This window comes from Cetorhinus maximus, chromosome 6 (assembly GCF_964194155.1).
Source record: "Cetorhinus maximus chromosome 6, sCetMax3.hap1.1, whole genome shotgun sequence".
Classification (NCBI taxonomy): domain Eukaryota; kingdom Metazoa; phylum Chordata; class Chondrichthyes; order Lamniformes; family Cetorhinidae; genus Cetorhinus; species Cetorhinus maximus.
In genome coordinates, this window is record NC_135884.1 from 126,173,486 (window position 1) to 126,461,843 (window position 288,358).

At 45.1% G+C, this 288,358-nt stretch overlaps 1 protein-coding gene across 1 annotated transcript; it reads right to left on the reverse strand.

The window, feature by feature from the left end:
• Positions 1-22,216: 22,216 nt before the first annotated feature.
• On the reverse strand, positions 22,217-213,211 carry cpne7 (copine VII). Its single transcript, XM_078544786.1, has 15 exons — positions 213,038-213,211; positions 156,056-156,238; positions 142,889-142,963; positions 111,890-111,964; positions 110,407-110,490; positions 106,697-106,786; positions 85,817-85,915; positions 79,878-79,964; positions 69,746-69,805; positions 64,418-64,551; positions 40,134-40,188; positions 26,589-26,640; positions 25,496-25,629; positions 24,481-24,717; positions 22,217-22,354 (listed from the first exon to the last, which is right to left on the reverse strand). Exons 1-15 carry the CDS (start codon positions 213,209-213,211, stop codon positions 22,217-22,219), a joined length of 1,677 nt encoding a protein of 558 aa, XP_078400912.1.
• Between the last annotated feature and the right edge of the window lie 75,147 nt (positions 213,212-288,358).

Sequence of the window (288,358 nt, forward strand, 5' to 3'; positions counted from 1 at the left end):
ATGATTTCCCTCCCTGGCCCTGGGTGCAGCCTTTTCCATCAGTCCTTTGGTGAGTACCTCAGGATGGGAAGAGGAAGAGGAAGAGTGGAGGCATCCAGGACGGGCTGTACATTAGCACTAATCAGACTCCAGTTCTGAGGAAAACTTCCCCAGATCATCACTGCTGCAGAATTCACCATCTTTCCATCGCAGTGTCCTCTTGGCCAAAATCCTGAAATAAGGGACACCAAAGAAACATTCTATGACCATTTTATCTAATACCATTTCCAAAAATACATACAAAGTCAACTATTTACCCATGTGATTTCCCTTAGTACCCATCTTGCAGTTGCCTTTGCCTGTCCTGGTGCTTCTACGCAGTGCTACGCCAGTGATTGCAGTATGGCTAATGGAAGACATTCCACTGGAGGAGACTGCAGATGACCTTACGGGACAACTACAAGTAGCTGTGGGCCTTGAGGGCCCAGCTTTGGACTGCAACTTTGAGTGTCAGCAGTGATGGGCTGGCTGGCTGAGAGGCACTTGGCAGGGTGGCAGTGTTGGGTGCATTAATGCTGTCATCCTGAGTGAAACCACTGCCATTCCCCAGTGCGGTGCATCAGCAAACCTAGTAGTCCCCTGGAACACAGATTGCTAGACTGCTTTGAGAGCCTGGAAGCCCCCCTGAACACTGGTATCCACAGTCATAATGACAGCAGACTGTATCTGCATGACACTGGGCTGGGCTTGCATGACACTAGGAATTGATTTCATGGCATGAGTCTGAACTTCCACTGCATCACTTGAATGTTGCACGTCACCTACCTGTGCTGTAGTAAAAGCTGAGGCATCAGCCAGCAGGTATTGCATCATGACTGGGTCCACAAATGCTATCATGGAGTTGGCCACCGCTTCTGCATTGGAAAGGGTGAGCTCCACGCTCTGCACAAGACCTGTGTCAGTTGGAGCTGAACTCCTCCATACTCCATAACAGTGCTAATGAGCTCAATGAAAGGTCTGCCAATGCACCAAGCATTTCATGTGAATGCCCGTCTGCTTTTTCCTGTATGCCATTCTATTAAAGTTCTCACCCGATTCCTCTGCAGCAAAACCAATCTGCAAGCTCACCTTCCCGGGAGCTGGCACACAAGCTATCCTTTCCCCTGGCATGGCTGAAGCCCACTCATGTCTGATGAATCACCAGTTGCTGACCCTCCCTCTATACTACCCTCTATAATACAAGCAGAGACCGTATCTGCGCTGCTGGCTGCAAATGTCAGATCTAGTGATGGTGCTTATTCATCAGACTCATCTCCTCACCCTTTATCATCAGGTACCACGGCTGGTCAAGTGGCAGGTCGTGGGTTTCTAAAAGTGTAATTGCAGAAGGAGAGGTTTGGGTGAGAGGGGGAGGATTGGGTGGGAAATATGAGGCATATGATCACACCATCTGCTGCTGGTAATTCATACCAGATTGTGGGATGAAATTGAAATGGGATTTGGGAGAGTGTTTATTGCTAGGAGCGTACCAGCATCCTGGATGGCTTCAGCCACTGCTGGCCAATAATTTGGGACACCCTCCCCTCCAAGAGTGTCAGGACGTATCTGCTCCCCTGGTGGTTCTTTGGTTGTGCCTCCTATTCTATGCCAAATTGTCCTGCACGAGAGAGGAAGGAGCATCAGTGATTGTGTAGCAGTGTGCCTGGGTGATGTGCCTGTCATAGCTGAATAGCTGGCAGTTTGTGGAAGCTGTAAGATGTGACTGTGAGGCATGCAGCAGTCAAGTGCAAGTGCGTGAGGTTGAGTTTGAGCGTATGAATGTTGGATACGAGTCCTAATTACGAGAGATTGATGATCAGTGAATGATGGGGATTAGCACTGTGCATTGAGGTGTGAGGTTGTGGTGCACTAAGTGACAGATGGCATTTGACAACGCATTTAATTACCTTGACCACTCATAGAAACATAGAAAAATAGAAGCAGGAGTAGATCATTCGTCTCTTCGAACCTGCTCCACCATTCAATATGACCATGGCTGATCTTCTATTTCAATGCCATAGTCCCACTCTCTCGCCATACCCCTTGACGCCTTTAGAGTCTAGAAATCGATCTATTTCCTTCTTAAATATATTCAATGACTTGGCCTCCACAGCCTTCTGTGGTAGGTAGAGAATTCCATAGGTTCACCACCCTCTGAGTGAAGAAGTTTCTGCTCATCTCAGTCCTAAATGGTCTACCCCGTATCCTGAGACTGTGACCCCATGTTCTAGACCCCCCAGCCAGAAGAAATATCATCCCTGCATCCAGTTTGTTTATCCCTGTCAGAACTTCATACGTTTCAATGAGATCCCCTCTCATTCTTCTAAACTCCAGTGAATACAGGCCTAGTCAGCCCAATCTCTCCTCATACGACAATCCTGCCATCCTAAGAATCAGTCTGGTGAACATTGGTTGCACTGCCTCTATGGCAAGTATATCCTTTCTTAGGTAAGGAGACCAAAACTGCACACAATACTCCAGGTGTGGTCTCACCAAGGCCCTTATAGCAACATTAAGACATCCTTGTTCCTGTACTCAAATCCTCTCACAATGAAGGCCAACATACCATTTGCCTTCTTAACTGCTTGTTGCAACTGCATGCATGCTTTCAGTGATTGGTGTACGAGGACACCCCAGTCCCTTTGTGCATCAACATTTCCCAATCTATCACCATTTAAATAATACTCTGCCATTCTGTTTTTCCTACCAAAGTGGATAACTTTGCACTTATCCACATTAAACTGCATCTGCCATGTATTTGCCCACTCACTCAACTTGTCTAAACTGCCTTGAAGCCTCTTAACATCCTCCTCACCACACACATTCCCGCCTAGTTTTGTGTCGTCAGCAAACTTGAAATATTATATTTGGTTCCTTCATCCAAATCATTGATATATGTTGTGAATAGCTGGGGCTTAAGCACTGATCCCTGCGGTATCCCACTAATCACTACCTGCCATTCTGAAAAAGACCCATTTATTCCTACACTCTGTTTCCTGTCTGCTAACCAATTCTCAATCCATGCCAATATATTACCCTCAATCTCATGTGCTTTAAGATTGCACACTAACTTCTCATGTGGGACTTTATCAAAAGCTTTCTGAAAATCCAAATACACCACATCCACTGGTTCTCCCTTATCCATTCTGCTAGTTACATTCTCAAAAAACTCCAGTAGGTTTATCAAACATGACTTCCCTTTCATAAATCTATGTTGACTTTGTCTAAGGCTGTTGATATTTCCTAAGGGCGGAATTTTTCGTCCAATAGGCGGGCATGCGAGTGCACGACCCAAACGAGAGTAAAATAGTGCACGGTGACATCGGGTGAGCGTCCCGACGTCATCATGCACTCCTGTGATATTTCGCTCGGTGGGTCCGCATGGAGCGGCGCCAGCCATCAATTAACAGGCCACTTAAGGCCCTTAATCCAATCGACTGTGATTTTTCCTTGTCTGTACAATTTTCTTGTTTGTCGCATGGGCAAAATGGGCAGGCGGCCAGCTGACATTTTCACAAACCTCATCCAAGGGTAGGATAAAAAGGGTCAGCAGCATTGCCAGTGGGAGTGGTGAGCAGTTTTGGAGATAGTTCACTGCTGGTTGCTTATTGGTACTTGGCAGCTTCATTTCTGTTCGGGGCTTCATTCTTAGCATTTCCAGGCCTCATTTCAGGACTCATTGGTGTCTGCCAGGCCCCCGGAGGATTCAGACCATGTGGACGCTTCCAGGTATCAGACAGCGTTCTCTTACCCTGGTAATGGGGATTGTGATCTACACTGGAGGTACCTCCTCTGAGGAGGAAGAGGGGAGCAGAAGGGAAAGGAGGCCAGGTGTCCCAATGCAGCGTCCAGGGGAGGGACTTGTGGGGGGGTGGAGATGCAAGCACAAGGGGCGCAGGGCCAACAGGAAGTCCAAGGCAGAAGGGGCTGCAGAAGACACCACTACTCTGCTGCCAGGGTTCATAGGCGGCGATGCAGCTACCTCAATATGTCTGAGGTGCTATACTGAAGAAGGCTCTGCCTCTCAAGGGAGACCATGACCTCCATTTGTCAGATGATTGGGCCTGAGATCAGCTCCAACTGTGTGGGTGGGCACCCCATGCCAGTGGCTCTGAAGGTCATAGTGGCCCTCAATATCTATGCCTCCAGCTCTTTCAAAGGCTCAGTGGGGGACCTTTGTGGAGTCTCCTAATCAGCTGTCCACAGTTGCGTCAAGCTGGTGACAGAAGCTCTGTTTAGGTGGTCACTAACCTTTATTCTCTACCATACGGACGAGGCCAGCCAGGCAGAGCAAGCCAGAGGCTTCGCAGTGATTGCTGGGTTCCCCCACATCCAGGGTGCAATCGACTGCACACATGTGGCCATCAAGGTGTTAGAGGGTCAGCTGAGTGCCTTCGTCAACAGGAAGGGCTTCCACCCCATGAACTTGCAGATAGCATGAGACCACAGGATGCAGATTCTGCAAGTCTGTGCAAGGTACCCTGGCAGCTCCCATGACGCATACATCCTGAGACACTCCCAGGTGCCGAGGCTCTTCAGTGCTCCAGCCCAACTGGATGAATGGCTGCTGGGTGACAAGGGCTAACCATTGAGGAGGTGGCTCATGACGCCTCTCTGCCACCCAAGAACAGAGGCAGAGAAGCGTTACAATAGGTGTCATGCCCCCACAAGGGCAGTGGTAGAATTCCCATCCAGCTGACATTCTAGTTTAATCCCTCCCCCACAGTACCAGCGAATATACCTGTGAGGATATTGGCCCCAGTCCTGCTGGGGTGCAACCTGTCAAGCATGTACTGGTCCCATCTTCCCCAGAATTGTTCCCAATTCCTCAGGAATCGAAATCCCTCCCTCCTACACCATCTCTCCAGCCACACAGTCATCAGGTCTATTCTCCTATTCCCGATCTCACTAGCAGGTGGCACTGGGAATAATCCTGAGATTACTACCTTTGAGGTCCTGCTTTTTAATTTTTTTCCTAGCACCCTATATTCTGCTTTCAGGACCTCATCCCTCTTTTTACCTATGTTGTTGGTAACGATATGGACATATGGACCACGACCTCTGGCTGTTCGCCCTCCCCCTTCAGAATGTCCTGCAGCCACTCAGTGACATCCTTTACCCTGGCACCAGGGAGGCAACGTCTGCAGCTGCAGGAACCTCTATCTGTTCCCCTTACAATAGAATCCCCTAACACTATTGCTCTCCCACTCCTTTTTTGCCCCCCATCGCACCCCCCGCTCCCGCCCACCCCCAGTGCAGCTGAGCCACTCGTGGTGCCACGGAGTTGGCTATTGCTGCATTCCCCTGAGAAACCATCTCCCCCAGCAGCATCCAAAACGGAAAATGTGTTGGAGAGGTAGATGGACCCAGGGGAGTCCTGCACCACCTGCCTAGCGCTTTTACTCTACCTGATGGTCACCCATTCCCTTTCTGCCTGTGCACTCTTTAACTGCAGTGTGACCACCTCACTGTACGTGCTATCCATGAAGGTCTCAGCCCTGCAGATGCTCCACATTGACTCTAGCCGCTGTTCCAGATCCAAAATGTGGATTTCAAGTAGCTGCAGCTGGAGTCACTTCCTGCACACATGTGGTCACCTTGGACATTGGAAGTGTCCCTGACTTCAGACGTTGCACAGTAAGAGCAGTCCACATGTTCGAGCTGCCCTATCATGACTTACCCTTAAATTACTCCCTTTACTTTTACTTCCTCTAGTTTAGAGAATATTAAGGACAGTACAAATATTCACCAAGTCCTACTTACCAAGGCCGCTGCTCTTCTTTCTGAGGAAAGATAGAAAATGAAAGGATCATCTTCCCTTTTCAGGGAACTCCCTCACTCACCAAGCTCCAACTGAAGCATTCAAATGCAGCCCAAAGCAGCACTCCAGCGCAAACAGAAGCAGCACTGTAGATGGATTGCTTTTATGCTGCCTGAATCTAGTTTCTGAAAACCTAATTAAGATAGTTAACTAATTAACTAGTTGCCAGCAGAGCCTGAAGGAGACCTATTTTAAAGCTGGACTAAAGCTCACCTTCTCCCAATCCAAAGAGCAAGTTTTAGTTAATTGATTAATTAAAGAAAAACTAGATTGTAGATAGAAATTAGCCCTTAAAACTCCCTCACTCACCAAACTCCAACGGAAGCACTCAAATGCAGCCCAAAGCAGCACTCCACTGCAGATCATGTGAGATCACTGAACTTTTTTCTGGCATTGCAGCCAGGTCATTAGAACCAGATCCCTTGCTTTGACATTTATGGCTATCTGTTCCCACGCCCTTTGAACTGTATGATTGGAGGGTCTCCCAGCCCCCTACTGGAACATGGTCTCTCTCCTCCTTTCCACTTCAATCAATAAGGCCTGCAGACCTGGACCAGGAAGCTTGGGAGCCCTCTCTCCAGACTGCCGCTACATTGTCCCTCTTTCTTCCCTTGTGAGAAGTACTTTCACAAACAGTTCCAATACATATTACAGCCAGAACGCACCTGCCTTTACAGAAGTGCAGGCTGGCTCTAAGAAATGCAGGTTGGCTTTAACACATGCTAGCCACACATGAACTTGGGACCATTGCTGAGAGGGCAGCCAGTCAGCAGCACATTTGGCTCTGGGGTCCATGATTCATTCATGGAGCTGAGCGGGCAGCACAAAGTTTGAATGCAGCCTGTGCCATCTCAATTGAGTGCAGGGTGATCGCACATCGTGATTCTCCCCGCCACAAACAGACCATATCCAATTTTCAGTCTGTGGAGCCTTTAATAATCATAGCTTCCCATAAATCAAAACAATTCTTCACAAAATGCTCATTGTTTTTTCTGCTTCCCAGTTTTTAACTTAGAAAAACCCCCTTAACTTCAAAATGTCATTCAGAAGAGAAAGGTTTTTGACTAAATTTTTGACGTGTCAGTCGAAAGGGAAAAAGGTCCCGTGTCGACAAACAGGTTTTGCTAATATTTAGAAAGGAAAACAAAGAAACTGCAGCCATTGTTAACAGTAGTCTTGCCCAACTGAATATATTGTAATAAAACAAAAAAGTGCCTGAAAAAATTCGTTGGGAATTCAAATTCCAGTTTGCTTCAAAGTCTTTAGAAAAATGTAAAAAATAACTCACAATTCATCCCAGGATGAGGTGATATATCCTGCTTCGAACGCATGTTAGGAAATTCTGCAACTGTACATGCTCAAAATGCACAGATGGAAGAACTAAGCATTTTTTTCTTAAGGCAATAATTTATATTCAAAGCCTTATCTTTTCAGACAGGCAGAGGCCTTGACGTAAAAACTTAAAGAAGGCATTAAAGGACATAAAAGACAATTCAGTGGGTAAGCTTGATCGTGTTATTGTGAAATGTGTACTTTTTTGATTTTATTTAAAATCTTATTTTGAACATCATGGGCTGTATTTTACAGACTACCCGCAAGTTGGAAAATAGCCAGGTGGACCGGTAAATTAGGACAGCATGTCATCGTGCCTGCTGCCAGCCTGCCCACCCCCGGTACACCAAATTTTATGGGTGGTGGGCGAGGCGTTAATTGGGCTGCCCGCCGATAGCCCCAATTGGAGCTCTTAAGTGGGCAATTAATGCCCAATTGAGGGCCTTATCCCGTTGCCACTCCCATATAACAGGTGGCAGAAGAGGCCTGCGCCCAGCGTGTAGCCCAGCTGACATAACTCTGCGGGCTGCTGGCCAGTGAAAAGAAGGGGGGGATGCCTCCTTCCCAGATCCTCACACCAATCAGATCCCCCCCCACACCCCCGTGTTGTTGTGGCTTTATCTCGAGATTCGTTAGCTTCTTACTCTAGGAGAGATCTTGCTGGAAGCAATGGTATTTTTTTGAAAACACATTTATTTACATATTAACTATATACAAAGATTAAGTAAGACCAAGACATAGCTGGGGCTACTCTCTAAGATGCTTCTCAGTCATTTTCTCTCAGTGACAGCACTGTGACATAGCTCCTTCCAGATATGCTCAGCAGCTTTCATTAGAGTTAACCCTTAACCCTACATGTCCCCCCCATAGTTTTGCCTTTCTGCATTCACCTCCCCCTCCCCGCCCTGTCCAACATGCCCCCTCAAGCCTCTCACAGAGGCCTGCCAACTTGGCCCCAACTAGATCTCGGACTTACCCAGGTTTCGGGGAAAATATGGAATACATGCCTCTTGCGATGCCGGCAGTGGCCACCAATCAGGGTGAGGCACAGAACTGCTGGCCTCTGATTGGTCGGCAGCTTTATGAGGCAGATCTTCCTCTTGGAGATGGCTGGAGCTCCCACCTCATACTAATTAAAGGGCCGTCGCCAAAAATATTAAGATGCCAAGCAGAGCCGAGCTCACCCCAATATCTACGCTGAAGTGCGGGGATCCCGCCCCCAGCGAATACTCCAGCTCTATAAGGAAATAATATCAGATGATTAAAAATATGTAACTTGCACTGATTCAATTGGTTCATCAACACACCACGTCAGGAAGCTGCTTACACCGAAATTTGCCATTCTAAATGTTTAAATGGGCAGTTCCATTTGTAAAATGTTGACACAAGAGGATGATTGAAAATTATAACAACCAGGCATAAGGGTTACGGATTGGAGCTGTGTGCACGTGCAGGATTTTTCATCATCTGTACATCAATGGCCACATGGGACTGCAAGAGCCTCTGTAGATTGGCACTGTATGTGCCAATCCTATTCAGGCATTGCCTAGACGTGTGCAATATTGAAATGATTTCACTTTGTTAGGCAAAGTCAACTGATTTGAATATTTTTCTGCAACCTCTGCGGCACATTGATCATCACGTGCCGGGGGTGTCAAGGACATAGGAGCTGGACTTACAGGTGCCAACGTGTCAGTCAAGACTTCTGGTTTCCCATAGAACGCAGGGAGGATTTTCCAGTTTTGGGAGAAGAGTGTAGTCAAGAGCACCAGGTTAAAGGTTTTCTAATTTAATAAATCAGCAACTCTCCTTCAGAGCTTTCCCTAAATGAACAGTGTGTGCCTGGAGACACAAATCAGACACCCCAAACAGATTATGGGGAGGCTCCCAAGTTTAATTTTCTTTCCAGGCTCTAAATCAGCTTTCTGCAATGTTTATGTTACAAGCTCCAAATGCCTTCTACACAGGCCAACCATATTGTAGTTTGCATGTCGCAGAGTTTAGGCTTCCACAACTGCTACTACAAATGCACTCATCATTATGCTGTCAGCCCTTATTCCTGCTTCAGCATATTCATTAGTGCTTGAAGAAGCTGAGAGATATTACTGGACACCACGATAAATGTGAATAAATTAGAGTTGAAATGGAAATTGTACATTTTCCATTATGAATGCTGGAAATAATTTATTTACAGGTCCTATTTTGATTGACTGCATTTTAGTGTCAATGTTAAATTTACTAATTTCTCATAGATAGCAAACAGTATCAGTTTAATTGCTGGGAATAATTGTAAAACTTCCACAAAGGTTTACATGAAGACCTGTCATTTGAAGGTTTGTAAAGTTTGAAGTTATTATAAGCTCAATATTAGCCCTCCCATGATGGCTGGGAGAAAGGCGAAGTGGGGTTAAAAAATGAAGTCCATGTAACATGACCCCAACACACCATGTAGGAGCATTTTTTAAGCAGTTATTGCCTATTTCTAATTGCCCTTGAGAAGGTGGTGGTGAGACAACTTCTAAAACCACTGCAGTCTCTGTGGTGTAGGTACACAGTGCTGTTAGGAAAGAAGTTCCAGGATTTTGACCCAGTGACGGTAAAGGAACAGCGATATAGTTCCAAGTCAGAATGGTGTGTGGCTTGGAGGGGAACTTGCTGGTGATGGTGTTCCCATGCACCTGCTAGGTGGTAGAGGTCGCAGGTTTGGAAGGTGCTGTCGAAGGAGCTATGGTGAGTTGCTGCAGTGCATCTTGTAGATGGTACACACTGCTGCCACTGTGCATCAGTGGTGGAGTGAATGTTTAAGGTGGTAGATGGGATGCCAATCAAGTGGGCTCCTTTGTCTTGGATGGTGTCAAGATTCTTGATGTCTTAGCATGCTGCCATTTTTACTGGTGGATATTCGGGTATCAGAAGTGAGATCCTTGTTAACATATTTAAATCAGGTTCCTACAGTGCAATTCAATGCTTCATTTGAAATTAACTCTACAGGTTTCCTGAAGGTGGGGAAACTTGGCAGTGAAACTGGAGCTACTGGCTTCCCAAGGTAAGTGTAAGTGACTGTTTTAACCCTCCTTGTGGGCTGGGAACAGCAAGAATTCTCATTCCAGCCCCTCAAACAAGCCTTCAACAGCAGCAAGCTCCAATCTCCCACCTCTTCACTCTCCTCCCCTACCTCTCCGATCTCAGGGAGTCACCCAGTCTCCTCATTACTGACCAGAGCTTCCTTACCAAGGTTGTGACCTCCCACCTGGTCTCATTTGCCGAGCTCCCCACGTCCCTAATTCCCACATCCAGGGGACTATGCCAAGAGTCCCAGGCTGTAGCCTCCTGCCTTAAATGTCCTCTCCTGCCTGTCAGCCAGGCTGTCCATTTAACCGGCTGCAAGGCTGGAGGCAGAGCTACAGTGTGGCATATGCAACCCTGTTGTTAAGGCGGGCAGGAGCTTCCCGTCCCTGGCTATACCAGGTTCTTCAGCCACTTTCAGCCTCACTCGTACCCTCCCTATAAATATCAGGGCTTATTAACATGTAAATAGAAAAGTTAATGTACCAATCAAGAGGAAGGGACAAAGAAGATAAACACATGGATGTAGTTTACGGCACTTAAATTTAATGGATATCTGTCAAATATCAAAACATAAGAGAACAGCATACTGCCATCATTAACTCTTTCACCTCCATAGATCAATATTTCAGCTTTTATTAAGTTAAAAACACAATGTTAAATTCAGGTTATATAACCTGAGATTGAGCATTCAGTTCGCTTACACAGAGACTATACATTTTCATGCAGTCTTTATAATAGATGTTGTAAAACAGCCACTAAGTTCATACGCATTGATAGAGAATTCAGAAAATGCAGCAGGTTAAAAACATTCATTTGGAAGCAAACAAATGCAGAATAAGTTGTTGGGCTTGGTGGGCATGCATTTCAGCAAAAAGCAATCACAGATGTATGCAAAATATTTTAAAGCATTTTATATCTACTACAAAACCATTGGTGAATTAATCCTTTTAAAATGTAGTATTTGACTCTTATAATTTCCAGGATCAGAATTATATGGCCCTGTCATGGTGGGGCCATAAGATGCGGCGAGCCGTTCGAAAGTCCAGTGACTTGGGCGGGACCGTAAAATTGCGCCGGCACGAGTGGAAGATTTGAAGAGAGTGCAACCTCTTTTATATTCAACATGCCTGCCCTCACTCCCTTTACTATCTCCTTAGCAGGCCAACAAAATTATTTTGGAGCATTCCATTTATTTCCATCGTCTGCTTTAAATCACACTGCCTTATCAAACTGCCAGTCCAAACAGTTCCATTGCCAGCCTTACTCCCACATTATCAGTTACATTGATTTCCTTGAGTGCCTGTTACTAAGTGACATAGATATTATAAGTTATTTTCTATGTATATCATCCCGAATGTAGTGATGCCACTTAAGTAATCTGATATATCTAAATGTGTAGCTGTCCAAATCACTTTCTGATAAAACTCATACAAAATATTAAAGCTGCACAATTGCTTGTTCAGTGATCAGATGATTCAATGGTCTGTGGTTAATGAGATCGACATAAGGCTGGAACATCAGGGGCTGCATCTTCGGGTCGGTGAGCAGAGGGCGGGGCCCACTCGCCGAAGCGTAAAATGACGCGGGGTTGATGTCGGGCGTGTGCCCTGACGTCACCCCTGCATCATTTAGATTTTCAGTTTGGCGGGTCCAGCTGCGCACCCGCCGAACTGTCAATGGCCACTTAAAGCCTTTTAAAAAGTAATTAAGCTAATTGAAGGACTTGCCCATCCAACCTTAAGGTTGGCGGGCAGGTGAGGAAGCCAGGCGGCCTTTAGAAAAAACACGAAACCTCATCCACGGGCGGGATGAGGTTTCATGAGGGATTTAAAATGTTTACAAAATGTTGAAATAAGAGAAATTGACAGGTCCCAGCTCATGTGACAGTCTCGCGAGAGGGGGGCACCTCAGGAATTTTTTTTCCACACTTCCACAAAATTTTAAAACTTCCAGTGATCTCCCTGAGGCGGCACTTTCCCTCAGGGAGATGTGTGCGCTCTTTCAGGCGCATCTGCGAAAGACTGCACTCCCGGATCAGGGAATCCGCCCCCCCCCACTCCCCCCCCGGCCTGCACAGGGAGCGCACAGCGCTTCCGAGCGGACGTCACGCTGGGCGGGCCTTAATTGGCCCGCCCACGTAAAATGGCGGCACGCCCTTCCGATCGGGAACCTGCCCACCCGCGCCCACTCCCACAAATGGCCCCTCAACAGGGGGAAAATGTTGCCCTTAGTAAACTTATTATACAGAAGGGCCCTTCAACATGGGTTGAGCCCCTAATTCGCATATACAAGATGCATTAGGTGGCAGACAGGAACACCTACAAAGCTGCCTATTGGGCCCTGGAAGTTAGCCCCCCAAAGTTTTGTCCTTTTTGCCTTTTTTTCTACCCGGGAAACAGAAACAATGAAGATCAATTTCTACACAACACAGAAGCGAAACACGGTGGAAATCTAAAATAAAAACAGAAAATTATGCAAATAGTCAGCAGATCGGGCAGCATCTGTGGAGAGAGAAGCAAAGTTAAGGTTTCAGGTTTGTGACCTTTCATCAGATCTGGGAGAAGTTGGAAATTTAGTAGGTCTTGAGCAAGTGAAAGGGCAGGGGAGGGTGGGAAGAAGAACAAAAGGGAAGGTGTGGCAAAGAGTCAAGGTCAGGAGGTTTCATATTTCAAGACCAAAGGGAGTGGTAATGGGACAAGAAAAGAAACAAGAGATGTGCCTCGAGGAGGTGTGAATGGCAGAATGGTGAACAGCTGCCCCCTCAAAAGCAAAAACAAGAGAAAATGAGTGTAAAACCTAAACCTGCAAAGACAAAGGAAAGAAAATGGGGGCAGAGAATACAGACGGAAATTGTTGAGCTCAATGTTGAATTTGGAAAGCTATAAAGTGCCTAATCGAAAGATGAGGTGCATAACTTCAATTTCTAGGTCAATTTCTACTTTATTATCTGGTGGTGGCGTGTGACAGTTCACTCAGGGAGTCCGAGTTGCTGTGGCAACATGCACTTTTGACATGCGTGTTGTGGTCTGAAACTATGGATACTGATGATAGAGGCTCCAAATCTCCATCACTTGGCTGGCCAGGAGCCTCTCCCACTCTTACTGCCCGCCATTGGCTTATATTGGGCTGATTTGCAGGATGATACTCAGTCTGTTTGGCTGCATTATGAACTCACCTTCCTTGGGGCCATTAAGCCTCGGGTTGGGATTTGAACCCAGAGCTTCTGGCTCAGAGGCAAGGCCTCTGCAAGACCTCCTACTTTATTATTTAGGCATGAGCAAAATTAAACTGCGGATAATAACTTCATGTTCTTCCAGTGAAGTAACATATCAATGAGGCCAATTTTCAGCATTGGGGTACTAAGCTTGACTTGATCACCATTGTTGAACTCACTCGACTTTCGTTTCCATTGAAGTCAATTGGGGGCGTTGGCACATGAGGTCCACACCTCCAGCATACTACCTTAGTGCTGAAGGGGAAAATTACCTTCAGGCGAGAAGCACAGTGTCATCTGGGACTCTCAGAAACAAAGAATAATTAGAGTTTGGAGGGAGGAGAAGTGATGCTTTTATGTTAACTGATGGTATACAAAATGATTATTTATCAAAGGTGCAACAACCCCCTAAATCATTGGTTGCTACTAGAGATTGCCAAAAACTAGGAAATAATATTTAGAAATCAAGAGATTTGGAGCCAATAGGAAATCTGAACAGAGCTATTCAAACATGTGGTGAGAAAATGGACATGGTTGAGATTAATTCAAAAGGGCCTTTTTTTTATTTTTGTTCACCTCTGTTCCTGAAGAAACTTATTGTTTTTCAACATTTTTACCTACTCAAGAAGTCAATTGGTGTATGCACCTCGAAATCCAGGAGAGTTGTATCACTAAATGCAGCATATATTGCGGTATGCAAGTCAGAATTCACCATAAACTGGAAGAGGACATGTTGCTATATGATCTTATTGACATGCACTGCTTCCTTAGTCACTCTTCCGGTGTATTCTTGAGAATTTTAATTAAGATTGATCAAATGAAGGGAAAAATGGGGAAAACAAATCTGCAACTGACTGATGTTGCCATGACATCAGCAGATAATTGATGTGCCCATTGTCATAACATGTTGTGTCAAAAATTTGATTGGCTTATGGTAACAGCTAGGGAGCACTGTGTGGTTTGCATAACTGATTCTTCATTGTAATTAGATAACAATTATATTCTTTAGTAATATACCAGTTAAATTACAACAATAAATCATACATAACACAAAACAATAGCGGTAAAATTGGTGGGAGAGTGAAATTGCAATGAGTTAAACTCAGATGACACATAATTCCAGTTATGTCAAAGTCATTAACCATTCCCGTCGGGAGAATAGCAAATCGCATAGAATGATGCCCATGATAAACTGAAATTCTGCACTGGTAGTTCCAGATTAGTTGAACTGGTTGAAGCTTGTCATATGACCGCGCTGACCAAGCAGAGTGGAGTTAGACTACACGAGAGTGTAAAATCATGGAGCACTGGGTGAACCACCACTTGATTTGAGAACGGACTTGCAAAACCCGCAAGTATGGCTAAACCTGTGAGAAAGTTAAAAGTGTTGTCGATCAGAGAGAAAGTGAAGTTTCTACAGCGTGGAAAAAGATGGTGCAAAGTGGAAAGCAGGCATCGCAAAGAAGTGGGAGATTCCACCATCGAGTTTGTCCACCATTATGCACAAGGCAAGCATCTTGGAACAGCTTTACAAGCAGGCATTCTCTCCAATAGTGAAGAGGGAGAGAACCTATCCCAATATTGAAGAAGCTTTGCTAACATGGTTCAAGGTAGCCCAAGCAGAGAACGTTCCCATCTGTGGTCCAATCTGGCAGGAAAGGGGAGTCGCCCTGGCAAAGAAGCTGGGCCACATGGAGTTCACTTGCAGTGATAGATGGCAGGACTGATTCAAGACGAGGCACGGCATTGTCTTCTGCGTGGTAAGCGGTGAGGGTGCAGTGGTTACGGCAGCAGTGACAGATGATTGGCTCCAAAATGACCTCACCCATGCCTTGAAGGAATATGCACCATGAGACATTTTTAACGTGGATGAACCTGGACTGTTTTAGTGTCTTTTGCCAGACAGCTGTTTGATGTTTAAAGGTGAAACAAGTGGAAAGAGGAGCAAGGAATGCTTCACAGCTATGGTCTGTGCCAACATGGATGGCACTGAAAAGCTACCTCCCAATAACACTGCCAAGCTCCAACCAATGGATCAGGGAGTGATTAGGAACCTGAAAACCCATTACTAATGGCAGTTTATCTCTTAGTTTATCGAGGCTATCAGTAAAAACCAGGAGTACAATCCAACTCTACTAGAGGCCGTGTTCACAATGAAGAAGGCGTGGTAGATGGTGATGGAAGCCACAGTTGCCAACTGCTTCCACCATGCTGGGTTCAAACAGGCTATGACTGCACAAGACGTCGAGATTGAAGACAAGCAGGGTGAGGCCAACCAACCCGATGACGAGGCACTTTTCACTCGCCTGCACAAGGCCAACATGAAAATTCCAGCAGAGACACCCATAGAAACTTACACAAAGGTGGATGATGTCGTACGTGCATGATGGAACTGCCGGATGATGCCATCATAGATGCAGTATGTTCTTCAACCGAGGAGCTGAAGGAGGCCGATGACCCTGAAGAGTCTGATAAATACTCGCCCGCTCACTCGCCTGTTTCCCTAGCCAATACCACAAAGGCTGTAGAGTTGCTCCTGGATTTCACACTGCAGCATGAAAACACTAAAAACAGGTTTGACTGCATTGGCAACATGGTGGACTGCATGTCCAAAAATAACACGCTAAACAGAAAAAGATTATGGAATTTTCCGGAGCTAACTCCTGACATTTTTCAATGCAAAACTCTGGCCTTTTACAAGATCAAGCCATTGTAAGATGTGAACAAATTGAATAAAGACTTTTTCGCACATTTACCGCTTTACTGTATTTTCGTTTGGCAATTGAATCTGTTGTTTTTGACATAGACTGTGTTCTTAGGCATATCAGGTTACATCGAGATGCATTCATGTGGGAATGGAGCCTCCTAGGCTACCACGAAGCTCCGCTTAACACAAACTTGTGGGCCGATCCCCTGGGATTCAACTCATCCGGATTTTACTGTGGTGGTATCACTATGGCAAACATTGGTAATTGGGATTTTTATTTCGTAAATTTTCATTTTGCAACAGAAAATGCCAATTAAAAATTGTCACTAAAATAAAATGAACATTATCATTTTTAAAGCTTTCCCATGAACTTTGGGACAATTAGTTTTGTATAAACAAATAATACAAAAAGCTACAGAGCATCAATAATGATATGATTTACATTTAGTTATGGTGAATATAATCTTAGGGAAAACCTAATTTCCATTTTCTTCAGTCCAACTAGTGAAATTTTAAAGGATTTAATATTTTCACCTCGTGAAGTTGAAACGAGGCATGAACTTCTTTATAGATCCAATGAATTGACTACACATGTTATTCTGACATGTTTCATTCTGATAGAGTTTTGAAGCACGCTGATGAGATTGCACATCACAAGAAAGATCTTTTTTCTTTGGAAAAACTCAGCAGGTCTGGCAGCATCGGTGGAGAAGAAATCAGTTAACGTTTCGAGTCTTCATGACCCTTCGGCAGAACTGAGTATTTTCCAGGTAATTCTGTTTTTGTTTTGGATTTCCAGCATCCGCAGTAGCTTTCAGCTTTTTGTTTTTATCTTTTTTCTTTATTCATTCATGGAATGTGGGTATCACTGGCTAGGCCAGCATTTATTGTCCATCCTTAATTGCCCTTGTTCAGAGGGCATTTAAGAGTCAGCCACATTGCTGTGGGTCTGGAGTCACATATAGGCCAGATCAGGTAAGGACAGCAGATTTCCTTCCCTAAAGGACATTCTGTACATATCATGCTACATAACATTTGCCCTTATTAATACAGTCACTGACTCAGTACTGCGTTGTTTTAGGCAGGTTTAGTATAATTGCTGAATAGTATTTCTGCAGTGATATTGTATTCCAGCGAATCTCAGATTGTAAACTGGCTAGCGCAAAAAGACTTATTTTGCAGCTTGCATAAAAGCAGGGCTAACCTCAATGCTGAAAAGGTGTAAGACACTGTAGGGGCAGGGCTGGAAATGTGTTCAGATTATTCAACGTATTTGTGGCCCTTGAAAGTCTTCATAATCCTTGTTATGATCCATGGTCTCTGTTGAGACTCTAACCCATTATTCGAAGCTGTTAAAAGACCAGTGATAAAATTAAAGATCCCTGGTGGAGAATGAAGGTAGCTCATGAACATTAGTATTCCATTTGAAAGGCAAAAACACCTACGGCTGAATTTTCCCACCGTTGGGGGCGGTTGTGTGGGGGCGGGCAGGAGCAAGCGCGAACCCGATCGGCGCCCTCGATCTGGTGCGCGTTGCCAATTTTACGCGGGCGGGCCTTAATTGGCCCACCCAGCGTGACGCTCGCCTGGAAGCACTGAGCACTCGCTGTGCGGGCGGGGGGATTCCCTGAGTCCTGGCCTGCGCTATGCGCACAAAAGGGGAAAAACATCTCCCTGAGGCACCTCTAAATAAAGAATGGAAAATATTTTAAGACATGTCCCCTCATGTGACAGTGTCACATGAGCTGGGACATGTCAAGGAACGTTAATTTAAAAATTTATTTAATTTATAAATGCTTTATGAAGCCTCATCCCGCCTGTGGATGAGGTTCCATGAAAAATGTGAAGGCCGCCTGGGCACTTCACCTGCCCGCCAACCTTAAGGTTGGACAGGCAGCTCATTTAATTGATCTAATTAGTTTTAAACAGGCCTTAATAGGCCTTTGACAGTTCGGTGGGCACGCAGCTAACTCCCGCCGAACTGGAAATCTAAATGACGCGCGGTGACGTTGGGACGCCCGCCGTCACCGCGTGTCATTTTATGCGTCAGCGAGCGGGCCCCGCCCCTGCTTGCCAACCCAAAAATTCTCCCCCTACGGTCTAGTCTAAGTAAAACTCATTGGCTGGGATTTTCAGTGCCCGCTGGCGAACGGTGTGTTTGGTGGCATGAGCGGACAATATGGCGAGCAGGCCAAAAATCGGTTTCACGACGTTGTGAAACCAGTTTGCGATCGTCCACTCAGCCTGTTGATGGCGGGCCGCGTTCCCCGCCATCGGACATTGAGAACCTCGTTGTAATACATCAGCATACCATTATAAGGCCAGCCCGCCGGACTCATTCCCCTGACCTGCTGGATCGTCCACCCACGTTGGCAGGAAAACACACCAACATTTTTCAAAACAGCATATATAAGGTGTGGACTTGGCGGGCTGCACTTTGCTTGGGAAATCAAGGTTTGTTTAACTACCTTATTTCAGTCAGCACTCGCAGTCATCAGTGCCAGGCTTCACAGACAGCACCACATCACTTTTAGGCTCTACCTACCAGATCAGCCATATGTGGATGGTTTTGCAATGGCTGTAGGGCTAGGGCTTGCTTGGGGAATGGGGAGAAGTGGGCTCAGGAAAGGGAAGAGGCTGCAGGACAAGGGCTGTACTAGGGAAGGAGGGTAACCCAGGGTCTGTGGGGGGGGCATATTTTGATCTGTGCAAGTGGCCTCAAGATGGTGAGGGCTGAGGAGGCAGTCTCCATAGGAGATGAGGCCAGATGGACATGTGAGGGAAGTGTGTGAGAATGGGTGGTGATGTCTCTTGAGCTGGCAGTGAGTGAGAGGCCAGTGAATGAGTGGTGGGCTTGAGTGTGTGAGTTTAGAGTGATGAGATGGTTACCATACTCTGGCTGCATGGATGAGTTCATTCATCCTCTACCTGCATTGGGTGGCCAACCTCTTCTGTGCAGAATTGGCACTGTTCCCCACTGCCATCGCCCACCAAGCCGGAGTGGTAATGTTGCTGCCCCTCCTGCAGCCAGAGCGGGGGTAGAGAACATCATAGCGGGCCTTCACAGTGTCCAAAAGGTGCTTGAGGGTTGCAGTCTTCTTGCTTTTCGGGGCTATGTCTTCTTTGCTGCAGTCCTGGGCTGGAAGCACTGAGCGCGGCTGTGCTTTAAATGTGGTGCCTGGCATGATGAAGCGGTGAGGTGACGGTGTGGAAGGCGAATTGGAGCCCATCCACCATGGAAACAGTGTGTAGCCCAGGAATGCATAATTAATGCGGCGAGTTTGGGATATGGCGTGAAAATCCGCCATTGCGGCCGGAGGGTAAAATGTTGTTTTCCCGCCCACAACCACACTTAGTGCAAATCCAGGACGATTCTGCCCATTGCTTCATTACAAACCATTATAAATTAGATACAATTTCCTGGAGGGCTATTTCATAAGTTAGAATTGCAAAGACTACTGAAAAATGTAGAAATATTTAAGACTAATCTTTAAAATCAAGCTAATGACTAGGATATCATTCTTAATCATATCTATTTTCATTTTATTACTGTATTGAGCTGTAAATGGGAATTTATTTTTTAGATCCTTAAATTAGTCAAATCCCACAAATGTATGATGGTAGAGTGTTCAACATCATTTAGCAATGGCCCAAGCTATGATATGGGGCATAATTCTAACCTAACTCACCCAGAAGAAACTGACGCGATTATATGGCTGCTTGTTTTATATCTATTTCAATTCTATTTCCCATTGGAAGTCATGGATAATAAAATTAGGCAAAGTATAAAACACATGACCAGTCCCATCCCATCAGTTTTCCTTGTGAAGGGTTGGGTTAAGATTCCATCCATCAACTAAGACACATTCTGAAGAAAGATTCTTCACCCAAAATTTCAACTGACTTCAGTTCTTTCAACCGCATTTGCCTACGTATCTCCAGCAGTTTATGTTTTTGTTTCGGATTTCCAGCATTTTGTTTTTTGAGACATCTACCGAGCCTCCATTTACACTGCAGGTTTAGTATCAGTGAGAAGTGGTTTCCATTTCCTACCAATTCTGTTGTGTATTGCAGATCCGGCCCTTAGCCCCGATTTTACTGTGAAGCAAAGTATTGAAACCCTAAAAATCTCACTCTGTTTGGTTTGGGGTCAAGCTGGGCCCTGATTTATGATTTAATGTGTCACTTACACTTTAATTGCAATGTCAACGCAAAGTAAACCACTTCATGCTAACACTATGGTTGTGGTACAATTGCACTATAAGATATAAAACAGAAACTGGCAAAAACCCAGAAACGATTTTTTACATTATTCAGCACTTGACAATGTAGGTTAAACAGTGTGAATTAAATGCTGTCCGTCAGGAATTCTGCAGCAAAAGCATCTTAACAGGCAAAGGGAATTTGACTCAGTGGTGCATATGTTTCACTTTCCATTTGTTGATGTGCCTCACTTCTCTTCTGCACTGATAGCCAACCCCATCTCAACAGTTTGCCACATTGTGTCTACTCAATCTCTTTCACTGTTTTCATACGTTTCCTGTTTTGTATCCTTTCTTTCTTTCCACCATCAGAAATGATCTATGCTCTGCTTTGGCCCAGCTTCATTCACTTTTTTGTTACGCAGGCCTAACTACCCAAATACTGTATCATTCTTTATTTTCAGTTAATACCAGAGAAATCCTTGTGGCACTAGACACAGCAGTCAAGCCCAACACTCCATTCTATTTTCACATCTATCTGAAAACTGGATGAAGCTCCAAGTCAGGGACTTTTAATCACGAGTGTTATTTCACTTGAAGCGTTACTGATATTAAGGGTGCTTCATTGAACTTATGCACTTAAAGAATGTTATTCCCAGGAAGGGATGTCTCAAACAGATTCTTTTTTGCAAATATGCAGCAATCAGGAGAAATGTTTTTAAAAAGTACCAAGACATCACTTGAACAGGACTTAATATCATTAAAAATCGAAGTTATTCTGGCTCTTCTTACTCTGTCTGCCAAAAAATAAAAGGGTTTGCCAAGAGCTTTTTCATGAAGACAGTGCCTTTTTAATTTTGTCTTCTTTCTGATATATTTCATACCTTCCTTTCCATATGTTCCCAGCATGCACTGTCCCCCAACATGTAGGTGACCAAATCCCTGCCTCTATTATTATTGTGTTGGTTGCTATGGAATTTTTGAGAGCATCCACCAATCATTCCCTCCCTGTGATGTTTCCGTGTACACCCTGACACAGCTAACATCAGGAACTTCCTTGTGTTACAAATGTCAACCAACTTTCAGCTACTTCATTTCACTCCAGGTGGTAGAACAAATTCATTGTATCACTGAGCCATTCACTAATATTATTACATAGTTTTTGTTATAGCATCCCTGGACCAAAATGGCTGTTTTCCATTTTCTCCCATCATGATTGCAGTCCAAAGCAGTAATTTTCCTCCAGTTTTAGCATTTGCATACTAATTGATTCATGCATATTAAAAAGTAACAAGCAAAAAAAATTTTGAAAAATTATTCAAAAATCATTTCCCCAGTATAACCACATGTTATATGAAGAAGTGTCTTAAGTATGGGGTTTTAAATCAAAATCTTCAGATTAACTATGAAGCCAAGAATGCAGGAACCATGCAGCATGTGCCACATGTAGTTTGCTTTCTGCGGTGGTTTTAATTGTTTTTTGAGGAAATTCTTCTTGACATGTGCTATAGAAGGTAAAGCATCCTGTTCCTACATCCATTTTCCATTTACATCTCTATTCACTCCTGACGATATATATGTGCCATTAACTCAGAAAAGCACTGGAGCAATATGATGTGTCTGAGTATTGGCAGATTATTACCCAGTTCCATCTTTCAACCTTGACATTTTGCTGTGGTTGATCATTGCCATGGACCTTGCGATTTGTTTACTAGAACTATGGAAATTGTTGAATGACTTTTTTTTTATCTTAAAATATATGTAGAAAACCAGTTACATTACATGAATATTATTTTCACAGGCTGCCATATCATTCTCTTTTCGGAGACCTCCACATATAATGGTCAGTCCATTTATTCAGGCGTTGTACATGCTGACTCAGAGGAGTCCACAATTGGACATTTTGGTGCAATTGCCTTGTAACTGTAATATTCCACAACTTGCTTCGGAACTTCTGCTAAGACACATTTGGCCAAAGCTGCTGGAGAGGCCTGGAACACAGATCAAGACATCAATGAAGAAACCAACTTCTCTCTTGTTTCAGCTCATTGTACTTCTGTATCTAGCAACTTACAAAAGCTATGAAAATAAAACAAAATAAATTAATTCAAGCTTTAATGAGCATTATCCCCACAATAAAGTTGATCTCAAATGTTTACGCTTCTTCACAAACAGCAACTTTGCATTTACATTGTGTCTTTAACATAATTCAACATCCCAAGGTGCTTTGCAGCAGCATTATAAGATAAGATTTGACACAGAGCCAAATAAGAAGATTTGGGCTTGGATTTTGCAGTCCGTGGCGAAGCAATGGCCCACACCACTGACTGCGAGAAAGCAATCTTTGTGGTGAGGATCTCGCCTTTCCTGATGTCAGTTTAAATCTGGTGTCAAGTTAAGGGGATCTCCAGGAGTCCAGCAACAGTGATGAAGCTGTTTACTTCCTTTTGAATGATTCCTCTGGGTCACTGGGCTGGAGTTTCAATCAAGGAGGCAGGTATCAAGAGGTGGGGAATTTTCCCAACTCTGAAACCCTACCTCCATACTGGAGGAGTCTGGCCATCATATTTTCTTGCCCGGAAGGCGGACTTAGGCTAGAGAGGGGCCTGCTGCCTCCAGAGGCAGGCCCAAGATGGCAATGGAGGTGAGCCAATGGTGAGGCTGGAGGTAAGAAGGCCTGTCTCTGTTTGTTGGACTATTGGCCCAGTTGTTATCATTGTTGTTAGAGCCTCTAGCCCTCATCACCCTCACCCATATCCATCCCTCTCCTCCTCCATGCTCCTCATATCTCCACACCCTCCAATATTTCCCATGCTCCCTCTGTCTCCATGCCCTCAATGCTCTCTCATATCTCTCATGTTCCCTCCATATCCTTCCTGTGCCCCCATGCCTCTCCATACCCTCTCACCCAGTGCATGCATGAGGTACACAACCAATGAGCCATATAATCACATTAGCAAGTTTCTGCAATGCTCACAAGAAAAAAAAATCAACATTCCCTTTGAAATACATTGCCCCCCCCTTACCTTCTCATAAAGCTGTCAAACACAGGCAGTGGAAATCCCACTGAGGAAAGCTTTAATCCACTTATCACCTCTTAATCTTGTTCAAATAAACACATACATTGAAAAACCTCTTCAAAGAAAGATCAGGTTATTACAAGGTAGTAAAGATGTCAATCACACAAAGCTAGAAGTTCCTTTTGACAAACAGACTTCTATTGAGCTGAGTCCATTATTCAATCTTGGAGCCTGGCCAAGCATTCATAATGAGACCATCTGGTAACTATATCAATAAAGGCAGGTTGAGTAGATGGCCAGACATCAGTTTTTCCAACTGGCCTTATTATGAATGCTTGGCTGAGATCTAAGAATGGCTAATGGACTCAACTCAGCAGGAGTCTGTTTACTCAGTTGTAAAGGGGAGTGCTAGCTATGTGTGACTGACACCTTTATTATCTTGTAATTACCCAATCTTTCTTTGAAGAGATTTTTCAATGCATGTGTGCTTATTTGGACAAGATTAAGAGGTGTGAAGTGCAATAAAGCTTTCCTCAATGGGGCTTTCAATGCCTGTATTTGATTGATAGCCTAATGAGAAGGTGAAAGGAGCAATGTTTTTTCAAAGGGAATGGCAAAAGCATAATTGTTTCTTTTTGTTCCAGACTTGAGGCTAGGATTCTCCAATGGTTAACAACTCCTCTGAGGTGCCATGAATCATGTCTAACAAAGTGGGCCTGACTCCAACAAAAAATGAAATGCCCAACCCCTCAATGGAACTAGCAAGGACAGGAGTGCTGCATGTGGGCTCGTTACCCACACCCTTACTCGTGATGGCAAAAATTTCTGGAAATGGGAATGGGGCAGGAATCCTGGAATCAGGTGCCACCCTCATTTTTAAACGTGGCTCAACATGGCCCAACTCCACAAAAATCCAGGCCACCATTTACTCTGAAGATTGTGATCTCTGTAATAGACCAAAAACTGTGAATGAATAGCTTATTCCTTAGGTTAAACTGCCTTATTTAGTTTAAAATCACGATCTCTCCTATCATGATTTTAAATAAAATACCTCTCTACAATAAGAAGCATAACTCAAAAAATACTTTAGACCTTACATTTTTAAATTCACGGAAGGGGACAAATTGAACAATGTCTCGTAGTGCAGGTTCCCCCTTTGGAGATCGTAAAACCCCATCATCACCATCCAGTATCTGCATATCTGTAAAATCTGCATTGCCGACACCAACAATGATGATGGACATTGGTAGGTATGATGCTCGGACTATTGCCTCCCTTGTATCTGCCATGTCAGTGACAACACCATCGGTTAGGATCAGCAGGATAAAGTATTGCTGCAAAGATAAAAATAAGGTACGATCAGAACAGAAAGATCCCCATATAAAATCCTTGAAGCAAGTAGAATTTATTCACTGTTATATTATTTTTCTGGTTTTACGGCAACAGTGTCATTTTATGCAAAATTACTGAACTGCCTAATTGTTACTATTGCCTCAAACACTACTGAAGATGTCAACTTCTGATGTGGAATGGCTGTATCAGCTGCCATTCAGTCCCTGTTCAGCTTTAAAGCCTTTTAGGAAATCCTGGGATTATCAAAGGTGCTATATAAATGCAACACACTTCCTTTTCTTTGTATGTGAGCTGAGACATTGAGCACCATTCATTCATGGGGGCTTCACAGCCAACCTCAATCCTTTTGTTTACCTTACAGGGGCATTTTTCAGCTGAAGTCATGGTGGGGATGGCTATTAACTGCAGGAATCCTAGCAGATTTTTTTTCATTGCAAGCCCAGGGGTGTTAAAATTAATTCATCCTATTAAAGCTGAGATCAGCAATGTAGCCCAGGCCAAGAATCAAAGCTGGGACCCCATAATCAATATGGTTCCTTAGCTTATGACATGGCGCATTTACTCATGAATCCAGTTAAATAGCCTGAAATAACACATCGGTCTGCTCAACATTCCTAGCAACCCCAGGTAGGGAGAGGAGCGACTAAAAGATCAACTAGTGTGTGTAAAGATTTCAAATGGCTACCTACGTCAGATTGCAAGCTGTGTCCTCTGTGCGTTTCTGAGATCTATGTGTTTTGTTAAGTAAGATATACATACAGATGCTTCTTTTGTCTTCTCCTCCTCAGCAGCCACCTTAGCCACTTTCCCTATGATAGGGGACACATTGGTTGGGCCATAGAGCTGGATTTTGGGTAGGCAGCTCTGATACGATTCAACAACTCCCTGTATTCCTTTAACAAAAAAAAAGAAAGAATTCAGTTAGAAGTTGCTGTCGTATATATATATATACAGTGATATAAAACATCACAAACCTTGAGCATAATATACGAAAGCAAGAGATTTATACCATCCATGCCTGCACACCCAGTCCTCCAGCAGCCAAAGCTAGTGCATCACATATATTGAAACAGGTTATATATTATTTGTGCTAATGCTGAATGTTTTTTGTGACTGCTCTAGCCAGTTAGCATTCATTTGCTTCTAAAACAAACGGCATTTTCAGCACTTTGGGGTTTGATTTGGGAAATCATTGGGCTTCTTTGAGAAAATAACACACCCAGTGACAAGGAAACCCTGAGGATATCATAGATTTAGGTTTCAGCAAAGCTTTTGACAGTGTGCAGCACAGGAGATTGACCAAAGACATGGATGAGGCTCGCAGCATTAGATGGACTGAAGTAGGGATGGCAGTGGGAAATAATAGGAACTAGGTGATGGACATTGTAAAAATGAGAATGGCTGTTACAAGTCACTTGGCCATTATAGGCCTTTTCCACTTCATGAAATAAAAACAGAAAATGCTGAAAAAACTCAGCAGGTCTGGTAGCATCTGTGGAGAAAGAAACAGAGTTAATGTTTCGAGTCTGTATGACTCTTCTTCAAGAAGGATGATACAGGCTCAAAACATTAACTCTGTTTCTCTCTCCATAGATGCTACCAGACCTGCTGAGTTTTTCCATCGTTTTCTGTATTTATTAGCACAAATTGGAGTTGTGCTCCACAGTGTAAAGTGGTGCGAGAGGGCCTCCTTAAGGGGTCTCACACTACAGGTCTCTAAAGCTATTTTGGGATCTAACCCCATAGTCATACTGCCACATCTGCATTGTTCTGAAACGTAAACTATATCACAGCGACACATAAGTGACAGGAAAACCACATCTTCAATTGAGTGAAACTGGTTTTGGCTTACCTTCACATTCGTCATTTTCCGAATTGAAGTTAATGGCAAAATTATGTGAAACCTGTAAAAGGAAGTAATCCAGTGAAATAAAATGACTTACATTCTTCCATTCACAAGGAGACCATATTCTATTATTTTGGCTGATCTAAGCCACACTTGACATGACCTGTTCATTCTCCATTGGAAAAGGAGCTATGAAGATGATTCACACTGAATTTGCAATTATACCATGTAATGTCTCATGTGTGAAGTATCCCTTTTACATTCACAGCAGTGAAAATCACATTGACTGACAGCATAAGCAGGCAGCATCTGGCTGATATTAAATTTAATTTTGATTCTAATTTTGAGGCACATCTATCCATCGTTAGTGCTAGTGCACTGTTATTGTTTACAAAACCACTACAGATAATGTCTTCCAATACTGTACTGACAAAAATGCTATTTGAAGGAAAAAAAGGATTAACAACACTTATATCACACCGTCCTCAGAAAAACTGAGATTTCCCAAAGTAATTTTACAAGGAATTCATCAAGTGAACATGGAAAGTACATTTGTCATAATGCCTGTGACTCAATTCAGACCTGGTCTCAGGGGTGAAAGATGGGTATTAATCCAATCTGTTCTTCAGTCTGCTTATAATTCCATTCATTTCAGTGGAAAATTTTATAAAACCATAAGTAACAAACAATAAGCAAGCTTAAAAATCACAGAGTTTGTTCTTCCATCAGGCCCGTCATCAAAAGAATGAGTCATGATTGGAAATAAAAATCAGGTCTGGCACATTCGGGAGTATGATTATCTTTCAGTATCAATTTTATGTTTTTATACACTTAATTTTTCTTTGTACATTTTGTGCTAGGTAAAGGTGAAGGATATCAGTTCTGGTGATCTGAACATTTTTCCATTTTCTTGCACCTTGTTTCACGATCCAATATTGCCAAATGAAATGCAGAATAAGAGGTTGATTCCTCTAGCCTAGCCATCCTCAGCCACAAAAATAGGAAAACATCCTGTACAATAGCAGCATTTCTTATAGAAGCCACTGATAGTGTCAGACTGAGGTATCAATTTTGTACCAAGTCATGTCAAGTTATGGACAATTCTGTATTGCAGATTTGTGGCCACTAAAAACTGAGATTTCCCAAAGTAATTTTACAAGGGATTCATCAAGTGAACATGGAAAGTACATTTGTCATAATGCCTGTGACTCAATTCAGACCTGGTCTCAGGGGTGAAAGATGGGTATTAATCCAATCTGTTCTTCAGTCTGCTTATAATTCCATTCATTTCAGTGGAAAATTTTATAAAACCAGAAGTAACAAGCAATAAGCAAGCTTAAAAATCATAATTACTTAGGATTTTAGCAAATTTTAAGATCCTCAATTAGAATTGCCTATTAGCCTTGCTCCAACCCAACTCTGCAACCTCCTCCATATATCAACATTTATATATTAAACCACTGGACCTCAAGAGAAGTGGCCACAAACGCTGCTGGAAGAGTATTTTTTTCCTTCCTGAATCTAATTTCAAATCAGTTGGCTGTATTCAGAGAAAAGAAAATAATTGTGTAATCAGACAACTTTATGCCTGTGCTTGAGAAACTCACATTGTGAGGGATGTGGAGATCGGGACAAAATACCCCAGTGGTCTTAGAATGCACCATTTTTTTAAAAATGGACAACTTGAGACCACTCACAATTAATACCATTTCTCATTTCTCATTGACAAGCCAAGCTGTACCTGCCCAGCACTCTATGGCCTGAATTTTACCCTTGGCAGGCGCGCGCGATTGGCGGTCCCATGACCGGTCAGGAAAAAGGCCACCCGCCCGCGATCAGCCCCCGACCGCGATTTCACACTGGCTGGCCATTTAAGGCCCACCCAGCGTGAAACATGTCTTCCCAATGGTCAGGAAGGGCTGGGCAGGGGCAGGGGCCTGTTGGCCGCCTGCCCAATGGTGACCCAGTGGGCGGTTAAAAACGGCACAGGCAGCTCCTTGAAGGCTGCCAGGGAAGAACATATCTTCTGCTTTCTGAAGGCTGAAGCCATGACCTCAAATGCGGCTGGAGATGCCAGGCAGGAGGCCAGGTCAAGTGGGAACTCGGCCCCACGGTTTTCGGACAAGTGCTTCGCGGTCCTCGCGGTAAGAGTGCAGTGCACAGAGGTGAGAGTTTCAGATGCTGCAAACATTCCTGTGTAGTCTCTTCATTGATGGGAGCCTCAAACCTGGAGTCCCCATTGATCACTGAAAGATGATGGTACCATGGCGCAGATCTCCATTGGCTCACCAGGGTGCCTGGGATGCACAGTGCCAGTGTGATGACTTTAACTAATGACATGTCCTTTTTCTTCCTTAGATTCGCCAGCAGCCACTCAATCGCATGATCCCGAAGAGCCACACCTTACACCAGAGAACCACTGGGCTCACACCCACTCTTTGAACCAGGCACCAGTGCAGATACCAGCACCTTGGTGGGCAGTAGATCTTCAGCTAGAATGTCGAAGCACAGGGGTAAGGGCACTTCACACTCATTTGAAGAGCAGGCAGAGGTAGAGAGTGCCCAGGGTGCCAGCAGTCGGAGGGCTGCTAGAGACCAGGATAATGCTCAGTCGAAGGCAGGTGGTGAGCCTCTGGAGTCATCCATTAGGTGGCAGATGCTGGACGTCCAGCGGGATATGTGGGAGGATCCGGCGGAGATCCATGAGGGTATGCGTGCCATAGTCTTTGTTGTGGAGGAGTCCATGTGGAGCATGCTCACTGCGTTGACCCTGTTGGCTGAGCGCACTGCCTCCTCCATTGAGAGTGGCGACTCTCATGGAGAGGCAACTCTAGGGTTAGAATCAGGGATTTCTGGGTTTGCGCTTGGATCTGCAAGCCCTCGCCCAGGTGGTCAGTGCCAGTGTGGGAGATGGATGAGGGACTTAGTATCCCAGATAGGTTCCATAAGACCATAAGACATAGGAGCAGAAATTAGGCCACTCGGCCCATTGAGTCTGCTCTGCCATTCAATCATGGCTGATAAGTTTCTCAACCCCATTCTCCCGCCTTCTCCCTGTCCATCAATGGTGAGCGGGGAAGTCAAGAGCAACCTCACGTTGGCGCTTGTTGCCTCTGCAGGCTCCTCTCAGGGCACTCTGGTTGGCGGGAGCAGCTCCTCCGCCCCTCTGCCAGTAACAGTGACACCTGATGAGGATCGATAACCTGGAAGAGGCCAGCCATGGCACTAGCTGCTCCCTCCCAGGCGGGGGCAGCACAGGCTCTGGCCAGATGACAACCGCCAAGGTCATCAAGGCCAACAAGACAGCAGAGTCAGCAGGCTGTCTCCAATGCCACTGCCAGAGAAGGCGGGGCGGGGGCGGGGCGGGGGCGGGGGGGGGGCGCGCTGCAGCACCAAGACGTAGCACTCGCAAACATAAGTTTAAGGCACCATGAGCACAAGAGGATCTGGTCACGGGTGATCTTCTGTTCTGTATTGTTTTGTTTATGTTTTCTGGTCTGGGAATGAAAGTTATGTTAATTTTTTTGGATTGTCAAAATGACATAAATTTTGTTTTGTCGTATAGGCCTGAGTATGCTTCACCTTTTTACATTTTTGGTGCAGGGTATGCCAGTATGTAATGCTGGATGTGAGTGGCTCTAAACTTTATTGAACAGGCACCTAATGAACCTTGGGTTCAAATGAAAGGGTCATTTCAGACGTCCGGGTTGGAGGCAGCAGCACTGGCATGAGGTGGAAGCAGATTTTTCGCAGCCTAGCTGAAGGAGCATTGGATCAAGGCGTCCCTGCCTCCTTGAAGGATACAGAGGTCTGCCTCCACGCCCAGAGTGTTCTCCTCAACGAGCTCCTCTTCTGACTCACTACTGGATTCATCCACTGTGACCTGTGGAGCTGCGTCAACATCCTCTTCCTCCAGTGGCTCCCCCCTTGCCAGTGCCAGGTTGTGGAGAGCGCAGCATGCAGTCACTATCAGTGATGCCCACTCTGCGGGTTATTGTAGTGCTCCCCCTGAACGGTCCAGGCCTCAGAAGCGCATCTTCAGAAGACCCAGGTCCTCTCTATCACCGCCCTTGTGGAGGCTTGACTCCTATTATAACATTGCTCTGCCTCCCTTCATGGGTGGTGGAGAGGCATCATGACCCACCTTTTCAACGGACAGCCTTGTCACCCAGCAGTCATCCACCCAATTGGGCTGGAGCACTGAAGAGCCTCAGCACCTGGGAGTGTCTGAAGATATAAGCAGCATGGGAGCTGCCAGGGTACCTTGCACAGACTTGCAGAATCTGCATCCTGTGGCTGCACACTGTCTGGAAGTTCATGGAGTGGAATCCTTCCTGATGTCCACATGTGTGCAGTCAATTGCACCCTGGATGTGAGGGAAGCCAGCAATCACTGCAAACCCTCTGGCTCGCTCAGCCTGGCTGGCCTCTTCCATACAGAAATGAATAAATGTCATTACCCGCCTGAACAGAGCTTCTGTCACCAGCTTAATGCAACTGTGGACAGCTGATTGGGACACTCCACACAGATCCCCCACTGACCCCTGGATAGAGCCAGAGGCATAGAAGTTGAGGGCCACTGTGACCTTCAGAGCCACTGGCATGGGGTGTCCACCCAGTTAGAGTTGATCTCAGGCCTAATCATCTGACAAATGGAGATCACAGTCTCCCTGGAGAGGCAGAGCCTCCTTCGGCATTGCACTTCAGACATATTGAGGTAGCTGCATGTCCGCCTGTAATCCCTGGCAGCAGGATAGTGGCATCTTCTGGGGCACCTTCCACCTTGAACTTCCTGCTGGCCATGCCCCCCTGTGCCTGCATCTCCCCTCCCACAGGTCCTGGAAGCCACATTGGGACACCTGGCCTCCTCTCCCTTCTGCTCCTCTCTTCCTCCTCAGAGGAGGTGCCTCTGTTGGACAGCACAATCCCCATTACCAGGGTCACGGACGGTTGTCTGATACCTGGGAGGGTCCACATGGTCAGAATCCTCTGGGGGACCTTGGAGACACCAATGATTCCTGGAATAAAGCCTCGAAATGCTAAGAATGAAGCTCAGAACTGAGATGAAGCTGTCAAGTTCAAATAATCAACCAGCAGCAAACAATCTAAACTCCTCACTACTCACACTGGCAATGCTGCTGACCCTTTTTATCCCACCCTTGGATGAGGTTTTGCAAAATGTGGGCTGCCCGTTTTGCCCATGCAACAAGCGCGAAATCGCACGGGCAACGTAAAATCGATTTTTTAATGGCCTTAAGTGGCCTTTTAATTAATGGCGGGCGCAGCTCCAAACCAGCGCGATCTGAAGATTGCACGCATGTGGGATGACATCGGGACGCTTGCCTGATGTTTTCTCATGCTATTTTATGCAAGGCGTAAAATTCTGCCCGATAAGTCTCAGGTAAAAGTGAATGGAATTCTGGGATTTGGTGTCTATCAGAGTGACGTGTATTGGTAATATGATAGTCCACCAGTCTGACATGTTTGCTGCATTTTCACCCTACTCTCATTTGTATGGTCAACTCATTTGCATGTGCTTCTGAAATTTATTAACACAAATCCTGTGTAACATGAAAATATTAAGCTAAGAGATCTTGGAATTTAACAGTACAGCCTTTATAAAACCAGGAATGGCTGCAGATTATACCAATAGACTAAGGAACAGCATGTACATTGGGAACTTTTTGCTAGACTGAGCTCACTGTCAGGAGCTTACAGCATGCTGTATGTTTTTGTGTCACTTTTTGAACAAGGAGGAGGTCTGTCAGTGGCATCCAAAGAAGGGACCAGGACATTGGAAGGAAGCAAAGAGAGGCTCAAAATTTTACAGAAAATGATCTACAAAACTTTCTGAATGCGAAGCAGCAGAGAGAGACAGACTGTTGTATGCCCACAGGAGGAAAGCATAAAAATTTATTTCACATGCCATGTGGAGGGAGCTGGCAGTGAAACTAAGTGCCAACTCTTTCACAACAGAACTGCAGACACACAATCTGGATACTGAGTGAAAGGCTACTTCTGCTCAGGGCTGTTAAGGGAATATGCTGTGGGAGCTCGCAAAGCTTCAGTGGTGCCAACAATGCCCACCTGCGTCTTGGGAAAAATGGCTGGATGGCCCTATCTTGCTGTTGGCCTGTTGCTTTGCCAAATTGGATGAATTCCCCAGCTTTGAAGAAAGATATGTTAATTATCTGATGAATACATACACAAACTGCGCCCTCAATCATGTTATACAGATTTTGCAGCTGCCTGAATTAAGACAGTGTGATAAAATTGTGTGGCCATGGCCATCATAGGCACAGGAAAGGGCAGCAGTGGCAGCAGGTCGCATGCATGGCTGGTAAGGGTCCTTTATTGCCTCCTTGATCAATTCCACTCTTTTGCTGTACAGTTCCCCACTAACTCTTCATAGGGCCTGGTTTACACATTTTTTTCGGGAGGATGAATATCTTGGAGGGAACAATCTTCTCATATGCTGCCTCATTATCCTTATGTCCATGCTATCCTCCTCCTCCTCTTCCATGATAATAGCCAGAATTATCCGGCCCCATTGGCATCAGGCACCATGGCGGGTGGTGGAGGGGGTGGTGGGTAACAATATGGCGAGAAGCCCAACAATCAGTTTCATGCCGTCGTGATACCAGTTTGCGATCGTCCACTCCACCTGTAAATGGCAGGCCGTGTTTCCCGCCACCGCATGTCAGGGACCTAATTTCAATACTTCAGCATCTCATTTTAACGCCTGCTCACCCCCCCATGCTGGATCATCTGGATCACACCGTGTTTCACAACTGTACATAAGCGACGAGCACCTAGTGAGTTGCACTTCGCTCAGGACTTTGAGGTTTGTTTGCCTACCTTTCTTCGGGCAGCACTTGAGGTCATCAATGCCAGGCTTCGCAGACACCACAAAGCTTTAAGGGGGGTTCACAGGCAGATCTCTACCTACCAGGTCAGCCGTAGGGCAGGGGTGGCTTTTTAATGGCTGCAGGGCTAGGGCTTGCTTGGGTATGGGGGAGAAGTGGCCTCAGGGAGGTGAAGAGGCTTCAGGGCAAGGGCCGTGCTGGGGATGGGGGGTATCCCAGGGCGTGTGTGTGGGGGCACATGTTGATCTGTGCAAATGGCTGTTAAGATAGTGAGGGCTGAGGAGGCAGTCTCCAGAGGAGATGAGGCCAGGTGGAGATGTGGTGGTGTGTGTGAGAGAAGGTGCCACTATCTTGCTGGGACCAATGTTTTGGTGAAATATATAACTAGGACTGTGGAAAGGGTTTTAAGCTAAAATAGGGGGTGAAGGTTAGGTGAATAGGGATTTAGAAAACTAAAGAGAAAAGTCAAGATAATAGAACAGTGCAGTGATTTGGGTAAAGACAAGCAGAGTGAGAAAGGAAGGGAAAGAGAGTTCAATGGTAATAGTGCATCAGCAAATAAGGTCTATGCAAATAATAGTAGTAAAAAATAAAATTAAAGGCTCATTAACTGAATGCACAAAGCATTTGCAATAAGATAGGTGAACGAGTGCTACAAATAGAGATAAATAGTTCAGATCTGATCACCAAATACAGAGTCATGGTTACAAGATGATCAAGGTAGGGAGATAAATATTCCAGGGTACACATTTTAAAAAGACAGGCAGAAAGAATAAGGAGGAGGAGCAGCCCTGATAGTCAGGCATGGCATAAGGATTGTAGTGAGAAAGGACCTTGGCTTTGAACATCACAAAGTAGAATCAGCATTGGGTAGAGATTAAGAATAACAAAGGTCAGAAAACACTGCGGGAGTAGTTTATAGGCCCCCTAACAGTGGTCATACCATTGGACAGAGCATTAAACAAAAAATTATTGGAGCTTGTAACAAAAGCAATGTAATAATTGTGGGGGACTTTAATCCTCATAAAGACTGGACCAATCAAATTAGGAAAGGTGGTCTGGAAGATGAGTTTATAGAATGCTTTCTTGACATTTGCCTGGAATAATATGTTGTGGAACCAATTAGGGATAAAGCTATTTCGCATTGTAAAAGCTACTTTGAGCAAAGGTGATCATAGTACAATATAATTCTACATTAATTTTGAAAGTGACATACTCCAGTCCTAAACAAGACTCTTAAACTTAAACAAAGTCAATTAAAAAGGTAAGAGGGGGAAGCTGATGGGGTAAATAGATTTAAACGTTTGGCGATAAATAAACATTGAAAGAAACAATTCAAAAAGTTCAACACAAATACATTCCATTAAAAAGAAAAACTCAGCAAGGAAGATCATCCCTGGCTTACTAGAGAAGTTAAGGATAATACTAGATTAAAAGAAGGGGTTCAAAGAAAAGTAGTAAACCTGAGGATTGGCAGTGTTTTAGGAACCAGCAAAGGGCTACCAAAAGGTTGATAAGAAGGGAAATATTGAATATGAAGGTAAACTAGCCAGGAATATGAAAACAGATTGTTGAAGCTTTTGCAAGTATATAAAAAGGAGGAGAGTAGCTAAAGTAAACATTGGTCCCTTGGAGGCATAGGTAGGAGAAATTATCATGTGGAATGAGGAAATGGGAAAACTATTTAACAAATATTTTGTGTGTCTTCACAGTAGAAGACACAGATTACATGCTAGAAATAGAGGGCAAGGGACTAATACGAGTAAGGAACTTAAGGTAATTAATATCAGCAGAGAAAACATATTGGAGAAACTTAAGAGACTAGAATCCATCAAATCCCCAGAAGCGGATGGCCTACATCCCAGGGATCTAAAAAAGGTAACTGCAGAGACAGTGGATATGTTAGTTATGATTTTACAAAACTCACTAGATTCTCGAATGGTCCCAGCAGATTGGAAGTTAGCAAATATGACATCATTATTCAGAAAGGAGGGAGAGAGAAAACAAAGAATTACAGGCCAGTTAACCTGACATCAGTTGTGGGGAAAATGGTGGAATCTATTATTAAGGAGGCCTTACCTGTGCACTTAGAAAATCATAGGAAGATCAGGCAAAATCAACATGCTCTTACAAAAGGGAAATTGTGTTTGACAAATTTCTTAGAGTTTTTTGAAGATGTAACTAATGGGGGAGATAGAGGGAACAAGTAGATGTAATATACTCAGATTTCCAAAATGCATTGGCCAGAATTTTCCAGCCCAATTAACATCGGGGGTTGTGGCGGGCATGATTGGACAATATGGCAAGAAGGCCAAAAATCATTTTCACACCGTTGTGAAACCAGTTTGCGATCATCCGTTCCACCTGTTAACGGTGGGCCACCTTTCCCACCGCCAGCTGTCGCGAACCTCATTTCAATGCATTTGCATCTCATCATCTTGCCTGCTCGTCAGAATCATCCCCCCAACATCAAATTACCCACCCACATCGGCGGGAAAACATGCTGGCCCAGAACACGTCTTGACAAGTGTGACGTGCAGAAGTCAGAACTTACCGTTAGGGCCTTGATCAGATCGCAGGCATCTGAAAAGCAGAAGAGGCTGGAGCGAGCAAATCCTGGATGAACATGTGCATCACATGCTGGGTGGATTTTCATGGTCAGGGCTCCGTTGCGAAGCAGCTCACAGGAGGTGGGAGTTCTCAGCTCATGTCTCGGGTCTGCTTCGGGACATCACAGTGTTGGCCATGGGCTGCTTTGAGTAATCATCAAGGTGGGGGAGAGGAAAGTCCAGCTGTGAGTGGGAGAGGGAGGTGTAATGAATGTGGGGTGGTGGTGGAAGAGGAAGGTCTAGGTTTGACTGGGAGAGGAAGGTGTAACAAGGGGTGGGGTGATGTTGGGAGGGGGGGAACAAAGGTGTCGGGGGGTTCAGATTGGGAGGCGGGGGAGGGAGAATGGTGGAAGGGGGTGTAATGCGGAGAATGCGAAAACTGGGGAGGTAGGTGAAAGGGAGAAGGAATGTGTATGGGAAGGAGTTCAGGTTGGAAGGAGTTCAGAAGGAAGAAGGCCTTCGGGGGGAGAAAGTAGTGCGGGGGGAGGAAGGAGTTCGGAGGGGCAGGACTTCGTGGGGAGGAAGGAGTTCAGAAGGGGAAAGGGCTTCAGGGATAGAAAGGAACTTGGAGGGGGGGAAGGGCATGGAAGGAGATCAAAGGGGGGAAGGAGTACAGAGGGGGAAGGAGTCCAGGGGAAGGAAGGAGTCAGGAGGGAGTAAGGGTGGAAGAGGGAGTAAGGGGAGGGGGGCGGAGTATCCAGGTGAAAGTGCAAGGGAGGGTTCTGTGGAGTCAATGAATTCCTCCTGGGGAGCGAACTGAGGGTGAGCATGGTAGGAGGGAATGGTGAATATGGGAGGGGGCAGGGAGAGCCAGAAGGGTGTGAGGGTGAGGGTGCGATGGTAGCGATAGAATGGACCATGGGAGTGGTTGATGGGGACTCGGAGGCAGATGCGGACCCTGAGGGTGGGTAGGAGGAGGTCAGGGGGGTTCAATGCGGATGGGGCAGGATTCTCAGAAGCGTAGGGAATGTGCACATTCACCTGGACATCTTGGAAGGAAAAGGGTTCTGGTTGGTAGATGATGGTGGGGACATGGAAGGCGATGCCAGGGGGGTGAAGAGTGATAGCAGAAAGGACATGGGTGACTTGCAGAGGCGAAAGGACGGGAGAGCTGAGAAGAAATCTTACTACGACCATGTTTTTGAAATAAAAAGTGAGAGGAGCCTTGTGTTTGGCAGGCACAAGTGCTACATGGGAGTGTGATCAGTGGATGGGCGCAGATCCAGGTCAGCTCAGATGGACAACTGAAAGAGATCCCTAGCAGGCAGCATTGAAAATGCTCGGGACATTGAGATAAGTGTGGTGGGGGAAGGCTCCACATATGCAATGATTGGCCCTGTTGCCTCTGATGACTTTGGCGTGGGTCCTCTGGAGAGCCAAGGACTTGAGGGCCCCGGTTGCTTTGTCTGTCCTCCTGTGGGCCAGCTGCTTCCTCTGTGGTGACAGAGGACGAGGTTGAGGGGGTCACAGGCGAGGGGGACTCAGAGGAAGAGGACAGCCTCTGAGATTTCTGAATGGATGACCCTGGGTGTCCAGCTGCTGCTCCTCCTCCCTTCGGGTGTCCAAGGGCCCCGGCCTGACTCCTTGAGGGGAAGGAGCACCTGGAGGGACAGCGAGGTGCCCCATTTCCCTTTCGCGTTGCCATGGCAGGAACTCTCCCATGGCTACCGCGATGGACTGCAGGCCTGTGTGCATCTCCGCATTCTGCTGGACCGCGGTCTCTGTGGCATCCACCATCCTTCCCAAGGAGACCTCAATGCATGCACAAAGTGGTGCAATGGGCACCACTTCATCAGAGAGCAGGCGGACGCACTCCTCCAACTCGTGTGCCACTCTGTTGAGGGCTGTCAGCAGATATAGACAGATTAAATGAGTGGGCAGCAAGGTGGCAGATGGAATGTGGGGAACTGTGAGGTTATTCATTTGGGTAGTAAGGACAGCTCAGCAGAATATTTTTTAAAAGGCATGAAACTTATAAATGTTGATGTTCAGAGGGACTTGTGTGTACTTGTACAAGGAGCAGGGAAATTTAGCATGCAGGTATAGCAAGATATTAGGAAGGCAAATGGCATGTTGGCCTTAATTGCAAAAGGATTGGAGCACAAGAATGAGGACATCTTCTACAATTGTATAAAGCTTTGGTGAGACCATGCCTGGAATACTGTACAGTTTTGGTCTCCATATCTACAGGACGATATACTTACCTTGGAGGTGGTACAGCAAGGGTTCAATGGATTGGTCCTTGGAATGAAAGGATTGTCCTATGATGAGAGGCTAAATTGGACCTATATTCTCTGGAGTTTAGAAGAATGAGAGGTGGTCCCATTGAAACATACAAGATTCTGAAAGGGCTTGACAGAGTAAACACTGAGGAGTTGTTTCCACTGGCTCCAGAATCTAGAACATCAGAGCACTGTCCCAGGATAAGAGCAAATCATTTAAGACTGAGATAAGGAGAGATTTCTTCATTCAAAGGGTTATGAATCTTTGGAATTCTCAATGACAGAGAGTTGTGGATTCTCCATCGTTGAGTATATTTAAGACTGAGATAAACAGATTTTTGATCTCTCAGCCAATCAATGAACATAGGAAGCAGGCAGGAAAGTGGAGTTGAGACAGAAGATCAGCCATGATTATACAAGATAGCAAAGTAGGCTCAAAGGGCCATCTTCTTTAGTCCTGTTCCTATTTCTTATGTTCTTATCTTCTTATTGTAGTTTAATGGTTTGAGCAAACTTTGCTTCATCTAGTGTTAACTTGTTCATCTGGAGAGACTGAAGGAAAACATGTGTGAAAAGCACAGAGAACTGGTCCACATCACAAGCGATTTCATTGTTATAACAAGTAGATGTAGTGCATTGCGACCTAACTTCTATAAAGGAAAGTTGTTCAGACTCCTTACAGGTGCAGTGGACATCAGTGAACCCAATGACATATCTATGACAGACATAAATTAATACAAATCATTTATTCCCTACTGAGCCCTATTAACAATACATCTATTTAAATAAATGTACATGCAGGAATGAAATGTAAAATAGGCTAATTCAAAAGATTCTGCCCAATCTACACTCATGAAATTAATATCAGGCTATGATTCAGCATTGGGTCTTCAGTGGTAGCAGAAGTTTCCTTTTCTATTCACATTACCAGTCCATCCATATGTCATCATAACACATAAACATAGAGAAATTAAAGTTATGAGAATTAAATACAGAAATTGAATTCTGGGCACTCACATGGGTTATGTATACAGTCCGGCAGAAAGAATCAAATTAAAGTGAAGTTTCTCACAAACAAGAAGTGGGAATGTAAAAGATACAAACACATAATTTTCATTTGCCATAGTGTAAGCTGATATTTTTAAAAAATAAACAATAATAGATTTAACTTTTCACAAGCCTGCTTGGATGATGAGTCTACACATTTACTTTACTGGTTAGATAGAAATCAAGATGAAAAATGTAAAGGGTGAAGGCAGTTGTGAACAAATACTATATTAAATGCATTTTCCTGGAACATAAATAACAAATGATCAGAATGCAAAGCGCATACATAAATAAATTACCTAAGACATGCAACATATCGAAATTTGATCTCCTTCATTCATAGCAGTGGGAGAGAGTTTCGTCCAAAATGTATTAATAAAATTAAACGTAAAATATTACATAACCCAGTAGAGAGAGCCAAATTTCCCCAAAGTATTTTAATAAGATCATTGCCAACAGTAGATTTGGAAAGAGAAAAGGGGGAAAGATGCAGACAGAGCAGATTGTTAGTTAGCTAAGGACAAGAGATTTGAATCTTAAGAATGCATGTAAATCAGCAGTGGGTATGAGCAGAGAGCAGAGAGGAGGCGCCATGAATGGAAAGGCATTGAACAGGGGCAAGTTGTCTTTCACGAAGGACTTGGTACAAAACTCGGATGAAAGAAAAACAGAGATGTATATAGAACAAAGAGGAACATATATACAAAAGACAAAAGTGAAATAAAAGGAAAGAAACTGGGACAGCAAAAGCACACTAAACAACACAACTCAATGAACCTGTTTCTGAAAGACAGCAAATATTACTTACCACATAATTAGGAGGAATTCTTGCTCCGAATCCTAAGGCAGAGAACTTCTTGTCACTAAAGGATTTAAATTTGAACATTGATCAAAAGAAAAGATAATGTTATCGAATTAAATACAATTTCACCAAAGATCTTGGCAATTTGAAAAGTTGCTGCTTTAACATCAGGAGAGGATGGGCAAGTCTTTACATTTGTGTTCTCTTTCAGATGAACATCATTTTAATTGCAAGTTTCTGGTGAGAATACACTGGTTTCATTTAGATTCCCACCCACTTTCATTGAATGAGAATGTTGTAATATGCCTTTAAGGGATTGCAGCATGACATCATAAAAGGAAGTGTGTCATGTGATCCAGTTTTAGTTTCACTTTTGTGTTCGAGATGAGTAGGTACACACGCACACACACACACACACGCATATGCACACAGCTCTGCAGCTCTGATGTCTTCAAGATTTATGCCTCTGTATAAATGTTCTCATGTGCCTAGTCTCAATAAATGAACCCACAGCGTGTTTACCAAACTCCTTATGAGTGATTGCTGTCTTTATATCATTGTAAAAACATGACAGAGGTCACAGCAACTTTAAATGCCTGGTCTCATTAACGTATTATCAGTTGGTGGGAAGCAGCTATGGAAATTCAGGCCCTCAGCTGCCTGTCTCTGCTCTTCCTGGCCTCACAAAGGAAAGTCAAAAGTTAACAATAATCACATGGTAGGACAGGGTTTCAAAGAAGAAATAGTGGGAGCTTGTCAGAAAAGTACGAAGATTATCATGGGGGGATTTTAATCTACATATTGAATGGGGCAACCAAATGGACAAAGGTAGCATAGATGACAAATTCATAGAATGTTATCGGGATAATTTCTTAGATCAGCACATTCTGGAGCCGGCCAAGGAGCAGGCTATACTGGACCTGGTATTGTGCAGTGAGATAGGGTTAATTAATGACCTCACAGTGAAGTTGCCCCGAGGCAGCAGTGATCATAATATGATTGAACTTTACATTCAGTTTGAGGGAGAGAAGACTGGGTCTAACACTAGTATTTTAAACTGAAATAAGGGCAGTTACAAGGGCATGAAAGCAGAACTAATGAGGATAGAACAATAGAGGTCCAGTGGCAGATATTTAAGGGGATATTTCAGAATACACAAAATAGATACATTCCAACAAGAAAGAAATATTCCAAGGGGAGGATCCACCATCCGTGGTTAACTAAAAAAGTTAAAGATAATATCAAACTTAAACAAAAAGCATATAATTGTGCAAAAATGGGTGGCAGGTCAGAAGATTGAATAGAATGTAAAAAACAGCAAAGGATGACTAAAAGATTAATAAGGAGGGAAAAATTAAAGTACGAGAGAAAGCTAGCTAGAAATATAAAGACAGGCAGTAAAAGTTTCTATAGATATTTTAAAAAGAAAAGAGTTAAGAAAGTGAGCATTGGTCCTACAGAAAGTAAGTCTGAGGAATTAATAATGGAAAATAAGGAGACGGCAGATGAATTGAATATCTAATAGAATGTTATTGTTTATTGCAAGGGAATTGAATACAAGAGTAGGGAGGTTATCCTTCAGTTATACAGGGCATTGGTGAGGCCACATCTGGAGTACCTGTATGCAGTACTGGTCTCCTTATTTAAGGAAAGATGTAAATACACTAGAAACAGTTCAGAGAAGGCTTACTAGATTAATATCTGGGATGGGCGGGTTATCTTATGAGGGAAGACTGGACAGGCGAGACTTGTATCCACTGGAGCTTAGAAGTGTAAGAAGCAACTTGATTGAAACATATAAGATCCTGAAGTGACTTGACAGGGTGAATGTGGAGAAGATGTTTCCTCTTATGGGAGAATCTATAACTCGGGGTCACTGTTTCACAATAAGGAGTCGCTCATTTAGATCAGAGATGAGGAAAAAATTTTTCTCTCAGAGGGTTGTGAGGCTTTTGAATTCTCTTCCTCAAAAGGTGGTTGAGGTAGAGTCCTTGAATATCTTTAAGGCAGAGCTAGATATATCCTAGATAAGCAAAGGGGTGAAAGGTTATCGGGGGAAGGCAGGAATATGCAGTTAAAATCAGGTCAGCCATGATCTTATTGAATGGCTGAGCAGGCTTGAGGGGCCGAATGGCCTACTCCTCTTCCTAATTTGTATGCTCGTAAAAAAATTTTATTGAATGATCTCTTCTGTTTTCAATCCTCTCCTGACTAGAATTCACCTGGCAAGAAAGCCACATTGACTTGCCTGCTCAGCAATTTCACAATGGGGGCTTGGGTTTAGATGATCCCACCAGACTTTGATATACACATTTAAAAATGAACCACATTGGAAGAACAGATTAAAATTGAAGATGTTAGGTACCTGTGAGTAGGCAAGTTGCCTGGTCAGTTTTAGCTGCCTAACCATCAGACAGAAAGGGTTAAAATTGAGCCCATTGATTTTAGTCTTGAACATGTCAATTGAATAAGCGTGTGATATAAAATAGTGAAGTACCTTTTCTTTTGTTTGCTACCTGTTTTAATTATTTATTTATAGGTCTTTAAATGATAAATGATAAATCAGTGGCAATCCCTTGTCACGTTCTTGAATAACAAAAGAAATTCTAACTGGCATTTTTTCATTTGCTATTTTCTTCTTCATTTTTGATCTCTCCAATCTACACATCTCCTACCGCTGAGAGCATGTTCAGAGAACCTGTTCACAGGCCTCCAACGATGTTTTCTCTGAACTAGCTGCCAAGAGGAATGCAAGAACACCCCAGAGATGCAGTTGCCTTCAGGTTCCCTTCCTTCCTGCAGGGAGGTATTTGACATCTGCTAATTGCTTCCACACAGCAATGCGGTCGAAATCAAGAGCTTCCAGTGGAGCTGGGAATTAAACTATTGGCCTCCAACTATTCTACAGCATCACTCATTGTTCCAATCATTACCTCACTTTTGCTTGTGGTAAGCCTCATCTTGTCTGTTGGTCCATTGTAGCAAACAATGGAAAGGTAGCAGTGTTAGTACTAACCCTTTATAGTATTATTCCCACACCTATCAGCTTGCTCCAGCCCAGAGCCCTGCCAGTAACTTTCTGTTGGTATTCAAAATCGAGGGAATATTGCAGACCTGGCAGTGACATTAGCTAACCATTAATGCATAACTTATAGATAGTTATACAAAGGAGCTGGCCAATTGTTATCACGTGGGTTAGCATATGTGTCCTAATGACCTCTCTTGGTTAAGTCTCTGGCTCTGGCTGTGTCTCAAGGCCCCTTCACGGATGCAGGAGAGTACTGGCCACCACTTGGATGGCCACTATATAGTGCGCTTCATGGCTATCCTAAACCCCAACCACCTCCGTCCCATTCCACTTGACCAATTGGCAACAGCTTCGGCCAATCAGCTCAGGCGCAGGCATTATCCTAATCTGCACTGCAAGGCTGCACTTAGCTTGGACCATTGGGGAGACTAGTCCAAACCTTAATAAAGACATTGCAAGGGGCTCTGAGTACCACCACCAGTGACTGCGCCATGGCCATCTTTCACAAAGGGATTGTGCAACTTGCCCAGTTGGCTAATTGCTGTGCTGCCCCTTAAACCTCACATTAATTTGCAGGCAGCACCTGAGAGGTGAAAAATTCTGGAGCATTTGGTGGCACATTCATGCTTTTGCATTGTTTGAGTGGGCAGAAAAGCTTCAGAGGCTCAACTCCAAACATCTCAATGGAGCTGCAGTTGAACGGTCTCAGTTGCGGAAGAATGCTCACTTTTGACAAGCTTTTCAAACCCACCACCCCCGCTGCACCCCGGCATGTGCTCGTGTACTTCTGTCAGTCAGTGCTATCTTGGCCCCCCCCACCCCCCCCGCCCTACTCGCACTGGAGCCCTTGCCCCGGCACCGCACTGAAAGCCAGCTGGGAAAAAGCAACTTGCCTGTGCCCCTCGCCGAATGTGTGGCGCATCCTCCTTGATGTCCCACAGCAATCCTCACGAGCGCTGAGCAAAGTTGTGCACACTCACCCCTTGAAGTTCAGCTCGCCAGGTGCAGGCCTTTTAAAGGCAGTTCTAAATCATGCCATTCCAAAGTCACTCCGACGTGGGAGATAAATTTGACGTGGGGGGTATGATTCCGGCATGGAGGCACAATGATGAGATGCAAATGCATTAAAATGAAGTTCTCGACATTGGACGGTGGGAAACGCAGCCCGCCATTGACAGGTGGAGTGGACGGTCGCAAACTGGTTTCACGATGGCGTAAAACTGATTTTTGGCCCTCTCATCATATTGTCCGCACGCGCCGCCAAACACGTCTGTTTCCAACGGGAGTGGAAAATTCTGGCCAGAGTGTTAGCTGGATTGTTGAACTCCAAAGTGGCACTGCTGGCATCAATTCAGCATTGCAGGCTGATTGCTGCTATTATTTGCCTGCTTTGAATACTTCCCATGGACCACAACTTTCAGAATAGCAGTATCAAAGCTTCACACTTAACTGTGAAAATCTATTTTTGAAAATACCGTTTCATTACCCATGAAGACTACCTGACATCAATAGCTAATCAAATGGGTTGGAGCTAAAAACATGTTTTAGGACTCAAAATACGTTCCCAGCACAAGAGCTAATGTCCTCACCAAATTGCAAACAATATGATTCACCTCACAGCTGTGGATGCCATTTTGGAGCTCTAATGGCACTTATAACACACAAAATTAGACACCATCGAACCCAATTTCTTACCCCTCATCTCATCAGTTGGAGCTAAAACCTAAAATCAGGTGTCATAGGTCAGCTTTCTAACCAGATAATGTAATTGCTTCCATCTAGAGGCTTCAAATTTCCAAAGACTTGGCTAATGGAAGATAAACATTGGATCTCATTGCTGTGCTGGTGCAATTTTGCTATATAATAGTTTGCTGGTGAATAAAGGCAATCATCAGGCATGGAAAAAGGCTGAATGAATTGACAAAAATATCAGCACAGATGGTTGAAGGCAGTAATTCTGAGCTTTGTTTAGCAGCAGCAGAAAATGGAAAATAACAAATCTGGTTTTTTTTAATTAGCATAGAAGAAAATCAGAACGGCTGTTCTTGAAGCCCTTAAATCATCACAAGATTTGTCTCGAATGGTCCATGCCAGGAGCACTATTTGTGGCATTCATACACAATGGACTTGAATAAAACTCACTTAAAACCCATCCACTTACACTTGAAATCGGCCCCTACATATGCCGACACTGGCCAATTTATAGTAGCATTGCCTTACCACAACTTCTGGAATACTGGCAGCAAAACTTTACACTTAACTGTGAAAATCTTTTTTTTTTACTGAGAATTTCATTACTTATGAAGAGTACCTGCCAACAATAGCCAATCAAATGAGTTGGAGGTAAAAACGAGTTATAGGACTCAGAATTCCCCTTCCATTCAGCAAACATTCTTTCCGTGCATCAAGGTGATGAGGCAAACACATCAGCAATCCAATAAAACATAGCTATTAGCCAGGGAAATCAAAATTCATGGTCAGTGTGAGTCTTCTGCACTTGTGACATGTGTGTCAGTCTATCAAGGAGAAAAGTCAGGTCTTAATATTGTCATGAAGACAGGAAATTGTGTTGAGTGAGATCTACCTATAACTTCTCCAGCTAATCAAAAATATATTGACTGTTTAAAGAGGGCCTGCTTTTCTAAAAAAAAAATATAAGAAAAAACACTGACCAAAGACATCTACCATCAGTCATCTGATGTCTGATACTGTACATTGACTACTTTTCCGGAAAGCTCCTATATGGATTGCATTGCAGACCTACCCTGACATGTTGCATGGAATTTCACACCTTGGAGGGGGTGTCAAGATCCACTTCAAAAAGGGACTCTTGAAAAGAAGACAAAGTGCTAGACTTTAATCAACTGTAATTCTGTCAAGACAATGGGAACTGCTAACCACCCAGATAACCAATGACATTCAAACCTTCCTGTGGAGGATGAAAGAACCCCATATCATGTTGGTTTCTACTATCTTGAAATGTGTCAAAAGTTTCTGAGATGAAAGGTCAAAAATGCGATTACTTGCTCGACAACAATAACTACAAGACAAATTAATCGAATTCCTTCTTAGAATGTATAGACAGGAGATTTAAGAATTGGTTTTGCCAGGCCAGAAAAAGAGAGAGAAGTGATCTGGAAAAGTGTTGAAGGGAGGAGTAAGGAATCTCTCTCTCTCTCTCTCTAAAGCTAATATTATCTCCAGCAAAGTGCAGTTACCTGAACTTCAATTCAACTCCAGATTTTAAAGGAAACCAGCTAACTTCAAACAACTGCAACGTTCAACAATCTACACCTTAAGAACAACAAAGGATTTAATTTTTATTCTTTTAAATTTTGTATTGCTGAGAAAAGAGACATGCAGAAGCTTTTTGTCTTGCACTCATCAGGACATTTTGCAAGAATGCCAATATAAGGGGAAAACAACAATTTATGCTGTATGAGAAGAGAGCGCTGATTGGTTGGCAAGTGCACCCTGATTGGTAGAGATGTTTCCATGGAGAATGCACCAGTGATAGTGACTGACAGTTTTCAGCAATACCCAATTTCTTTACTACCAAACAACTACTCAACTTTTATTTGGAATCTAGCTTCCCCTACTACTGAGATCTGTATGTGTGTGTCTCCGCGTCTGTTATTATTTTTTTCTCGGGTCTAGTAACTAATAAACGTACTCTTTCTTTGTCTAGAGAAAACCTGGCTTGATTGGCTCCTTATTAAAAAGTAAATACATTTGGATTGGAAAAGGTGCTTACGGGGAAAATAAATTTAAAAAAAACTTTTGTTGCAACCAGCCTAGGGGGGTTCGGTCCTCCTCACCCAGTCATAACAAAATTTGAGAATATACATAAGCAAGCACAGCTTGGATACAATCAAGTGCTGATATCATGATTAAAATCTAAATTTGCGATTCGTGCAGTTGGGATAAAATCTTAATGGGCAGAGTTTTTCCGTTGGCGTGCGGGGGCGGGCACCGCACACCTGCATACAAAATGACGTGCAGTGATGTCGGGCGAGCAACCCAAAGTCACCACACGCCATCGCAATATTTCGTTGGGTGGGTGCGCGTTGATCTTTGATGCGTGTCCGCCATTAACTAACCAGCCACGTAAGGCCCTTAAGGTGCCAATCAACAGCGATTTTTTTGGCACCCGTGCAACCTTCGGGTTGGCACTTGGGCGCAACGGGCAGGCGGGTAGGACACACTTGTATAAACCTCATCCACGGGCGGGATAAGAGGGCTCAGTGGGGTCGCAAGTGTGCTCTATCAAATATTGATTTTTCGAAGTTACTGGTACTTGCCTGTGTAGCCTCATGCATCTCCCGCACATCCGGCCGTATTTCCTGTACCTGCTGTGTCACGGACAACTCCAGAGGCACATCATCAGGCACCAACTGAGCATGTGCCTGGTCCCCTGCAGTCCTCCGGCTGCTGGCGCCATAGGCATTCTCTGTCTCTGCCAGCTCCTCCAGCGACTGTGAAGTGCGCTCACCGCTGTGCCCCAGGACACTAGCCGATGTTCTAATTCCCACTGAGGTGCTAGTATCTGTGCTGGTGCCTGCCTGGCAGAGATGATGTGACGCTGGTGAGACTTCAGGACCCTCAGGTGTGAGAAGGGGCCTCTGCTGATCCCCCTCCTGGCCCTGCTCCACTGATGCTGAAAGGAAGAACAAGGATATTGGATCAGTCAATGTAGAGACAATGTCAATGTGCATCCCTGTCCCCCGGATCATTATGCGCTCATCCTTCCTTAAGCAATGGTCAAGCCATGTTGTAAACTTCAATCACTGAACATTCAGCACTGCCTTGGCTGTTGGGAGAACAATGGTGACCTCACTGCTGGGCAAACATACCTGCCCGTGGCACCCCAGCCTCACCGACACTGGTGGACCTGGGCGCATAGAGCCTCTCCAAATCTAGGGCCTCCTGCTCGAAGCAGCTGAGAATCATCAACTGTGCCAGCCCTCCACCAGTCCTCACCCTCTCGGCTGCATTATGTGCATTCTTCTCCTGTAAAGGAGAGAAGAGCATTGATTAGTGTTACTTGTACCTAGATTCTCTTCGTGGATGGCCCACCCCAACCAGAGTGGGACATTGCAGGGCTCCAGTGCCTCCTCACCCCGCCGCTGCTGAACACTCACACAAAGATGTTAGGCCTGTTCCCTGCCGCCCCCCGCATCACCTCAACCCCCCCCACCCCCCCACCCACCCCCAGACACATGCTCCCTACATCACATTAGGCACCACACGGTCTAACCTTCCACAGCAAGGAGGTGCAAGCACGTGGAGCGCAGAGGACAGCAGATCAATTGGTGCCACACCACAATGAAGCTCCTCTCCCAGCCTGTCATCACCCTGACTTTGACACGTCCTGGAGTTCCAGCTCAGGCTTTGTGGGGGGGGGGGGGGGTTGTGTGGTGTGGTGGGTGGGTATGTGCCAAGGGGGAAAGCCTACCTGCTGAGTTTAAGTGACCAATGCCAACATGGTACTCACCCTTCCCGAGCGCAACAGGCGTTGAAGCACATGCAACACTGGATCCACGTGCACTGCACCACGTCGCGGGAGCTCACCACCTCCGCCACCTCCTCCCAGGCACGTTTGGTCATGTGGGGGGCCTCTTCTTCCCTTCCCTGGGAAGAAGGACCTCCTGCCGTGCTGCCACCTCCTCAAGGCAATCATCCAAAAAATGGGGGCACAGTACCCCCCTGTCCTGCCCTCCTGCCTGGCCTGCTCACCAGCAGCACTCTGGGGAGCCCTTCCATTGGCCATGATTCGCAGCCTTTGAAAGGCTGCAGCAAATTTTTAAAACAGGCCACCGGGTCACCATTGGACCCGGCGGTCATTGCTGTCCCGCCGCTACGTGCCCACTTCTGCTGTCCTCAGGAGCCGCGATTCACACTGGGTGGGCCTTAATTGGCCTGCCCGCGTAAAATGGCGGCACAGACCCGATTGCGGGCAGCGATCGGGTCCATGCCCGCTCCCATTCTGCCTGCCTGACAGGCAGAAACTTCTGCCCACTAATTTCTTAATCCTGTTCCCAATAAACTAAAAGGAGTGCACTTCTGTGTCTTATATGCTGTATGAAAAGTTTCTCATGTGAGTAGCTAAATCACATAGAGCAGAATGATCCCACATTGGTTCCCAAATCCACATTCAGTTATCTGATTTCTGCTGGAGTAGTGATAGTACAGTTTAGCTGTTGTTTTATTCATTCACGGGATGTGAGATTTGCTGGCTGGGCCAACATTTATTGCCCATCCCTAGTTGCCCTTGAGACGGTGGTGGTGAGCTTTTATGTTTCTATAGGGATCAAAGGGTATGGGGAGAAAGCGGGAGCAGGCTATTGAGTTGGATGATCAGCCATGATCATAATGAATGGCAGAGCAAGCTTGAAGGGCTGAATGGCCTACTCCTGCTCCTAGTTTCTATGTTTCTATGTTTCTTGAACCACTGCAGTCCATGTGGTGTCGGTACACCCACAGTCCTATTAGGGAGGGAGTTCCAGGATTTTGACCCAGCGACAGTGAAGGAACAGCAATACATTTCCAAGTCAGGATGGTGACAGGCTTGGAGGGGAGCTTCCAAGTGGTGGTGTTCCCATCTATCTGCTGCCCTTGTCCTTCTAAATGGTAGTGGTCATGGGTTTGGAAGGTGCTGTCGAAGAAGCCTTGGTGAATTCCTGCAGTGCATCTTGTAAATGGTACACACAGCTGCTACAATGCGTCGATGGTGGGGGGAGTGAATGTTTGTGGATGTGATGCCAATCAAGTGGGCTGCTTTGTCCTGGATGGTGTCCAGCTTCTTGTGCTGCACTCATCCAGACAAGTGAGGAGTATTCCATTACACTCCTGACTTGTGCCTTGTGGATGGTGGACAGGCTTTGGGGAGTCAGGAAGTGTGTTACTCATCGTAGGATTCCTAGCCTCTGACCTGTTCTTATAGCCACTGTATTTATATAGCTAGTCCAGTTAAGTTTCTGATCAATGGTAACCCCCAGGATGTTGATAGTGGGGGATTCAGTGATGGTAATGCCATTAAACATCAAGGGGCGATGGTTGGATTCTCTCTTGTTAGAGATGGTCATTGCCTGACACTTGTGTGGCACGAATGTTACTTGCCACTTGTCAGCCGAAGCCTGGATATTGTCCAGGTCTTGCTGCATTTGAACATTGACTGCTGCAGTATCTGAGGAGTCGCGAATGGTGCTGAATATTGTGCAATCATCAGCGAACATCCCCACTTCTGACCTTATAATAGAAGGAAGGTCATTGATGAAGCAGCTGAAGATGGTTGGGCCAAGGAAACTACCCTGAAGAACTCTGCACTGATGTCCTGGAGCTGAGATGACTGACCTCCAACAACCACAACCATCTTCCTTTGTGCTAGGTATGACTCCAACCAGCAGAGAGTTTTCTCCTGATTCCCATTGACTCCAGCTTTGCTAGGGCTCCTTGATGCCACACTCGGTCAAAAGCTGCCTTGATGTCAAGGGCAGTCATTCTCACCTGACCCTGGGAGTTCAGTTCTTTTGCCCATGCTTGAATCAAGGCTGTAATGATGTCAGGAGCTGAGTGGCCCTGGCAGGGCCCAAACTGGGTGTCAGTGAGCAGGTTATTGCTAAGCAAGTGCCACTTGATAGCACTGTTGGTGACCCACTGATGATCAAGACTAGACTGATGGGGCAGTAATTGGCCGGGTTGGATTTGTCCTGCTTTTTGTGTACAGGACATACCTGGGCAATTTTCCACATAGCCGGGTAGATGCCAGTGTTGTAGCTGAACTGGAACAGCTTGGCTAGGGATGCAGCAAGTTCTGGAGCACAAGTCTTCAGTACTATTGCCAGGATATTGTCAGGGCCCATAGCCTTTGCACTATACAGTGCCTTCAGCCGTTTCTTGAAATCATGTGGAGTAAATTGTATTGGCTGAAGACTGGTGTCTGTGATGCTGGGGACCTCCGGAGGAGGCCGAGGTGGATCATCCACTCGGCACTTCTGGCTGAAGATTGTAGTAAATGCTTCAGCCTTGTCTTTCACATTGATGTGCTGGGTTCCCATTGGAAGCCTCCTCACCCAGTGAGTTGTTAAATTGTCCACCATCATTCATGACTGGAGGTGGCAGGACTGCAGAACTTGGACCTGATCCATTGGTTGTGGGATCGCTTAGCTCTTCTATCATTTTCTGCTTACGCTGTTTGGTACGCAAGTAGTCCTGTATTATAGCTTCACCAAGTTGACACCTCATTTTTAGGTATGCCTGGTGATGCTCCTGGCATGCCCTCCTGCACTCTTCATTAAACCAGGGTTGATCCCCTGGCTTGGTGGTAATGGTAGAATGGAGAATATGCTGGGCCATGAGGTTACAGATTGTATTCGAGTACAATTCTGCTGCTGGTGATGGCCCACAGCACCTTATGGATGCCCAGTATTGAGTTACCAGTTCTGTTCAAAATCTATCCCATTTAGCAAGGTGGCAGTGCCACACAACACGACAGAGGGTACCCTCAATGCGAAGGTGGGACTTAGTCTCCACAACAACTGTGCAGTAGTCACTCCTACCAATATGGTCGTGGACGAGTGCATCTGCAGCGGGCAGGTTGGTGAGGCCTCTTGTTGGTTCCCTCACCATCTGCTTCAGACCCAGTCTAGCAGCTATGTAATTTAGGACTCGGTTATCTCGGTCAGTAGTTGTGCTACCGAGCCACTGCTTGGTGATGGACATTGAAGCCCCCACTCTGAGTAATTCTGCCCCTTTGCCACATCAGTGCTTCCTCCAAGTGATGTTCAACATGGAGGAGTACTGATTCATCAGCTGAGGGAGGGCAGTACGTGGTAATCAGTAAGATGTCTCCTGGTCCAGAGTCGATGTTGAGGACTCCCAGGTCAACTCCCTCCCAACTGTATACCACTGTGCTCCCACCTCTGCTGGTGGGACAGGACATACCCAGGGATGGTGATAAGATATGATTCCATGAGGGTGACTATGTCAGGCTGTTGCTTGACTAGAAGGTTTAATTCCTTTTTGTAGCAGTTTGATACAACTGATCATTGCTATGGATCTGGAGTCAAATGTAGGCCAGACTAGATAAGAACGGCAGATTTCCTTCCCTAAAGGGCATTTTTACAATGGTTTCATGGTCACCCTTCGACTTTAATTCCAGGTTTTTACTGAATCTGGTATGGCAGGATTCAAACCCAGGTCCCCAGAGGATTACCCTGGGTCTCTGGATTACGAGTCCAGCGACAATACCACTACGCCATTTCCTCCCCTGCCCAGTGTCTTTGGCTTGTGGAGGAGGATCCTGCCCCTCGCAACTATTGAAAGTTAATGCACATGGACATATATTTGAGGACAAGATAGACCCTGCGCGTGAATTCACAGTGAAGATTCACAAATGAATATTGCCCACTTATGACCACTAATCCATGTCCCTGCATGACTAAGTGGATGCCCCACAAGGGGAGTAAAGGGGTGTGAAGGTGCCTGAAAATAAAAATTAAAACAATCAATTAAAAACCTCAGAGTTGCTAATTCTGCATCGGAAGTTCATCCCTGCGAGTACAGTTTGTAAAGAATAACATGGGTGGCAGTTTGCATCTTCACATCTAAAACTTTGCTGAAATACATTCAGACACAGACTACCAAGAAGACTCACACAAAATCTGATTGATTAATTTTATGTAGCCTCACATCCTAAGTTACAGTCCTACTGAATTATGAATGGACTTCCTAGCAAACCTATCACTATCCATTTATCTGTATCTATATTTAAATGCTTTCTTCCGATGTTTAATGGATGATAGTTGTCCTATATGTCTGGGTAACTTGCCCACATGTCTGTCCTTGGCTTGCTGCATTGTTCCAGTGAAGCCCAACGCAAACTGGAGGAACAGCACCTCATCTTCCGACTAGGCACTTTACAGCCTTCCGGGCTGAATATTGAATTCAACAACTTTAGGTCTTAAACTCCCTCCCCCCATCCCCACCCCGTTTCTTCCCCCTCCCTTTTGTTTTTTTCAATAATTTATATAGATTTTTCTTTTCCCACCTATTTCCATTATTTTTAAATCTACAACTAATACCTTGTCAGTCTTTCCACCCCACCCCCACTAGAGCTGTACCTTGAGTGTCCTGCCATCCATTCTTAATTAGCACATTCTCTTAGATAATATCACCACCTTCAACACCTCTTTGATCCTTTTGTCTGTGACATCTTTTGATTATCTGCTCCTATCACTGCTTGCTTGTCCCTACAACCACACCCCCCCCACCAACTTCTCTCCCCCCCGCCTCGAAACGTCAACTCTTTTCTTCTCCGCCGATGCTGCCAGACCTGCTGAGTTTTTCCAGGTAATTCTGTTTTTGTTTTACTCTTACAATATCGCTTACCAAACTGAGCTAGAAACCTTCCATAATAGGGCCAACATAGAGAGAAAGATAATTGGCCTAGGCTTTGTGGTGGTAATAATGGTGAAACTATCAGTGTTCGCTGTCATTCTTCCACTGAAACAGACAGCAACTTTTGGATTCTGCATGTGCACAAAGTAACACCAAAATCCAGAAACTGGTTCCATATTCCTCCAGAGTGTGCATTGTAGAGGCTCCCTGCAGACTGTCATTAATGGAAATCAATGGAATTGACAAGAACTTCCACTCTTATATTGTTAATCTGGCCGTAAAAATGCTTGAAACTATTATACCTTGTTGAATGAGGTGTACCTGGATTTCTAACTTTGTACTAACCTCATAATTACTGACAAACAAACACCCCCACTGGCCTTGAAAAGCTAATTTTGTGGTTGTGGAGTGTCACATTTTTCTATAATGTTAAAGAAAATTCCATGGCCTGAATTTTGAGGAAGCAGACGCGAAGTGGGCTTCGCCCCCAACTTACGCTGGCTGGCCAATTAACGGTCAGCCAATGTGAAACGCGCCCGGAAAAAGGCTCAGCACTACTGCTGGGGGGCAGGAAAAGGGCGGGCGCTAATGTCATCGCAGGCACGGGTGAGCGCTTCGAGAGAGCTCCCTGAAGGCAGACAGCTGCCTCAGGGAGCTGCGATCCTGCTAATAAGAAAATAAAGCCCAAAATTGCTGCAAAAAATGCCCATGCATCACGATCATGCACCAGAAAGCATACCCCATTAAAAAAATCAGCCCCCAGATATTTCTTTTTAATTTAAATCCCAATGGAAATTTCATCCCGCCCTTGGATGTGGTTTCATCAAGAATGTAAAGCCCACCTGGCCGATTGGCCCATCCGCCAACCGTAAGGTTGGACTGGCCATGAAGAATTGCTGATAATTGGGGCGTTAATGGGCTTAATTGCCTGCTTAATTGTCGGCGGGTGCTCTTCTGACTTTACCGCGCGCCTGCCAAGTGAAACATCGCGTGGGTGCGTGATGATGTCGGGACGCTCGCCTGGCATCATCTTGCGCAATTTCACACCCAATTGGGTTGGGTGCGCGTCCACTCACAGGACATGAAATTCTGGCCCATATTTTAAATTTTTTTTCCCTTTTTCAAAAGTCTGTTCCTTTATCTTGCTTCTATCTTAATCAAATCATAATCATTTACTTCACCACCTTAAAATTTAAATGAAAAGTAAGGGATATTAAATGCTTTTAAATTTCTGGTTTGCTGCATGTGAACACTTCAATGTGTTTGGCCGCTTGTTGACATCACTGCTGGTGTACAACAAGGGCTGGGTTTTCCAGCCCCGGTAGACAAAGTGGAGGCAGGAACAAGAAGAAAATGGTTGCCGAACTGTGCAGCCGCAAATCCTGCCTCCATTTCTGCCCTCTCTCATTTTACTGAGGGCGGGGGAAGAAGCGGGCCTTAGAACAGGCCCATTCCTATTAAGGACCTAATTTACATTGTTGTGGGCTCAGTAAGAACTTATCTCAAGAAAGTTTTTAATTTTCACCGAGGCAGCTAGAATTCAGCAGCTGTCTGGTGTCAAACCAGTCTCATGGAGGCAAGGGTGTGTCATGGAGGCGAGGGCAACTAACATGGAGGCAGGAAGAGTTTTAAAAGATAAGTAAAAATGGTATTTAGAATTTAACGGGCTTACTCCTTTGAAGTTAAAGTTCCATTACTGATCAGGGGAAGAGACAGAATTAAGAACTTTTCCAGTTCAGGAGGTCGTCACCCACCTGGCATTATTTGGGCATTGGAACAGTGGGCACGGCTGTTTGGACTTCACCTGGACACCCGGAAGACTGCAGATGGAAATGGGTGCTGTACCCTCAGAAATCGAGACTATTGGAGGTGATGAGCAGCAGCCTGCACCGGAAGGACAGGGTACTGGACATCTGGAGGCCTGAGGAGAGGGACAAGGGCCATAAAGGTGAAGGAGGCATTACCCTGAGCACAGGATCTACAGGCAAAGGTGAAGAGACCTCTAGATGTTTGTGGACCAGTGACAAAGGAGACTGCAACTCTCTAGGCAGATGGTCGCAACATCTGAGCCCTCAACAGTGGGGACCTCTGCGGCATCTCACAGGTGGCTGCACACTGGTGCATCACCCAGGTGACAGAGGCCCTCTTTACCATTGCTGGACAACACATCAGAATCACAATTGATGGAGCATCACAGGCAGTGAGGGCACTGAGTCTCTCACCTAGAGCGGTCAGGTGGTGCCCTGCAATATGGTCAGGCAGCGGGAGATGACGCTGAAGAAAGAGGCCACCCTGCTGCAAAAGTATGAGCAGGGTGGCCTCCTCCTTCCAGCTTCTGGAAAGAGGTTCTCCCCATTCTCCCTCATGGGTGCCAGGTCTCCAGCTGCCCTGTGCCATCTGGGGTCCCTGTGGTGCAGTGGCAGGCTTTGGCACAAACCCTCTCCCTCAGGGCAAGCAGCAGCCTCAATGAGGTTGCCGGACGTCCGACATCTGTCGCCATTTCTGCCCCCGGGAAACTCATCTCCATCCCAAGTTTAAGGGCTTGCCCCCAAGAAAATTCGAAACTCAGTCAGGATCCCGCCAGAGTTGGGTTCCTGACACAAAAACAGACACTACTTCTGTTTCCTTGACCCCTAGACAGCCCCTTGACTTGACCCAGATTTAAACTGCAGTCAGGAAAAGGGAAAAATCAGAGCTATTTCCAGATCTTTGTGGGCAGCTTTCTTTAAGGTCAGGGATGAGTCCAATGGCAGTGATTTGCCTTAGGGCAGGCCCTCTCCCCGTTTCTCGACACCTCGCGCTCTTACACTTTCCCCTTCAGTTGCTCGTAGGACCCTCCCATGTACAATTTCAATTTTCCCAAGGAAAAATGCATGAGGTGGTTTCTCATTGCCTTCAATGTGTACTTAAAGGAAATACAAGCCCTCTTCCCTAAAGATCCTCTGCCTATAAGAGGCCGTGATCCTTCAAGGTTCCAGCTCTCTGACATCACCACCAAAATTACATTGGTTCTACCGTTGGCCATGGCCGTAACCCTGACCCTGTGGCCCTTACCTGGGCCTGTGTGACTCACAAAAGGACAGGGGCAACCATCATCTGAGCTCTCAAATAACCCTGCTACCCTCCAATTGCTTTACTGCTCACCATAAAGTTGAATTTTAATCCAGGACAAATATCAGTACAGGCTTTACTATAATGGAGGCTAGTTCAGCTCATGGCTTTCTTTCATGCTCCATTAGATATCTTGGAAAACAGAAAATATTAAGCTATTTAATTTTTGTTTACTTTTAACATAGGCTGGGATTTTCCACCCCCGTTTGTGTCGGGCGTCATGGCGGGTGTGAGCGGACAATATGGCGAGAAAGCCAAAAATCGGTTTTACGCCATCATGAAACCAGTTTGCGATCGTCCGCTCCGCCCGTGAATGGTGGGCTGCATTTCCCACCACCGCATGTCAGGAATGTCATTTTAATACACCTGTTCGCTAGAATCATCCCCCCACACTGGATCATTCGGGCATGTCAGTGTATTTCACAACTGTACTTGGGACTTTGAGGTTTGTTTACCTACCTAGCTTTGGGCAGCACTCGTGGTCATTAGTGCCAGGCTTCGCAGGCAGCACCACATCACTCTTAGGAGGTTCACAGACACCTACCTACCAGACCAGCCATAAGGCAGGGGTGCAGGGCCAGGGCTTGCTTGGGGGAAGGGGAGAAGTGGCCTCATGCGAGGGAAGAGGCTGCAGGGTGAGGGCTGTACTGGGGAAGGGGGAGTACCCCAGGGTGTGTGTTGGGGCACATGTTGATCTGTGCAAGTGGCCTCAAGATGGTGAGGGCTGAGGAAGCAGTCTCCAGAAGAGGTGAGGCCAGATGGAGGTGTGAGGGTGTGTGTGAGAGAGTGAGTGGTGAGCTGGCTGTGAGTGAGATGCTAATGAATGTGTGTTGGCCTTGTGAGTGTGTGAGTTTAGAGTGATGAGATAGTTGCCGTACCTTGGCGGCACGAATGAGGCCATTCATCCGTTTTCTGCACTGGATGGCCAACCTCTTGTGTGCAGCATTGGCACTGACCACCTCTGCCACCACCTCCCAAGCCAGAGTGATGAGACTGATGGGCCTCCTGAGGCCAGAGTGGGGGCTGGGGACACCATGGCTGCTTTCACGGCATCCAGAAGGCATTCCAGAGGTGCGACACTGAATCGAGACGCTGCACTCTTCCTGGCTTTTTGGCCGTGTCTTCACCAGAGCAGTCCTGGGCTGCAAGCATTGAGAAACATGCATGCGGCTGCAGTTTAAATATGGCACCCTGTGTGAGGAAGCAGCGAGGTAACGGCATGACGGGAAAATCGGACGCCGCCCGCCAGTGAGATGGCGTGTTTCCTGTGGCTGTATGATTAATGAGGCGGGAACGGGATGGTTTGGCGGGAAAACCCACCTTTGCTGCCAGCAGGTGAAACGATTCTTTTCCCAACTGCTACCGCCTTTGTGCAAATCTGGGACGATTCCGCCCATAATGTGGTGGAAATGTTCTTTGCAGGGGACATTTTTGGAAGCAGTAGGTTACATTTTGTCAAGGGCTAACTGTTCAATTCATCATGATGTTTTACAACTGTCAATGTGCTCAACTAATATCTTTTCTTACACCTTTGTGGTAACTGTTCTGGAACTGGTGCAGAAACCATGGGCAGAATTTTCAGTTCGGTTGGCGGGCAGGGTCGGTGGGTCCGGGATCGGCTGGGGAACAAACCGCCAACCGCAATTGGCCCCCCCACTGCAAATTCAGGCTGGCTGACCAATTAACAGCCAGCCAGCAGGGAGCGTGTGCTGAAAGGCCTGGCATTGCTGCGGTGGGGGTGGGAGGAGGGCGAGCGCTGAAGTCAGCGCGGGTGTGGCTGAGCGCTCACAGGAAGCTCCCTGAAGGAAGACAGCTGCCTCTGGGAGCTGAAGACCTGAACAACCTAAAATAAAAGTGACAGAAACCAGGAAGAAAGTGTCCAAGCTTCATAATCAGTCACCCGAAAATGTAGGCAATGAAAATGCTGTCCACCGAAAATTATTTTTATTTTAATTTATCATGGGAACCTCATCCCGCCTGTGAACGAGGCTTCCTGAAAAACGCAAAGGCCTCCTGGCCTATTCGCCCACCCGACAACCATAGTGTTGGACTGGCAACGAGAAATCTCTGTTAATTTCGCCATTAATAGGCTTAATTGTCCTCTTCATTGTTGGCAGGTGCACTTCCAAGTTTATCGTGCGCCCGCGGACCCGAAATATCGCGCGAGAGTGTGATGACATTGGGACGCTCGCCTGACGTCATTAGGCGCTAGTTCATGCTCAAGCGGGTCGGTTGTGCGCCGGCCCACTCAGCAAAAAACTCTGCCCCACATTTCCAGTGAAGTTATAGCTATGAAGTAGGATTAGCTCTGAGGAAATGATCTGAAGTCCAGGAATGTTGGAATCATCAGGAAATTTGAAAGTCATTCTGGAAGTGCCTTAAAGAGGGACATGTCTAATGTAGCACACAAAGCCAATTATCCCCTTTTATCCTGTCTGCCCTAGTCTTGTTTGAGTTTTCATTTGGTTAGGTATCTTGTACTTTCATCAGCTAGTACGAACTTGACCTGCTGCAGGCAAAAATTTCTTTTCTACTTCATTTTATTGCTGTGAGCACTGATTTAATTTCAGCTTGTTAACAGTTTGCTCCAAGGTTTTTGCTATGCGTGCTGCATGGTGCTATCAGTGAGGCATGGTACACTGTTCATTCATTGAAACTACTATCGGTGTATTATAGGTGGAATTAAGGCTTTGAGAGCTCGATGAAGAGCAGCAGACAGGATTTGTTCTCCATTTCCTTAGTTTTATAAACAAACAGTGATGTTATTTTAAACTTCTGTACAGTTTAATACTAGGCAGTGACAATGAGCCGATTAACCCATTCTTGCCCTAAAAATATCTATGATATATTTCTATAACCTATTTTTTTAAATTCTTTCATGGGATGCCATTTCAGAGGGCAGTTAAGAGTCAACCACAATTGCTATGAGTCTGGGGTCATATGTAGGCCAGACCTAGTAAGGATGGCAGATTTCCTTCCTTAAATTAGTGAACCAGATGGGCTTTTACAACAATCAATGTTAGTTGTCATGCTCACCATTACTCTGATGAGCTTTATATTCCAGATTTATTAATTGAATTTAAATTCCACCAGCTGCTGTGGTGGGATTTGAATCCATGTCCTCAGGGCATTAGCCAAGGCCTCTGGATTACTAGTCCAGTGAGATTACCACTATGCCCCCATCTCCCCCACCTACTATGGTTATTAGAATAATGAATAAAACACCATCTGAGTATTAAAAATATTTTTTTTTTCTTTTGTTACATGGAGCACCGAATCTTGAAATGTATTTGTTTAATGGAGCTCATTGACCTGAAGAACACATTTACAATGTGATTCTGCCCAGGAGGGTCACCATATGTAACAAACATAGCACAACTGTTTGTTGTGGTACATTTAGCTCGTTTCTATTTTTTTGGGTTACTTAAGGTTTTGAGCAACTATATTTGAAAATATTGTCCAACCATACAATCTTAACTCAACTGGGGCTGTTCTACAACCCTCATAATGGAATAAAGTTCCATGTTGATGCTGAGATATTGGAATGGATTTAATGTTCCCGATGCGGGTTCCGCCCTCTGGTTTGAGAGCTGGTGGGAAGCCTGCACCGCTTCAGTTGGGGGAGGCCTGACCAAATCCTTCGCACCTTCCCCAGAACTTAGGACTCTGGCAACAGGAACGCCCCCGCTGAGAGCTGTCGGCCAATCAGAAGTCGGTAGCTCTCCATTCCTGGAGCAGTGGCTGCTGCCGGTAATCCTGGAGGGACTTCACCAGCGATCATCGTGGGATCCCCAAACTCCAGTGAGTGAGGGCGGGATGGGGATCATGGGGTGTGAGTCATGGGAGTGGGGCAGAGTGTTTGGAGGCAAGAGTAGAGGGGTGACTTTCAGTGGCCCCTCTCCTTCCTATTGTTGGGTCCCTCATCAGGCACTGAGTGCCTGACAATGAGGGTCCACCCCCAACCCCCGCCCAGTAGGCTGCTGGCAAACTCAATAGGGTTTGCTTGGAAGCCTTCGGGTGGCACAGGAAAGCCATGAGATTCTCATTTAATCTCTGAGCCACTAATAAATTCTGGTGGGCTCAATTATAATTGGTGTTAATTGGCTCATTAATGAGTCTAACTGACATCCCACCACAATGGGTGAGTTTCCAACATAGGCCGCTTCCTGTCTCCAACTTAATAGCGGGAGGTTTTCCTGCCAATGGGAGAGTGACATGCGGCTTTTCCCGTGATTAAGTGGGCCCAGCCACCGTGTTTCCCGCCACAATGGGCTGGATTAAATTCCGCTCAATGTCTCTCACTTATTTAGAGGGTGGGTATTGCTAATTGCCATTTTGCTAAATTTCTTAATTCAACTGTTTTTACTTCACTTCTGAAATGTTGCACGGTTATTAAATATTATTGCCTAAAAAGAACAAATCTAGGTTAGTGTCAACCTGAGACCATTTAGTCCAACATAAGACTGATATAGGCTACATGATAGAATTCGTGGAATTATATCTTAAATAGAAGAGCGACTATACTCAGCAACATGAATGACAATTTGTAAAAGGCAAGTGTCTCACACTGTGTTCATCATACTTGTAATATCCGTAGCACAGAAATCAAACAACTTGCATTAGTATGTGAGTTTTTATATAGCCAAATGTCTGCAGGCATGCACAAGGGATTGGCACTTAATAGAAACCATGGGAACAAATTATCATATTTAAGTAAGCAATGAAAGCAGTGCCACTGTCAGCTGTGGCTCAGTTCATAGCACCCTCGCCTTTGAACCAGAGGGTTGTGGGTTCATGTCCCACTCCCGGAAACCAAGAACTGTGATTGTACTCGAAAGAGTTGCAATCTGTGACTGTTGATAACTCGAAAGAGTTTCCTATGAAGAACCCCGTGGCTAAAATGCACCGAGGGTTGGCATGGTATGCAACTGTAGTGCAGCTGCAGCCTTAAGCCTGTCTCCTACAATGAGAACTTCTGGGGATGGTAATGTGGAGTGGCGCAGAGGACAATCCTCTTCAGAACCTCCGCATGCAGCACTACCCCCACTTTATCTGCAGAATCATCTCCGCGTCTTTAGTTTCCTTTCCCTTCACTTTGCCGGTTACTTCTTAATCTCCCGCTTCCCCAGTGCTGGCTACAGCAGAATCGTAATGTCAAAATTTTTTGGTCGGATATGGTTTGAGTGCTTTCATCATTTCGCTCACCTAATTTGATGCCTATTTTTAATTGTCCCCACTCTTATAAGTTTCACTTGTACACAATCTTCCACTCTCACTACTGTGCTGTCCACATTTGCCCAATACTGCACCTCGAACTTTGAAAAATATTTGCTGTTTCTTCAGAACGTCTCTATTCAACATTTGACGGTCAGTTTGAATCGTTTTCTCACATCAGCCATAAAACATTTGTGAAGCCGCTGTTCCAGCATGTTCACCTATGCACAGAATGAATAGATGGCAGGAAGGGCACTGTGAAAAAGGCACCGATTATACCAGTTGTAACTCACCAGCATGTGAGTTGCGCAGTTCTAACACTCACTCCTGTCACTGAGCTGTGCCCTGTTAATAATTCGTTTTACTTAAGCTGTGATTCCTCATCCTGTATTTTCCATTGTACCTCCCTGTGACAGAATGGCCAAAGTCTTTAGGAGAAAGTATTGCCATAAAAGGTAAACAGGTCCTGAGCAATTAACTGTGCTTTACCAGATTAACAAGAAGTATAATTGGTCCAATTTAGCTGTAACTGCACTGGAAGATATAGTGCAGAATGTTCAACTTCAGCAGGGGCTAAAACTTCAGTGGAATTGAAACTTGGGTGAGGTGTATAACTGGTCAACCCACCACCACCTATTTTACACCTCCAATGAAGGATGCATCCATGAAATAGTAGAAATTATGCCAGGTTAATTTTTCCCTCAAAATCTTAGCCACATCCAACCTGAAAGTTTTACTAATTTATGGTTCATTAATTCTAATGCATCTTTTCATCTTAAATATGGATTTTGCACTGTGTGTGCCATAGCTGGAGGCTATTAGTGAGGTGCACTGGGAACTTAATGGATGCCATTAGCTATGTTTGAAACTTAAAATGGCAGTAGTCTAACATCCCAAGGGGGGGCCAGTTAGCTCACATGGCCAGCATGTGGTTCTGAATAACACCAACAGCGTAGGTTCAATTCCCAGCCCGGCTGAGGTAGACTTGGGACCTGCCTCCACACCTGCCCCATGCTTGATGCAAAGTGGTGCCCCTCAGACTCTACAACCAATTGTTTCTCTCCAATGGAGACAGATGCCTATGGTCCCTCATGCACTATGGCTAATTACTTATCAACCTAACATCCCTTGGAGGAACTCATAAAGGGACATTGTCGTCCTTTAAGATGAGCAATTATTGGGTAACAATGTACATGGCCAGCCGTGGGAAAAACAATTATCCATCATGGCGGTAAATGAGTGCCTTGAAAGGGAACTCTTCTAATTGTATCTTATGCAAAATTCCTTTGTCCTATATTTTAATGGAGGTGTCACCCCATTAAAATAAACAACCTCTGTTAAGCTAGCAAAAAAATGAATTCACAAGCATGTGAACATATGGACAAGGAGCAAGACTAGGCCATTCAGCCCCTCGAGCCTGCTCTACCATTTAATAAAACATGGCTGATCTGATAGTAACCTGAAATCTGCATTCCGCCTACCCCCGATAACCTATCACCCCCTTGCTTACCAAGAAACTATCCACCTCTGCCTTAAAAATATTCAAAGACTCTGCTTCCACCACCTTTTCAGGAAGAGAGTTCCAAAGACACACAACCTTCTGGATGAAAACATTTCTCCTCATCTCTATTTTAAATAGGCAACCCCTTATTTTTAAACAGTGACCCCTAGTTCTAGATTCTCCCACAAGAGAAAACATCCTCTCCACATTAACCCTGTCAAGGTCCCCTGAGGATCTTACATGTTTCAATCAAGTCGCCTCTTACTCTTCTAAACTCCAGCAGATACAAGCCTAGTCCATCCAACCTTTCCTCATAAGACAACCCACCCATTCCAGGTATTAGTCTGGTAAACCTTCTCTGAACTGCTTCCAATGCATTTACATCTTTCCTTAAATAAGGTGACCAATACTGTACACAGTACTCCAAATGTAGTCTCCCTAGTGCCCTGCACAACTGAAGCATAACCTCTCTACTTTTGTATTTAATTCCCCTTGCAATAAATGATAACATTCTATTAGCTTTCCTATTTACTTGCTGAATTTCATGCAAATATGTTAAGCACACTTAAGCAAATATTTTGAAAAATCTAATTTCATAGGATCTAGATTAAATATTAATCTTCCAGAATTTATACATGGTTTCAAACTATTGTCTATAAATAGCTAAAATACAGTCCAATTGTGGAAAAATTCAGGAGAAGTTCCAATAATTTCCATTTTTTTCTGTAAATCACGGGGATTTTGCAGATTTTTCCTCAATTGAAAATTTACTATTCTATCTTGTTAAGCGGCCAAGCTGCTTTGTTAATAATTCTAACCCCAACAATGCAAAATTGGGACAAAAAATATAATGGGAGGAAGTAGCACAAAAATTCAAACCAGGTGCAATATAAGTGTTCATTATTTCTGTACAGCTCAAATGAAAGATAGTTGCTTCTCTTTATTAAAAATGTCAACACAGCTTAATGAACACCGTTACAACTATTAGGCTGCCAGCATGTGAAGTGAGGTTGTTTTCTAGCGGATGGTTAACTGTACCTGTCATAGTCTTGACATATTTCACCGACAGAGATCAGCGCTTTCAGATACTCATTGGGCTGGTAGGGATTGATGTAATGCAAGGAGCAGCTGTTTCGTGGGTCTCCATTTGAAGCTGTGAAGTCAATGGCTACCTGAAATAGAAGGTGGCAATTCATAATTAACAGCACCATGCTCTGGATGCTACATTTCTTCCAAAGCTCATAGTGATGCACAATGTTCTAAAAAAAGCACACAAAATATGTCAGCACCATTACAAGTCTATTGCAGCCACAATATTTGGTATGAACCACTTGTTAAAAGAAAAGAGAACATTGAAGTCAATATCTACAAAATACATAAATATAGAGATCCACAAACAGATTACACAGAGTTAATCAACTCTCTTGACAACTCTTTCTCCGGTACATCGATGATTACTTCGGTGCTGCTTCATGCTCTCGTCGGGACCTAGAAAAATTGATTAATTTTGCTTCCAATCTCCACCCTTCCATCATTTTCACATGGCCCATCTCTGACACTTCCCTTCCCTTCCTTGACCTCTCTGTCTCAATTTCTGATGATAGACTGTCCACCAATATCCATTACAAGCCTACCGACTCCCACAGCTACCTCAACTTCAGCTCCTCACACCCCACTTCCTGTAAGGAATCCATCCCATTCTCTCAGTTCCTTCGCCTCCGTCGCATCTGTTCTGATGATGCTACCTTCAAAATCAGTTCTTCTGACATGTCATCCTTCTTCCTTAACCGAGGTTTTCCACCCACGGTCATTGACAGGGCCCTCAACCGTGCCCGGCCCATCTCCCGTGCATCCGCCCTCACGCTTTCTCCTCCCTCCCAGAAACATGATAAGGTCCCCCTTGTCCTCACTTATCACCCCGCCAGCCTCCGCATTCAAAGGATCATCCTCCGCCATTTCCGCCAATTCCAGCATGATGCCACCACCAAACACATCTTCCCTTCACCCCCCCTGGCGGCATTCCGTAGGAATCGTTCCCTCCGGGACACCCTGTTCCACTCCTCCATCACCCCCTACTCCTCAACCCCCACCTATGGCACCTCCCCCTGCCCCTTCACTTCCTCTCTCCTCACCGTCCAAGGGCCCAAACACTCCTTTCAAGTGAAGCAGCATTTTACTTGCATTTCCCCTAACTTAGTCTACTGCATTCGTTGCTCCCAGTGCGGTCTCCTCTACATTGGAGAGACCAAACGTAAACTAGGCGACCGCTTTGCAGAACACCTGCGGTCTGTCCGCAAGAAAGACCCAAACCTCCCTGTCGCTTGCCATTTTAACACTCCACCCTGCTCTCTTGCCCACATGTCTGTCCTTGGCTTGCTGCATTGTTCCAGTGAAGCCCAACGCAAACTGGAGAAACAGCACCTCATCTTCCGACTAGGCACTTTACAGCCTTCCAGACTGAATATTGAATTCAACAACTTTAGATCTTGAACTCCCTCCTCCATCTCCACCCCCTTTCCGTTTCTTCCCCCTCCCTTTTGTTTTTTCCAATAATTTATATAGATTTTTCTTTTCCCACCTATTTCCATTATTTTTAAATCTATACCTGTAATGCCCTGTCAGTCTTTCCACCCCACCCCTACTAGAGCTGTACCTTGAGTGTCCTGCCATCCATTCTTAATTAGCACATTCTCTTAGATAATATCACCACCTTTAACACCTCTTTGTTCCTTTGTCTGTGACATCTTTTGATTATCTGCTCCTATCACTGCTTGCTTGACCCTACAACCACACCGCCCCCAACTTCTCTCCTCCCACACACCCCCCCCCCACTTTAAACCAGCTTATATTTCACCCCTCTCCTAATTTTACTCAGTTCTGTTGAAGGGTCATGAGGACTCGAAACGTCAACTCTTTTCTTCTCCGCCGATGCTGCCAGACCTGCTGAGTTTTTCCAGGTAATTCTGTTTTTGTTTTCGATTTCCAGCATCCGCAGTAGCTTTTTGTTTTTATCTCTTGATTACAATTTCATACAATTCAATCTCTTTATTGGTGCATAATTGGTCAGAAAAATCTGTTGATTTCTGGTTTCTTTTTCAGTTTGACATTATGAGGATGTTTTTTATTATCTGCAGATTAGGCAAATGGGTGGTGGCCAGCATGCACCAAGCACACAATGGCAGCGCAAGCTCGAACCAGTTTCAGCTGCCAATGCTGTTCAAGCACTTGATTGGCAATTGGTCAATCCGAAAAGGGTGGCAAAGGTAGGCCTGTAAAATTGTGGTTGAGGGGGTGGGGGGCCAAAAACTGGACACGGATGGACTTGCAGTAGTTGGGAAGATCTGTATGGCTGCACTCTTTCATTGTTGGTATCACAGGGTGATCACCAGACTCTATGAGATCATTAAAGGAGTAGCAAGTGCAATGGGTTGGCAAAGAGTTTTTCTGCGCTGCTAGATACCAGCAGGAAACTTGTGACTTTAGTAAAAGACTGCTTTTTTGAGAAAGGTGTTGCTCTGTGATTTGCTATAGTGTAGCAGGAACAATGAGGGCACTTCAATTGAGCGTCCTTGGCAATTCGCTTGCTGTTTTTGTTTGTGCTCCTGGTGCTTTGTCTTCCTGTGTCTGATCTTCTGCTTCAAGGTTGTCAACAGCTGCCTCTCCTTCCTCTCCTGGGATCTTTACCTCTAAGACTTTCTGGAGGCTGTAGAGGACAAATCAGGCTACCACAATTCTTGAAACAGTGATAGATTTTCTTGCATATGCAAGCATTCCTTCAGCATTCCCACAGTTCTGGCTCTGACGTGGCATCACTGAAATGGTGCAGCAGTGGGGGGTCATAGGTCAGGGGAGGAATAAGATAGCCTTCATTTCCCATGGACTCTCATTTGTCCCTGATTTTGAAATCAAGCTAAAGTGTTCAAGTACATAAGTACATACATGGTGGCAGCTCCAATCACTTTTAAGTGTTCATATGAAAGAATTGGTAACTGTAAATATACATCACTTGAATGTTTGGGGAGTGAAATTTCTTCCTGTTGATGTAATGTTGAACATTGTCAGATGGGGCATTATCAGCCATATGAACAAAGCTGATCGTCCCAGCTACCCTAGAAAAATCCTGCAATTCTGTAGCCACTTACAGTACATTCATTCAGTTCTTGGGACCACTTTCACCATAATTAGGTAGCCTTGGCAAATTGAGTATTAGTGACTTGCTTGATGCAAGTGTTAAAGCATGTAGTGGGAATCCTCAGTAAGTTCTCAGAATGTGCAGATCACATAAATGTTTAGTGCTGCAACATCTCTGTGCCTGATGCATGGTCCTCTGGTGCTCTGACTGCAGCAGAGGACAGAGTCCTATTCTAGGTAGAATTGCATCCCCCAGATACAGCTCTATAGAAATGTTTTAAAAGGGTTGACAGAGCAAGACTTGCAGGCTCTGACCCTTCTCAGATGTTACATGATTAAACAGGATGGATGTGGAAAGGATGTTTCCTCTTGTGGGAGAATCTAGAACTGGGGGTCACTGTTTAAAAATAAAGGGTTGCCCATTTAAGACAAGGATGAGCAGAAATTATTTCTCTCAAAGGGTCAAGCGTCCTTGGAATTCTCTTTGTCAAAGGGCCATGGAAGCAGTCTTTGAATATTTTTAAGGCAGAGCTAGATATATTTTTGATAAGCAAAAGTGTGAAAGGTTATCAGGGGTAGGTTGGAATGTGGAGCTGAGGTTACAATCAGACCAGCCATGATCATATTAAATGGTGGAGCAGGCTCAAGGGCCTGCTCAAGTGGCTCTAATTCGGATGTTCATATGTATTTCCCTGTACAGCTTCTTGTGTCATCTCCCCTTCCTCCAAGAGATGGATAAATTCCCATTGGGAACCCCCATATTATAAACTATGGAGCATGGTACTCAACATCTCCCAGAGACAGAATCCTCTCCAGAGGATTAAAATTTCCAGCTGAAGGTTTCCGATGAACAGGGAAAACAAAGGGTGAAGATGATTCGGCCAAAGCAGAGTTATTGCCATAAGATTATTTCTTCAAAAAAACTATCAGCAGTTTGTCTCCAAGACACCACAACATCCACCTCTATCAGCTGATCCTGGCAACAGCGCTAGCTTTCAACGTGTACTGATTAGAAGAATAGAATCAAGGATTAGCCGAGGGATGTCATCCAATCCCAATCCGTCATTTGGATGTTTGCACCATTCATTGAATAGATGTTTCATCCAATGACAGAATTTGGATGTAAGTTAAGTGGGGCGGAAGCCTTGCAGATCCAAATCCTACCCTAAATTTCCCTTTTTTTGTTCCAGCAAAAAATTGCCAGCATTATGCCCTCACTCGCCTGTGGAATTTTAGGGCCTATGTACACATATTGGAATTATCAAATGAGGGAACTTGTAATGGTGTAGGTACAGAAAAGGTTCCAGATTTGCAATACTCTCTAAGTTAAATTTCTTTCGCAGCACCCTGGTCAAACTTGATGTCATCAATATGAAGCAATTGTGCAAAGGGATGCAACTAACCACTTAATATTCACTCATTACTGTAAATTGGAATTACACAACCTAAAATGGAGCAGCCATTTAGAGTTGGCAAACATCTTATGGCAAAAAGATTTCAAGGTAGATTTGTGAAGAAACTCAGAATTCGGCCTGGTCAATATAAGATAAAGACAACTTCAAAGAAGGTTCATGGCTGCTTGAATCTACAAGTTTAGATCTGATAGCATTGTTGCCAATATGGAAAACCCTTACAGCATTAGTGATCTTACTCTACAGCTGTCAAAGGCATCAAAATACTTTGCAAAATGCTTTTGCTAGATGCTCCCACCATTGTATTAGACTGACAAAGTCACAGCTTTGTGCTGACTGAGCAGGTGCACTTACAGCCCCATTCCACAGTGTAAACATGGCCAATTCAGCAACAACAGAAGTCTTTCTATAGCTAAGTAATGCCCTTGGTTCTGAATGAAATTAATGTCCGTTTAGTTAAAGCTGGGCTGCAAATCAACAGCTGCTCCTTTATGTTTTGACATGTCAAGAACCAGAATTATTTTTACCTTGCAATTCTTTTCAACTTTTTTTCTTCTTCACACAACAATAATTTCAACAAAAATAAATTAAAATGCAAATATTCTACCTTTTTTATAACTAGAAAACACTTGGTTTGGAAACCAGGGATTGCCGGAAATGTTACACTTCTGGAGGAATAGTTAGTGTCAAAGGAAAACCTTTGGCAAACCCACACTAGATGCCCACTTTCTACAATATAAAGGTTATCAGTCATTCATCTTCGAGAGATAAGAAACATCATCACTGGGAAGTGGTTTTAAAAGCATGATAGCTATTCACCTACCGTAAAGTGAATCTGACATCCGCCCATTATGTAATCCAAAAAGGAATAGATCCTGTGCAACTTCAAAACACAAAAATGCATAGTTAGTCCATGGGAGCTGAAGCCAACCATTTTAAAACCATGATTAATAACTTGGCATCTCCCCTGAACAAAAAGCTATCATCCTGTGCACAAGATTGATAAATGTCATTTATGCACGTTAGATCATGTGCGGCTCACTGATAGCTTTTAATTTATCACTGAAGAGAACGTGAGGAAGCTCATTTCATGATGAAACTGAGCAAAAGTTTCCTTAAGAATTTATCTTTAAGTATGAAAATAGGTTTCGATTCAGTACCAGTCCGCAGAGAGGCCTGAGGAAGTTCTACATCATTATAATCATCAGTTCAAATATTATCACAGTTGTAACCTCCATACTTGTTTGAATCCAACTCTGTCCAACAAAAAGTTGTGATATAGCTAAGGTAGTCTATGTTAAACGGGATTTGCAGCTCTTATTACTGATTTTCTGATAACTGTAGAGCCTGAGTAAAGTAAAATAAATTAACTAGGAAGATCACAGAATTTTTACAGTGTAGAAAGAGGCCAATCGGCCCATCGAGTCTGCACTGGCTCACTGAAAGAGCATTCCATCTAATCCCACTCCCCCGCCTTATCCCCATAGCCTTGCACATCCTCTTTTCAGATAGCAATCCTTTTGAATATCTCGATCGAACCTGCCTCCGCCATCCTTTCAGGAGGTTCGTTCCAGACTCCAACCACCCTCTGGGTAAAGAAATCTTTCCTCGCATCACTTCTACTCCTTTTGACCATTATTTTGAATCTGTGCTCTTTAGTTCTTAATGTACTCTTGAGTGCAAACAGTTTCTTATCCTGTCCTTCCACTCAGGATCTTGAATACCTCTGTCAAGCCTCCTCTCAGCTTTCTTTTCTCCAAGGAAAACAGACCCAACCTTTCCAATCTATCCTCATAGCTACAGTTGTTGATACTAGGAATCATTCTTGTGAATCTCCTCTGTACTCTCTAATACCTTCACATCCATCCTGAAGTATGGCGCCCAGAACTGGACGCAGGACTCCAGATGAAGCCTATCTAGTGTGACCTCCTTACTCTTGTGCTCAATGACCCTAGTAATAAAACCTAGGATACCATATGTTTTATTAATTGCTCTCTCAACATGCCCTGCCACCTTCAATGACTTATGTACATATAAACCGAGGTCCCTTTGTGCCTGCACCTCCTTTAGAGTTTCTCCCTTTATTTTATACTGTCTCTCCATATTCTTCCTGCCAAAAAGAATCACCTCACGCTTCTCTGCATTGAACTTCATCTGCCATTTTTCTGCCCAATCCACCAATACATCTATGTCCTTTTGAAGTTCAAGGCCTGAATGTTATCCTTGGCGGGCGCACACGATTGGCGGGCTAGGGAGCGGTCGGGAACTGGCCCCCATCCACGATTGGCCCACATCTGCGATTTCACGCTGGCTGGCCAGTTAAGGCCCGCCCAGCGTGAAATGTGTCTTCCCAATGGTCGGGAAGGGCCGGGCGGGGACGGGGGCCTGTTGGGCACCGGGTCCAATGGTGGCCTGGCGGCCAGTTTAAAAATGGCACAGGCAGCAACTTGAAGGCTGCCAGGGAAGAACATATCTTCTGCGTTCTGGAGACCGAAGCTATGGCCTCAACAATGGCTGGAGATGTCAGGTGGGAGGGCAGGTCGGGTGGGCACTCCCCCCCCCCCCCCCCCCCCCCCCAGTTTTCGGATGAGTATCTCACGGTGCTATTGGAGGAGGTGGTTGCCAGGAGGGACACCCTCGTCCCCAAAAATTGAAGGAGGAGGCCACTGCAACAGGCAAAAAAGCTTGGGAAGAGGTGGCAGCTCAGGTCAGCAGCCATGACGTTGTGCAGCACACATGGGTGCAGTGCCACAAAAGGTTCAACAACCTACTGCACGCAGCAGGGGTGAGTACCATGTTGGCATGGATCAGTGTGGTGAAGTGTAATGTCTGGCTGTCCCCCTGTGGAGCTCAGGGGTGTTAGAGCCTGAGTGCCAACTATCAATGACATCAGAGCTGGCCAAAGGGGTGAGCTCTGGCTGCTTGGACTGAGTGCCTTGCGGCTCAAGGGCCATAACTCAGATGTGCCCTGCAAAGTGTTCCTCAGGTGGGGTTGGCCAGACTGCAATGGCACTGCAGGTAGAGAGTGGATTAATCAATGCTCCTCTGTCATTTCAGGAGAAGATGAGCCATAACAACATTGAGAGGTCACGGACCAATGGAGGCCCCCCCAAACCTCCTAATCCTAACCAGATTTGAGCAGGACAGCTTCGAGCTGGAGAGGCACCATGCATCGCATTCAGCTGGTCGCAGAGAGGCTTGGGGTGTTAGATAAAGGTAAGAGTGCAGTGCACAGAGGTGAGAGTTTTAGATGGTGTAAACATTCTTGTGCAGTCCCATCACTGATGGGAGCCTCAAAACTGGAGTCCCCATTAATCATTGAAAGACAATGGCACCATGATGCAGATCTCTATTGTCTTACCAGGGTTCCTGGCATGCACAGGGACAGGTGATGACTTAAACTAATGACATGTCCTTGTTTCCCTTAGGTTCATCAGCAGCCACTCAATCGCAGGACCCCGAAGAGCCACCTCTGATGACAGAGGACTGGCGGGCTTCAGCTGCGCCTGTCACACCTGCTCTCTGAACCAGGCACCAGTGCACATACCAGCACCTCGGTGGGCGTTAGATCTTTGGCTATAATGTTGGAGCATAGTGGTGAGGGCACTTCATTCTCACTTGAGGTGCAGGCAGAGACAGGGTGTCCAGGGTGCCAGCAGTTGGAGGACTGCTAGAGACCAGGACGATACTGAGTTGAAGGCAGATGATGAGCCTCTGGAGTCATCCATTAGGAGACAGATGCTGGATGTCCAGCGGGATATGCAAGAGGATCTGGCAGAGATCCATTGAGGGTCTGCGTGCCATGGTCTCTGTTATGGAAGGGTCCATGCAGAGCATAAGCACAGCGTTGACCCTTATCACTGAGCGCACTGCCCCCCCCATTGAGACAGTGGTGACTCTTATGGAGAGGCAGCTCCAGGGACAGAATCAAGGGTTTCCTGGAGTTGCGCTCGGACCTGCAAGCCCTCACACAGGCAATGATCTCAGGTGGTCAATGTCAGTGTGGGAGATGGGTGAGGCACCCAGTATCCCAGCTAGGTGCCTGTCCATCAATGGCGAGCAGGGAGGTCCAGAGCGACATTGGTGCACAAACTGCCTATTGTTTCTGCAGGCTCCTCTCAGGGTGCACTGGATGACGGCAGCAGCTCCTCCGCTCCTCTGCCAGTGACTGTGGCATCTGATGAGGCTGAGATGAATGGGAAAATGCCAGCCTTGGCATTGGCTGCTCCCTCCCAGGCAGGGCCAGCACAGGCTCCATTGGTCAGATGACAACCACCAAGGTTATCAAGGCCAACAGGACAGCAGAGTCAGCAGACTATCTCCAATGCCACTGCAAGCGAGGCGGGAGCACCAAGACACAGCACTCATAAAGGCACCATGAGCACAAGAGGGACAGGTCACAAGTGACCTTCTGTTCTGTAATGTTTTGTTTATGGTTTACTGGTGTGAAAATGAATGTCAGAAATGGTAATGTTAACTTGTTTTGATTGTGAAAATTACATGAATTTTGTTTTTGTCATAATGGCCTGAGTAAGCTTCATCTTTTTTTTGGTGCAGGGTATGTCAGTATGTAATGCTGGATGTGAGTGGCTCTAAATGTTATTGCACAGGCACTGAGTGGACTTTGGATTCAAATGGAAGTATCATTTCAGACATCCTGGATAGAGGTGGCAGCCCTGCCATAAGGTGGAAGCAGATCATTGGCAGCCTAGCTGAAGGAGCATTGGATCAATATGTCCCTGGTGTCCCTGCCTCCCTGAAGGATACAAAGGTCTACCTCCACGCCCTCAGCATTCTCCTCACCCTGCTCCTCTTCTGACTCACTACTGGATTCATCCTGTAGTGGCCTGTGGAGCTGTGTCAAGATCCTCTTGCTCCAGTGGGTCCCCCCTTGCCAGTGCCAGATTGTGGAGAGTGCAGCATGCAACCACTATCAGTGACACTCTCTCTGGGGGGTATTGTAGTGCTCCCCCTGAACGGTCCAGGCATCGGAAGCACATCTTCAGAAGACCTATGGTCCTCTCTATCACCGCCCTTGTGGAAGCATGACTCCTATTATAACGCTGCTCTACCTCTGTTCTTGGGTGGTGGAGAGGTGTCAGAAGACACCTTTGCAATGGATAGCCCTTGTTACCCAGCAGTCGTCCATCCAGTTGGGCTCTTCAGTAGCCTCAGCACCTGGAAGTGTCTGAGGATATAAGCATCATGGGAGATGCCAGGGTACCTTGCACAGGCTTGAAGAATCTACTTCCAATGGTCACAAACTATCTGGATGTTCATCAAGTGGAATCCCCTCCTGTTGACAAAGGCACCCGGCTGACCCGCTGGCGCCTTCATGCCCATATGTGTGCAGTCGATTGCACCCCAGATGCGGGGGAAGCCAGCAATCATTGCGAAGCCTCTGGCTCGCTCAACCTGGCTGGCCTCATCCATACGGAAATGAATAAATGTCATTACCCGCCTGAACAGAGCTTCTGTCACCAGTTTGATGCAACTGTTGACAGCTGATTGGGAGACTCCACACAGCTCCCCAACTGACCGTTGAAAGAGCCAGAGGCATAGAAGTTGAGGGCCACTGTAACCTTCAGAGCCACTGACATGGGGTGTCCACCCACACAGTCGGAGCTGATCTCAGCTTCAATCATATGACAATTGGAGGCCACGGTCTCCCTAGAGAGGCGGAGCCTCCTTTGGCATTGCACCTCGGACATATTGAGGTAGCTGCATCAGTGCCTTTAAACCCTGGCAGCAGGACAGTGGCGTCTTCTGTGGCTCTTTCCGCCTTGAAATACCTGCTGGCCCTGTGCCCCTTGTGCCTGCGCCTCTCCTCCCACAGGTCGCTCCCCTGGAAGCTGCGTTGGCCTCCTCTCCCTTCTGCCCCTCTCATCCTCCTCAGAGGAGGTACCACCAGCAGAGACCACAATCCCCATTACTAGGGTCACAGAAGGCTGTCTGATACTTGGAAGGGTCCACATGGTCAAAATCCTCTAGGGGGGCCTTGGAGACACCAATGAGTCCTGAAATGAAGCCTAGAAATGCTAAGAATGAAGCTCAGAACTAAGATGAAGCTGTCAAGTTCAAATAAGCAATCAGCAGCAAACTATCTAAACTCTTCACTATTCACAATGGCAATGCCGCTGACCCTTTTTGTCCCGCCCTTGGATGAGGTTTTGCAAAATGTGGGCTGCCCGCTTGCCCATTTTGCCCTTGCGACAAGCGCAAAATCACATGGGCAACGTAAAATTGGGTTCAATTGGGTTTTTAATGGCCTTAAGTGGCCTTTTACTTGATGGCTGGTGCGGCTCCGACACCTGCAGGCGCCCACCGACCTGAAGATTGCGCACATGCGGGATGATGGTGGGACACTCGCTTGACGACTTCTCGTGTTATTTTATGCCCGATTGGGTTGGGTGCATGCCTGCCCGTGAGGTGTAAAATTCTGTCCCAAGACTTTCCTCATCACAGTGGACAATGCTTCCAATGTGCATATCAAACGCAAATTTTGAAATCATGCCTTGCACACCACAGTCTAGGTCATTTACATGTATCAAGAAGAGCAGGGTCCCAATACTGACCCCTGGGGAACTCCACTACAGACCTTCCTCCAATCTGAAGAACAATCAATTATCACTATTTTCTGCTTCCTGTCACTCAGCCAATTTCTTATCCAAGTGCCCACTTTCCCTTTTTTTAAAATTCATTCACGGGATGTGGGTGGGCCAGCTGGCTGGGCCAGCATTTATTGCCCATCCCTAGTTGGCCTTTAGAAGGTGGCGGTAAGCTGCATTCTTGAACTGCTGCGGTCCATGTGGTGTAGGTACACCCACAATGCTGTTAGGAAGTGAGTTCCAGGATTTTGACCCAGCGTCAGTGAAGGAATGGCCATATATTTCCAAGTCAGGATGGTGAGTGACTTAGAGGGAAACTTCCAGGTGCTGGTGTTCCCATCTATCTGCTGCCCTTGTCCTTCTAGATTGTAGCGGTCGTGGGTTTAGAAGGTGCTGTCGAAGGAGCCTTGGTGAATTCCTGCAATGCATCTTGTAGATTGACTCACTGCTGCTCCTGTGTGTCAGTGATGGATGGAGTGAATGTTTGTGGATGTGGAGCCAATCTAGCGGGCACCATTCCATGAGCTAGGATTTTGCTCACAAGTCTACTGTGTGGCACTGTATCAAATGCCTTTTGAAAATCCATATGCACCACATGAACAGCATTGCCCTTATCAGCCTTCTCTGTTACTTCCTCAAAAAACTCCAGCAAGTTAGTTAAACCTTAATGAATCCATGGTGGCTTTCATTAATTATCCTGAAGCTGTCTAAGTGACTATTAATTTTGCCCCAAACTATAGTTAGCAGGGCCAGAATTTTTCCTTCATCAAGCGGCCCCGCGCCCGACCTGAACAGGAGAAAAATAGTGCGCGATGACTTCAGGCGAGCGTCCTGATGTCATCACTCACTCGCACGATATTTTGGTCAGTGGGTGCTTGCAGGAGTCAGCAGTGCGCCCACCGACAATAAAGGGGGCTGTAATGCCCATTAATTAATTAAAATTAATTTTTCCCTGCCCATCCAACCTTACAGTTTGCCGGCAGGCGAATAGACCAAGCGGCCTTCGCATTTTTTGTGAAACCTCACCCATGGGCGGGATGAGGTTTCGAGCAGTGATTTAAAAAAATCTAAAATCTTTTAATTTTTAACATGTTCCTGCTTATGGAGTCACATGAGGGGACATGTTATCCTTATTTTTCCATTCTTTATTTTCCATGTTAAAAATCTTCAGCTCCCTGACGCAACTCTGTGCCTTCAGGGAGCTTTCACTGAGCACACCTGCACGCATGCGCTGACTTCCGCACTTGCCCTTCTCCCTCCCCGCCCTGACAGCGTCTGGCCGTTAATTGGCCAGCCAGCGTTAAATTGCGGTCGGGGCCCGATCACGGGTGGCGGTCAGTTTTGAGGCCGCTCCCGGGTCTGCCCGCCCGACGAGGTAAAAATCCTGCCCTAGGAGTTTCCCTACCACTGAAATCAAACTGACTGGTTTGTAGTTGCCAACATCATCCTTGCATCCCTTTTTGAACAAGGGTGTAACATTCGCAATTTTCTAGTCCTCGGTCATCACTCCTTTGCCTAAGGAAGACTGGAAGATTATCACCAGTGCCTCGCACCTCCCTCAGTATCCTCAGATGCATTTCATCTGGTCTTGGTACCGTATCAATTTTAAGTAAAGATAGCCTTTCTAATATCTCCTCCTTCGGAATTGTAAATTCCTCCAGTGTACCAGTTACCTCCTCTCTCACCTCAGCCTGGGTAGCATCCTCATCCTTTGTAAAGACAGATGCAAAGTACTCATTTAATACCTCCACCACTTCTCCTGCCTCCACATGCAAGTCTCCTCTTTTATCCCTAATTGGCCCTTCCCTTTCTTTTACCACCCTTTTATTATTTACATGCTTATAGAAGACCTTGGGATTCCCTTTTATGTTCGCTGCTAGTCTCTTTTCATGCTCCCTTCTTGCTTTTCTGATTAGCTTTTTCACTTCCCCTCTGGTCCTTCTATATTTAGCCTGATTCTCCATTATATTTTCTACATATCTGTCATATGCTTATTTCTTCCTTTTCCCCTTCACCTCTACCTCTCTCGACATCCAGGGTGTTCTAGATTTATTTGTGCTACCTTTCCCCTTAAAGGGAATATACCTTGACATTGCCTGCAATACTATCTCTTTGAAGGCTTTTCCGCCAACATTTGATTCCAACTTATCCGACTCAGATGGATTCTCATCCTAACAAAGCCAACAAGTTGGCTTTCCCCCAAGTAATTATCCCAGCTCTGGATTGCTCCTTGTCCTTCTCCATGGCCAACCTAAACCTTATGATACAATGGTCACTGTCCCCTAAATGTCCCCACTGTTTTTTAATCCACTTGGGCCAACTCATTCCCCAGAACTAGGTCCAACAGTGCCTGCCTCTCGTTATACTGGAAACATACTGCTCCAGAAATTTTTCTTGAACACACTCTAGGAACTCTTCATGTCCCTTTGCACTATTCCTATTCCAGTCTATATTTGGATAATTGAAGTCACCCATTATAATTGTTCTCTAATTTTGGCAGCTCTCTGTAATTTCTTTGCAAATTTGTTTCTCTACATCCCTTCCACAAGTTGGTGGTATATGTACTACATCGATCAATGTTATTGCACCTTTTTCATTCCTTTCCTCTAACCAGAGGGATTCTGTCCCTGACCCATCTGGAACATCCTCTCTCTCCAGTACTGTAATATCATCCTTAATCAATACTGCCACTCCCCCTCCCATTTTCTTCCTTTCCTGTCTCTCCTAAATACCTTGTACCTATTTAACGCCCAGTCCTGCCCTTCTTTGAGCCAGGACTCTGTTACAGCAATAATAGTTCCAATTGTCAACCCGTGCCTGTAGTTCACCAATCTTATTAACCACACTCCATGCATTCACATACATGCACATTAATCCCAGTTTTTAACTATTCCCCCTTGCTCTGACTCCATCTAATGACTTACTATAGCCATCTCTAGTTCTATCAAACTCTCCAAGTATTCAATTTACCTTGATACTACTCTCTGATATATCCTCCTTATTAGTGAAAACTTCTCTACTTCCCACTGTCAGATTTTCTCCTCTCCTCTCTGAATTTCCCCTCAGGTTCCCATCCCCCTGTCAATCTAGTTTAAACTCTCCCCAACTGCACTAACAAACCTCCCTACAAGAACATTACTCCCAGTCCCGTTAAGGTGTAACCCATCCTTCTTGTACAGGTCCCAGTTGCCCCAGAACTGGTCCCAATGCCTCAGAAATCTAAAGCCCTCCCTCTTACGCCATTTCTCCAGCCATGTATTGAACTGCCCAATCTTCCTATTCTTATGTTCACTAGCACGTGGCATTGGGGGTAATCCTGGGGTTACTGTTTTTGAGGTCCTGCTTTTCAATTTCCTTCCTAACTCCCTAAAATCTGCTTTCAGGACCTCATCCCTTTTCCTGCCTATGTCATTGGTCCCAGTGTGGACCACGACCTCTGGCTACTCACCCTCCCTCAAAAGAATGTCCTGCAGCCGCTCTGTGACATCCTTGACCTTGGCACCAGGGAGGCAACATACCATCCTGGAGTCATGTCTATGGCCACAGAAACGCCTGTCTGCTGATCTAACTATGGAATCCCCTACCACTATAGCACTTCCACTCTTCCACCTCCCCTGCTGTGCAGCTGAGCCACCCTTGGTGCCACTAACATAGCTCTTACTACAGACCTCTGAGGAATCATCTCCCTCATCAGCATGCAAAATGGAAAAACAGTAATAGAGCAAGATAGCCTCAAGGGATTCCTGCACTACCTGCCTGTTTCCCTTAGATACTCAGGCCGTCACCCATTCCCTCTCTGCCTGTGTACTTCTTAGCTGTGGTGTGACCGCCTCTCTAAACATGCTATCCACGTAATCCTCAGCCTTTCGATTACATTTAGTAGAAACTCAACTTTGCTGTCTGTTCAAATGACATCTTACTCTCTGCATAATTTTAAAAGCTGCTTGTATAAAATACATAACAGTCATGGCAAAAATCACAGACTGTTGAATAAATATGTTTCATAGTCTTTTCTCAGTCTTTCACTCTTTAATTCAGTGTTTTATTCTTAATTAATTAATATTTGAAGACACATTGGAAATTTCACACACGAGACAAATTAAGCATTCTGGTTTTCAGGTTTCACTTTTTTCCTGAATTCAGATCAAACAATTGAGTGAAATCAGCTGCAAGCAAATGCAAGCTTTTATTATAACACCTGCAGCCTATTATACACTCCACAGTTTTTATTTCCTATAAGTCACTTTTGAACTGTAGTCAATGTTTCGTTGGGAAAGGCCAATTTCTAGACTTTTCCCTGCATAGATCAAGGTTACTCCAGGGTTATACTATCCCAGTGTACCTTACCTTACAATCTTTCAGTATGACAGTTCCGGAGTTCTTATAATGCCTCTTTTTTGCCTTATATTTTGGATTAACACAATCCCAATGGATCTGGTTAAAAGAGAGAAGATCCTAGCCAGGTTACTACATGATAATACAAACCAATGAAACACTCATAATACATCCTCTGTAATTCTAAGTAAATGTATTTTGAATTGTCTTGTGATGTACCTTTGAGTTTAGAAACGTATGCTGACAAAATGGTTGCCATGCACACAAAAAACAGGCAATGTGTTACTTGAAGTGGGAAGAAAAACAAATTTAAATATTCACTGTGCATGTCATCAAGTCGAACAAAGCAACCAACAGTGGGGAATACCATTAACAGTTTAGATCATAACATGGAGCAGCTGATGTGTCAGGTGGAATACAAATTCAGCTGTTGATCACTGCTAGAACAGATGAGCAATAATTAAATGCTCAATGCCAACACCAACTCTCACAAATTCAGCGCATTATCTGTTACTTGCATTATCCACAGGAGCCTGGGTGACAGTGGATACTGATTTCACAAATTATGGCCCAGATTTTCCTGTCAAAATAGTGGTGAAACTACTCTCGCTATTATTTATGAGCAAATGGTACAGCAGCTTCAAGCAAATGCCAGATGGGTGGCTTAACTCAAAAATCCAAAGGTTATTGTCCAAGTCACGTCACTCCATCATCAGCTTCATAAATTTGGCATCTTACCATCATTTTTACTACTAAAATGAATTGAATGGCATGAAGATATTATGTTTATGCCTTAGATACAAACTAAACTCATCACAGAAAGTTATCTTGTTTATTTCAGTCTAAGTACCCTTTTAATGATGTGATGACTGTTAGTAAGTTATTTTTTATCTTTTCTTCTCTGTCTCTCTTTCTCTAATCCAATCTTCCTTTCCCTCTCTTTATTTCTCTTTCTGCACCTGATTTGACATTGAATTCACTCACTCTAATTAACACTTCCTCTCTGTCCTTGTACTGTTTATTTCACAATCCTTCAATCTGATTGGCATAGGACAAAAAAAGATTAGAGAGACAAATGCATGGCTCAAAGACTGATGTGCAAGAAGTGGGTTCCGGTTTGTGGGGCACTGGTATCAGTATTGGGGAAAGTGGGGGATGTACCGTTGAGACGGTTTACACCTGAACCATGCGGGGAAAAGTGTTCTTGCGGATTGCATAACTAAGTAGAGAGGGCTTTAAACTAAACAAGAGGGGTGAGGGATCAAGCTTGGGTAGAGGTAGCAATTCAAGGGGTAGAGTCAAGACAGGACAGCAAAATAGAAATATGTGAAATGAGGGTCAGAGAATGCAAGAAGGGACAGAGAGAAAAACCTAAGAAGAATACACCAACAGTCAAGGCTAGGTGTTTACAAGAATAACAAAAAGACAAAACTGAAGACTCTGCATCTGAATACACGTTAGCATTCATAACAAAGTAAGTGAATTGATAGTGCACATTGAAGTAAATAAATATAATTTGATAGCAATTATGGAGATGTGGCTGCAGGACAACAAGGATTTGGTCCTGAATATTGAAGAGTACATAACATTCAAGAAGAATAGGAAGCTAGGTAAAGGTGAAAGGGTAGCACTGTTAATCAAAGGTGGCATTGGTGTAATAGTTAGAGATGACCTTTGTTCAGGAGATCAGGATGTAGAATCAGATGAGGAATAGTAGGGCAAAATAGTCACTAGTGGGAGCGGCCTACAAGCCCACTAACAGTGACCACAAGGTAGGACAGTGTATTCAAGAAGAAATATTGGATGCTTGTGATAAAGGGACGGCAATAATGATGGGTGATTGTAATCTACGCATAAATTGAAAAAATCAGATTGGGCAGTAGTAGTCTGGATGAGGAGTTCTTAGAATGCTTTTGAGATAGTTTCTTAGAGCAGCATGTTCTGGAACCAAACCAAGAGCAGGTTATATTAGTATTGTGTAATGTGACAGGATTAATTAATGACCTCAGAGTGAAGGCACCCCTAGGTAGCAGTGACCACAATATGATTGAATTTTACATCTAGTTTGAAAGGAAGAGTGGGCCAAAGACGAATATTTTAAACTTAAATAAGGGCAACTATGTGGGCATGAAAGCTGAGCTAGCTGAAGTGAACTGGGATACTAGGCTAGAGGATAGATCAATAAGAGAAGCAGTGGCAGCAATTTAAGGGGATATTTCAGAATATTCAAAATAAGTATATTCCTACTATAAAGAAAAATTCTAAGTGGAGGACCCACCATCCGTGGTTAACTTAAGCAGTTAAGGAAAGCATCAAACTTAAGGAAAAAGCATCAAACTTAAGGAAAAAGCATATAACTGTACAAAGATGAGTGGCATTACAGATAATTGGTCAGAATATAAAGAATGGCAGGGAATGACTGAAAGATTAATTGGGAGAAAGAAATTAAGTCTGAGCGGAAGCTGGCTAGAAATATAAAAACAGATAGCAAGGGATTCTATAGGTATTTAAAAAGGAAAAGAGTAAGTAAAGTGAGTGTTGGTCCTCTAGAGAGTAACAGTGGAGAGTTAATAGTAGGTTATAAGGAAATGGCAGATGAAATGAACAAATATTTTGCTTCTGTGTTCTCTATAAACGATATAAAAAACATTCCAGTAATAGCTATGAATCAGGAGGTGGAAGGGAGAGAAGAATTTGGTGAAATTGCAATTACTAGGGAAGCGGTTCTGAGCAAACTGATGGATCTACAGGCTGACACGTCTCCGGGTCCAGGTGGGCTTCATCCTAGGGTCTTAAAAGAGGTGGCTAATGATGTAGTAGATGCGCTGGTGTTAATTTTACAAAATTCGCTAGATTCTAGAAATGGTCTATCAGACAGGAAAGTAGCAAATATAACCGCTTTATTCAAGAGGGAGCGAGGCAGAAAACAGGAAACTATAGGCCAGTTAGCTTGACACCTGTCGTGAGAAAGTTATTAGAATTGATCATTAAGTAAGTTATAGCTGGGCACTTAGAAAATCTCAAGGTAACTGGGAAGAGTCAGCATGGTTTTGTGAAAGGGAAATCATGTTTAGCCAATTTATTGGAGTTTTTTGAAGGAGTAACATGTGCCGTGGATAAAGGGGAACCGGTGGATGTACTGTACTTAGATTTCCAGAAGGCATTTGATAAGGTGCCACATCAAAGGTTATTGCAGAAAATAAAAGCTCATGGTGTAGGAGGTAAAATAATAGCATGGATAGAAGATTGGCTGGCTGGCAGAAAACGAGACTATGCATAAATGGGTCTTTTACTGATTGACAGGATGTGACGAGTGGATTCCCACAGGGATCTGTGCTGGGGCCTCAACTTTTTACAATTTATATCAATGGCTTAGATGAGGGGAGCAATGGCATGGAAGGTAAATTTGCAGATGATACAAAGATAGGTAGGAAAGTATTTTTGAAGAGGGCATGAGGAGATTGCAGATGGATATAGATAGGCTGAGTGAGTGGGTAAAGGTCTGGCAAATGGAGTATAATGTGGGAAAATGTGAAGTTGTTCACTTTGACAGGAAGAATAAAAAAGCAGAGTATTACTTAAATGGAGAACGATTGCAGAATTCCAAGGTGCGGAGGGATCTAGGTGTTCTAGTACATGAGTCACAAAAAGTTAGTATGCATGTACAGCAAGTAATTAAGAAGGCTAATGGAATGCTATCCTTTATTATGAGATGAATTGAACATAAAAGTAAGGATGTTATGCTTCAGTTATATAGGGCATCGGTGAGACTGCATCTTGAATATTGTATGCAGCTTTGGTCTCCTTATTTAAGGAAAAATGTAAATGCATTGGAGGCAGTTCAGAAGAGGTTTACTCGATTGATTGGAATGAGTGGATTGTCTTATGAGGAATGGTTGGACGGACTGGGCTTGTTTCCACTGGAGTTTAGAAGAGTGGGGGGTGATTTGGTTGAAGTATATAAGATCCTGGACAATCTTGACAAGGTGGACGTGGAAACGATGTTTTTGCTTGTGGGTGAGTCCAGAACTAGGAGGCAGTGTTTTAAAATTAGGGATCATCCTTTTAGGACAGAGATGAGGAGAAATTTTTTCTCTCAGAGGGCTCTGCGACTTTGGAACTCTCTGCCTCAGAAGGTGGTGGAGGCGGGGTCATTGAATATTTTTAAGGCGGAGATAGATAGATTCATATTAGGCAAAGGAATCAAAGGTTTTTGGGGGTAGATGGGAATGTGGAATTCGAAACACAAACAGATCAGCCATGATTTATTGAATAGTGGAGCAGGCTCGAGGGGTCGAATGGCCTACCCCTGCACCTATTTATTATGATTGGTTAAGGAGAGTTGCTTGCTCTGTTCATTCAGGTCCCAGAGGCCAAGTTTCTCTCACTGTGCTGGAATCAGCTCATACTTTCAGCAACTTGTCACACAAAATATTTAAAAACCCAAACACGCAAGGGCAAGTATAACTAATGGCAGACACTGTTAGGTGCCCCGCTACAGAAAAATACGGGCCATGGCATGATCCTGCATGGCAGTGGAGTCAATCCACAGCGCAATACTGCATAAATAAAAAGACAGGAGTTTAGGAATCAGAAAGAAAATATTGCGGTGGTCGATATTTTATACCAGGAAAATTGCATGGCCATAAACTCAGTTGAGAAATTCCATTATTTAGAAGGAAAGACTATAATTAAAAAGAACGAAAGTGTTCAATCCCTGAATAGCAAGAACTACCATGCCATTGTTCTGGCTGAATATTGAATGGGAGCCTCGTGACTCTTATATAAACAGAACTGCAGGTTCACTACAACACAGCTGGGGCTCAGCTCCACTACACCATTTCAACAGTGGAGCTTTGCCTATTGCACAAAGCAACAAAGGAAACTGAATACCTTTGAATGCTATTGCTTGGCACAAATCCTATACTGAAACTGGAGGCAATGTGACATAAGACTATCAGGAAAAGGTCAAAACAACAACAGCTTGCATTTATATAGAGCCTTTAACATAATAAACTATCCCAAAGCATTTCACAGGACCGTTAACAAAAAATATTTAATACTAAACCCCATAAGGAGATATTAGGCAGGTGAGAAGCAGTTTTAAGGGGTATTTCAAAGGAGGGGAGAGAAGTAAAGAGGCAAAGAGGTTTAGGGAGGGATTTTCAGAAATTAGATCAGCTGAAGTCATGGCTTCCAATGGTGTAGCGATTAAGATCAGGGGTGTGCAAGAGACCAGAACTGGAGGAGTGCAGAGATCTCGTTGGATAGTAGGCTGGGGGAGATAACAGAGATAGGAGTCATGGCTGATCAGCCAACATTATCCTTGCACAGGAGCAATTTTTATGGGTTGATGATATTTAATAGCTAAATAATAAAAACTATTTAGTAAAAGTGATGATTCACTTGGATCCATGGTTCCATGAAATTTCTGGGCTGAGTCTCTCTGATTCACCGTGAAACTAACTCTTTTATTTTTTTTGTTTCTTGGATTGTGGGGTCATTACACACCATCGGCAAGATACAGGCATTGCCGCAGTGGAGCCACCACTACAGAAGGTGCAAAATAAAATAAAGTCATGCACTAAAGATCCCATCTGAATTTTAGGTGTTTGGCCGGTGAGGCATTGTGAAAGCAGGGGGGAATTGTGACACGTCTCTCTGCCTCCATTTGGAGCATTTGGAGTGAATTTTAATATCCGATTTTATCGGGCACAAAATCATGGGGAGTGCATCAGCTGTCAAGGCTGGGAGAGCACAATCATAAGTGCAGATCTTAAATATTTGTATGCTAACATTCAACACAACAGAATTACAAGGCCCAGTTTTACATAAAGTATTGGTAAATACAATTACATTGCAGCCCAGTCATGAAATCTAACTCTTTTTCTGATTAACCATCTATCGTTGTTTAGCTTGTTCGCAAAACTTCATGATTCAATATTGTTTACCTTGTTTTCTCCCATTGCTTTCCGCATTTGCTCAAATGTTGTGTAAAACTCTCCAATAAAATCATGTTTTCCTCGAGTATCATAATCCCAGACTAAACACTGGAGAAAAAACAGAATGTATATTGAATATACAGTGCTGTTTTGGATGCACATCTGCTCATTTATCTCAACATCTTAAAAATGGACAGTGAAATGAGATAGTGAAACTCTAGCTGGGGACCAGTACGTGATTAGCAGAATTCAGTGTACCCACTGTTCATGTTATTCATGGACAAGGATTACTATCAAATGTATTGCCAACATTCAACTATATGACCCACTGATGGAGCTGAAGGGGATTGATAGCATCCAAAATAATCCGGACAAATAATTAAGTAGGAATGAGACAAAAAGGGAAATATTGAACTTAGAATATAGAATGGATTGTTAGTTAACTTATGTTTCTATTTACTGCTAATTGTACTAATGATATTAAATCTGGTATACTCATGGATTACACCACAACATACTAAGAAGGCATGGAAATCAAGATATCGCACGTAACAGGAGTTTCCACTGATCTTACACCAAAGTTACAGCAGCCGATCACAAAAATCCTGAAGAAATTCACAATGGTGAACTTCTAGAAAATCATTTTCTGTAATACTCTCTGAAGTTTGAACTATGGGGCAGAATCTTCCGTTCAGCGTATGGGAGGCGGACCCCGCACGCCGACATGTAAAATGACGCGCGGTGATGCCGGGCGTGCGTCCCAACGTCACCGTGCGTCATTCTGATCTTCCGTTCGGCGGGCGCGCAACGGAGTCGGCTGTGCGCCAGCCAAACTGTCAAAGACCTGTTAAGGCCATTAATAAAGTAATTAAAGTAATTGTCAGGGCTGCCCATCCAACCTTAAGATTGGCGGGCAGGCAAAGAGCCCAGGCAGCCTTCGCATTTTTCATCAAGAGTTTATTAATTAAATAAAATTTTTCATGTGAATTCATAAACATGTCCAAGCTCATGTAACACTGTCACATGAGGGGACATGTGTCTGAGTAATTTTTTTTTTCAATCTTTATAACTGAACTTAATCTCCCTGAGGCAGCCTCATGCCTCGGAGATTTCTGGCCCCGCCTCTCCCTCCTCCCCCCTCCCCCACCGCCCGCAGAGGTAGCGCTGAGTGCTTCCGACGAACGTCAAGCTGGGCGGGCCTTAATTTGCCCGCCCACGTAAAATGGCGGTGCGCAGCCGATTGCGGGAGGCGATCAGCTCCGCGCCCAGCCTACCCGACAGGGAGAAAATTCCCCCCGTGATGTTGTACCAACAAATACATTTTTCAAAAAGAAATTCACTTTTAGAAAGAGTAACACTGTTCATTCTGCTCCTATTGATAAAAACTTTTCTTTTCTTGTAGTTCCATATATTTTGGGCTGGATTTTCATTGAGTCTGGATGGCTTAGTGCCCTTTAAAAATGGCGACCAGAACCTGATTCTGGGATTCCTGACCCCAGTCCTGGGGTTTCCAATTTTTGGGAGTGTCTTTTAAGGGTGTGGGCTGGTTTGGGTCAAAAGCTTGCACTCTGCACTGGTGACCAACTCCAATGCGGGGGTTAAGCATGTCCTTGTCCTTTGCAATTTTCATCGAGACAGGCCAGGTTTTCAATGAGTTGTGGTTCACCAACTCTCAGAGATGTCCTGAACCTCCACCCTCGTGCCGCCATGCAAAGGTATGTCCCCAAACAACCCCTATGGTTCCTCATGCCTCCCATGCCAAAGTATGCCCCTTCACCCATCCCATGAAACCTCATGCCCTCTATGCCAAGCTGTGGCACTTCCAAGCCAATTGACCCACTATACACTGCATAGAACCAATGAACCTATGTTGACAATAGGATATGTAAAAAAGCTTTAAGAAAATCAATCATTCATTCATAACTTAACTGATGATTTTTGTGATCATCACAATATTTAAAACACTTTACTACAGGGCAATAAAAGTGTCAATCATCCAGACCATTCAAAGTTTCAATAGCTGAAATTGCAAGCACTTGAAACCTTTTAACCTTGTTGAAATAAACATTGTGCAACTGACAGTAGAGATTAGAGAGCTAGGGCTATCAATCAAGCAATGTTTCCCCTGGGGCTCAGGTGTTTTAGTAGTCTAATGGATATCTGGGCTCCCAGCCAAGAATACATAATGGGGTAAAAGCAAAATAATGCCGATGCTGGGAATCTGAAATAAAAACAGAAAATTCTGGAAAAACTCAGCAGGTCTGACAGCATCAGCGGATGCTGTCAAACCTGGTGAGTTTTTCCAGCGTTTTCTGTTTTCAATACATAGTGAGACATGGCTAAGAGCCCAGAAATCTATTAGTCTGTTGAAACACATGAGACCCAGAGAAAACATTGCTTGATTGACATCTCTGGGTTTTTGGTTTCTGCTGCCAATTATACAATGTTTATTAGACAAGGTTAAGAGGTTTCAAGTGCTTGCAGTTCAGTTTTGAAATTTTAAAGGGACTGGATGATTACCCCTGTAGTAAAAAGGAGTTTTTATCTAACTAGTGGAAAGTTATGAATGGATGACTGTTTCTTAAAGTTCTTTTTAACACATCCTATCGTCACTGTAGGGTCCATTGGTTCTATGCAGTGTATAGTGGGGTCAGTGAGCAAGGAAGTACCACAGCTTCTCAGACGGAGCATAAAGAGCCATAGGGGTGGGGGGGGCATGAGGTGGCATAGATGGGGCATGAGGAATGTGTGGGGTTGAGGGGGTGTGACGGATAAGGGTTGGAGGGTCTTTCTGTTTTTATTCTAAATGGGACAAAGCCCCACAGTACTGAAGTGGGCCTTTTAAACAGCCCGCCTTGACAATCAGCAGCCCCTGTAGGCACTTTCTACCGAGGCAGGCAGGCCAAGCCGGGAATTTTCCCAACTGCCACTGCCCGCCTCGAGGATGAAAATCCAAGCCTTAGGCCAGAATTTTCTCATTGGCATGCAGGGGCGGGCCGTCGTGTAAAATGATGCGCGGTGACGTCGGGCGAGTGTCCTGATGTCACCGCGCACCATCGCGATATTCAAGTGGGAGGGCGCGTGCGCAATGTTCTCGGATGCGCGCCCATTATTAATTAACCAGGTACTTAAGGCCCTTGAAGCAGCAATTGTCTGAAATTTTTCGGGGCCCATGCGATCTTCAGGGCGTCACATGGGCGCAACGGGCAGGCAGGTAGGAAACATTTATATAAACCTCATCCACGGGCAGGATAAGAGGGGTGAGTGGGGTCACGAATGGCCTCTGTTGGATATGTAATTGTGAAAGTTACTGCTCCTTGTCTGTGTGAGCAGAAATACTTCAAAACTCATACCAGCTGCTTGGACAGGAATAACATCCTTCAGGTCAGGACTCTACAGTAAAGATCATTTCAGGAAGCCTACCCTTAGCCTGGGAATGGGAGTTGTGCTCTCCACTGGAGGCACCTCCTCTGAGGTGGAAGGGAGGGTGAGAAGGGGGAGGAGGCCAGGGGTCCACATTCAGCCTCCAGGGGAGCCACCTTTGGGAGGGGAGGCGCAGGCACAAGGGGCACAGAGCCAACAGGAAGTCCAAGGCGGAAGGGGCTGCAGAAGATGCCACTATCCTGCTGCCAGGGTATACAGCGGAGAAGCAGCTGCCTCAATATGTGTGAGGCGCAGTGCCGAAGGAGGATCCATCTCTCAAGGGATACAATGACCTCCATCTGTCAGATGGTAGGCCCTGAGATCTGCGCCAACTGTGTGGGTGGGCACCTCATGCCAGTGGCGCTAAAGGTCGCAGCTGCCCTCAGCTTCCATGCCTCCGGCTCCTTCCAGGGGTTGGTGGGTGCTCTTTGTGGAGTCTCTCAGTCAGCTGTCCACACTTGTGTCAAGCAGGTAACAGACACTCTGTTCAGGTGTGCATTAACTTTCATCCACTACCGCTGGGACGATGCCAGCCAGACACAGCGAACCAGAGGCTTCGCAGCGATTGCTGGCTTCCCCCGTGTCCAGGGTGCAATCGACTGCACACATGTGGCCATCAAGGCGCCAGTGGGTGAGGCCGGTGCCTTTGTCAACAGGAAGGGATTCCACTCCATGAACATGCAGATAGTGTGTGATCACAGGACGCTGATTCTACAAGTCTGTGCAAGGTACCCAGGCAGCTCCCACGACGCTTAAATACTCAGACACTCCCAGGTGCCGGGGCTCTTCAGTGCTCCAACCTGGCTGGATGGATGGCTGCTGGGTGACAAGGGCTATCCCCTCAGAAGGTGGCTCATGACATTTCTCCACCATCCAAGAACAGAGGCTGAACAGCGGTACAATAGGAGCCACGCCTCCACAAGGGCTGTGGTGGAGAGAACCATTGGTCTTCTCAAGATGCGCTTCCGATGCCTGGACTGCTCAGCTTAGCCCCGCACTCCAATACCCCCCAGATCGTGTGTCTCTGATAGTGGTTGCATGCTGCACTCTCCAGAATCTGGCGCTGTAAAGGGTCGATGGAGTGGACGAGGAAGATGTGGATGCAGTTGTTCCGGATGCACATGATGAGTCCAGCAGTGAGTCCAAGGATGAGCACGCACAGGAGAACGCCGAGGGGGTAGACGCTAACCCGGACATACTCCAGGGAGGCAGGGACACCTAGGAGGCTTTAATCCAAAGAACCTTTAGCTAGCCCCCCACAGATGGACCTTCAACACATGCCAGGGCTGCAGGCTCCACACTCGATACCTGAGTGCTAAATCAGCCTGGATACTAACATTAACTAAGGCCCTTGTCAATAAAGCTCAATGTCAAACAACTCACTCATAACATCATGGCTTCCCGTCTACTTGCAGAAGGAAGGAATCACCCTGAGGCATGGCAACATGTCAAAATTTATTGAGGGAACAAATATAACTTCATAAAACAAAAAAAAACGGTGTTGGACATCACACCAAGTCTTCCAGAAACTACTATGGGCCAACATAAAAGCACCAGTGAGAAACCCGTGGTGTGCCTAAGGTGCCTTAAATTTATGCTTATGGGTGCTATATCTAGGTGCTGTCCCCTCACTGGCACTGGCATCTGAGACAGCCTGCTCACTGTGCTGTCCTGTTGGCCTTGATGACCTTGGCGGATGTCCTCTGGTCCGTGGAGCCTTTGATGGCCCCGCCTGGGAGGGAGCAGCCAGTTCCACAGCTGGCATCTCCCCAGTTGCCGCAGCCTTATTGGATCCCACAGTCACTGGCAGAGGGGCGGAAGAGCTGCTGCCCTCTTCTGGAGCACCCTGAGAGGAGCCTGCAGAGACGACAGGCAGCTGCTGTGCAAACGTGAGATCACTTCGGACCTCCGTGCTCACCGTAGATGGATGGGCACCGAGCTAGGATACTTGGTGCCCAAACCATCTCCCACACTGGCGCTGACCAGCTGAGGCCAATGCCGCTGCGAGGGCTTGCAGGTCCGAGCGCAACCCCCGGAGGCCCTGATTGTTCTCCTGGAGAAGCCTCTCCACGAGAGTCGCCACTCTCTCCATGGAGGAAGCATGGCGCTCAGCCATGAGGCTCATTGCATCGATGATGCTCCGCGTGGACTCCTCAAGTATGGGCACCATGCCACGCATAGCCTCATGTATCTCCGCTAGATCATCCCGCACACCCTACTGCACTTCCAGCGTTCGCTGCCTCATGGACAACTCTAGAGGCACATCATCAGCCACCGACCGAGCAAGTACCTGGTCCCCAGGAGTCCCCCGACTGCCGGCGCCCTGGGCACTCTCTTGTCTCCGCCTGCACCTCAACCGAGTGTGGTGCCCTCACCGCTGTGCCCCGGGACACAAGCCGAAGATCTAATTCCCATCAAGGTGCTAATATCTGGGCTGGTGCCGGCCTGGCTGAGATGGTGTGACGCTGGTGAGGCAATATGTTCTGGGCCCTCAGGTGTGAGAGGTGGACCCTCTGCCTCCTCCTCCTGGCCCTGCTCTGGTGATGCTGAAAGGAAGAACAAGGACATTTGATTAGTTAAAGTGGAGACAATGTCAATGTGCATGCCTGTTCCCCGGATCAGTATGCACTCATCCTTCCATTATCAATGGTCAACCCATGTTGCAAACTTCAAATATTGAGCATTCAGCAGTGCCACGGCTGCTGGGACACACATGGTGACCTCAGTGCTCGGCAAACGTACCTCCCCGTGGCACCCCAGCCTCACCACCACTGGTGGATCTGGGCGCATGGTGCCTCTCCAGATCCATGGCCTGCAGTTCAAAAGGAGTCAAGATGACCAACTGGGCCTGGCCTCCACCAGTCCACTTCCGCCTGGTGGAATTGTGTGCAGTCTTCTCCTGAAAAGGAGAGAAGAGCATTGATTAGTCCAGCCTGTACCTGGATTCCCACTGCATCCCTGCCAACCCAACCAGAGTGGGACATTGCAGGGCTCTAGTTCTTCATTACCCCACAGCTGCCGCACACTCACGCAAAGAAGCCAGGGCTGATCCCCCCCTTGCCCACATGCTACCTCCATCACATTTGGCAGCACAAGGTGTAACTTTGCAAAGCAAGGAGGCACAAGCACGTGGAACACAAAGACCAGCAGATGGATGGGTACCCCTCCACCTGGAAGCTCCCCTCCCAGCTTGTTAGCACACTGACTTTGACACGCTTTGCAGTTCCAGCACTCTGCCTAGGTGCAGATCCTTGAGTTTCCCCCCCATTCTATACTCTGGGTGTCAGTGTCACACATGCTGCGGGTGCAGAACCCAGCTCAGCATAACCCTCTCAGGGTAAACTGGGCATGGGCAATATCTACTGGCCCACCCAGCAAAGGATACATGGTGTGAAGGATTCAATACTGTAACTGCACTCAGAGATGCTGGGGGGTGTGGGGTGGGGGAGGGGGTGCAGGTTGGGGGGAAAGGGTGACGGCTGCATTAAGTGACCTCAGCCAACATGGTACTCAACCTTCCCGAGCGCAGGAGGTCATTGAGTCTTTTTTGGCATTGGACCCATGTGCGTCACACCACATCATGGGAGCTCACACTCTCGGCCACCTCCTCCCACGCATGTTTGGTCCTCTGGTGAGCCTTCATTTAAACAGGCCGCCATTGGACCTGGCGGTCTGAGCGCACCCACCGCCTCCCGCTATCCTCAGGAGTCGAGAAATACGCTGGGCAGGTCTTAATTGGCCCGCCCCCGGAAAATGGCGGCGCGGACCCGATCACGGGCAGCGATCGGATCCACGCCTGCTCCCGCTCGGCCCGCCCAACATGGGGAAAATTCTCCCCTTAATGCCTGATTTTACTCACAGATATATCAAGGCAAAACTAGAAATACAACAAAACTCTTTCCATTGCCCCTTCTCATGTTTCACTTGAGCATGTATGAATACATATATATTATGTATATATATATATATGTACATTTAATACCCCAAGGCTTCAGGTTCAATTTTTACTTCTGTTTTTTTTTCCAGTTTTAGTTTCTCTGTGTGCTTCTTTGCGTTTCACCTTCTCTTCACTTGCTCTTTTATTTCTTTCTTGTTTTGATGAATACAAAAGGTTCTTTGTAGCAATATCAGAATGTATTAATAAAAAATGCCACTAATGTTTCGTATATGAATTTTCAAAATGTGTTTGATAAAGTGCTGCATAGGAGGTTTGTTGATAAATTTAAGATATGCATCATCAAAGTACTGTGCTAGCTTGGATAGGAAGCTGTTTAAAGGACAGAACACAGTGATTTATGGATATTTTCAGACTGGAGTGATGTTCCCCCGGAGTTAGGGTTGGGATCATTGGTTGGAATTTTCCAGCCGTTCACGCCAACGGGATCTTCAGGTCCGGCCAATGTGAACGGGGATTTCAATGGCTCGCTGACCCCGCTGAGGGAGGGGGGGGGTGGCGGCGGGGAGAGGGCTGGAAAATTCCAGCCATTCGTTCTGTCAGTATTAATGTTTGGGTACACAGGGCACAATATCAAAATCTGCAGATGATCCCAAAATAGGGCGTGTTGTTAATTATGAAGAGTACTGTAGATGTCTACAGAAGGACAGACTGATGTCAGATGAAATTTAATGCAGAGAAATGTGAAGTGATACATTTTGAGAGGCAAAAAAAGATTTGGATGAAGAAAATCAAACGTGGGCGGAATGACTAATCTGCACGCTTGTAATGTCGGCAAGAGACCAAAACAGCTGAGAAATTGGCAGAATCGGCTGCCTGACAGGCAAAAACAGCCGGCAGGAGACTGCCACTAGGGAACCAGAGATGCCCTCCCTGACACAATTCAAGTGGGATTCGGCAGAGGAATCACAGTCCAGGGAGGTTTTTGGAATGCCTGATATCAGGGTCGAATGCCCAAGACACAGTGGTATAGGCCTGCTCCTCCTGACCAAAAGCAACCAAATATAAATGTTTTTAGGTTATTCTGTTAGACTTCTTCTGGCTGCTGTTTCTTACAGATTTGGCCTGGAATGGAAGCCGTTACTGTTCCCCGCTTAAGCTTCAAGTTAAAATAGCAGATCAAGGCCCAGTGATGTAATTGCAGCACAATCTGCACATTTAATAAGGACCCACTGGCTTGAGGCAAATGCCCTTGCCACCTATAACTAAAGATTTTCAGGTAGACAGATCAGGCAGCAAAAGTGCTCTGAGTGCTTTATGCATTGTTAAACAAAGAGGAAGTTTAGCTCGGTGCCAAATAAGATTTAGCTGTTATATCTGGCTTGGTAAAAAGTCAATGTGACACTGGGGTGTTTAGGTGGCAGCTGTTCAGTTTAATGAATATAGACCAAAGGAAATTTGGGAATTTGCACAAATGATCATTACTCAGAAATTCAGTTTTTCAAATTTTCAGATACAATTACAGTGGGACATGCATGATGATTAAAGAAAATTATGAGGACTCCAAGAGATACAACAAATACAGAACAAATCTCACTCTATTCGGTAGTCCCATTTCACCAAATATTTTTCCTCCAAAATGCCAGGGAAATACTGAAAAGAGTTAAAGGAATAATACTAATCAATGGGCGGAATTTTTCATTGTGGAGGCTAAGTCCGGGCAGGATAGTTGGCCTGATTCCCACTGGGCAGCAGGGCCGACGAACACATGCGATGTTCTGCTTTTGGGCTCATTAATTATGTATCCACGAGAAACTCAGCGAGCCTGACCCACCGTTACCTCATATGATCGATGGTCCTGCCCACACCTGGACAGGCATTCACTGACTGCAAGCCGGGAGCTCTGCACTACTCCTCCAGAGTCCTTGCAGTCGCAGCTCATACTGGAGAAGCTGGAAGACATGAGCAGCCATATCCCAGGATATACGATGGCATTGCCTTTCGCTCATCTATGCCTAGCACAAAGGAAGATGGTTGTGGTTGTTGGAGGTCAACCACCTCAGTTCCAGGACATCACTGCAGAAGATCCTTGGCCCAACCATCTTCAGCTGCTTCACCAATGACCTTCCTTCCATCATATGGTCAGAAGTGCTGATGTTCACTGATGATTGCAAAATGTTCAGCACCATTTGCAACTCCTCAGATACTGAAGCTGTCCATGTCCAAATGCAGCAAGACCTGGACAATATCCAGGCTTGGGCTGACAAGTGGCAAGCAACATTTGCACTACACAAGTGCCAGGCAATGACCATCTCCAACAAGAGAGAATCTAACTATCACCCCTTGACGTTCAATGGCATTACCATCACTGAATCCCCCACTATCAACATCATGGGGGTTACCATTGACCAGGAACTGAACTGGCCTAGCCATATAAACACTGTGGCTACAAGTTAGAGGCTAGGAATTCTGTGGTGGGTAACTCACCTCCTGACCCCTCCCCAAAAGCCTGTCCACCATCTTCAAGGCCCAAGTCAGGAGTATGATGGAATACCCTCCACTTGCCTGGATGAGTGCAACTCCAACAATGCTCAAGAAGCTCAGCATGATCCAGGTCAAAGCAGCTCACTTGATTGGCATCCCAAACACAAACATTCACTCCCTCCACCACCGACAAACAGTGGCAGCAGTGTGTACCATCTACAATGCGCACTGCAGGAACTCACCAAGTCTCCTTACACAGCACCTTCCAAACCCACGACTACTACCATCTATAAGAACAAGGGCAGCAGATGCATAGGAACACCACCACATGGAAGATCCCCTCCAAGCCACTCACCATCCTGACTTGGAAATATATCGCCATTTCTTCACTGTTGCTTGGTCAAAATCCTGGAACTTCCTCCCTAACAGCAGTGTGGATATAGTTACACCACATGGACTGCAGTGGCTCAAGAAGGCAGCTCACCACCACCTTCTCAAGGGCAATTAAAGATGGGCAATAAATGCTGGCCTGGCCAGCGATGCCCACATCCCATGAATGAATTTTTTTCAAAGTGGCCGACTAAAAGGACACCCTAATAATTATCAGCCAACTGGATGTCAAAGAAGATTGTAAGGATAAACCCAGCAATTACAGACTAGTCAGTTTAACTTCAGTGGTGGGCAAGAGGTCTTAGTCCACATTGGGACCAATGATTTAGATCGGAAAGGAGATGTGGTACTGCAATCAGAATTTAGGGAGCTAGTTAGAAAATTATCAAGCAGGACCTCAAATGTAGTAATCTCTGGATTACTCCAAGTGCCACGTGCCAGTGAGTACAGAAATAGGAGGATAAGGCAGGTGAATACATGGCTAGAAAGATAGCACAGGAGGGAGGGCTTTAGATTCCTGGAACACTGGGAGTGGCTCTGGGGGAGATAGCACCTGTACAAGCCAGACAGGTTGCACCTGAGCAGAGCTGGGACTGAGCTCCTTGCAGGGGGTTTTCCTAGTGCCGTTAGGAGGGCTTGAAACTAACTTGGCAGGGGTGTAGGAACCAAGGAAAAATATTAGAGAGGAATACCAGGGTGCACAAAATACTGGGAGGGATAGATAGCACTAGAATAGAGAATAGTAATTTAATAAGTGAAGGCTGGGAAGAGTGTCCTCTGCAGTCGCCGTCGCCATGAAGCAGTCTGGGAAGAGTGTCCTCTGCAGTCGCCATCGCTGTGAAGCAGTCTGGGAAGTGTCCTCTGCAGTCGCCGTCGCCGTGAAGCAGTCTGGGAAGAGTGTCCTCTGCAGTCGCCATCGGCGTGAAGCAGTCTGGGAAGAGTGTCCTCTGCAGTCACTGTCGCCGTGAAGCAGTCTGGGAAGAATGTCCTCTGCAGTCACCATCAGCGTGAAGCAGTCTGGGAAGAGTGTCCTCTGCAGTCACCATCGCCGTGAAGCAGTCTGGAAAAAGTGTCCTCTGCAGTCGCAGTCGCCAATTGAAAAAAACAAAGAGTGACATCACAGGAAAACTGTAAGTTCATTGGTTGGTAAGTAACTGCTAGTTTGAACTACCTATTCTAAGTTGATTTCAGACTAAAGATGACTACTGGGGCCCAGGATCGGAGGCCTAACACTTCAGCTTCAACTCAGCAGAGAGAGCGAGTTCTAGTTGATTTTAAAAAGTGTATTTTAAATCTCTATTCTAAGTTGCTTTCAGATTAAATGGTAAATAGGAGAAATATTTCACAGATTGATAAACTGAAGGCCAATAGGAAATTTAAAAACAAATTGAAAAACTAATTAAATAAAATACAGATGCAGGGCCAGGCAGTGTTGTAGCTGCATGATGTGGGAGCTGGTAGACCCCATTGTGGTTCTTAGTGACCACATCTGTAGCAAATGCTGGTTGCTCGAAGAACTCCGGCTCAGAGTTGATGAGCTGAAGTCTGAGCTTCGGACACTGCGACACATCAGGGAGGGGGAAAGTTACCTGGATGCTGTGTTTCAGGAGACAATCACACCCATTAGATTAACTACCTTAAATTCGGCCAGTGGTCAGGGACAGGAGGGTGTGACTATGAGTGAGGCAGGTAGAGGGACCCAGGAAGTAGCACTGCAGGAGTCTCAGCCCTTGCCCTTACCAACAGGTTCGAGATTCTTGCTCCCTGTGTGGACGAGAGCGGGGACTGTAGGGAGGATGAGCAAACTGACCACAGCACCGTGGTACAGGGAGCCATTCAAGAGGGGGGAGAAAAGAGAAATGTAGTTGTAATCGGGGATGTTATAGTTAGGGGAATAGATACTGTTCTCTGTAGCCAGGATTGAGAGTCCCAAAGGCTGTGTTGCCTACCTGGTGCCAGGGTTAAGGATATCTCATCTGGGCTGCAGAGGAACTTGGAGTGGGAGGGGAAAGATCCAGTTGTCGTGGTCCACGTAGGTACCAACAATATGGGTAGAATAAGGAAAGAAGTTCTACTGAGGGAATACGAGCAGCTAGGGGCTAAATTAAAAAGCAGAACCAAAAAGGTAATAATCTCCGGATTACTACCTGAGCCACGAGCTAATTGGCACAGGGTCAGTAAGATTAAAGAGGTAAATGCGTGGCTCAAAGATTGGAGTGGGAGCAATGGGCTTGAATTCGTGGGACATTGGCACTGGGGAAAGAGGGAGCTATTCCATTTGGACGGACTCCACTTGAATCATGCTGGGACCAGTGTCCTGGCGAATTGCATAACTAGGGTTGTAGATAGGGCTTTAAACTAAATAGTGGGGGGGAGGGTTCAGTTGCATGGAAATATAAAAAATCAAAGTTTAAGGAGAGGGTAAGAGTGCAGGTTAGTGATGAGGCTGATTGTTACCAAAAAGTGAAAGGAAGGGAAAGAGTGTGTGAACGCATATTGCACCAAAGAATCATACAAGAGTAGGGAAAATTGACAATAGGGCAAACTTAAAGGCTTTGTATCTGAATGTGTGTAACATTCGGAATAAAACTAATGAGTTAACAGTGTAAATAGAGATAAGTAGGTATGATTTGGTGGCGATTTCTGAGACGTGGTTATAGGGAGAACAGGTTTGGGAGTTGAATATCCAAGGGTACGCAGTGTTTTGGAAGGATAGGCAGGAAGGAAAAGGAGGTGGTGTAGCTTCGTTAGTAAAGGAAGAGATCAGTTCTATAGTGAGGAATGATAAAGGCACTATAGAGCAAGACATAGAGTCAGTCTGGGTAGAAATAAGAAATAGCAAGGGAAAGAAGTCCCTGGTGGGAGTAATCTATAGGTCCCCAAACAGTAGTTCAGCAGTAGAACACAGTATAAACCAGGAAATACTGGGAGCATGTAAGAAAGGCACGGCAATAATCACGAGTGATTTTAATATGCATATAGGCTGGACTAATCAAATTTGCAAGGTTAGCCTCGAGGGAGAGTTCATAGAGTGTATTAGAGATTGTTTCTTGGAGCAATATGTTGTGGAACCAACTAGGGAGCAGGCTATTCTGGATTTGGTTTTGTGTAATGAGATGGGATTAATTAATGATTTCATAGTAAAGGATCCTCTAGGGAAGAGTGATTAGCATGCTAGAATTTCAAGTTCAGTTTGAGAGCGAGAAACTTGAGTCCCACACTAGTGTTCTGGAGTTAAACAAAGATAACTACATAGGCATGAGGGCAGATTTGGCCCTAGTGGACTGGACAGGAAGACTATAACGTAGGACAGTTGATGAACAGTGGAAGATATTTAAGGAGTAAAATATATTCCAAAGAGGAAGAAAGATGGGAAGAGGGGGAAAAAGCATCCATGGCTAAGCAAGGAAGTTAAAGATAACATAAAGGCAAAAACTAAGGCATACCAAATTGCAAAGGTTAGTGGCAGGCTGGGAGATTGGGAAACTTATAAAGATCAACAAAGGGTTACTAAAAACATAATAAAAATAGCAAAGGTAAATTATGAAAGAAAACTAACGCAAAATGTAAAAACTGATAGCAAAAGCTTCTACAAGTGTATAAAAGGAAATAGAGTAGCTAAAGTGAATGTTGGTCCCTTGGAGGATTAACTGGGGAGTTAATAGTGGGGAATGCAGAAATGGCAGAAATGCTTAATCAATATTTTGCCTCAGTTTTCACGGTGGAGGACACTAGTACCACCCCAATAGTAACAGGTAGTGCAGAGGGTATAGAGAAGGAGGAACTTAGAACAATCACCATCACTAGGGAAAAAGTACTGAGAAAACTATTGGGATTAAAGGGTGACAAGTCCCCAGGACCTGATGGCCTACATCCCAGTGTCTTAAAGGAAGTGGCAGTGGAGATAGTGGATGCATTGGCTATAATACTCCAAAAGGTTCCAGTGGATTGGAAAAATGCTAATATAATGCCCTTATTCAAAAAGGGGGAAGGCAGAAAGTAGGAAACTATAGACCAGTTAGTTTAACATCTGCCATTGGGAAATTGTTGGAATCCATTATTAAGTAAGTAGTAATGGGGCATTTGGAAAGTCAAAATGCAATCCATCAGAGTCTGCATGGTTTTATGACGAGTAAATCGTGTTTGACTAACTTGCTAGAGCTCTTTGAAGATGTGACAAGCAAAGTGGATAATGGGGATCCTGTAGATGTAGTATATCTGGACTACCAGAAGGCCTTTGACAAGGTGTCGCACAAAAGATTAATACACAAGATAAGATCACACGGAGCTAGGGGTAATATATTAGCTGGGATAAAAGATTGGCTAACCAACAGAAAGTAGAGAGTCGGGATAAATGGGTCTTTTTCTGGATGGCAAGCTGTAACTAGTATAGTGCCACAGGGTTTGGTCCTTGGGTCCCAACTACTTACAATCTATATTAATGTCCTGGATTCAGGGATAGAAGATACTATAGCTCAATTTGCAGATGACGCCAAAATAGGTGGGAAAGTAAGTTGCAATGAAGAAATAAGAATATATGGATATGGACAGGTTAGGTGAATGGGCCAAAATTTGGCAGATGGAGTTTAACGTGGATAAGAGTGAGGTTATCCATTTTGGTCGGAAGAATAAAAAGGTGGCTTATTATTTAAATGGAGAGAAACTTCAGAATGCTTCAGTGCAGAGGGATTTGGGTGTCCTCATGCATGAATCGCTGAAAGCTAGTATGCAGGTAGAGCAGGTAATAAGGAAGGCAAATGGAATTTTGGCATTTATTACTAAAGGAATAGAGTATAAAAATAAGGAAATGTTGTTGCAACTGTACAGGGCATTGGTGAGTTCGCACCTGAGTACTGTGCACAGTTTTGGTCTTCTTACTTGAGGAAAGATGTAGTTGCATTGGAGGCGGTTCAGAGGAAGTTCACTAGATTGATTCCAGAGATGTGGGGCTTGTCTGATGAGGAGAGATTGAGCAGTTTAGGCCTATATTCGCTGGAGTTTAGAAGGATGAGAGGAGATCTAATTGAGGTATATAAGATACTAAAGGGGAAAGGCAAAGTAGACATGGAGCAGATGTTTCCCCTTGTGCGGCATTCTACAACGAGAGGCCATAGTTTTAGACTAAGGGGTGGTAGATTTAAATCAGAGATGAGGAGGAATTACTTTTCTCAAAGGGTCGTGAATCTATGGAATTCACTACCTCAGAGTGCAGTGAATGCCGGGACGCTGAATAAATTTAAGGAGGAGATAGACAGATTTTTAATTAGTAATGGGTTGAAAGGTTATGGGAAGAGGGAGGGAAATTGGAGTTAAGGCCGAAATGAGATCAGCCATGATCGTATTGAATGGCGGGGCAGACTTGAGGGACTGAATTGCCTACTCCTGCTCCTAGTTCTTACGTTCTTATGTCGGGGTGAGGGAGAAAGTAACAAAATCTAAATCAGGGTTACTGTGCATGTATGTGAATGCATGGAGTATAGTAATTAAGATTGCGGGGGTGGGGGGGTTACAGGTGCAGATTGCCATGTGGAAATATGATGTTGAGGCAATAACAGAGACCTGGCTCAAGGAAGGGCAGAACTGGGTGTTAAATATTCCTGGGCACAAGATGTTCAGAAAAGATAGGAAAGGAAGAGGGGTGCCATATTGGTTAAGGAGAGCATTGCAGTGCTGGAGAAAGAGGACGTCCCAGAGGGTTCAAGGACAGAATCAATTTGGCTAGAGCTAAGGAGCAAAAAGGGTGCAATTACATTGCTCGGTGTAGTTTATAGACCTCCAAATAGTGAGAAGGACATAGTAGAACAAACTTGCAGGGAAATTGCAGAGAGATGCAGGAATTATAGAATAGTTATAATGGTGGACTTTAATTACCTACATGTATACTGGGACAGTGGTAGTGTAAAGAGCAGAGAGGGGCAAAAGTTCCTAGATTGTATTCAGGAAAATTTTCTACAGCAGCATGTGTCCAATCCAACAAGAAAAGACTCACTGGTTCTTGGAAATGATTAAGTATCAGTGGGGGAACATTTAAGAGACAGTGATTATTGTATTCTACATTTTAGGATGATGATAGAAAAGGATGACAGGCAATCCAGTGTAAGAATAATTAACCAGATGAGAGCCAACTTTAATGGGGCAAGAACGGAGCTGGGCCAGATCGATTGGAATGAAAGATTGGCAGGAAAAACTGTAGCTTAACAATGGGCTACCTTCAAAAAATAAATGGTTCAGGTGCAGTCAAGGTATATCCCATCAAAAGGGCAAACAAATCCAGAGTTCCCTGGATGAAAAAGGAGATTGAAATTAAGACAAAGGAGAAAAAAATATCCTTCTGACAGGTGTCAGGTAGAAAACACAATTGAGAATCAAGAGGAATACAGAAGGTTCAGAGGGGAGGTGAAAAAGCATATTAGAGAAGCGAAGAGGGATTATGAGAAAAGACTGGCAGCCAACATAAAGGGGAATCCCAAAGTCTTCTATAGGCATATAAATAGCAAAGCAATGGTAAAAGGAGGATTAGGGCCAATTAGGGACTTAAAAGAGTTTTTACACATGAATGAAGGGGCCGTAGCTAAGGGATTAAATGAATACTTTGCATCCATCATTACTAAGGAGGTAAATGCTACTCAGGCCATAGTGACACGAGGAAATTCTGTCATTAGAAGGGTTCAAAATTGAGAAGGAGGAAGTTTGAATAGACTGTCGGCACTTAAAGTTGACACGGCACTGGGACCAGACGAAACGCATCCAAGGATATTGAAGGTGAGTGGAAATTACAGGGGCACTGGCCATAATTTTTCAGTCTTCCCTAGACTCAGGGAAGGTGCCAGAGGCATGGAAAATTGCAAACATTACATCCTTGTTCAAGAAAGTTTGTAAGGATAAGCCCAGCAATTACAGGCCAGTCAGTTTAAATTCAGTGGTGGGCAAGATTCTAGAAACAAGTATTTGGGATAGAATTAGCAGTCACATGAAAAAATATGGGCTGATAAGGAAGAGCCAGCATGGATTTCTAAAGGGAAAATTGTGTTTAACTAACTTGCTGGAGTTTTTTTGAAGAGGTAACAGAAAAGGTCGATGAGGGTAATGCTGTTGATGTGGTGTACATGGACTTTCAAAAGGCATTTGATACACTGCCACACATCAGAATTGTGAGAAAAGTTATTGCTCATGGAATAAAAGGGACAGTAGCAACGTGGATACAAAATTGGCTGAAAAATAGGAAGCAGAGAGTAATGGTCAATGGATATTTTTCAGGCTGGAGGAAGGTTTGTAGTTGAGTTCCCCAGGGGTCAGTATTGGGTCCCTTGCTTTTCCTGATATATATTAATGATCTAAATCTTGGTGTGTAGAGGACAATTTCAAAGTTTGCAGATGAAACAAAGCTTGGGAGTGCTGTGAACTGTGAGGGGGACGGTGTGGAACTTCAAGAGGATATAGACAAGTTGGTGGAGTGCGCAGATAGGTGGCAGATGAAGTTCAATGCAGAAAAGTGTGAGATGTTGCATTTTGGTAGGGAGAACATGGACAAACAATATAAAATAAGGGGTGAAATTTTGAAGGGGGTGCAGGAGCAGAAAGACTTAGGTGTAAATGTGCATAGATCATTGAAGATGGCAAGACAGGTGGAGAGAGCAGTTAATAAAGCATATAGTATCCTGGGCTTTACTAATAGGGGCATAGAGTACAAGAGCAAGGAGGTTATGCTGATTTTATATAAAACCCTCGTTAGCCCTCAGCTGGAATATTGTGTGCAGTTCTGGGCGCCACATTATAGGAAGGACGTGAACACATTAGAGAGGGTGCAGAGGAGGTTTACAAGAATGGTCCCAGGGATGAGAAACTTCAGCTATGAGGATAGATTGGAGAGATTGGGACTGTTCTCCTTGGAGAGAAGAAGGCTAAGAGGAGATTTGATAGAGACATTCAAAATAATGAGGGGGCTCGGCAGAGTACATAGAGAGAAGCTGTTAACACTCGTAAAAGGATCAAGAATCAAGAGGGGGCACAGATTTAAAATGATTTGCAAAAGAAGCAAATGTGATGTGAGAAAAAACATTTTCACACAATGAGTGGTTCAGGTCTGGAATGCACTGTCTGAGAGTGTGGTGGAGGCAGGTTCAATCGAGGCATTCAAGAGGGCATTGGATGATTATTTGAATAGAAACAATGTGCAGGGGTATGGAGAAAAGGCAGGGCAATGGCACAAGGTTATAATGTTCATTTGGAGAGCCGGTGCAGACACAAAAGGCTAAATGGCTTCCTTCCGTGCTGTTAAAATTCTGTGATGCTCAGTTGTGTTCTACTCTCTATGGTAAAGCCCACATTGCAGCAGGTTTGTCCCCGATTCATGGGTCTCATCACATAAGATCCCAGCAAAGTGTGGAGCTGCCATTCATTCTGTGCCATTTGCAATCGGCTGCAGTCAGAGGCAGAGATGAAAGGTGGGAGGGAGGTGGATGCCTCCAATGGCTGTTGGACAGCAGCCAGCTCGCCACTCCAAACCTTCATCCTCCCAGATGAATGGTCATGGCTGACAAGGGCTCATGCGGTTAGCCTTTCTATGCTGCCAAGGCAATGGTCTCTCTGCAGAGTCTCGAAGGTGGTGGAAACAAGTGGAAAAGTGTACAAGTGAGGATTCTTGCACATGGCTCTCATCACCCTGGTCAAAGAGCAATGTCACCATTCACATTCATGTTTAAAGGGAGGAACACCCATTTTCGTTAGGGAGAGAGTTCCAGGATTTTGACCCAGCGATGGTAGTGGTCGAAAGTTTGGAAAGTGATGTCTAAGGAGGCTTGGGGAGTTCCTGTAGTGCATCTAGATGCTACACACTTCTGCTAACCATGAACTCCACCTGCCCGAAAAGATCCTCCTCCCACTTTGAGGGATCTCACTGACTGACTAACTGTGTTTTTAAGGTCAGATTTGAATAATGATGCACGTCACCTTTCAAACTCATTCCACCACCTTCTAACCACCCCACCCTTCATCCACCGATTTCCCCCATCACCATTGACCGCCCAATATCACCACTCCTCTCCCCTGTGTCAACCTTGAATCTCCCCCGATTACCCTGAACCCTATCACGATCCATCTCCACAGGGCTTCCCTCCACTCAGAGCTGACACCCATTGCCCGCCCTGACCCTGCCCGCTCCTATTATCAAAACTACCTGCCGAGTTCCCTCCTATCACCAGTACCCTGGGTTTACCCCCTAGCACCCCACCATCAACACCACCGACCCTGTCCTCAGATATTTGCCCCCCTTCCCTGGACATTCCCCCTCTTTCCGAGACACTCTATCCCACCTCCCCCAAACAATCACCCTTTCCCGGTAAGCCTACCTCCTCTGTCCTGCCTTCACTCCACCCTTCCACCATCCCCCCCTTCCAGCCTTTGCTTGCCTCCCTTGTCCAGCCTTGGCGCAGTGTTTGCTAATGGCACTCAAGTGAAGATATGCAAGGTACCCAAGAAGGAGAAAGCAACATCTATGGGCGTAAAAGCCGTGGAAGAGTTGAAGCTCGCTAGGTGCACATCACTTATATACAGTTGTAAAACTGAACATTCTAAATTCTCACGGGCAGGAAGTTAATTTGGAGGGTGAACTGAATTCCGGTGAGGTGGCCTTCTAATTAGCATGCATGAGATGCTAACGAATGCAAATGGGGTTCCCAACATTGTTCATCGAGAAACTCGACCCACCTTTAGGTCACCTTGAAAGTCAAGAGAACAAAATTTGCACAGTTAATCCCACCATCAGGAAACAGATTTTTGCCTCCCACCGAATTAAGTGCATCCACCCGCCACGATTCCCACCACTGGCAGGAGAATTCTGCCCATTGTTGAATCATCACCTGATATAAACTAAAGGAATAATACTAATAATCATTACCTAATATAAACTAAAGCCATTAAAACGTTAGAACAAACAAACACAATTGTGTTTATGTAGCATTCCACTAACTCTTGTTTTAGTAAACAATTGGATGAATGCCCACACCAAAATATTAAACAACATGACACAGAAATGTAGTGTTTACCCATTGATGACACTAATTGTAATTTCTAAACTGATATCTATGACTGTCGTATCAAGTCTCAAATCTGAAGGTAAAGGGATAGCAAGTGGCAACATTTTATGGAAGTCATACAATTTACGTATGTTCTATAGAAATTAATTTCTTGTCAAGAATAGACAGGTCATGTGAGGGTTGATGGATTTAAAAAGAAAAATCAAATATTATTTGCTCCAAAATTCAGCATTTTGGTCAACAAAATTAGCTGTGCCCATTGCTGATGGCTGACAACAGTGCACCTAACTTATTCGCCTTTGTGTAGAGGTAGATTTTTAGCTTGCTACTGATTTCAATGGGCAATACCAAAAAAGAGGGTATTTTTAATAATGGCCGGTTGATTTGCAATGTTGGCTTCACATCTGGGCAACAAGTTGAAAATCCGGTTCAAAATGCTGCTAGCTATTGTTGATTCCACTCCAATGATGCAGGTTGCCAGCGAGAGAAAGAAGTTGCAAGGAAATAATTAGAATCAACTGAACTTTTGTCCATATATAGTAATGGTGATTTTACAATAACAAACAGTAAGAATACATTCTGTTCTGACAGTCTTCAAGCGTTACATGTTATGTGTTAATTTGGCTCATCATGTAGAAGTGAGTATTCTACATCAATCTGTACCTTTAGCTGTCTCTTTTCATCACAACTACAAAGTGAGCTCAAGGAAACTTTGAAGGACTCCCACACAGGATTCAAGTTGTTCTTGATCATCTGGAGGAACAAAAAAAGAAACACTCATAATGTCAGACTGAGTACTAATCAAACTTATACAAACCAAAGGCAATGGCCTCGATCCTTACAATGACAGACAGCCTATCATTTTCATAGGGCTGGGAATGGCCCCACATCGAGATTGACATATGCAGGTTTCACAGAGGCAGCTGCCCATATAAATCAGCAGTTGCCTCCACTTATACCTAATTTTGGTGGCTCAGGTGTGTGAAACACGATGTGTGCAGATTAGACCTGGTAGGAGCAGATGTGAACTTTGTGAAGTCCTTTGGAGATGTGGGGTACCCTTTTGAATATGGTCCCACAACACCCCTGGGGAAGTCAGCTGCCCTGTGAGAGAGGTCAGGTGTCCCTTGGGAGAGGTGAGGTGCACCTTGGGATTGTTAAAATTAGGCATGAATGTGCATAAAAAATGCATAAACTCATTAACTGTCAAACTCATTGGAACTATCAATGTGTCAAAGGCAGCTGTCAGAAGCAATTGTCAAAGGTATCAAAATGAATTGTCAAAGGCAATTGTCAAGCTGTCAAAGTATTTAAAATTTCTGCCCTTTAATTCTTTGGAAAAAAATGTCTGGGGTGTTTAAAAACAGGTTATTTCACTCTGCCTGTTGATATAAGTCTGAGGTTTACCATTACTGGACTAGTGCTGCATGTCTGATTTGACAACCTTCCATTATCACGGTAGGGTGCCTTCCATTTCACAGTTTGATTGACAAGTGGTTATAGACTTTTTGAAGTGGGGCTATGAATTCCAATATTTATTTATATGAGAAATTAACCACATGAATGAAATTTATAATGATGTAGCTGAAGGAATGTAAATATAGCGAATGAATTTTAATGAATGAGTGTTTTTTTTTAACAAAAGCGAAATCTGCAATAGACACTTAGAAATTTATTTTATGTTATCTCAGCATGGGTCTAGAGGTCTGCCAATGGTGGATACTGGGTGAGTTGGCATGGTAGGTGTAAGGGCAAAGGGTGATGGCTGGGGGACATAGGTTGACATGAGTTGGCGCTAAGTTGGCATGGAGAGTATGAGGGGCCATTGGGGGTGGGTAGAGGGACATAGTTTGGCATCGAGGGTATGAGAGGGTACCATTGGAGGGTAGATAGAGGGACATAAGTTGGCATGGAGGGTATGAGGGCCAAGGGGGACAGGTAGAGGGGCATAGGTTAACATAGGGCTATAAAGGGTCCTGGGGAGTGGTTAGAGGGGCATATGTTGGCATGAGGGTGTGGAGGTATTAGGTGGCATTGGTTGGCATGGATGGGGCATGGGGAGTATATGATGTGGGAGTGGGGGGTCATGAGGGGTGAGGGCTGGAGGGCTGTTTTTTGTTTTATTGTTTTTTTTAAAATCTTGGACACAGTGCCAGAGCATAGAGGCAGGCCTTCCGCCCAGCCCACCTCCGCACCTAGCAGCCTCTGCACTCATTCCAAGGGTAGCGGGCCAACTCCCAGAGAACGCCCTACCCCGGAACAAAAATCCGACCTTCCGGGGCACTTTCTTCCAGGGGAAATGTCCTGACTCTGTGCTCCTAACCCCGGAAGCAAACGCCCAAGTCAATGCTTATATATTTCATGTGCTTCCGATGGGTTCATTGTAACACTGACAATCTAGATATAGAAATTAAATGAACGTGTGAACCAACTGGTTAAAAACCGGACCCAGAGTTACTTCTACCCTTGCTCTAGAAAACTAGTCAATTCATGTTCAATAGATAATCTGCTGGCCACATAATTAAATTAATTTGTCACTACTATTCATGCTCCACAATGTTCAACTGAATTATTGGGAGATTATTTTAAAAACTGTGACAAATGGTTTTCCAATTTGTAGCTGGTCATGCTACTTACTATAATTTTTAATATGTTGGCTAATATGCTCATATAAAATTGCTACACATCCTATTACCCAGATTATTTTAAAGAGGTTATTAATACTTAAATAATACACAAAATTTTACATGAAGACAAGAGGTTAGAAATCTGTCTGCAGATTTAAATGAAAATACAGAGAGGTATATTATGGAATCATAGAATGGTAGAGCACAATAGGAGGACATTCTGTCCATCATGCTTGGAAAGGGCTTTCTAATCAGTTTCATTCATGTGCCTTTACCCCATAATCCTGCAAAGCTTTCCCCTTCAGGTATTTACTAAATTCCATTTCGAAAGTTAATACCGAATCGACCTCCATCACCCTTGCAGGCAGTACATTTCAGGTCATAACAAGTCACAGTGTAAAAAAGAGTCACGTAGTCTCAACATTTTAATTGCCACCCTTGCCATATTGAGCTGGCATAAATTCTAAAAATCCACCTTTTTGCATTTTTCTTTAAATCCAAAGATACCATTGCACATTTTAACATAATTTGAAAAAAATACTCCAACATTGATGTAAATGCATTTCTTAAGCAGACACAAATTGCAGACTGAATTACTTTCTATGACAAAAACATAATAATAAGCAATTTTGAAAATGATTTAGTTCGGTTGTTGGCAGCTGTAATGAGAACTGTCATATATAATCATTTTAAATGGAGTCTTTTTAGACTAGTAAGAGAATTTGTTCATTAGTTTTTGCAGGTCTCCGCTTCATAAATGAGGAATTAAAGAAATTGAATTATTATTCTAGTGACAAAGGTGGTGCATATTACAACACCCTGCTGGGTTTGAGTGACAGGAACACTAAAAATTCTTTGCTAGTGTCATTATTTTGCAGCCTTCTCAAAAAAGTGGTCTAGACGATGGACTACAAAGTATTTCTATCACAATAGAATTGTTCAATGCGTAAAATGTAATGCATGTTTTATTATATGTTCTGTCCAACATCTTTAATTGTAGCAAGTTCGTTAGTTCCTGTCATGTTAGAGATTTTGAAGAGTGAATTTCAATAAGTGTCCCAGACCGCAACAAAATATATTAGCTCACTAATAATGACTACTTTGAAGGAGCCAACATCATTTTGTTGCACAGCGTTGTGCAAGGAAAGCACCAACGAAACACCTGATCACACTGTGGATGCTTAGTTTTGTATAGACCACAATATTCAACTTAAATGATGTGAATATTTAAAAATCATAAAAGTGTAATTTTTTTTCTGAGTTTTAAATTAGTCCCCATGCCATCTTCCTTGTGTAGAGGTACTGAATGTTCTAGCCAATTTCTTCATATTGCTCTTTGATTGAGCGAGCAAGGAGCACAACCCAGCTTCACTTTTTGGGCAGTTTCCCCTCCTCCATCCAGTCAACTCCAGTACGGTTTGCAGCCTTTTTTGTTTGTCAAGACTCAAGCAAAATTATCAGCCAAGATTAAAAGTAGAATTTAAGATTAGGAACTAAGAACTCAATAGTTCAATAATATTTTATTTAAAAAACTATAAAACACTGTAGTTTTATGAAATCAGTATTTTTAAATGAATATTTTCTATATGTTTTTATCTGAATGTATTATATGGCTTTGTTATTATCACTTTATCCATTGTCTTGAAATTACACATTCCATATTAATTTCATATAATTGAGAGAAAAATTTTACTCTTTTTCCTTGGTACAGTCATCCTAGATATTCCTCTAGAGCACTCCACACACCTCTGTCCTGTAGACGAGTTGCTCAGACTCATCATCATTAATCCTGTATATCTCCAAAAAAGGGTCTGATTTGCTGAAAAGATCCTGGAATGATATGAATGAAAAATCCACTGTTACCAAGCTATGTTGATCATACCATAAGTTTCAAGGCTGTCTTGAAGTGGTAAATAGGACAGGTGAGCCAACCAATTTTACAGAGAAAAAAAATTAGTAAAAGAATTAGGGATGGACGAGCAAAAGAAAATGCAAACTCCTCCTGAGATCCTCCAATATCACAAACGCCAGACTTCAGCCAATTCGATTCACTCCATGTGATATCAAGAAAACGGCTGAAGGCACTGGATACAGCAGAGACTATTATCTCTGACAACATCCTGTTGTAATGGTGAAGATCTGTGCTCCAGAACTAGCCAGGCCTCTAGCCAAACTGTTTCAGTACAGCTACAACACTGACATCTACCAGACAAAGTAGAAAACTGCCCCAATTATTTCCTGTCCACAAAAAGCAGGAGAAATCCAATCCAGCCAATTACCGCCTCACCAGATAACTCAATCGTCAGCAAAGTGATGGAAGCTGTCATCGACAGTGCTGTGAAGCAGCACCTACTCACCAATAACTTGCTTGCCGATGCTCAGTTTGGGTTCAACCAGGAACAGTCAGTTCCAGATCAGAAGTGCTGAATTTCAGAGGCAAAGTCAGAGTGACTGCCCTTGACATCAAAGCAGGAATCAACTGAGTGTGGCATCCTGGAGCCCTAGTAAAATTAAAGTCAGTGGGAATCAGGTGGAAAGCTTTCCACCGGCTGGACTTATCCGAGCACAAAAATTGTGAGGATTGGAGACCAATCAACTCAGACCCAGGACTTCAATGCAGGGGTTCCTCAGGTTAGTGTTCTGTGCTGAACCACTTTTAGCTGCTTCATCAATGACCTTCCCTCCATTATAAAGCTAGAAGTGGGGACGGCAAAGTGTTCAGTTCCATTCGAGACTCCTCAGATACTGAAGCAGTCAGTGCCCACATGCAGCAAAAGTTGGACAACATGCAGGCCTGGGCTGCTAACTGACAAGTAATACTCGCATCACACAGTTGCCAGGCAACGACCATCTCAAGCAAGTGAGAACAACTACCCCCCCTTGACATACAACAGAATTACCATTGCTGAATTCCTCCACTAGCAAGGTGATTGGTGGAAAACACTATTGCACATAATGTTACTCAGAATCAACAAACCATCAAAGTTTAATTATCATGTCTCTTGAGCACAGTGGATGCTTTGTTGAGATCTGATAGTCATATTCTCCTTTATTAGGTTTACAAAAATATAACAATAACTTAAAAGTGAACCTTTCCTTTTAAAAATTCGGAGTTATGCAACTAGATTGTACAGTCAAATGAACTGCTTCACACAATTGAGAATTTCTATTTTATAAGGTGCTTGTTTTATATATTCTGTTAAACCCACTATCAGATATTCTATAGTACCTTATCATCCAGTTTCTTAGCACAGAAGGCCAATTCTACATAGCCATTGTTTCCACTTATTTCCTCTGCAATAACCTGTGAACAAAGACAGGAATAAATAAAGCCTAGTTGTTGCTATGCACCATCCTTATGAATTAGATGAATCCTGCTGTTTACAATGGATTTTTTAGTGGTACAGCTTATGTTAAAGAGTGGCTGGGGAATCTGTGAAACTTCTTATGCAGGGAGAATAGGATCATAAGCATGTGTCATTATAATTATATATGTAATTTAAGGAAGTATTTCAAAGCAATTCTGTCATCTAATTGATTTTGCAGTGGAAATAATGTTAAGGCTAAAAGTGCCATTATTAAAGAATTAATCAAACTCAATTTCCTGTGACTGCTCATGTGCAGTTAAACACTGAAATCAGAAAGTTGCTGCCTGAGTTACTTTGCCCCTCCAGAAGTTTCATTATAATGTTGTCTCTTCCAAAGACTTGGTATGAAAGCACATGTAATGATGTGAAGTTGTAATACTTACATACCCAATAAACTTGCCAGAAAAAAATTAGGGCTTGTCCATTCAAGTGTAAGTTCACAATGCATTGAGTCTTAATTACTGCCAAACTATCCCTTTGGCATTGAAAATTGATTTCTACAGGCATAGCGTCTCATTCCTTCAGATTTTAAAAATTAAAAAATTTGTGTTTTTATACATTTTCTTTCTGTCTCTTTTACCTCTCTCATAATGCCGTCTTTCTTTGTTTCGCTTTCTGTACCTGATTTAGCATTTAATTAACTATTCCAACTGAGAACTTCATGAGTCAGACACTACAGGGTAAATTTTAACCCCCAAAAATGGGTGGTTTGGGGTGGGATGAGATGTCAAAATTTTAAAAATCTCAAACCTGACGCCAACCCCCTTCCAACTCGCCTAGTTCTGGGTTTAACAGCAATGGGATGAAGAGGTAGCCAGCCAACCTGCTCCCAGGAGGCAGGTTTGCTAGTTAAATATTGCAATGAAGCTGGTAGCTTCAAATTTAACCTACTTTACAGGGCTAACCCTTGCCAGTCAGGATTTCCAGGCTATAGGAAACACAGCAGTTCAAGGGAAGTAAAGACAACTTTGCAGAGAAGTTACAGCCATGTGAGGAACGGTGAAAAAATTCCCCTATTCTTCCACTCCAAGTTTGACCGTAAGTGGGTTTTTTGTGAATTTAGAGATGATGTGCTTTTCCAATTCTGTAAGAGTCCCTCTATTTATACTTTGAGGTTGTAAAGAATTATTCAGTCAGGTTTGATGAGGTTAAACAAAGAACGAGAAAAGTTTATTGAAACCATTTCCCGGGATAAAAAAAAAAACTAGGGTCAGGATTTTCCATGCCTGTCGGTGTCGGGCATGTTCGATGGCATGAGCGGACAATATGGTGTGATCGGTTTCACGATGGCATAAAACCAGTTTGTGACTGTCTGCTCAGCCCACTGATGGCGGGCCGCGTTTCCCGCCATCGGCCATCAGGAACCTTATTGTAATGCACCAGCATATCACTATAAGGCCAGCCCACCGCACTCATCCCACCCTGCTGAATCGTCCGCCCATGTCGGTGGGAAAACACGGCAACGTGTTTCACAACCGCACATAAGTGACATGCACCTGGCGGGCTACACTCCGCTCAGGACTTCAAGGTTTGTTTGCCTATCTTGCTTCGGTCAACACTCGCAATCATCAGAGCCAGGCTTCACAGACAGCACCACATCACTTTTAGGGGGCTCACGGGTAGGTCTCAACCTACCAGATCAGCCATATGTGGGTAGTTGCAGGGCAAGGTATTGCTTGGGGAAGGGGGAGAAGTGACATCAGGCAAGGGAAGAGGCTGCAGGGTGAGAGCTGTACTGGGGAAGGAGGGTATCCCAAGTTGATTGTGGGGGCACATGTTGATCTGTGCAATTGGCCTCAAGATGGTGAGGAATGAGTAGGCAGTCTCCAGTGGAGATGAGGCCAGATGGACACATGAGGGTATGTGTGTGAGAATGGGTGATGATGTCCCTTGAGCTGGTAGTGAGTGAGATGCCAGTGAGTGTGATGGGTTTGAGTGTGTGAGTTTAGAGTGATGAGATGGTTGCCATACCCTGGCTGCACAGATGAAATCATTCATCATCAATCTTTATTGGATAGCTAACCTCGTCTGTGAAGCATTGGCACTGATCATCACTGCCATCACCTACCAAGCCTGAGTGGTAATGTAGCTGCCCCTCCTGTGGCCAGAGCGGGGATAGAGGACATCACAGTCTCCAAAAGGCACTCGAGGGCTGCAGTCTTCTTGTCTTTAGAGGCCATGTCTTCTTTGCTGCAGTCCTGGGCTGGAAGCACTGAGTGTGGCTGTACTTTAAATGCGGTACCTGGCATGATGAAGCAGTGAGGTGACAGCATGGTGGGTGAATGAGAGCCCGCCTACCATGGAAACCGTGTGTTCCCAGGAATGCATAAGTAATGCGGTGGGTTTGGGACGACACGGTGCCATCGTGGCCGGCGGGTAAAACATCTGCTACCGTACTTAGTGCAAATCTGGGACCATTATGTCCTAGGTCAAACACAGGCAGCATTCATACAGTCACATCCATTCATCCACACACACACCAGTATAGGTGACAGGGTAAGAAAATAAGCTTATAGGATTTTTTACAGTTCATGAGAAATAAAACAAAGGAGTATATGGTTAGTAGTTCCTTGGCAGTGGTTCCAAGTTACAGCCATATTGTTCAGCTGTCTTCCTGGGTGTAGTTATATGGAGCAGATTTCCACATTTTTTTTTAAAAGATCTCAGTTCAGAGTTGGTTTCTCTTCTCAGGATGGTTACTTTGCAAACCAGCTACAGCACTTCCGAGAGAGAGAGAGAGAGAGAGAGAGACAGAGAGGCACCCAGCTTCAGCATCCTGTGTTCAGTACAGAATTGTCTTTTGTTCTCTCTCCTGCTCGGTAAGGGGGCCCTTGAAATACTTCACTGGGTGTATATTCCAGAGATATTCTATTAGTTCATGTGTGCTGCAGTTATTGTTTCAGAACAGGTAATTGCGTTTTGATGTCTTATCTCGGAAACTTTTGAAAAGTCTCAGGATGGTGTGAATCAACAGGGGATGAGGTCTTTCACATTTCCCACAGGGGGTTGAGTCACTGTCTTCAACCCACATGGTGGAATTCCACAATTGTCTATATTGCAGCAGTCTGGGCAGTTTTCCCATTGTCTGTAGAGGGGTCCCAGTTTTTTAAAAGTCCAGCCAGGAAAAGAAAAAATTAGAAACTGTATCTTCGAAAGCACATCCTCATAACAGTAAATGCCTTTACAGCACTGCTTGGGGCCAGGAGGACTGCTCCTCCCCAGAGCCTACGTTAGCCCTCTTCCCTTGAATTGGTCCTTATTGTCAATCAGACTTTCTCCACCACCCCCATACAAAAACCTCCCAATCAGGGATCGTACCCATCACCCCAGGGTCAAACCCCTCCACCAGGATCAAGGATTGGACTGCTCCAAGATCCCAATATCAATTTCTGGCAGTTTTCCCAGGGCAGAGGCCTGCCCCAGGTGCTGCTCACCCAACTGGAAAACAAGCCTGTCAAACAGGTTAACCTCTGGGCGAGAATTTTACTATAATTTTGAATTTTGTGCATTCTGGAGTCAAAAAGCATACAGGAAAACCTGAATATTGGAACTTCTGGGACAAATTTACACCTCCCACATTTCCCCACCACCCGCCCCCCCACCCCCCCCCCACCCCAAACCACTTTACAAAACCCTTCCCTGTCAATATTAGTGCCTGCATGTCTCAGTAAGGCATCTTCAATCTGTTTGGTTAAGGAGATCCACATTTGACTTCCCTGTTCATACACATTCCAGATTCCCTGTAGAGGGTTCTGTGCTGATTGGGATTTCTAATCACAAGTTGCAATGTGAAATTCCATAGGAAGTGTAATGAACAAGTAGCTCTTCTCCTTCGCCCCTGACCACACATGGCTTCAATTCCCACATTCTTCTTGAAGTATCTTTGAATTCCCCTCACACCCATTCAATATCCTTCATCCCTGTTGCCTTGACTAATGTACTTCCAAATTGTCCATCCTGCCTGCCAATTTGAATCCCTTCCTGGTCATCTTAATGTCTGCATTATACAGTGCCATCTGCTCCAGTTCTCCTGCGTAAAGATACTGGGTTATAAATGTGACTATGCCCATTAGGGGAATCTGAGATCACGCTTTGCAATTATTGCATGCCTAGTCGAGGCGATAGTGCCAGCCAATGCAGCCTCACCATGAAGGACACAAGCAAGAGCAGACAGCTGGTGGAGAAACATCATCACTTGATCAGGTACTCACAGCCACCAGCTTGGATACTGGCCCTGCTTGTACTTTGGAGGGTAGTGCAGAGGTGGGATGAGCATGTCATTGGGCATGAGTGGGCATCTGTCAGGCACAGGAAAGAATAGTGTTTTTGCCAGCACATTGAAGGTCGAGAATGCAAATGATTCTGCTGCTTGGGACCTAGATGAAGGCTTTGGTGGGACAGCGTGCAGGAGAATGTTGATGAACATTGTCACGAAATGAAAACGATGATGGAGTGAGAGCCACCTACAGCTTCACCGACTAATTACAAGCATATTGAACTGTTTAAAGAAGACCTGTTTTTTAAAAAAAATACAACTAAAGACACTGATCAAAAGATGGCTGATACTGTAAAGTGACCATATTCTGGAAAATTCCTGTGTGGATTATATTGACAGACCTGTCCTGAGAAAACATGGAATTTCGCACCTGAAAAGGTGTCAAGGCAAATGCAAAAGGCTGGACTTTAATCTCCTGTCTTTGTGAAGACAATGGAAACTGTTTCCTACACCTCACAGACATACAAAAAACCATCTCCTGTTGATTTATATTTCAGAATGTGTAAAAAAATTTCTGAGATGAAAGAGAATGGACTATGGATGCAAGACATGCCTATTTCCACCTCCCGGGAATACACAGATAAAATAGGTTAAAACTGGCTGAAGACCAGTGTTTGGCAGTGACAGAAACAAGAAGCAATACTAGTCCAAGTCACCCCTGCAGAGACAAGCAGGCTATCAGGCAATCTCTTTCTCTCCCTCTCTCTCACTGGAGTCAAATGTGTTTTAGTAGAGAGATAACAAGCAGGAAGAAACAGGGCAGCCTCCTCAGTCACCCCTGCAGAGACAAGCAGGTCATCACTCCCTCTGGAGACAAGCCAACAAGTATCTCCAACAGACTGCAAAACTGACAAAGCCAGCTCCAAAGTTCTAACAGAATCATCTAACTTAACGGCTGCAAAGTACCACTATCTACACCTCAGAGATAAGCCAAGAACTGATTTGTATATTCCTATACGTAGTCTCCCCGTAGAATGCCTGCAGCCTTTCACCAGCTGGATGCAGCAGACAACCACAAATTTGGAGACACTATCCAATGAGTACTGGAGGGTGTCCACCAACTGACCTAGGCAGCAGAAGTTGTTTCGGAATACTGATGGTTTGTATTCCAATCATGTGGCAGCATGGCATTCACCACCATGATGTTCTATGCGTGGTTGCACACCAACTAAACATTAAGCAAGTGATAGCCCCTGCAGTTGCAGTACATTTCCCTGTTCATCTTCCAGAATCTGGAAGAGGGTGATCAGCTACAGGTTGGGAATCTCTCTGGTTCACCACACAGGAGTGCAGGTGGGGGCTCACACTTGGATTGAGAAGACCAAATTTGTGAGGATTTGAAACATGACTGGAGGATTCACCTAACTTGCTCGAGAGGGAGAGTCACCGGAAAAGCCCTCATCGTGAAAGACAGTTCTGGGGTTAAAAGTTACCAGGTGGTAAAGGAAAGGGACAGAGCTTTGGACTGGGTCTGGGAAAATCAAATGATTACTTAAGGGACAATGTAAAGTGTATGTGTGAAGTAAGTTATTCAGTTATGTTAAAAGTGAAAGGGAAACGTTCTGTTCTGGGGTTTAAAGTATAAGTTGCCAAAACAATAGTCATTAGTCAATGGTGCTTTTAGTCTGTTTGCTACAATTAAAGTCTTAAAACGTGAAATCTTGTTGTGATGTCCTGTCAGCTATCAAATGGAAGTTTGAATTTCTTTATTTAAAGCTATCAGTCTCCACGGGGATTGTTAGTGAAAGGCTCCTTGTGCAGCTGAATGCATGTTCAGCTGGGAGTCCTTAAGAGGGGATGTTAACAGGGCATTTCTGGTCCAAAATAGATGGGCGGGCACAAAATCAGCATTAAATTGATAGCTGAAATCCAGAATGAAAGGGCATAATTTTAAAATTAGTGATAGGCCAATTATCAGTAAAATTAGGAAGCATTTTTTTCCACGCAAAGGAGAATGGAACTTTGGAACTCGCTACCTCAAAATTAATACTGTGGGCACTGGGTCAATTAAAGTTTCAAGATTAAAAGAAAGAAAGACTTGCATTTTATCAGTTTACAACCAATGAAGTAATATGAGGTGTAGTCATCGTAGCAATGTAGGAAACACAGCAGCTAATTTGCACACAGCAAACTCTCATTAAGAGCAATGTGATGATGGCCAGATAATCTGTTTTAAAGATGTTGGTTAAGGGTAAAAAATAGCTGGTAACCAAGGAGAAAAGCCTTGCTCTTCATCAAAATGGTGTCACAGGATCCTTTACATCCGCCTTGAGAGCGCTCATAACCTTAGTTTAACATTTCATCTGAAAGGCGGAACTATACTCCCTCTGTATTGCCTTGAAGTGTCAGCCTAGGCTTTTGTACTAAAGTTGCTGGGGCAGAACTTAAATCTACAAGCTTCTGACTCAGAGGTGAGTGTGCTACCCACTGAGTCATGACTATCTGGAGATGAATAGATTGTTTTGTTAGAAGGGCATCAAATGATATAGAATACAGGAAGGTAAATGGAGTTGAGGTACAGATCAACCAAGGTCTGACTGAATGTCAAAAGAGGCTGAAGAGGCTAAATGGCCTTTACCTGTTCCTATGGTCACATAGCTGCATATCATGGAGCCTCAGGAGACCACATATTAAGTTTAAGCTATGCTTCCATTTACTTCAAGTTGCTGATATTAACATATCTTGACGATCTGATTAAGAATTTATTCATCAACGGAGCAACAACATTAAAAGCAAACCTTTCCAAACTCCAGGCCCAGAAAATACAAACAGCATAAACTAGTTAATTATAAATATAAAGGTAAATAGGTTCAAATTGGACTTTGAGGACCAGAGTGCATAGCTTGGAAGCTGCAACTAGCCATTGGGGAGCAGGTTAAACACCAGTCTTGGGATGCCAGAGTGAGCCAACTGGCAGGTCTAGCCTTGGCGGCATGAATGATCCCTAAGGAGTCTCAAGTGGGCTGACCATTTTTGGGAGGAGTAGTTTGAGCACTTCCCAGTGATCCCCTTACGGATTACTGATTAGGCCATTCATTACCAAGTACAATTGCACAGGGTGTGCATGATGCATGCTCCACCCACTTGTGCCTCAAAATTGCAATTAAGGTCCTAGAACAACAACAACTTATACTTATAAAGCACTTTTAACATAATGAAAGGCCCCAAGGCACTTCACAGGAGTATTATGAAACAAAGTATGACACCAAGCCTCATAAGGAGATATTAGGTTAGGTGGCCAAAAGCTTGGTCAAAGAGTTAGGTCTTAAGAAGTGTATTAAAGGAAGAAAGTGAGGTCAAGAGGCAAAGAGGTGCAGGGAGAGGATTCCAGATCTTGGGGCCTAAGCAACTAATGGTACCGACACCAATGGTGGAGCAATTATGGTCGGGATTTTCGATTCCAGGCCTAAGTCCTGTGGCAGGGATGGGAACCGGGAGTGTTTCCCGCCATGCAGCCAGGTGGGAATTCGTGCCGAATCGCGCGATGCTGGACTCATTAATTATGCAGTTGGGGGTTGGGTGGGGCAGGATAGATAATACGTGCCCCGCTGTCATATCCAGGCACCATGTTTAAAAGACACCCGGACATCAACTTCTTTGTCACGGACCCACTGCTGAAGGAGGAGATGACCTCCCAGATTCAGCAATGCTTCCCTCTTAATGCAGCGGAGGCCAGCAGAGGCATCCTGTACCCTGATGATGGAAGGAGGAGGCTGAACCATGTTACAAACCCTGCTGGGAGGAAGCCACCAGGGTGGTCAGTGCCCACAGCCTCCACCAGAGGATTGCCCTGTCCTCACTCACTCCATCAGGGTAAGTGAACCCTCAACTGCTCACACTCACCTCACTAAATGGTCGAGGGGACATGGGCCTCAGTGGCAAAGGCACCATCCATGCAGCCCATGGGTAAAAGAGCTACTCAACATGATAAGGTGATACCTCATAGCCCCACTGCAGTCCATCTAATGTGCAGGTGGAGAGGCCACTGTGGGTCCCCAACTCTCTCCCACATAGAGAGCTCAGATGCGGTATAGGGGGTTGGGGCAGGAGGAGGAAAGGGGTTGGCATTGAGAGCACCAGCAAGCACTGCTAACGACATGCCTTTGTCAGCCTTATCCTTCTATCTGCATGGGCTCACTGCTCCGGAGGGTGCTGCCCCAGAACCCTTATGGACAACCTGTAGTGCATCAGTCAGATGGTACACAATCCAGGGGGTTATTTGGAGGACGGGAAGATACATGAAATCGAATTGCTCTCAACCCCATCTCTCTTTACGCAGGAAGAGTTGAGGCACAACAGGAGAGAGAGAAGATAGGAGGAGGCCGGCCTGACCTCAAAAGCCTCACTGAATTTGAGGAGCGGACAGCCCAATTGGCAAGGGAGGAACTGGACTGAGCCTGTGCGGGTGGAAAGGTTGGCGGGTGGCCTCTGTCCAGTAAGGATCCAGCCATCATGTAGTCACATAGAAACCTAAAGGACCATGTGTTCCTCCATGTTGGAGGCAGCTCGGGCAGTCACTCGCTCTCTCCTCTCTCACTTACAGGTGCCAGCAGGAAGAGGGAAAGGGAAGAAGGGCAAGCCCTGTCCGGCAGTTCCTCCAGTCCACAGAGGACTGAGGACATTGGGGCGAGGAAGAAAGTGCACCTGTAGAGGCATCACAACAGCCACCTGCACCCTCCACCAGCGCAGAGACAAACACCTCGGAGGGTACTAGATGTAGTTCAGGCAGGGTCTTACAATCTGGTGGTCATTGCACAGACATGTGTCTGCTGCAGGAGGAGGCAGGGTCAGCCAAGCTCACAGGCACTCAGAGGACTGCTGGAAAAGAGGCATCTGTGATGCGATGTCCAAGTTGAATGACGAGCCTCTGGGATCAGTCCTGCCTGAGATGCTGGAGATGCTGCGAGAGGCGGGAGAACATCTGGCAGAGGTGGCGGAAGCCCTCAACAGAGTGGCATGTGAGGCAGAGGAGTCTGTCTGCCTGCTGGCTGATGAAATCTGGTGCTGACCTGTTCATGCATTGAGGTCTCCATGGGGAGGGTGGTCGATGCCATGGAGAACCTGGTCCATGTTTCTGTCAGAGATGCGCGCAAAACTGCACTCTATCACTGTAGCCATGGTGAGATCTTGCTGTGGCTAAGCGAGAATGGGGCACCTTGAGCTCCCTCCAGATACTTCTTTCCCTCAAGGAGTCAGACAGGGGAGGAGTGGTTGTTGGACACCACTGGGACCTCCACTCAGAATGCTGAGGGTGTCCAGCCCTTTGGAATCCCCCTTGCCTGTGGCCCCTTCAGCTTTGTCCTCTGTGATCGCAGAAGGAACATGTGACCCAAAGCACAACAGCCAAATTAAGCCAGGGCCCTCCAGGCCTTGAGTTTCCAGAGGACGCCCACCAAGGTCATCCAAGACGACAGGGCAAACTGTTCAGCAGGCTGCCCCCACCCCTGCTACGGATGTCGGGGGAGCACCTAGAAGAAGTGGTAGGGAACGGAAGATTAAGAAGTTATGATTTCACATGTGGTTGCACAGGTGCGCTATGATTGTTGATGTTCTTACATCTTTGTAAATAGACTACACTTTCACTTTAATGAGGTCTGATACAGTTTAGTTGCAACTCATAGTCATTAATCCTATGCGCCCCCTCTTCTCCTCACATCTTCAGAGGTCTACGTGCCCAGGGAGGCAAGGATCTTTGCCCAGGCCCTTGCGAACAAGAAGCCTCTCGTGCACGCTGAGCCTTTCCCTTCAAACGCTCATCTGTTGAAACATCTTAGCATTGTCAGTACTACGTGCTGGGGTTCCCCTTCAGTTGTCCAGTTGAGCTGACCTGCCGCTCCGCCCACCCCCGCTGAGCCAACTCCCAGTCAGCATCGTGAGATCTCCACCTCGAGGCTTTGGATAGTTGCAAGTGGCCATGGTGTGTGTGACTTTTCAGGTTGAGCCCAATACCTTCCAACCTTCCCCCCGTGACCCACAGCCTCCCCCCATAAACCATTGACCCTCCTGATGTGACTTTTGACCTCCCCACAGTCACCCTACAACTCTCCCCAATCACCCCCCGTCCCATGCAGGTGAATGTCCATCTCCCTACCTTCCCAAGGAGCCCACCCCCGTGACAATAGACCTGCTCCCCTCATCCTGCTTACCCCCAGAATCTGGTTTTACTTCTGTGTCCCCTCCAACAACCCTCAGCGTCCCTTCAGCCATCATCGCAGAACCCTCACCCTCTCACCCTACCGGCTCCCACTGACCCCTTTAACTCCCACCATCCCTTCCTATCAACAATTACCACAGTTTTCCCCCCAGGACTCATCAGTTGACACCACGGACCCCTCCCTCTGAACACCTTTCCCTCTCCCCCGTCCCCCATGCCCATTCACACCTGCACGTCCCGCCTCCCCCCCACCTTCACTCCACCACAGCCTTTCCCACCCTCCTGCTTCATACCACCTTACCTATTCAGCAAACCTCACAGCATCTCTCTCTTTCCCCTACCATCCCCAACCTACCCTCCCCCCTCTAGGCCTCCACATCCACCCCACGTCTTCATTCCTCTCCAGCTAGTCAACCACACCCCACCACAGTACAGACCATCACTGCCCAACAGTACCTCATGCAGCCAACCACCTGCAGTGTGAAAACCCATGTCCTGGAAGCTCCTGCAGCGCAAGATCTGCATCCTGGAAGCTGCTGCTGCGAGAGGATCCACGTTGATGCTCCAGCACCCACTGCTGCACGTGGTGCTCCAGGTTGACGGTCACTGGAGGCCTCCATCTTCCAGACCTTCTTCCAGGTAAGTCCCAACATGTGTACACCACTTTGGTCTGGACATGTTACGAACCATCGTGATATCCCGCTGGCAGCGTGGATAATTGGACGGTGGGGGCAATTCCGGTTGGGGCTTTACCTGAATCCCACTGACGTGATGCAAAGCGGCTTCACACTAGCCTCTGGTGGGAATGACAATCCGCCATGATGGGCGGGCGTGCACGTTCCCACCGGCATGAAATGCTGGTGGGAAACCAATTTTTCAGCTCCCTCAACATTGCTCCCATCTGCCATTACACCTGCCACTGTTGGGACTGGAAAATCCTGGCCTATGTTTGGGAATGCACCAGAATTAAAGGAGCACAGATATTTGGAGGGTTGTGGGGTTGGAGGAGATTACAGAGATAGGGAGAGGTGAGGCAATGGAAGGATTTGAAAATAAGGATGAGAATTTTAAAGTCAGAACATTGCTTGACCGGGAACCAATTTAGGTCAGTGAGCTTAGGGTTGATTAGTGAATGGAACTTGTTGCGAGTTAAAACACAGGCAGCAGAGTTTTGGATGACCTCAAGTTTACCAAGGGTAGAATGTGGGAGACCAGCCAGGAGACCATTGGAATAGTTTGAGTTTAGAGGTAAAAATGACAAGGATGAGGGTTTCAGCAGCAGATGAGCTGAGGCAAGAGCGAAGTCTGGTGATGTTATGGAGGTGGAAATAGTCTTAGTGATGGTACAAATATGAGGTCAGAAGCTCATCTTGGGATCAAATGTGGCACCACGGTTGCGAGCAGACTGCCTTAATCTTAGGCTGTTGCCGGGAAGAGGGATGGAGTCAGTAGCTAAGGAATGGAAGTTGAAGGAAGGATCAAAAAACAACAGCTTAATTCTTCCCAATATTTAATTGGATGAAATTTCTGCTCATTCAGTACAGGGTGTCAGGTAAGCAGCCGATAATTTAGCAACACTGGGGGGAGTGAAGAGAGGTGGCGTAGAACTGGTGTTAGCTCCCAACTTGTATATTTATGCAGCCTCTAAACCAGGTTGGATGGACACACTACCCATTTCTAGAGCTGGTATGAAAATTGCATCTCAATGGTCTTGGGCATTAATAGGGTTGCCAAGATGCCAAATCCGATTTTTGATGGTCACCTGCTTTTTCAGATAAGAAATGATGTGCTGAAGCCTGTAACATTGCCAGAACCAACAATGATCAAACGCACAGGCAAGAAAACTACTAACTGAGCAAAGCTGACAATTTGGATATCTATAAAAGGGCAGGAATGTCTCATAGTGGCATGGTGGGTCTGTCTGACACTTCTTGTGATGCTGATGACTCCAGGCATAAGACTGGATGAAAAATTGACAAATAAATGACTCTCTTTGTAATGTGGTACATCAAAAGCATTAAGTAAAAAAGTTAACCATTTAGAAACAGTTCAGACTGAAGTTTAAAATAAAAACCAACATGACAGAATAGATTGCTGAGAATGAATGAGCACTTTAATTCTCTTGCTTTTGATAAATTACCATAACTGAGCTCCCATTCTGCAGGACTCAAGTTTGTGTCTTATGTGTCTTTCACACTCATGAAAGAACTTCAATAATCACTGATGTGGTACCTGGTAATAATTCCAAGAAGGTGACACTTATAGATAGGCTTTTGGGCCTTACAGAATGGCTCTTTCCCTGTACTCCTGCAACCCCACCTCTCCCCAAACCCCACACCCCTTCCCCCTCTCGACAAAGCATACACCCTCCAAGGCTGGAACACAAACTGAGATCCACATTGAAGTGTTAAACTGAGATCCACAATGAAATGTTTTGTCACTTCTTCACAATTAAAAATATACACACAAACGCACACACAGCTATCTGCTTCTGAATCCCAGCTTCCTGTGTTAAAAACAGAAGGTTCCTTTATTCCTTATTCTACACCAGAGGACATTACATCTGGGACTCAGCACACTCTACTGGCAGGTTTTTGCTTCTTTTTAACCAAAATGACCTTTTACGAAAAAGCATTAATGTTAAACACAAACATCACATCTCCTTTGCCCAGGGACAAATCGGTCAGCCAGTTTGCAGATTCACTTTGGTCTAGAGAGGTATGTTGGTTTGGGTATCTCAGTTTATTTGCTTAGAAATGGAAGGTTCTGCTGTTCCACTTGTTTCTGTTCAGGTTCAACAGTTGCAGCTACAGGTGCTACAGGTTTGTCAGTTGAGTCAAGCCGGGTTTCACCAACTGGAGCAGATGTTTCCCAGAAATCTTCCACAGTGATTGGAGTTCCCTGAAAATTTGGTTCCTTGTATTTGGCCTCTCCAATCTGGTCAGCGTGTCTCTTTCAGATTCCACAGGAAGATTCAACATCATAGGTCAGTGGTCCTCGACACTTAATGATTCTTCCCAGGAGACACTTTAGTGACCCACTGTAATTTCAGATCCAACAGACTGATCCAGATTAAACTCATGAGCTGATTTACTTGTGTCATGTGACCTTTTCTGATCAAGTTGCCTTGACCCAATCTTTTCTTTCAAATCCAGACACAGCAAATCCATTCTGGTACGCAGTCATCTTCCAAACATCATCTCAGCAGGAGATACACCTGTTGTTGAATGTGGAGTGTTATGATACGATCATCAAAAAGTTCTTCAGCTTCAACTTCCAATCTGTTTGCTTCCTCCCCTTCAATATGGCCGCTTTGAATATCTGGACAAAGTGCTCCGCTTCACCATTTGAGGATGGGTGGTAAAGCGAGATGAGAATCTGCTTGATCCCATTGTTTTTCAGGAATGTTTGAAATTCACATGATGTGAACTGTGTGCCATTGTCAAACACAATCTGCTCCAGCAATTCAAAAGCAGTGACCACATTCCGGAGAGCATCAATGGTCTTTACTGAAGTAGTCAACTTCACGGGAATAACATGAGGCCTCTTTGTGAGGGCATCCACCACAATCAGGAATGAGAAGTGGTCCGGCAAAGTCCACATGCAGTCTCTGCCATGGGTGGTCAGGCCAAGCCCAAGGATGTAATGGGGCACGTGCAGCAGAAGTCTTCATTTCTTAGCATGGAAGGCAATCACTGACCATGACTTTGAAGTCTTTATCCAGGTGTGGCCACCATACATGTAGACAAGTTAATGTTTCCATTTTGACGATTCCCATGTGACCGAGGTGAAGTTCTTCTAACACTCGTGTTTGGAATTTTGGAGGAATGACAACTCTGATTCCCCATAACAAACAACCGTCTTGCAGAGTCAACTCAAATTTTCACAAGTAGTAAGGTTTAAGCTCAGTGGTCACTTCTTGAGGTACACACCAGCCCTTCTGTGTGTACAGGTAAACCTTAGAGAGCACAGCATCCCTCTATGTTTCAGGTCGAATTTGGTCCGCTTTAACAGGTAACATGTCTATCTGGTTCACATTGAAAGCAGTGACTTCACTTCGGGTTGTGGAGCTGTGGTGTAAGTGCATCCTCATTTCCATGATTCTCAGTAGAGCCAAATGTAATTTTGTACTGGTAAGCAGATAAGACCAGTGCCCACCTTTGTAGGTATGCAGTGGCAAGTGTCGGGGTTTGTGGCTTCGGGCTAAACAGCCAGATCAAAGGCTTGTGGCCTGTAATTAACGTGAATTTATGCCTATACAAATACTGGTGGAACTTCTTGACTCCACAGATTAGTCCAAGAGCATCCCTTTTAATTTGGGCATAATTTTGTTCTGCCTTGGACAATGTGCGTGAGGTGTATGCAATGGGCCTTTCACTGCAATCAGGAAATGCGTGGGAGATGGGAGATGACAACTCCAACACCGTATCCAGTTGCATCACAAGCCAGGCTGACAGGTAGCTTTTCTTTGAAATTTGCCAGGACTTTAGCAGAAGTGAGGTCTTGCTCAAGTTCCTTGAAACTTTCCTGACAGGCTTTGTTCTTCAGCAGATTATTCAGTGGTGCTGCCTTGGTAGCCAAACTGGAAATGAACTTGCTGTAGTAATTCACAAATCCCAAAAATGAATGAAGCTCCTTAACATTTTTGGGCTGTGGTGCATTCACCACTGCCTCCACCTTTCTGGGTGAGGTTGAGAGGCCAGTTTCATCGATCACATGTACCAGGTACTCCACTGAGGGCTTCAGGAGCGGGCATTTGGATTTCTTACAGCAGATGCGTTTTTTTCCAGCCTGCGCAGGACCCTGCCTAGGTTCTCTAAATGAGTTGGGAGCTTTTTTCCCAGCGATGAGCATGTAATCTTGGAAGCAGATTAGGCCAGGGAGGCCCTGCAGTATTTTGTCTATTGCCTGCTGGAACAAGGCTGGTGATGACGTGATCCCGAATGGTGGTCATTTGTATTGATATACACCTCTGCGTGCCAATGGCTGTATACTTCCTGGAATCTTTGCTCAGCTGCATTTGCAAAAATGCCTGTGATAAGTCAGCATAGGTTTGTGAATAATCCACTTCCATTCAGAGCAGCGAATGGGTCCTCAATTTTTGGAAACGGGCACTGATGAACTTCCAGGAAAGGGTTAATGGTGATTTTATTGTCACCACATATTCTGATAGATCCATCATCCTTCACTACTGGGACTATTGAAGCTGCCCACTCTGCATAATCAAATGTCTCAATTATCTGAAAGTTTTCAAGTCGTCCTAATTCCTGCTCGATTTTCTATCGCATTGAGTAGGGAACTGAGCATGGTTTGAAGAACCTTGGAGAAGCTTCGGCCTTCACAGCAAGTTTGCCTTCAATGTCTTTAATAACCTTTGAAGACATCAGTATGCTTGTCAAACAAGGACTGCAGCATCAGGTTGCAATGCACTTTATTCATTTTATTCCAGTCCAGCTGAATTTCTTTTAGCCAGCTCCTGCCTATAAGCGATGGACGATCCCCTTTCACAATGATAAGTAGCAACCTTGCTATTTGATCTCCATGTTTAGCTTAAACGGACATTTTTCCAAGTACATTCACAGGCTCACCAGTGAAGGTGCTAAACTAGAGGAGGGTTTTCTACAATGGGCATTTCTTCCATGTCTTCTCTGAAGCAATAGAAACAGATGCTTCAGTGTCAACCTCCATTTCAACCATTTTATCATTTAAGGCAATGCCAACTTTTAGTCCTTCGTCTAGTTTCAGATCAGCCTGAATGCAATAAAATTACTCTTCTGCATTGTCGCTGTTAGTTTCACTTTCTGTCTTGTCTGGACTCTCATTACCTTTGTATTTTGTTTCCAAGCAGTGCGTTTTTTTAAACTGCCTGTTTATTTTCAAGCGCGACTTGTCTGTGTGCTCCTCATGATGCCCTTTTCGTGGCGGTAATGCTTTACTGTGATCAGCCTTTAATCTACATGCACGCTGTATGTGTCCTTTTTTTCCAGAGTAGCGATAATCAGCAGTTTTCTGCTTACAGGATTCTGCATTGTGCCCTATTCCATTGTAGCGGCAGCATGTTTGGAAGCGAGTATTCCCTGACTTAACTATTTTAACTTCGGCATTGTTAGAAGGCGCTTTCAAACCTCCAGCTTGTTTCTCTGCTATTTCTATGCTTTGCGCAATCTTGAACACTTTCTTCGGTGTCAACTCTTGCTCCACTAACAATCTACGCTGAATTCTTTCATTTCTTAGTCCACAAACCAAGCAATCACACAACGCTTCTTCTAGATAACCTTTAACGTCACAATGTTCCGCTAATTTTCTCAACTCAGCCAGAAACTGGGAAACTGACTCACTCTCATGTTGTTCTCTTTGGTGAAACTTGAATCTCTCTGCATTAATTGCCGCCCTGGGATCAAAGTGCTTTTTCAAAATGTCCACAAGCTCTTCAAAATTTTTATCTGCTGGCTTGCCAGGAACAATGAGATTTCTCAGTAAAGTAATATCTTTCATTTTGATAACTGTAAGAGACACTGAGGAAAAACTGTTCTATTTGCTCGACATAAACTACAAAGTCCATAGTAGCTGGATCAAAACCCTCTAAAGCCACTAATAATGATGCATCACAGAATCCTGATGACGCCGAAGGAGGCCATTCGGCCCATCGTGTCTGCACCGGCTCTCCAAATGAGCATTATGATCTCGTGCCATTGCCCTGCCTTTTCCCCGTACCCCTGTACCTTGTTTCTATTCAAATAATCACCTCATGCCCTCTTGAATGCCTCGATTGAACCTGCCTCCACCATACTTCCAGGCAGTGTATTCCAGACCCGAACCATTCATTGTGTGAAAAAGTTCTTTGTCATGTCACATTTGCTTCTTTTGCAAAACACTTCAAACTTATGCCCTCTGGTTCTTGATCCATTTATGAGTGGGAACAGCTTCTCTCTATCTACTCTGCCCAGCCCCCTCATGATTTTGAAAACTTCTATCAAGCCTCCTCTCAGCCTTCTCCTCTCCAAGGAAAACAGTCCCAACTTCTCCAATCTATCCTCATAGCTGAAGTTTCTCATCCCTGGAACCATTCTTGTGAGCATCTTCTGCATTGTCTCCAATGTGTTCACATCCTTCCTATAATATTGTGCTTAGAACTGCACACAATATTCCAGCTGAGGGCTAACAAGGTTTTATATAAATTCAGCATAACCTCCCTGCTCTTGTACTCTATGCCCCTATTAATAAAGCCCAGGATACTATATGCTTTATTAACTGCTCTCTCCACCCGTCTTGCCACCTTCAATAATCTATGCACATATACACCCAAGTCTTTCTGCCCCTGCACCCCCTTCAAAATTTCACCCCTTATTTTATATTGTCTCTCCATGTTCTTCCTACCAAAATGCATCACCTCACACTTCTCCACATTGAACTTCATCTGCCACCTATCTGCACACTCCACCAACTTGTCTATATCCTCTTGAAGTTCCACACCGTCCCCCTCACAGTTCACAACACTCCCAAGCTTTGTTTCATCCGCAAACTTTGAAATTGTCCTCTACACACCAAGATCTAGATCATTAATATATATCAGGAAAAGCAAGGGACCCAATACTGACCCCTGGGGAACTCCACTACAAACCTTCCTCCAGCCCGAAAAATATCCATTGACCATTACTCTCTGCTTCCTATTTTTCAGCCAATTTTATATCCACATTGCTACTATCTCTTTTATTCCATGAGCAATAACTTTTCTCACAATTCTGTTGTGTGGCACTGTGTCAAATGCCTTTTCAAAGTCCATGTTCACCACATCAACAGCCTCATCGACCTTTTCTGTTACCTCTTCAAAAAACTCCAGCAAGTTAGTTAAACATGGTTTTCCCTTTAGAAATCCATGCTGGCTCTTCCTTATCAGCCCATATTTTTCCATATGACTACTAATTCTATCCCAAATAATTGTTGAAGGGTCATGAGGACTCGAAACGTCAACTCTTTTCTTCTCCGCTGATCCTGCTAGACCTGCTGAGTTTTTCCAGGTAATTCTGTTTTTGTTTCTAGAGTCTTGCCCACCATTGAAGTAAAACTGACTGGTCTGTAATTGCTGGGCTTATCCTTTCAACCTTTTTTGAACAAGGGCGTAATGTTTGCAATTCTCCAGTCCTCTGGCACCACCCCTGAGTCCAGGGTAGAATGAAGGATTACGGCAAGTGCCCCTGTAATTTCTACTCTCACTTTCTTCAACATCCTTGGATGCATCTCATCTGGTCCCAGTGCCTTGTCAACTTTAAGTACTGACAGTCTATTCAACACTTCCTCCTTCTCAAATTTGAATCCTTCTAGTGACAGAGTGTCCTTGTGTGTCACCATGGCCTGGGTAGCATTTACCTCCTTGGTAAAGACGGATGCAAAATATTCATTTAAAACCTCAGCCATGGCCCCTTCGACCATGTGTAAATTCCCTTTAAGGTCCCTAATCGGCCCTACTCCTCCTTTTACCATCTTTACACTATTTATGTACCTCTAGTAAACTTTGGGATTCCCCTTTATGTTGGCTGCCAGTCTTTTCTCATAATCCCTCTTCGCTTCTCTAATATGCTTTTCACCTCCCCTCTGAACCTTCTATATTCCTCTTGGTTCTCAATAGTATTTTCTACCTGACACCTGACATAAGTTCATTTTTTCTCCTTTGTCTTAATTTCAATCTCCTTTTTCATCCAGGGAGTTCTGGATTTGTTTGCCCTGCCTTTCCTTTTCAAAGGAATATAACTTGACTGTGCCTGAACCAATTCTTTTTTGAAGGTAGCCCATTGTTGAGCTACAGTTTCTCCTGTCACTCTTTCATTCCAGTCTATCTGGCCCAGCTCCGTTCTTGCCCCATCAAAGTCAGCTCTTGTCCAGTTAATTATTTTTACTCTGGATTGCCTATCATCCTTTTCTATCGTCATCCTAAAATGCACAATACAATGATCAGTGTCTCCTAAACATTCCCCCACTGACATTTGATCTACTTGGCCCACCTCATTTCCAAGAACCAGGTCCAACAATGCGTCTTTTCTTATTGGATTGGACACATACTGCTGTAGAAAATTCTCCTGAACACAATCTAGGAACTTTTGCCCCTCTCCACCCTTTACACTAGCATTGTCCCAGTCTACATTTTGGTAATTAAAGTCCACCATTACAACTACTCTATAAAGCCTGCATCTCTCTTCAATTTCCTTGCAAATTTGTTCTTCTACATCCTTTTCACTATTTGGAGATCTAAGAACTACACCGAGCATCGTAATTGCACGCTTTTTGTTCCTTAGCTCGAGCCAAATTGAATCTGTCCTTGAACCCTCTGGGACATCCTCTTTCTCCAGCACTGCAATGCTCTCCTTAACCAATACTGCCACCCTTCCTCCCTTCCTATCTCTCCTAAACACCTTGTACTCAGGAATATTTAACACCCAGTTCTGCCTTTCCTTGAGCCAGGTCTCTGTTATCGCCACGACATCATATTTCCACATGGCAATCTGCACCTGTAACTCCCCAATCTTTTTTACAATACTCTGTACATTCACATAATGCATAGTAACCCTGATTTATATTTTGTTACTTTCTCCCTTAAACCTACTTTACATATTAACTTAAAATTCTCTGTACTAGTGCTATCTGTTCCTCCCAGTATTTTGTGCACCCTGGTAGTCCTCTCTAATATTTTTCTTGGTTCCCACACCCCTGCAGAGTTAGTTTAAAGCCCTCCCAACAGCTCTAGCTAAACGGCCCACAAGGAAATTAGTCCCAGCTCTTTTCAGGTGCAACCCATCCAGCTTCTGCAGGTGCCATCTGCCCCAGAGCCAGTCCCAGTGTCCCAGGAATCTAAAGCCCTCCCTCCCGTATCATCTTTCTAGCCACGCATTCATCTACCTTATCCTCCTATTTCTGTATTCACTGGCATGTGGCACTGGGTGCAATCCGGAGATTGCTACATTAGAGATCCTGCTTGCTAATTTTCAACCTTGCTCCCTAAATTCTGATTGCAGGACCGCACCTTCCTTCCTACCTAAGTCATTGGTCCCAGTGTGGACCACGACCTCTGGCTGATCACCTGCCCCATAAGAATGTCCTACTGCTGCTCTGTGGCATCCTTGACCCTGGCCCCAGGGAGTCACGTCTATGGCCACAGAAACGCCTGTCTGTTCTCCTAAACAATGAATCCCCAATCACTATAGCTCTTCCTTTCTTCTTCCTCCCTCCTGTACAGCCGAGCCGCTCATGGTGCCACAAACTTGGCTCTGACTGTACTCCTCTGAGGAACCAGCGCCCTCACCAGCTTCCAAAACAGAAAACCGATTTGTGAGCAGGACCCCAGGGTACCCCTGCACTACCTGCCTACTTATCTTGGACTGCCTCATGGTCACTCATTCCCTCTCTGTCTCTAGGACTTTAAACTGCGGTGTGACCACCTCTCTGAACATGCTACCCACGTAGCTCTCAACCTCATGGATATGCCACAGTGACTCCAGCTGACTCCAGAGCTCAAGTTTCTGCAGCTGACAGCACTTCCTGCACATGTGGTCGTCTAGGACACCAGTAGCGTCCATGACTTCGCACATATTACACACACACACACCCCTATATCCTTCTGAACCCCAGCTTCCTGTGTAAAAAAACAGAAGGTTCCTTTATTCCTTATTCTACACCAGAGGGGCAATACATCCGGGACTTAGCACACCCTACTATCAGGTTTTTTATATAACACTTCTTTTTAACTAAAATGTCTTTTACAAAAAGGCATAAATGTTAAACGCAAACATTACACACATCAAATATTGCGATACCATTATTTGGATCTCTGAAGGTTTCTACATGATAAGAGCAGATCCGTGTCATACTTCCCATCATATGTGCTGGACACAGGCTCACAAGCATCATGGAACATCATAATTCACTTATCTGGACTAAGGAGTGCACTATATTTAAGAAACTTGCAATTGCAAACCATTAAACAATGACGATCTCAGATATGTATTATATATGTATATATTATATATGTATATTATATATGTATAAGTAGATTTTCAATTTGTCACCTGAGCATAAACTTGGCATTGAAGTCAGCAGCTTGTTATAGAAATCACCCCATTTTCATTTCCATGGATTACAATGAAAATCACACGGTTTCTATCGGGGCAGCTAACCCGCAATGCCAGTTTTCTGCCCAGGCAGCAAACTGAAAATCTATCCCATTTTCTCATAGACTCCAGGTTATCTTTGTGAATCCCAGTAAAACGTATTGTGAGCCTTTGATTTAATCCCCTTCCTTTACAGTTTTTCATGACACCACATATAGCAGAAAATAACTCTTTCAGACAAAATCCTCATTGGGTTTGTGGTAGCAGCACATACATCCTCAGTAATTTGCTTTTTCGATTGCACATAGCACATGGCAATATTGTATGTGATAAAGCAAATAATAAAAATGTGACCCTCAAGATCCCCTTTAATTATATTATCTGTTTTGTCTGTGGAAGAGAGGTAGACAACAATAAACGTCATCCAGGAATAACTTGCTAACTCTGTGTATTTATCCTGGTTTATGGTTCATTAGGTGGCAGAACAGCAAGGTGCAATTTGCTTGATTCAGTGTGAGTAGTAATTGTCATCCACTTAGCTTCCATTTTTGAGTGTTGCCATCAACAGTAAGTGGTGGGAGGTTAAGAAGCATCATGCACAGTTGTCAAAAGGGACATGTCAACTCTGTTGTGGATGTTTCTGCTTCGATACAATTCCACTTTGAGAATTAATTTTACTGCCTCCAAATTGTTTGACATCGCAGACCTTTCCGCTTAATTTCTTAAAGCATTTTCCAGAAACATGCTCCTTTCCTCCAAAGACGGCTTTAGTTTGTGTTTCTATGCTTTGAGTTGAACGCCAGCTGCCAGCTATTGCTATACAATGTGATAGTATGAGAAAACTAATTTTTTGAGTGGTATGTAAACCTGTAGTGGTCTTTTGTCCAAAGAAAACTGAAAATTATTTAATAGTGCAAGGGAATGTTACAAGGAAAGAAATCATTATTAGTTTCATGTCATTTTATTACAGCAAAATTAATATGATCAGACCAGACTATAGTCATCCTATGCATTCTCTGCATCTAGTCCCAAACCAATATGTAGCCCATATCTTCGCTGTCAACTCTCCCTTAGTTGCATTAATTTTCTCTCACTAAGACTTTAACTACCATTTCTACCAACGTTATTGCTTTCCTTCACAAACCCAGCCTATACAACTCTAAAAAACTCGAGAATCATCAATGGCATTGCTGGAAATGTCCAGACCACGTACACACTCAACTAGAAGAAAACATGAATAGAAAAATAAAACAATGCAGATGCTGGAACTCTGAAATAAAAACAGACAATGCTGGGAATATTCAGCAAGTCTGGCAGCTTCTGTGGAGAGAGAAATGGAGTCAGGCCTTTCGTCAGAACTCCTGAGTGACAAAACACATGTAAAACTTCAAAAATGATTCAGTTCATTCCTGACCTCTGAAGGCATTCAAGCAAAGCCACATACATGATTAAACTCCAATTGTCTACATGCCACTAATAATAGTTCCATGGTCCAAGTGATCATGCAATTCTATACTGACCTAACATTTCTATATTAATAAGTCAACTGGCTGAAAATTAATTAATTTTGCTAGGAATTCTTCATATACCCACAACTTAGTGATGTCTACCGTGATATCATCTACCCTCGCTCTGGCAGCAGGATGGGCAACAACCACACTTAGGTGGTTGGGAGTGGTGGCAGTGGTGGTCAGCGTCAATGCCCTGCAAAAGAGGACAGCCACCCAATGCCGCTACAGCATGAATGGTCTCATCTGTTCCACAAGGGTAATTCACTCTTCTCACCACTCTCAACTCACACACTCACAAATCCATCACACATCCACAGGGATCTCACACCTCAAGGGACAACACCACTAACTCTCTCACACACCCTCGCATCTTCCTCAGGCTCATAACCTCTCCAGCTCACTTCCTCACCCTGTTCATGGCTCTGCTCACCACACAAACACACCACACAGTGCCATGTGTCCCACTCACATTCTCTCCATCTGTTTCCATGCAGAAGCCTGTTCACATCAGCTGGGAGGGGTCCCAGACCGGGGGTGGAGTGGTCCACATTAGCCCTCTCACACTTTGAGGAGTGTGCCTTCGCACTGAGTGGTGAGGACATGGACCGTGCCTGCGGTGACAGTGAGGTCGGCCATGAACACCCTCATAAGGATCCTGCACCACATCACCCCTCTCTCAACGCAAATGTGAGTGCTCTCTCTCCTGCTTTTGACTCAGCTGCCATGGACTAATTATCTCTACTTCGGTTCACAGGGAGTTCTGCCAAGTGATGGAACACCCTCAGTCAGCCAGTCCCTCAGCTCCATCCAGATCCTCACCTACAGCCAAGAGGACACCTCCTCCATCGAAGAGCTGGAAATAAACAGCCTGGAAGACCTGTCACAGCGCTTACCCACACCCTCCATCAGCACAGAGACACACACCTCAGTGGAACCTAGATCTAGAGTAGGCTCGGGCTCATAATCTGGTACTCACCACACAGACACATGTCTGCAGCAGCAGGAGGCAGGTACATGCGAGTTCCCCGGCACTAGGAGGACTGCTGGGGATCAGGCATCTGTGAGGTCTGAGTCAGATGATGAGCCTCTAGATTTGGCCTTCCAACTCATCCTGGAGAGTCTGCAGAATGCTTAGGAACATCACGCAGAGCGGTTGGCAGCTCTCAGCAGAGTGGCACGCGAGTCAAAGGAGTGTGTCCGCCTGCTCTCTGATGAGGTGGTGCCCACATGTGCATGTATGGAGGTCTCCATGGGGAGGATGGCGAGCACCATGGAGACCCTGGTCCAGCAGAACCCAGAGATGTGCACTGACCTGCACTCCATCACAGGAGCCATGGGTGAGTTCCTGCAGTGGCAACGCGAGAGGGAAACGGGGCACCTCAACATCCCTCCAGGTGCTCCTTCCCCTCAAGGAGTCTGGAAAGGATCCCCAGAAGCCCAAAGGGAGGAGGAGCGGCAGCTGGACACCCCTATTCAGGAATCTCAGAGGCTGTCCTCTCTCTCCAAGTCCCCTTTGCCTGTGAGCCCCTCAACCTCATTGTCTGTCACTGCAGAGGGAGCAGCTGGCTAACAAGTGATTCTGGAGGGAGGAGTGTGTGTGTGCCAGGGCCTTTCGGAGCCTCGTGCAAGCACTCTCCCATGCACACGGATCCTTCATGTATCATACGCACATCAATGTCCTGAGCATTTTGAATGCTGCCTGCTGGGGTTCGCTTTCAGTTGTCCATCTGAGCTGACCTGCATCTCCGCCCACCCAATGAGCACATTCCCATGCAGCACCTGATCTTGCCCACCACGACGCTCGTTCTCGTTTTTGATTTGGACAGCATTGTCTGGATCCGCTGTTTTGTGTGTTCCCCTGTCTTTTCCCATCCCACAGTCACCCACTTCATTTCCCCCATCACAGCTGACCCCCCGGCATCAACTTCCACCTCCCCTCCATGACCTACCAGCCACAACTCTTTTCCTTCGGGGATGTCCAGGTGAACGTGCACAATCCCGTCCTTCCCAAAAATACCACATCCATCCACATTCACCTCCCCAACCTCCTCCTTCCAACCACAGGGTCCAAGCCTGCCTCCAATTCCCCACCAACCACCCTCGTTGTCTCTTCTACTGTTACCATCGAACCCTCACCCTCCCACCCAACCGTCTCACGCTGCCCTCGGTCATTTTTATCATTCCCTCATACCACACCCACTCTTAGTTCGCTCTGCAGGAGGCAGTCATGGACCCATCAGACCCTTCCTTTGCACATTCACCAAGACATCCCCCCCTCCAGATCCCTTACCCCCTGGAACCCCTTCCCTCTCTGGACCCCTTCCCCCACCCCAGAACTCCCACCTCCCTCTCTGGATCCCTTTCCCCCTAGAATTCCTTCCCCCACTGGAACCTCATCCCCCACTGGAACCCCTTCCCCACTGGAACCCCTTCCCCACTGGAACCCCTTCCCCACCAAGAAACCCTTCCCTCCCCCTTAGTCCTCCCACCACCCACCATCCCACCCCGCCTCCATCCCCCCCCCCTCCGCCTCCACCCCCACGCCCGCCCCCCCCCACCGACTCTTCCCTCACTTAGTCTCTCTCCCTTCCTAACTCCCTCAGATACCCTTACTTCTGTGACCCTTCGTCCTCCCCCAACTCCTTACCCTAGCCTTACCTCTTCTCCCAACCTCACTTCTTCCTCCAGCTTTACTCCTTCCCCCTTCCCAACTCCTTCCTCCACCCTTACTACTTCTTCCACCTTATTCATACCCCTCTCTGCACTCCTTCCTCCCCCTGGACTTCCTGCCCTCTCTGCACTCCTTCTTCACCCTGGAGTTCCTCCCCTCTCCACACTCCTTCCTCCCCGCAGACTCCCTCCCTCCCTTTACACTCCTTCCTCCCTCTAGGCTCCCCCCCTCTCCACACTCCTTCCCCCCTCTGAATTCCTTCCCTTACTCCTTCCACCCTCCTTACACCGACCTCCCCAATTGCCATCTTCTACCCCCTTACCCCCTCCTACCCCATACTCCCTCCCCCCTCCCAACCACAAACCTCTGACACATTCATTCCCCTCCCAACCTCAGCCCCACGACACCTTTTCCTCTCCCAGTCAATCCTAGGCCTTCCTCTCCACCCCTCAAGCATCATCCATTGTGAGCAGACCCTCAACGGTGACTTTCCATCTTCCATGAGCTGCTGCAGAGCCATCTCCATGAGAATCCACCCAAAATGCCATGGACATTCCTCCAGGATCCCATCGCTGTCAGGCTCCAGCATCTTCTGCTCCTCGGATGTCCGTGATGTAAGCAAGGCCCTGGCGGTAAGTCCCGACTTCTGCATGTCACACTTGTCAAGGCGTGTATTGCACCAGCGTGTTTTCCCGCCAATGTGGGTGGATGATCCAGTGTGTGGGAGGATGATTCTGGTGGGCTGGCCTTATAATGATATGCAGATATATTACAATGAGGTTCCCGACGTCCGATGGTGGGGAATGCGGCCCGCCATTGACCAGTTGAGCGGACAATCATAAACTGGTTTCACAATGTCGTGAAACCGATTTTTGGCCTTCTCGCCATATTGTCTGCTCATGCCATCAAACACACCCGATGCCAGAGGGCATGGAAAATCCCGGCCTAAGGTTATGGTTTACTAGGCATCAGTGATCCTCATACTCCTATATGCTTTGGGGACTTGGATAACCATGTGCCAGGCACTTCAAAGCGCTGAAGAAGTATCATCAGCAATGTCTTCGCAAGATCCCCCAAATCCGGTGGCCATGAAAGGCAGTCCAACAGCAGCATCCTGTCTCAAGCCAACATGCCTAGCACTGAATCACTAATCACTCAAAACCAGCTCTGCTGGGAGGACCTGTCATTTGTATGCCTGATATCACACCCTCAAAGCAACTGCTCTACTTGGAACTCGGTCACGGCAGGAGATTCCCAGGAAGACAGCGGGAATGCTTTAGGGGTAGCCTCAAAGCACCCTTGAAGAGATCAACCATCCCTGCCAAGTCATGGGAGTCCCTGGCTTGTGATTGACCAAGATGGAGAAGGTTCATTCAGGAAGGCAGTGAACACATTGAGAGACTTCGACAGGAGTATACAGTGGCAAAGGTGAGGTGTCGGAGGGTGCACACAAACTTCTAAACACCTCACCTGCCCAACGCTTCAAGCACCACCTGCCCCACAAGTGTCAGAGTCTGCAGATTGTGCATTGAACTTATCTGCCATCTCAGAACCCATTGAGCTAAAGTGGAAGCATGTCATCCTCGATCCCGAAGGACTGCCTGGGAAAGAGACGATTAACCTCAATTCATCTTTGACAGCTCCTGTCAGACCTGTGACTTTTACCAATGAGAAGGACAATTGGGCAGCAGACGCATGTGGAACACCACCGCCTGCTGGTTCCTCTCCAACTCGTGCACCACTCTGACTTGGAAATATATTCTCATTCCTTCACTGCACCTGGTCAAAAGTCCCTTTCTAACAGCACTGTGGGTGTACCTATACCACATGGTTCAAGAAGGTAGCTCACCATTGTGTTCTTAAGGGCCATTAGGAATAGACAATAAATGATGGCCTTGCCAATGGTGCCCACATATCATAACAAATAATTTAAAAATTTTATCTGATAACTTGTTTCATGCCAATGGTCCCGTTTGAATTTTCCTATTTCATTCTAATTTCTCAACAAGTAAAATTTTGTACAAGGCTTTTCATTCAAACAGTGAGCAATAACGTAAAAGTCGCCATATAGGTCAATCTTTAAAATCTCAAAAAATCCCTCCAAAACGGGGTTGGCTTATACGTCAAATATAAAAGTGAAATGCCGACATGGATATGGGTGGTTACCATTTTGAAATGTCATCTCCCACGCACCTTCGCAACACAGCCCCGTAATACCTGCTTGCTGCATTATAAGGTCCAGTTATAAGGTAACAGTAAGTAAAACATGCATTTGTGGGGAGAAAAATTGAGACTGACTACTAAGTATAACATGTCATGGTTGAAAAGAGAAGTCAACCTATACGCCAGCTTTATGCAAAAGCCTGACTTTTGGGGTCAGAAAAATGGGGTTGTCTTATATGACGGGTCAGCTTATATGCATGATTTACTCTATTTGTGCTGTGATACCAAGAGGAAAATTCACCCGAACATTCAAACATGTAACAACCACATAGTGAAAATAGAGACAATTTAATCATTATTTTTTAATGCTCCTTTAATTCATCCTTATTAAACAACCCACTTGGAAAGAGCATTTATTATCAAAATGTTCATTTTGCATAGATTATTAACTTAATACCATATTATAATAAATTTGCACGGGATAATTACATATGAGACAGACCAATTGGTCCATCTTAGCTTAATCATCTACATTAACATTTCCTAAAGATGAAAACCTGAAGGCTAACAGCTATGGCATAGTAAAAAGTCAGTCCTTCAGTTGATCCTGTTTCATATTGCAGACATTCTTTTTATTCTGCAGTCCTTTCTCGTGTCTCTTGCAATATATTCTTTCATCTTTCTCTCTTCTTTTTAATAGTACTGATTTAACAGTCACTTCATCTTCACCCAGTTCACCCGATACTAATCAATTCTCTTGATATTCAATTTTCCTCTCTCACTTTCCAAAATTCCTTATTCTCTCTGTAGTTGAAGCATTTTCCCTTCCATGCTTACTTTCTTCTTTTTAACTCCCCTTATTTTAATGTTTGTGCCCTTACTCTCAATCCTCTCTAACAACCCTCACCAGAAACCACCAGAGCCGCAGGCCTGCGCATGATGAAATAAAGGTTTAAAAAGCTGCAAAAAAAAAGCCCACACACCACAATCAAGCACCTGAAAGCATACCTCATAAAAATGCTGACCACAGATATTTATTTTTATTTTATTTCATAATGGAGGTTTCATCCCGCCCTTGGATGAGGTTTGATGAAAAATGTAAAGGCCGATTTGCCTGTCCGTCAACCATAAGGGCCACGAAAAATCGGAGACAATTGCGCCGTTCGTGGTTGTGAACTAGTAGCATGTATATGTGTGTTTGCTTCTGTGTTTGTTGGATGGTGGATGGGGGTGGGGAGGGTGGTTGGTGGGCATCTGATGGGTATAACAGTAACATAAAGATGAGAAAAAGGGATCAGAAAAAAAATCAGTGTATAAAAAGTGATTTTAAAATAACATGATGGGGAATGTAAAAGATTATACAAAAATAATAAAATACCCAATAAAAGTTATGCAGGCATAATGAAAAATCTAACCATATAGTATTACAGAATCACGTTTGCCTTTATAGCAACAGCAACAAAATTAGGGAATTGAAGACTATAATTAGAAGTGAGGAAACAGATGTAGTAGGAATAATAGAAACATGGCTGCAGGCAGGACAGGATGGGAAGTTAAATATTTCAGACAATACTGCAGTTAGAAAAGACAGGAACCAAAGAAGGAGTGATGGGACAGCTGTGTTAATCAGCAATAATAGATGACAGTAGCAAGAAAGGACAAAGTAGGAAATAGGTAGAAACAGAAACTGTATGGATTGAGATAAACGATAGGAAAGGATCATTCACAAATTTAGGAAAATACTACAGGCCACTTAATAGTGACAACGAGGTGGAGGGAGAGATATATAGGCAAACAAATGAAATGAGTAAAAAGTACAGCATCATAACCATGGGCAATTTCAACTGCTTGGAGTAAACCATTTAGGAGAGGGAGTGAAAGGGGAGGAGACTGCATTTACTGTGTGTACAAGAGTCTTTTTTGACCCAATATATATCAAGATAATAAGGGAGGAAGTGCTACTAAATTTAGGAGTGGGATTAAAAAATAGAAAGTGTGAAGAAACATCTAAGGGATAGCAATCACAAAATAATATGATTTAAGGTTATGATTCAGAGAATTATAGATAGTACGAATATCAAAGTAATAGATAAGAAAAAGGCAACAATGAGGAACTAAGTGGTAAGTAAACAATGGGCTATATTTAAAGAAAAGGAGATCAATGGAGTTCAGGAGAAAAATTGCACTGAAAATAAGAACAAATTTGTTCAGAATGAAATGTAATGGATAAAGAGATGAGGATAAAACTGAAATTAAACGAAAAGCATACACAAAGTACATAATAAAAGCAGGGGAAGATGAAAGGGAATATGAGTTCAAAAAAAAGGATAAAAAGACAAATGGAAAAAATTCATATAATTTAAGTTTTCAGATAATGTTTGGCAGAAATTTAACAACAATTCTTCAGTAACACACAAGTGATTACCAACTGCCTCGTATACATTTCATACCCACCAGCTTTTATGGGGTGATTTTTCACTTTGCAATATTAGTGCACAAATGTTTAATACATTTACAGGAAATCTTTTGCCCACTAATTTAAAAATGGTGTAAATCTATTTCGAATTGACAGGACAATGCTCTGGTTAAAATAGCAGGCAAAGGAATTTCATGTAAATACATTAAAGTATTCATCGTCTAATATCAGAAAGCATGATTTCACCCTATTCATGTAACAACTAGCATTTTCTATATTGTTAATTTGAATATACAAACTTTCTCACCCCTACTCACTTTTCTATTCAGTGTTCAAACACAGGATGTAATCAAGGTGGAACTGCATGCTGTGCAACATTCTTTATCATTAAGTGGTAAACAATGATTAGGAAAGAAATGGTACAATGCCCGTTCCATAACTTCTAATATTCAAATATAATGGGTGTTGTATTTTATAATAATTTTTTTTCTATTTTTAAAAATTTTCTGCTAAATCATTAATTTTTGGAATTAACAGATAAACATCACTGTGATATACATTAATGCTTACTGTAATTGTAGACTTTCCAGCGTATTTTCCATATCTCAGGAACAAAGGCTTTGTCATTTTCTTCTGAGCCACAATCTGTAAAGTATGAAATCACATCACACAAAACTGAATTTGTAGGGAAATCCCATTAAAGGTGTGGTTTGGGTGCATTAGCTAATAGCAAAGATCATATCCTTATAGGGTTTTACTACAGTTGCAAAGAACAACAGTAATTGATCGAGTAAAGTTTAACAACAACTTTCTTCAGTTACTGAGTATTAACGTTCATCACAGTTTCAATGATCAAGTTGAACAATTAAGGGTTTCCTGAGAGTAAAACTTATACAGAGGTTTGAGTTTCACAAAGGTTAGGAGGCATTGATTATGCAAGATACAATTTGTGAGCACACAATGCAGTTACCTCTGCACAATTTCATTACAGCCACGTTTCATTAAGTTTAGCAAAACAATTGGAATGGAGCCATGATGATCAGCGTTTAGCACTTTAACAAGGCGGAAAGTGCAGTTTGAGCTTGCAGGGCAACAAGATGATCTTGCAAGCCCTCACTCTGAGCTTCCACTGCAGTCCCCATATGTTGAGTGACTTCTGCTTATATTACAATGGAAGCTGAGACGTCGGCCATCAGACATTGCATCATTGGGTCACAAGTGTGCTAATGGAGTTGGCCACCACTTTCTCGCTAGAAAATATGGCCTCCAAGCTCTGTACAAAGCCATGTGCCAAGTGGTGCAGGACTCCTTCATATTCCTTGACTGAGACAACAGACTTTCTGACAGACATTAATGCACATGTTTTGTTGTGCGTACCTATCTGTAGTCCACCCCATCATTTCCTTCATCTGGGTGCTCTGCAGCAGAACTTGTTTGCACCAGAAAGTGCAAGGGGATGGAGTATAAAAGTAGAGAAGTCTTACTACAACTGTACATGACATTGGTAAGACCACACCTAGAGTACTGTGTACAATTCTGGTTTCTTTACTTCAGGAAGGATATACTTGTATTGGAATCAATTCAGAGAAGGTTCACTAAGCTGATTCCTGGGATGATTCCTGGGATGATCCTGATTCCTCTTATGAGGAAAGGCTGAGAAGGTTGGGCCTATACTCATTGGAGTTTAGAAGTATGAGGGGTGATCTTATTGAAACATATAAGATTCTGAGGGGACTTGACAGGGTAGATGCTGGGAGGATGTTTCCTCTTGTGGGGGAATCTAGAACGAGGGGGCACAGTTTAAAATTAATGGGGTCTCCCATTTAAGGCAGAGATAAGGTAGAATTTCCTCTCTCAGAGGGTTGTTAGTCTTTGGAATTCTCTTTCACACACAGCAGTGGAGGCTGGGTCATTGAATATATTCAAGGCTGAGTTAGACAGATTTTTGATTGACAAGGGTGTCAAGAGTTATGGGGGAACAGGCAGAAAAGTGGAGTTAAGGCCACAATCAGATCAGCCATGATCTTACTGAACAGTGGAGCAGGTGCCGTCATCACCATCATCATCATCATTAGTCTCCTTGGAAATTCTGACTAAGGTGCCATCTATGCAGCAGGGCCCTGTGATGGAGTCTGCTGCCCCTGAATTGACACCGGCAGAACAGTCTCTGGAGGTGCTCCCAGCGTCACCTCCACAATGAGGATGACCGCCACAAGCATCTCAGCCATAAGCAGGGACAAGTGAGCAGGCTGCCTCCAACTCACCCAAGGGCAACCGGGTGGGGATGCCTGTGAAAGGAGGCCACCAGATCGGGCTGGGCCCAGATCAAGTCACTGTGGTCTCTTTCACATGCACCTATTCACTTTTTGACTTTTGGAGCACCATGTAAAAATTGACACATGAAGCCAGACATATGAGCTTCCTTTTATAATGATGGTACAGAAGAGGGATGAAATGGAAAGAAGAGCAAGGGCCCCTGAAGGAGTTCAATGAAACCTCTGGACAGATGTGCATCCTTCATTGGCATTCTTCCTGGGTCAGAGAGAATCAGCTGAAATGAGGCTGAATCAGATGATCCCTGATGTTGGTGCATCCTGAAGAGACCCCTGAGCCTTATGCTCCCTCCTCTCCCATGTCCTGCTCCTCCTCACCCTCCAATGAACAATATCCATCAATCTCACACTTAACCATCTTTAAGGTGCACACCTCTCTGGAGGACCATGTAATGGAGAGCAAAACAGACCACCACAATGTGGGAGACAATTGCAGGGAGTGAACTACAGGGGGCCACCCAACCTGTCCAGGCACTGGAACTGCATCTTCAGAAGCCAAACGGTGGTCCTAATGAACAGATGGATGCACTTGTGTGCCCCTATGTCAGGTTCTGACAGAGGGGTGGGTAGTCATCTTTTCAAGGGATATTCCTTGTCCTCTAGAATCCATCCACGTGATTTGAGGGTTGGGGTGAAGATCTGAGGCAGCCCGGACTGGTAGAGGATGAAGGAAGCTGCCAGGAAAGCAAGCACCCACATTGAGTTAGCTCTTGTTGTATTTGCAGACCACCTGAACGTTGAGGAAGCCCTTCATTGATGACCAGACAGTGTCCTGATGACCACATGGGTTTAATAAATGATGTCCCTATAGCGAGGGGAATCCAGCAATGGAGGTGAAACCTACAACCCTATCTGCCTACAAGGCCCCCTCTATCAGGGATTGTATGTACTGCCCAGCTTTCACACAGAGAGCATCAATAACCTGCGGGGTACAGTGGTGAGTAGTCACTTGTGAGACCCCACAAAGGTCCACAGCTAATCCCTGGAAGGAGCCAGAGACAAAGAAGTTCAGGGCTACAGTGACTTTGACGGCCATTGGCAGGGCATGGTGAGCATGGCTGAGAGGTGTGGGGACTTCAGCAATAAGGGTACAAATCTCTGTGATCATCTGCATGGGGGTTTGCAGTCTCCTCCAGCACTGGCTTTCAGTCATCTCAAGGTAGCCATCTTCAGCAGAAGACCCTCATATGGAGGTATATCCTCTATTTCCTTCCCGCTCCTCACCACTGTCCTCTCCCTCCAGATGCCCAGGGCTCTGCCCTTCTTAGGGTGGATGTTGTTCCACATCGCACACTGGATCTGAAATCGGGGAGTTGTCTGCTCTGTCCCAGGCAGCATGTGCAGCCTGTGCTGCCCTGGCCAAATCCAAACATGGATGAACAATGAGCCCTTTAACTAACATAACTGGCATTTGACGGGTTCTTGGGACGCCCTCCCTCCACCCTCATGAAAGTCATCAATGCCAAGAAACCAGCATGCCAGCCAGCGCCAGTATTTTCATCCCCTACCTACATCCGGTCCAGCTCTCAGTGGGATGTCAAAATTTAGCCCCAAGATAAAGAGCGGAATCATCCCAGATTTGCACTTTGTGTGGTAGCTTTTCACGCCATATCTTCCCAAACCCATCGCATTAATTATGAATTCCCGGGAAACACGCGGGCTCTCATTCGCCTGCCACACTATCATTTCATTGCTTCATCACGCCGGGTGCCATATTTAAAGTCCAGCTGTGCACACCTCTCAGAGCTTCCAGCCCATGACTGCTGCAAAGAAGACATGTCACTGAAAGGAAAAAAGAATGTAGCCCCCAGGTTCAATGACCCGTTCCTCGAGTGCCTTTTGTATACAGTGGAGGCTTGCCATGATGTCCTCTACCTCCACTCTGGCTGCAGGATGGGCAGCAACATCACCAACCCAACTTGGGAGGCGGTGACAGCAGTGATGAGCATCAACATTTTGCAAAAGAGGACAGCCACCCAGTGCCGCAAGGGGATGAATGATCTCCTGCACGCCCAGGGTAAGTCACTCTTCTCATCACTCTCAACTCACACACTCGCAAACCCATCACACATCCACAGGGCCCTCACTCACTGCCAGTTCAAGGGACATCACTATTCACTCTCTCACACACACCGTTATTGTCCTCATCCCATCCATGAGACCACTCACTACCCACACATGTCAGGCATACCTATCATCTGGCCTGGCAGGCATCCTGCTTACACTCTCTCCATCTCTATTCATGCAGGACCAGCTAGCACACAAGAGGGGGAGGTCACAGACTGGTGGAGGAATGCTTGAAATCAAGGTCCTCACAGACTTTAAAAACAAAGCCACCCAGCTGGCCAGCGAGGATCTGGACCGGTCCTGTGCTGACAGGTGCTGCTCTACTAAGTGAGGATCCAGCAGTGCAGCATCCATCAGACAACCATGCTGTGAGTGATGTGGCCTGTTTCACAGGCCATGCCATGCACTAATTATCTCTCCTTGCTTTCGCAGGCACATCTGGGAAACAGTCGGCAGATTCCACGACCCAGGGCCTTCAATCAAGCCCTGAAGAAACCTCTGAAGAGGAATCTGGAGGCACTCTCCTGATGTCCCGTCACAGCGCTCATCCACGCCCTCCACTAGCACAGAGACACATAACTCCGTGAGACCTAGCTTCAGAATAGCCTTGGGATTACAATCTGGTGAGCACATCGCACTTTCTGATCCACAGCAGGTGGAAGCACAGACTTCCCAAGTGTCCGGCACTCGGAGGACTGCTGGAGGCCAGAAATTTGCTGAGATCGAGTCAGATGATGAGCCTCTAGACTCAGTCATGTCTCATTTGCTGGAGTTGCAAAGGCAAGCTAGGGAGCATCAGGAAGGGATGTCCGCTGCACTCATCAGATTGCAAGGCACGATGGAGGAATCCGTCAGTCTTCAGGCTGAGGTGATAGTGCCAGCATGCCAACGCACTGAGGTCAACACTGGTAGGATAGCGGCTACCATGGAGACCTTGGCCCAGGGTGTCACTCCTGCACTGCTGCACGGGCTCAACTCCATCGCTGACACCATTGGCCTCCAACATTGTGTACACAAGAGGGGTGCGGGGCAACCCGGTCTCACTCCAGCCACCTCTTTTCCTCAAGGAGTCAGCCAGGGGCCCTTGGGACCCCAAAGAGAGGAGGATCAGCAGGTGTACCCCTGGGGCCATCTATCCCGGTGACTCGGGAAGTGTCCGGCCCATCCAAATCCCCTCTTCGTGTCACCTCAGAAGCTTCAGCTCCACAGGCTGAGGAGGGTGCCATGGCCACACAGCAGGACTCCGAAAGCAGGCCGGGACCCTCCAGGTCTCAGCCCTCCAGAGGACATCACAGACATGGCATATCAGTCAGCAGGCTGCCTCCACCTCTGCTGTGGATGTCCGGGGAGCACCAAGACATAGCGACAGGGTTAGGAAGGTTAAGAAGATGTAATTGCACAGCCTGGGCAAGGGTGGTAATCATTTGTACATAATAATGACTATTGTCATTAAACTCCCAAGAATGCCTCCCTGCCTATGGCTCCTTGTTCTGATGAGCAGTGTTCTTGTCACTCAGATGTGAAACCTTTCTGCACAAGATAAAGGCAGGTGTCTCAGTCCATGGCCTCTTCCCTGTGTTCTGTGCAGCCTTCAGTCCAAAGTGATGGTCCAGCCTCACACTCCCCCGACATATTCCTGATGCCTGCACCTCGACAGCGTTGTCATTGCTGCCGGAATGTCATGGAGAGGAATCATTGAGTTCCATCATTCTCTCTGTGTATTCTCAGCACCTTTAAGGTGGGGCTGGCCCCTATCTTTTTAGCATCTATGACCAGTAATGCTGTGCTCCTGAAGGGCTCAGATGCTGAAGGCGAACAAAGGATCAGAACTTTTAAAGTTTCATGGCTGCGTCTCTATGATATGACCCTGATCACAGAGCGCAAGCAAGGTGACCTCTGCCAGACAGGAATCAGACATTCCCAGAAGCTATGTGAAGATCTATGGAGTGTCCTCACTGCATGTCATCATCAACCTCCTGCAATCGAGCGACTATTAGGGCTTCCACTACATCTCCATGACAAGAGCATTATCACAGACGGTATGTGCACTGCCATAAGCCAGACTGAAGTCAAACATTCATAGATGCAATGTGAGGGTCTATGGTGTCTCGTCACTGCATGTCGTCATCACCCTCCACAAATCTAGCAGCTATGAGGGCCTCCCGAGTACACCTGCCTTGTCTGACCAGTGCGAGGGCTTCATCGCCATCATCGTTGCCTTCGAGGACCTCCTCACCCTCATCCCTGTCGGCGTCCTCCTCATCGGAAGAGACCTCCAGCTCCTCCAACTCCTCCTCAGCCAGCTGCTCTCCCTGTTGCAGCAGGGCACAGCAGGCAACGACGATGCACGACACCTTCTGTGGACTATATTGCAGGGCTCCACCAGACCAGTCCAGGCACCGGAACTACATTTACAGCATCCCAATGGTTTGCTCCAACAAGTTGCGAGTTGCAGCATGATCCTTGCTGTACCTTCTCTCTGCTGCAGTCTGAGGCTGCCGCACGAGTATCATCAGCCATCTCCTCCTAGGGTAGCCCTTGTCCCCTAGGAGCCACCCCTGCAGCCTCTGGAAGATGTCAGGGACCTGTGACCGACTGAGGATGTAGGAGTCATGCACACTCCGTGGAAACCATGCACAGGCCTGCAGGATGCGTTTCTGGTGGTTGCAAACCTTATGGTTGACATAGTTGACCACATGTTGCGATGGAGATCTGAGCGCCACGTAAGTGCAGTCAAAGGCACCCTGCACCTGTGGGAAACCTGACATCTGGGCAAATCCAATCACTCTTGCATCCTGGCTCTCTTGGTCCCAGGTGAAATGCACAAAGTTGTGTGCCCTCGCAAAGATGGCATCCATGGCCTCATGGATGCATTTGTGGGTGGAGGCTTGCGATATCTCACAGAGGTCACCTGTGGTGCCCTGAAAGGAGCCACTAGCATAAAAATTGAGCGCTGTGGTCACTTTCACGGCCACTGGCAGTGGATGCCCTCCATGCCCCCGTGGTGCCAAATCCTGCAGCAGCTGGTAGATGTGACTGACCAGTTCCCTAGACATGCATAGTCTTCGGTGACACTGGTTCTCAGTCATCTGCGGGAATTAAAGGCGGCATCTATAGATCCTGGGTGTCGCTAGGTGCCGACCGGCGATGGTTTGCTGTGGCTTGGTTTGGTGGCATGTGCGGGAGCCCCAGCCACCGCTTCTTCCAGAGGGTGCTGCTCCTCCCTCTGTGTAGCCAGGTGCCTCAGTCACTCTCTTCTCAGTCGTCTCTGCTCTCTTTAAGTCACGAGGCATACAGCTAGATCATCAAGCTCCATGATCCTGATGTACTCCTCCTGCAGGATGAAAGAGAGAGAAGCGTGGGTTAGCATAGGTGTGCTAAGAACCTCTCTTGGTTCAGTCTGAAGGCCTCTTAATGCATCCCGGAGAGTGCTGGCCACCACTTGGATGGCCAGAGTTTAGTGCGCTGCACGGCTGCCCAAAACCACCCCCAACTCTGCCCCACTTCACCTGATCGATTAGCAGCAGCTTTGCCCATTGGACTGCATGCTGTGCTCTCCGCTCAGGCGCAGGCATTCTCCTAACCCGCACTGTAAGGCTGCACTGTTAGCTTGAACCATGGGGGAGACTGGTCCAAACCGGGATGATGACATAGCAAGGGGCTGTGAGCTCCTCCACCAGTGACTGCTCCATGACCAGCTTTAGTAAGGAGGTTGTACAATATGTGCAGTCATCTAAAAGTTCTGCAGTCCACTAAAATGCTCATTACTTTGCAATCTGTGACCGAGGGGTGAAAAGCTCTGGAGCACTTGGCACTGTGATGCCTCTGCATTGCTTGATGGGCAGATAATCTAGAAGCCCAACTCCAATCGTATCAATGTGGCTGTGCCTGAACTGTCTCAGCTGCAGAGAAATGGTCACTTTATACAAGATGTCCCTAATGCGAGGCCGCTTCTTTCATCCACCACCACCCCACCCCACATGTGCCTGTGCGCTACCTTCAACCGTAGGGCAGCCTTTGTCCCCTCCCCCCCAAAGTCACCTCAATCTCAGGGGAGCCTTTGCCCCCCCACCTCCCCCAATGCACCTCAACCTTGAAGTCCAATAGGCGCCCTTCGCGAGCGCTCCACAATGTTACTGTGCACTGACCTCTGAGTTCCCCTCAAAATGCAGCCTACCAATTGCACGCTTATTATATGCTGTCGTGAAACACCTCAGCATGGTGTGCGGACGATCCAGTGTGGGGGATGAGTCCGGCGGGCTAGCCTTGTAATGGTATGCAGATATATTACAATGAGGTCCCTGACATTCAATGGCAGGAAACGCGGCCTGCCATTGATGGGCTGAACGGACGAGCGCAAACTGGTTTCACGACATCATGAAACCAGTTTTTGGCCTTTTCGTCATATTGTCCGCTCACACCACTGAACATGCCCGACACCAGCAGGCATGGAAAATTCCACCGAGACTTTCAGATAATGAGTAATCAAACCAGATAAGGTGCTGGAAACTATAATAAAGTTCTTCACAGATTACATCTGCCTACACCTCCCCCTCCAAGCTTGCAAACCTGTCTGACATCATAAAGCTACATTGGAAATTGGTAACCTCCATATACAATAGGCAACTAATAACAGAACAGCTGTTTCCAGGATTTAGCTGTCAGGAATATTACCAAACTCTGGAAACAAGACCTGAGAGCAAGAGCTCCCTGTAAGTAATTGTTTCAGAAACCTCAAGTAATTGTAGTTCTGATGAAAAATGAGAAGAAATTCTCTTTCAAGATTTGTGAATGTTAATGTAGATACTTTTAGCTGCAGATTCGTAGAAAGGGTAAGTTTTGTTCCTGGAATCACTGTTGGTCTAAACAGCAACTCCACTGTGATTTTTTTTTTAGTGAACCTTAGAAGATAGAGCTGAATTTTTCTTTGCAGGCCACTGCATTATTGATTAATCCTGCCAATAAAATTTCCTAAAAATAGCTAACAACTACACAATATTTTGGAACTGTTTAATTGTGCCAATTTTGTCCACTTTACATAAAGTCAGGTAAAAAAACTCAAGAAATCAACTTCCATCCTTTCCAGATGTAGGAAGAAATATTCACATTTCAATAACACCTGACCATGTTGCTCAGAAACATTTAATTTCAAAGCACATTACACAATGAATTATTTTAAAGTGGAGAGATTGTTATCTTTGCAAAATTAGCAGCCAGAACCCACAAACAGCAGTGAAATGAATGACCTGTTAGCTTTCTTTGGGGGATCCTGGTGAGGATACTGCAGAAAGATAGGTGGAGGGACAGGTAGTATTGAGGAGGCGGGGAGGCTGCAGAAGGATTTAGACAGGTTAGGAGAATGGGCAAAGAAATGGCAGATGGAACACAACGTGGGGAAGTGTGAGGTTATGCACTTTGGTAGGAAGAATAGAGGCATAGACTATTTTCTAAATGGGGAGAGAATTCAGGAATCTGGAGTGCAAAGGGACTTGGGAGTCCTAGTCCAGGATTCTCTTAAGGTTAACTTGCAGGTTGAGTTGGTAGTTAGGAAGGCAAATGGCATTTATTTCAAGAGGACTAGAATATAAAAGCAGGGATGTGCTGCTGAGGCTTTATAAGGCTCTGGTCAGACCACATTTAGAATATTGTGAGCAATTTTGGGCCCTGTATCTCAGGAAGGACGTGCTGGCCCGGAGAGTGTCCAGAGGAGGTTCACGAAAATGATCCCAGGAATGAAAGGCTTAACATATGAGGAACATTTGAGGACTCTGGGTCTATACTCGATGGAGTTTAGAAGGATGAGGGGGGATCTGATTGAAACTTACAGAATACTGAAAGGCCTGGATAGAGTGGACGTGGGGAAGATGTTTCCATTAGTAGGAGAGACTAGGACCCGAGGGCACAGCCTCAGAGTAAAGGGAAGACCTTTTAGAACAGAGATCAGGAGAAACTTCTTTAGCCAGAGAGTGGTGAATCTATGGAATTCATTGCCACAGAAGGATGTGGAGGCCAGGTCATTGAGTGTATTTAAGACCGAGATAGATAGGTTCTTGACTGGTAAGGGGATCAAAGGTTACGGGGAGAAGGCGGGAGAATGGGGTTGAGAAACTTATCAGCTATGACTGAATGGCAGAGCAGACTCGATGGGTCAAATAGCCTAATTTCTGCTCCTATGTCTTATGGTCTAACCCACTGCTTCTTTTTTTCAAAGTTTCATGGCCCTTTATCATCCACAACCAGAAAGGAATTTCAGTCTTGCAGTGGAGGGTCTGGTTAGATTATATGCTAGTGTCCTAGAGTGGGTTTGAAACTCTAAACTTCTGACCTGGATGCAATTATGCAACCCAGCAGGCCAGGGTAACAAATATTATTGATTGCTCAAAGTTACACCTAGATAGGTGAGATGCCTCTGCTTCTTAAAAGGCACAAATAAGCCAGCAGAGGGGTCCAGGCCAGGGAAGTGGTCTGGACACCCAGAGGCAAGCCAGCTACAAAATAACCCATTTGGTGTGGGGGTGGGGAGGGCGGCATGCAGATGGGGGATTGGACATTCCCTACAAAGCAGCAGATGTCAACTTTCTGGTCTAATTAGGTTGGTGGATACACACAATGTGGTCCTCGCGGCATCACTGGACCTACCCTATTTAGGTACCCACCCCAAGACCTTACATAAACCAGTGAGAGCGTCATCGGACACAATCCTCATGGAAAGACCCTGGTGATGTCCCCAAATAATTTCAGGCCTCATAACTATCATTCCAAAATTCAGAAACATTCCTGTACTTCTTTGATTTGCTAACCATTGTAGCATTTATCTAATTTAGGGTAAGGTCAATCACACTTACAATCAGGAGTACTTTATTAATCACATTCACCTCAATCAACAACACTTACATGAATTGCTTAATGGAACAGAGGGAAAACTTTGCATCAAATGAAGAATTGTATCTGCATAGAATGACCTCGCAACTCATGACAAACTGATGCCACTCAGATCTATGGTGAACTGGAGGGTCTTAAATTTACTAAATTATTCAATTTCCATCCAGCCAATCTATAGGAGATAATGTTCATCTAAACCACCTGACAGGAATGATCAATTAGTTCAGGTACTTGTTTTACATGCCACACAATTGACTTCACACTGACTTCAGTGCGAAGTAAAATCAGACAAGAGGTGTCAGCTGTGGCTCAGTTCATAGCACCCTCGCCTTTGAATCAGAGGTTTGTGGGTTCAAGTCTCACTCCCGGAAACCAAGAACTGTGATTGTACTCAAAAGAGTTGCAATCTGTGACTGTTGATAACTCGAAAGAGTAAAATCAGACAATATATAAACAGACATACAAACTGAGTCAGTTTCTCTCAAGCATAAATTAAATGACACCCTTAGCTAAACTTTCACCAAAACTACATAACTGCAGTAAAATGATTGGAAGACACATGGTTCAAACAATATTATTGAGATAGAAATATATATGCCTTTAATTCCTACTCTTTCATATTTAAAAGAATGCATTATGTATCGTCACAGAAGGAAGGTGCAGATGTGACTTACCAGAAATCTTATTTCATTTCATAAAAGACTCTTTTTAAAATAGCTCTGTATGAAATTTTGATGGTTGGGCAGCTGGTGACCACTTTAATTTGCTACTGACAGCTGGAGCCAATCTGGCTCAGGCAATAGTTGTTGAAAAATGTCTTTTTTATATTCCTTCATCTCAATTTGAAGTTCAAATCAGCAAGCAGATGCAGCTGTATCTAGCTTCTAAGGTCTTTGTAAATAATGCTCTTTGCCAGTCCATTAATAAGCAAGGGCTAGTAGGGATTTTGTGGATACTTGATTTCATGCTGAACTTTACATTAGAGACTCTGATGTAGGTAAAGTGTTATTACAGAGACCCTTAAGGATATTGAGATGCTTTTAATAATCTTGGAACATGGACTGTAAATTTAAGTGAAGTTTTGAAATCTGAGCTTTTCAGCTTGTGCTCATTAGGACTCCCACAAGAACACCAATATAAGGGGGAAAACAACAATTTATACAATTTAACCAATCAGCACTCTCTACACATAGGGCAGAATTTTGCCCTTGGTGGACGTGTAGGCCCCACCGGCTCGGTGGAGGGCAGACAGCTGACCCCCGCTGCCGAAACTATGCGCTTCCTGTGCGGTGCGGTGGCGGTGGGGGGGAATCCCCCAGCTGTCAAAGTGCTGTCTCAGGGAGATTAGTGACAGTGCACAAAAGTTAAAAAATAGAAAAATAAAAATATTATTAACATGTCCCCCTCATGTGACAATGTCACACGAGATGGGACATGTTAATAAAAATGACATAAACTTTATTAAACTTTTTAAAAACAGACATGAAACCTCATCCCGCCAGTGGATGAGGTTTCATGTCCACTGGGGCTCCTGGCCTGCCCACCAGCCTTAAGGTTGGATGGGCAGGTCTTTAATGATCTTAATTAGTCTGTCAATGGCCTTAATTGGCCATTGACAGGTCGGCGGGCGGAAAGCTGATTTCGCTGTCTGCCCGCCTTCCTAAAAATTTAAAGGGACCGGGATGACATTGGGGGTTCCTCCCAACGTCATTCCACATCATTTTCCCGTCGGCAAGTGGGTCCCGCCCCCAAATCGCCAATGGGAAAATTCTGGCCATACAATATATGAAGTGTCCTGATGAGTGCAAGATGAAAAGCTTCGACATGTCTCTTTTTTCAGCGATATTCAAGTTTTGAAATCTGTTGCGCTTCCTTTTTTTTTTGCTGTGCTAATTTTAACTAGAATTAGGTCAGTATGTTTAAAAACACGCACAAAGGAATTTTACACAAATGTGTTAAGTGGTGCACTACCAAAGAAAATTAAACCTTTGACATTTTTAGGTAATAATTTCTGGATAAAATTATTAACCTTGTTTTCATTATTAGCTATTTGTAACCTCTCAATTCAAAATTGTAGATTAACAAAGCAGAAATGCAGATCTCAGTCCATATAGTGTTAAGGCATGCAAGGCATAAGTGCAGGTGTGACCTGTGCCTTTTTCATCAGTAGCTGAGTGCAAGCAGCATGTGTGCCTTATATTTGCTTTGGCAGCAGACTATAATAAATAAATATTATCAGGATCTCAGAGCTATTTTATTTATTAAATACATTCATATTAAACTTTGCATCTTTAAAACACTGTAGTCACCAGTAATATTTACACCTTTGACCAATCCATTGTCTCCTCACTGCAACTGCTAATTTAATGTGGCGGGTAAAGGAAAGCATTAAAATATCAATGCAGCCTTGTAAGAATTAGAATTGTGATAGAAATTCTCTCCTTTTAGTATTTACCTGCCCCAGGGTGCACTCCACCCCACCCAGAAAGTCATCATCACGAGTACCGATACTGCAGTGGCCATGAATGTCATATACTTCAAATCGAAGCTTCTGAACCTCCTCAAAGTAATAATCCACATTGAAAATTTTAGAGAAGACTGGATGCAAGTTACTCTTTATGACTTCAGTCCGGTCAACCTGTAAAGGAGAAAACGATCATTGATTGACTGTTTGGAGTATCAAACCCCAATGTTCACCTTATGCCAAACAATAAGATTTTATTTCTAGAACATATGGTAGCATAAAAACTCTAGACATTATCAGAACTGCACAGAGCAATTGGACATGGCTCCAGTAAGGTAGGAGGTTCAGAGCAATTCTAACACTTAAAGCAATAAAAATGCTGATCTGTCACTCATGGATGATATATTAAAATGTAGCAACAGGTCCCAGAGCCATAACAGTTTACTACCTGGGACTTTAAAAGGATCTTAATACAACGATCAGACCAAAAACGTATGTGATCCGTATTTGAATTTTAAGGGTTCTAACTAATAGAGCTAGCGCTAGGAACAACAGCTGGGAAGGGACGATGTTAAGCAGAGCTAAGCAGCTAAATAAAGTTTTAAAACAGCCGTATTTACGCTTTTCTCTCCCATCAATTCTGAGCCAATGAGCTTGGAATCATCAAAGATTGCATTTTCTTCTGAAGCTTGGTTCAATTGATTTATTGCCAGTTTTTACTCACAAAATTTATACCAGCTTCTAATGCTGAAAAGGTCTTTTCATTTTTTTCAGTTTTTGATCAAAGTGACGACTTGGTTTTGGAATTAGAACACACAATTTCACTATTTTAATCTTCTGTCAATATTAAGCAGTCTTGGATCAAACATTGCAGGGGCTAGATTCTTTCCTGGTAATGCCCCATATCATACCATGGCTACCAACCTGTAGAACTACTGCACCACTGTTCCATAGCAATATATCCCTTTCTCAAACCAACAACCCTTGTGACCTCTCTGAATGAGAATGCCTATCGATGATGAGCTGGACCCAACTAGTGGGCAGGTTAGTGTTGTGTTTTTATTCTTCCAAGAAATTGGCTGAGAATCTACATCACCTAGAACACTTATAGTTAAAAACAACAAAAGATTCCGTCAATTTTCTGGTGATTAAGCTCCAGGTATGTAATAGATCTCTTGCCTGCTGCAACAGCCTCATTCATTCATTGATAGCTTTAAATTCCAGTCTTCATAGCCTGACTTATAATGTGTTTTATCATTCTGTATGAGTAGCTGGAATGCAATATCTTGAGCCTGAAACATATTAAACCATTGAATGAGGGAACTGAATATTTTCTCCCGTTAGTCGGTACATCTTCTGTTTCCTAATGCTTGAAGTAGACACAACAGAATCAATAGAGCATACACTGGTGAGGTAAATCTTGCCTCTTGAAAGAGCCGTAGAATATGTGGTAACAAAGTGGGAGAGCATGCTATGATGCCATACTAAATTTTAGTAGGGCTTATTGATAATCTTCAATAGATGTAGTCAATAATGGTCTTGATGCATCTCTGTTTTATTACAGTTTATATTTTCTGAAGCATCATTGCCATGCCTAGCATATTCACTATATTGCATCTTAACAATGACATTTCTTGTACATCAGAAAACCAATAACACTTTCTACCTCAGATGCTTCAAGTTGTGTCCCATTTTTAATATTTGGAATTGGAACAATATAAATGGGGTCTGTTTGAACTCAGTGCTAATTTCAAATTATCCTGCTGAGTTCAGGTTTCCCGCCTGTGATTCATACCCCACCCCCTTCCCCAGTCAGCAAAAATCAGATCTAATAGAAATGGGGGCAGGACTTCTGCATTCGAGTCCCACCTTCCATTTTTAAAGGCCTCTGCAGTCAGCCCGACTCCGCAAAAATCCACCCCTTACTGTCTCAGAGACTTTGAACAGAGAGAGAGAGGGAAAAGGCTGTTTTTCTCTATTGGCTTCCAGATAGAATGCAGGTGAGAAGACATTCTCTGGTCAAAGAGAGGGATCTCATGGAAATTTAAGGCCCCTTGAAGATTTGTCTTGGTGTGGCAGGGAGAAGCAATCTCTGGAGTGGGCCTTACTGTTAGAAATTGGATTGGGAATTCTCAGGACACCAAAGAAAATGGTTTTCAATGGTTACTGGATGTTATGACTCAGCAAAACAGAGAGAAGTAAAGCCATTGGAAGCTGGGAGGACTTTGGACTGTTTTATGTAAAGACTGCAATTCTGCAGAGAGCATGTTCTAGTGTAGGTTGTCAGAGTCGGGGTATCATTCGTGTTAAGCCGCTGATAAGGGAATTATCTTCCTGTAGTTTAGAGTTTTAGTTGCCTACTAAGTGATGTTTAGTCATTGTTGATTTTAGTTTGTTTGTTACAGTAAAAATCTTAAAACTTAAAATATTGCAGTGCGATTCCTTTAAGTTGGAATTCAAATACTTTATTTCAAAGTTATTGGTCTGCAAGGGGATTGTAACACTTTCCTGAAGGAATTTGACATCTTGCTGGCATATAGTATATCCCATACCTCACCGAAGCAACCATTATTATGGGCAGAATTTCCCTGTTGGCGCGCTGGGGCGGGCCCCTCACACTGATGTGTAAAATGATGCGTGGCGATGTCGGGCGTGCGTCCCAGCGTCACCGTGCACCATCGCGATATTTTGGAAGGTGGGCACACTATAAGTTCGGATGCACGCCCGCGATCAATTAACAGGCTAGTTAAGGCCCTTGAGGCAGCAATTGAATTCGATTTTTCGCAGCCCGTGCGATCTTCTGGGCGTCACACAGGTGCAATGGGCAGGTGTGTAGGAGACATTTGTATAAACCTCATCCACGGATGGGATATGAGGGGTGAGTGGGGTCGCGAATGTGATCTTTCAGGTATTTAAGTGTGAAAGTTACTTATACTTGCCTGTGTGAGCAGGAATACTTCAAAATTCAACCAGCTGCTTGGACAGGAGTAAAAGCCTTGGTCAGGACTCTACAGTAAAGATCATTTTTGGGGCCTGCAGCTTTCAGGAAGCCTTCCCTTAGCCTGGGAATGGGAGTTGTGCTCTCCACTGGAGGCACTTCCTCTGAGGAGGAAGGGAGGGCCAGAAGGAGGAGGAGGCCAGGGGTCCACATTCAGCCTCCAGGGGATCCATCTTTGGGAGGAGAGGCACAAAGGGCACAGGGCCAACAGAAAGTCCATGGCGGAAGGGGCCGCAGGAGACCCCAATATCCTGCTGCCAGGGTATACAGGCGGCGCAGCAGCTACCTCAATATGTCTGAGGTCCAGTGCCAAAGGAGGCTCCGTCTCTCAAGGGAGACAGTCACCTCCATCTGTCAGATGATAGACCCTGAGATCTCCGCAAACTGTGTGGGTGGACACCCCATGCCAAGACTCTAAAGGTCACAGCCGCCCTCAACTTCTATGCCTCCGGTACCTTACAGGGATCAGTGGGTGATCTCTGTGGAGTCTCCCAATCAGCTGTCCACACTTGTGTCAAGCAGGTGACAGACGCTCTGTTCAGGCAGGTACTGACTTTCATCCACTATCGCTGGGACGGGGCCAGCCAGACAGGGTGAGCCAGACGCTTTGCAGTGATTGCTGGCTTCCCCCGCGTCCAGGGTGCAATAGACTGCACACATGTGGCCATCAAGGCGCCAGCAGGTGAGCCCGGAGCCTTCATCAACAGGAAGGATGCCTACTCATGAGGAGGGGTCTTACCTCTTCCGGGAATTTGCTACAGACATTTATGACATAGGCTTTGGCGTCTGCTTTGAATGGACGGATTCTCCGAATACCACAGTGAGCGTGCACGTCAGTGAGTCCAGTGACGATGAGGATGATGATGAAGACAATCCCAGTGAAGGAGAAAAAAAAGTCAAGAAGGAGGCCAGCAAAGTTCAGGTAGACGAGGTGGTGCCGGTCTACAGAAGAGATTGCCACGAGGAGGTGTACGCTGGATCCCATCAGTACCCAGGTAGAGGGGTCTATCTCCTGAAATTCGACAATTCCTACTCACTGTGGAGGTCAAAATCCGTTTATTACAGAGTATATTATACCAGATAAAATCACTCCATGAACGTGCAGATAGTGTGTGATCACAGGATGCTGATTCTACAAGTGTGTGGAAGGTACCCAGGCAGCTCCCACGACGCTTAAATACTCAGACACTCCCAGGTGCCGGGGCTCTTCAGTGCCCCAACCTGGCTGGATGGATGGCTGCTGGGTGACAAGGGCTATCCCCTCAGAAGGTGGCTCATGACATTTCTCCACCATCCAAGAACAGAGGCTGAACAGCGGTACAATAGGAGCCACGCCTCCACAAGGGCTGTGGTGGAGAGAACCATCGGTCTTCTCAAGATGCGCTTCCGATGCCTGGACTGCTCAGCTCAGCCCCGCACTCCAATACCCCCCAGATCGTGTGTCCCTGATAGTGGTTGCATGCTGCACTCTCCAGAATCTGGTGCTGTAAAGGGTCGATGGAGTGGACGAGGAAGGCGTGGATGCAGTTGTTCTGGATGCACATGATGAGTCCAGCAGTGAGTCCGAGGATGAGCACGCACAGGAGAACGCTGAGGGGGTAGACGCTGACCCGGACATACTCCAGGCAGGCAGGGACACCCGGGAGGCTTTAATACAAAGAACCTTTAGCTAGCCCCCCACAGATGGACCTTCAACACACGCCAGGGCTGCAGGCTCCACACTCGATACCTGAGTGCTAAATCAGCCTGGATACTAACATTAACTAAGGCCCTTGTCAATAAAGCTCAATGTCAAACAACTCACTCATAACATCATGGCTTCCCGTCTACTTGCAGAAGGAAGGAATCACCCTGAGGCATGGCAACATGTCAAAATTTATTGAGGGAACAAATATAACTTCATAAAACAAAAAAAAAACGGTGTTGGACATCACACCAAGTCTTCCAGAAACTACTATGGGCCAACATAAAAGCACCAGTGAGAAACCCGTGGTGTGTCTAAGGTGCCTTAAATTTATGCTTATGGGTGTTACATCTAGGTGCTGTCCCCTCACTGGCACTGGCATCTGAGACAGCCTGCTCACTGTGCTGTCCTGTTGGCCTCGATGACTCTGGCGGACATCCTCTGGCCCATGGAGCATTTGATAGCCCTGCCTGGGAGGGAGCAGCCAGTTCCACAGCTGGCATCTCCCCAGTCGCCGCAGCCTCATTGAATGCCACGGTCACTGGCAGAGGGGCGGAGGAGCTGCTGCCCTCATCCAGAGAACCCTGAGAGGAGCCCGCAGAGACGACAGGCAGCTGCTGCACTGACATGAGGTTGCTTTGGACCTCCCTGCTCACCGTTGATGGATGGGCACCAAGCTGGTATACTTGGTGCCCAAATCATCTCCCAAACCAGCTGAGGTCAACGCCACTGTGAGGGCTTGCAGGTCTGAGCGCAACCCCAGGAAGCCCTGATTGGTCTCCTGAAGGAGCCTCTCCACGAGTGTCACCACTCTCTCCATGGAGGAAGCATGGCTCTCAGCCATGAGCCTAGACGCTCCGTGTGGACTCCTCAAGCACAGGCACCATGCCACGCATTGCCTCATGTATCTCTGCCAGATCCTCCCGCATACCCTGCTGCACTTCCAGCGTTTGCTGCCTCATGGACGACTCCAGAGGCACATCATCAGCCACCGACCGAGCAAGTACCTGGTCCCCAGCAGTCTTCCGACTGGCAGCGTCCTGGGCACTCTCTGTCTCTGCCCGTACCTCAAGCGAGTGTGAAGTGCCCTCACTGCTGTGCCCCAGGACACTAGCCAAATATCTAATTCGCACCAAGGTGCTAGTATCTGCGCTGGTGCCTGCCTGGCTGAGATGGTGTGATGCAGGTGAGTGGATTTGCTCTGGGGCTTCAGGGGTGAGAGGTGGGCCCTCTGCTTCCTCCTCCTGGCCCTGCTCCGGTGATACTGAAAGGAAGAAAAAGGACATTTGATTAGTTACAGTGCAGACAATGTCAACTTGCATGCTGCTCCCCCGGATCATTATGCGCTCATCCTTCAATAATCAATGGTCAACCCATGTTGCTAACTTCAATCACTGAGCATTCAGCAGTGCCATGGCTCTGTGACCTGAGTGCTCACCAAACATACCTCCCCTTGGCACCCCAGCCTCACTGCCACTGGTGGACCTGGGGGCATGGCGCCTCTCCAGACCCATGGTCAGCTGCTCATAAGCCATTAGGATGGCCAACTGGGCCTGGCCTCCGCCAGTCCACATTCGTTCAGAGGCATTGTGTGCAGTCTTCTCCTGAAAAAGAGAGAGGAGCATTGATTAGTCCAGCCTGTACCTGAATTCCCATTGCATCCCTGCCAACCCAGCCAGAGTGGGACATTGCAGGGCTCCAGTTCTTCATCACCCTGCAGCTGCTGCACACTCACCCAAACCAGCCAGGGCTGACCCCCCCACCCCCCATTGCCCAAATGCTGCCTCCTTCACATGTGGCACCACAAGGTGTCCCTTGGCTAAGCAAGGAGACACAAGCACATGGAGCGCAAAGACCAGCAGATGGATTGGGGCCCCGCCAACTGGAAGCTCCCCTCCCAGCACGTCAGCACCCTGACTTTGACATGCTTCACAGTTCCAGCACTCTGCCTAGGTGCAGACCCTTGACTTTCAAACCCATTCTATACTCTGGGTGTCAATGTCACACATGCTGCAGATGCAGGACACATCCTAGTTCAACCCTCCAAGGGTGAACTGGGCATGGGCAATATCTGCTGACACACCCAGCAAGGGGTACATGCCATGAAGGATTCAACGCTATGACTGTACTCAGAGTTGCCGCCGAGGGGGTTAGGGGCAAAGGGTGACGGCTGCATTAAGTGACTTGGGGCAACATGGTACTCACCCTTCCCAAGCGCAGGAGATCGTTGAATCTTTTGCGGCACTGGACCCATGAGCACCGCACCACATCATGGGAGCTCACACTCTCGGCCACCTCCTCCCACGCACATTTGATCAAGTGGGGAGGCCTCCGCCTCCCGTCCCTCAGAAGAAGGACCTCCTGCCGCGCTGCCACCTCCTCCAGGAGGGCAGCTCGGCACTCGTCGGAAAAACGAGGGGCACACTGCCCCGCTGGCCTACCCTCCAGCCTGGCCTGCCCCGATGGCCTACCCTCCAGCCTGGCCTGCCCCGATGGCCTACCCTCCGGCTTGGCCTGCCCTGATGGCCTACCCTCCAGCCTGGCCTGCCCTGATGGCCTACTCTCTGGTTTGGCCTGCCCCGATGGCCTACCCTCCGGCCTGGCCTGCCCCGATGGCCTACTCTCCGGCTTGGCCTGGCCCGATGGCCTACCCTCGGACTTGCATCAGGCACATTGCCCCTCTGATGTGCTCTTCTCCCAGCCATTGTGAGCAGCCTTACAACATAACAAAATGATTTTCACATAGCAAATTGTTATGATCTAGAATGCACTTGGAAGCAAATTTAGTGGTAACTTTCAAAAGGGAATTGGATAAATGCTTACAGGGAAGTTACAGGGCTATGGAACGTTGGGGGGCGGGTGGGGGGGGCGTGGGGGGGGGGAGCGGGGACTAATTGAATAGCTCTATTGAAGATCTGGCACAAGCACAATGGGCCAAATAGCCTCACGCTGTAACATTTTATGATCCTATAATTGTAGGTGTATCTGGAAAGCAAACAGGCATACAAATCATCTGCCAAATTTTGTCAGAGAGGGCCAAGTACCATCGCCAGGGCCAAATATGGCAGGTCTCTGGGTAATATCTTGCTGGTAGCGTCCAATCAACAATCTGCTTTTGGGCCAACATCCAGTTGAGGTCCCAGTGATGACCACTGCTGAGGCTGCATCATGAAGGAGAGGAGCCCTCAAAGACTGGCATTTTCAGGGGAAGCTGGGGTCAGGCAGGTAGGCCCTGGCAATCCAGGGAAGAGAACTTGCTCTGGCAGCAGTACCTTGGGTGCGTGGGTGACCATTGCCTCAGGGGACCCTTTTGTGGGCCATGAAGCACTCATCAAAGAGCAATCCCACCCCCCCTCCACGCCCACCCCCCCCCCAGCGAACCTGCTGGTAAACCCTGGCAGCCTGGCAATCTACCCGCACAGCAGTAACCCCTTCTGACACTGGTAAAAGACATAGACCAGCGGCGTCGTGTGACTCTTGATTGGGCAATTAATTGCCTCAATTGGCCACCCAGTGGACAGCTGCAGCATTGAAGTTCCCACAGTTGGCAATGTACCATAGAAGTGGGAAGACATCAGGCTCCCCTCCCCTCCAACACCGTACCCCACCATATTGTCAGCCCTCTCACCTCCCAAACCGTCTCCAAAGAGCTGGGAAAATTCAGCTCCATCTTTTCCCCACTAACCCAAGGATAGTAAGGAGGAAGCTCAGTCACTAGAAGGGATTAAAATTGATAAGGAGGAGGTATTAGATAAGCTGTCGGTACTTTAAAGTTGATAAGGCACCGGGACCAGATGAGATGCATCCAAGAATATTGAAGGGAGTGAGAGTGGAAATTGCAGAGGCACTTGCAATAATCTTTCAGTGTTCCCTGGATTCGGGGAAGGTGCCAGAGGACTGGAAAATTGCAAACATTATGCCCTTGTTCAAACAAGGTTGTAAAGATTTGCCCTGCAATTACAGACCAGTCAGTTAACTTTGGTGGTGGGAAACTTTCCAAAAACAATTATTCGGGATAGAATTAATAGACACATGGAAAAATGTGGATTGATTTAGAAGAGTCAGTATGGATTTGTTAAAGGAAAATCATGTCTAACTAACTTGCTGGAGTTTTTTGAAGAGGTAACAGAGATGGTTGATGAGGGAAAGGCCATTGATGTGGTGTATATGGACTTCCAAAAGGTATTCGATACAGTGCCACACAACAGACTTGTGAGGAAAGTTATAGGTCATGGAATAAAAGGGACAGTAGCAATGTGGATACAAAACTGGCTGAGGGATAGGAAACAGACAGTAATGGTTAATGGGTAGTTTTCGGGCTGGAAGAAGGTTTGTAGTGGAGTTCCCCAGGGGTTGGCAGTGGGATCCTTGCTTTTCCTGATATATTTATAAATGATCTAGATCTTGTTGTGCAGGGGACAATTTCTAAGACGACACAAAACTTGGGAGGATTGTAAACTTGAGGAGGACAGTGCAGAACTTCAAAAGGGCATTGACACATTGGTGGAATGGACAGATAGGTGGCAGATGAAGTTCAATGCAGAGAAGTTTGAGGTGATACATTTTGGTATAAAGAACATGGAGAGACAGTATAAAATAAAGGGTGTGCAGGAGCAGAGAGACCTGGGTGTATACGTACATAAGTCATTAAAGATGGCAAGACGGGTAGAGAGAGCTGTTTTTCAAGTATACAGTATTCTAGGCTTCATTAATGGGGCATAGAGTACAAGAGCAGGGAGGTTATAATGAACTTATATAAGACACTGGTTAGACCTCAGCTGGAGTATTGTGTACAATTCTGAGCGCCACACTATAGGAAGGATATGAACCACATTGGAGAGAGTGCAGAAGAGGTGTATGAGAATGATTCCAGGGATGAGACACTTCAGTTATGAGGAAAGATTGGAGAAATCAGGACTGTTTTTCTTGGAGAGGAGAATGAAAAGAGGAGACTTGGTAGAAGTATTCAAAATCATGAGGGGTCTGGAGAGAGTAGATAGAGAGAAATTGTTCCCACTCATAAAAGGATCAAGAACCAGAGGGCACAGTTTTAAAGTGTTTTGCAAAAGAAACAAATGCAAAGTGAGAAAAAACTTTTTCACACAGCGAATAGTTAGGGTTTGGAACGCACTGCCTGGAAGTGTGGTGGAGGCAGGTGCAGTTGAGGCATTCAAGAAAGCATTGGATGATTATTTAAATAGAAACAATGTGCAGGGTTATGGGGAAAAGGCAGGAAATTGGCACTAAGTTAAAATGCTCAGAGAGCCGGTACAGACACAATGGGTCGAATGGCCTCCTTCTACACTGTAACAATTCTGTGATTCTGTGAAGGCAAGTGGATTCAGAGCCCACTGGCCAACCAATCAGCACTCTCTTCACATACAGCATAAATTGGTGTTTTCCCCTTATATTGGAATCCTTACAAAGTGTCCTGATGAGTTCAAGATGAAAAGCTTCGACATGTCTTTTTTACAGCAATACATCTTAAGGTGTCAAGTGGCTACTGTCCATGGGACAGTTTCTAAGATTTCTCATCCCAGCCTGACTGAAGTGAAGAAATAAAATGGGAACTGAATCTACAAACAACTGGGTGAACAATAAGAGCTGAAATCTCAATCGTGCCAGCTGTCAGGTAACGGGGATCACACTGTACGATGCTGACTGGCTGCTTGCTCAGCAGGGCCCGGGTGTCTCTGATGGTAGTATGGGTTACTACCAGCCAGCACTTCTTAAAGCCAGCTAGCATACCTTAAAGGACAAGTGTTGTAACTGCCTCAGGAAGTGCTTCTCAAAGAGTACCAATGAAACAACAGGTCAGAGGGGGGGCCCCCAGTTTCTCGGACGCAGTGCTGGAAACTTGAGTACAAGAGTTGGAAAGGAGGAGAGATGTCATGTTTCCAGAGGGGACCATGAGGCTCCCCAGTCATATACTGCAAAATGCTGGACAACAGGTAACCACGTACATCAACGCAAGGAGTTAGGTCCTGAGGACCTGGCTGCAGTGACGCAAAAGGTTCAATGACCTCATAAGAGCAGCCAAGGTCTTCATATCTGTCAGCTATGGCTCAGTTGGTAACACCATTCAGGACAAAGCAGCCCATTTAATTGGCACTCCTTCCACAAACATTCACTCCCTCCACCACTGACGAACAGTGGCAGCAGTGTGTACCATCTACAAGATGCACTGCAGAAACTCATCAAGGTTCCTTAGACAGCACCTTCCAAACCCACGACCACTACCATTAGAAGGACAAGGGCAGCAGATAGATGGGAACACCACCACCTGGAAGTTCCCTTCCAAGTCACTCACCATCCTGACTTGGAAATATATTGCTGTACCTTCACTGCCACTGGGCCAAAATCCTGGAACTCCCTCCCTAACAGCACTGTGGGTGTGCCTACACCACAGGGACTGCAGCAGTTCAAGATGGCAGCTCACCATGACCTTCTCAAGGGCAATTATGGATGGGCAATAAATGCTGGCCTAGCCAGCGATGTCCACATCCCGTAAATGAATAAGAAAAAACACGCACCTCTGGGTTTAAGTCTCACTCCCAAGTTTGAGCACAACAATCAAGGCTGAGGGAGTGCTGCTCAGTTGGAGGTGCTGTGTTTCGGATGAGAGGTTAAATTGAGGCTACATATGCCGCTTTTGTAACTATAAAAGATCCCATGGCACTATTTTGAAGAAGTACAGGGACTTTATTCCCTGTATCCTGACCGATATTTATCTCTCAAAGAACATCACAAAATAGATTATCTGGTCATTATCACATTGCTGCTTGTGGGAGTTTGGTATGTCTGAATTGGTGGCTGTGTTTCCTACATTACAACAGTGACTCCTCCTCCTGATACTATGCCCTCAGGGGGTGTTGGCAACCATGGACTTCCATTGGATTGGTCCATGATTATGCCTGGCAAAGTACTGCAATGGTTTGCCATTGCCTTCTGCAGTATGGCTGACCAGGAAATTCTCCTGCTCTTACCACCTGCCATCAGGTGTATTGAAAGGATTAACACGGTGTTAATCAACCAGTTTGGCCATCAAATCCTGAAGTAGGACTTGAAACTGGAGCTCCTGACCCAAGGGTAGGGACACTACCACAACACCACAAATCCTCCCTGTCACAGCAGTAACTACGCTTCAAAAAGTACTTCATGGGCTACAAAGTGCTTTGAGACATTTGGTGGCTGTGAAAAGTGCTATACAAATGCATAAATGCAAATTTATCTCCTACTCATTGCACCACCAACCTCACATGCTGTTCAATGCAAACATCTCCATCATTCACCCCTCAACAATCAGGACTCATGCCTAACATTCAAATGTTTCACCTCACCCTCCCACACATATCACTGCTGTAATCCTCACGCTCACATCTCACAGCTTCCACAGACTGTCAGCTATTTGGCTATGACAGGCACATCACCCAAATAGTTTGCAGTAAACTCACTGACACTCTTCGCTCTCTTTTGTAGGACTAGGGGGGCACATAACAGGAAGGAGCAGCAGAGAACAGCAGGGGACAACATGCCTGCATCTCCTGAGCCCATTGGAGGAGAGTATGCTGCGAATTATTAGATTATTGCAACCAGGGTCGCCGAGAGCATCCAACATAATGGGATGTTCCTGCCTTATGTACCGTCTTAACTTCCACTTCACCCTCATCACAAAACCTGGCATGAAGTAAAAGCTGCAGATGGTGTAGCCATGAACTGCCTGATTTCCACACAACCCCCTACCCTCATCCCAATCCTCCCCTTCTGCATTTCTACTTTCAGATACCCAAGAGCTGCCAGCTGGCCAGTGAATGCAACCTCATCATGAAGAACATGACAAAGAAGAATTGTCTGACGGAGAAGCACCATCACTTGATCTGACACTCGCTGCCACCAGCTCAGATACTGGCACTGCACATGCTTTAGGAGGTAATACAGAATGGGATCAGTGCAAAGTGAGTCACAGGGCACAAATCCACTACAGCCAGACCGGGGAAAAGGATAAGGCACGAGCCAGCTCCCCAGGGGGAGAAATGGCAGATGAGTTCTGCTGCACAGAACTCAATGAGGACTTTGATGGGGCAGCGTGCAGGTAAAGATGGATGGGCATGGTTGCAGAACCAAAAAGAGTTCCAATCCCATAATGTGCAGTTGGTGTGAAATCATGTGCAGAGCATCATCTTGGTGAAAGCCAACATCCTGTTGGTATACACCACCATGCTTTCATTCTGTGTCAGTCAGCTGTTCCTGCCACCTTCTAGTCACCATAATAAACCAGAGGGTAAGGATATATCCTATCAGAATAGAATGGTCTTAATATGGATGAAAAATATTAGAAAGTCTCTCATAAATATTTTTGCCCTTTGCTTTATTCCAGAGTGTCTGGAGATATCTATATAGAAATCTTAAATCTAGCGCATGGTTATCACACTTCAGCTACCATGTGATAAAGGAACAACCAAGTCAGTCACTTCCTGACACTTTGGCTGAATTTTACCAGCCCTCTGGGGATTGGCTGGGAGGTGGAGATGGCCCGTAAAATGGCAAGGAAAGGTGGTGGGGGGAGGTGGCATGCCCATCGTCTTCCAGCCACCATGCCAGCAGCAGGCAAATGGTGAACGGTTCTCCGGCCCACAGGCCAACTGAGCCACTGAAGTGACCAATTAATAGCCTTTCCCTACGGCTGCCAGCATTTTACCAGCACTGGGTTTTCCCTCCACCAGAAGGAAAAAACAGTTCAGACCAGTATTCTTATTTCCCAGTTTTACTGTTTTTTCCTTCCAGGCTGGTGGCCTCCTCCAATGGGCACTCTTTAGCCCATGAATGCCAACCCCCACCCCATGCATGGCATTGGATGCTACCTTGATATCCTGCACTCTGCCTGAGGACAGGATCCAGAGATTTACCAGCAGCTGTCACTCTGCAGAAACATCCATTAACAAGTGACCTCTAACTGACCCAGAATGTGCTTATTTAAAATACTTCTCTAAATTAAATCTTTCAACAGTGGCCTTAAAAGTACAGACCGACATTAAACATAGCTCCATATTAACAGGTAAAATTAGAACTATCCTTCAGCCCTAGACTATTCATGAGCAACACCACAGCAGATCAGCTCATAATATTAAAAATGCATTGTTTGTAATTTATGTTTAGAAATGTATTCATCATACTGTTTATTTTCCATTGAAAAATTTCTGCAAACATTTCCCCTATTATTGTTGTTATTTTCGCTATGGATTTTAATGACTTTTGAATAATTTGGGATCTTTTTAGACTAATGAAGAATGTAACTGAACAAAATAATTAACAAACAATACCATTAACAATAATGTAGCTGTTATGGAACATAGTAATGATCTGAAATTTTATTTGAATTACACATTCGATTTTTGCTTAAGAGTCACATAAGTGAACATGAGAATACGTGTGGGCAATATAATGTAGAACTCTGCAAACATAATTAGCAGTTTCCACACATCACTGCACAAAATGAATTACTTTGGAAATATCTTAGCTGAGTCACTCCTACATAATCATGTATGTATTAATGCGTTTTATTAGTGGGTAATGTGACTTTCCTACCTTTGTCCATCAAACTAGCAGCTAATGGCATTCATCCAATTCTAGCTTAGTTTAAGGGAGCTTCGTTAATGGAATGGCAAAATGTTTTAGGTGCTAACTGTCAGACTTTGAGGGAGATTTTTACCTAATACACCGACCGGATGGGAAACCCATGTGATCAGGTGGAACACTAATTTTACAACCTGCCCAACGGAGGCAATTTTAACCTATCTGCCAGTTGGGAATCTGACAGGATTGGCTACAATGTTGGTTTGACCACCCTGCCCAATTCTACTCTTCATTGAAGTCAATGAGTAATATTAGGTGGGGTGTAAATTCAACGTTGCTCCTAATATCCATGGGTTTCCCAGTAGGCCAGTTAGCCTGAAATCTCTGCCATTGTGTCAATAAAAACAATTCAACCTGAATTAATATTCTATATCCTACCTTCTAGCTTACTCAAGGAACATTATCACTAGTTGAGTGCGAAAATGGCACTTTAGATGGACTCAGTTTAGTATTGGCGCTTTGTTCACCCTTTGCCATCCAAGCATCCGTTCACTATTCCATTCATATGCTATCCCAATGCTCTATTCCCATTGGATATTACTAACTATTGCTCACTACAAGTTTCAGCCCTAACATTTTGTCAACTTCAATAACAATTTTCTGGTCCACAGCAGCTGGAGTGCTTTATAATTATCAGCAGCCATCTTTCATTCTCTCTCTGGCATCTACCGAAAAGAAAAATCATTTCAGCAGTGCAATAACTTCATTGAACAGATATTACAAAATTAAAATTGATCATTACCAGCCACAAAGGGAATAATTTGCAGTATTTGTATTTATGCTAGTGCAACTTGTTATGGTGTACAGCTATGCTGTTACAAATTTTTAGAAAAAACTATTTTGAAGGTCACATTTTGTAAATCTTGGACTGAGTTAAAAGACTTTTTCCAAAATAGACTGGGAGGGTCACCTGACTTTGGTTGGGATTTTCCTGTCCCACCCACTGTGGGACGGAAATCCACCGCCCCCAACATCAATGGACATCTTGCTGGTTCGCCAAATTTTCCGGGCTGGACCAGAAAATCCCGGCCTTTCTCCTTGTATGTTCGGGCTGGAACCCCTTTAGCTGGGAAAAAAGGAGACATCCTCCGATATATACGTTTAAAATTCAATGAGTGTTCCAAAAGAGTAAACAGAAATTCACTGACTTCATGGCTTTTCCTCCAAGTACAAAGGTACTAACTGATACGCCACTGTAAGGTGTGAACAACCTTGATCCTTTTGATCACTACATGAGGTAAGGAAGCTTTGGATAACTGGAATGGAATTAACACTTGCCTTATATGGAAGACTTGTACAGCTCACATGATAATGGTGGCCATCTTGGTTTAGCTGCAAAAAGCAACTGAAAAGGGCAGGAAGCTGCAGTTCCACAGTGAACCATCTTGAAGACACTTCAGTGCAGGGAGGGACAGAGAAAGGCATCTAAAGACAGCTACTGGTCTGCTGTAAAGTAACGAGGCAGCTAAAAGTGCCACACCTGCAGAACTGAAGTAAGGCAACTTCTCTCCTCCTTGTAAGCTCTGATTATACCTACTAGGCTCACCTGTTAAAGCAACCTCCAGCAGTGGAATCCATCACAGTTACAGAGACAACTTTACAACTTCCAGACCTTCACTTCAGACAACTCAACAACTTGCCTTCAAAAAAAAAGACAAGTCTGATGCATTTGCTACAATCTTCAGCCAAAGATGCTGAGTGGATGATCCATCTCAGCCTCCTCCGGAGATCCCCAGCAGCACAGATGCCATTCTTCAGCTAATTCAATTCACTCTGCTTAATATCAAGAAATGGTTGAAAGCACTGGATACTGCAAAGGCTATGGGGCCTGACAATATTCCAGTAATTCATGGAGTCATAGAGTCATAGAGGGCTACAGCACAGAAAGAGGCCCTTCGGCCCATCAGGTCTGCGCCGGTAAAACAAGTACCTAACTATTCTAATCCCATTTTCCAGCACTAGGCCCATAGTCTTGTATGCCATGGCATCGCAAGTGCACATCCAAATACTTCTTAAATGTTATGAGGATTTCTGCTTCTACCACCCTTTCAGGCTGTGAGTTCCAGATTCCCACCACCCTCTCGGTGAAAAAAATTCTTCCTCACATCCCCTCTAAACCTCCTGCCCCTTACCTTAAATCTATGCCCCCTGGTTATTGATCCCTCCACCAAGGGGAGAAGTTCTTTCCTGTCCATCCTATCTATGCCCCTCATAATTTTATACACCTCAATCATGTCCCCCATCAATCTCCTCTGCTCCAGGGAAAATAACCCCAGTCTATCCAATCTCTCCTCATAACTAAAACTCTCGAGCCTAGGCAACATCCTGGTAAATTTCCTCTGCACTCTCTCAGTGCAATCACATCCTTCCTATCATGTATCATGCGGATTCCAGAACTGCATGCAATAATCTAGCCTTGGCCTAGCCAGCATTTTATATAGTTCCAGCATAACCTCCCTGCTCTTCTATTCTATGCCTCGGCTAATAAAGGCAAGTATCCCATATACCTTCTTAACAACCTTATCTACCTGTCCCGCTACCTTAAGGGACCGGTGGACATGTACTGAAGACTTGTGCTCCAGAACTTGCTGCGCCCCAAGCCAAGCTGTTCCAGTATAGCTACAACACTGGCATCTACCCGGCTATGTGGAAAATTGCCCAGGTACGTCCTGTACACAAAATACAGGTCAAATCCAACCTGGCCAGTTACCATCCCATCAGTCTACTCTCGATCATCAGTAAAGTAATAGAAGGGGTCATCAACAGTGCTATCAAGTGGCACTTGCTTAGCAATAACCTGCTCACTGACGACCAGTTTGGAGTCCGCCAGGGCCACTCAGCTCCTGACCTCATTACAGCCTTGGTTCAAACACGGACAAAAGAGCTGAACTCCTGAGGTGAGGTGAGAATGACTGGCCTTGACATCAAGGCTGCATTTAACTGAGTGTGGCATCAAGGAGCCCTAGCAAAACTGGAGTCAATGGGAATCAGGGGAAAAACCCTCCGCTGGTTGGATTCATACCAAAGGAAGATGGTTGTGGTTGTTGGAGGTCAGTCATCTCATCACCAGGGCATCACTGCAGGAGTTCCTCAGGATAGTGTCCTCAGCCCAACCACCTTCAGCTGCTTCATCAATGACCTATCTCCCATCATAAGGTCAGAAGTGGGAAAGTTCGCTGATGATTGCACAATTTTCAACACCATTCATGACTCCTCAGATACTGAAGCAGTCTATGCCCAAATGCAGCAAGACCTGGACAATATCCAGGCTTGGGCTGACAAGTGGCAAGTAACATTCGCACCACACAAGTGCCAGGCAATGACCATCTCCAAGAAGAGAGAATCTGACCATCGCCTCTTGACATTCATTGGCATTGCTATCATTGAATCCCCCACTATCAACATTCTGGGGGTTACCATTGACCAGAAACTGAACTGGGCTAGCCATATAAATACTGTGGCTATAAAAGCGGGTCAGAGGCTAGGAGTTGTGCAATGAGTAACTCACCTCCTGACTCCCCAAAGCTTGTCAACCATCTACAAGGCACAAGTTAGGAGTGTGATAGAATGCTTCCCACTTGCCTGAATGAGTGAAGCTCCTACAACACTGAAGAAGCTTGACACCATCCAGGACAAAGCAGCCCACTTGATATGCACCACATCCACAAACATTCACTCGCTCCACCACCAACGCACAGTAACAGCAAGATGCATTGCAGGAATTCACCAAGGCTCCTTCGACAATACCTTCCAAACCCATGACCACTACCATCTAGAAGGACAAGGGCAGCAGATAGATGAGAACACCATCACCTGGAACTTCCCCTCCAAGTCACTCGCCATCCTCACTTGGAAATATATCGCTGTTCCTTCACTTTCGCTGGGTCAAAATCCTGGAACTCCCTTCCTAACAGCACTGTGGGTGTACCTACACCACATGGACTGCAGCGGTTCAAGAAGGCAGCTCACCACCACCTTCTTAAGGGCAACTAGGAATGGGCAATCAATGTTGGCCCAGCCAGCGAAGCCCATATCCCGTGGATGAATAAAAAAAGCTCCTTGACAGCTGGACAGTTCCTTGACAGCTGGACAATTACTTGACAGCTGGACAGCTCCTGGACAGTTCCTGAACAGCTGGACAGCTCTTTTATAGCTTGACAGTTCCAATGAGTTTGTGCAGAAAAAGTGCATAATGATGTTCACTTTGACAATCCCAAAAGGTGCCTTACTTCTCCCAAAGCATGGCTCACCTCTCCCAAAGATAACCCAGGACCCTATCCAAAGGGATACCTTACCTCTCCAAATGGGTACCCTAGCTATCCATCAGAATCTACCAAGTTTAGACCTCTTACCTGTTCTAATCTGCACACTCCTGATTCGACACTCCCGTTCTTCCAAAATCTCACTACAGTGGAGACTTTTGGTGAATTAAATGGCCAGCTGCCTCCGCGAATCACACATAAGCAAAACCCGGCCTGACTCCAGTCCGACCCCTTTGAAGATGAGAAATGCAGGGTTGGGTGGGGGTGGCGGGACTTAGAATTTTCAGCCATTTCTTAGATTTTCACAACAATCGAGAGACTCTCCATCATGGCTAAAATCCAGGCCAAAATGTTTTGTTTGGATTTCTTAGCATCCTTCGTGCTTTTGGGTTATGTTAGCATAGCCTCTCTGAAGGCTGGATATTATATTAGCATAGCCTCTCTGAAGGCTGGATATTATATTAGCATAGCCACTCTGAAGGCTGGACATTATGTTAGCATAGCCTCTGTGAAGGCTGGACATTATGTTAACATAGCCTCTGTGAAGGCTGGACATTATGTTAGCATAGCCTCTGTGAAGGCTGGATATTATATTAGCATAGCCACTCTGAAGGCTGGACATTATGTTAGCATAGCCTCTGTGAAAGCTGGATATTATGTTAGCATTGCTTCTCTGAAGGCTGGACATTATATTAGCATAGCCTCTGTGAAAGCTGGATATTATGTTCGCATAGCCTCTCTGAAGGCTGGACATTATATTAGCATAGCCTCTCTGAAGGCTGGACATTATTACTGATTGTTTTAGTAGATTTAGATTTTCCCTTCTTCTTGTTTTGGACGATTTTGGGAAAATGCTGCTTAATCTTTGTGGAATGTAATACTACTTTTAAAATTTTGTGTGCGATATTATTTCCATGAAGCATATATTTCACACCCAATATTAGTTAAGATGGATGACATATTGCTACTGGATATCTTCTGTTAATACTGATGGTAAATCAACATGAATATGGATGTTCTTATGGCTTAGTCACTTGCTCCTCCCATATAGGAGAAATCCTCCCATGTACCTATTATAAAGTTCATTCACTTCAGTGTAGAACATCACATGAATGCCGTTCAGTTGGAAAGGATGGATTTGCAAGCATAAATATGAGGTTTATAATGTTCTATTCTGCAGTACATTAGTACATTGTGGTGCAAATGGGAATCCAATGCTTACAGACAGACATATGTGTTATATAATCATTTAGTGACAAAGCATGAAATTATGCCCTGTCAATTGCAAGTTTTAATATAGTAGCACAAATAACAAGGCTTTTTGCAGAGTTGGATATAAGCATTACCCTACAGGAGTCAAGATTATGATTTTATAAAATTAATTCACTAATTTTCACGCTTAAACAAGCCGTTTGCCAAGTTCATTGTATTTTCGTAAAATTTAAATTGTCAATCTGAAGGTCAGGTAAATCTAGAGTGACTGAAAATAGTTTGTAGATGCTGTTCTTCTCCTGTTGGATATAAATTATTGAAATTGTATTAAAAAGAAGCAAAACATCTCTTGCAGCCAAGCTTATTTTCTCTGATCCTTTTTGGCTTTGGCTTTGCTTATTGCTAGTTGTAGAAGGGAGGAAGTGATTAAATAAATAATGAGATAAAGAGAAGTTTGACTATGTGCTAGGTATGACTCCAATCAGCCAAGAGTTTTCCCCCTGACTCCCATTGACTCCAGTTTTGCTAGGGCTACTTGATGCCACACTCGGTCAAATGATGGCTTGATGTCAAGGGCCACATACCGCCCTCCCTCAGCTGATGAATCAGTGCTCTTCTATGTTGAACAGCACTTCTGGGGTCTGCACGTGTGCAGTTAAATGTGGAAATCCAGAAATCGTTGTCAGTGATTTCCTGCATGTCCACAGGGTGTGCTGTCGAAGTCCTCACAGGTGGAAATCTTAGGAGTCATTTGATTTGACTTGAAGTTTCATTTTTAAATTGTTTTTCCCTTTCATGGGATGTGGGCATCGCTGGTAAAGCCCACATTTGTTGTCCATCCTCATTGCCTTGAACTGAACATTTCAGGGAGCAGTTCAAAGTCAACCACATTGCTGTGGGTCTGGAGTCATGTGTAGGCCAGGCTAGGTAAGGATGGCAGATTTCCTTCCCTAAAGGGCATCAATGAACCAGATCAGTCTTTATGACAATCAATGATAGTTTCATGGTCACCATGACTGAAACTAGTTTTCAATTCCAAAATTATTAATTGAAATTAAATTATGCTTTGTTGAATAAGATATAACTGTTTTTAATGACATACTAAGTCATAATTAGTATTCAACAACCTCTCTAGCCTTGAAAAGCTAATCTTATGTTTGTGAAGTGTCAAATTTCTGGATTATGACAAAAAGCTTCCATAGATTTTTTAAACAATTTTTTTTAAAGTTTACAATATTTCAGCTTCTACCTTACTCCCATGTGCATGTACCAATGTTTATTTTTCTCTCTGTAAAATTACATTAAAAAGTGAAGCATAAGCTATGCTTTTCTTTTCCTGGTTTGCTGTTTTCCTTAAGAATTCTACAATGATTGCCAACTTAGCCTGCTCGATGGCATCACCTACAGCTGACACCAAAATTAAATTAGTCTTAGAAGAAGTGAAATTCAGGCCACAGAGATGCCAGATGTTTGTGGGTGACTTTCTTCAAGGTCAATGGCAAACTCCATCACTACATCACTGACCACAAAATCTGGGCCATTGCTTTTTCTGGGCTTCCACAGTTCTTCTTCAGAAGTAATAACAGACGAACATGAGCACCTCTGTGGAGATTCACCCTCAGGATCCGGCATTAATGTCATCCTCCCACCTCAATGCAGTCAGATGCCCAAAAAGCTCCCAATATCTACAAGCACGTATGAAGAATGGTCAATTGGGCACGTAACAGGAAGGTGATTACTACTACACAACCATATCCTGGCAAGGAATCAATGCCTGCAGATCAAAAAATCTAGGATAAATTCTGGTGGTGAATAGGCTCATTGACAGCCCCTAGGAGTCTGAACCTCAACAGATGCATTTGTTGCAGGAAAAGTGTTAATTGGTCTGATGTTCATTAAAAAGTTCAATATGGAATCCACACTGTTAATACTTTCCATAAATAACATTACTGAATTCATAGTAGGACAATTGCAACAATTTGTTATGCTGAATACTGGTGTTGCCATTGGTAACAGCTTAGAGTCTTATAAGCATACTTGATCACTGTCCAGCCCTCCCCAGTGGAATGATAATATCCTTTTAATGGAGAATATTTATCCAAAGCCTGAGGTATACACTCCAGATGATTCAACAAATACTATGTGGGCTGATTAAACAATTTAGACTGCAAAAGATTACTTTTCAATGTGTCATCCTCATGAATGATATTTAAAAAAGCTGAGAATGGATGCAACATAAAAATGCTTTATGTGTGAAGAAATCATTTTGTATCAAATAGTAATCTGTTAATGTTATAGACATTCCAACATAAGATGTTATAAAATGTATACAATCTGCGTTTTATATATTTTGATATTTATTATATTAACATACATAATTATATAAGACACTGGTTCCCATTAGCGGCAGGGATCGTGGTGAGCTTGGGCACTAAATTTGGTGTAATTGAAAAAGCCTGTTTCCCGCCGGCAGAAAATTAGTTTGCAATTTTGCTCTCCCGACTTTGATTGCGGGTTAAAGGCTGATTTATGTCAGGAACCACATTTGCACTCATTTGCATCTCATGAATGCTCATTAAAAGGCCAACTCACCGGAATTACATTCCCCCTCCAAATTAAGTGTCCCGCCAGCAGATAATTAGGACATTATGCTTCACGATTATGTATAAGTGGTGCTCACCTGGCGAGCTTCACTTCACTTATGACTTGGAGGTCAGTAAATGCTGCTTTCGCCTTCCTTTAAGACCATAGCTGCGAATTATCAGGTGCTTGCAGCCCAAGCTGTGTGAAGGCTTGGCACGGGAGGCAAGACCAGCTAGGAAGGGTGAGATGGAAGCAGGACTATGGGGGCAGGTAAACACAATGGGGGTGGGTTGGGGGGGGTTGCGGGTGGTGGAACAAAGCCAGGACTGGCCATGCTGTCGGGGGCATATTGAAGAGACTGTCCTGGGGCTACGGCCACGCTGTTGGGGTCATATTAAAGGGATTGTCCTGGAGCTGAGGGCCATGTTTTCGGGGGCATATTGAAGAGACTGTCCTGGAGCTGAGGCCACGCTGTTGGGCACATATTGAAAAGACTGTCCTGGAGCTGAGGCCATGTTGTCGGGGGCATATTGAAGAGACTGTCCTGAAGCTGAGGCCACGCTTTTGGGGGCATATTGAAGAGACTGTCCTGGGGCTGTACGGTCCATGTTAAAGGACTCTGCATGGCACGCATGTCTTGGTCCCAGTATTGGGCAGGGGAAGGCCCCTCTGGGCAGTGATGGTTGTGCACAGTATGGTGTGCAGGGTGTGGTCAGTCACCTAAGGCATTTGGTCCTGTGGGTTCGAGTCATGGTATTGTGAGGCAGAGGGCGCAGTAACGTTCAGGGGGAGCACCTGGATCCTGTTTGTGGGTATCTGAAAAGTAAGGGTGCATGTGGCCTCAAGAAGGGGAGGGGTCAGGTCGACAAACAGCATGGGGACATCAACATTAAAGGGTTTGGGGGGAAAGCAGGAATATCTGCAAGGATAATGATGGGGTCAAGGGTAAGGGGGGAGGCTGGATAGTGACAGGAGCAATGGGAATTAGGAGGCGGTGAGTATGGAGGAGGATGGGGGAAAGTTGGTGGATGATGGGGGGAGGTTGGAAGCTGGTCTCACTCACAAAAGTCAACAGCACCATTTTGGCATTCACCTAAGAATGATGCAGTTTGAAAAAGAAGCTAGAGAAAATCGAGGGAGAAGGCGTCCCAGGGTGTGTGGGATGAGTTCAGCAAAATAATTTTGGGCCAATTGAAGGGGCACCCTATAAATTTCCTGCTCAAACCATGGCGAGCACGGCTCAGCGAAATGCTGGACTTGGGACTTTAATGCACCATGTACGAGCTCGGCTCCTTTACAAATGGTGCATATTCAGGCGAGAATCCATTAAGTTTAGGTGCTGTGGTGCATTTGGTCTTAATTGGCATCTGATACTTACAGAGGCATGTGAGAATGGATGTAGGGTCAAACAATTAAGTGCCATGGCTGCTGTGCAGCAGCTCCGTGGACCCATGGACCCTACAAGCCTCAATGTTCCCAGTGTACTGGTCATGGCATTCAAGGCACCATACTTACAGTCATGACATAAGTGCAAAGATTGGGTATCAATTGCTATTGTCAAGGCCACTGGAGGACAACTTTTTTTTAAATTCATTAATGGGACAAGAGCATTGCTGGCTAGGCCAGCATTTATTGCCCATTCCTAATTGGCCTTGTTCAGAGGGCATTTTAGAGTCAGCCACATTGCTTTGGGTTTGGAGTCATATGTAGTTCAGACCAGGTAAGGACAGCAGATTCCCTTCTCTAAAGGGCATTAGCAAACCAGATGGGTTTTAATGACAATCAACAATGGTTTCACAGTCATCATCAGACTTTTAATGACAGATTTTTAAATTTAATTCAAATTCTATTATCTGCCATAGTGGGATTCAAACCTGGGTCCCCAAAGCATTACCCTGGGTCTCTGGATTACTAGTCCAGTGACAATACCACTGCCACCACCAACCCTGTCAGAAGCCTGACTGTAGGTTATAGGACATGGGTCTTTTGAGCCTAACTAAGGCCCTCATTGTGAATGTGCTGTTATGTCTGAGGGGAAAGCTCAATCATCTGTCATTCTCCAGGATGATATCATCCTGCAAGGAGCAACATTGATAATGTGCAGCGTTCTCTGTGATGTGCCCTCAGTCTGTACATGGCATACCAAGGCCTGGCCTTGGTATGCCATGTACAGACTGAGGGTAGGTCACAGAGAACGACGGGTATCATCAATGTTTGCTGCACCCCGCACAACCTCGAGCTCCAAAGTTGGTGGGGGGGGTGTTGCCTGAGGGAGACATTGAGGATCTACACATCTCCTCAGACAAGGAGGGCTTGGAAGAAGATGACGTGAGGATTCAGGCAAGTCACATGAGGATGCCATCGCACAGGCACGACATGGCAGACATGCCTGTGACAACCTCAAATCTACGACATGATCACAATGAAATTGGCCTCTCTTCCTAAAATCAGCGATTTATTTGCAGATGTTTATTAGACTGCCACCTGTTTTGGCTGGTGGTTCCAGCTGCCTAGCTCAGAAATCATATCTATTACCACAATCTACTTTCCAATTTTTCTCCAGTTCAAGCCAAAAAAAGGGTTGGTAGTAAACTGAAAATCAGCCCCTGGCCAGCAAAGGATAACAATTATACAACTACAAAATGAAAACAATGTGCTGGAGCAGATGTACCACGTAGTCAAGGCAGTAAATATTGGCTTGATTATTTTTCAAACAAAAACAAATATAAGTGCCTAATTTCTTAACAGTACAGAAATGATGCACTGTCCAATTCAGGCTGCAGAACAATAACAACAACTTTCCGTGATAAAATATCTTTAACAGAAAAATATGCTAAGGTGCTTCACAGAATTTTAAGAGAAAAACTAGATACAAGTCAAAGAGGGAGGTGTTAGGAGGAGTGACCAAATGCCTAAGGTCATCAAAAAGTAGGTTTTAAGGAGGGTCTTAAAGAAGAAGAGGAAGGTAATGAGGTGGAGGTGTTTAGGGAAAGAATCCCAGAACCTGGGGCCCAGGTGGATGAAGGCTTAAGGGACAGTTTGATGCTCAAAAGGCTGAGCTTAGACAGACAGAAGTTTCGTATGGATTGTGGCGCTGGAGGAGGTTACAGAGAGAGGGAGAGCAATGGAGGAATTTAAACTCATGATTGAAAGTTTTAAATTCAAGACACTGGGATCCAGAAGCCAACTGAGGCTATTGAGGACAGGGGTGATATAGGCAAGCAGGAATTTGTGTAGGATAGGATATTGGTAGCAGAGTTTTAAATGAGTTGAAGTTAATGGAAGGGGAAGCCAGCATGAATGATGATGTCTGTAAGAGATAGGATAAGGCAGGGCCAGAAGTTGGCAATGTTATGCAGGTGGAAATAGACAGTCTTTGTAAATGGAAAGGATATGGAGTTACAAGCTCAGGGCCAAATAGGGTACCAACTGGATGAATTCTGGATGTTCACGCTGAGACAGTGATGGAAAGCTGAGAGAATGATGGAGTCGGTAGTGCAGATATGAGGCGGAATCATCCCAGATTTGCACTAAGTACGGTAGTGGGCGGGAAAAAGCAATGCTTTACCAGTTGGTCGCATTGACGGCTTTTCACACTGTATCGTCCCAATCCTGCCTCATTAATCATGCATTCCTGGGAAACACACCATTTCGATGGTGGGCGGGCTTTCATTTGCCCACCATGCCATTACCTCACCGCTTCATCATGCCAGGCAGCCATGTGCACTCCCCTAAGCGCTCCAGCCCAGGGCCGTTGCACAGAAGACATGTCCCCAAAAGACAAGAAGACTGCAGCCACTCAGTTTAATGATGCCGTCGAGTGCCTTTTGGACGTGAGGTCTTCTACCCGTGATCTGGGCAATGACCAGCAAGCAAGGTCACCAATCCAGTATGAAAGGCGGTGACAGTGGTGGCAGCAGTGGTCAGCGCCAATACCCTGTAAAACAGGACAGCCACCCAGTGCTGCAACAGGACGAATGGTCTCATCTGTTTTACCAGAGTAAGTCACTCTTCTCATCACTCTCAACTTGCACACTCACAAATCCATCACACATTCACAGGGATCTCACACCTTGAGGGACAACACCACTAACTCTCACACACACCCTCACATCTCCTTCAGGCTCATATCCTTTGAAGCTCACGTCCTTATCCCATCGATGGCTCCGCTCACCACACAAACATTACAGGGAGCTCTGCCAAGCAACCGACACCCTCAGCCAGCCAGTCCCTCAGCTCCATCCATGTCCTCACCTCCAGGCAAGAGGACACCTCCTCCATTGAAGAGCTGGGAATAAGCAGCCTGGAAGACCCATCACAGTGCCTACCCAAACCCTCACCAGAACAGAGACACACGCCTCGGTGGGACCTAGATTTAGAGCAGGCTCGGGTTCACAATCTGGTGGTCACCGCACGGACACATGTCTACAGCAGGAGGAGGCGGTTCAGCCGAGCTCCCCGGCACATGGAGGACTGCTGGGGAAGAGGCACCTGTGAGGTCCGGGTCAGATGACAAGCCTCTGGATTCAGCTTTCCAGCTCATCCTGGAGAGTCAGCAGAAGGCAGCAGAATATCACGCAGAGCTGTTGGAAGCCCTCAACAGAGTGGCACACGAGTAGGAGGAGTGTGTCCGCCTGCTCTCTGATGAAGTGGTACCCACATATGCACATATAGGAATCTCCATGGGGATGCTGGTGGATACCATGGAGACCCTGTTCCAGCAGAATTCTGAGATGCGCGCAGACCTGCACTCCATCACGGTAGCCATGGTTGAGTTCCTGCAGTGGCAATGTCGATCCTAGAACTTCCTCATCCAGCCGCCAGTACACCTTCCTCTCCCAAACACAGCTGGGCCTTCCTCTCCACCCCCTCGACCATCATCCATTGTGAGCAGAGCCTTAATGGTCACTTTCCACCTTCCGTAAGATGCTTCGTGGTGGAGCCATGTCCATGAGGGTCCACCCAGCATGTCATGGACGTTCCTCCAGAGTCTCGTTGCTGTCGTGCTCCAGCGTCTTCTGCACGTCACACTTGTCAAGACGTGTTCTGCACCAGCGTGTTTACCGCTGACATGGCGGATGATCCAGCAAGGGGGGGGGGTTGATTCCGTTAGGCTAGCCTTATAGTGATATGCAGATGTATTACAATGAGGTTCCCGATATCCGATGGCGGGAAATGCAGCCTGCCATTGACGGCCAGAACGGATAATTGAAAACCGGTTTCCCAATGTCATGAAACTGATTTTTGACCTTCTCGCCATATTGTCTGCTCATGCCGCCAAACAAGCCCGACGCCAGCGGACACGGAAAATTCCGCCCATGGAGTTTATAGTCGAGGCTGAAGACCATGGCCTAATGAAGAGTTATATCTGGCAAGCAGCCTGACAGCACAGAGGCTGTGGAGGGATCAAGAAAGGTTGTGAAGAGTAAAGCTGAGTATCATCAGTATATGTATGCAAGCTGGTTACATGGCTGTGAGTGATGTTGTAGAGAAGATGCATCCGTGATAGACTCCCAAGGTGACAGAGATGGAAAGAGATGCCATTAGCAGAGGTGTTTTGGTTAGAAATGGTAGCAAGGAAGACACTCCCCTTTAAAAAATGTTTGAAGAAATATTAAGGATGACTTGCCTTTCTACTGTTCTGATATTAAATGCAGGCAAAGAAGAGTAAAAATGATTACAGCTCAACTGTCCAATTTAAATGAAGCAATGGCAGGTCTGTAAAATTTTCTATATCCTGAGCTCTGAACACCCACTTATTTGTTGAAAAGACTTTGGGCGGGGGGAAGTGAATAGGCCTGATATTGGGGGCAGGGATCATGATGAGCGATTACCCCAGGTCCAGTCCTGGTGGGCAGGCAGCATGCAAATCTCATGCTGTCCACTCATCACCATGATTGTAGCATGCAGCCCAGAATGTGTTGCTGACTAACTGCATGCTCAACCGGAGGCCCAGATGCATGTGTAGCTATCATAACATCAGCTAGCCTGCACTTCTTGAAGGCAGCCTTCCCCTCATAAATGGGAGCTGCATTCAGGCTACAGGGGCTGCTAGAACAGTTTCAAGAAGGCTTTAGTGGAAGGAAGAAGACTGGTAATTGAGCAACACGCCAGAGAGAGAGCTGCCAGGTTTTTGGATGCGGGTTGATGGAGGTCAAAAGGAGAAAGGAAACCATCTTTCCATGGGGCGGGGGCCATGGTATGATCATAGACTTCTTGCTTTCCACCCCAACACTCTTTCCTCATCCCAACACTCCCCTTCTGCATTTTTGCTTTCCAATATCTAAGATTTGCTGCCTGACCAGACAGTGCATACTCACCATGAAGGGCGCGGGCAACAGCAGACACCTGACAAAGAATCACCATCTGATCTGACACCCACAGCCACCAGCTCAGGTACTGGTACTGCACATATATTAGTGGGTAGTACTGAAACAGGATTGGTGCATGGTGAGTCACTGGGTACAAGTGGAGTACTGCAGCAAAGACAAAGGGGAAAGGGTCATGTGTGTGCCAGCTTGCTGGAGAGTGAGGTTGCAGACGAGTTCTGCTACAGAGGATTTGGATAAGTACTTTGTTAGGGTGGCACACAGGAGAACGCTGCTAGGCATGTACACAGAGAAGCTTGCTGTATTGGCAGAGGAGTCCAGCTCCAACTTCACACAGGGTTTTGCACAGAGCTTGACACCCAATCTTTTCGGCATGGAAATGGGGGTCAGCTCCATGACAGCACTTGCAGACCTAATTGTGATGCAGTTTGGTGGTCGCTGTCACGGCTTCCATTGAAATACAGGCAGGAGGTGCCAAATGTCTCAGTGCTGCAGTGGAAGCTCAGACTGAGGTCATGAGATCCATGCTTGCTGCCATGCAGGCTCAGTCTGTTGTCATTATGGCTGCAGACACCAGTGCTCAAAGGTGCTTGCAGGCTCTCACACCATCCAGAAAGCCTTACTGCAGCAGATTACTAGGATTGCTGAAGCACTGCCCTGGGGGAGTAGCAGTGGCTCGGAGCACGAAGCAGTTGTCCTCTCTTAGGATATCAACATTTGTGCTCCCACCATTGCCACTCTGACAATGCCCTCACTATTGTCTGCCAGCCAGCCAGCCCAAAGTACTGTTGTTGGTGCCAAGGTGATGCAGTCCGAAGCCAAGTCCTGGAGGCCTCAAGCTGCTCGATGTCACCCAGCAAAGCTACCTGCAGTTTCCCCTTGTGAAAGTCAACAGTCTTCCACTAACCAGCCCTCAGCCAATGGGGTAGCATTGCATAGCAGCACTAGGACAGACAAAGGCAACCACAACACAGTCGCTAAGGGAAAGCACAAGGGTGAATAGTTCAGTTTTGTATGGAAAGGTTGGGAATTGTGGAAAAAGTGATGTGGGGATAAGGTCTCAGGGGAACAAATGTCTGAGTATCTGCTCACAGACAGCCCTTCCACAGTGAAGGGATCCTGGACACCTCTTCCCTTCCTCCTCCTCCTCCTCTTTCTCCTTCTCCTGAGGTGCTCTCTGAAGGGCTAGTGGCATAGGCTGTGACTCAAGAGGCTGCCAAAAGTTTTTAGACATGCTGCAGGAGGTCTGGACGGCTCCCCCGCAAGAGGTCAAAACAGCAGAAATGTTGTTTCAGGATGTTGATGTTCCTGATGGCAGGAAGACTCTCAAAGTAGGATGGTGGTCAGGTGAGGAAGGGGAGTCATAAGCCAGGTATATGGTAGTAATTCCTCGTCAACAAGTAGCCACCCTTTTGTTCTGCAGGGTACCCCAAGGAGGCATGTGTGGCTGACTGGCATGGGATGAACACATCATTACTGCTGTCAAGATAACAGTTATTCACCAACAGGATCTTCTGGGCAATGGTCACACACCAAATGCATATTCATAGAGTGGTAGCCAAAGAGGACATTAACAGGACCAATGAGGTCCAAAATGGCAGCTTGTAAACATTATCATCATTAGATGCCGTTTGATATCATGGTCTGCTTCAGGCTTCTGACACAGGCACAACAGACCACGCTGGTGCTGTTAAGTCAGGGCACACTGTGAGCCAAGTCAGAATTGGCCAGAGCATTCCGGCTGACATTTTTGGAGTTTTGGGCTTCTGCAGTACAAGCATCAGCTATGCTATTGAGACAAACTTGTAGCCAAACAGCACATTTTATTGATGACAAGCTTCATAAGATAATTTTAAATTCATTTTTGAAATGAACTTGTACGTCATTATATGCAGCAAATGAATGCTCAATCAATATATGGATTGAGCCCTTTGACTTCCATAAATCACATGATTTCGTACTACTCCAATCGAGTCCAACTATTTCCTGACCACCTCAAGCTTGTCCCCTCATTTTTGTATCACATTTCTGAAACAAGGCTTTATGTTGCAAATCTCAAACTGTGTTCCCTACCTGCTGTCTCCCCACCATCGACACATTTCTAGAGACATGCACAACAAGTACAGCCCAGCTCAAGACAGCGAGTAGCTGGCCGTCCTTTAGCAGCTCCCACTGCTGCCGGTAACTTCCAGGCCGGTCATTCTAGGCAGCGACTTCAACTGTATCATCGATGCAGCTGGATAACCCAGCAGGGCCGACAGCAGACTGGACACCATGTCCAGACTCCTGATGGAAACAGTAAAGGATGCCAAACTGCACAACATCTTCAGCAACCTTGCTGACGGAGCGCAGGGTAGATACACCAGACGGGTCCATCTGTTCAAGAGTAGACTTCCGGGTTGTGTCCTGAACATTCACGGTCAGATCCACTGACATCAAGCTGGTGTTCTTCTCTGACCACTGCCTCCTACTGGCCGACAGTCACTTACAGGAAGACTAGAGAGTTGGCGGGGGACATGGAAGCTGAAGGTGAAAACGTTGGCCCTAGAAAGCATTGAGGAACAAAAAAAGGATTACAAAGGTTGGAGAACCGTGAAATCTCTCTTTGAATTCCCAATGGCTCAAAGAGGGGTTACATGGAGGAAGCGATCAAGGCAAAATCAAGAGGTTTTTCATCCTCAAAGGTGTTCAGAAGGCTTCAAAGGAACAGAGGGAAATTCCCTGGCTCCAGAAAAACATGCAGAATTTGCTCCAGCTGCAGTTAATGGGGGTCAATGTCAAGGACGATCTCCAAGAGGTGAAGAGCCAGCAAACCTTGCTCTTTGTCTTGGGGACCTCTGTTGTGGAGTATCTAAAAGACACACAACAGAGTCAACTGTAGGTAGATTCAAGCAGCAGTTATTTATTCAGTACAAGTGTGCAGACATAAATGTTCTTTTAGGATGCTCTCAAAAGCAATTCAAAGTTACACAGTTTCTGTCATTTATAAATACCATCATTGTGATAACTTATCATTAACTCAAAATGTTCTTATCATGTATGTCTCATTGTTACATCCTTAATTACAAATGAGTTTACAACATAAACCTGTTCGTCTCCTCCACAGTTCCGGAGGAATTTGTAAAACAATCACGGAATGACCTTTAGTACAAATAATATTCACAGTTCATTCCAAAACATAAATTTTGCTCATCTATCCTGATATTTTGCTGCTGTGTCAAGTCACCTACTTATCTCAGTTTGATCCCAAGGTTAAGCAATCTAGTTTATTACAGTATAATTCATAGACCATTCATCAACTTATTTTATCCTGATCCAAGAGTCACATTCCTTAGCTTATCATGGACTGATCCATAGGCTAATCATTAGTTTCCAGGCCTGGCAAAAGGTTATATGTATTCTAGCTTTTTTCTAAACTGCAAACAATTAAAACCTATATCCGCAACTAGGCCAAGCCTGGGTAATCCATGATGCGTCCTGATATGCCTCTTCACCTTCGTGGAGCAGAATAAGCCATCCTGGCATTTCTTCTTCTAAAAAGGTACACAGCAGCCTGAAGGAAGAAAACAGCTCAGTAAAGTCATCGCAGCCCGACATACTGAGGATCAGCAAATCCTTTTATGTCAGATTGAATGATGTGAAGCCCACAGACAGCACAGCTTCCCAGTCCTTCCTGTGCAGCCTGAAGGAAGAAAACAGCTCAGTAAAGTCATCGCAGCCCGACATACTGAGGATCAGCAAATCCTTTTATGTCAGATTGAATGATGTGAAGCCCACAGACAGCACAGCTTCCCAGTCCTTCCTGTCCTCTATCATGGAGGTCTTAGATGACAATACGTGGGAGAGTCTAGAGAATCCGCTAAATCTGGACGAGCTGACTAAGGCACTCAAGTCCTTTGAGAAGAATAAAACTCCCGGAAGCGATGGCTTACCGACAGAGTTGTATTCTGTCCTGTGGGGCTGGATCAGCCCAGACCTGCTGGAAGTGTATGAGAGTATACTTCTGGCTGGCAGAATATCAGAATCCATGAGGAAAGGCATCATCACCCTCATCTACACGCGGAAGGGAGAAATAGAGGACATGAGAAATTGGCAACCCATTTCACTGTTGAATGTGCACTACAAAATTCTGTCCAAAGTCATTGCCAATCAAGTCAAGTTTGCTCCAGGGTTGGTGACCCACCCTGACTAGGCCTGCACTGTACCTGGCAGGAAAATCTTGTAGCCTTGCGCTACTCAGGGATACGATTGCCTATGTATGGCACAGGGTGGTGGACACCTGTCTCATCAGCCTGAACCAGGATTAGGCTTTTGACAGAGTGTCGCACACCTATATAATGGATGTGCTCTTCAAAATGGGGTTTGGGGAGGGAATCACAATTGGATCCAACTGCACTACACAAATGACAGTAGCACAGTTTCAATCAATGGGTAGGAATTAGAAAGCTTTCCATTTAAATCTGGAGTCAGACAGGGCTGTCTTCACTCCCCTGTCCTGTTCATGTGTTACATAGAACCCTTTTCTGAGTTCATCAGGAAGGATTCGGGCATAAGAGGAGTGACAATCCCAGGCAGTGAAGGCACTCAGGTCAAAGCCCCCCTGTACATGGACGAAGTGGCTATCTTCTGCTCGAGTCCGCTGTCAGTGCGTAGACTGTTGAGCATCTGTGATCAGTTGAACTGGCCTCATGAGCCAAGGTAAATTGCAGCAAGAACGAGGCTATGTTCTTTGGGAACTGGACCAACTGATACTTTGTCCCTTTCACCATCAGGTTAGACTGCCTGAAAGTGCTGGGGATATGTTTCAGAGGGACCAGGGCATGCGCTAGAAACTGAAAGGAGTGAGTAGCTATGGTCAAACAAAAACTGGGCACATGGGAGCGATGTTGTATTGTATTCCATTGTATTATAACATAGCTGATGGTAAATGCTAAGCTGTTCAAATCCCAGAGGGAAACTTGAAACAACTGTCATAACCTATTTTGCAATTTGTATGTTTCGAGATGCAAACTTTGAATTCAGTAGTAATAAGACCACCGAGCCTCAAGAGGTTTTTATAAAACTAAATTAAACATTTATTAACACAAGAAAGATTGTAAGCACGTACATATGTCTACAAAATTACTGCTATAATAAATGCAAAAATCCCCTAATAATCTGACTCCTAGTTACAGCTCTGTTAAGGCAATAGTAAATCACATAGATTTAAACAGACCCCTGGCAAAGCACACCCTGGACAGTTGAATTCAAACTGAGTTTCTTTCAGCTCTGGGTCCTTGCAGACAGTGGCTTGAGGCTTATAGCTGGAGACATTAGATCTTAAAATATCTCTTCCTTTACCAACAGCCTTGTCTTCCTTTATACATATTTTCCTTTTTGAATGCAAATTCTCATTGTATCCCTAGGTCTTTTGAACTTCACCTCTTCTAACAATGAAACTCCTTTTATTAGCACAAATTTTATTAGTAAGTTTTGGAAAAAAAATAAACACATTATTTAGCTTCTTCTGGCTAGGTGTGATATTTCACCCATTCTTTTGAATGGTTCATTTAAAAATGCAAATTGCCCCCTTTTCACTTCACCTTGTAACGTTCCTATTTTTACCGAATTACCATTTCAACCTACGTCTCTTCTATACATCAAAGCCTCTAGGCCAGCTGGCTTTAATCCAATTAAGACACACATATACATCCACACATAGACAGAGATGCCACTAGAACTCTATTTTAAATAATTCCCAATAACATTATTGATATTATTACATCTTCTTGACAATTGAGGGTAAGAACCTGATCGTCAGGTGTAAGGTGCTCTCAGTGTTGCTGTTGTCTGGCCCATTCCTGCGCTATGGCGATCATCCAAGCCATCGTCCTCTTTGTCTGGAGGTTGAAAATGGACCATGTTCACAGGGACACAATGTACAAGTGATAAAGGGGGAAAAATATGCCCAACATCACCCTTATCCTGATGGCCACCTATGTGTGCAGCTGCAACAAGCTGTGCATAGACCCTTGGTCACTATGTGCTGAGGTTCTACCTGTTCCCAGTGTTGTGAAGGATGGATCTGGCTAAATTGCTGTGGAACGCTCCAAGTAGTTGAACCGTGTCATACTACCTGCCCCTCGTGGAAAAGTTTATGCAGAAACACACCTTTGACCACAAGCGTATCAGGTAGTGGTCTGCATGTAACATCTTAGACGCCCTGTGGGAAAGGGAGATGGTAGATCCTGTTGGATTCTTCCCTGAGCAGATTGTCAAAATAATTTGGCACAATGCCTCAACGCCAGAACTTTCAAACAAGCACCAAGATGTATCTTGGCTGGTGTGAGAAAGGCCCTCCCCATCAGATGCTTCATGTGCGCACGGGGTCTTACCCCCTTCCGCACATTGCCCTTGAGGTGGCTGTGGTGGGGAAGAGATCATTGTTCATTTCCTTCTGGTTTCCATCTTTGCAAACAAAGTCTGGAGAGAGATTCAATGGTTTTTGTTGAGGTTCATCCTGTGCAGCTCTCTGACACATGGCTCTGCTCTCAACGGGCTATTCCCAGGGACGCACACCGAGATAAATATCATCTGCTGATGAAGGATTGTCAATTTGGTGAAAGATGCTCTTTGGTCTGCCTGAAACTTGTTGATCTTCCAGTGCCAAGAGTTGTCCTCCACTGAGTGTTGCAGACTGGCACATTTCAAGGTCCAGGACTACGTGCTGAGAAATGCACTAAAGCTTGGAGAAGCTGCTGCAGAGGCGCAAAAGGGAAAGATCACTGTCCAAAGCCTTTCAGCCATATTGCACTGAGGGGCTGGAAAATTGGTAGAACCCCTTGGGCTGTATGCCTAACATTGAATATGAATACAAAAGTATTGAAATTGTATTGAGGCATCTCAGAGAGGAACACGTTGTATGAAGAAAAATTGAATTCTATTGCACTTTCTGCAATTTTCAATTTGAAATGTTCTGCCCTCAGGCTGTATACTTGACATGGAATGTATATTGTAAATATCAAAAGAATTACAATTGTTTAGTGGCACCTAGAGTGGAACACACTGTACATAGACAAGTCGAGTTTTGATGGCACTTTCTGTAATTTTCAAGTTGAAATGTTTTGTAATGTACTTTTACAAATTTTATGAATAAAGTATATTTTTGGGAAAAAAGTCATGCAGAAGAATTTGTTCAGCAGGCTGACCACCCAGGAACAAGCTCCTACACACGGGTCTTACTAAGCAGCTGGTGTTGTAAGTATATACTATTGCTTTGTGGGTTAATAAAGGTTTTCCACATGTGGAAATTGTGTGCAAAGTTTGCTTCATGTCATTGATACTTACTATGGTGTCCGTGTCAATGCCTTATCAATTTCTTTGTTGAGGTTTGTTAATGCCAACTCCATCGTTAAGGGAAACAGGTGATGGGTATTTGAACACATATAAATAGTGGATAGCTGGGACACTGGGTGTAGGTGAGAAGTGTTGACACTGGACAAAGTCAATAAACTCTCTCAAGAAGAAATGGTGCTGTTGTTGTCTGGCGCACTGACCTCTACCTCGCGGAGGCTGAGCGTCAACTCGCAGACACTTCCTCCTACCTCTCCCTGGACCATGACCCCACCACTGAACATCAAGCCATTGTTTCCAGGATTGTCAGTGACCTCATCTCCTCTGGAGATCTTCCTCCCACAGCTTCCAACCTGATAGTCGCCCAACCTCGGACGGCCCGCTTCTACCTCCTACCCAAAATCCACAAACAGGACTGTCCCGACAGACCGATCGTGTCAGCCTGTTCCTGCCCCACAGAACTCATTTCTTGTTATCTTGACTCCCTTCTCTCTCCCCTTGTCCAGTCCCTTCCCACCTACATCCGTGATCCCTCTGACACCTTAAGTCACATCAACAATTTCCAGTTCCCTGGCCCCAACCGCCTCCTCTTCACCATGGATGTCCAATCCCTCTACACCTCCATCCCCCACCAGGTTGATCTGAGGGCTCTCAGCTTCTTCCTCGAACAGAGGTCCGAACAATCCCCATCCACCACTACTCTCCTCCGTCTGGCTGAACTTGTTCTCACACTGAACAATTTCTCCTTTAACTCCTCTCACTTCCTCCAAATAAATGGTGTAGCTATGGGTACCCGCATGGGCCCCAGCTATGTCTGTCTCTTTATGGGGTATGTGGAACATTCCTTGTTCCAGTCCTACTCCGGCCCCCTCCCACAACTCTTTCTCCGGTACATCGATGATTTCTTCGGTGCTGCTTCATGCTCTCGTCGGGACCTGGAAAAATGTATTAATTTTGCTTCCAATCTCCACCCCTCCATCATTTTCACATGGTCCATCTCTGACACTTCCCTTCCCTTCCTTGACCTCTCTGTCTCAATTTCTGGTGATAGACTGTCCACCAATATCCATTACAAGCCTACCAACTCCCAGAGCTACCTTGACTACAGCTCCTCACACCCCGCTTCCTGTAAGGACTCCATCCCATTCTCTCAGTTCCTTCGCCTCCATCGCATCTGTTCTGATGATGCTACCTTCAAAAACAGTTCCTCTGACATGTCCTCCTTCTTCCTTAACCGAGGTTTTCCACCCACGGTAGTTGACAGGGCCCTCAACCGTGTCCAGCCCATCTCCCGCGCATCCACCCTCATGCCTTCTCCTCCCTCCCAGAACCATGATAGGGTCCCCCTTGTCCTCACTTATCACCCCACCAGCCTCCGCATTCAAAGGATCATCCTCCGCCATTTCCGCCAACTCCAGCATGATGCCACCACCAAACACATCTTCCCTTCACCCCCCCTGGCGGCATTCCGTAGGGATCATTCCCTCTGTGACACCCTGGTCCACTCCTCCATCACCGCCTACTCCTCAACCCCCATCTACGGCACCTCCCCATGCATACGCAAAATATGCAACACCTGCCCCTTCACTTCCTCTCTCCTCACCGTCCAAGGGCCCAAACACTCCTTTCAAGTGAAGCAGCATTTCACTTGCATTTCCCCAAACTTAGTCTACTGCATTCGTTGCTCCCAATGCAGTCTCCTCTACATTGGAGAGACCAAACGCAGACTGGGCGATCGCTTTGCAGAACACCTTCGGTCTGTCCGCAAGAATGACCCAGACCTCCCTTTCGCTTGCCATTTCAACACTCCACCCTGCTCTCTTGCCCACATGTCTGTCCTTGGCTTGCTGCATTGTTCCAGTGAAGCTCAACGCAAACTGGAGGAACAGCACCTCATCTTCCGACTAGGCACTTTACAGCCTTCCGGACTGAATATTGAGTTCAACAACTTTAGATCTTGGACTCTCTCCTCCATCCCCACCCCCTTTCTGTTTCTTCCCCTTCCCTTTTGTTTTTTCCAATAATTTATAGATTTTTCTTTTCCCACCTATTTCCATTATTTTTAAATCTATATCTTTTATGCCCTTTTAGTCTTATTTCACCCCACCCCCACTAGAGCTATCTGTACCTTGCGTGTCCTGCTATCCATTCTTAATTAGCACATTCTTTTAGATAATATCACCACCTTTAACACCTCTTTGTTCTTTTGTCTGTGACATCTTTTGGTTATCTGCTCCTATCACTGCTTGCTTGTCCCTACAACCACCCCCCGCCCCTCACTTCTCCCCCCACCCCCCCATCTTAAACCAGCTTATATTTCACCCCTCTCCTATTTTTACTTAGTTCTGTTGAAGGGTCATGAGGACTCGAAACGTCAACTTTGTTCTTCTCCGCCGATGCTGCCAGACCTGCTGAGTTTTTCCAGGTGTTTCTGTTTTTGTTCAAGAAGAAATGGCTCTGTGTCTTGGTTTTGACTTCACCAACCAGCATGGATCCTATTAACAATCCGAACTTTAAAGGGAAGTGAGAACACTCTTTAAGAAGCTTACAGGGTGAAGCATTAAAGTCACGCCTGTTGAATACTTAATGTATGTGAACTGTTAAATGCTTCTTCACAATCTGTCCAGTAAAATGTAAGCATGTTCAACTTCAGCTTCACCAATAAGAATAAAATGATTGTCTGATAAGTGACCTGGACAATATCCAGGCTTGTGCTGATAAGTGGCAAGTAACATTCGCGCCACACAAGTGCCATGCAATAACCATCCCCAACAAGAGAGAATGCAACCATCTCCCCTGGTCATTCAATGGCAATACCATCAATGAATCTCTCACTATCAACATCCTGGGTGTTACCATTGACCAGAAACTGAACTGAACCAGCTACATGGGAAGAATTTCTCCCCGTCAGGTGGGCAGGTCAGGACCAGGCGCAGGCTGCTGGGAGCCGATTGCCGCCTGCGATCGGCTCCATACCGCCATTTTACGTGGGGGGGGCCAATAAAGGCCCGCCCAGCGTGAAACGCAGCTCCCGAGGACAGCGGGAAGGAGCGGGCGGCGGCAGAACTGCAATGACCGCCAGATCCAATGGCAACCCGGCGGCCTGTTTAAAGGGTGCCCTGGCAGCTTTGCAAAGGCTGTCAACCATGGCCAGCAGAAGGGCTCCCCAGAGCGCTGCTGGTGAGCAGGCCAGGCAGGAGGGCAGGTCAGTGGGGCACTGTGCCCCTCACCTCTCAGACGAGTGCCTTGCTGCCCTCCTTGAGGAGGTGGCAGCATGGTGTGAGAACCTCGTTCCGAGGGACGGGAGGAGGAGGCCCACCCACATGACCAAATATGCTTGGGAGGAGGTAGCAGAGATAGTGAGTTCGCACGATGTGGTGCGACACAAGTGGGTTCAGTGGCGCAAGCGTTTCAACGACCTCTTGCGCTCAGGAAAGGTGAGTACCGTGTTGGCATGGGTCACTTAACACAGCAGTTAGGCTTCCCCCCCAGGCCCCGCTCACCCCCCCAACCCCCGCTCACCCCCCCAACTCTGAATGTAGTTACTGCATTGAATCATTCATGGCATGTGGCCTTCGCTGGGTGGGCCAGCATTTATTGCCCATGCCTAGTTCACCCTGAGAGGGTTGTGCTGAGCTGGGTTCTGCACCCTCTGCATGTGGTAGACTGACACCCACAGTACTCTTTTGGGGGCTACCGCAAGGATCTGCACCTAAGCGCAGCACTGGAACTCCGAAATATGTCAAAGTCAGTCTGCCGACATGTTGGGAGGGGAACTTCCAGGTGGTAGGGCCCCCATCCATCTGCTGCCCTTGGCTTTCCACGTGCTTGTGCATCCTTGCTTTGCAAGGTTAGACTGTGTGGTGCCAAATGTGATGGAGGCACCATGTGGGCAAGGGAGGTCAGCCCTGGCTGCATGGTGAGTGTGCGGCTGCTCCAGGGTCACGATTCACAGGAGCCCTGCAGTGTTTCACTCAGGTAGGGGTGGCAGGGATGCAATGGCAATCCAGGTACAGTGGGGACTAATCAATGCTCCTCTCTCCTTTTCAGGAGAAGACCACACAAGTAATGTAGAGCAGATGTGGACTGGCGGAGGCTAGGCACAGTTGGCGATTATAACCAGATACGAGCAAGCGGCAATGGAGCTGGAGAGGCACCATGCACCCAGATCTACCCGTGGCGGTGAGGCTGGGGGGCCAGGGGGAAGTAAGAGTGCCAGGCACTGAGGTCACAATGTCTGTCCTTGCAACTATTCCAGTGTTGACTACTTAGTGATTTAAGCTTCAAACATAGATTTCCCATTGATTATGGAAGGAAGAACGCATACTGATCCGGGGGCAGGCATGCACATTGACATTGTCTCGACTTGAACTAATCACATGTCCTTGCTCTTCTTTTCAGCCTCACCGGAGCAGGGCCGGGACGAGGAGGCAGAGGGGCCGCCTGGAAGGTCCCCTCCAAGCCACACACCATCCTGACTTGGAAATATATCGCCGTTTCTTCACTGTCGCTGGGGATCAAAATTCTGGAACTCCCTTCCTAACAACACTGTGAGCGTTCCTACAACACATGGACTGCAGCGGTTCAAGAAGGCAGCTCATCACCACCTTCTCATTTGCAATTAAGAATGGGCAATAAATACTGGCCCACATTCCATGAAACTATATTAAAAGTATTGTCTCCCCTGATTGCTTCGTGGTCAAAATGTCCCTGCATCAAGCCACATAGATCAATAACATACAAGGTTCAAACCCAAGTCTATTTTAAGCTGAGATGCTAAATTGGCCTCAGTGTGCTTAGCTAAAGATAAAGTTAATTGGGTTCCTGCAGCTGATGGTTATCCAGAGGCCATTCCCAGAAATGTTGGTTGAGAATGGGATCAGTCTGAGCTGGAATACCTACCAATCAAGAAAGGCACATTTTCCTCTTTAGCACTTTAAATTATCAGATGAAAAACCAGGCAGACTCCTTTACCAGCGGAACAATTCTTCCCCACTTGATTTTCGATTTTGTACTCAACTTGAGTAATGCTTTATGCCCAAGAGCACTACCTAAACTCATACATGGGAAGTGGCCACTTGCATAAGGTGGTGGTGGATAGCTTAGCTCAGTTACATTACCTACCTTCAGGAGGCGGTAAAAAAGGGGAAGAAATCAGAAAAAAAAATAAAACCTTGATACATAGACATCCATTTTTAATGATACCACCTTGGGTTTGAATTCTCTTATTTTAAAAAAATGATTCATTGTGATGCCAACATGCTGCATGCGACAGTGAATCAAGTTGCTGATTTCTTTATTTTATTTGGTGGGGTATAGTTTAATCAGAATCTGACTGGAAGTAACAAGTCACAGTTATACTGTAGTCCATTCTACTGAGGATAAAAGTAACAGATCTACTTCTATGAAAAGGTTGAAATTTGATGAAGTATACCTCTCTGAATGGTGATCTAAGTATGAGTTTCAAATAGAACTTCACGCCTGATTCAATCCAAAGTAAGGCAATCCTCATTTTCTGGAGAAAATCCAATTTCTCAGCAGTCTGAGTGATTCAGAAAAGCTAACTTTATAACAAATTATCACTTTGTGTATGCTAGAAGAGGTTTTGTTGGTTTGTATTAGTTACATAACAGGCATCAAGACCGTTGTTATTCCACCAACATTAGCATATCTCCTTGTTTTGATGGCACTCTCGCTCCAAAGTCACAAAGTTAACATTTTGCTGGACTGTTAAGATTTGTCATGCTGATCCAATGGAGAATCATCTGCCAGACCAATGGAGGGACATATTCTGAGGTACTACCAGGGCACATATCCTGCAGGACTACCAGCCTGCCAGGTTGTCAGAAAGAACAGGTGTACATGTTAACCTTAAGCAGCGGGGACTAGATATACAAATCGCACAAGCATGTCTTTCTGAGGGGAATAGGCTCATCACCAGTCCTCCCGCACTGCGCACCTCCCACACTAAGGAGGTCAATTCCATACTTGAAATGAAAATAGTATGAAATAGGGTACACACATGTGCTCTGATAAACCGTCAGGTAATAAAATATATGTATACCCTAGATCCACCTGATATATTGTTAGCGGAGAGGGAATATCATCCACCAATGTGAAACTACTACTTTGAAATAGTAATATCATTCCTGAAAGGTTTATTTCTTCAGAGAGAAAGGGAAATATAGTTCTAGTGCAGCCTTTGAAGGACTGCAGCAGTCATAGTGCAGCATTCTCCAAGAATGGCTGAAGCAGCAGCACTGGAGGTGCCAACAGACCGAAGGATTTTGAGATTTTTGGAGACATTCATGGATGCAATCAGGGCCAGAGGATTAAGCTTATTGGGCACGAAGGGCAGGAAGGCATCTAAGAAGGTGATGCAGGCTGTCTAGAGGGAGGTGACAGAGGCAAACAGTGCTACCCCCAGAACTGTTACATGGTGCTGGAAGAGATTCAATGACCTCACAAGGATAACTAAGCTAATTCTAGGCACTGTTCATAATGAACATTCTTTACTACAAGGACAACCTTCACTCACCACTATTTCAGCATGTGGTTGTCAGAGGAACATAGTTCTGCTAAGGGTAACCTCAGCAAACGTTGAAGCACCTTATTTACTCTAAACTTACATTACTTGTCTCAAGTGCTGCAGCTAGTCTTTAAGGGCATGATTTAAAGAAACAATGCACTTTCACATTTTATCATGAGATGCATGCGCTCATTTGAGGTAAAGTGCCCATGTCGTTCATGTGCCCTTAATATTGTCTTCTCGCCTTCCAAAGGGAAAAAAAGTCCTATAATTAGCACCAAAAAATAGAAGTGGGAGCAGTGCTGAAAATCTTAACTGCACATTAAAAGGAAGCAGAATAAATCATTGCCAGGCAAACAGCAAACCCTGTGGGAGGAGATGAGATAGAAAGTGAGGTGGCAACAGAAGGCTTTTTAAAGCTGCGACGTGCTCATTGTAGGTAGTTGCGACTTTATGTGCTTTCTCAAAGTGTTCAAATGCCCTGATACTCGGCAATTATTTCTTCAAATGGGAGTGTCACGATGTATGTATCTAAACAAGCTCTTCTGTATTTCACATCAGAGAGGGAGCCTTGCAGGAAGATGCCACCCACAATGGTAATATCTAGGCACTTCCACTAGGAAATTAGCTTCTGGAACCACAGTCTTCATTGCTATCAATTACTCTCCAAATGCATCATGACATCTTACATAAGCAAGCACCAACACAAAGACACCCACTCGAGAGAAAGCAGGGTGTCCCATAGGAAAATCCATGTCCCCAATGCAAAACATCAGAGGTAAGTGAAACCCATTTCCTAAAGTTAGTTTCTATGCGAACTGCAAAGCAAGGTTTTTATTTTGATATAAAATGTAATCACACAAGGTTTGCAAATGTTTAAAACACTATTATATTACAAATATATGATTTTAAAGCAGCCCAGCTGAGCAGTTGCTGACAACAACAAAAATGACATCTTGCATTTATATAGTGCTTTAGCATAGAATATGTCCCGAGGTGCTTCTCAGAAGCATAAGGGAAAAATAGACACAAGGCAAAGAATATATCAGGAAAGGCAGCCAAAAGCTTGTTCAAAGAGATAGGGTGTTAAAGGATGAGGAGGAGGTGAAGAGGTGAAATGGTTTAAGGAGGGAATTCCAGCGCTTGGGGCCTTGGCAACTGAAAGCACCACCACCACCAAGGGTTGGGCAAAGTGGGGGAAGATGCACAGGAATTTGGTGTTTGAAGGCAGAGTTGTTAAAGGAAGAGTAAGGTGAATTAGATAACAGAAAGGTAACTTGTGTGTGGAGGTGCAAGTCACGGGCATGGTTCTTAATGAATATTTTGCATCTGTTTTCAGAAAAGCGTGGTTGAAGCAGCCATTGTAGTTATAAGGAGACAAAGTGTAGTTGCTTTGTCCTGGATGGTGCCAAGCGTCATGAGTGTTGTTGGAGCTGCACTCATCCAGGCAAGTGGAAAATATTCCATCATGCTCCAGACTTCTGCCTTGTAGATGGTGGACAGGCTTTGGGGAGTGAGGAGGTGAGCTACTTGCCTCAGAATTCCCATCCTCTGACCTGCTGTTGTAACCACAATATTTATATGGTTGGTCCAATTCAGTTTCTGGTCTATGGTAACTCCCAGGATGTCGATAGTGGGAGGATTTAGCGATGGTAATACCATTGATTGTCAAGGGGAGATTGTTAGATTCCTTCTTGTGGGTGATGGTCATTGCCTGGCACTTGTGTGGCACAAATGTTACTTGCCACTTGTCAGCCCAAGCCTGAATGTTGTTCAGGTCTTGCTGCATATGGACACATTCTGCTTCAGTATCTGAGGAGTTGAAAATTGTGCAATTTTTTTCTTAATTTGTTTTTTTTATGGGATGTGGGTGTCATGGCTAGGCCAGCATTTAATGCCCATCCCTAATTGCCCTTGTTCAGGGGGCACTTAAGAGTCATCCATCCAACATTGCTGTAGGTCTGGAGTCACATGTAGCCACACCAGGTAAGGACAGATTTCCTTCCCTAAAGAACACTAGTGAACCAGATGGGTTTTTATGACAATTGGCAATGGCTTTGTGGTGATCACCAGGCTTTAAATTCCAGATTTTTATTGAATTCAAATCTCACCATCTGCTGTGATGGAGTTTGAACCTGGGTCCCCAGAGCATTACCCTGGGTCTCTAGAATAGTATTCCAGTGAGAATACCACTATGCCACCACCACCTCCTGCCCTTCTGATCTTATGAAAACAATTGATTAGGCCGAGAGTGCTACCCTGAGAAACTCCTGGGGCCGAGATGATTGGCCTCCTTTGTGCAGCAAATCCGGAAGCAATCTTCCTTTGTGCTAGGGATGACTTACACCAGTGGAGAGTTTCCCCTGATTCCTATTGACTTCAATTTTGCCAGCAATCCTTGATGCTGTCAAATGCTGCCTTGATGTCAAGGACTGTCACTTTCACCTCACCCCTGGAAGTCAGCTCTTTTGCCCATACTTGGATGAGGCTGTAATGAGGTCAGGAGCCGAGTAGTCCTGATGGAAAACATCAGTAAGTTAGTTTTGCTGCGTAGATGCTGCTTGATAGCACTGTCGATGACAAATTCCATCATTTTTCTGATGATTGAAAGTAGATTGATATGGCAGCAATGGGCCCGATTGGATTTGTTCTTTTTTTTTTGTGGATAGGGCATACCTGGACAATTCCCCACGTTGTCAGGTAGATGCCAGTGCTGTACTGGAGCTGTACTGGAACAGCTTGATTAGGGACAGGCCGAGTTCTGAAGCACAAATCTTCAACAGCTGGGATGTTTTCGGGGCCAATCACCTTTGCTGTATCCAGTATGCTGAGCCATTTCTTTATCCAGCAAAGTGAACTGAATTGGCTGAGGATTGGCATCTGTTATCCTGGACACCTCAGGAGGAGGACAAGATGGGTCATCCATTTGGCGCTACTGATTCAAGATGGTTGAAAATGCTTCAACCTTTTGTACTGATGTGCTGGGATTCCTCCATCATTGAGGATGGAGATATTTATAGGGCTTCCTCCTTCATGACTGGATGTGGCAGGAGAGAAGGGCTGTTTCCATGAGGTTCCGCAGAACTCAGAACTGTGTCTCTTGCTGCTCATGGTAAATATCGATGACAGGTTTAAATGTTGGAGGCATGAATAAGAAGTTTGCAGATGATGAGAAAAATGATATGCCAATTTTTCCCATAGTGGGCAGAGTCATGACCCAAGTCTCACTCCAGGAGCTATTGTCAGGAAAGGGTGGGTCCTCCTTTACAGCTCCCCAGGGACCATCAGAGGCCCCCTTCCCAAATACTGAAATGCCGGGTTTCCTGGCCCCACTCCCCACCCTCCCATGATCTGTGCACCTCGGCTCTCACTCTTTTATCCCCTCGCCAGGCTTCTTAGCCTGGCTCCACCAAAACACGGAGTGAGGTGAGTTGGGCTTTTTGGGCAGGGAGGGAATCAAGCACCCTAGGGAGGGGTGGAGGAGACTGGGTGAAAAAGTGGACTCTCACCCACCTTCCACTGCACAGTGTATTATGGCCATGCAGGCAGGAGGTTAGGGCCCTCATTAGACCTAAGAGTGGGGCTGCTAGTGGGCCTCTTCCCCACGCACTGTATGGGGAACGGGTTACAGATAGGTGGGAAGGCGGTGGGCTAGCCACCTGTCATATTTTACATGCCACCCCACCACACCACCAAAAGCACATCTGGCAGAGGGCTTATAAAATCTACCCCACAGTGTTTCTATCAGCTCATTGCTTTAAATTTTTTTTAATGGTTTCAGTTGATGACGTCACAGGTAAATACTTTAACGATTAGTTTTGCACTCTTAGCTTCTCTTAGTCATCACTTGGCAACAAGATCCATCGAAAATATTACACATATGAATCTGATAGTGAACTTTGCTATTGTACATGATGAAAACCGTGTATACACATTGTAGTACTTCACAACATGTTGTGCTCAACATAGGCGGCTGAGAGCTACTGCACATATTTACCAGTTTTCTCTCTGAAGGGAACTTACTTGATTACAATTCACTTCAAGGTAGAGTTCATTTTATAGCTGATTGCACCAGCTTTAACAGTGGTTTTGATGAAGATGTAGCTTAAAATTTGGGTTTCTGTTGCATTTAGTATAGCTATGGGTTCCATTGTCTACTGAATATCACTCTTAGTATTTAAGCATGAAAAGAACATGACATTCTAGATGCTCTTTCTACTGACCAAATTTAGTTTATGTTTTGCTATACCTGACTTACACAATCTCTCGAAAGAAAATTCTTTACAACTTTTCCCCAACCCCTAAAGGAAATCACTCAAAACTGTAGAATAACTGTTCATCCCCACACCTTCACCATTCACGCATGGCTGGTCAGTTCCATAGATCCAAGGTTTTGCATTTAAATAAGATTATCCTCAAAAAGATGAAGAAGAAATTGGCTGGAATATGTGAGAGAAATTATTAGTTGGAGAATTTATCACTAATAATTTGATGAACAGATAGAAACACCAAAGTCAAGTGCGATGCAAACATGGGGCAGGATTTTTGGGTTGTTGGGTGGACGCGGCGAGTGGGCCCAGGAGCGGCCAGGAAATGGTCTGCCGCCCGCCATTTCACGCTGGCTGGCCAATTAACGCTGAGAAGCTCAGTGCTGCCAGGGTGGGGGCGGTTGGCGTGCGAGTGCAAAAGTCTGCATGTGCGCGGGGGAGAGTGCACTGAGAACTCCCCGAAGGCAGAGAGCTGCCTCAGGGAACTGAACAATTTTAAAATCAAAAAGAAAGATTTTTAAAATCTGAAAACAATATCCTGACATAGGACTCACTCACAATAACATAACAGAATAAAAATTCTGCCCAAAAATGTTTATATATTTTTTTATTTACTTAATTGTAGAAACCTCATCCCGCCCATGGATAAGGTTTCCTAAAAAATCCAAAGGCCACCTGGCCAATTCACCCACCCGCCAACCGTAAGGTTGGGCGGGCAGTGAAAAATAGCTTTTAATTAATGGATTAATGGCCTTATTAGGCTTCTTAATTGTTGGTGGGCCGCTGCTGACTCTCGCGCGTGCCCACCGACCAAAATATTATGCGCTTTGTTACACCTGATCAGGTTGCGCATGTGCCTGCCGTGGGATGTAAAATCCTGCCCATGGTTCCTTGGTTTGGAACTACTGCTGTTATGAGGTTACAAGTAACAGAGCCACCTGTTGGCCTGTAGCAATACAATACAAAGCAAAACTACAATTTCACACTCTAATATCAGGGACTACCAGTTAAAGTCAGCATTTCTGCTCCAGGCATTGAGCTACACTTAATGGAAGGGCAGACTGGAGATTCCCTGACTCCCATCCCATTTGCGTACAGCTCAAAACTTGAAGCACCGAATTTGTCCTTACATTATTGCAATGTACTAACCCACAATATACTAGTAGATCTCAAGTACACTATAGTATTTAAAACTATATTGTTCTGTGCAATACAATTTCACACAATAATATCGGAAATGTATTATTCCATACTGCAGTAGTAGGATTTTAGTATTCACCATTATGTTATTCCACAATAGTGTAGGTTTGCTACAGATTGGAACTGAACACAAGAGGTTTCAGTTCTAATGCTACCAACTATTTCCGTCAATAATTAATTCTATTTGGTTATTTAATTTCTTATTTAAAAGTTATGTACTTGGGGCTTACAAGAATTATTAGCCATATGTAAAGATCATAGTACTGGTAAATAGATAAATTATTACATTTCAGTAACTATTTCAAAACTGGAATAAAAATAAAAATATTGTGAGCAAAAGGTCAGACACCTTGAGGTTGATATTAATGCCACCCCCCCACCTTACCAGTGCTCCCACCAGCCCCCCCAAGCAAACCGTCAGCCAATCGCAGTCTCTTTTCGCTGCCCTGAATGGTCACCACCCCTAACCACCAACCTCTATGTATGCCTCCCTCCCTCCTGATTGCCCTCATCACCCCACCCCACCCCACCATCCTCCCCACCAACCTTGCCCTGATCTTTGGCACCCTCCCATTTGCCATTCTCTGACATGCTCACCTAACACCAATCTTTGCTTTCCTTCTAATTGTCATGTTCTGACCCATTCCCCAAGCATCAATCTTCACCTCCCTCCCGATTGCCATGTTCTGAGCTCTCCCACAAAGCCTTGATCCTTTCCAATTGCCAGGGACTACTGTGGAAATGTCCTAAATGGTATTAGCCATTAGCTGTAGTATACAGAGGAGTTACACACTCTTTTATGTGCGTGCAGGCAAATTTGTGGTAGAGGAAGCTTGTTTGCAGGTTAAGTCTGCGTTAGTGAAAGAGTAGTGTGGATATTGGGACTGAATAACAGGCTCTGAGCCCTGGATTTACTGTCTATATCTTCTCATTATTGTGGGACAATTGTTGGCACCAATTGATTTCTTTAAGTGCATTACCAATGGTTGTGGGCTAGGCCAATTCAGATATTTGGGCTTTGGAGGAGATGCATCACAGGATCTCTAGAATTACACCAGGGCTGAAAAGGCTAAGTGATGGGGACAAGTAAGTTACATTGACTTAGATTGTATTCCCATAAGTATGGAAGATTAAGGGGTAATCTAATCGTGGTGATCAGGATGAATAAAGGATTTGGTACTATTGATAGGGAGAAACTTTTTCCTTTGCTAAAGGAGCCCAGAACAAGAGGGCATAACCTTAAAATTTGAGCTTGGTCATTCAGAGGTGATTTCAAGGGGCATTTCTTCACACAAAGGGTAATAGGAGTCTAGAAATCTCTCTCCCAAAAAGCTGTTGAGACTAGGTCAATTTAAAATGTGAAAAGTGAGACTGATGGATTTTTGATTAAGGGATATGGAACCAAAGTGGGTAAATAGGATTAAGATACAGATATGCCAAGATCTAATTCAATAACAAGGCAGGCTTGAGAGGCTGAATGGTCTACTCCTGTTCCTGTTTTCCTGTGTCCCTAAATTGTGTTTTAAGCCAGATTGCTCCACTTCTCTTTCATACCTGTGGTTAACAGCCTGGCAAAAGCCAGTTCAGTTTTTAATGAAAAATGAAAACTGTTTCATCTTGGGTTCGGAACCCAGATGGGGTTCCTTTAGGGTTTGCCAATTACCCTAAGAATGCTGCCACAGACCATTGTTCGTAAAATTCATTATTGTTTATTTACAGATTAATGTACATCTCAGTACTCTAGACAAGGTTGTACCTCTGCTTCCCACCAGATCTCAGTCTCTTAGTCATGTGACATTGCATCACAGTTACATCAGTAGTTACATCAGTGACAGGTACTCCTGATGTTAACTCTTTACTCTACACCTCCCTCCAAGTCTTAATCCCAACTATATACATACTCCTACATCTCCCCACAAACTCTCAGACTTCACAGGGTTAGTCTGTGTGGTGCCTTGATCAATCTCCCTGATTTGGTCCTGATTTCATTTCAAGGCTGAGGATGAACTGCACTCTCTCATTGTTTGATAGGAGTGCCTTCCACCTGGGTGGTTGTAGAGTTTCTACTTGTCTCTGGCTTCTTGTCTCCAACCAGATCTAAATAATATGTCCAAGATTCCATTGGTTTCCTTCCCAATGATAGCAAGGCTCTTCAGTTCCTCCTAAATTTCCCTGGTATGTCTCAATTCTAGAAGATCTTGGTTGCGAAGTTTTTTCTATTACAATGCCTTCCTTCTGCTGATGAAAACTTTGCCTTTGAACTTGAATAAATCTATTCCTAGGCACCCCCATCGCCTCGTAAGAAATGTAGATGGTGCAAATGGTCGCTCTGCTGCTGGATATGCACTGCAAACATAAGGCAATTTGTGATTAACTCTTCAATGGAGTGGCTAATGCCTGGCCACCAAACTAACTGTTGGGCTCTTGCTCTGCATTTCGCTATTTCCAAGTGACCTGGATGGGTTTTCTGAAGAGTGTTGGGTTGAAGCTTTTTAGGGATTACTATCTGTCATTAAAGACTAAGAAATTTTCGCTGATTGTGAGATGTTTTCTTTGATCGAAGAATTGGCAAAGTATTGGGTTGTTAGGAATCTGGACATCTGTTCTGGCAATACTCTTTTATTTTGATGAAACCATCATCCTGCTGTTGTGCTTGCTTAATCTCTTCTCAGTGGCCAGTAAGTGTTTGGTAATGGCTGAAGTATCTGCTTCCACTTCCTTATAACATTTAAATCTTCCAGCTTGGCCCCTGCCACTGGCATTCTTGGTAATGCATCTGCTGTTGCCTGGTACTTCCCTTGAACATACTCAGTAAATGAATCGTACCGCATGAGTCTCAGTTTAAAACATTGAATTGAAGGCGGCATTTTTGCAATTTCCTTTAGGTTAAGAAGAGTAGCCAACGGTTTCTGGTCAGTTTCAATTTTAAACCTTAATCCCATGACGTAAGTAGAGAACTTCTCACAGGCCCATATGGCTGCTAATGCTTCTTTCTCAATGGTTGCAAATCTCTTCTCTGTATCCATGAGAGATCTTGAGGCATAATAAACTGGTCTTCTTTGTCCATCTTTTTGAACTTGAAACAGCACTGCGCCCAAGCCTGTAGATGATACATCCACTGCTATAGTTGTTGGCAACTCTGAATCGTAGTGGGCTAGAATTTCTGATGAAATTAGGAGATTTTTGATCTTGTCAAAAGCATTTTGCTGCTCCACATTCCAACACCATTGTTGACCTAATCTCAACAGCTGCCATAATGGCTCATTGATTTCCTCCAAGTTTGGTAGGAACTTGCCTTCTTCATTGACCACGCCGAGGAATCTTTGTAATTCTGTGATGCTTTTAGGCTGTGGGAACTTTCTAATGACTTTGGTTTTCTGCAGGTCTGTTGTAATTCCCAAAGCTTGGACAATGTGGCCTAAGAATTTTATCATAGGTTTTGCATTTGTCATCTAATGTCAAACCTGCTTCTTGTAGGACTTTGAGGAGTGCTCTCACTCAACGGTCATGTTCTTCCCTCAATGAATCATGTATTAGAATGGTGTCCATATGGCATATTACTCATTCCATGCCTTCCAGGGTCTGAGACATTGTTCTTTTGGAATATCTCAGGTGCAGAAGCAATCCTGAATGGTAACCTGTTAAAACAATAACGACCAAATGGGGTGATAAAAGTAGTTAGCAATCTGGATTCTTTATCCAGAGGAAACTGCCAAAAGCCACTATTAGCATCCAATTTTGTGAAGAGGGTGTTTTTTTGCTAATTTAGTGAGACTTTCATCCACTGATGCCATCGGCTGGATCTCACGCTCTACTGACTTTTTAATGGAGTCAAGTCCACACAGATTCTGATTGAACCATTACATTTTTGTACTGTGACCATTCCAGAACAACACTTCATCTGTGTGGTTACTAGAGAGGTTGTCCCTTATTGTAGTGTGTATTCAATCTCGCTTTTGACTTTGTCTAAGAGTGGGTGAGGGACCTTCCTCACTGTGAAGAGACATATAGGCTTAGCATTTGCACTTAGGGTTATGTGATATTCTATTTTCAACTTTCCTAAGCCTGAAAATGAAATGGAAATTCATTCCTGAATACCTCACTACACAGCTCATCAGCAATTTCATCAACCTTGTAACTGAGCCTCAGCTGCAAACATGCTTCTCTGCTCAGTAATGATGGCTCAGAATCACAGAATTTTAACAGCACAGAAGGACACCATTCGGTCCATCATGTCTGCACCAGCTCTCCAAATGAGCATTACGACCTAGTGCCATTGCCCTGCCTTTTCCCCGTACCCTTGCACATTGTTTCTATTCAAATAATCATCCAATGCCCTCTTGAATGCCTCGATTGAACCTGCCTCCACCACACTCCCAGACAGTGCATTCCAGACCTGAACCACTCATTGTGTGAAAAAGTTTTTTCTCATGTCACATTTGCTTCTTTTGCAAATCACTTTAGATCTGTGTCCCCTTGTTCTTGATCCTTTAATGAGCGGGAACTGCTTCTCCCTACCTACCCTGTCCAGCCTCCTCATGATTTTGAACATCTCTATCAAATCTCCTCTTAATCTTCTTCTCTCCAAGGAGAACAATCCCAACCTCTCCAATCTACCCTCATTGCTGAAGTTTCTCATCCAAGGAACCATTCTTGTAAGCCTCTTCTGCATTCTCTCCAATGTGTTCACATCCTTCCTATAATGTGGCACCCAGAACTGTACACAATATTCCAGGTTACACAATAAACCAGACTCCTGGCTCTTAATCGCATACAGGGGTTCCACAATTTCTTTATCCTTGTATCTTAATCTTCCCAAGTGATGGTCTATTACTTTAATGTAGTCCCTCCTGCACCATGCAACTGGATGGAGGATGGCTGTTTTGTGATATTTTTAAGCCATTTCAGTTCATCAGATAATACTGAAACACCTGACCTAGTATCTAGTTTGAATTCCATGAGGTGACCATCAACTTCTAGTTTAATGCTCCTGTAATTACTTTCTGTTTGTTAACTTCTCCGGAGATGGATATTTGTTTTTTCTGTGGCACTTCCACTTATTGGCTTTTACTTGGTTTTGTGGTTATCTCATTCTTCCTTTGAGCTATAAGAACTTTGGATCTGCAGATTTTAAAATGTGCTAATTTTCCACAGTTGCAGCACTTAGCTCCCCTGCCGAGCATTCTTTCACTTGTGTGCGGCTTTCCGGCACGTCAAAAGCATCTCAAGATGGTGGTTGGCATGCTTTTTCCTGATGTTGTAGACTTTTATTTCACTGTGCTTTCCCTTTTCAGTCCAACATATTGACTGGCTTCATTTATTTTTCTCCAAGGGCCATCACTTTCCCAAAGAACAGTTGCACTGTTTTGCTTCCTAAGCTCAGTCTGTTGTGCTATTTGTACTGCCTTTGTGAGAGTTAAATCTTTCCTCATTTGCAAAAATATCTGAGAGGGTTTCATCTAAGACACCAACCACCATATGATTGCATATTAATTTATCTCTGAGGATCCCATAGTCCAATTCTCTGCGAGTCTGTGCAGGTCATTTATAAATGAATCCATGGATTCACCTGGTTTTTACCTCCTCTTATTAAATTTTGCTCACTCAATGATCATTTTTTTTAACATTGAAGTACGAATTGAATGCATAGAGAACTTCTTCATATGAGTTTGAAGCCTCATTGATGCACTGTCTTGCAATAACATTATCTGCTATGGCCCCTACTGTGCAGAGTAGAGTACTGACCTGATCCTTCTGTTCCTTGTTAAGCAAACCTGAAGCTGTTCCATATCTGGAGACTCTCTTCCTCCAATTGTCCCAATGTTGAGCCTGTTGTGAGCCTTTCGCGCTTTGGAATGGTTCTGGGAATGGCAATGTAGACTCCATGTTTACCCTAAGCTCTGGATCTGCTGCTGTTTAGTACTATGGCTGTTTGATTGTGATCTGTACACACTGCTGTCAGGACTCTGGATCTGTGTGTCTGCTTATATCTGTAGCATCCACAATGCTCCGTTCTCCATTCTTCAATTTTTTTCCTGTCCTTTTACAAGCATTCAGAGGTCTCTTGGGTCTGTAGCCTTCAGTTTGAGGTGTTTTTGTGTCTTTACACTCTGTCTGCTGCCACCATGTTTCAGATGGTGCATATAAATAGGTGACAAAAACCACCAGCTACCACCATGTTTTGTCTTGGGTTCAGGGCCTAGATGGGGTTTCTACAGAGCTTACGTGTTACCCTAAGAATGCTGACAATTATTATTTGTAAAAAAACATTTACATGTTATAGTTACATCAGTAGTTACATTAGTATCAGGTGCTCCTGATATAAACCCTTTACTCTACAAAAAGCTAGCTCATAAAGGAGAATGTTGTTAGGTGAATAATTCTAATGTGAAATACTTAATCCCTTATATGCCCTTTTAAGAAATGAGAAAGAAATTTCTATTAATATAGTGCCTTTCAGGATATCCTGAAGTGTTGCACAGCCAATCAAGTGTTTCTGAAGTGTAGTCAATGTTGCAATATTGCCTTAGCTTTAAAAAGATTGCTTTTTGGACACTGTATCCTTTTGCACTAATTCTAAGCCATTTTTTTCTTTTTATTCTCTGCTGACTTATTCTTAGTTAATGAATCCCCTAGGCACCATTAAGAACCATAATTAGCCTGTGAATACACTAATTGGAAGCCTTTTTTTTCCTTTTAACTAAGTCACTGACGTTTATTCAGGTAACCAGCAATAATAGTCAGCAAGAGTTCATTTAGTAAGAATAATGTACATAGATTAACTATATAGTTCTTGATAGTGCCCAGAGGATACACCCTATAATAATTCCCCTGCCTGGTGTGACGTAAGTGCATTTAACCTGTATCTGTTCGAATTAAATGTCAGTCATAATTCACTGAGGAGCCTTGAGAAGAAGATTACTGTATGCTGGCAGATGAAAGTGTTTTATTTTTCACTAAGGTTGCAGAATTCATTAGGGGATAGGTTAGAATGCAAACACTTTCCTATAGTTGTAATAGGGCTTGCTCTAATCAGGAGTTGACTTTTGTGCTGCTCCAGCTGAGCTGACACAGTATAGTTGGGATAAACTGTTCTTAAGCCACACTACTAAGACAAGTAGCCTGTGAAATTTGGTAATGTACAGCATTTTTTTAAATATCAAAACAACCATGTTAGAGAGTTGACTGTTATATACTTGAGATAGAGGAGAAAATCTCTTAAACCCCATTATATAATTATGAATTAATAACAATTAAGTACAACTTTCTGCACACCAAATCTCACCATTTTGAAAGTGTTCTGGGGAAATGCTATGCACAAAAATCATAGAATATTTGAAACTACAGCATATAATGAGGTCACTCAATTCTATTTTCCTCTGCAGTTAGTTCATCAATTACATTCTGCACTCTAATCCCATTTTTCTGACCTTTCCTCCATATCCTTTCATATTATGCTACAGAATCATACAAAAGCAGAGGGATGGCAACAAATTTGGACAATGTGTTTCTCATATTGAGAGAAAGGATGTTGAGTCAGTCAGCATCAGTTTCACATAGCTCATGGTACTCAAGTCACACATATTGAAGGAAGAGAAAAAGAATTTGCAGTCATATAGTGCCTTTCATATTCTCAGGATGTACTGATGTGTTTCATAGCCAATGAATTAGTAAAGTGCAGCTGCCATCTTAACTAGGAATAGTACAGAATTTGAGTGTTGCTGAAAAAAGAGACATGTCAAAGCTTTTCATCTTGCACTTATCTGGACATTACACAAGAATTCCAATTTAAGGGGAAAGCAACAATCTATACCGTATGTGAAGAGAGATCTGATTGGTTGGCAAGTGGACTCTGATTGGTCAAGCAGCCTGTTTTAAATTTCAAACAATGCTTGACAGTTATTTCAAACAATGCCTGGCAGTTAACGATTAGTCACCATCAATTGGTGCATTCTCTATGGCAATGCCTCTGCCTCTATAGTTTGAAATAACTGCCAGGCATTGTTTGAAATTTAAACCAGGCAGCTTGACCAATCAGAGTCCACTTGCCAACCAATCAACACTCTCTCCTCATACAGTATAAAATGTTGCTTTCCCCTTATATTGGTATTCTTGCGAAATGCCCTGATGAGTGCAAGATGAAAAATTTTGACATGTCTCTTTTTTTTTAGTAGAGGCATTGCCATGGAGGATGCACCGATTGATGGTGACTGGTGGTTAATGGCCAAGCATTGTTTGAAATTTAAACCAGGCAGCTTGACCCTATTTGGTCAAGGCATTGCCCTGAGGAATGAGTCAACAAATGGCTGTCACTTATTTTGTTTAGCTGAAACAGACGCAATGTGTGTACATGTTCTTTCTGTCTGCAAAGAACAGGGCCCTGTGTATTAATAAATGTAGCTTCCAGCAGACGCAAATGTGCCGCACTGTGAGGCCGACTGACAATCTTAATTTGGTTGTCAGCGTAATTCTTAGCACACTGAGGATTGGGCTTATCGCCAACCTTGTTGCCCTGAGCCAGTTGCTAACCAAGTTTGATTGCCTTGACCAATCAGGGTCAAGTTGTCTGGTTTAAATTTCAAACAATGCTTGGCAGTTAACTGTCAGTCACCATCAATTGGCACATCCTCCATGGCTATGCCTCTACCAATCAGAGTCCACTTGCCAACCAATCAGCACTCTCTCCTCATACAGTATAAATTGTTGTTTTCCCCTTATATTGGTATTCTTGCAAAGTGTCCAGATGAGTGCAAGATGCAAAACTAAGAATGTTAAATAAGATCTCTGTGCATATCTATCTTTGTCTAGCTGTTTTAAAGGAAACTCAAGCTCATGATCCACTTTATTTCAAATCAGTTGTACTGACATTTCATACATACATTCATGCACAAGCACATCAGGATTGCTTTTTTAATCAGGTAATATCTATCGATTGCCACTTACCTCTACCCAATGTCCCTGAGACTGCATCATAAGTACAACAGATGGGTCAGATTTGTTGAGGGTATCTCTGTCCAGCAAAGCTTTGCAGGAAACACGTAGCTCCACCTTGGATACACAAGGAGCTGTAACAACACCCAGTGGGCCTGGAGACACCCTGCCTGTGAGCTCAGTCATCTCTGCACCTAGAGCTGCCTGAAAAACCAGCAGCAAGGAAACGTTACTGGGGTGGCCTTAACAGACTAGATGCGATCTTCACCAAGGCACTAACAATTGGAAGCCAACAATGAGGATTTCTATTAGATGTTTGCACCAGGGCAACAGCTATTGAGATGCTGGAAGATATAAAGGTGATAATGATTATTTCAATGGAATCAGTATCTGTCCTTTCTGGGATCTTTCAATTCAGGCTTTGTTAATACTTTGACTCTTCCATCTTCAGTATCCAAGTATAAACTGAAGTAACTTGGGACAGTCAGCAATCCTTTTAGACAATGCAGCAACAAAGCCGATATCAAATGCACCTGAAAATAAATCAAGCAAAGGTTTATTGTAATAAATATCATACTCCAAAGGATTTTGAAGTTTGAGTCATTTGATTGAGATGGACATTAACAATCAATGGACTTTTAGCTTCTTAAATGCAGTCTATTTCTCCTGTTTTTTTACATAGTCTATTCAATCTTGTTGTTATATTCCATAATATTTAAGTATCTGTTTTTTTTAGCTGGAAAAACAAAATAAGCAAAAGAAATGAATAAGGGCAATAATAAAAAAAGGAAGTTAACACTGGCAAAGTTTTTAAAAACTGGATAAAAAACAAATAATGCCTTTAAGCAAATGTCTTCTCTGTCTCATTCTGAAACATAGTTGACTGTATGTAAGTGAATACATGTTTGATTCTGTTATGAAATTAAAATTTAATACTATATACGGTCATTCATAGCTTTCATCAGATCACTTCATGCATTCGTTTCCATTATATAGAATTTCAACATCTCTTATTTGTTTTTGTTGTAAGGAATTCCAAATGTAAATAATTTCCCCTTCACTCCTGTTGTTTATATTTAAAATCATTGAGGTCATCTCCCCCTTAATTTCCTGTTATCTACATTTATCATCATGCATCAAATTATATCCCAATCACCACTGTTACCTATAATAACAATGTATCAAGTCATATATCATTCATTGTCCTTATCTATTTTTCTTCCGATATTAAAGCTTTGCATCCTTTGTCTTTCAGATGGGCACTGCAAAACATCACACTACGAACATCACATATCAAACATCGCACTGAGCTACAAGTACAAAACAAAATACTGTCATTTCCTATTGGTTTTCAGATCCAGGAGAGAACCCTGAGGTTTAAAATCACCTGAAAAATCTACAGGAAAGTAGCTCCAGGATGTGCTTCTAAGGAACAATTTTATAATTAACTACAAGATGTTCGTATTTACTGTAATTAGATATAGGAGAATTAAAAGAACTCAGATCAACCTTAACAATAGAATAACATTGCATGCTGCATGGTATAATGCTCCAGTCCCTATAGGTTTACTGTGAACAATGCCAGGGGAGACTAACTGTTGCGATTTTATTATTTTATGTTCTTTTCAGACTTTCAAGCTTATTCCAGCCAGTTTATCAATAACTCTGTCTTATACTGCACGCTATCCCATTTAATTTCCTTATGGAAGTGAAAAGCCACAAATAAAACTTCAAAGAAGATTTTACAGTTCATCCTGGACTCAGGAGGCAATCGAGCAAAGCTGCAATTTATTGTCTGCATGGCACTAATGACAGATCCAGGGTCCCAGTGATCATCTAGTGCTATATTGATTCAGCTTTTTAAATTAAAAAGTTAACTGACCTAGCATAAATTATTTTTGTTATGATCAGGTTATATATCCACCACTTAATGGAAACAATAAAAACAGAAAATGTTGGTAATATTCAGGCAGTATCTGTGGATGAGAAATTAAGTTATTGGGTGGAATTTTGCAGGCTTGGGGCAGAGCTTTCCACTCAGCATGCGGGCGTGCACCTGACATGCTCGAGTGTGAAAAAGCGCGTGATGACGTCGGGCGAGCGTCACAATGTCATCATGCACTCACGCGCGAGAGTTGGCTGTGGACCCGCCAACAATTAAGAGGCCTATTGAGGCCATCAAAGTAGTAATTGACAGCGATTTTTCACTGCCCGTCCAACGTTACGGATGGCAGGCAGGCGAGTCAGCCAGGCGGCCTTTGCATTTTTGAGGAAGCCTCATCCAAGGGCGGGATGAGGTTTCCGTGATTAAGTTTAAAAAATTAAAATGTTTTGAAAAAATTTTCATCATCCATATGTTTAGGTGTCTCATTCTGATACATGGACATTTTTTCCGGATTTTAAATTCTGCTTTTATTGATTTTAAATTCGTCAGCTCCCTGAGGCAGCTCTCTGCCTTCAGAGAGCTTTCCTTCCGCACTCCCCCGCGTCTGCGCTGACGTCAGCGCTCGCCCTCCTCCTGCCCCCACCCCAACAGTGCTGAGCCTTTCAGCACGCCTTTCACACTGGCTGGCCGTTAACTGGCCAGCCAGCGTGAAATCACAGTTGGGGGCCGATTGCAGTCGGCGGTCCATTCCCTGGCCGCTCCCCCACCCGCCGACCCGAAAATTCTGCCCTTGGTTCCTGTTGGAATGGCAGGACCATTTCCAAGTTGGGAACCCACTTGGCAGTCTGGGGACTTTTCCAAGCTCTTTCACTGAACCACAGTATTATCATCCTACACCCGGGCTCGCCAACCAATTAGGGCGGGTGAGCAGGATGACAGGTCCATCCTGTCAAAGGAAGGATTTCTAATTAAAAGGACCTTGGCATGGGTTACAATGGCTCATTGTGAACAACTGGCTGGCTTGCTAGTCCATTTCAAGGGTATTAATAGTCAATAACATAGTGTTAGCCTGGTGTCACTTGTCCACCAGGTAGGACATTTGTTTTGATAACAACCAGGAGCTTTCCATGGTTTTTTTTTTAGATTACCAGATTTGTTGATTTCAATTTTCCTAATTTGCAATGTTGGGAGTAGAACTTGTGACGGCTGGGTAGTTTATTCAGTACCGCCACAGTTATTTTATAACTACCAAGCTATCCTGCCCTATAATAGAGTAATGAGTTCTGGCCAATACTGCTACCAATGCCAAAGAAACTAATAAACTGGATGTTTTAGCCATTTGCTACTAATGGGACTTTGCTGTGTGCCAACTGAATGAAATTCATTGAATGTGATGTGTTTTATAATGTCCTGAGACCCAGTAATATGATATATTAATTTTATAACAAACTTTCCTACAACACAAGAAAGCTTTGTCTTTATGAAACATTAAATTTTAATTGTTATTAGGAAAACTTATAAATAGATGTACTCATTTAATATAATTTGAAAACACATTAAGATTCATTTGAACATAAGCTTTCCATTTAATTCTACAATTTTCAGTCCTGTGTGGAATTTGGACGATAGCAGTTAAATTGTGAGCATAAATTTATTAACGGATTGTGCTAAATAAATCTTTCTATTTGTTTGCTTAGTTAAGAAATAAATCTCATTATGTGAAATATTCCTATAATCTAAAATTTAAGGGTATTTTCTTTATGCTATTTGGATAGCTCATGTTTATATCAATAACTTAAGAAGGGTGGTAGTGAGAAATGAGGAAAGTTTAATATTTGTTGTGAGGAAGTTACTAGAATCTGTTATTAGAGATAGAGTGACTGAACACGTGGACAAATGTGTACTGATCAGTGAAGGCCAACATGGATTTGTAAAAAATATGTCATGCCTAACTAAACCGATTGAAATTTTGAGGAGGCCACTGATTTATCTAGGACTGTTATTTATATAGACTTCCAGAAGGTATTCGATAAGGGGTTGCTAGGAAAAATGGAAGCGCATCGAATTGGAGACAACTTTTTTTGGCATGGATAGAGAATTGGTTCGGGGGAGGAAACAAGAGGGAAAATGGGTATGTGTAAATCATAGTTCACATTTTCCACAGTACAAAATTATTCTAAAATTGTTTTGTTTGAACTAATGGAACCTGGCCAAAACCAACTTTTGTTGCATTAACTGAAGCAGGCAATGTATATTTTGTATGCTGTGATTCAGCTGAATCTATTGTATTTCAGCAGATTTGCTCAGATATTCACCAAATAATAAAATTACATTTTCTGCTTATCCTCTCTACATCAAGCACATTTATATTTCATCACATATTTTACAAATAAAGGTTTAGCATTCTGTTTTTTTTTTCATACTTTACATTGGCAGTTTATGGCAGATAAAACATCTCAATCCTATGTCACAAAGGTCAAAATTCCATTTTAAATATTCAGTGAAACTGTGTCACTAAAGTAATATTCCTGAAATAATCCCAGTAAAAACAAAGTAACAACAATCTCGTGAGAATAGAAATATTCTTACTGGGCAAAAAGTTTATGTCGAGCAACCTTAAGCCATCACACAGGAAACCTTGAATCATTGTGAAGTAAACCAAGAGAAACCACCCAAGAAAGTTTTCAGCACTAATCCTAAGAGCTTTAGGTGCTCAATAAAGAAAGCCTTGAGCTTTGATCTGAGGACCTTTATACATTAAATGGGAGGAACTTTCAATGTTAATTCAGGAAATTTTGATCATCTAATGGGAGAAACCACTGATCTCCTGTTCCAGCCAACCTGGGGAAGGGATAAACCTGAACCACTGATAAAATAGTATGGAGAAAATTTCAGCAAGAATAAAATGATAGGACATCCGTTAAAGAGTAAAAAAAACTTTATTTTTTTTAAAGGTTGTTGCTAGCTGAGGGCTGGTGTTTAATTGCTATGGTGTAAGATAAGAATCTCTTGTATTTCATGAAAGAAAGCAGTAAAAATATTTTTGTCTGTGTGTTTGATAAAAGCTGTGAGAATGAAAGGTTTCCAAAAGTTTTTCTGTGTGTTTCCCAGTTGTAAATAGTGGAATTGTGCCATGGTAAGCCAATTCATTAAATAAGGCCAGTAACTTCTCAACCTAAATATGTTGTGTAAATATTCAATCAGCTACAGAATTATTGATGCCATCGACTTCAATTCCATTCACAGCAACACTGGCGAGGTTGACAAAGCAATTTGAAGGTTTTAGTAGTCCCGCAAAGAGTCAGCAAAGATTGGTTGTGGCGCCCTGAAAATTGTTAGGATAAACACTGCTCTCAAAATATATTCCTACAGTATAAACCTGTATGTTGTCGCTCTAAAACTCAAAGTAGACCTCAGTCGTTCCTAACTAGCTTTAGCCACAACCAAATCCTCATTAAACATGCCTTCTAATGTATTATTTTCATGGCTATCTTCAAAACGATTTTCTTCTGAATTTGTTGCATTATTTTATGTTTAGGTCTCCACCTACTGCTGAACCTCAGCACAAACTTGTACACAGATGTTGTACAAATGCCTATGATAGATAATCTCGATAAATGTGATTTACATAGCTGGTGTAGAATTTAATTAACCTTCTCCATATAGATTATCTGCCTATATAAGAAATTATTCAGTGATGTATACCACTCAATGACCTATTTAGTTTCCTATTAACATCGTTTCCGCCATGTGCTAACAATATAAAGTGTGAAATATAGCAGAACATTAACATTTTATTTCTAAAATATTGGAATTGTTAATGTGTCCGGTGCAGAGAGTGAGCAGAAAATGTCATGATATTACTTGACGAAGACCTGAGCTATTCTGCGCTGAAATGCAATAGACAGCTGCCCTGTAAAATGTAACATTGCTGCGCGACTGCAATTTTAATTTCCTGCACCCAAAATTATTTGTGAATCACACAATGTCATCAGATTACAAAAAAATTATTTTTCAAGAATTCGATTTCTTCGTCTCAACTCCGATCCATCACACCCGGATCAAAACATAACAATCTGTCCTAAATTTAGAGTTTCTTAAAGGGGCAGCCTCTGGATTCCTTCTCCCGAGTCACACCAGCATTGATCTACCGAGCTGGCACGCTAACCGCAGCGCTTTATTAACCAATAAATAAGTTTTTAAAACATGGAAACGTATCACTAAACACACTAATGAACAGCAATCAGCAAGGTGTCACTGACACTGTAAGGATGATTTTTTTTTCAAGCGAAAAAATGCGAGATAGCTCATGTTAAAACATTAAAATTAAATTGACAGCACTAACATTGCCCAGTCCGAATTGATTTAAGCGAATTGACTTATATGTAGGTAGGAATAACATAAATGACTGCGATATCATTCATAAAAGCAATCTGATTTGCTTGTGGTCTGGTTACTGAGCTACTAACCGAGACTTGAAATCACATCAGTTGTCGGAAATGTAACTCAATTAATTTAGCCTTTCCACGAGTTATTCAATTTCCTCCGTATGTTTTGGTTTACAGCACCGCTCCATTTAGTACTGCCAACTACCAGCTACAACAATTTATAACTGTGAAAAACAAGACAGTTACGACCAAAAAGTACCTGGAGAGTGAGTCCTGGGTTTAGTCTTCTTCGCCTGTGCTCGAAGATAGCCAGTTAGTGTGAGGCAGATGGAAAGACAAAGAGGGAGCTCCAGTACTTAGGTACTTCACTCTCGTTTAAGCTCCAAGAAACAGCAGCAGCTGGGAATAACAGCAGTGCAACTACCAGCCTTTCCATGGACCAACCTACTTCTCTTGCTCGTCGGGTACAGATGGGTCTGCCTTCCTTTCCCGCTTAAAGTAAACTTACTCCCCTTTAACTCTTGGAGCACTGCAGTAGTATTGATATCAAGTCCAAAATATCATGAAAGAATATTTCCCCATCTGACTAAATGCCGTGTGCTTTGACCTTCTAGAATCGGATCTTGAGGTGAGGAACACTACACCAGGAAGGGGGAGGGAATGAAACATAAGTGTTTTTATCAGGAACATGTTTAATCTATGAAATCTTCGAAGTGGGAGGGAAGGACAACATTGCAGCTCCCATGTAATTGGATTATTTTGGTTTAATTATATTAAATCAGATTCCAGTTAGCCAGAAGGTGGGTTGATGCACTTTGAGAGACACCGGGTTCCAAAACGAGCTGTAAAACTAAGGGAGAGGCTAACTGCACTGGCTATTATTAATGTGCAAATCGGACAGGAACTTCAGGCCAGCACACATGCGCAGTTAAACACGAAAATCCAGAATTTGCTGGCAGAGGCGCGCTGCCCCCTCTGTAAAACAAGCAAAAGTGATGCTTGGCTGTCTGACTCTCCAATCAAATGTATTGACAGGCGTGCAGTTTCTGCACTGACACTGGATAATAATTATACTCACTGGAGAAAGTTAGGACATGTCCATTTTAGCCCAAGTACCCTTTCTAATGGAGTGACGAGTTTAGTTACCGCCAAACAACCTCTCTAACACTGAAAATCAAGTTTTATGGCTGTGGAGTCTCATTCCTCCAGATTTTAAGTATTGTTGGAATTTTTGAAAAAAATACTTTTTCCATGGCCAGGATTTTGCCCTTGACGGGCAGGCGGGCCCGAGCAACTCGGCGGTAACTCTTTTAAGAGTCAACCAATTAAACTAAATTAACAAAATAAGGGATAAATCAAGCACAGCCCCTAAGTCAGGTCAGCTGTAAAACCAAGGACAAAGTTTAAAGGAAACTTACAAACATTAAACCAAAATGTGATTAAAGGGGTCAATAAAACACCCCAGTCCCTGGGGTGCCCACCGGGCACGGAAGGCCTCGAGAGTGCCGGCAGACACCGCGTGCTCCATCTCCAGGGACACCCGGCCACGAACGTAGCCGCGGAAGAGGGACAAACAATCGGGCGGGACTCCCCCCTCAATCGCCCGCTGCCTGGACCTGTTAATGGCCAACTTGGCCAGGCCCAGGAGCAGGTTCACGAGGAGGTCCTCCTCCTTCCCGACCCCCTTCCGCACCAGGTGTCCGTAGATCAGGAGCGTGGGACTGAAGTGCAAACAAAACAGTAACAAAAGGTTTTTTAAATAACTAAAAAGGGAGTGCAGCCTACCACACCCTATATAAGCATGGTCCACGGACTCCACAAGACCACAAAAAGGGCAGGTGTACTGGGAGTCCGTGAACCTATACATCCTTCTATTATAGGGGACTGCTGCATGCAACACCCTCCAACCCAGGTCCCCGATAGAAAGCGGGAGGACAACTCTGTAGAGGGCCTCCCATCGGGGGCCTCACCAGCCGGACGGCAACAAGGCACGCCAGGGCGTGTCCGGGCGGCGGACAAGGGTGAGAAAATGGAAGGTGTGCAGCAGCAGTCCGTACAGAAAGCTCCTCCGCGCCGTGCCAAATGGCACGGAGGGCATGTCCCCGACGCGGCTCATATTGCGGGGCACTGGCACCCGAGGGAGGGTTCGGGGCCGACTCAGTGGTAGGCGGGCAGCCGATTGCTGGCGCCAAAACAGGCCGCGCCGCTATTTTCTGCAGGCGGGCCAATTAAGGCCCGCCCAGCGGGTTAGTGACTCCTGTGGAGAATGGGAAAATAGTCGCGGGGGCGGGCAGCCTCAGACTGCCGGTTCCAATGGGGAACCAGCAGCCTGCATAAAGAGTGGCCAGGCAGCCTGCTTAAGGCAGTGCACCATGGCCACTCGGGGAGAGAGAGAGAAGCAGCTGTGGTTGGACAGGAGCATGAGCAGGAGGAGGGGGGCAGGCTACAGGAGAGGCCAGCGAGGGGGCCACTCGATTCTCCGATGCATGCCTTGCTGTCCTCCTCTAAGAGGTTTCCAGCCATTGGGGTGTATTGTATACAGATGATGGGAGGGGGAGGGAGGCCCCCCCATGTCACCAGGCAGGCATGGGAGGAGGTTGGTGACACTGTCAGCACCCATGATGCTGTGCGGCGCACAGGCACGTAGTGCCACAAGAGATTCAATAATTTGCTGCACTCTGGAAGGGTGAGTATCATGTCGGCCTTGGCCATTTGACCCAGCAGGTAGCCTTAGCCTTTGAGCAGCCCCCCCCCCCCGCCCCCCCCCCCACGTCTTGCTGTCGTTACTGCATTGGGCATTTGGCGCACGCTGGGTGGGCAAACAGATAGTGACCATGCTTACATCAGCCTTAGTAGTTGAGGAGAAGGTGGGTTCTACCCGCTGCATATGTTGGTGTTTGTCACATTAGACTAGTTTGGGGGTAACCTGCAGGGGAGGCAGCTAGACACATACTCAGAACTCCAACACATGTCTTATTGATAGTGCTGAGATGGTGGAAGGGGAGCCTTAAAGTGTTGTGGCCAAATGCCATCTGCTGGCATCGGCACCGCACCTAGTTGCGCCTCCTTGCCATGGGTGCTAAGACCCGTGTGCTATTCAAAGTGATGGACGCCGAATGTGTCCAAGGTGGCCGTTGGGGGTTGGGAGCAGCCGTACTATCTTCTGGGGACCGATCACCAGTAGTGTGGACAGGAGCCGCTGGAGGCCTCAGATGGGCCACTGTGGTTGGGGTGCGTGTGCAGAGTACATGAGCGATCAGCCCCAATAAATCCTCTTCTCTGTTCTGCACGCAAAAAGTCAACACAATCAGCGGGAGCGGCAGAGGACTGGTGGTGTGCACGCCCTGCTCCAGCACCTCACGACCTTTGAGGAGCAGGCCATGGAGCTGGGGAGGAGGCAGGCGGCCAGGGCAGCAGGTGGCGGCAAGGCTGGGGTCCAGAGGCCAGGTATTTGAGGTCCACAGTCCCATTCACTCTGTCTGCCCACCATCCAAACCACTGATGGCTGCTGCAATCGTTAATGCTGCAACACTGCTCATTCACAGACTGAGACACTCTGACGTGTGGGTCATACACAAAGCTCCCTCTTCCCCTTGAGGAATCGCGGTCTCCACCACTTTCCAAAGTCATCTTATCCCATTTGTGACCACTATCCCTATGGCCTAACATGCCATGGCATCGCTGCTGCACAGTCAAAGATTTATTGCATCTTAGGGGGTGTGGGACCTCCACCACCCTTTCAGCCATTACTCTATCCAAAAGGTCCTCAGCACCTCAGCTGTGAACCTCATTGCATTCAACTTAAATAAATGCCACCACCTTACTCATCCCTGTGCCAAGGGGAAATGTTTCCTTCTGCCCACCAGGTCTATGCCCCTCCTAATGGTATGAAGGTCAATAATGTGACCTGTCAATCTCCTGTGATCCATGGCAAATGTCGCAAGTGTTTGCATTGTTTCCTCAGCACCGCAGCTATCCAGGCCAGCATGCGTCCAGGTCAGGTAACTCTGCACTCTCCCCACTCCAATGGTACATAATATGCCATGTGGCATCCCTGAGGCCATCTGACCAGCGTATCTGTATGCGCGTCTAATGTTTGGGTCTCCTTTTGACTCTTTTCAACCCCACCAATGTTCGTCTCCTTAGGGTCTTGAAGGGTGAGTGACTTATGAGGCTGGGGGGAAAGGGATGAAAGGTTTAACTGACTGTACGCTAACTGATGCACTGTCCTTGTTGTTAATTTCAGCATCACCACCACATGGCCGCAACCAAAGACACCGCACCCCCCCTCCACACCTGAGGCCCAAGACGTGCAATTTCCAGCACATCATTTCAGCCAGCCAGGCACCAGCGCAGACACAAACACCTCGGTGGGGAATTTACCATCGGCTAGTGTCCTGGGTCACAGTGGAGAGGGCACTTCACAATCGCTGGAGGAGATGGTACGAACAGAGAGTGCCAATGGCGCAAGCAGTCGGAGGGCTGCAGGGGACGAGGCACATGCTGAGTCCGGCATTGATGACGTGCCTCTGGAGTTGTCACCAATGCAGCAGCTGCAGGACAAGCAGCAGGAATCGCGTTTGCATCTGGCAGGGTTGCATGGGGGTATGCTTCAGTTGGTCTCTGCAATGGAGGAGTGGAGGAGTCCAGGCAGAGTGCACGTGAAGGCATGAACCTTGATGGCCACATGTGTGCAGTTTATTGCACCCTGGACACGGGGGAAGCCAGCAATGGCCACGAAGCCTCTGGCTCACTGTGCCTGACTTGCCTGGTCACAGCGGAAGTGGATGAAGGTCAATGCCCATCTGAACAGAGCGTCTGTAACCTGCTTGACACAAGTGTGGACAGCTGATTGGGAGACACCGCAAAGATCACCCACCGAGCTCTGGAAGGAGCCAGAGGCATAGAAGTGGAGGGCAACTGTGAGCTTCAGAGCCGCTGGCATGGGGTGTCCACCCACACAGTGAGGGAAGATCTCAGTGCCAATCATCTGACAGATATAGGTGACTGTCTCCCTTGAGAGTCGGAGCCTCCTTTGGCACTGCACCTCAGTCATATTGAGGTAGCTGCTTCACTGTCTGCATACCCTGGCAGCAGAAGGGTGGCATCTTCTGCAGGCCCTTGCACCTTGGACAACCTCGGCCCTGCGCCCCTTGTGCCTGCACCTGGCCTCCCAAAGGTGGCTCACCTGGAGGCTGATTGTGCACTCCTGGCCTCCTCCTTATTCTATCCCTCTCTTCCTCCTCAGAGGAGTTGCCTCCAGTGGAGATGTCAGAACCCATACCCCCAGGCTAAATGGAGGCCTCCGCAAAGCTGCAGGCCTGAGAAAGATTACTGTCTGCAGACTGGTTTCAAAGTACACAAAAAGCTCTTGGAAATCAATGTGAACTGCTAACAATCAAACACGCAACTTTAAAGCACTTTCTGCAATTAAAACTTCATGGAAAACATGAACAACCCCTCTGAGTCCACATATCCCGCCAGTGCATGACTTTTATTAAAAAATCTCCTACCCGCCTGCCTGTTGGGCCCATGCGCCATCCCAAAGTTCTCACGGGCCCCTCAAAATCCTGGACAATTGGCAAGTTAAAGGCCTTAACGAGGCCTTTAATTAATGGCAGGTGCTTGTCCCGCTGCTGTGCGCGCCCACCGACTGAAATATCGTGATGCCACGCGCTGACGTCGGGACGCTCGCACGATGTCAGCGCGCAACATTTTAAGCGCTGACGTACGGGCTCCGCCACCTGCACATCAGCCATAAAATTCTGCCCCTTGTGTTTCTTTTATCTCTCTCTCTCAATCCAATCTTTCCTCTTTTTTTATTTTGCATTCTGTACCTGAGTTGACGTTGAATTAATTATTCTAACTGACCCTTCCTGGTTCAGACTCCAGGCTGTTCAACCCTCAGTCCATCAGTTTGATTGTTTAAGGATATACACAAATGCCCCGTAAATCACACAGGTCCCAGATACCCCATAGGGGGCACTGCATCATTTGGATCTCTAATTTGGGGCTGGATTTAAAGGAGGTGATGGGGGCGGGGGTGGACGTGGTGGGGTCCTGCGAGCCACATGTCATCTCTTTTAGGAAAGGCCCAAGAATTAGGTGCCACATGGGCACCTAACTGGGCAGCGGTGGCCCTTCCCGGGATCAAGAACTCCATGGGTGGATGTCCTGTCCCCAGTCAGAGGCTGACAGCTCTTTTGAATGGCAGCTCTACTGGGGAGGTGGTGGCTGATTCTGATATGACACCCACCCAAGGCCAAGTATCGTAATTGGATCCCAGGCCGCAAGTGAGCGAAGGTGGGAAGGGTGATCATGGGGTGCAGGGTTGCAGGGAGGGGAGTCAGCAGCAAGAGCAGGGGATGGCTCTCAGCACCCCCCCCACCCCCCCCCCCCCCAACCCCACCCCACCACCTCCCCCCTCCCCCTCCCAGCCGCCACTTTGAGTCATTTGGTCAGGCATCGAGCATCCTGGTAAACCTCCTCTGCACCCCCTCCAATGCCTCCATATCCTTCTGGTAATGTATCGACCAGAATTGCATGCAATATTCCAAGTGTGGCCTAACCAAGGTTCTATACATATTCTATATGCTCTCATTATACTTACTAACCTCTTGAGTAGGACCTTATCAAAAGCCTTCTGAAAATCCAAATACACCACATCCCCTTGTCTATCCTGTGTCAGGATGATATAATAATTTTCATGATGTTATTTGAAATTTATTGTAAAGTAGATTAATAGTGGGGTCTGTGTGTGTGAGTTTGTGTGTGTGACTTAATTGAATTAAAGGCAGCTGGTCTGAAGGCTTTGATGTATCAGAAGATAAGCTAGGTTTGAAATGTTAAATAGATAATCATGGGGAAATTTTTAGAATTTGCGGTGTAAAGGGAACGTTTGCATTTTTAAATAAACCAGGGTAACTTGAATTCAAAAGAGGGGTTGAAATGTTTCACCTAGCCAGGAGAAGTTAAGAAACAGTGGGCAGAAATTTTTGCTCGGTGGGTGGGCGTGTGCCTGACCCTCTCTAGCCTGAAATGATGTGCATTGACATCAACTGAGCATGCCGACATCAACGTGCAGTCGCGTGATAGTTCTGTCATTGGGCACGTGTGGGAGTTGGCAGCGTGCCCGCCGACAATTACAAGGCTTGTTAAGGCCATTAAATAATCAATTAAGGTAAATTTTTCACTGCCCATCCAAACGCAAATAAAAATAAAATTAAAGTTTTGCAATTGAATTAATAATGTCCCTATTCGTGTGACTGAGTCACATGAGGGGACATATTTTATTTCATGTTTTAAAATTATTTTCTGTTATATCCCTTCATCTCCCTGAGGCAGCTCCGTGCTGTTGCTCACTCATGTGCATGCATGAAGCTTGGCCCGCTCGCCCTCCTCCCTGCGCCCCCCCCCCCGACCCCCGCCCAACACAGACAGCGCTCAGCATTTCATGCTGGGTGGGCCTTAATTGGCCCGCCAACATGAAATCACAATGCAGCGCCAATCGCGGGCGGCGGTCGGCTTCCCGGCTGCCACTGCCCACCCCCACAAAGCCCACCCGCTAAGGGCAAAATTCTACCCAGTATGTTTATTTTTCCCAAAGATTACGGGTAACATTGGTACTATGATAGAATTTTATTATTAGAGAGGTAAAGTCCAAAGTCATAGTGAAACAATGAGAATTTGCATTCAAAGGGGAAAATATGTATAAGGGAGAGAAGAGTGTGTGCAAAGGAAGGCATTCTAAGATCTAACAAGTGTGAAAATCCTCCAGCCTCTGTGCCCAAACCGCTGCCTGCAAGAACTGATGTTAAAAAAACTCACTTTTGAATTCAAATGTTCAGGGTATCATGTTACTTTGCCTGGGTCCTTTAGAATCTATGGGCAGGATTTTTCATATGGTTGGTGGGCTCGGCGGGAACAGGCGCAGAGCCGATTGCTGCCTGCGATTGGCTCCACACCACCATTTTATACGGGCTAGCCAATTAAGGCCTGCCTAGCATAATACGCAGCCAGTAGCACTCAGCGCTACCTGTGCGGGTGATGGGTGGAGGGAAAGTCGGGGCCAGCGCTCTTTCACGCACATGCGTGAAAGAGCGCTTCAATCTCCCTGAGGCACGGAGCTGCCTCAGGGAGATTGAATTGCCAATAAAATTATTAAATTAAAGGTGTAAAAATTAATTTAAACATGTCCCCTCATGTGTCACATGAGTTGGGCATGTTTTTAAGTTTATAAAATTTATTTAATAAATGCTTTAGGAAACCTCACTAACTCATGGATGAGGTTTCCTAAAAAACGCAAAGGCCACTTGACCTTAAGGTTGGATGGGCAGTGTTTATAATAACTTTAATTAGATCCTTAATGCCCTTAATAGGCCATTTACATATCAGCTGGTGTGCAGCTGACTCCGCACACCGACCAGAAAATTCGGCCCTATGTGTTTTACTGTTGCCTTAGTGGAGGTGTAACTGAGAGTCAGATTAATCAAGGGAGCAAGAAGTTATTATAGTAGTAATTTGTAAACCTGTGTATGTGCTTAAAATCATTTTTTTTATTGATAAAGTTTTAATTTAGTTTTGTAAGAAACCTATAAGACTCAGCGGTCTTATTATTACTGAATTCAAGGCTTGTATCTTGAAATATATACAAATTGCAAAACAGTTGTGGCAGATGATTCAAGTTTCCCTTTGGGATTTGAACAGCTTGGGATTTACCATTCGCCTGCCATAACAAAATCGGGGACTCATCCAGGATATATTTGAAAATGCTTGATTGGTTTGGAGTTGGTGAATCTTAAGATTACAAGTACAAGAAGCACTTTGAACTCAGGAGTTGGTGTGAGGGATTTTTAAAGTGGCGAGACTGCAAAAATGGCTGTATCCATGCCTAAAACTTTTTTGGAAGTAGAAGATATAACTCTGATTGGGTTACAAAAGGTATCTAAGGGTAAGTTAACAGAGTTGGCAGATAAGTTGCAGCTGAGGTTTCCTGTAGGGACAAAGAAAGCAGACATAGCACAGCATTTGAAGTTGGGAGTGATACCTGCCATGAGTGAGTCACAGCTGGAAGTAGTGAGACTTCTGTTACAAATGAAGAAGCTTGAACTTGAACAAGCAAAGGCACTGAAAAAACTTGGAGGCAAAGGAAAAGAAAAGGAAAGAGAAAGGGAGAAAGTAGAAAGGCAGGAGAAAGAAAGGAAACTGGAACTGGAATTCCAGGCAAGAGAGAAGGATAAAGAAAGAGAGGCAAGGGAAAGAGAGAAGGAATGAGAAAGGCAATACCAGCTTAAACGGCTGGAAGTTAAAAAAAGAAATCTCAGATTCTGAAGAAAGTTCTGATGATGAAAAAACCTTTAACCTAAAACCCAGTGGGGAGATGTTTAAATTTGTACAAGCTCTTCCAAAGTTTGAGGAAAGGGATGTTGAAACATTCTTTATTTCATTTGAGAAGTTAGCTAAACAGATGAAATGGCACAGAAAAGCTGGACATTATTATTACAATCCAGGTTGGCAGGTAGAGCACATGAGGTTTATGCTTCACTGTCAGAAGAAATGTCAGTGAACTATGATGTGGGTTAAAAAAAAAGGCTATTTTGAGTGCATATGAGTTGGTTCCTGAGGCATGCAGGCAGAAATTTAGGAATATGAGAAAACAGCCTGGCCAAACTTATACTGAGTTTGAGAGAGTAAAACAATACAATTTTGACCAGGGCATACGGGTATTAAAGATCGAGACAACATATGCAGCTCTTAGAGAGGTAATTCTTTTGGAAGAATTTAAAGATTCAATTCCTTCAGTACTAAGACTCATGTGGAGGAACAGAGGGCTCAAACGGTAAGACAAGCAGCAGAGATAGCTGATGATTATGAGTTAGTTCATAGAGCTAAACCTTTTATTCATCACCCTTTTAAATCAGAGAAGGATAGAAAGTGGGAAGGTGAAAGGAAGGTGGGTAGTCAGGGAAGAGAAGGAATAGGTGGAAATTTGTAGGAAGTTTTTTCTCGGAATGAGAAGGAAGGTGCTGAGGGTAGAAGTGACACTCAAAAATTGAGGTGTTTTCATTGTAATAAAGTTGGAAACACGAAGTCAGTGCATTGGAAATTGCAGGGAAAATCTGTTGGAATTATTGCGGTAACAGAAAGGTTCTGGAAGTAAAAGTACTGTGGATTCTAAGGTTCAGGCACAGGAAAAAATAGTGGCTTATGTACACGTAAAACAGGAAGAATCAGTGATAGGTAAAGAAGTGAGAATGTGTTCACAATTTACCCAAGAGAATTCTGAGGAGAAGATTGCAGAAATGTTTAAAAATTTTGTATGTGAAGGGGAAGTCTTTATATGTGTACAGGGTGGAGTAGGTAAAGATGTTAACATTTTAAGAGACGCAGGGGCTAGTCAATCCTTAATGTTGTTAGATAGTGGTATTTGTTATTCAGAGGGAGTATTGTGGGAACAGGTGATAATAAGTGGGGTTCATGGAGATGCTAAACCTATTCCATTGTGGAAGGTAAATTTAAAGAGTAAGTGGAAAACAGGTGATTGTTGGAGTAATGGATAAGACGCCCATTTCAGGGGTTCACTTTATTCTGGGTAATGATATAGCTGGGTCATAGATGTGGGTGATGCCTATGGTAGTTGAGAAGCCTATAGAGGTGTTTTCAACAGAAGTGTTGCAGACAGAGAATCCTGGATTGCTTCCGGATTGTGTGATAATAAGATCACAGGCTCATAGATTGAAACAAGAAGAACAGGAAGTTCAAAGGCAGAGAGAAGGTTTGTAAGTCCAATTAGCTGGCACTATTTTAGATAACATTGTTCAGGAGGAAAGAACAGAGGACAATTCAGCTGAGATGTTTAACTCAGGGCAGTTAGTGGAGTTACAGAAAAAGGATTGGCAAATAAAACAGTTCTATCAGACAGCTTACTCAGAAGCTGAGATAAAAGTATTCCAGAATGTTATTACCTTAAGGGCAATATTTTAATGAGAAAATGGAGGCCGTATCATGTTTCAGTAAATGAAAGCTAGAGGGAGGTGCATCAGATTGTAATACCATTTGGATATGGAAATGAGATTCTGAGAATTGCTCATGAAATTCCAATGTGGGGACATTTAGGAATTAGAAAGACACAGGCGAAAATACAAAAACATTTTTATTGGCCTAGATTGCATAGAGATGTAGTCAAATTCTGTAGAACATGTCACACATGTCAGGTGACAGGGAAACCACAAGCAGTGATTAAGCCGGCACTTTTAATTCTAATTCCAGTATCTGAAGAACCTTTTACTAGGGTCATGATTGATTGTGCAGGACCCCTCCCTAAAAATAAAAGTGGAAATCAGTACTTACTGACAATAATGGATGTGTCTACCAAGTTTCCTAAAGCAACACCTTTGAGAAATATTACAACAAAGAAAATTGTGGAAGAGTTAGCTAAATGTTTTACAAGATATGGTTTACCTAAGGAAATACAATCAGATCAGGGTTCAAAATTCCTGTCACAGCTGTTTAAGCAAATAATGAACAGTTTGGGGATAAAACAATTTAAGTCAACAGCCTATCATCCTGAGTCACAAGGGTCTTTGGAAAGATGGCATCAAGCTGTAAAACTATGATGAGGGTATATAGTCAGGATATCCACAGGATTGGGATAAGGAATTCCATTCTTGTTTCTTGCTATTAGGGACATTCCTAATGCATCAACTGGTTTTAGTCCTTTTGAACTAGTTTATGGTCATGAGGTAAGGGGACCACTGAAATTGATTCATGAGAAATTAGTGGGTCAAAATTCGGAAACTGCTCTCCTGGATTATGTATCAAACCAGAGAAAGATTGGACAGAGCATGTGAGTTAGCTAGGGAACATTTAAAGATATCACAGCAAGTAATGAAAGTGAAGGCTGATAGGAAAGCTACAGCTCGTAGTTTTGTTGCTGGGGAGAAAGTGTTAGTTCCATTACCAATACTGGGTCACTCGTTAAAGGCAAAGTTTCGTGGGCCTTACAGGATTGACAGTATTGATTTTCCAAATTCACTTTTAGCCAAGCGCATCACCAAATTAGCTTCTTGTAATTGAGTAAATAATTCTTTCAGGTGTTGTAAATGCTCCTCCCACGTTTAACTGAAAATCATCAAGTCGTCTATATAAACAGCACAATTGCTCAGACCTGCAATTACTTTGTCAGTCTTTGAAATGTTGCTAGTGCATTTTTCATACCAAACAGTATGTCTTTAAACTGATGTAGTCCATCTGGCATCACAAAAACCGTTACCTCCTTTGCTCTCTCCGATAACAGTACTTGTCAATATCCTCTTAGCAGGGCAACCTTTGTGATAAATTTTGATTGTTCCACTTACTCAATGCAATCTTCCAACTGTTGTATAGGATATGAATCTGCTTTTGTCACTGCATTCACCTTTCAATAGTCCACACACAGTCTTTATGTTCCATCCGATTTCAGTACCAGCACAACAGGCGAACTCCAGTTACTGCAACTAGACTCAATGATATCATTTTGAAGCATGAATTCAATTTCTTTCTGTACTTGTGATAACTTTAACAGATTTAATCTATAAGAATGTTGCCTTACCGAAGACGAAACTTCTACAGACACGTCATATATAGCTAAACTTGTCCTCCCTAACTTATTTCCACACATAGCTTTTTGTGTCACTGCAGTAGCTTCTCCAAGTCACTTTGACACATGTTGGGAAGGTAACCCCATGTTATATTTAAATTTTCCAAGTACCCCCTCATTATCCAATTAGATTAAATGAAAATCAATTTCACAATCCTGCATTTCCACCTCTTTCTCTTCATCTTCCTCCACTAACACCTCCTTTTGGGGTGAAGTAAATTATTTAATAAATACTCCAGATAGAAGAAAGAAGCAGAGGGTGTGTCATGTAAATATGCTTACAAGGTACTTTGACAGGGAAGAGGACCAAAAGCACAGAGCCGCCTCAAGGAGATTAGTTTGATTTTTAAAAATTTAAATGAAGAAAGAAAAAGTTTTTTTAAGACATGCCCCCTCATGTGACTGTGTCACATGAGCTGAACCCACCTGTGGATGAGGTTTCATGAAGGTTTTTAAACTACAATAAAAAATTTTAATAAAATTCATAGACGTGTCCAGCTCATGTGACACTGCCACATGAGGGGACATGTCTTTAAAAAAATTTTCTTTCTTCATTTAAATTTTTAAAAATCAAACTAATCTCCTTGAGGCAGCTCTGTGCCTCAGAGAAATTTCTGCGCTCTTTCGTGCATATGTGCACGAAAGAGCACAGGCCCCAACTCAGCCTTCTTCTTCCGCCCGCACAGGGAGTGCTCAGCCCTTCCAGGTGCGCGTCACGCTGGGCAGGCCTTAATTGGCCTACCCACGTAAAATGGCGGTGCGCAGCGGATCGCGGGCAATTGGCTGTGCGCCCGCCCGCACCCACTTCCGCCCAGCCCCCCGATGGGGAGAAAATTCTCCTCCTGATTGCAGATGCATTGTCAAGAGTTTGAAGCTTAAAGGGAAAATTGGACATTTGAAACCTGGACACTGGACTAGAATGATTTTGTTGATACCAAGGATTTGTCTATATATTGAATGCATGCATCTGGTAATGTAATAGTGTAAGTATATAGATAAGTATAGAAGGTAATATAAGATGGGTTATTAAAATGAAGCTCTCTTCCCTGAGTCCATGAGGGGAAGAGGTAGCTGGAGTGAGATCGAACTACCCAGCACCCCTCTCGCATACACACTGTTGGAGGCCAACTATGGCATCAGCCTTGAGTAAAGCCCGCGCAGCACGGCAGGAGTGACATCCTGGACCAAGGTCTTCATGGCAGCCGTCATCATGCCAGTGTTGATCTTGGTGCGTTGCAACGCCAGCACTATCATCTCAGCCTGAAGACGGATGGACTCCTCTATCGTGCCTTGCAATGCGAAGAGTGCAGCGGACATCCCTTCCTGATGTTCCCTAGCTTGCCTTTGGAGCTCCAGCAACTGTAACATGACCTAGTCCAAAGGCTCGTCATCTAACTCAGGTTCAACAGGTTCCTGGCCTCCAGCAGCCCTGCGAATGCCGGCTACCTGAGAAGTCGCTGCTGCCGCCTCCTGTGGAATAGACTGTGCACTGTGCTCACCTGTATGTGATCCTGTGCCTATTCTAGAGCTAGGTCCCACCGAGGTGTGAGTCTCTGCGCTGGTGGAGGGTGTGGGTGAGTGCTGTGATGAAACTTGTAGGGGGGTGCATTCCGGTTCCCCTTCGGATGTCCCTCCCAAGCTGGCTTGGAGGCCCTGGGTCATTGTCTCCATTGGCTCTTGGAGTGATGGGCCTGCGGAAACAAGGGGAGATAATTAGTGCATGGCAGTGGCCTGTGAAAGAGGACACATTATTCACAGCATGGTTGTCTGATGGATGTTGCATTGCTGGATCGTCACCTGGTAGAGCAGCGCCAACCTCACCGTCAGCACAGGACCGGTCCCGAACATCGCTGGCCAGTTGGATGGCTCTGTTCTCAAATTCCATAAGGACCTTGAACTCCAGCACTCCTCCACCAGTCTACGTCCTTCCCCTCCTGTTGTGTGTTAGTTTGTCCTGCATGGATAGAGATGGGGAGAATGTATCAGGACACCTGCCGAGCCAGATGATTCATGTGCCTGGTCTGTGTGGGTGATGAATGATTCCATGGACAGGCTGAGGACAACGCAGGTAGGTGTGTGTGAGAGAGTGAATGGTGATGTTCCTTGAACTGGCAGTGAGTGAGGGCCCTGTGGATGTGTCATGGGTTTGTGAGTGTGTGAGTTGAGAGTGCTGAAAAGAGTGACTTCCCCTCGCAGAACAGAAGAGATCATTCATCCTCTTGTGGCACTGGTGGCTGTCCTCTTCCGAAGGGCGTTTGCACTGACCATCACTACCACCGCCTCCCAAGCTCAGTTGGTGACGTTGTTGCCCATCCTGCAGCCAGAGCAGGGGTACAGGACATCCCGGCGCACCTCCATGGCATCTAGCAGTCCCTCGAGGGGCCCGTTGTTGAAGCGGGAGGCTGCAATCTTTTTTCCTTTGTTGTCCATGTCTCCTGGGCAGCGGTGGTGAGCTGGTAGCGATGAGCGCTGTGCTGGCGGCTCCCTTTTAAAAATGGCAGCTGGTGTGATGTAATGGCAGGGTGATGGTAGGAGGGCGAATGAGAGCCCGCCCGCCATGGAAATAACGTGTTTACCGGGAATGCATAAATAATGAGGCAGGTTTGGGGCAATGCGGCACGAAAACCTGCCATCGCCGTCAGCCGGTAGCACGCACCATTTTGCCCAAATCTGGGAAAATTCGGCCCTATGTGTTTTACTGGAGGCCTTAATGGAGGTGTAACTTGGAGTTAGATTAATTAAGGGAGCTAGAAGTTATTATAGTAGTAATTTGTAAACCTGTGTCTGTGCTTAAAATCATTTTTATATTAATAAAGGTTTAATTTAGTTTTGTAAGAAACCTGTAAGACTCAGTGGTCTGATTATTACTGAATTCAAGGCTTGCATCTCAAAATATATACAAATTGCAAAATAGTTGTGGCAGTTGTTTCAAGTTTCCCTTTGGGATTTGAGCAGTTTGGCATTTACCATCCGCCTGCCATAACACCTGATAGTAACATCCTCAAAAAAGTCCAACAGGTTTGTCAAACATGATTTCCCTTTCATAAATCCATGCTGAGTCTGCCCAATCCTACCATTATTTTCTAAGTGCCCAGTTATCATGTCCTTTATAATAGCTTCTAGTATTTTCCCTGCTATTGATGTCAGGCTAACAGGTCTGTAGTTCTCTGTTTTCACTCTCCCTTTTTTCTTAAAAAGTAGGATTACATTTGCTACCTTCCAATCCACAGGCACCATTTCAGAATTTATAGAATTTTGAAAGATGATCACCAATGCATCCACTGTCTCTACAGCCACCTCTTTCAACATTCTTTATCAACTTTCAGACCCGTTAATTTCTCCAGCACTCCTTCCTTATTAATACTAATTTCTTTCAGATCCTCAGTCTCACTAGTCCCTTGGCTCCCCAATATTTCAGGGAGGTTTTTTTGTATCTCCCTCCATGCAGGCAGGCACAAAGTATATGTTTATTATCTTTGCCATTTCCTTATTACCCATTATAAATCCTCCTGCCTCTGCCTGTAATGGACTGTGTTGGAAGATTAGCTCCTGCCTGTCACTTCAGGAATATGGCACCACGTCCATGCAGTGAGAAAGTTTGTCACATTTTTATCCCTGCTACACACACATTATTCTACTTTGTTAACACTGAGACAAAGGATGTATCTCTACACTTACTCACTTTCTGATATTGGGTCTTGAAAGAACTGATTGTCAGTTTAATTTGATGTAAAAAGTACAAACTTTGTTTTTTTTTATTCTGTGTTGCTGTCTGATGAATCTAGCCAGTTTCCATAGGAGCTGAAAGATAGCCTAGAATAATCTTCTGAATTAGTGATTTACTAGGGTGACTCTCCATTCAATTTGTCTGACCTCCACTGGCATATGGATGTGAGATACCCATTGGCTTATTTTCAGGGCTCCTATATAAGCATATCCCCTAGGAACAATCTTGGCAGATTTGGTTAATTTTTTTTTTGAATTTGGATTAAGACTAACTGAATGAATATCCATATCTGAATGCAAATTAAAAATCCATCCATGTGTCCTTTCTTGATGTAAGTAATACATGGATGTTTTTTCAACTGATAGGTTGATTTGCCTCATAATTAAAAGTACCGAACAATCACCAGCAGATTGGGTGCATTGTTCTGATGCCATATTTATACAGTAACCATGGCTTCTTAGTCAGCTCTTTATGCTTGATTTAAAAGAAAAGGAAGTGGTGAATGCTTGAAATCTGAAATTAAAACTGAAAATGTTGCAAATACATAGCAACTCCAACAGCGACTGAAAGATATAACAGGATAACATTACACATGGGACCCTTTGATCATAACTGGTAAAGACCAGTTAGGAGAGCCCCTTATAGCATTGACCAAAACAAAGGATGGGGGTAAGAACAACATGTAAAAATTACAAGTACAGAAATGCCAACTACTTTACAAAGAAGCTAATGGGTTTAATAGCCTGGGAAATGGATTTTTAACGTTGAAAAGAAATCAATAGTATACATATCTTATCTCAGACAGGCTGTGAAACAGAAAGAAAAAAAAAGTAATACCACTTCAAAATGAACAGGAAGGCAATGGAATATGAATGTGAGAATCCCTCAGGAAAACAGCAGACAGCTAACGTCTGAAATTTTCAAATCAATACTTCAAATCAGCAGATAGCAGAGAAGTACACTGAAGGACGATGAGATACTCTTCCTGTGGTTATTGCTTTATGCTTTGTTTGAATTCTTCCTGCAAGTGATAACTAAAAATTACATCCGATGCACTAGTTGACCACTGGCATTGCTCATTAACAAAGGTTTAAAGATGAAGACATCTCTCTTTTGCTGTGCCTTTCACATTCCTTGCACACTCTAATTCTTTCTGTTTGTCTTCCATTCTTTCAGTCTCCCTCATTCTTCAGTTGTATGGCTCCCAAACACAGTGGCCAGAATTTTACGTGCTAGTAGCAGGCGCACATATGACCCAGAAGAGCATTAAATCTCGCGAGATGTCAGGCGAGGGACTCAGAAGCGTGCCTGCCGACAATTATTCAGCCACTTAAGACAATTAAAAGTGCAATTGAAGTCAATTTTACATTGCCCATGCGATTTTATGATCATAGTACAGGCAACATGAGCGGGCGGCCAACTCATTTTATCACTTTTCTCATCCAACAACAGGATAAAAGGGGAGCTGAGCTTTGCCTGTGTGAGTTATTAGGAGTTCAAATGAGAGTTTGCTGCTGCTTGTTTGCTGTGATTTCAGACCTTTTCCTGTCGTTTCTTCTGAAGTTTTTGCTTTGTTAGCTTTGTTTTAAGAACTCTTTTGTTTGTCAACTCTCTTGGAGCATTTCTGCCAAGTGTAGCATTCAATGCACAAGTGCCATCTGCATTTCAGCAGATGGGAATTGTGTACTCCGCTAGGGGACCTCCTCTGAGGAGGAAGAGAGGCAGAAGGGAGAGGAGGCCAAGCAACGCGCAGGACGAGACCTGTGGGAGGAGAGGCTGCTGGCACAGGGCCAGCAGGGAGAGCAAGGTGGAAGGGTCCACCGAAGACACCATTATCCTACTGCCAGAGTAAACAAGCAGCGATCCAGCTATCTGAGCATGTCTGAGATCCAGTTTCGCAGGAGGATCCACCTCTCTAGAGACACCGTGACATCAATATGCCAGATAATTGGTCCAGAGATCGTCTCCAACTGTGCGCATGGCTCTGAAGGTCACAGTAGCCCTCAATATTTTGCTTCCAGGGGCAGAATTTTGTGCTTGAAGTGCGGTGGGCCCCGCACGTCAACACGTAAAATGACGCGCGGTGATGTCGGGCGAACGTCCCGACATCACTGCGCGCCATCACGATATTTTGCTGGGCGGACGAGCGATGAAGTTCAACCCGCACCAGCCATTAATTAACGGGCTAGTTAAGGCCCTTAAATCGACAATCAACGCCAATTTTCAGGCGCCCGTGCGATCTTCGGCTCGGCGCACGGGCGCAACGGGCAGGCGAGTAAGAGACTTTTTAATAAAACTCAGCCACAGGCGGGATAAGAGGACTCAGTGGGGTTGTCAATCTGGTCTGTGAGTATTTATTGCAGAAAGTTTTTTAAACTTGCCTGTGTGATCTGTAGTAGCGCAGAATGAATTCCAGCAGCTTTCTGTGTACTTTGAACCTTCAGGTCAGCACTCTGCAGTCAGTAATCTTTATCGGGCCTGCAGCTTTCCGGAGGCCTCCCTTTAGCCTGGGTATGGGTTCTGACATGTTCACTGGAGGCAGCTCCCCTGAGGAGGAAGGGAGGGCTAGAATAAGGAGGAGGCCAGGAGTGCACAATCAGCCTCCAGGGGAGCCACCGTTGGGAGTACAGGCAGAGGCACAAGGGGCGCAGGACCAAGATGTAGTCCAAGGTGGAAGGGGCCACTATCCTGCTGCCACGGTATACAGGCGGCGAAGCAGCTACCTCAATACGACTGAGGTGCAGTGCCGAAGGAGGCTCCGACTCTCAAGCGAGACAGTCAACTATATCTGTCAGATGATTGGCCCTGGGATATCCCCTAACTGTGTGGGAGGACACCCCATGCCAGCGGCTCTGAAGCTCACAGTTGCCCTCCACTTCTATGCCTCTGGCTCCTTCCAGGGCTTGGTTGGTGATCTTTGCGATGTCTCACAATCAGCTGTGCACACTTGTGTCAAGCAGGTCACAGACGCTCTGTTCAGACGGGCATTGACCATCATCCACTTCCTTTGGGACCAGGCAAGTCAGACACAGCATGCCAGAGGCTTCGGGGCCCTTGCTGGCTTCCCCCGCGTCCAGGGTGCAATAGACTGTACACATGTGGCCATCGAGGCACCAGCAGGTGAGCCCGGTGCCTTCATCAATAGGAAGGGCTTCCACTCCATGAACGTGCAGATAGTGTGTGATCACAGGATACAGATTCTGCAAGTTTGTGCAAGGTACCCAGGCAGCTCCCACGACGCCTACATCCTCAGACACTCCCAGGTGCCGAGGCTCTTCAGTGCTCCGGCTCGGCTTGATGGATGGCTGCTGGGTGACAAGGGTTATCCCCTCAGAAGGTGGCTCATGACGCCTCTCCCCCATCCAAGAACAGAAGCTGAGCAGCAGTACAATAGGAGCCATGCCTCCACAAGGGCTGTGGTGGAGAGAGCCATCGGTCTTCTCAAGAAGCGCTTCCATTGCCTGGACCGCTCAGGGGGCGCACTCCAGTATCCCACAGATCATGTCTCAGTGATAGTGGTAGCATGCTGCGCTCTCCACAATCTTGCGCTGGAAAGGGGGGACGCTGTGGACGATGAAGACGTTGACGCAGTGGATGTAGCTGCACATGATGACTCCAGCACTGATTCTGAGGATGAGGAGGCACAGGGGAATGATGAGGGGCTAAACGCTGACCCGGGACTACACCAAGGAGGCAGGGACACCCGGGGCACTTTAATCCAATGAACCTTCAGCTAGCTGCACACAAATGGATCAGTAGGACCAGCCTTGCCTGGCACTTCCATAGTCGGCACTTAAGTGCTACAACTGCCAGATCATCAGCTGCAACTAAGGGCTTTGAACATAAGCTTCAATGTCCACTCAAACACTCATGACATGTACGTAAAACATAAAAATGCAGAACAAAGGAGCCACCCTCAGCCATGGTAACACATCTGGTTTTAATTTTCTCCATCATAAGGTCACACAAAATGAAAGCGAAATGTTTTTCAACCATAAACAAATAATAATTCATTAATCTCGGGCCAACACAAAAGCACCAGTAAGAAGCCCGTGGTGTACCTAAGATGCCTTATGCTTACGTTTCCAGGTGCTACATCTTGGTGCCGCCCCATCGCTCAGAGTAGCTTCTGGGACAGCCTGCTGACTCTGCTGTCCTGTTAACCTCAATGACCTTGGTGGCCATCCTCTGGCCCGTGGACCCTGTGCTGGCCCCGCCTGGGAGGAATCTGCCAGGTCCACAGCTGGCATTTTCCCAGTTGTCTCAGCCTCACCCGATGAAGCGGACACTGGGAGAGGGGCAGAGCAGCTGTTGCCCTCATCCAGAGCGCCGTAAGAGGAGCCCGCAGATATGACAGGCAGCTGCTCCGCTGACGTGATGTCACCCTGGACCTTCCGGCTCACCATCGAAGGATGGGCAACGAGCTGGGAAGCTTGAAGCCCACACCATCTCCCACATTGGCGATGACCAGCTGTGGCCACTGGTGCTGTGAGAGCTTGCAGGTCCAAGCGTAACCCCAGGAGAAGCTGCTTGTTCTCCTGGAAGCCCCTCTCCAGGAGAGTCGCCACTCTCTCCATGTAGGAAACATGACGCTCTGCCATGAGGCTCATTGCATCAGTGATGCTCCCTGTGGACTCCTCCACCATGGACACCAAGCGAAGCATTGTCTCATGCAACATTCCCAGGTGCATCCGCACACCCGGCCACATTTCTAGCAGCTGCTGTGTCGCGGACGGCTCCAGAGGCACATCATCACGCCCCGACTCAGCATGTGCCTGGTCCCCTGCAGTCCTCCGGCTGCTGGCGCCATCGGAACTCTCTGTCTCTGCCAGCTCCTCCAGCGATTGTGAAGTGCCCTCTCCATTGTGCCCTGGGACACTAGCCGATGTTGCAATTCCCAACAATGTGTTAATATCTGCGCTGGTGCCTGCTTCGCAGAAATGGTGTGATGCAGGTGACAGTTGAGGGGTCTCAGGTGTGAGAGGGGGCATCTGCAATTCCTCCTGGCGGACAGGCTCTGATGATGCTGAAATGAACAACAAGGATAGTGGATCAGTTAGCGTGCACACACTGACACACTTCATCCCTTTCCCCCGGCTCATAATGCGCTCAACCTTCCAGAACCTATGGAGACGAATATTGGTGGGGTGGAAAACAGTCAGGAGGAGACCCAAACATTACAGGCGGATACAGACGGGCTGGTCAGATGGCCTAAGGAATGCCAAATGGAATGTTATGTGGATAAGTGTGAGGTGATGCACTTGGGCAGGAGAAACAAGGTGCAGGAATACACGAGGAATGGTAGGGCCGTGGAAAGTAAGGAGGGTCAGAGGGACCTTGCTGGGCATGTCGACAAGCCCGTTAAGGTAGCGGGACAGGTACATAAGGTATTGAAGAAGGTAAATGCCATACTTGCCTTTATTAGCCGAGGAATAGAATATAGGAACAGGGAGGTCATGTTCAAAGTGCAGAAAATGCTGCCTAGGCCACAGCTATACTTCTGTATGCAGTTGTGATATGCCCTTCACGGGAGGGATGTGATTAGAGTGGAGAGAGTGCAGAGGTCGTTGACCAGGATGCATGCTGGGCTGGAGAGTTGGAGTTATGAGGAGACATAGCAAAGACTGGGGATATTTCCCCTGGAGCAGAGGAGATTGAGGGGTGACATTATTGAGCTTTATAACATTATGAGGGGCATAGATAAGGTCGACAGAAAGGAACTTTTCCCCTTGGCGGAGGGATGAGTAACCTGGTGGCATTGATTTAAGGTAAGGGGCATGAAGTTGACAGGTGTGGTGATGAGGAACTTTTGCACACAATAATGTGGGACGCACTGCCTGAAAAGGTGGTGGACGCAGAAACCCTCCTAACATGTAATAAGTATTTGGATGTGCAGTTGTGATGCCATGGCATGCAAGGCCATGGGGATAGTGGTCGGAAATGGGATAAGGTGACTTTGGAAGGTGCTTGACATGCGCATCTTCGAAGGGCTGAGGGACCTTTGTCTATGACCCACACGTCTGACTCTATCAGTCTGTGAATGAGTAATGTTGCAACAATAACGATTCAAACAATCATCAGTGCTTTGGGTGGTGGGAAGACAGAGCAGATGTCACTGTTGACCTCAAATACCCAGCCTCACCGACACCAGTGGACCTGGGCATATGGCGCCTCTCAAGCTCCAGGGATGCCTGCTCGAATCAGCTCAAAATCAACAGCTGGGCCGCCTCCAGTCCGTGAACTCTCACAGGCATTGTGAGAATTCTTCTCCTGAAAAACAGAGACTACCATTCATTGGGACTAATCGCACATGGACTCTGCACGTGCACGCTACACCCCAACCACAGTGGCCCATAGCCAGTGCCTCCTCTCCCCGCTACTGCTGATCAGTCACACAAAGTTAGTACGCCTGCTCCCAAGCACCCCCCCCAACGGCCACCTTGGACACATTCTGTGTCCATCACTTTAGGAAACACACAGTCTTAGCTCCCATAGCAAGGAGGCGCAACTAGGTGCGGCGTCGAGGGCAGCAGATGGCTCTTGGCCACGAGACCTTGAGGCTCCCCTTCCACAGTCTCATCACCGTGAATAGGACATGTGTTGGAGTTCTGAGTATGTGTCTAGCTGCATCTCCTGCAGGTTGCCCCCAGACTAGTCATGTGCGACTAAGAGCAACACATGGCGTGGGGGAGAACCCATCTCCTCATGAACCACCCAGGCTGATGTAAGCATGGGCACCATCTGCTTGCCCATCCAGCGTATGAGAAATGTCCAACATGACTCAATGCAGTCACGACAGTAAGACTTGGTGGGGGGGGCCCTCAGAGGCTAAGGCTACCTGCTGGGTTAAATGCCCAACACCAACATGGTACTCACCCTTCCAGAGTGCAACAAATCATTGAAGCGCTTACGGCACTGGATCCAGATGCGCCACACCGCGTCGCGGGAGCTCACCACCTCCGCCACCTCCTCCCAGGCACGTTTGGTCATGTGGGGGGGACCTCCTCCTCCAATCCTGGGGGACCAACACCTCCTGCCGTGCTGCCACCTCCTCGAGGAGGACAGCAAGGCAATCATCAGAAAAGTGAGGGGCACATTGGCCTCCCACTGGCCTACCCTGCAGCCTACCCTGCTCCTTTGGCAGACCCTGCAGCCTGCCCTGCTCCTGTGGCAGACCCTGCAGTCTGCACTGCTCCTCTGCCCTTCCCTCCAGAGTGCCCTGCAGAGCAGACCACCTGCGGTTGGATCTCCAGATGGCCATTGCGAGTAGCCTACAGGAGGCTGCCAGGCCTTCTTTTAAACAGACTGCCAGGTCGCCATTGGACCTGGCAGTCTGTGCACGCCCGTCGCAGCCTGAACACTCCTGCTATCCATGGGAGTTGGAAATGTGCTGGGCGGGCCTTAATTGGCCCGCCCATGCAAAATGGCAGCGCAGCCCCGATCGCGGGCAAGGGGGCACCCACTGGGGAATGAGGATAGCGACACAGCTCCAAAGACTCAGAGGAAGACTCAACTAATGGATCTGATGAGCAGCCCGGGGAGGCACAGGATGAGGACATGGAGGCAGACTTAAGGAACCCTCAGGGAGGCAGAAACACCAGGGAGGCCTTGGTATGAGCTTGTCAGCATTATTGTGGAGAAAATGTCAAACAATAAGATTGGACATGAAGTAACATTTGTAGATATGTGTGCATGTTTGTGAAAAAATCTTTGCAGAAACATTTGCAACCATTGCCATAGCAACTATTACCCAATCACAGTAAAGATTTTATAGTTTTATTTAAAAGGGATGGTCCTCCTTATTTTTCTTACAAATAAAGGAAGGCAAACTGAAAAAATCTTCAGAAACAAGAAAGAGAGATAAAGGTACAGTGATGACAACAAAATAATGGCCTGAAATTTGCGTACATTGTGCACGCACCTTCGGCAGGCCCGGAAGTGGTCACGATTGCCACTTCCACCCGCAAACATCAGAAGAATGCGATTTCACACCGGCTAGCCAATCAAGGGCTGGCCAGTATGAAACGTGCCCCAACATTGCAGAAGGGCTGCCAGCAGGGAGCATGGTGGGCATCGGGTCCAATGGGGACCCAGCACGGTGTTTTTAAAATGGCTGCGGCAGCACCCTGAAGGCCGGCAGGAGTTCCATAGGGGGAACGGGGAGCTGTCCAAATCTAAGCTGAAGTTATGGCATCAACAGCCGCTCGACACGCCAGACAGGAGGGAAATGCAGATGGGCACTCTACCCTCCACTTCTCCGACGAGTACCAGCACACTCTCGTAGGGGGCAGTGAGTGCCAAGTGGGACATCCTGATGACGCAGGATGGCAAGAGAGGTGGCAGACCAGGTCAGTGGGTATGACATGCTGCAGCTGGATTCAGTACAAAGAAAGGATTAATGATCTTCTGTGTTCAAGAAGAGTAAGTATCAATTTGGCATGGTATTGTGTAGAGAACTCTAGAAGGGTGGCCGTTCTTCATGGCTCTCAGGGGTGTAAGATTCAGAGTAACAAACTTGCCAAGGCTGGGAGATCAGACCGATAGCCCTGGGTGCATTTAAGGGTCAGGTGTGCAAATATGACCGGCACTTCAACCTCCTTCCTGAGGTTGGGTGGGGGGCGATGTGGAGGTGAGCCTGGTATAGTGTTGCAGGCGCAGGGTGGACAATAACCTCAGCGCTGCCGGGGTGGGGGCAGGAGAAGCGCGAGCGCATGTGCACAGATACGCTCAGTGAAAGCTCCCTGAAGGCACAGAGCCGCCTCAGGGAGCTGAAGATTTTTAATGTTAAAAATTAAGATTTCATAAATAAAGAAAACATGTCCCTGCTCATGTGATTCTGTCACATGAGCAGGGACATGTTAAAGATGAGCTTTAAAACTTTTTTATTGTTTTTTAAATTACTGTTCAAAACCTCATCCTGCCCATGGTTGTGGTTTTGCAAAAAATGCAAAGGCCACTTGGCCTATTCGCCCGCCCACCAAGCATAAGGTTGGACGGGCAGGAATAATTTCACTTTAACTAATTTACTAATGGGCGTAACTGCCCTCTTAATTGTTGGCAGGCGCACTGCTGACTCCCGCACACACCCGCCGACCAAAATATCACGCGAGTGCGCGATGGCGTTGGGACGCTTGCTCAACGTCATCATGCACTACTTCATGCTCATGCGTGTCGGGCACATGCCCACACGCTGAGCTGAAAATTCTGCCCCTTGTGTGTTCATTCAGTGAGAATTGCTGGAGGAAATGCCATCAGTGTCCCAATGTTTTGTCACCTATCTGGGATACTGCCACTTTCTGCAGGCTAAAAGTATATTTGCTTTCTTGTTGTGCTTTCATTGTTCCATCATATATCAAAATATTTAAGCTATTTCAAATGACCACAATACCTAACCACAAATCTCCCTTTTCAGCTTACTACTATATTCATAATACCAAACATATATTGCAATTTGCTTGTGCAATGCTGTAATAGAAGAGGGATATTGGACAGTGATTAAGAAATAGTCCTGTAAAATTATTTCCAATAACACAGTTTTTAGAGATCTAGAAAATGATTGGAAACAGGAATCTTTCTCAACTGAGAAAATTTGGTAAATGTATTCTGGTGATTGAATTCATTTTAAGCTTTCTTTACAAAATGACCCTTGTTTAAAAAATTCTCAGAAAAGGGAGTGAAATCAGTCCAAATTCATGGCTTGATTGTTTTTATCTCATATTCCCAGACCAATCATCTTGCCCAGTGACAGTCAAAAGCTTACAATGCTCATTTTTAAAAATAATATAGATTACTGGGGCATAATAGTAAACACATCTACCCACATTAGAAAACATGAGACAAGTATTAATCATATCCAAAAAATTCAAATCGGATCAAGAAATGCAAATAAAATCACATTATGAGCATTTGAAGCAAACATTTTGTATAGAACTACCCTTCCTATGACACTCTCTACCCACACATACCACTCTCTCCTCCATTGACATTATGAATAAACAGTGTTGATCATAAGGCATTGCTACCAGTTTTAGACCATATAAAGGGCAGCCAGGAGCAACTGCGAATCATCAATTCATGAGTTTGGTTCAATTTTATAAAACATTATTATATAGTAAATCAATAGATTACTACTCTGCCGGTGAAAGTGCTGCCTGATGTAGTACTGAACTTTACTGACCTGAGGGTTTGAGCCTCAATTTCTATTCTGTGCTGATCCCAGCTGGAGCTGTAGTGAGCACATTACACTTAACCACCATCTTTCCTGTAGGAGAATAGAGAGTCATACAAGTAATCAGGAAATCTCTGAACGTCCCTTGACATTCAGAGTTTTAACACCTTGCAACTTAAGGGTGAAAATTATGTTCCTGTGCACTAACAGGGCAGATGCACAGCAGACACAGAGGGAGCAAAAAATCAGGAGCATCAGTGTGTCTGATCTGCCCTAGCCCTGGGTCTGTGCTGGAGTAGTATGTTGCCCCATTGCATAGGTCTCATAACAGTATTCATTTAGAGCATGTTGGATTTATGTCCTCACTACATCATAATTGATGCCAAGCCAGTGCTGTGTGCTTTTAAAGGTTAGAGAAAAGCAGCATCCTGCATGTGCGTAGAACAGATGGTAGCTTTAAACTGTCCCAACTAAATCTTTTTCATTCTTGACCTTTTTCATTCTTTTGGCATTGTGCCATTCAAAGCATCAGTTGTCCTGTCTGCCAATGGATGTGGTTTCCAGCCTCACCCCAACACAAAACTCATCAGGAAATACCTAATGTTGATGCTGACAGGAAGTGCAGGTGCCACTTTAAGAAGCTGTGCTGGTATATGTGTTCTCTGCACCCTCAGTGTATGATGCCAAACACTAGCTGAGCTTGAATGAGAGGACAGCAGAAAATCAGGGAAGTGCACTCTGTAAATTAACCCCATTAGCACCCCTGGAGCAGAATGTCTTCCCCCCCGTTATAGCGATTGATGAAAATGATTTATAATAGACCTCTGTTTAAAAGCAACAGACAAGCTTCTTGACTGGAATCTATACACATGAGGTAAGTCCTTATCAAGTATAGTGTTACAAGCCATTATGGGCTGAAATTTAGTTATGGCCCATTTTCAGGCATGTGGCCACATTTCATAACCTGCCCATGTCCATTGTTATTGAGGCAGGCAGCACATAAAGTCAGTGCTGCCTCTTCATTTACCCTTGAATATAGGGTTGGTACAATCCTGAGCACTCAGCCAATCAGCATGCACTGATTGCACACGATGGAGCCAGCCTGCCCCTCTTAAAGGCAGTCTGTCCTTCTGTTATTGACACAGCAGTTAGTAAAGGCTGAGTTATTTAAAACACCAGAGGGAAACTTTAAACAATTGTCATAACCTATACTTTCAATTGGTATGTTTGAGATGCAGCTCTGAATGCAGGAATAAAACTCACCAGGCCTCAAGAGATTTTTTTATATAAATTGAATTAAACATTTATTAATTTAACAACAAATTTAAACACATACACATGTCTACAATTTACTACCATAATAACTATTACACAAATCGCCAAATTAATCACTCCCAGGTAAATATCTTCACCAAGGCAACAACAACCCATAGACTTTAAACAGACACCAGACAAAGTACATTTTATCTTACAAATTCAAAATGAGGTCCCTTGCAATTTGTTTCCTTTACAGACAGTTGTAGGCTTAGATCTCACATGTCTCTGACTCCACACATAAAACTCTTTTCTGTATATACCTAGCCTTCCCTTGAATGTAAATTCTCATTGTATCACTTAGGTCTTTGAACTCCACCTCTTCTAACAATAAAACCCCTTTCATAGCACCAATTTTATTAGCAATGTAAACATATTGCTTGGTGTCTCCTAGCTAGGTGCAAGATTTCACCCCCAGTCTTTGAATGGTTTATTCAAAAAATGCAAATGTACTCTTTACCTTAACTTCCTTACTGTTTAACATCTCAAAACTACTATACATCAAAGCACCCAGACTAGCTGGCTTTAATCCAATTAAGACACACAAACTCAAACCCACAGACATAGATCCTACTATGAGTCCAATTTAAAATAATTTCCAATAACATTATAGACATTAATATCTTCATGACACTTCTCAAACAGGAGATGCACTCAGTAGAAGGAAGCTGCAGGTTGCTGCCTGTACTGACACTGGCTGCAAGTAGACGCTGCACAAATAGAGCAGGGAAGAGAGAAAGAGGGATCCTAAGTTCATGGATGCAGCACTAGAAGCCTTAGTAGTGGAGGTGGAGAGGAGGAGAGAGGCCATGTTTCTACAGAGGAGGAGCCAGGAAGACCTCCAGGAACATCCTCTGAAGGGAATGGGAGTAGCTGGCAAGTTGGGGTCAATGCAATGAGCCTGGCTCCGAGGACCTGGCAGTAGTGTGGTAAGAAAGTTAATGTCCTCATGCAGGCGGTCCAGGTCAGTGAATGTATCTTAAGATGATGTCTCCAACCCAATACATCAGCAACCTCTCAGGCTGCTCAATGCACCACAACCCCATCACTCACCCATTAGCACTCCCTGGCACTCAAGACTCAGGCCTAACATCCAGTTTCTCCATCTCACCTTCATGCGCATTCCAATGCTGCCAACCTCAAACATAGTTCCTGCTGTTTCCACGTATCTCCAGCTATTTAGCTAAAGCAGGAACATCACCCAATCACAGTGCAACACAATCACTGACATTCTGCCTGTCGTCTCTCTTGCAGGACAGGGTTGCACACAATTGAAGAGAGTAAGGTAGGATCAGTGGGGAACAAAGACGCTTGCATCTCCTGAGCTCAATGGAGGAAATGGTTCACATCATGGGAATGGCTGCGACAGAACCAGTGGCAGCTAATATCACTGAGAGTATTGAGGATGATGGTAAGTTCCTGCCTTACACCCCTTCTCAACTCCTAGCTCATCCTCACCCTTCTACTGGCATGGTGAGCAAGCTGCTGATGGTGTGAATATGGACGTTCCATTTTCCACTTCATCCACCCCCACCTATCCTCACACCGGCCCTCGCTTTCTGATTTCCTGTTGTCAGGTGCCCAACAACCTGCACCTGCCCAACCACGGCACTCCCAGGAGGAAGAGAGTGAGCAGCACCACAGCACTGATGAAGAAGCACTGTCACTTGATCGAATACTCACAGCTACCAGATACTGGCACGTAACTTAGAGGGTAGTATAGAGTTGGGTTTTGCATGTGGTGAGTCACTGGGTACTAGTGGGCTGCAGCCAGGCCAAGGGGAAAAGATAGTTTGTGTGCCAGCTCACCAGAGGGCCACGTCACAGATGAGTTCTGCTACTAGGACTCAGATAAAAACGTGGATGTGGTGGTCTACAGGAGAACACTGATGAGGATGTGCAGCAAGATACTTGATGCAATGGCTGGCCTGCCACTGTCAAGAAGCATGGAGAAATCTGACTCCAAATTAGGGCACTGTGCAGCCCTCTCCACAACCTCTGCTCCATTTCCCTGCCATGATGCAGATCCAGATTGATGATGCCCCATACCTGTTGCAGCTTTTGTGTGGACAGGCCACCAAGTTCTGTGCCCTCACTCTGAGGATGCGAAATCCTGGAACTCATCGCAACACCTGTAGAAAACACACAGGCAATGGCGTAGTGATATTGTCACTGGACTAGTAATCCAGAGACTCCAGGTAATGCTCTGGGGACCTGAGTTTGAATCCTGCCATGGCAGCTGGTGGAATTTGAATTCAATAAAAATCTGGAATTAATAATCTCATGATGACCATGAAACCATTGCTGATTGTTATAAAAACCCACCTGGTTCACTAATGACCTTTAGGGAAGGAAATCTGCCATCCTTACTGGGTCTGGCCTACACGTGACTCCAGGTCCTCTAAACAAGGGCAATTAGGGGAGGGCAATAAATGCTGACCTGGCCAGCTTTGCCCATATTGAATGAATAAAAGAAAACATTTCTTGCAGAGATTTGGAAATATGAGAAGTTAGCATAAATCAGCTTAACTGCAAGCTGGATGCCTGGCACTTTAACTAATGCTAGTGGTTTGTTCCCCTTGCAGCTGCGAGTATGTTCTTCAGTGAGTATTAAGACCTTGTTGGTTGACCTGCGTGGTTTGTAAATTATGCATCAAATCAACTGGTAAGGCTCTTTGATATCACAATCTGGCCAGTTGCACTCTCATGACATGCCCTTCTCAGCACCGCGCTCCATGTGGGCCACAGCAGAAACAGCTAGAGTCACTAGATGCTGCATTCAAAGGGCATGCAACTTCTGTAGCACAGATCTGAATTTCATGCCATTTTAACTTAATGTAATGTTTGTTGCTTTGATATTTAGTGAATGCACAGGGAATCTTGATATTTTTAAACAATGTTTGCATATTCCCAAAGGGAAGGAGAAAAAAGTACATTCTGTAACTAAGCAATGCATCAACCATCTTAGCTTAATTTTTTCTAGATTAATGTGACAGAATTGTCATGCTGTCATTATTGTCTGCTGGAATTACAACTGGAGAATTCAGGATAACAGTTTATTTGAAAATATAGTCCAAGAAGAGACAGTCACTCAGCAATGACTGAATACTGTAAGGGTCCTACCCACAAATGGGGCCACTTCTAAAAAGATAGATGTGTCACTGTGAAGATGTCAACAGTGATTCCATTGGTAACACTCTCACTCCTGATCACAAGCTTCTGGGTTCAAGACCCAGTCCAGAACCTGATTACAAAAATCAAGGCTGACACTTCAATGCAGTGCTGAGGGAGTGCTGCCCTATCGGAGGTGCTGTCTTTTGGATGAGATCTTAAACCCCGAGATCCTGTCCGACCTCTCATTTGGACGTAAAGGCACTATTTTAAAGAACAGCAGGTAAGTTATCCCTGGTATCCTAGCCAATATTTATCCCTCAATCAACATCACAAAAACAGATTATCTGGTCCTTATCACATTACTGTTTATGGGAGCAGGTTATATGCAAATTGGTTGCTGTGTTCTCTACAACAGTAACTACACTTCACAAGTACTTAATTGACAGTAAAGCATTTGAGACACCTGGCGGCCATGAAAAACACTATATAAATGCAAATTTTTCTTTCTTTTCTAAAATAAAACTATTCCTTTCTATCTCCCTCTAGTGTTAGTTACAACCCTGCACAATATTATTCAAGCTTTCTTTCGCGTTATCAACAGTCACAGATTGCAACTCTTTCGAGTACAATCACAGTTCTTGGCTTCCGGGAGTGGGACATGAACCCACAACCCTCTGATTCAAAGGCGAGGGTGCTATGAACTGAGCCACAGTTGACACTTATTCAAGCTACTTAGAGAAAATTTTAAACTGGAAAGAAATAAAGAACTTTATATAATGCATTTCATGACCTCTGGATCCCAAAGCACTTTACAGTCAATGTACTTCTGAAGTGTAGTCACTGTTGCAGGATGTGTGGCAGCCAATCTGTGTGCACAGACAGCAATGAAATAAATGACCTGATCAATGCCTGAATTTTGGGATCAGCAGGGAAGTGATGGTGCCTGCTGCAGACGTCAAGAAAAACAAATACCAAGATATACAGGGTTCTAGAGCATGGATTTCCTCTATTCCAACATGATGCTGAATGTGGCACCATCTGAGGCATCCAGCAACCATTCAGGCGTAAGATCATCTGATCAGTGCTTTCTCTAAGTAGCTTGATTGCAGAATTCTCACAGTGATCAAAACAGTAAAAAGCAAGGATTATAATTCACATTTTAATCATTCACCAGAGAGAGAAAAAAAGATTGGGACATATATATGGGATTGAAGTCGAAGCTGTAATAAACAAGCTTAAAAAATAAAATAAAGGTTAATTTTTATAATTTAAAATTCATGGGACATATATGGGATTGAAGTCAAAGCTGTAATAAACAAGCTTAAAAAATAAAATAAAGGTTAATTTTTATAATTTAGAATTCAGGCAACTTTCAAATAGTCTTCAGATGGAATGAGACTCCATACTTGTAGAACCAGTTTTTCATGGTCAGAGAGGTTGTTCAACAGCATTTATGAATGTGCACCATTAAAGACACAGTTTATGCCATCATTACAATCACAAATTCCGTGTCCACCTGTTTTAGATGTTTGTTGAGGACTAAATGTTGGCCAGGGCATTGGGGAGAACTCTCTCACTCATTTCGCTTTCGACCTGCCAGAAGAGCATTACCCCATACTTTAATCACTTTAATTTTGATAATCCCTTCAAGTAATAAGACCACACTTAAAGTTTGCTTGAAGTACAATTTTTTTCAATTCCACTTAATTATAATGACATTGGTAAATCCTGATTATTTTGCTAATGAACAGCTCATCAAATGGATTGTAGTTCAGTGCTCTAAAGTGTTTATTTTATCTTACCCTATAATACAACTTACTACTCATTCTACTTGTTGAAAAGTGTGAAAGGTTATTTTTAAATTTCTGTGTAACTAATTAATATTTGATTCATGATTCATTCTCCATGCACACACTGACAGTGGGCAGAAGTGATGAGATACATGTAACCTATTTCTAGACACATACAGTATTTAAACCAAGAAGTGCTGAATGCGGAACCAGAGAAATCTACATTGACAATTGAGGTCATTCAGCCCATTGTACCTGTGGCAGCTCTTTGAAAGAGCTATCCAATTAGTCCCAATCTCAAGCCCTTTATTCATGGCCCTACTGCTTTCCTGCTAGTTCCTTAAACAATGTTTTAATTGCTACTTATAGTGGGTAAAGAATAAGTTATTATGTAATTGTGGGAATTTATAAAGCACAATTCTGTAACTGGTACTCAGATTCTATGATCATTGAATCCCAAACTTCCTTTTGATTACAATACAACAGCCTTAATAAATTAATTTTAGCAGTAAAATAACATGAGAGATTTCTTTAATATGGAACAAGTGGTAAGATCATAATCAAATTTATCAAGAACTCAGTTAAATTTCACCACATGTAATGCATTACGAGTCCCTTGGTTTTGTTACTTTCCAAGGTGGCACTGAGTGTTACTTGTGTAAGGCTATGTGAAAACTCAGAATTGCTGCTGATGTTAAGTACCAACATGCTGATCCTGTGTTCCTTAACTGCTGCCAATACAGGTCAGCTCCTAACGAGGCGGACAGAGTACCTGAACTTAGAACACTGGCCATTTAAACTTCTAAAATTGATACTTTAAACATATGACCTTTTCCGCTAACTAAACAGGAGAATGATGTTTGTGTACCTCCACAATATTCCTTCTTGTGCAGAGAATGTCAACTTGTTGCTCCAACAGCCCACAATGATACCGTGTAAACGATAGACATCTTCCGTTTAACTGTAGGCCAGAGTTTTGAGGTTGGCGGGCCCAGGAGCGACCAGGAAACGCCTGCCGTCCACGATCAGCCCCCGACTGCGATTTCACCCTGGAGGGCCAATTAAGGCCCGCCCAGTGTGAAACACGGCTCCTCGTTGGTTGGGAAGGTGTGGGTGGAGGCGGGTGCAGGGGGCAGGTGCCATTGGAAGGCTGCCATGGAGGAACATCTCCTCTGCATCTTCAACATTCAAGTTATGGAATCGAGTGTGGCTGGACACGGCAGGCGGGAGGGCAGGTTAGGTGGGCGCTTTTTGGATGAGTGCCTCACAGTCCTCCTGGAGGAGGTGGCTGCCAGGAGAGACACCCTTGTCCCCAGAGATGGGAGGAGGAGGCCACCGCACCTCACAAAGAGAGCATGGGAGGAGGTTGCAGCACTGGTTAGCAGTCATGATGAGGTGCGGTGCACACGGATGCAGTGCCGGAAGAGGTTCAATGACCTGCTGTACTCAGGAAGGGTGAGTACTGTGTTGATGTGGGTCAGTGTGCAAAAATGTTAAGGTCTGGCTATCTCCGCCCCACCACCCACCATAGACCTCAGGGGTGCTAAAGTCTGAGTGCCAACTGTCAGTGACACCAGAGCTGACCAAGGGGATGCACCCTAGCTGCTTGGATTGAGTGCCTTTTGGCTCGGGGGCCATGACTCAGATGTGCCCTGCAAGGTGTTCTTCAGCTGGGGTTGGCCAGGCTGCAATGGCGCTGCAAGTAGAGAGTGGACTAATCAATGCTGCTCTGTCCTTTCAGGATTTAAAATGATTTGCAAAAGAAGCAAATGTGATGTGAGAAAAAACTTTTTCACACGAGTGGTTCGGATCTGGAATGCACTGCCTGGAAGTGTGATGGAGTCAGGTTCAACTAGGCATTCAAGAGGGCATTAAATGATTATTTGAATAGAAACAATGTGCAAGGGTATTGGAAAAAGGCAAGGCAATGGCACTAGGTCATAGTGCTCATTTGGAGAGCTGATGCAGACCCGATGGGTCGAATCTGCCGTTAAAATTCTGTGATTCTGTGAGAAGACAAGCCATAACCAACTGGAGAGGTTGTGGACAGGCAGGCGCCCACCCAACTTGCTGCTGTTCACCAGGTTTGAGCAGGACGCCCTTGAGCTGGAGAGCCGGCACAGTCCCCGTGCAACCGAGCGTGGAGAGGCGGGGATGCCAGACAAAGGTAAGAGCGCAGTGCACACAGGTGAGAGTTTCAGTTTGTCCAACCATTCTAGTGTAGTCCCTTCATTCCTGGGAGCCTCAAACCTGCAGTCCCCATTGATCATTGAAAGACAATGGCACCATGATGCAGATCTCCTTTATCTCACCAGGGTGCCTGGCATGCACAGTGACAGTGGTGAATTTAACTAATGCCATGTCCTTGTTGTCCCTTTTAGATTCACCAGCACGCAGTCGCTCTCTGGACTTCGAAAGACCACCCCTGATACCGGAGGACCACTGGGCTCCATTTGCACCTATGTCACACCCGCTCTCTGAACCAGGCACCAGTGCGGATACCAGCACCTCAGTGGGCATTAGATTGGCAGCTAGAATCTCGGTGCACATTGGTGAGGGAACTCTACACTTGCTTGAGGTGCAAGCAGAGGCAGAGAGTACCCAGGCAGCGTCAGTCGGAGGACTGCTGAGGACCAGGACGATGTCAGTCGAAGGCAGATGATGAGTCTCTGGAGTCGTCCATTAGGAGGCAGATGCTGAATGTCCAGCGGGATGTGTGGGAGAATCTGGCAGAGATTCATGAGGGTCAGCGTGCCATGGTCTCCATTGTGGAGGAGTCCATGCAGAGCATGATCACTGCGGTGACCCTCATGGCTGTGCGCACTACTTCCCCCATTGAGAGAATGGTGACTCTCATAGGGAGGTAGCTCGAGGGACAGAATCAGGTGTTCCTGGGGTTGCGCTCAGACCTGCAAGCCCTCACAAAGGCACTGACCTCAGGTGGTCAGTGCCAGTGTGGAAAATGGATGAGGCACCCAGTACCCCTGCTAGGTGCCCATCCATCGATGGTGAGCAGGGAGGTCCAGAGCGACCTCACGTTGGCGCATGAGCTGCTTGTCATCTCTGTGGGCTCCTCTCAGGGCGCTCTGCATGACAGCAGCAGCTCCTTTGCCCCTCCGCCAAAGATCATGGCATCTGATAAGGTTACGATGACTGGGGAGATGCCAGCCGAGGCACTGGCCACTTCCTCCCAGGTGGGACCACGCAGGCTCCACTGGCCAGAGAACGACCACCAAGGTCATCAAAGCCAACAAGACACCAGAGACAGCAGGCTGGTTCCAATGCCGGTGCCAACGAGAGGGGGGCACCAAGACATAGCACTCGAAAACGTGAGTTAAAGGCACCTTGAGCAGAAGAGGGATAGTTCACAGGTAATTTTCTGTTCATTTATGCTTGGTTTACATGTCTGCTGTAATGTCATTATGCTTTCAATGTGACAACATTAAATTTGCTTTGGTCCTGAAGGCCTGAGTGTGCTTCACCATTTTTCTTTCTGGTGCAAGGTACGCCCTTATGTAATTCTGGATGTGTGTGGCTGAATGCTTTATTGCATAGGCACTGAGTGGGCTTTGGGTGCAAATGAAAGTATCATTTCAGACATCGGGGATGGAGGCAGTAGCCCTGGCATGAGGTGGAAGCAGATCTTTGGTAGCCTAGCTGAAGGAGCGTTAGATCAAGGTGTCCCTGGTGTCCCTGCCTCCTTGGAGGTTATCGAGGTCTGCCCCCACACCCTCAGCGTTCTCCTCACCGTGCTCTTCTTCTGACTCACCACTGGATTCATCATCTGTGGCCTGTGCAGCTGCGTCGAGATCCTCTTCCTCCAATGAGTCCCCCCTTGCCAGTGCCAGATTGTGGAGAGCGCAGCATGCAACCACTATCAGTGACACCTGCTCTGGGGGTATTGTAGTGCACATCCTGAACAGTCCAGGCATCAGAAGCGCATCTTGAGAAGATCTATGGTCCTCCCTACCACCGCCCTTGTGGAGGCATGACTCCTATTATGACGCTGCTCTGCCTCTGTTCTTAGGTGGCGGAGAAGTGTCATGAGCCACCTCTTCAACGGACAGCCCTTGTCACCCAGCAGCCATCCATCCAGTCGGGCTGGAGCACTGAAGAGCCTCAGCACCTGGGAGTGTCTCAGGATGTGAGCGTCATGGGAGAAGACAGGGTGCCTTGCGCAGACTTGCAGAATCTGCATCCTGTGGTCACACACTATATGCACGTTCATGGAGTGGAGTCCCTTCCTGTTGACGAAGACACCCAGCTGACCCGCTGGCACCTTGATAGCCATATGTGTGCAGTCGATGTCAACTGGATGCGGGAGAACCCAGCAATCGCTATAAAGTCTCTAGCTCGCTCAGCCTCGCTGGCCTCATCTGTACGGAAATGAACGAAAGTCAATACCTGCCTGAACAGAGCTTCTGTCACCAGCTTGACGCAACTGTCGACAGCTGTTTGGGAGACTCCACACAGCTCCCCCACTCACCCCTTGAAAGAGCCAGAGGCATAGAAGTTGAGGGCCACTGTGACCTTCAGAGCCACTGGCATGGGGTGTCCACCCACACAGTCGGAGCTGATCTCAGCCCCAATCACCTGACAAATGGAGGCCATGGTCTCCCTTGAGAGGCGGAGCCTCCTTTGGCATTACATCTCGGACATATTGAGGTAGCTGCATCACCGCCTGTAAACCATGGCAGCTGAATAGTGGTGTCTTCTGTGGCCCCTTCCTCCTTGGACTTCCTGCTGGCCCTGCGCCCCTTGTGCCTGTGCCTCTCATCCCACAGGTCCTTCCCCGGAGGCTGCATTGGGGCACCTGGCCTCCTCTCCCTTCTGCCCCTCTTCCTCCTCAGAGGAGGTGCCACCAGCAGAGATCACAATCCCCATTACCAGGGTAAAGGAAGGCTGTCTGATACCTGGAAGGGTCCACACAGTCTGAAACCTCAGGGGGCCTTCCAGATACCAATAAGCCCTGAAATGAAGCCTGGAAATGCTAAGAATAAAGCCTCGAACAGAGAAGAAGCTACCAAGCACCAGTAAGCTACCAGCAGCAAACTATCTCCAAAACTCCTCACACTGGCAATGCTGCTGACCCTTTTTATCCCGCCCTTGGATGAGGGTTTTGAAATTGTTGGCTGCTCGCCTGCCCGCTTTGTCCATGCGACGAGCGCAAAATCGCACAGGCAATGTAAAATACAGCTTAATTGCCTTTTTAATGGCCTTAACTGATGGTGGGGGTGGCTCCGGCTCCGGCTCCCGCTCGCGCCCACCGAGTGAAATATCATGCGAGTGCACGATGACATCGGGACGCTCACCTGACATCATCGCGTGCTATTTTATGCTCGAGCGTGTAGGGCGCGCGCCCGCACGTCAAGCGAAAAATTCTGGTCATAAAGCTGGAAAAGTGAATAGTATGAAAGCCAACATACTGTCTCTCGCACAGACACTCAAGTCCTGGATGATATAAAGGCCTTTATATGTCAAAAGCCTTTTTAAATTAAATTGCTAGGCTAGCAGGTCAGGTACAATTCACAAGTTTCTGAACATTTTGAGGTTGATTTTTCACTCACTTTGCCGGGTGTTAAAGGGACAGTAAAATTCTCAGCCTGACCAGTCCATTAACACTGGTGGTGCAGCTGGCAATATTTTACAAGGGTCCTACAACTGAGTGTCCGAAATGCCTGTCTCTTTCCATATGGAACTTCAGGACCTGTAACACAAGTAAGACTCTGGTTGCCATTTTGGGTAGAAACCAGTATAGCCCACGCAGTGCTGGCTCCAACCGATTTCACAGGCAATTAAGAGAAGAGGCACAGCAAAAGAAAAGTTACGTCTTGGGTTATGGCTGTGAGCCTCAAATGAACAGAGGTGCACCTCTGGAGCACCGCAAATTGATGTGAACCATTACTGACCTTCACCCTCTGTGATCAACACACCATTACACCACCACCCCAACCCTGACAGCTTCTAATTTACCTTCCTGGTAGCAGCTCTGGCTCATTTTCCTTTGCTGAATCTGGCAAACTGCACTGGCATACCCGATTGGCACTCTGCAGTTCACCTGCCGAATGTAAATGAGGCAAGAACCTCAAAGTCACGGAGCCCACTTCGCCACCGGAATGGGCAGTCACCAGCGTGTTCCACCAGTTGGACGCCCAAAGTCAAAATGGACCCTAGTATTTTTAATACCGAATCTACTGGCCTCTATTTTAAAAATACTTGTGTAGAAAAGAAAGCACTTTTTAAAAAAAATTAATTCATGGGATGTGGGCGTCGCTGGCTAAGCCAGCATTTATTGCCCATCCCTAATTGACATTGAGGAGGTGGGGTGAGCTGCCTTCTTGAACTGCTGCAGTCCATGTCCTAGGGCAGAATTTTATGCTCAGCGTGCGTGCGCGCAGCCAACATACCCGAGCATAAAATGATGCGTGATGATGTCGGGCGTGTCCTGACGTCATCGCGCACTCGCGCGATATTTCGTTCAGCGGGCATGCGCCGGAGTTGGCTGCACGCCCACCAATAATTGAATGGCCTATTAAGGCCATTAACAAGCTAATAAAAATCAAATTTACACTGCCAAAGGCCAAGCGGCCTTTACATTTTTTAGGAAACCTCATCCACGAGTGGGATGAGGTTTCCTAAAGCAAATAAATATTAAATAAAAACTTTATTTTGGAATTAAAAACATGTCCCATCTCATGTGACAGAGTCACATGTGGGGACATGTTTTTTTTTATTTTTACTGTCTATATTAGTTTTTTTAAAAAGCACTTCCATTTCCCTGAGGCACTTGCAAACTGCACGGCAGGCCCGCTCTCCCTCCTCCCGCCTCCCACACAGATAGCACTGATCGCTGCCTCTCACGATCCACATAGGGCAGGCCTTAATTGGCTCACCTGCGTGAAATTTCGGTGCAGAGCTGATCGCGGGCGGTGGTCAGCTTCCTGACCTGCTCCCGCCGAGCCCGCCCGGCAAGGAAAAAATTCTGGCCCTACAGTACTGTCGGGGATGGAGTTTCAGGATTTTGACCCAGTGACAGTGAAGGAACAGCAATATATTTCCAATTCAGGATGGTGAGTGGCTTGGAGGGGAAGTTGCAGGTGGCGGTGTTCCCATGTGTCTGCTGCCCTTGTCCTTCTAAATGGTAGTGGTTGCGGGTTTGGAAGGTGCTGTCTAAGGAGCCGTCGTGGGAACACCGCCACCTGCAAGTTCCATTCCAAGCTACTCACCATCCTGAATTGGAAATATATTACTATTTCTTCACTGTCACTGGGTCAAAATCCTGAAACTCCCTCCCCGATAGTACTGTAGGGCCAGAATTTTTCCCTTGTTGGCATGAGTTCCTGCAGTGCATCTTGTAGGTGGTACACACTGCTGCCACTGTGCCTCGGCGGTGGAGGGAGTAAATGTTTGTGGATGGGGTACCAATCAAGCGGGCTGCTTTGTCTTGGAAAGTGTCGAGCTTCTTGAGTGTTGTTGGAGCTGCATTCATCCAGGCAAGTGGGGAGTATTCCATCACACTCCTGACTTTTGCCTTGTAGGTGGTGGACCGACTTTGGGGAATCAGGAAGTGAGATACTCACTGCAGGATTCCTAGCCTCTGACCTGCTCTTGCAGCCACAATATTTATATGGCTGGTCCAGTTCAGTTTCTGGTCAATGGGAACCCCCAGGATGATGATAGTGGGTGATTCAGTGATGGTAATGCTGTTGAACCTCAAGGGGTGATGGTGAGATTCTCTCTTGTTAGAGATGGTCATTGCCTGGCACTTGTGTGGTGCAAATGTTACTTGCCACTTGTCAGCCCAAGCCTGGATATTGTCCAGGTCTTACTGCATTTGGACATGCATTGCTTCAGCATTTGAATGGTGCCGAACATTGTGCAATCATCAGTGAACATCCCCACTTCTAACCTTATGATGAAAGGAAGGTCATTGATGAAGTCACTGAAGATATTTGGGCCTGGGACACTATCCTGATGAACTTTTGAAGTGATGTCCTGGAGCTGAGATGACTGACCTCCAACAACCACAACCATCTTTCTTTGAACTAGGTATGACTCCAACCAGAGTTTTCCCCCTGATTCCCATTGACTCCAGTTTTGCTCGGGCTCCTTGATGCCACACTCGGTCAAATGCTGCCTTGATGTCAAGGGCAGTCATTCTCACCTCACCTCGGGAGTTCATCTCTTTTGTCCATGTTTGAACCAAGGCTATAATGACTTCAGGAACTGAGTGGCCCTGGCAGAACTCAAACTGAGCATCAGTGTGCAGGTCATTACTAAGCAAGTGCCCCATTATAGCGCTGTTGATGACCCCTTCCATTACAGCTGCTTATGCTGTTTGGCATGCAAGTAGTCCTGTGTTATAGCTTCACCAGGTTGATACCTCATTTTTAGGTGTGCCTGGTGCTGCTCCTGACATGCCCTCCTGCACTCTTCATTGAACCAGGGTTGATCCCCTGGCTTGATGATAATGGTAGAGTGGGGGATATGCCAAACCCTGAGGTTACAGACTGTGGTTGAGTACAATTCTGCGCTGTTGATAGCCTACAGCGCATCATCTAGTCAATCTTGAGTTGCTAGATCTATTCGAAATCTATCCCATTTAGCATGGTGGTAGTGCCACGCAACATGATGGAGGGTATCCTCAATGTCAAGACGGGACTTCGTCTTCACAATGAAGGCGTAGTGGTCACGCCTATCGATACTGTCATGGACAGATGCATCTGCGGCAGGCAGGTTGGTGAGGGTGAGGTCAAGTATGTTTTTCCCTCTTGTTGGTTCTCTCACCACCTGCCACCAACCCAGTCTAGCAACTATGTCCTTTAGCACTCGGCCAACTTGATCTGCAGTGATGCCACTGAGCCACTCTTGATGATGGACATTGAAGTCCCCCATCTAGAGTACATTCTGTGCCCTTGCCACCCTCAGTGTTTCCTCCAAGTGGTGCTCAACATGGAGGAGTACTGATTAATCAGCTGAGCGGGGAGGATGGGGCGGGGGGTGGGGGTGGGATTGAGGGGGGTAGGCCACGGTACATGTTAGTCAGCAGGAGGCTTCCTTGCCCACATTTGATCTTTGAAAACATTCATAAAATTCTACTAATTGCGAATATCACAAAAACAGAACCAAAGACAGGATCATTTGACTTCTAATATATTATACACCATGATTTTGATCATCTTCAATAGTATTAAGCTATTTTAATCCCTGTCAAATATGGTTACAGCCTAACTGGATAAAAATGCCATAAAGATTGATGGTAACCATGGAAACCATTTTGCTACAATGCTGGTTACTGATGGCTATTATCTGTATTGGTTTTACAGAAGAATACAGGTGTTCTTATTAATCACAAACAAGCAATGTTCAAGGCATTACATCGTAAGTAATTGATAACTGGAAGTGAATACAAGTCAATGTCTATTCAAAGGACTCACAACATCAATGGTTAGAGAAACAGTGTGAAACAGTTATGATTATTATCCAAATCCCAGGATTAGATTACAGCCTTGACAACACTCCCTTGAACCGGTTACTATATATAGTGTTCACTGTATGAGGAAACTATTTAGTTTTGGTACTGCTCGGTTCACCAACAGCAATGTTTAGTGTCAGCTGTTAGTACGCTCAGTGTTAGCGGTGCATGATGACTTTGATGTGAGAGGATTATTGATCGGTACTGTCATGAAGATATTAATATATATAATGTTATTGGAACTTATTTTTAAATTGGATTTGTAGTAGGGTCTGTGCGTGAGTTAATTGGATTGAAGCCAGCTAGCCTGGATGCTTTGATGTATAGTAGTTTGAGATGCTAATTAGATAAACGTAAGACTAGAAGGTAAAGAGTACATTTGCATTTTGTTCAATAAACTATTCAAGAGAAGGGAGTAAAATTTGCACCTAGCTAGGAGATACCAAGCAATATGTTCATATTACTAATAAAATCAGTACTATGAAAGGGGTTTTATGGTTAGAAGAGGTGGAGTTCAAAGACCTCGTGATCCAATGAGAATTTACATTCAAAGGGAAAGCTAGGTATAACCCGAGAGGAGTTTGTGTGTGCGGGTGAGAGGCATGTAAGATCTAAGCAGCCTGTAAGCCCTACAACTGTCTGCAAAAGAAACAAATTGAAAGGAATTTTGTCTTGAATTCATAAGATAAAATGTGCTTTACCTGATGTCTGTTTAAAGTCTTTGGGTTGTTGTTGCCTTGGTGAAGATTTACCAGGGAGTGATTAATTTGGGGACTTGTTTAAAAGTTATTATGGTAATAATTTGTAGACATGTGTATGTGTTTAAATTTGTTGTTAAATTAATAAATGTTTAATTTAATTTAATTTATATAAAAAACCTCTTGAGGCTTGGTGGTTTCATTTCTGAGCTGCATCTCAAACATACCACTTGAAAATATAGGTTATGACAGTTGTTTAAAGTTTCCTCCTGGGGTTTTAAAAAACTCAGCCTTTACCAATTGCTGGGTCATAACAGTACACAAACATTGAGAAAAAAACCATAGCCAATTACTGTGAAGTTTCAAATCTACTTGATATTATACAATTTCATTACATTATCTTCAACAATATGCCAAGAAGGAAATGAAAGTCAAATGTAAGTATCTTCTAATGACCAATTACAGTGGAACATTGGCTGAGGCCAGTGAACTGCCTGTACCACAGTGAGTTCTAAAGTGGAAGAGACAAAGTATAGGAGAGTTTATTTTACACATTGCATGATTCTATAATAATGTGAACATGATCTTAGGGTACTGAATGCACAGTTCTTGAATCTGAATAATTAAACTACAGCTGGGAAGTTTTTGATTGGACATAATTGCCAGTGAAACCCCAGGGATCAAATGTAAAGCAAATACCTTACATATAAGGATGTAAGTCAAATCAGAAAATTGCTGGCAATACTCAGCAGGTCCAGCAGCATCTGTGGAGAATGAAACAGAGTTAACGTTCCAGGTCAAATACCTTTCATCAGAACTGTAAGAAGTTACAGATACAGCAGGTTTAATATAATAATAATATCAAGTACAGAGGCAGGGAAAAGTGAGGTGGGATAAAAAAAAAACAAAGGGAAGCCCTATGGTATGGCAGGAGAGATTAAATAATAGCAAGTTGTATTTATATAACATAATAAAACAATCCCAAGGTGCTTGGCAGGTGTTATAAAGCTTGTATTTATATGGCACCTTTCAAGTAATAAGCATTCTAAAGCACTTCACAAGGGAATTATAAAACAAAATATGACACCAAGCCAAATAAGGACAGATGGCCAAAATTTTGGTTGAAGAGGTAAGTTTTAAGGAGCGTCTTAAAGGAAGAAAGAGAAGTAGAGAGGAGGAGATGTTTAGGAGGACATTCCAGCGATTAGGGCCTTGGCAGTTGAAGGCATGGCCACCAATGGTGGAGGAATTAAAATTGGGGATGCACAATTGGAGGAGTACAGATATCTCAGATGTTGTGGATTGAAGGAGATTACAGAGATAGAGAGGGGCAAGGGATTTGAAAACAAGGATAAGAATTTTAAAATTGAGATGTTGCTTACCAGAAGCCAATGTAGGTCAGCAAGCATAGGGGTGATGAGTGAACAAGACAGGGTGTGATTAAGGACACCAGCAGCAGAGTTTTGGATGAGCTCAAGTTTATGGAGGGTATAATGTCGGAAGCTGGACAGGAGTTTGTCAAAATAGTCACGTCTAGAGGTAAGAAAGGCATGGATGAGGGTTTCAGCAGCAGATGATTTGAGGCAGGAAGAGTCAAAGGTTGTTACAGAGGTGGGACTAGATGGTTTCAGTGCTAGTGCGGATATGTAGTTGCAAGCTCACCTGGGGTCAAGTATGATGCCAAGGTAGTGAACAATCTGGTCAGCCTCAGACAGTTGCCAGGCAGAGGGATGGAGTCGGTGGCTTTGGAATGAAGTTTGTAATGGGGACTGAAGACTATGGGCAGAGTAATACGAAGTGGGAGGTGATGGACAGCAACCCCCCCAACCCCCTGGAAGTTCAGTCGACGTGGAGCTGATATGCTCCACGCTGCCCTGTCCAGCAGCCATAAAGCGCTGTGGGGCAGATCAATGAAGGCCAAGTGCGACTTTCGCCCCTCACTGTGGAGGAAGTCCTGCTCTCTGGAGCTGCCGGCCAGTCCAATTGGTCGGCAGATCCATCAGTCCTGGCAGTGCCAGGAAGGCGTCAGTGGTTACTGCCAAGGCTGCAGAAGAAGAAGAAGCCCATGGCCCATGGATCCTCAGAGCAGGTAAGTCTGGGGTCTTGGGCCGGGAGAGTTTGGGTATGTTAGGGAGAGGGGCGGGGGGACAGGAGAGTGGGTTTAAGGAAGGAAGCAGGTAGGAAAAAAGGGGGTGCAACCTTAGTGGGGGCCGTCCTGTGATCGGCAAAGGGCAGCCCCCGAAGAGTGACCGCCCCCACTTCCTTCCTGCCCTTTAAACATGTAAGTGAAAAAAACGGACTGCCCGCTCCTGTCCAGCTGCCCATGCCCCGTTTTATGACATGGGCAGCACTTTATCACGGTCAACTGGTTTGACAACAAGCCTAATTGACCCTTGATTATTCATTTAAATATGGTGGGTGGGCTGCCAATCTCAGTGCCCACCCACCCCTGTATTATAGGGATGAGCTAGGGGGTGGGCAGGAAGGTGGTGGGGTGGGCAGGAAGGTGGTGGGGTGGGCAGGAAGGTGGTGGGGTGGGCACCCACCCTGGATGACACTCACCCAATTCTATGTGCCCCTCCCCACAGGAAACTTGCCCACCAGGGGTATGTAAAATTCAGCCCTATGGCTTCGGTGTTTTCAATATTTAGTCAGAGCAAATTTCTGCTTAGCCAACATTGGATATCGGACATGCAGTCTGATAATTTAGTGTCAAAGCTAAGAGGAGTCAAAGAAAGATGGTTGTGCAGTAGAGGTGGATATTATCAGGTGGAAATTGACACTGTGTTCTCAGATGATGTCGCCAAGGGTCAGCAAGTACAAGAGAAATAGCAGGGGTCAAAGCTAAATCCTTGGGGAACACCAACGGTAATGTTGTGGAAGCAGAAAGAGAAGCCATTGCAGTGATTCTCTGGCTACTATTAGATAAGAATGGAGCCATGCGAGTATATTCTGTCTCAGTTGGAGGGTGGTTATGAGGGATTGGAGGAGGATGGTGTGGTAAATCATGTCAAAGGCTGCCTACTAGTCAAAAAGGATGAGAAGAGATTGTCACAGTTATATGGGATGTCACTTGTGATTTCGATAAGAGCCATTTCAGTACTGTGACAATGGGAAGGAAAACCTGTTGGTGGGTTTCAAACATAGAGTTCTGGAAAGATGGGCATAGATTGGGAAGCAATAAATAATAAATGACAAAAGGAGTGATGTTACAAGGCAAAAAACAATGGTAATGGGAGAAGTAAAGAAGCAAGAGATGGATATAGATGAGATATAAATGGGAATATTGAAATTATCATCAACTGCTGCTGTCCAAAAACACAAAGGAACAGAGTTCATGATCTGAAATTGTTGAACTGAACTTTGCTTCCTGAAGGATAAGAAATTGTTCATCAAGCTTACGTTGAGCTTCATTAGAACAGTGTAGGAGGCTGAGGGCAGAGTGCGAGTGAGACAGAGTTTGAAAATGACAAGCAACTGGAAGTTCAGGGTTATGCTTACATACTTAATGAAGGTGTTCTGCAAAGCAGTTACCCAAACTGCATTTGGTCTCCCCATTGTGAAGGCGACCACATCGTGGGCAGTGAATACAGTTTACTAAATTGGAAGAGGTACAATTAAATCGCTATTTCAGCTGAAAGGGGTATTTGAGGAATTCGATGGTTAGAAGGGGGGAAGTGAAAGGGCCGACATTGCATACTGTGAGTAATGTGGGAAGGGGAGGGAATGCTGCGGATAATTGAGGAGTGGAGTATTGTGCAGCAGAGGGAACAGTTCCTTCAGAATGTTGAATGGGGAGCAGGGAGGAAGGTGTGGTGGCCTCACACCGGAATTGGCAGAAATGGTGCGGGATGATTCATTGAATATGGAGGCTGGTGACAGGAAGCTGAGGACAAGGAAAACCCTATTGTGGTTCGGGCTGGGGGGAAGGGCTAGAGCAGAAGTGCGGGAAATGAAGAGATTCGGTTGAGGGCCATTTCAACCACAGTGGAGGGGCATCCTCAGTTGAGAGAAAAGGAAGGCATATTGGAAGCACTGATACAGTGACAGCATCATCAGAACAGAGGCAATGGAGAGCTTGATGAATGGATAAGATTATTTCTATGAAGAGGGGTCCCCTCTCTCATCTCTTTCTCTGGTACATTGGTGACTGTGTAGTTGCTGTTTCCTATTCCCACCCTGAAATGAAAAATTTCATCAACATAGTTTCCAATTTTCACCCTTTCCTCACCTTAAAAGGTCCTTCTCAGACACTTCTCATCCATTTCTCGACTTGGCTATCTTCATCTCTGGAATTAAACTATCAACCAATTTCTAGCTTGAGCCCAGTGACTCTGTACAGCTACCGTGACTACACTTCCAGCCATCCTGCTTCCAGTAAGGGCTATAATCCATTTTCTCAGTTTCTCCATCTCTGTCATTTCTGTTTGAATATTGCAACCTTTCATATCAAGATTCTGACATGTCTTCCTTGTTCTTTAAGTGTTGGCAGGGCCCTCAGTTCCCTCCATTCAACCCAGTTCGTTTCATTTCCCAGACCTGCTTTCACCCCTTCCCCCTCCCTCCTAAAACCACAACAGGATTCCCCCTGTCCTCACCTTCCACCCCAACAGTCTCTATGTTCAATGGCTCATCTTCTGCCATCTCCATCACAATGCCATCACCAAACACATCTCTTTCCTCCCCTTTCAGCATTCTGAAGGTGCCGTTTCCTCCGTGATATACTCAGTCACCTCAACACCCTCTCACCTTCCCGTGCAAATACAGGAGATGCAATGCCTGCCATTTTACCTCCTCCCTTCTCATCGTCCAAGGCCTTTAACACTCCTTTCAGCTGACACAGCAATTTCCTTGTATTTTTTTCAATTTAGCATTCTGTATTTGCTGCTCAGGGTGTGGTCTTCTCTACACCAGGGAGACCAAATACAGATTGGGTGACCGCTTTATGGAACACCTCCCTTCAGTCCACAAGCATGACTCCAAGCTTTCAGTCATCTGTCACTTTCACATTAATTCTCCACTCCACTCCGCCCTCTCTGACTTCATCTTCCTATACTACTCCAATGCAGCTCAATGTAAGCTCGAGGAATAGCACCTCCTCTTTCAAAAAGGCACTTTACAGTCTTCCAGACTCAACCATGAGTTCGACAATTTCACATCATAACTTCTGCTCCCATTTTTTCCAATGGCTGCTATTGGTGATGATCCTGCTATTTCCATTTGCACCTCCTCTAGACCCGACTTTTGTTTCTTTACTTTGTCCCACTATCACCTCATTGGAGCCAGTGCCCTCGTTTGTTGGGGCTAAAGGATCCAGGTTGCATGCTTGTTTCAGGGTGATCGAGTTTGTACTAAGACAGAGAAGATCAGTAGGCCGTTCTTATTAATGTTCATTAAATTCATTAATAAAAAACAGAATTTGGGAGTCAAGAAGTCAGTTACTTCCACCTCTCCCTAGAAATTATGTTTGCAAAATAATGCACATTGAATGCCTTACGAAGACATTTTTCAGCCTTGTGTTTTAACAGACATTAGGTTGAATTTTACTGGGACAGCTGAGATCCCAATGCCAGGACCAAAAGTGGAAGGCAACCCCACTTAGACAGGAGGCAGAAGCCAGAGAGGCATATTCCTGGTGGTGCTACAAACCAGGTGCTGGAAAGTGGGATTAAAAATGAACAGCTAGTTTCTTTTTTTTGGCTGGCGCAGACATGATGGGCTGAATGGCCTCTTTCTGTACTGTAACTTTCTTATGGTTCTAAGTGACTGCTGCCAGGGACACCATCCCAATTAATGATGACAGGTCCCCAGCCAATCAAAGGGCTGACAGTTCAGAAGCACCACCGCTAGTGGCAGCTATTGTTGAGGCTTCAGCTGAAGAATGAGGGTGCTTCAATGGCTGGGCACCCTCTAAGAGGGGTAAGTAGGATCTGGGGATGCTGGAGCCCAACAGGCAGGCTCCGGCAATCAGGATGGTAGTCTCAGTGAACAGGCGGTGCCATTGCTTTGGGGCATCCATTGATGCCAGGAGGCCCCACTGTGGACCATGGAATGTCCAAAAAGGAGCCCCCCCCCACCTTCTCTGGAGCTTGCTGGGAGGCTACCAGGTTTCACAGAGCGGTCTCTCCACATAGTGCAGAACCACCCCAAAGCAGAAAAATGCCTGTGGAGGCAGGAAGAGGCCATAAATAGGCCACTTAAGTGGCTCCATTGGGCTCCTAACAGCAGCACATATGCAAGCTTTCCTACCATTGGCCAAATTTCATTGCAGCAGGAAGACTTCGAGCAAGAGCATTCCACCTCCAGTTTGTCGCCAAACACCAGGTAAAATTCCAATCGTTAATTTTTATCCTCGGAATCGGGTATAGAACATTATTGTGTTTCCAAAAAGGAATCTCCTGTACCAGTGTTACAAAAAGACAGATGAGGAAAGTGAGGAAGAAGCATGAAAAGCAGGATGGACCACTTCCACACCTGTGAATATTTCATTAAGGAACATGGTCCCACTTTTGGAAGAACCTTTCACTGTTATTGCTGAAAAAAGAGACATGTCAAAGCTTTTCATCTTGCACTCATCAGGACACTTCACAAGAATACCAATATAAGGAGAAAACAACAATTTATACTATAAGAGAGTGTTGATTGGTTGTTAAGTGGACTCTGATTGGTAGATGTTTTGCCATGGAGAATGCACCAGTGATGGTGACTGACAGTTAACTGCCAAGCATTGTTGAAATTTAAACCAGGCAGCTTGACCCTGATTGGTTAAGACATTGCCCTGAAGAATGAGTCAGCAAATAACTGTCACTTATTTTGTTTAGCTGAAACAGACACAATGTGTGTTCATATTTTTTCTGTCTGCAAAGAACAGGGCCCTGAATATTAATATATGTAGCTTCCAGCAACACTGGAAATGCACCACACTGCGAAGAGAATGTTTCCTCTTGTGGGAGAATCTAAAACTAGGGGTCACTGTTTAAAATTAAAGGGTTGCTCATTTAAGACAGAGGTGAGAAGAATTTTTTTCTCTCAGAGGGTAGTGAATCTTTGGAACGCTCTTCCTCAAAAGGCAGTGGAATCTGCATCTTTGAATATTTTTAAGGCAGGAACGTGGGGTTGAAGTTACTTTCAGATCAGTCATGATCTTATTGAATGGTGGAGCAGACTCAAGGGGACGAGAGGCCTACTCCTGCTCCTAATTCGTACATTCAGGTGTATGTTCAAATGACTGCAAGACGAAAGCTTCGACACAATCTCTTTTTTCAGCAATACTCAAGTTCTATACTACCAAATGACTTTCACTGTTACCTTACACATCTGACTGCAAGCAAACACTTTCAGGGATAGAAATGGGTGTGAAGTTTATTGTGTTACGTTCTGCACATTGCTGGTAAGTTGTACATGGTGTTCCAAACAGTGAGAACAAGGTAATTGGGAATAGGAAACTTGCTTATTACAATGCATTGTTACATAGCGTGGTTGTTTCATGTTACCTTGGTAACGCCAATGAACTTCTTCTGTCATTGTGTTTCCATGCCTGAACACCTCCATAGCTACCTCCTGTCTCTGGATCCGGATTACAGCCTTTGTGAACCTTCCCCGAGCAAAAAGGTTGGGTTTTCCTTTCCCTGATTTCAGGTGAATTACACTGCAACCGAAGGGTCTATGGGGATAAAATTGCTCAATGCCAGTACACTTTACATCCATTTATTACATTAAAGTACAGTGACTGTTAAGGCAAATACGGCAGCCATCTTGGGCACTGGAACGCCTATAAACAGCAGTGAAATGAATATCAATCTGCTTTTGATGGTATTGGTTGTGGGAACAATATAAAAGCATAAGACCAAAGTGTTATTACTGAGCAGTGCACACCTTCTGGTGGTAAACCCACCACAGAGATACCAACCTCCATTGGCAGTCTTTTGACTGGACATTTATGTCACTAAGTGGGAAATATCAATGTTAAGGCTTTGCTCTCTGTTGTATGAATTTAAAATAAATATTTCAGTCAATATTTTGCATAATATATTTTAAAATTCACAAATGCAGATTAGCACACCATAAAATGGACCCAGCAAATTACCACACTGCTCTTTTTTACATTAAGATTGAATTCCCATGTGATATTGAAGGTTATTCATCCTTGCAATTCAAGAAAGATGTGTAACCACACTTTCAGCTTAAAACTAGAATCAACAATAGATTATTAAAATAAGGTTGTCTGTATTTTTACCAAACTTCAGTGTAAAGGCCAGAATGTTGTTTCCTCCCAGAATTGGGCAGAAAACTATTCAAACCCTCTCACAATCTCAGCTCCAATATATTTAAAGTAACATTTCTAGTCCTTGTACTAAGAGAGGTTAGATATGAAGCAAAAACAGAGAATGCTGGAAATGAAGCAGCAGAACAATCAGTATCCATAAAGAAAAAGCACACTTAACGCTTGATTGTACTGACTGACCTGCTGTGTACTTCCAGCATTTTCTATTTTTGTTTCATATTGCCAGCTTTTGCTGTTTTTTCTCTTCTCTTTAGACACGAAACCAAGGTGATGTTAATTTTCATTTCACTTGTTAAACAGCAGGAGATAACTGCTACATTACAGCAAGCACCACCCCATTGCCTCAACATCCTGCTTTTGTCCCACACTTTAAAGACTGTTCTCATTTTATCCACCTCAGAAGGATGAGACTTAAGTAAATCATGTTGACATCAGGATACCAGAGCTTTTATCGCTCAGCCGATGAGTTGTGTGAGCTTTAGGTTTGCTGCCTGAGGGTTTGGTGCATGGCTGTAACTATAGTTATCGCAATAACATCACATTTCATATACTTTCTACACCCCTTTACAATGGATATTTGTAAAAGGAAAATCATGTTCACATATGCAATAAGCCTGAAAAGAGAGCAATTCCCCTCATTTTAGACATCCCAGTCAGTTTGAGAAGTCAATGGCAGGGCCTGAGAACATTGAAGGAGTATGCCATTGTGGAACTGGATGCCTCCACGAAGCTCAGGATCAGGATTAAAATTTTCTCCCTTTACTCACTTATTCACTCACCATGTTAAAATACTGTGAAACATTTTATTTCTATTTTCACTCTGTCTGTCATAAAGGTAGCAGTAAATGAGAAGTGACATTAATAGACTTTTACATAAGTTTGTTTTTGTATTCTTCACAGAATCATTCCACATGAAGCACTTTGAAAGAAATGAGTGAATATGTAAACCACTTCCTGCAGTGTCGTATGCTGCAGCTCAGGGAAGATCTTGATTGCATTGCTCTTTAGAGGGAGCTGGGGACGCGTAGATATAACTGGTGAAGCAAAAGACATGTGGAATAACTTACATGCAATTAACCATAAACAAAACTGAACTAACAGAGAGCCATGAACACAGACAAATAAAACAACTGAAACTGATTCCAGTTTTTATTTTAATTTAATTTTTATAATTGAATATGTCACGCAGTTTGCAGGGTTATGCTGGACTGAGATGGATAGGGGTCAGGACTCATTGCAAATCAAGATATGATCCAGAGTAAATTGAAGATTTATAAGTCAGCATCTCTGCTTTGATACAAAGTGACAGCTTTAAGCAAAAATATTATTAATGGCTGCACATTAAATTTTCACGATCTAAACTCTGGGAAGCCAGCAGGTTATAGGGACTCGAAATATTAAAGATTGAATGCAGAGCCATAAGAATCCCTATTGAAACAATTAATCAACTATAAATAAAATTTGTGCAATATGCTTACAACCACTTAGGAGGGCATCTTTTCAATCAACAGCCTGTTAAAATTCACCAGCCAAAACACATCTGATTAACTACATCATTCTTTGCTTTTTTAATTATTTTTGTTAACATGTTGAATATTTTTCCTCAGACAGGGTCACTGGTTTGGAGGAGTTCCTGAGCCTTGCTATGTGAAATGAACTGATAAATATACTGTTGAAACAACAGGCTTGCTGAAAATCCTTTGGATAAATGACTGCATAGTCCATATTCAAAGATGATTGGGCCTAGGACAATACCCTGAGGACATCACTGCAGGAGTTCCTCAGAGTAGAGTCCTAGGCCCAATCACCTTCAGCTGCATCATCAATGACCTCCCTTCCATCATAAAGTCAGGAATGGGGATGTTCGCTGAAGATTGCACAATGTTCAGCATCATTCACAATTCCTCAGATACTGAAGCAGTCCATGCCCATATGCAGCAAGACCTAGACAATATCCAGGCTTGGGCTGACAAGTGACAAGTAACATTTGCACCACACAAGTGCCAGGCAATGACCATCTCCAACAAGTGAGAACCTGACCATCGCACCTTGACATTCAAAAGCATTACCATCATCTACCCGGAGGAAGCACTGAGGATGGCAAGGGTGCAGAATGTACTCTGGGTGGGGGACTTCAATGTCCATCATCAAGAGTGGCTAGGTAGCACTACTACTAAACAAGCTGGTCGAGTCCTAAATGACATAGCTGCTAGACTGGGTGTGCGGCAGGTGGTGAGGGAATCAACAAGAGCGAAAAACATACTTGACCTCACCAACCTGCCAGCCAAAGATGCATCTGTCCATGACAGTATCAGTAGGAGTGACCACACACAGTTCTTGTGGAGACGAAGTCCCACCTTCACATTGAGGATACCCTCCATCGTGTTGTGTGGCACTACCACCGTGCTAAATGGGATAGATTTTGAACAGCTCTAGCAGCTCAAGACTGGGCATCCATGAGGTGTTATGCGCCATCAGCAGCAGCAGAATTGTGCTCAACCACAATCTGTAACCTCATGACCCAGCATATCCCCATTCTACCATTACCATCAAGCCAGGGGATCAATCCTGGTTCAATGAATAGTACAGGAGGGCATGTCAGGAGCAGCACCAGGCATACCTAAAAATGAGGTGTCGACATGGTGAAGCTTTAACACAGGACTACTTGCCAAACAGCAAATGATAGGCAGAGCTAAGCGACCCCACAACCAACGGATCAGATCTAACCTCTGAAGTCCTGCCACATCCAGTCGTGAATGGTGGTGGAAAATTAAACAGCTCACTGGAGGAAGAGGATCCACAAATATCCCCATCCTCAATGATGGAGGAACCCAGCACATCAGTGCAAAAGATAAGGCTGCAGCGTTTGCTACAATCTTCAGCCAGAAGTGCCGAGTGGATGATCCATCTCAGCCTCCTCCGGAGGTCCCCAGCATCACAGATGCCAGTCTTCAGCCAATTCGATTCATTCCACGTGATATCAATAAACGGCTGAAGGCACTGGATACTGCAAAGGCTATGGACCCTGACAATATTAGAACCATAGAAAAGTTACAGCACAGAAGGAGGCCATTCAGCCCATCTTGTCCATATTCTGGCAATAGTACTGAAGACTTGTGCTCCAGAAATTGCCGCACCCCTAGCTAAGCTGTTCCAGTACAGCTACAATACTGGCATCTACCCGGCTATGTGGAAAATTGTCCAGGTATGTCCTGTACACAAAAAGCAGGACAAATCCAACCCGGCCAATTACCACCCCATCAGTCTACTCTCCATCATCAGTAAAATAATGGAAGGGGTCATCAACAGTGCTACCAACCGGCACTTGCTTAGCAATAACCTGCTCATTGACGCCCAGTTTGGGTTCCACCAGGGCCACTCAGCTCCTGACGTCATTACAGCCTTGACTCAGACATGGACAAAAGTGCTGAACTCCAGAGGTGAGGTGAGAGTGACTAACCTTGACATCAAGGCTGCATTTGACAGAGTGTGGCATCAAGGAGCCCTAGAAAAACTTGATTCATTGGGAATCAGGGGGAAAATTCTCCACTGTTTGGAGTCATACCTAGTACAAAGGAAGATGGTTGTAGCTGTTGGAGGTCAGTCATCTCAGCTCCAGGACATCACTGCAGGAGTTCCTCAGGGAAGTGTCCTCAGACCAACCAACTTCAGCTGCTTCTTCAATGACCTTCCTCCCATCATAAGGTCAGGAGTGGGGATGTTCGCTGAGGATTGCTCAATGTTCAGCACTATTCGCGACTCCTCAGATACTGAAGCAGTCCATTTCCAAATGCAGCAAGACCTGGACAATATCCAGGCTTGGGCTGACAAGTGGCAAGTAACATTCGCACCACACAAGTGTCAGGCAATGACCATCTCCAACAAGAGAGAATCTAACCATCGCCCCTTGACGTTCAATGGCATTACCATCACTGAATCCCCTGCTATCAACATCCTGGGGGTTACCATTGGCCAGAAATTGAACTGGACTAGCCATATAAATACTGTGGCTACAAGAGCAGGTCAGAGGCTAGGGATCCTGTGATGAGTAACTCACCTCCTGACTCCCCAAAGGCTGTCCACCATCTACAAGGCACAAGTCAAGAGTGTGATGGAATACTCTGCACTTGCCTGGATGAGTACTGCTCCCACAACACTCAAGAAGCTTGACACCATCCAGGACAAAGAAGCCCACTTGATTGGCACTACATCCACAAACATTCACTCCCTCCACCGCCGACACACAGTAGCAGCAGTGTGTACCATCTACAAGATCCACTGCAAGAATTCACCAAGGCTGCTTCAACAGCACCTTCCAAACCCACGACCACTACCATCTAGAAGGACAAGGGCAGCAGGTAGATGGAAACACCACCACCTGGAAGTTCCCCTCCAAGTCACTCAGCATCCTGACTTGGAAATATATTGCCCTTCCTTCACTGTGGCTGGGTCAAAATCCTGGAACTCCCTTCCTAACAGCAATGTGGATGTACCTGCGCCACATGCAGTGGTTCAAGAAGGCAGCTCACCACCACCATCTCAAGGGCAATTAGGGATGGGCAATAAATGCTGGCCCAGCCAGCAAAGCCCACGTCCCATGAATGAATAAAACAAAATGTACCTGATGGTAGGAAATCTATTATGATGATACAATGTGAACTTACTCCCATTGTGTGGGAGACTCCTGATACTAGTCTGAAATATTTCAGATTTTTAGAAGCACATCAAGACCCAAATTTACTTACATTTTGGAACAGGTGTGATGCCTAAGTTCAGAGTACCAGCATATTTTGCAACGGGACCGGTTTCTGTTAGATTCCCACCCGCTGATGGCTGTACTCGTGTTTTCTTTCAAATTCGCCCTCCCAATGCCCATGAGTAGTCACTGTAATATATTTAGGTGAGGATAGTCAGGAGGGCAGTCACCAAAGCCTGTAACTTGCAACAACATTGCACTTAGAATGAATACAAGGAGGCACAGCTATTGCCAATGTCAGCTACAACTGGCAAATAGTAGGAGGCTGCAGTCTGGAGAAGCTTTGAAGAGCATTATAGAAAGGAAGAAAGGAGATCAAGGTGATAATTGATAGGATGAGCCCTACAAGGAATCCCCTTCTCCCTAAAGAATATACAGGTCCTGCTCACCTTATGACTGCCTCAATGAAGATCTCTACATGAGAGAAGTGCTCTTCACCAGAAAGGGACAATAGTGGATCCACTTGCATGAGGATCTGTCAAGAAACCTCTGCCTTTAGCTGTAAAAGTAACAAATATGCTCAATTTCTATGCTACTGGCTCATTTCAAGCAGCTCAGGGACCAGTGTAATAATGTGCTGGGATCCATTGAAAGATTCGTGTTGCACTTTTTGTGGAGAACTGAAGAATTTATTCAACAGTAAGATAGCAATATAATAAGCAATCAGTTTTATTGCATTTCTGGGACTCCCCAAACTAAACAGTGCGAAAGATGGTACACAAATTGCAATGTGAACGCCTACAGTTAACTCACAGCCCTTTTTAAAGGGAACTTCCAGAATGTGTGTGAGCAGATACAAATTCTCCACTTTAATGTTGGGCATTTTTATCCTCACAAAATCTGCAATTCTCAGAGTTTTTCAAGTAATTGGATGGATTCTAGGTGGCAAAGCATATCCTTTGTGCTCATGGATAGTGAGCATTCTGCAAGTAATAAGAACAACAGCTGAGGCACGCTAACTGAAGGCACATGCCTCTACTAGAATTGTGATAAAGAACCATGGATGTTCTAAAGGGATGCTTTTGCTGCCTTATAGATCAAGAATGTGCTCTGCAATTTGCTCCCAAGCATGTAACCACCATAGTTGTTGCCTACACAGCTTGGCATTCAAAAGAACAGGGCAGGAGATTCCTGTGCTGATTTGGAGACAGAGATTGGATTAACTGAAGACCATCACTCAGAACTCCTCAATGATGGTTACAAGGAGCACCCAAAATCCGTGAAAAGTTCTCATCAGTTTATTAATCTCCCTCTGTCACTATTGTCATTTCTCCATTCCCCACTTCTGAGAAATTGTGCTCATCCTAGAGCATCACAGGAGCTGAGAAAGCTTAGCCCAGGCTCGGTGTTTCAAATGGAGGTTGGGGATGGAGGGTGTGGGGGTTGAGATGAGGGCTGTGAGGTAGGAGCATGTGGGGTGGGGGAGGTTGGAGGGTGGGGTGGGGGAAGTTGGGGTGATTGGGCGTGAGGCTGGGGGTGGGGTGGGGGGAGTTGGGGGAAATTGAAGGGATGGAATGGGGGAGGTTGGGAGGGTTGGGGGTGGGGTGGGGGAGGTTGTGGGTGTTGGGGTGTCACTTTTAAGGCTTAGTACCACAAAATTAAATACTATATACTTCACAAAATTCTCTTTTGAATTTAAACAGCGTATAAATAGCAGTCTAAATTTTCATTATGCCCTAAAGTAAACACAATTCTGATGTCTCTTGAGAACCATGTGCAATGTAAAACAGGTTACTGATTCACTATGGGCTGAATCTTTGGCTCGGCGAGCAGGGGCGGCGCCCACACGTCGAGGTGTAGAAGTGACTTGGGGTGATATCAGGCATGCGTCCTGACGTCACCACACGTCATTTAAATTTTCAGTTTGGCGGCCACGCAGCCAAGTTGGCTGCGCACCCGCCAAACTGTCAAAGGCCTGTTCAGGCCATTAATGAACTAAGTAAGCCAATTGAGAAAACTGCCCATTCAACCTTAAGGTTGGTGGGCAGGCAAAGAGCCCAGGTGGCCTTTGCATTTTTCATGGAACTTCATCCACAGGCGGGATGAGGTTTCATGAAGGGTTTATAATTTAAATAAATTTTTCCATTTGAGTTCATTGACATGTCCTAGCTCATGTGCCACTGTCACATGAGGGGACATGTCTTAAAATTTTTTCTTTTCTTTATTAAAATTTTTGGAACTTAAACTAATCTCCCTGAGGCACCTCTGTGCCTCAGGGGGATTTCTGCACTCTTTCATGCACATGCGCGAAAGAGCACAGGCCCCGACTCAGGAGAGACCCCACCCCCCCGCCTGCCCTTTATGGTAAAAGCCCTTTATGCTGTTTCTCTGGGATTTCAATGGACTTTTTTTGCCAGAGTTACAATAGACGATCGGGAATCTTCTCCCCAGAGAAATATTAGTCCCACGGTGTGACCACCTTCTGCTAGATTTTAAACAGGATGGTGCAGGGTGGGGTGAACCTGGGATGGAGTAGTGATTTGTAAAGCTTTTCTTTAAGCAATCTCTTAGTGACAACTAGGGATTTTATTCCCAGGCTTTGCAAGTGTAATAAAACAGATGACAGTGAGTCAACACCCTGTTTTGCATCCCGGTTTTCAGTTCCTTACATTTATTTTAATGAGGCCCAATATTCTCAAGCCTCTGGTACATCAATATAGCATGTCATCAGAATTGTGCCTACTTTCGGGCATAATGAAAATTTGGGCTGCTATATATATGCTGGTTAAAATTCAAAAGAGAATTTTGAGAAATGTACAGTATTTCATTTTGAGGTATTAAACCTTAAAATGTCATTGTCACTCCTTGTCCAAAGCATGAGAAAATGGGCCCACCATTAAAAACCTGGAAAACTAAGGTTCTCATCCAACCAGCTCCACAGAACAACACCTCCCCCATTGATTAAGATCAACTGCGATATCCTGGAAAATAAGGACCATTTTCCCAACCCAGGGAGCCTCCTCTCAACGAAGACAGACATAGATGACAAAATTCATCATCGCCTCCACTGTGCCAGCTCAGCCTTCAGCTGGCTGAGGAAAAGAGTATGTGAGTACCATAATCTCAAACCCAAGGCTAAGGTCATGGCAGCATTGATCCCCGCGTTCCTATGGCCGGGATTTTCTGGCCCCATCATGAGCAGGACCCACCGCGGGCGATGCGGCGCCCCAGACAGAAGTCTATTGACTTGCGATGGGACCGGAAAATCCCGGCGGTGGGCGGGTGTGGAAAGTCCCGCCCTATATGTTTAGGAAACGTAGACAACGTACAGCTGGCACCTCAAAGCACTGGAGAAATGCCACCAGTGGTACCTTCATAAGACCCTCCAAATCTAGTGGCAAGAAAGGTGATCCAACAGCGGCATCCTCTCCCAAGCCAACATACCCAGCATTGAGGTGCTATTCAGTTAAGCGCCAAGCTCCTCTGGGCAGGTCATGTAATTCATATGCCTGACACCAGACACCCAAAGAAGCTGGTCTACTCGGAACTTGATTATGCCAGGAGACTGCCAGGAGGACATGCTTTAGGGATGTCCTCAAAGACCTGAAGAGGTCAAACACCCTACTGAATCATGGGAGTCCCTGGCTTGTGACTGACCAAAATGGAGAAAGTTCATTCAGGAAGGCACCGAACACTTCGAGAGACTTTGGCTGGAACATGCAGAGGCGAAGTTGAGTTGTCAGAGAGAGCACATAAACCTCCCAATACTTCATCTAACCAACCCCCCAAGCACCATTTGCCACACATATGGCGGAGTCTACAGATCCCACATTGGAGTTATCAGCCATTTCAGAATCCAATGAACTAGAGTGGAAGCAAGTCATTCTCAGTCCCGTGGGGCTGCCTAAGGAGAAAAGCTTGGCCAATCCTGTATTAGTAGGGTCTGGTAAATAATGGGTTAATGTGGGACTGAGTACCGCACTGCCCACTCAGTGATGTAAGAAGGCACATGACCCAGAACCAGGGTCAGTCTAGAGATGGACAGAGATGGTAAAGACCTAGGCTGGAGTCAGCTCCCTACCAGTACCCTCTATTGTAAATGTATACATAGTTATGAGTTATTCATAAAGGCTTGCTGTTAACATACTCTAGACCACAAAGCCTACTTCATGTTGTCCGAAGCAGAATTCTTCATGGTGGCAGCATCAGGATCAAAATCCATCCTCACAAGAATGCTGAGAAGCTAAGAAAAAGGAAACCTTCAACGGATTCTGCACTGAACCTAACTCCCAACTGAAGCTGCAGACACTGAGAAAACTCATCAGAGGGAAAAAAATAAAGAAAAAGCTTCAGATACAGAAGAGCCTGAAAGCAAACAACAAAAAGTAGAATAATGGCAAAATACTGCAGGTGCTGGAAACCTGAAACAAAAGCAAAAAATGCTGGAAAAACTCAGCAGGTCTGACAGCATCTGTGGAGAGAAAGACAGAGTTGACAGCATCAGTGGAGAGAAAGACAGAGTTAACGTTTTGCTCTTTAACGCCCTGAAGAAGTCATACAGACTCGAAACATTAACTCTGTCTTTCTCTCCACAGATGCTGTCAACTCTGTCTTTCTCTCCACAAAAAGTAGAATCTTTACACAAGCAGAAGAACCCATTGCATCCTCCTTGGAAGTCCAGCTTCAGCGAGCAGAGCTCACAGCCTGCAAGGTTGAGATAAAATTTTTAACTTCCAGGCCAGCTACTCCTGATAAATCCCTTTTAAGTCATTCAGTCAGAAGTATTGTTTGAAAGCAACCCTTCACTAAACCTGATCCCAGACTGCGAGTCTCAACACGTGGCTCCCAAGTCCAGCAAAAAAAAAATCATTAATAATTGATTTCATCCATACTGGGTACCTCGCGACCATCCAAGTTCGGACACAGCAAGCCAGCGGTGCCTTTCTAATAGCCCCGACTCCTAATGCTGAATGAATTAAGTCGGCAGACAGCTGACCTACACTGCCATTGTGCTCCCTTCTTTTTCAGGCAGAAACGTACTGCCGCCATTTTGAAAGGCCCACCAAAACCGGCAAGTGCAGGAAGATCCTTTGTTCAGCAGTAGCCAGCGATGCCATCTTGGAAGCCTGTAATCTCTTAAAGCTGTACCCACACTTCTTAAACTCATCAAAAATAGGTTGCAATTCCTCACTTACAGCTCCACTGGGATTCACCCATGGTCCTGACCAGTTACACAATTGGAATCTTTGGAGGAAAAGATTTTTGAGATAGATCATTGCTGCAGGTCAAAATAAAAAATCAAAGGCAGAACAAGTTAATACACTTCATTATTCAGTTGGACCAACAGCAGATCACATCATTACACGACAAGCTATTGATGGATCATCTGCCAAATTTGATAATGTTTTGAAATCTTTCGACATCTATTTCAACTTGAGATCCAATAAAATACTGGAGGGAGCTAAATTTAATAAGAGAGTCCAGCTCCCTGGGGAACCTGTTGATTCCTTCATTAACAATCTCTATAGGATGGCAGAGGGGTATGAATATGACGATTTAAAGTCTGAGCTCATCCGACACAGAATCGTGGTGGAGATTGCAGAGGATTCACTCTCTGACATCCTATAAGCTAGATGATCTTACCCTCAACAAGGCATTCCAGCTGGTTAGACTGTCTGAGCTACTTGAACAGCACAGGACCATCCTGAGAGGCGAGAACACTTCATGGGGCAGAAACCAACCCTCCCTTCACCATATCAGGTCACAAGAATGCAGGGACCACCCAAGTCAGGAAAAGCAACCATGAACTGCCCAACTGAGCAAACTTGCCAGCTCTGTGGTGTGAAGCGCGCTCACAGGAGAGATCAGTGTTCTGCAAGTATAACCCAATGCTTCCACTGCAACAGAACAGACAAGTTGATGAACTGTAAGTCAAAACCCCAGCACTGCACAGAAAGCCCAAAGATTATTAACGAGGTCGAGACCAAAAACCCAGAAGATGTGCAGCTGCTTTTCTTGGGGGACATTAGAGAATGCGGTTCTTTATCTTGGAATGCTGATATCCTGGTAAATGGTCATCTAACACATTTTAAATTAGATTCAGGTACCAGTATGACAGTCTTGTCAAATGTCGAACCATGTCTCCAAGGTCGTTGAATTCAAAATACAGACACTCTATATAAATTATAGAGCAGGGGGAGTCCAACTCCCGGTTCTCAGTATGATCCTTGAGCCACAGAGGGATGGTGACAAACAAATCTTTGAGCTGATGTATGTTGTCCACAATCAGCCTTTCTCTCTTCTGAGCAGAGATGCCTGTGTAGCCCTCAATCTTCTTCAGCCGACGGAAGATGTCAAGACTATCACAGTCATTAGCTGGCCAGAGCAACATGGTCCTGAGTTCTCAAACACTAAAAAGTATTCACAGTCTGATTTCACCTGTGATCGTTCTTCTCTTTTTGTGGAGCAGGTTTGTCCATCATCATTCCAGGTCCTAGAAAGTCCCCAGTGATCAGACCAACCTACTGCGCATGAGATTACCATTGAACCTCCAGTGGAAATGGTACCAAAGAAGTAGCAGCAATCTGAGCAGCCACTACCTCCAACTTCGATGACAGTACATTCGGTCAATACACCAACCACTGTTCACACACAGCAATGCCCAGCCAACGTGCCAAAATCACAAGGGACGCTGGAACCTGGTAGCAGTTGCACACTATCAACAACAAAAAGCAGGGGTGAAAATGCTACTTAATCTTCTTCTTGCCACAGGAACGCTCTTCCTCAGCCTCAGAGAGCTTCCAGGTAGCCTAAACAGAAAAGAAAGAAGAAAAAACACCGCCATGTAGACAAATATAATTTTCGTCCATCTAGCAAGAAACAGCAAGAGTAACAACAACCATACACTGCCAAACAAGCCAAAACAACCAGGCATGGTTTCACATCAAGCAATGGAAGAAGTGGATGAAACCATACCCAAATGTCAGTCCAACCTCCAAGCCAACAACCAAGAACAAGCAACAACACATCATACCATTCCCTCGAGAGAACAGTGAATGAGATGTGGAAGGCTTATAAGGCCTCCAGACCACCTGAACCCCTAACCTCAAGGACTTCAGCGATTCAAGAAGGCAGCTCACCATTACCTTCTCAAGGGCAACTAGGGATGGATGATAAATGCTGGCCCAGCCAGCTAAGCCCTCATCCCAAGAATGAATTTTTAAAAAAACTTGAAGGGGGGAGATGGGGTAGTAAGAATGTTATTAACGTTGCTAATGTTAATACTGTAATAGCAAAAATGTTAGAATAGCATTAAAGTTGTAACAATAATGCACAAGACTTGTAACAGTGTAAGATTTGGAAGTAAACTAAAGTAACTATATTCATGGGATAAAGACTTGGGGGGAGGTGTAGTGTTGGAATCTGGTACATAAAGGGTTAATGTGGGTCTGAGTACAATGCTGCCCACCCATTGATGTAAGAAGACACATGACCCAGAGCCATGGTCAGTCTAGAGATGGACAGAGTTGGGTAAAGACCTAGACTGGAGTCAGGTTCCTGTACCCTGTACTGTAAATATGTATACAGTTATGATTTATTAATAAAGGCTTGCCGTTAACATACTCTAGACCACGAAGCCTACTTCATGGTGTCCGAAGCAGGATTCTTCAAATCCCATTGTGAATCCAAATCAGACATAACATACCACAGTAGGGGCAGTGCTGGAGTGGATCAACAGGTGAAAAACCTGTTCTTTCAACACAAATACACCTGTAGATTTTTTTTAAAATTCATTCATGGAATGTGAGTATTGCTGGCTAGGCTAGAATTTATTGCCCATCCCTAATTGCCCTTGAGAAGGGGTGGTGAACTGCCTTCTTGAACTGCTGCAGCCCATGTGTTGTAGGTACATGCACAGTGCTGTTGGGGAGGAGTTCCAGGATTTTGAATCAGCGACAGTGAAGGAACAGTGATATATTTCCAAGTCAGGATGGTGAGTGGCTTGGAAGGGATCTTCCAGGTGGCAGTGTTCCCATGTGTCTACTGCCCTTGTCCTTCTAGATGGTAGCGGTCATGGGTTTGGAAGGTGCTGTCTAGCCTTGATGAGTTCCTGCAGTGCATCTTGTAGATGGTATACCCTGCTGCCACTGTGCATCGGTGGTAGAGGGAGTGAATGTTTGTGGATGGGGTGCCAGTCAAGCAGGCTGCTTTGTCCTGGACAGTGTCAAGCTTCTTGAATTGGAGCTCATCCAGCTTGATCGTGATCATCCAATTTGAGCTCACTCATCCAGACAAGTGTTGAGAATTCCATCACTGTTATGGCATAGCCAATGTAAATGCCGAGTTGTTCAAATCACAAAGAGAAACTTGTAACAGCTGCCACAACTTGTTTTGCAATTTGTATAAATTTCAAGATGCGTGCCTTGAACTCAGTAGTATTAAGACCACCAAGCCTTATAGGTTTTTACAAAGCTAGGGCCAGAATATTGCTGTCAGCATACAGGGGCGGGCCCGACATACCAACATACAAAATGATGCGGGCGTGTGTTCCGACGTCATCGCCCATCATTTGGATCTTTTGGTCGGCGGGCGTGCGCCTGAGGAAGATGTATACCCGCTGAACTGTCAACGGATATTAATGCCATTAATAAAGTAATCAAGCTTATTAACAATGCTGTCTCTCCAGCCTTAAGGTTGACGGGCAGATGAAGAGCCCAAGCGGCCTTCGCGTTTTTCAGGAAACCTCATCCACGGGCAGGTTTTATTAAATAAATAAAAAATGTTCCCAAAATATAAAAACATGAGTCACATGAGGGGGCACGTTTGAATAACTTTTTAAATGATTTATTTAATTATTTTAATATCAACTTAATCTCCCTGATGCAGCTCCCTGAGGTAGCGCCGAGCGCTACTGGCCACAAATTACGCTGGGCGAGCCTTAATTGGCCAGCCCACGTAAAATGGCGCGCGCAGCCAATCGTGGGCGGCGAAAGGTTCCGCGTCCGCCCCCGACCAGCCCGCCCGACATAGCTAAGATGCTGCCTAAACATTTATTAACAGGAGGGATGATTTCAAACACATACATAGATCTACAAATTACTACTATGATAACCTCTAAATCCCCTACTTAATCTGACTCCCAGCTACACTTGTGGTAAGGCAACAGTACGAGACATAGGACTGGATTTTCAGCTCGGCGTGCAGCTGCACGCCCAACACGCACAAGCGTGAAATAGCGTGCAATGGTGTCAGGCGAGCGTCCGGGTGTCATTGTGCAATCGTGTGATATTCTGGTCAGCAGGCACGCGTGGGAGTCGGCAGCGCACCCACTGACAATTAAGAAGGCTGTTAAGCCCATTAATAAATTACTCAAAATTAATGTTTTTCCTGCCCATCCAACCTTACGTTTGGCAGGCAGGTGAAAAGGCCGAGTGGCCTTTGGATATTTGAGGAAACCTCATCCACGGGCCAGATGAGGTTTCCAATGTTAATTAAAATTAAAATAAATTTTTTAAATCTCATTTTTAACTTGTCCCTGCTCATATCACATGAGGGACATGTTTACCCTAATTTTGAAATCTTTATTTTTAATGTTAGAAATCTTCAGCTTCCTGAGGCAGCTCTGTGCCTTCAGGAAGCTTTCACTGCGCGCTCCCCCATGCCTGCGCTGACTTCCACGCTGGCCTTTCTCACCACCCCACCAGGGTTCACGCTGGCTGGATGTTAATTGGCCAGCCGACGTGAAATCGCAGTCGGGGCCTGATCGCAGGTGGCGGTCAGTTTCACAGCCGCTCTTGGGTATGCCCGATGAGGTAAAAATCCTGCCCATAGATTTTAAAAGACCCAAGAAAGGTGACACACAATACCCTGAGCCAGTCGAATTCAAAGTGAGTTTTCTTAACCTCAGTCCTTTGAAAACAGCAGCTTGAGGCATAGATGCTGAAAGCTTCTCACACTTGTTAGATCTTAAAAATGCCTATCCTTACACACAGCTTTTGCTCCTTTATACATAATTTCCCCTTTGAATGTAAATTCCCATTGTTTCACTACGTCTTTAGACTTTATCTCCATGATAATAAAAATCTCTCATAGCACTAAGTTTTATCAGCAATCTTTGGAAAAAATAAACACACAGGCCAGGATTTTCCCCTCGGCGATTTGGGCGCGGGGCCCGGTCGCTGAGGTGAAAAAGACGTGGGATGACGTCAGGAGGAATCCCCGACGTCATCCCGGTCCATTTAAATTTTTAGGAAGGCGGGGGAACAGCGAAATCAGTTGTCCACCTGCTGACCTGTCAATGGCCAATTGAGGCCATTGACAGGCTATTTAAAGTAATTAAAGACCTGCCCATCCAATCTTAAATGGCCGGGCAGGCCAGGAGCCCCAGCGGGCTCCAGGTTATTGATGAAACTTCATCCACTGGCAGGATGAAGTTTCATGTCTGTATTTTTAAAAATTAATAAAGTGTATGTGGTCTTTATTAACATGTCCTATCTCGTGTGACATTGTCACATGAGGGGGACATGTTAATAATTTTTTAATTTTTGGACTTTTAAAGTTTTTTGGACTGTTACTAATCTCCCTGAGACAGCACTTTGTCTCAGGGAGAAGTGCACTCTTTCAGTTAGGGATTCCCCCCCTCACCCCCCCGCCGCACAGGAAGCGCATAGCGTTTCGCGTCGTGGATGCCGCTGGGTGGGCCTTAATTGGCCCGCCCACTCAAAATGGCGGCAGGCCCCGTTTCAGTGGCGGGGGTCGGCTGCCCGCCTGCCGCCAAGCCGGTGGGGCCCGCCCGCCATCCAAGGGCAAGATTCTGCCCACAGGGTAGAATCTTCGGCTCGGCGAGTGCAGGCAGGGCCCGCTCGCCGAGGTATAAAATGACGCGGGGTGACGTTGGGCATGCGTCCCGACATCACCACACATCATTCAGATTTTCCGAACTATCAAAGACCTATTAAGGCCATTTAACAATCAATTAAATCATTGACCTGAGCTGCCCCTTAAGGTTGGCAGGCAGGCGAAGAGCCCAGGCGGTCTTCGCATTTTTCATGGAACCTCATCCATGGGTGAGATGAGATTTTATGAACGTTTTTAAAGTGTTCGAAAAATTTTTATTGATATTAATGGAATGTCCCAGCTCATGGGCAGGATTTTATGACGCGTAAAATGACGCATGTTGACGTCGGGGGGAACTCCCAATGTCACCGCACCCCATTTACATTTTCAGGAAGACGGGGGCGCAGCGAAATCAGCTGCGCGCTCGCCGACCTGTCAATGGCCAATTGAGGCCATTGACAGAGTCAATTACGTAATTAAAGGACCTGCCTGTCCAACCTTAAGGTTGGCAGGCAGGCCAGGAGCCCCGGCGCAAACTAGAAAAAGCATGAAATCTCATCTACGGGCAGGATGAGGTTTCATGTATGGTTTAAAAAATTTTAATAAAATTTTTATGACAATTATGGACATGTCCCAATTCATGTGACATTGTGACATGAGGGTACATGTTAGGGAAATTTGACTTCTCTATTTTTAGGTTTTGTACATTTTGAGCCGATCTCCCTGAGACAGCACTTAGCCTCAGGGAGATGAGTGCGCTCTTTCGTGCGCATGCGCAAAAGAGCGCATTCTCGATTTTGGGATCCCCCCCTCCCCCGCCCGCACAGGGGGCGCATAGCGCTTCTGTGCGGATGCCAAGCTGGGCGGACCTTAATTGGCCCACCCATGTAAAATGGCGTCGTGCCTCCGATTGGGGGCGCCGATCAGAAGCACGCCTGTGCGCGCCCGCCCATCAACCTCCCCCCGATGGGGGGAAAGTTCAGCCCCATGTGACAGTTTCACATGAGGAGACATGTCTTTAAATTTTTTTTCTCCCTTTATTCAATGTTTTATATGTGAAACTAATCTCCCTGAAGCACCTCTGTGCTTCATTTCTGTACTCATTTGCGCACATGCGTGAAAGAGCGCACTCCCCAACTCAGCCTACTCCCCCCACCCGCACAGAGAGTGCTTAGCGCTTCCAGGCACGCGTCACGTTGGGCGTGCCTTAATTGGCCTGCCCACGTAAAATGGCGGCGCCCAGCCAATCGGGGGCGCCGATCGGTTGCGCACCCTCCCCCGCACAACCGCCCCCCCCCGATTGGGAGAAAATTCTCCCCACTGTTTCTAAACTTCATTTGGCTAGGTGACACATTTCACCCCTCCTTTGAAAACAACCTAGTCTGGTTTATTTAAAAATGCAAATGTCCTTTTATACCTTACATTCTAAACTTCCCCCATGTTTACCTCAAAACCTTCAGACTAGCTGCCTTTAATCCAATTAAGTCTCACACACACACATACACAGATATATCAGACACAGGTACCACTATTTTACAATAAATTCCAATAACATTATGAGGATTATTATATCTTCCTGCCAATCACACTCCTGACTTGTGCCTTGTAGATGGTGGACATAGTATTGATATGCCTTGCCCAGTTCAGTTTCTGGTCAATGCTAACGCCCAGGATATTGATAGTGGGGGATTCAGCGATGGTAATGCCATTGAATGTCATGGGGCAATAATTAGATTCTCTCTTGTTGGAGATGGTCGTTGTCTGGCACTTGTGTGGCGCTAATGTTACTTGTCACTTGCAGCCCAAGCCTGGATATTGTCCAGGTCTTGCTGCATTTGGACATGGGCTGCTTTAGTATCTGAGAAGTCGCAAATGGTGCTCAATATTGTGCAATCATCAGCAAACATCCCCATTTCAGACCTCATGATGGAAGGAAGGTCATTGATGAAGCATCTGAAGATATTTGGGCCTCCTCAAATTTATTTATTCAGCGTCCCGGCATCCACTGCACTCTGAGGTAGTAAATTCCACAGATTCATGATCCTTTGAGAAAAGATATTCCTCCTCATCTCTGATTTAAATCTACCACCCCTTAGCCTAAAACTATGGCCTCTTGTTCTCAAATGCCCCACAAGGTGAAACATCTGCTCCATGTCTACTTTGTTTATCCCCTTTAGCATCTTATATACCTCAATTAGATCTCCTCTCATCCTTCTAAACTCTTTGAGCCACGTATTAATGACTGCTTCACAGCGACGGTGACTGTAGAGGACACACTTCCCAGACTGTTTCACGGTGACGGTGACTGTAGAGGACACACT

Coding starts and splice junctions, on each gene's coding strand:
- cpne7 (XM_078544786.1), bottom strand. CDS start 213,211: ATGACTGAGCTCACAGGCAGGGTGTCTCCAGGCCCACTGGGTGTTGTT. Junction 40,189..64,417: donor ATATGTCAAGACTATGACAG/GTACAGTTAACC, acceptor TAAATCCTTTAG/TGACAAGAAGTTCTCTGCCT. Junction 25,630..26,588: donor GGAAAATGACGAATGTGAAG/GTAAGCCAAAAC, acceptor TTTTTGTTAAAG/GAATACAGGGAGTTGTTGAA.